Source organism: Pongo abelii, chromosome 9 (assembly GCF_028885655.2).
Source record: "Pongo abelii isolate AG06213 chromosome 9, NHGRI_mPonAbe1-v2.0_pri, whole genome shotgun sequence".
NCBI classification, from domain to species: domain Eukaryota; kingdom Metazoa; phylum Chordata; class Mammalia; order Primates; family Hominidae; genus Pongo; species Pongo abelii.
In genome coordinates, this window is record NC_071994.2 from 8010488 (window position 1) to 8254280 (window position 243793).

Consider the following 243793-nt stretch of genomic DNA (forward strand, 5'->3'; position numbering starts at 1 on the left):
TAGTCCCAGCTACTCGGAAGGCTGAGACAGGAGATTTGCTTGGACCCAAGAGGCAGAGGTTGCATCACTGCACTCCAGCCTGGGTGACAAAGCAAGACTCCCTCTCAAAAAAAAAAAAAAAAAAAAAATCATTAAGTAGAAGTGAATCATCATAAAGGTGTTCATCCTGATAGTATTCATGTTGAGCAGGCTGAGGAAAAGTAGGAGGAGGGGTTGGTCTGGCTGTTTCAGGGGCGGCAGAGGCAGAAGAAAATCCATGTATTACTGAACCTGCACAGTTCAAACCCTTGTTGTTCAATGGTCAACTGTACAAAGGAAGCCCCAAACTCAGTTTGGTGTCAATCTTCCTTACTTTGTGAAACTGAGAAGTCCCATCTTGTTGCATATCTGAATACAAACAATTCTGATGTCGGACAGAGGAACTCAAAGAAACCAGCAGGTACACACAACCCTCAATGGAAGCACCAGCCCCCAGCGGACAGAGTACTCAGCCTCCCTATTAGTTGTGACAACTTAAGACAAAAATGAGAGCAGTAATAAAATGCTCAATTCACTCATCACTAGCTAAGTACTTTCTCCTTTGGTGTCTTGTCTCCTTAAGGGTCAGGAAGCACCATCCCTGTTTTGGTGGGGGTGGGGGTGGGGGTTTATGTTTCGGACAGGTCAGGTCTCACTAGGTTGGCCAGGCTGGCCTTGGAACTCCTGTGCTCAATCTTTGCACCTCAGCCTCTGTAGTAGCTGAGACTACAGACATGCGCCACCACGCCCAAAATCATCCCAATTTTGTATCTGAAGGGTGCTATTTACCTGCCATAAAGTAACATAAGTCCCTATTCCTGTCAGATTTGCATCTGGTGAGAAGCCGGGAAGGTTCACTCATGTTAAGCCATCATAATATGGCTTGACAAAATAGAGTTGTTAGCATGACAAAACTTAATAATGCAAGAACATGGTTTAACAAAGCAAATATTAAGGCTTCAAAAAGTCCCCTGCCCGACCTTCCCCAGAAGCCAACTGCTTTTGCCTTTTTAGCTGTTTTTTACCTTTATTTCTGAATAAGATGTTCATAATCCATTTGCCACTTTAAAAAATTTCCTCATTTCGGCCAGGTGTGGTGGCTCATGCCTGTAATCCCAGCACTTTGGGAGGCCAAGGCAGGCGGATCAAGAGGTCAGGAGATCGAGACCATCCTGGCTAACACGGTGAAACCCCGTCTCTACTAAAAATACAAAAAAATTAGCCGGGCGTGGCGGAGGGCGCCTGTAGTCCCAGCTACTCGGGAGGCTGAGGCAGCAGAATGGTGTGAACCCGGGAGGCGGAGGTTGCAGTGAGCTGAGATTGCGCCACTGCGCTCCAGCCTGGGTGACCAAAAAAAAAAAAAAAAATTTCCTCATTTCTATGAGTTTTGCTCTTATACATATTACCCGCCCATCCCCACTTCATCAGATTATTTTAATATTCAGAGCTGCTACGATCATAACTAGGCAAATATCACACACAGTTGAATCCTGCTGTAGTTTTGAGTGTTTATGTACTCCCAAAATTCATGTTAAAATCCGAATCCCCATGGTGAAAGTATTAGGTACACCTTTGAGAGGTGCTTATGCCACAGAACAGAGCCCTCATGAATGGGATTTGTGCCCTTATATAAAAGAAACTCCAGAGAAATCCCTCACCCTTCCTGCCTTGCAAACTCAAGAGAGAATCCAGACACCAAGTCATGCCATGATCTCGGCTTTCCCAGCCTCCAAAACTGTGAGAAATACAATTCTGTTGTGTATAAGCCATCCAGTTTATGGTCTTTTGTTACAGCAGCTCAAATGGACTAAAAAAATCCTCATGTTGGCGGGGCACGGTGGCTCACGCCTGTAATCCCAGCACTTTGGGAGGCCGAGGCAGGCGGATCAAGAGGTCAGGAGATTGAGACCATCCTGGCCAACACGGTGAAACCCTGTCTCTACTAAAAATACAAAATTAGCCAGGTGTGGTGGCGGGCACCTGTAGTCCCAGTTACTCGGGATGCTGAGGCAGAAGAATGGCGTGAACCCGGGAGGTGGAGCATGCAGTGAGCCGAGATCGTGCCACTACACTCCAACCTGGGTGACAGAGCAAGACTCTGCCTCCAAAAAAAAAAAAAAAAAGTGTACTTTCTCTTGCTACAACCTGGACTACTGTTCTCCAAATCCACTGCAGAAAGGGAGTCCTGGGACTTCCCATCACCATCATCCTGGGAATTCCCTTTACCTCAGAAGATCATGTGTAAGAACACAAAAGTACTGAGAGCAAACTGACCTGGGTAATCTGAAACAGCACTTAATACTAGTGCCAATGATCAATGATCTCACTCTCACTACTCCATCCTCCCCGAGTCTACTTTAGTACTGATGTGTAGCTCTAGGGTAAGGAGCCTGGTTTAATTTAGCATTCACCCAAAACCACCCCAATTTTGAGGATGCCTGGAAAACTTTCGAGACAGGATCCCACTGTCACCCAGGATGGAGTCCAGTGATGCCATCTCTGCTCACTGCAACGTCTGCCCCTGGCATCAAGCAATCCTCCCATCTCAGCCTCCTGAGTAGCATGACCAGCTCATTTTTAAATTTATTATTATTTTACTTATTTTGAGATGGAGTCTAGCTTTGTTGCCCCAGCTGGAGTGCAGTGGCGCAATCTCAGCTCACTGCAAGCTCCACCTCCCGGTTTCATGCCATTCTCCTGCCTCAGCCTCCCAAGTAGCTGGGACTACAGGTGCCCACCACCACGCCCGGCTAACTTTTTATATTTTTAGTAGAGACGGGGTTTCACCTTGTTAGCCAGGGTGGTCTTGATCTCCTGATCTTGTGATCCGCCCACCTCGGCCTCCCAAAGCGCTGGGAAGACAGGTGTGAGCCACCACGCCCGGCCTATTATTATTAAGACAGACTTTCACTCTCATTGCCCAGGCTGGAGTTCAATGGCGGCTGGAGTTCAATGGCGCAATCTCGGCTCACTGCAACCTCCTCCCAGGTTCAAGCAATTCTTCTGCCTCAGCCTCCCAAGCAGATGGGATTACAGGTGCCCACCACCATGCCCAGCTAATTTTTTGTGTTTTTAGTAGAGATGGGGTTTCTCCATGTTTGACAGGCTGGTCTTGAACTCCCGACCTCAGGTGATCTGCCCACCTTGGCCTCTCAAAGTGCTGGGATTACAGGCGTTGAGCCACCACGCCTGGCCGGAAAACTTTAAAGGCAAAGTTAACAGGGTTAACATCAAGTTAAACTCCAAGATCACCCTGAAAACTCTGCCCTCATAGGTCCTTTGACCCATGCAGAACCAGGCCAGGGCACATGTCATCAATACAAAATAGTATGACCATTCCCACCCCGACCTGACTTCCAAGGACATACCAATTATTTGTACACCCAAAGCCCAGACAAGCAGCAGCTTGTGGAGGCACAGTGAGGACAGGCACAACGCCCTATTCATCTTTGTATTCGCCACATGGTAACCTAATTGCAGGTAATCAGGGAGTACCTAGCAAAATACAAAGCCAGCTAGACGTTTACTAGACAGAATGAACAATGAAATGCTATGGGGGAAAAAAATCAGTTTATTAAAGCATTACTCTTGAAAAACTACATTTTGGCCAGGCGCAGTGGCTCACATATAATCCCTGCAAAAACTCTGGGAGGCCAAGGCGGGAGGATCCCCGCCTTGAGCTCAAGAGTTCAAAGTTACGGTGAGCTACAATCATGCCACCACACTGCAGCTTGTGTGACAGAGCTAGATGTCTAAAAAACAAAAAGCAAGAAAAAGTACTTCATTACTCCTAAGGAGTGGCAGCATAACCTTGTCAATTACACAGAGCCAACTATGTGGCTTCAACTCAAACATAGACTTGATTGGAAGCATAAACAAAAACAACTTCATAATACATCGATGTTGAAAATCAGTGAGTTATAGTCAATCTTTTCAAATCACCTCTTAAAAATAATTCGTCTTGCTCTGTCACCTAGGCTGGAGTATAGTGACACAATCAGCTCACCACAGCCTGAAACTCTTGGGCTCAAACTATCCTCCTGCTTCAGCCTCTCTTAGTAGCTGGAACTTCAGCTGCATATCACCACACAGAGCTAACTTTAAAATTGTCTTAGAAATGGGATTCTGCTATGTTGCCTAGGCTGCCATTGTTCTTGATAAGGAGTTTTTCCTCTCAACAAGTCAATAAATAGTTTAAGGCTGGGTGTGATGGCTCATGACTGTAATTCCAGCACTTTAGGAGGCAGGCGGATCACTTGAGTCCAGGAGTTTGAGACCAGCTTGGCCATGGTGAAACTCCATCTCTACCAAAAATATAAAAATTAGCCAGGTGTGGTGGCAGGCGCCTGTAATCCCAGCTACGCAGCAGGCTGAGGCAGGATAATCACTTGAATACGGGAGGCAGAGGCTGCAGTGAGCCAGGATCATGCCACTGCACTCCAGTCTGGGCAACACAGAGATTCTGTCTCAAAAAAAAAAAAAAAAAAACAAAACCAAAAACAAAAGCAATAAATGGTTTAAAAAAAAGAAAATGCAAAAGCATCTAGTATGAATATAGCATTAAGCCAGGCCAGATTCTGAGTCATGAAAAAACTACTCTTACATTGTCTGTTACAGGGAGATCAGGATCTCAAAGCAGAAAGCAAAAATGACTTGCTCTAATAGAATCAAGAAATTAAAAAAAAATTTTTTTTTTTTTTTTTTTAGAGAAGTCTCACTCTTGTCCCCCAGGCTTGAGTCCAATGGCTCAATCTCAGCTTACTGCAACCTCCACCTCCCGGGTTCAAATGATTCTCCTGCCTCTGCCTCCTAAATAGCCGGGATTAAGGCGCCTGCCACCATGGCCGGCTAACTTTTAGTAGAGATGGGGTTTCACCAAGTTGGCCAGGCTGGTCTCGAACTCCTGACCTCAGATGCTTCACCTGCCTCAGACTCCCAAAGTGCTGAGATTACAGGTGTGAGCCACCGCGCCTGGCAAAAAATTTTTGAGACACCCAGGCTGTAGTGCAGTGGCCTGATCTTAGCTCACTGCAGCCTTGACTTCCTGGGTTCAAGTGATCCTCCCACCTCAGCCTCTGGAGTAGCTGGGACCACAAATGCACACCACTATGCCCAGCTAATTTTTAAATTTTTTGCAGAGACAGGGTTTCACCATGTTGCCCAGGCTGGTCTTGAACTCCTGAGCTCAAGCAACCTGCTTGCCTCAGCCTCCAAAAGTGCTGGGATTACTAGCGTTGAGTCACTGCACCTGGCCAAGGAGTTAAAATTTTATTTTATAAAATAATTTTTTGAGAAGGAGTTTTGCTCTTGTTGCTCAGGCTGGAGTGCAATGGCGCAATCTTGGCTCACCGCAACCTCCACCTCCTGGGTTCAAGCGATTCTCCTACCTCAGCCTCCTGAGTAGCCGGGATTACAGATGCGTGCCACCGCACCCAGCTAATTTTTTGTATTTTTAGTAGAGACAGGGTTTCACCATGTTGGTCAGGATGGTCTTGAACTCCTGACCTCATGATCCACCGGCCCTGGCCTCCCAAAGTGCTGAGATTACAGGCGTGAGCCACCATGCCTGGCCGGAGTTAAAATTTTAACTAGTTTTGTAATGCAAAAATATATCATATGTATGTTTATCATGTCACTTCTGAAAATCCTTCATTGATCATCCCCATCTAAACAGAATTCTCTACTTGACATTTCTGCATTTTCTCCTCCCTCAGAATAGAAACTCCAGAACCGTATGCATCTCCAACACTTAAAACACCACCTTCCAGAGTATCACTCAATAAAATATTTGTTGAATCAATGAATACCGTTAGTCTCCAATGTTTGAAATTTGCCAACCCTACCCATCAGATCAAAGGGTATACTGACAAGAGTAAAAATGGCGTTCAGTGGTGGGTCTGTCCTTTAGAGAAAAAGAAACCAAAGTAGGTATGTACGACCCTCCAAGAGAAATGGCGGAGAACCAACCCAGCCAGGAAAGGAAAAACTAAAGGAAAAACATTTGCTGGGAAGATTAAATGAGAACACATGAAACACCCAGCACAGGCTTCACATACAAAAATATTCAATAAATTACATGTTGTATAGAGCTGTTCAAATCTTGGTCATCTATGATTAGAAAGAATCTAACAGGAGGAAGCAATTAAAAAAAAAATCTGAGAAACCATCTAAGTAAAGACCAGCTTCTTTATCTCCCCATCATCATAACCCGACTTCCCTGAAAAGGTAATGACTGGCATACAGTAGGTGCTCAGTATTTGTTGAATGATTCTGAGAAATGCTCTAACTAGACACAATCCTGTATCTGTAGAAACTAGAGCAAGAAGGTACAGACCAAACATATGGAAGACAAATAACTGTTTCAAGAAAAACGTGAGGCTAAGAGGCGGCAGTTCTTGCACTCAGCCCCATCATTCAACAAGGTATCTAAAGCCTCGTATGTTGGGTCATTTCTCCATGCCTATGATTTAAAGGCTGTAAACCCAAGTAATGAGGTGCTAGTGGGACCATTCAGGCATTCTTTGGATTTTGGCAGAGCTAAACAAATAGACATTGAAAGGCATCAACACATGTCACTGGCCTACAGTTAGCAAAGTACTCTTGGAGCCACAGCTTCATTTCTTCACATGGCACGAAGAGCGAAAACTGACTTCCTCTTTCCCCAAACCCCTCCTTTTCCCTGGAAATTAAATTAAGCTAGATACACTGACTGGGTGATTGGAATGGTAGTCTTAAGGGAAGGTGGTGACTATTTTCTCTAGAAGAGAAGACCTACATCTCTAAACTAAAAGTAGTTGGTTTTATAACAAAGGTGGACCAGTGGGAAAAGTCTTCATTGGAATAAGGCTACCTGCCTGGGCTTCTGTAAAACCTCTTTCCTCTGGCACCTACAAGTCCTATTTACAATAAATAAAATACAGTGATGTTCACCCAAAGCTGAGTATCTTAAAACTTTATACCCTCCCCTTCAAGGTACAAATGAACCCCCAAACAAGCCCAAGCAAGAAGTCTCTCAAAGCACACATACCCTAAGTTGAAAAACCATTTATTTCACCGGAAAGAAAAAAAGTGATCCAACTCTATAGGTCTAGCCTTTGGACCAAAAAGAGACCCTGGAGCAGTGAGACTCTCACCAAGGTCATTCCCAAATCCAACAGCCGCAGGAGGCAGGAGGCAGGGAGGAGACAGCACAGCCCCCACCACAGTTTCTGCACACAATGAGGCCTGCTGGGAGAACAGAACATGAATGGGAAGCTACAGAAGTATTGAAGGACAGAAAAACAGGAAAATGGGCAGGAGAGGAAAGGAAAGGAAGAGAAGGTCTGAACTTAGCAAGGTAAATTAAGGTCCACGGTTCCTGAGGGACTGAACGCACAGAGCCGAGAACGTCCCGGAGATGGGGTACCACGAAGGGTGTATTCTCATGCACAACCGCAGCTCGGAATTTCAGCCCACACACATCCCACCTGAAAGAGAGCACAATACAGCGGCTTTACAGCAAAGCTCAAAAGGGCTTTCCCATTTAAAACTTCAACATCTTTACAAAGTCTGGTAACTTGACACTCCTTTTAAGTTTACTTGTACCCTTCTTCCCCAGTATCACAGTAATCTCTAACAATGAAAACAGCTTGAAGGCCAGAGAGTAACTGGGGAGGCTAAACAATCTCAGACTAAGGTCTTAAATTAATAGCAAATCTTGTTTCATAAAAGTAGGCAAAGAGACATTCCTTGCTCTTGATGATGTTAACATTAGCATTCCTCAGAGAAGGTAATTCCACATCACAAGCTGTCAGCAGAGGACAGGAAAAATGGAAAGGTTCCAATTAGCTCCCTGAGGTTTTAAAAAAAAAAATTAACAGTATTTTCTATCTAGGAGTTACTGCCAAGGTCCAAGTTAAAAATCATTCAAAGTCTAGATAAAAGTAGCATCAACTGCACAAGTTTTAAGACCTGAGGACATCCAGTTCCAACTAGGGAAGAAACTAACTTTGGAAAGAAGGTGCGGAAGGGCATGTATAAGCTACACATCAAGTCACTGAAGTCTCTTTTCCAGCCCAATCAGTGACTGCCTACCCAATGACCCTGGGAAAGCCACGTACCTTCTGCCCTAACTGCAAAGATGACAGTTATCTATCACTCACACACTGTTACTATAATTAAGGATCAATGGTAATGTCTGGGACACACTGGGAGCTATTCAAAACTAAGGGCATTGAGATTTACCCTTAAGTACAACAATAATCTCAAACACCTAGAGCCCAAAGCTGGCAAGTATCAGAAGAGAATGTATTCAAGGAGAGCCAAATGGATCATGGGGCTCAAAATGTATGACAGTGGAAAAAGCCAGGGGACTCAGGGTAGAGCTGCTGGCTCAAGAGTATTAAATGCCCAAAACAGCTAATGAGAAGATGAAGAAGGGAGTGATTTGCTTATGGCAAAGCTCCCAACCCTGGATTTCAACATTACCAAAGGAGTAAAATTAACAGGTGTGCCTGCATTCTTAAAACATATACCCTGAGAAAGTAGATGATGTCAAAACTAGAACTGTGGGAATAGTTACTTAAAAAAAAAAAAAAAAAACCCTAAGTAAGTGACAGGCGGGGCTGTTATAGGACAGACTGAAAGATACAGCAATGGAGTGGGCACTCTATTCAGGGTATAAATCTGAGCTGGGCAGAGAAGGTGAGTGTTAGCATCTATGCCCAGACTTCCTTGTGGAACTTTATAAAAGATAAGTTTTGTATTTCTCTCTACCCCAACTTACCATCAAATAAGTTCTATAAAACTCATAAGGGCTGAACGGTTCAGGAATGTCAGAAATACGCTTCAAGATTAAGATGATGCCATTTTGGTAGTCTTCTTAGTAACTGGGACCTGAGCAGTGATGACCAGTTAACTACAGTTATGGACTTTATCATCAGGGGTCATATCAGAACTTTCACACAGCACAAAACAGAACAGGAAACTTGAAGACCTTAGGAATGTCGCACACCTAGGAAACTTAACAAAGGCTCTAAGAAACAAAACACCTGAGCCTGAACGTGTGGGTCCCCAGATAAGGTTCAATTATAGTATAGTACATAGGTGACCCAAGATTCACCAGCACATCATTCTTTATTTTTCTAGGCACAAATAGAATCAAATTGACTCCCACTACCAGAAGCCCTGAAAAATAGCCATGAGGGCCAAGGAACTCTATGTATTTTAAAGTTAAGCAGTTAGGACTTCTCTCTAGCCTGTGAGCCATCCTAGTAACCTTCCCCTAACCCTGCAAAAGCAAGCAAGCAGGGCAGCCTAATTGGAGCCCTTTAGGCTGCAGGAGGGATGGCAAAACCAGAAGAGGGAACACCCCACCCCTCTCACCTCAAGCTTTAAAAGGCTGAGTACCGCGCCCGATCCGCATACTGCTCCCGCTCATACCGGGCCATGTCGTACAGAGAATTCCGCGCGGCTGCTGAAGCTTGGGACAACTCACTCTCATGCCCGTAACCGTAGCCCTCTCCAACAGTGGGGACTGGGGCTGTAGCGCGACGCAGGGGGCTCCGATCCCGCCCGTAATATGAAGTGGAAGCTGCAGTAACAGCAGCAGCGGCTGCTGCTGCAGCAGCAGCTGTGGCAGCAGCTCCTGAGGTCGGCAACAGGTGTCTATCGTAGGGATCGAGAGAGGTGGAGGTGAGGTGACTGGCCATGGCTGTATTCTGGACTTGTGGCAGCTGGGACAGGGTCTGCTCTGCGTAATTATACACGGAGGCAGCTGCAGCTGCCACTGCCTCATAGGACCGGGCAGCACGGCAGCGCTTGTAGTAGGCATCGAGCGCTCCGTACGCGTTGTTGTAATACAATGAATCCCCATAGCTCATGGTGTAAGGCGTACGCACTGCTCCGTATTGCTCATTATATTGCTCGGTCAAGTCTGCCACGCGGCCTGAACGATCTATCGGACACTCTTTGGACCAGTGCCCCTCTTTCCCGCACCGATAGCAGCCGCTCTGGTCTCCCATCCCGGGCGCAGTCCTAAGCCGGCTGGTGGACAACTGCACGTGCATTCGTTTGCCTTGAAGAAACAGACGCAAGAAGGGTTGCTATCACTCTTAGTCATAGCCCCAGCCCCTACCCCAGACACTGGTCATAGCAATGGCTTTATCTAGACAATTCTAATGCAGGACTCATCTTTACGAAAAGATAAAAAGGAAAAAAAAAGACTCAACATATAGATTCAGTATAATGACCTAATTTCAGGAAAAGATCACTTAGATGAAGAAATATTCCAGCTATAACAACAGTTTAAATGCTTAAGAAATAAACTACTCTTGCTCAAATCATCTCCAAACAGGTAAAAATCATCTCCAAACAGCGGCTCAAAGTCAAAAGAAGTCAAAGAAAGAAAGAGTGCCCAAGTCTTTTCTGACACCTCCAATCCTTACTAGCAAGACGGATTTTCATTAAGCAAGGGAATGTAAGTAAAGGCCAGTTCTCCACCCTCCTCAAAAAATTTAAAAGAATCGAATAAAAGACTCCAATGATTACCACTATTAAAGATTAAAGAATGATCTAGACTCAATCCACGGCTGAATGTGGCAAGCAAATCCCAAAGTACATCTCTGGAAAAACCCTCATGAACTGGGGAGACAGAGGGGCACAACAAGTTGAAGGACAGCCTTCTCCCTTAACTGGGCCCTTTAAACTGCTGGTTCTGATTATTGCTTTAACGAGGATTCTTTACAATCTGACAGTTAATTTTAGTGACCCTCTACTAGGGTCAAAGGCAAACAGGGCAAAAACAGGACAGATTGTTCTCAAATGCCTGAAATTTTAGAATACTGTAAAAAACATGGAAGAAAAGGTGGCTGAGGAAAGTGGAGAATAACTAGTTATACTACTCAGTGGACCAAACTGCTCAGCAGTTTTAAAGTACTTTAAAGTACTTTAAGCAGAATCAAAGTACTTCTCCTGAAACTACATATCTGAGAGCGTAACTAAGAACATACACCTAATATTTTTCCTGAAAATTAAAATTTGCATTCTGGAAATGAAAAGTATTACTTCTGAAAATGTGATAAAAGCAGAAACTTTTCTAGAAAAGTTAAAACTAAGTTTTAGTAAGTCTCTACAGAAGCCATTTCCACCTAACATGATCTGCCAGCTTATTGGTAAGCAAAATTCAGAAGAGATACAAATCCTGCAAAAACTTCCCAATGAAATTAGTTATGATTCACCTAAACATATACCTGTCAAAGGAGTAAATGGCCAAAAGCAAGGGAGAGTCAACAGATGGATCCTCTAACATTAGACGAAGTGGTAAACACACAATTTTCCTTGCAAAATTAATGTTAGATTCTGGGAGACCAGAAAACACAATAGAGAAACGGGGGTGGAAGGAACAAAATATCAAGGAGGTCTACACAGCTGGAAGTTTAGGTTGCAGGTTATTAAAAGAGAGTAGATACGCAATTATGCACTTAAGTGCCTTAAAGTGCTAGCTTGTCTCTGGCATTTGCCCAGGGGGCTACTTTGGCACCTAACAAAACCAGAGAAAACAAGTGCAACTAAGAAAGCAACTGTGTACATTCCAGACATAAAGATCATTAATAAACGCCTTAATCTAAGGATCTGTTGGTTCTAATGCCAGAAAAAAAAATTAAATTTTAAAAAATATCTAAAAGAGATTTTAAGTGGGCAAGCAATAGAGAAGATACCCAACACTGAGAAACGGAAAGGAAAAAAGACCACCCTGATAACTACTGCTCATCAATATACATCTATAACTCTACCAGAACAGTATTAAGAAATGAGAAACGCCAATATTACATAAAATAAGGTAAAAATAACTAAGCATAGGTTAGTGTCAGGTGACCTAGGGTTCAGACACCCAGAGTTTTACTTAAGGATAATTTGTCCTGAATCAAGACCACACTGTCCTCTCCTTAAACCTAACTGCTACAAGCAGACACCACCTCTTCTGACTGGGCTGAAGTGTGGGAAACAGTCCAAAGATTAGGTATCACACCACAAACCCTCCACAAGAGCAGCCTTTGCTCTCAATTAAGTTGACAAAATAATTCTCAACTTGCCAATTAAAAAAAAAGAAAGCAAACTAGACCTGAGACACCTGTGTCACTTTTCTTTACTAACGCACAGCAATGCCCATGACACAGGGCACCCATTACTAGGGGAAATAATGATCAGACCCTCAGCTCTAAAAAAGCCCAAATTTAAGGGAAATGGATGCCAAAGGCAGCAGTAATGACTCTTAACAAGGGGAGTACCCAGAAAAAGAATCAGCAACTACACTGTCAGAACACAGGTCTAAAATATAGCAAGGAGTCACGGGAATACTCCATAATTTGGATAAGGCTTTTTTAAATTTTTTATTATTTTTGTTCAGTCCTGCTTAATTAAGCTAAAAAAGGACACCACTCTTTTTGATACTGGGAACCCAAAGGAGGTGAGAGATGAGTTCAGATAGCAACTCACCATGATCACCACCCCTGAACTGCCACTGTTGCTTCAGACCTCAGATTTTGGAATATTTGCGTTATACGTACCATTTTAGCATCCCAAATCTGAAAATTCAAAATCCAAAATGCTCTAAAACAAGCATTTCCTTTGAGCAACATGTAGGCATTCAAAATGCTAGGGATTTGAGATGCTTCCAAATGAAGTGACAATCCACATCATCACCCATGCTGCCCTCCAGGCACAAAAAATTCATTTGGTTAAGACTCCAAGATAACACAAATCTAAATGCTCTATTCACCAAAATCTTATAAAGCCCCCCAAACCAAAGAAAAGACAGTCATTACTGCCCCTAAAACCCCAGTGCCTCCTCCCCAGGAAGTCCTAAAATCAGCCTTGTAATTGTAGAGTGGCCTTATACTCAAAATACAATCCCTTGGTACAGGTATAATATGAAAGCAACAAGAGCTGTAACCCTTTAAAGAGTTTGTGTAAGGTAAGACAGCTTAACAAGGATTCTGCTCCTATAAAAGTGTTGCTTGACATGTTTTTGCAAGGTTCTTCATGTAAAACGCAGAATTCTGATCCTGTGCTGAGGACAATAAATTCAGAGTGAGGAACTCTGAACTGTGTTCTACTACAAAAAAATAAAAAATAAAAAAAAAGGCCCAGTAACTCAGAAAGCCTTCAGAGAGGATTTCTGCACTGATGAGCACAAAAGCCATAGGGACTCCAAATAAAAGGCGAGTGGCTTTTCTCCAGGAGACATTTGCCTAAGGTAAAGCCCCTAAGTCCCATGCACCCTACATCTTAAGAAGTCCATCACCCATACTTATTTCTTCATCACCAGCCAGCCAACAACTGTTATCTTTACCAAACCTCTTCTTTTACTTATCCAACCATTTTCTGCACATAGCCTTGTGTTCGGCCCTCTACCCAAAGAGGGTGGTTCACCTTGAAACTCTGTGTTATCAAGGCCCCTGATGGCCTCCACTGCATCCTCTGCCCGTTCCATGTGTACGAAGGCATAATCTTTCACGATGTCACATTCGATGACCGGACCATACTCCTCAAACTTGGCTCGAAGCTCCTTATTGGTGCAGGTGGGACTGATGTTGCCCACATGCAACTTTGTTGAGGTTTTGCTCTTATTCTTGCTGGCTTCCACGTTGATGTTCACCCCATGAAGCTTGTAATGGTGCAGGTTGCGTATGGCATCCTCAGCTGCCGTCTTGTCTTCTATGTGCACAAAGCCGTAATTCTTAATGATGTCACATTCCAGCACCTTCCCATACTGCTCGAAGAGTGAGCGAATCTCCTGCTCTGTAGCCTCCCGGGGCAGGTTTCCGATGAACAGCTTCACCATCCTGACAAGAGCCTGGGAGAAAAAAACAAGACATCTGACAAAAGACCTCAGGCCCACATCCGTTCACAAAAAACGACTTTCACTCTAATGTATATTTCCAGTTTTCTCTCTCACACGCCTGCACACACACCTCCACACAATAATCAAAGGGAAGTGGGAGTGAACTAAGGCCTGCTATAGTAGCCGCCATGAACCTGTAAGAATAAGACGTCTGCAATAGGGAGGTCCTTAGTAGACAAAGGGTTTGATAAGAACCGATACCTTCCAACAGAAATGGGCATGAAAGACAGTATATGAAGAAATGGGGGTACTGGGCTTTTCTATCCACTAGGACAACAGAAAACAAAAGTCAACTAGGCTTGCTGACTGCCTGCCTGAAATTATCAACAGGCTTTTTCCTCACGTAGGAACCAAAGCAGCCATCATTTCCGGGAAAATGGGCCTTGTAATAGCTACATTTGAGTTTCCTTTGGAAGTAGTGAACGCGCGACTCGGATCAGACAGCGAGGAGTGGAAGATAAAGGAAGTACTGGAGTGGGGAACGCCTCTCTCGGGGCACCGTCCTAGCTCCTGCCGAACACTGAAATGCGTGGCCGCGGAAGAGAGCTTCAGATTCATTAACCAGACGATGTCTCACGGCCCGAGAAATTCCCGAAACGGGGATGTAACTGGCAGGTATAAGGGAAAGGGGGTTATCCCAGTGGAAATCTCGAGGCTTCCAAGAGCAGCCACGTCGGGCGCGGGACAGGGTGGGCGAAAAAAAGCAAGGTATTCTCAGGGGGCGGTGGGGGAAGGGCTGCTCCCGGCTTACCGCGCAATGCCGAGGACCGAGGTCGGCTCTCAGTGACGGGTGTGGAGGCTGCGAACCTACCAGGACACGCCCGAAGCCCAAGGGAGTGAGGTAAGATTTCACAGAGTACAAGAAAGGCAGTGGAAGGGCTCGGAGTCTCACCCGCACAGAAACCAGCAGGGCCTCCTCCTCGCGGCGCGGACGCTTCTGACAAAACGCTAAAATGGCGGCGGCCGCAGCAGTGGCTCTGGGTAGAGGGGGGAGGTGAGACTACAACCGGATTGGCCACTCAAGAAAGTAAAAGGCCGGCGTTCCCGCAGATCCTCTTCCTGATTGGTTACCACGGACGCCAATTACCTAAGAGGCCGGCAAGAGGTGGAAACGTCTGTAACCTCGGAGCTTTTATGCGAAAGCCAATGGGCACCAACCTCGCGAAGCCGAACTCGCTGATTGGGCAAGAGATCAGCGTGAGGGCGGACCTACAAACGTGGGCTTCGCCGGCGGGGTGCGGCCCGCCATTAGGCGGAGCGAGGTAGAGCCCTGGGGTAGCAGTCTTTAGCTTCATGGCGCCAACTTCGTTAAGCTTCCACATTTCGCCACCTCCACGTGCACAGCCAGACGGTATTCTGTGCTCCATTTCGCCGTTCACTCTAGGTGTCTCCCTCTAACCTCCCAAGCACCACCCCCCTCGCGGCCAGGACTCTGTGGAAATAGCTTATGCAGGCACATGCCAGGGAAGAAAAACAACGAAGACCCCCACCACCCCACCCACCCACCACCACCTCAGGAAACCAACCTTCTCCTTGGGCCAGTAGTCCACACTGTAGCCTTGAGAGTCCCGGAGCTCCCCCAAAATCAAACCTCTCACAGGTGGTGAAATGACCTCTGTAATGGCCTTCCAGAAGTAGGCCCGGCAGGAGGTTGCACTGTCCAGGAGACGCTGAGGACAAGTTCCCTCTGGGAACCAGCCTCCCAGGGTCCGCGATGAAGAAACCTTTCTGTGACCATGGAGATTGAAAGTATACCCCGACCCCACCCTGAGAAAAAACTGGAGCAGCAAAGGTTTTTTTGTTTTATTTTATTGGGCGCCATCAGCCAGAGCTGTTTTAATCCCCTAGAACCGACTTTAGAGGAAAGAGCTTAGTCACAACCAGCTGTAAACAAAATACAAAGTAACATTCTCCAGAGGGTCCAGCTGCTGCCTCGTTTTCTCTAATCCTTAGGCTGCTTCATATTCATTAAGCAAGCAACTTTAGTCAAGACCCTTTGCAAAGCAGCTTTTGAAAAGGGTTAAAAGGTGGAGTGCAGGGACTGGATGGAAGAACTTATAACACGAACAAAACAGGCTAAAAGCAGTGCAGAGTTTATGAGGAAAGGGATCATCAGGAGTGAAGATGACACAAGTACCACACACCACCATCCAAAGCAGCTTCTTCACCACCACCCCCGCCCCAAAAAGAGAAAGGTTTCATAAAGAGAAAGGTGAAGTCAGAGTTTGAGGGGGGAAAAAAAAAAAAGTGGGTTTTAAAACCCAACACGAGGGCCGGGTGCGGTGGCTCACGCCTGTAATCCCAGCACTCTGGGAAGCCGAGGCGGGCGGATCACCTGAGGTCAGGAGTTCAAGACCAGCCTAGCCAACATGGTGAAACCCATCTCTACTAAAAATACAAAAATTAGCCGAACATGGTGGCAGGCCCCTGTAATCCCTGCTACTCAGGAGGCTGAGGCAGGAGAATCGCTTGAACCCGGGAGGCAGAGGTTGCAGTGAGGCAAGACTGTGCCAGTGCACTCTGGCCTGGACAAGAGTGAAACTAAAAAAAAAAACCCAACATGATTCAGGAATCTGACTGCAGAAAAGTGGTCAATAATTTATCCTAGGGTAGAAAAAGGTAGGGAACTAAAAAAAGAAAATATAACATTTACAGATGTGTTGGTCACTAATCTTGTCCACTTCATTGTGGATTCTGATGCACCTCTGAGCCTGTGTAAAGGCCACGGGATCAGTGATGAAGAAAATCAATTTCGTCTCAGCTGCCACGTGCCCTTCAGAGGTGGCCAGCATTAGAAGGTAACGCATATGGTATAGAAATCCTCTCATCTCCTTCAGTTAGATCTCTTGTCTCAACATGTTTGGCGATAAAACTTCCTTCCAAAATACCAAAGTATAACAAGGATCAACTCATTGTAAGTAATAATCTCTCCAGATTGAAGGAGACTGGGAACATAAATCTCAGGATCACAGTTCAAGCCCAGTGTGCAGACATCAAAACTACTAACCACCTCTGCATGCAGCCCAAAACCTAATTACTTGATTTGACCTCTGAAACCCAACTAGGTCTAGTTAGCTATGTAACATTTTACTACAAGCTCATCCTGAATGAACCACATTAAATAATCTCCCTGCCTTTTTTTGAGACAGTTCTTGCAATGTCACCCAGACTGGAGTACAGTGGCACTATCCATAGCTCATTGCAGCCTGGAACTCCTCAGCCTCCCAAGTAGCTGGGACTACAGGTGTCTGCCACCAGGCCTCGCTATTTTTTTAATTTATTATAGAGACAAACTCTTTGTTGCCCAGACTGGTCTGAAATGCCTGCGCTCAAAAGCAATCCTCTCGGCCAGGCACGGTGGCTCACGCCTGTAATCCCAGCACTTTGGGAGGCCGAGGTGGGCAGATCACCTGAGGTTAGGAGTTCGAAACCAGCCTGTCCAACATGGTGAAACCCTGTCTCTACTAAAAATACAAAAAAATTAACCAGGCATGGTGGCACGCGCCTGTAATCCCAGTTACCAGGAAGGCTGAGGCAGGAGAATTGCTTGAACCCTGGGGGCGGAGGTTGCAGTGAGCTGAGATCACGCCACTGCACTCCAGCCTGGGCAACAGAGTGAGACTCCGTCTCAAAAACAAACAAAACCCACAAAACTATGGCAATTGTAACATATAATAAGCAAGGATGATGAGAATAATACTTGGGGTGGTTTAATTTAGAAAAAAGGCTGGATAATAGCCAATAAATTTCCTGCTTTTTTTTTTTAAGAGACCAAGTCATGCTGTCACCCAGGCTGGAGTGCGGTGTCACAATCACAGGTCACTAAAGCCTTGATCTCCCGGGCTCAAGTGTTTCTCCTGTCTCTGCCTCCCAAGTAGCTGGGATTACAGGTGTGTGCTACCACACATGGCTAACTTTTTTTTAATTTTTGGGAGATGAGGTCTGTATGTTGCTCAGGCTGGTCTTGAACTCCTGGGCGCAAAAATAATCCTCCCACCTCAGCCTCTCAAAAGTGTTGAGATTACAGGCCTGAGATTACATGCCCAGACTTGGCTTTAATTTTTTTTTTTTTGACATGGAGTCTCACTCTGTCGCCAAGGCTGGAGTGCAGTGGTGCAATCTCGGCCTCCCAGGTTCAAGCGATTCTCCTGCCTCGGCCTCCCAAGTAGCTGGAATTACAGGCGCAGACTTCCACAGCTGGCTAATTTTTGTATTTTTAGTAGAGACGGAGTTTCACCATGTTGGTCAGGCTGGTCTCCTGACCTCATGATCCGCCCACCTTGGCCTCCCAAAGTGTTGAGATTACAGGCGTGAGCCACCGCGTCTGGCCTCGTTTTTTTTTTTTTTTTTTTAAGGCAACTGAAATAAATTCAAGTGGCCAGGCTCACGCCTGTAATCCCAGCACTTTGGGAGGCTGAGGCAGGTGGATTACCTGAGGTCCAGAGTTCGATACCAGCCTGACCAACATGGAGAAACCCTGTCTCTACTAAAAATACAAAATTAGCCGGACGTGGTGGCGCATGCCTGTAATCCCAGCTACTCCGAAGCCTGAGGCAGGAAAATGGCTTGAACCCGGGAGGCGGAGGTTGCTGTGAGCCGAGATCGCCCCATTGCACTCCAGCCTGGGCTACAAATCGCGCCACTGCACTCCAGCCTGGGCTACAAGAGCGAAACTCCATCTCAAAAAAAAAAAAAAGAAAGAAATTCAAACTCCTCTCCTTGCACCGTAAGACCTTACCCCAATCTGGTTCTTGCCGGAATTTCCCAATATGTTTCTAACAACCACCGCCCTTGACCACCAACTGTGCTCCCTTCAGACATACTGGCCTTATCCCAAGCTCATTTAGACTAGAATATTCTTTATTCAGGTTCTTACACTGGCCACCAATCTAAAAACATCACCCACCCCAACCCTAACCTTGGAACTCTATCCTATGACTCCATGTTGTCTTTCTGAATACTTACTACCACTTGAAATCCTATACTTATTCTAAAAAAGCGTATTATTAATTCTATATTATATCCTCAGTGTTAGAACTGTACTTGGCACATGGTAAGACCCTCAAATATTTGTTGACTAAGTTAACAAGTAAATGAATGAATGTATGAGTTAACTTCTTGATAGCCAAAAGGAGGGAAATGACTTCGGATCTTCAGTCACTATCAGGTTAAAAACCTGGACACTTATCAGTACTGAAAACATACACCTTTACTCATCACCTAGTACATGTTCCAGTCTTCCTCAAACAGAAAAGCAGGTACCCAACAGCCAGAGGTAACCCAAGCTAACAGATTTTGATCACCACTTTGACAACTGGAACAAAATGAAGCTTTAGGTAGAGAAGTTTGTAGTTCAAGTGTCTTCATACTGATATACACCTACCTGTATTTTACTGAGTACTACAGGAACTTAATGCTTACCCCTTAAAAAAAAAAAAAAATTTTTAACTAAAAGGCCAATTAGTCTGGGCGCAGTGGCTCATGCCTGTAATCCCATCACTTTGGGAGGCCGAGATGGGCAGATCACCTGAGGTCGGGAGTTCGGGACCAGCCTGACCAACATGGAGAAACCTCGTCTCTACTAAAAAAAAAAAAAAAAAAAAAAAAAAAAAAAGGCCGGGTGTGGTGGCTCACACCTGTAATCCCAGCACTTTGGGAGGCCGAGGTGGGCGGATCACGAGGTCAGGAGATCGAGACTATCCTTGGCTAACATGGTGAAACCCCGTCTCTACTAAAAATACAAAAAATTAGCCGGGCGAGGTGGCGGGCGCCTGTAGTCCCAGCTACTCGGGAGGCTGAAGCAGGAGAATGGCGTGAACCCCGGGGGGCAGAGCCTGCAGTGAGCCGAGATCGCGCCACTGCATTCCAGCCTGGGCGACAGCGAGACTCCATCTCAAAAAAAAAAAAAAAAAAAAAAAACAAAATTAGCCGGGCGTGGTGGCGCATGCCTGTAATCCCAGCTACTAGGGAGTCTGAGTCAGGGAGAATCATTTGAACCCAGGAGGTGTAAGTTGCAGTGAGCCGAGATCACACCACTACACTCCAGCCTGGGCAACAAGAGCAAAACTCTGTCTCAAAAAAATAAATAAATAAATAAATAAAGGCCAATTAAAGAGATCTGATCCAAATCCTCTGCCTTACCAGCTCAACTACAAAGAATGACATCAAAAGAGATGTTTTATTTATTTATTTGAGAAGGAGTTTTGCACTTGTTGCCCAGGCTGGAGTGCAATGGCACTACCTCGGCTCACAGAAAACCTCTACCTCCGGGATTCAAGGGATTCTCCTGCCTCAGCCTCCTAAGTAGCTGAAATTACAGGCATGCGCCACCACGCCTGGCTAATTTTGTATATTTAGTAAAAGAGAGGTTTTGCCATGCTGGCCAGGCTGGTGTCGAACTCCAGACCTCTGGTGATCCACCCGCCTCAGCCTCCCAAAGTGCTGGAATTACAGGCGTTAGCCACCATACCTGGCAAAAGGGATGTTTTAAAACCATCTTGTTGGTAGGGCACGGTGTCTCATGCCTGTAATCCCGGCACTTTGGGACGTCAAGGTGGGTGGAGTTCAAGGCCAGCCTGGGCAACATGGAGAAACCGTCTCTATTAAAAATACAAAAAACTTAGCTGGGTGTGGTGGTGCACACCTGTAGTTCCAGCCACTTGGGAGGCTGAGGTGGGAAAATCACCTGAGCTCAGGAGGCAGAGGCTGCAGTGAGCCAAGATCATGCCACTGCACTCCATCCAGCCTCAGCAACCAGAGAGGCCATCTGAAAAAATTAAAATAAGTAAATAAAAGCACCTTGTCTGGAATACGTTAGATGCTATTTTGGTGATTCTTAATTTGCTGACTAGGCTACCAAGCTCCTCAGAGGTAAAGTGACTTGTCCAGTCATCTAGAAAGCTGACATTTTTTCAGAGCCAAGAATAAATATGTAATCTGGCTGCCAATCTTCAATAAAAAGGGCAGTGTACACAGAAATATAACTGAGAAATAAGAGATGAGACTCTTGGAAATGAGGGACAAATACAAATTTAGGGGTAAACACTGGTGACAGTGAAAACTACTTAGACATAAAAATGCAATCTGTATGAGTTTTTTTTTCTTTTTTTAAGATGCAGTCTCACTCTGCCGCCCAGGCTGGAGTACAGCGCCTCAATCTTGGCTCACTGCAACCTCTGCCTCCCAGGTTCAAGCGATTCTTATGCCTCAGCCTCCCGAGCAGCTGGGATTACAGGCACACGCCACCATGCCTGGCTAATTTTTTGTATTTTTAGTACAGATAGGGTTTCACCATGTTGGCCAGGCTGGTCTTGCACTCCTGACCTCAGGTGATCTGCCTGCCTCAGCCTCCCAAAGTGCTGGGATTACAGGCGTGAGCCACCATGCCCAGTCCAATCTGAGTTTTACAGGCTCAAGGACAAGTATGTAACTTAAACATCTTAATATAACTTATACATCTAATAAATAACTCTGGCTCCTGGTCCAGAAATGAGTTACAGTTCTGCTAAGAGTGCAAACTAAAAATCCAGTATTCTCCAAGGACGTTCAATGCGAATCAGGCAGAAGGCTTCCTAGGCCTCCAATCCTACAGCCAATGACAACCTCTTGGCCTTCCTTAATGTCTTTGAAAGTCCCCTACACTATGAATAACCTTTCTTCTCCCTATCCACAAGAATTGCTCCCAGGACACAAAATAGTATTGCTAGAGACTGGAGGTGGCCAAAATTGATGTGGTACAGTAGCCAAATCACTTCTAGGTACCGCTAATTAAAATATTCACTGCCTTCACTATTAAAAGTATGTGCTGCACTCACACCTATATCCAAAATCTTTGGATCAGCTGTGTGCTGCTCTACTAGGCCATCCCAGTGTCCCCAGAATGTTCTAACTCATTTATATGAGATGGCTAACATTTCATGAGAAGTGACTATATACATGTGTCACATGTTCTCATTTGGCTCTCCCAACAGACGTATAGCATAACGATTATAAACAAAGCCCTAGATGGTTCCAATGTCTGGTTCAGTTCCTTGAGCCACCAACTTTGTAGCCATTTGATCTTAAGAATGGCCAGGCATGGTGGCTCACACCCGTAATCCCAGCACTCTGAGAGGCTGAGTGGGAGGATCATTTGAGGTCAGGAGTTCGAGACCAGCCTGGCCAATATGGTAAAACCCCATCTCTACTAAAAAGAGAAAAATTAGCTGGGTGTAGTGGTGCATCCCTGTAGTCCTAGCTACTCAGGAGGCTGAGGCAGAATTGCTTGAACCCAGGAGGAGGTTGCAGTGAGCCAGTATCACACCACTGCACTCCTCCCTGAGTGATACAAGACTCCGTATCAAAAAAAAAAAAAAAAGAATAGTCACTTAACCAACAGCCTCAACTCCCACATTTCCAACATAGGTTTAGAAATAGCTAATGTTGGCCGGGCGCAGTGGCTCACGCCTGTAATCCCAGCACTTTGGGAGGCCAAGGCGGGCGGATCACGAGGTCAGGAGATCGAGACCATCCTAGCTAACACGGTGAAACCCCATCTCTACCAAAAATACAAAAATTAGCCAGGCGAGGTGGCGGGCACCTGTAGTCCCAGCTACTCGGGAGGCTGAGGCAGGAGAATGGCATGAACCTGGGAGGCGGAGCTTGTAGTGAGCAGACATCGCACCACTGCACTCCAGCCTGGGCGACAGAGCAAGACTCCGTCTCAAAAAAAAAAAAAAAGAAATAGCTAATGTTGGCAGAGCATGGTGGCTCACACCTGCAATCCCAGCACTTTGGGAGGCCAAGGCAAGTGGATCACCTGAGGTCAGGAGTTCAAGACCAGCCTGGCCAACATAGTGAAATCCTGTCTCTACTAAAAATACAAAAATTAGCTGGGCATGGTAGCGGGCGCCTGTAATCCCATCTACTCAAGAGGCTGAGGCAGGAGAATCACTTGAACCCAGGAGGCAGAGGCTGCAGTGAGCTGAAATCACGCCACTGTACTCCTGCCTGGGCAACAAGAGCAAGACTCCATCTTAAAAAAAGAAATAGCTAACGCATGTGAGTTGCTATGAAGATTAATATAATTGTGTTGGCTACACTAATATAAATTTAGTTTGTTGTATTAATATATTTAATTTATTGTAGTTAGTTATTATCCTCATTTTATAGGTAACAAAACAGAGGCAGCGTTCCTAGTATGTCCAAGATCACACAGCCAAGAAGAGGGAGAGCCAGGATTCAAATTCAGGAAACCTCCTGTAGTCCCAGCTACTTGGGAGCCTGAGGTAGGAAGATCACTTGAGCCATGTGTTCAAGTGTAGCCTAGGCAACATAGTGAGACCCTCTTTAAAAAAAAAAAAATTAAAAAAAACTTAAACTGATTAAAGAGACAACAGTCACTCTTGTCTATACCAAGTCAGTTTACTTTTTTGTTGTTGCTTTTATGTTTTTCTCAGACGGGGTTTCACTCTTGCCCAGGCTGGAGTGCAGTGGCATGATCTTAGCTCACTGCAAACTCCACCTCCCAGGCTCAAGAGATCCTCCAGCCTCAAGAGATCCTCCAGCCTCAGCTGGACTACAGGCACTACTGGTATGTACCACCACGGCCGGCTAGTTTTTTATTTTTTGTAGAGATGAAGTTTACCCATGTAGCCCAGGCTGGTCTTGAACTCCTGGACTCAAAAGGATCCGAACACCCCAGCCTCCCAAAGTGCTAGGATTACAAACGTGAGCCATGACACCTGCCCCAAGTCGGTTTTTAAATCAAATCATTTCTCCAAAAAATTTAACTACCTGGGATTACTGCCACATCTTCTCCCTCCTTACCTACCATTTGCCTATCAATAATTATTCATATAAACTCGCTCACTGAGGTAGGTCCTGCCTCCCAGACAATAAATCCCTCAAGGTCAGCCCAAAGCCTGCCTCAGCTAGCTGAGCAAGGCATTTGTTTGTTTGTTTATTTATCTGAGACAGGGTCTTGCTGTGTCATACAGGCTGAAGTGCAGTGGCATGACCATAGTTCACTATAACCTCCAACTCCTGAGTTCAAGCAATCCTCTTGCTTCAGCCTCTCAAGTGGCTAGGACTACAGGTGCATGCCACCACAGCTGGCATTTTTTTTTTTTTTTTTTGGTAGAGACAAGGTCTCACTGTATTGCCAAAGCTGGTCTCAAAATCCTGGCCTCTAGCAATCCTCCTGCCTCAGCTTCCCAAAGCGCTGGGAATTACAGGTGTGAGCTATCACACCTGGCCACATTTGAAGCACTACAGACAGATACATATGATTTAAATCTAGACAAGAAACCCAGCTTTAAGAATTATTTTCTGGAAAACTATAGACTTTGACCCTTTATGACCTTCCAAAGGTACCTATAGATTGTAAAATTCAGTTTTCCATCTGTTACATAGTATACGAGGTCCATACATCCAGTAAATCTGTTTTCATGATGGCCTCATCCATCCCATGATGTCCACCTATTTGGCTTAGTAGGACAATATGCCTGGAGGACCAACCGTCTGTGCAGACTGTGGCAGAATTTAAGTGATGGGTATGACTAGAACGGTAGCCTACCTGGATAGGCTGAACCCCTCAGTGATAGTCCCATTACCTCCATTACGAGACGGTCTCAAGCCCATCATGCACACAATTTAAAACAAGGTCCAAACCTCAGAAGAGGGCAGGCTGACAAGGCTAAAAGCCTCTAGATGGTCTTGTTCCAGGAATAAGCCAACTAAAACTTCTCCAATGAAGGCCAAGTTGTAGACGTGATAGGTGGGGAAGTTGAATAATCTGAAGATAGAGAGTCCATTTTTCCAAAACACACATTCAATGTCTGTCCTCCCATTCACTCAACCCAACTTTCCCCAAGTTATAGAACTTGAAATCAGCAATCCACAAAGCAAAGAAGCAGGCTATAGGAGTAACACAGGTGGCATAATTAAAATAAAAGAGGGGAGGGAGATTTTAAAACAATCTGCAAGAGAAAAATGACAAATGATTTGGCTTTGTAGCTCCTTCTAGCTTGAGCAGTTAGGAGCCTGAGGGCTGAGGCAGCAGGGGCAGCAGGACCTAAAGATGACAAGCAGGCAGAGCTCATCTGGGCCAGGTCACTTTCAAGAGCTGGGGCTGCGACAGAGAACATCACCACTGGCCCTGAGAGCATATTTAGCTGTTTTTTGCAGGAACCAAGGGTTGAGACAGTGGCAGAACCCTCACTGGAGAAAAAGGAAGACGACAGAAAGCCACACTGACAAAGAAAAATTGCAAATACACAGGCCACAATCATAACCCTACCATCAACCCTCAATTTTCCAGGGTAATAACCAAAGGTAGGCTTATTAACTTGGCCCTCACACCCCATCACCACGCAGAGAACAAGAAACTTATCAAAATCCTCCTCCCATTCTTTCCCAGTCCTGCAAAGAAATAAAAAGGAGCAGCTAAGCACCTGAAAGCAAAGCAGTGAGCAGAAAGAGAAGCAAGGGAAAGAGCCATGGCCCCAGTACTCCCTGAGATTACCCCAGTTAGCATCCACAAGTAAGAACTCACGGTCATAAGATCGAATGCTTTTGCACCATGGCAAAAGGGAAGAGGACATCTAGGGCAAGATATTCTGTCACAGGCAAGTTCACATGAAGCCAGTGAAGGAGGCAGAAGATAACCCACCTGACCTCCACTTGACTGACACGTACACCTCCCCAAAGTCGCCTTGCCCCAGTAGGCTCCCAAATCGAGTCTTTAAAGCCCCTTTTCCCAAAGGAGCATCAGTAAGTTCTCCCATTATCATCCCACTCAACCAGTCTTCCATTTACCCATCATTAAGCCCAAGCCTCCATTTTGTCCCTGGTTGGAAATGTCATATTTTTTGCCCAGATCCTCAATCCCCAGCCCTACAATAAAAGCATAGAAAGAGTCCTCAATTCCCCACCCAACCCTAGCATCCCTATTTGGTTAAGCTTGCACCCCACCCCTTCCCAGATTCTATACCTTCAAATATAAACCCAGCGAGAGGACATCTGAAAACCCTAACAGATAGGGATAGGCAAAGGAGTCTCCGGTGACTATAATGGCAGGGGTTGGCAGGACACAGGAGGATGCTCCATGGTACAGCTCAACAGGCAAAATACGAGCTCTATGGCCAGAATGCCCCATACCTGCTTTAAGTTTTCTCTGCCCTTCCTTATTCCAACCATAGGGCAGTATCAGGCAATGCCATTACCCCCACTCCACTACTGGTTCCTTTCTGGGTCCCAGCCACAGCACTCATTCGAGCCTACTGCCTAAAGGATCTACTAGCCTGTAAATACCACGGCAGCCCCTTCCCCACTTCCTGAGAGGCCAAACCCCAGAACCATCCCATTGGAACACAGGTTATTCCTAAACTGGAGAAAAGTCAGTGACAATGGTCAAGCACAGGCAGAGGAAAATGGGCATTATTTACTGCATTTTGGTGTGACTAACTCAAGTTGAGGGCTGAGGACCAGGCCACCTGCCCTGGAAAGTCTGAAAGATGGCAGGCTAGCAGGACGACGATGAGCTAAATCCTTCTGGGCCACAGGGCAATCCTTCTAATTCCCACATTCAAACCCCTTTCCTCACCAGTCCTGGGTTCTCTGACTGCCTTCCCTTTAGCTATCATGTCTTCCTGGATGTCAAATTGGCTCCTTTGACACTGAATGCAATCAAGACAATGACAACCAGGTTTCCAAACTGCAAATTGCCCCAAGTTTTATTTGTAGTCCATACAAAAGGGAAAAAAAATTAAGGTTTTCTAACACCACCTACTTGGGGAGATGGGGAAGTGGGACTGTGCCGCTCACCATCAGCTAGAACATTAGTGGTCAGCAGGGACTTGGATGCATACCAACTGACTGTCCCAACAGGAACTCAGTCTCAACAGTCTACAGAGGGACAGTCAGGGTACCCTGGACTGCTGGCACAGCTTGGCGCATAGGAAATGGTTAAGCTAACCCCTTCCTGGCCTCCTTCCCATCTAAAAAGAAAAAGGCGCCGGCGACCTCAGCTGCAGGTTGCTTCCCCATCCAGACGACCTTAAATATCGCGCACAAAAATAAAAGGGAGCCAGGAAAAAAATAAAAACATAAAAGAAATTCCCATTCTGGGGAGACGGGAGGCAGGGTAGAGGGGAAACCGCAGATCTAGAGCCAGTAGCAAGATTTGCTGCTGAGGCGAAGGAACAAAGTAGGTTACTGCCGAACACTCAAAAGGATCATCTCCTGGGGAAGGCCCACATGGTAGAGGGGATGAAAAACCGCAACCAGGAAAGGTATGGGCCAGAGTAGTTATAACCTGGATCTGTAACCCTACCCACCTCTTTTCTCCCTCCCTCCCTGTGGTGCCCCATCCCAGGATGGCCCTACATGCGGCGCTGGTACCCAGAGTGCATCTGAGCCGCCCGCAGGTAATCATTATAGGAGCCCGAATAGCGTGCGTAATCGGAATGGGCATCGGGCAGGCGACGGTAATCCAGCGAGGACTTTGTCGGCGAGCGGCGGAACGAAAGCTGCGACTCTGATAAACGGCGGTAATCAGAGAGCTCGGCTAAACGCCGGTCGGAACCATACCTAGTCGAGAGAAGAAGACAGTTGGTGAATGAGACAATTGAGGGGAGGACTCCAGGTGGGCATTGGGGAGATGCCAATGGGGACAGGGAGGGTGTGATCACATTGGTCTCCAAGAGATTGGTCTCCTTTTGTCAGAAGACTCATCACCCTATCCAGGCCAAAAAAAATCAAGCCTGGCTTCAACTCAGTGGGAAATCAAACCCTCCACTGAAGTCCTCCCCTCTGAACTAGCCAAGGTGGATTTTGGTCTACATTCCCACACCACAACAAACTATCTCCGCCCCTGGGCCCTGCAGAGAAAGACCTTGGTTGTTTATCAACAGAACGGCGGATGAAAGCAAGGTCCCCAACTTCCCAGAGTGGACGCACCTCATAAACTTGCCTTTAGCCAGTGAATGCCAAAGGGACTACTCTTTAACCCACATCCCTGCCACAGCCAGGACAACCACGTAATAGGCTTAAGGATCCTTGAGACAGTGGGAAAGGATATGGGCCACGGTCCTGCAGGCAGTAGCTCCAATGACACTTGGGCTAGCCTAGACAGGTGACACTGTGCCTGGCCTGACTAGCAGGTACCACCCCAGGCTGAGCACTATGCTCCACCTGAACCCTGGTGACCAGAAAAGTTCATAGACACTGCTCCCCTCGGCCTCTGGACATCCCACAGAAATAGAGAAGAGAAGACCGAGGGAGGGGCCGATGCCTCCAGTTTCCCTCCCATGCCAACCTCAGCCCCTTGCCCTAAGCCCCAGCTGGGGGCAGAGGCGGGCGGGCATACAGTACCTTTTCGACATGGCGACAGCCTTTTTGTAGGGATCGTCGTAGCTGGCCCGGGGTGGGGAGAGGCGGGTACGCTCATAGGGCGGCGGGGTGCTGTTGGCGTTGGCAACGGCCCCCTGGGACATGGACAGGTAGGCTGCAGACGGCTGACCTGCCCCATCGTAGGCATTGCCTGGCTGGCCGCGGTAGGAGGCAGCAGCCTGGGGATGCTGCTGGGCAGCATAGGAAGCAGCCAATGAGGCTGACGACTGAGTGCGGTAAGGAGCTGCCAGGGTGGCAGAAGGTTGGGCCCCGTAGGCTGCTGCGGCACCATAGGAGCCAGTGGCCGCAGCAGCCGACTGAGCCCCATAGGAGCCTGAGAGGCCCATTGATGCTTGGGCCCCGTAACTATTCAGCTGGGTCTGGACAACCGGCTGGGCCCCATAGGAGCCAGCCATTGGGGTAGTGGCTTGTGCGGCGTAGGCTGCTGGCTGGCTGGCATAGGCAGCAGCTGTGGCTGGCTGTGCCACATAGGCAGCAGGTTGGGAAGAGTAGGAAGCAGCCTGCTGTGCAGCATATGGGGCAGACTGAGCATTGTAAGAGGCCGAGGGCTGGGCATTATATGAAGCTGCCTGGGCTCCATAAGCTAGTGAGGAGGCTGCAGACTGGGCCCCATAGGAGGCTGCCTGAGCCCCGTAGGAGCCTAAGGAGGAAGCTGCTCCCTGGGTGTTGTAGGAAGAAGCAGCTGCACGAACCCCATAGGAAGAGGCAGCCTGGGCGCCGTAAGAGGATGGCTGGTTACCATAGGAGGCAAGGGAGGAACCCTGAGCCCCGTAGGAGTTGAGCGAAGAAGCCGCAGCTGCCTGACCCCCATAGGAGGAAAGGGCCGAGGCTGAGGGCTGGGCTCCACCATATGGGCCGAGTGAAGAAGCTGCAGCAGACTGGGAGCTAGGACTAGCCAGCTGGCCCCTGTATGGTGCCCCAAGGGAGACAGAGGGCTGAGCGCGGTAAGAGGCTGCCTGGGCTGTCATGGGCTGAGTCCGATAGCCAACACCCAAAGAGGCGGAAGGCTGGGCCCTGTAGGCAGCTCCCAGTGACACTGACGGCTGGGCCCGGTAGGTAGCTGGCTGGGCCGTCAGAGGAGCCACATAAGAGGCTCGGGGAGGTGAACGGCGCAGAGGGCTGCGGTCGCGACCAAAGAAGGGTGGTGTGGGCTGACGGGCTTGCCCATCAAAGCCACCAGTGCTGTTGCCAAAAGCCTGCTGGTAGTCGAAGGTGGCAGAGAAGCCACCAGTTCCAGGGAAGGCCGTATCCCCAGCCCCTGGTTTCTTGGTCTTGTCCCCAGACTGGACAGCCAGGCCAGGCCCCTTCTTCTGACCCTTGGTGGAGAGTTCCACGTTGATGCGCTTGCCCTTCACTTCTTTGCCGTTGAGCTGCGCGATTGCGGCTTTGGCATCTGCTTCCTTCTCCATGTGAACAAACGCGTAGTCTGATAAAGCAGCAGACAGAGGGTTAGCAATTAGGGGGGCAGGGCATGCTACCTGATGGGTCCCAAATTGGACACACAACAGCACCCAGCTGTTGCCAGCTACCTCCAAGGCCTCCAAACCCTCCTCTCCAGGAGTATGTCATAAAACGTAGCTCCCATATAACAAAGCTTCTGACTGTCCCAAGCAGTCATCTTTGCCTACAGCCTTCTTCCCATTCTCCCCTTTACAAACCCTGCCACCTCACCCAACTTCCTGGTAAGAGAAGAAGAAGCAAAGATGAACTGCAACACAGGATAAAAATCTTCACATCTCCTGTAAGTACAAACCAGCAGAACAAAATGCAGAAAGGGTTCCTAGATCACTCAGTTCTTCAGTGTTCTCAACCCAAGCTCACCAAACAGCTTTGAGGCCTAGCTCACTTTTGAGGCCTAACTCTCAAAAACTGGAAATGACCACTCATGTTTTGGTATGACCCATCTCTCAGCCCATGTCCAATTAAGGCAAGAGAGTCAGACTGCAACAAGCAAGCAGTTCACAACATTCCAATATGATCTCTCCGCTTTTTCACAGTACTTCCCAAGTTTTCAAGGCACTCTTAGGTACAGGAGGACCTCATTTGGGCCTCACAATCCTGTGAGGTAGGCAGGGCAAAGAATCATTACCTCCATTTAACAGGTGGACACACATACATGCTCAGAGTTTTTATATGGCTTGCCCCACTAGAAGTGTGTTAGAGTCAGGACCAGAATCACAGCTCTTGCAATGCCCCTTTGCTACACAATCTATCCCTGAGAAGTCAAGGTATAAGGCAGGACTGTGTAATATGACTAAAAATTTAGGCTTAGAAGCAGAGAAGATGGACCCTGTGTAAGCCAATGAGGTATGGGAATAGAAACTAAGCCTACTGGCTGAGTTCATGCCCAATCCCCCTGTCCCAGACCACATTGCATCCTCCACTGTTTCCTCTTTAAGGGACAGAGGTATACCTTACACCTTGGGCTTCTGTTCACAGAGCAGACTGCTTACCAGAAAAATCTTGTTTCTCACCTATAAGGCATGAAGCTGCAATTACTGCAGCTAACAGACTTTGCTAAGCAGGTTACCCCTGCAGCTCTCATTATGATCTGAATAAGCTGTGGTAGGAGAAGACAGGTTGCTGGTCTCAAAGTTATCTACCACACAGTATCAAAGTATCTACCACACAGAAGGAGGAAACTTCAGGGAATGAAGGAATGGAAAGAAATTCTCATGTCCACACTCACAAAGCACAAGCAGAATCTGTAGGAGAGAATCCTGCCCCTAGGAAATAAGGCTCCAAGCTTAGCTCCATTCTCGACCTGTGGCTACTCTTAGACAGCATCCAAGTACCGGGATGCTATCTGTCACATCAGTTTAAGAAACAAAGAGCTACCTAGATGACAATACTAAGACAAGAAACATTCTTAGTAACCTCCAAACAAGGGTCCTCATTTTTAGAAACTTTCGTACTGGGATGCCTTATCTGGCTGCTCCTACAGAACAAGTCATTTCCCTGGATTTGAAGACAATGACACAAAACTTAGGATAATGGGGAAAAAAATACAATCAATAAGTACAAGTCAGAAGTGTGGCATAGCACAAAAGGGATCCTTAATTAGGAATTCAACGGTCTCAGTTCCAGACCCAGGTATCACTGACTTGTTATAAGATCTTAGGAAACTTACCATTTAGGCAGGTACAGGGGCTCATGCCAGGGCTTTGGGAGGCCAAGGCAGGCAGATCACCTGAGATCAGGAGTTCAAGATCAGCCTGACCAACATGGTGAAACCCTGTCTCTACTAAAAATACAAAAATTAGCTAGGTGTGGTGGTGCACACCTATAATTCCAGCTACTCGGGAGGCTCTGGGGCAGGAGAATCACTTGAACCTGGGAGGTGGAGGTTGCAGTGAGCCAAAATGGCACCACCGTACTCCAGTCTGGGTGACACAGCAAGACTCCATTTCAAAAAAGAAAAAAGAAAAAAAGAAAAGAAACTGGCCAAGCACGGTGGCTCGCACATGTAATCCCAAAACTTTAGGAAGCCCAGGTAGGTGGATCACCTGAGGTCAGGAATTCGAGACCAGCCTGGCCAACATGGTGACACCACGTCTCTACTAAAAATACAAAAATTACCCGGGCGTGGTGGCTGGCACCTGTAATCCCAGCTACTCCAGAGGCTGAAGGAGGAGAATCACTTGAACACGGAAGAAAAAGAAGGGAGGTTGCAGTGAGCCAAGATCATGCCACTGCACTCCAGCCTGGGTGACAAGCGCAAAACTCTGTCTCAAAAAAATAAAAAGAAACTTACCATTTATTTCCTCCCACACATCTATCCTATCTACCTCAAAGTTAAGAGGTTCAAGAGAAAAGACAAAAGTGCCTTGTAAGATATGAACAGCTACAGAATAAGGAATTATGATTATTCAAACCTAGAAATAACCAGAGATTTATTTCCCTATAGAATATTATCTTTCATCTCAAGCAAAACACAATGCCATGCAAACTTAGAAGCTGGCACAGATGATAAAATAACACAATGAGACCAGGCGCAGTGGCTCACACCATAATCCCAGCACTTTGGGGAGGCCGAGGCAGGCGGACCACCTGAGGTCAGGAGTTCAAGACCAGCCTGACCAACAAGGTGAAACACCATCTTTACTAAAAATATTAAATAAGCCGGCCGTGGTGGCATGTGCCTGTAATCCCAGCTACTCAAGAGGCTGAGGCAGGAGAATCACTTTAACCTGGGAGGCGGAGGTTGCAGTGAGCCAAGATCGTGCCACTGTACTCCAGCCTGGGCAAAAAGGATGAAACTCTGTCTCAAAAAAAAAAAAAAAAAAAAAGAACAAAATGAATTATCACAACTCTGTCCTCAACACTCCCATGGCCAGAACCTTATCTACCACCTGTGAAAAGCTACGTGTTTCCTTTGGCCTAGCCACAAGGCACTAAAGTTGTCCTGTGATCCTTCATCTCCACTTTAGATAGAGTAAGCTTAAAAAAAAAAAAAAAACAACCAGCATGTGGCCTAAGAGCTCTTTAAAAGCAGAGGCTGGGCCAGGCATGGTGGCTCCCTCCTGTAACCCTAATACTTAGGGAGACTGAGGTGGAAGGATGGCTTGAGCTCAGGAGGTCAACACTACAGTGAGCCACAATCACGCCACTGCACTCTGGCCTGAGCAACTAAGCGAGACCCTAAACAATGAATAAATATTTTTAAAAATGTTTAAATAAAAAATAAAAATAAAACCAGAGGCTGAGGTAATCCTCAGGAATGACAAAACCACCTGGAGATGGCAAGCAGAAAGGCCCAAAGTGAAGAGCAAGCACAGTTGCTGGAGCTCATAGGCACTTGTTGCGGGGAGGGGCCTCCAGACATTCTGAGGGAATATTAAGGAACAATTCTAATAGTCCTGATTATTCTATCCACAAATTCCTGACACTAGAATGAGACAAAAACTTCCATGGGCTTACAAGAGCATCTGGATATCCCATTGTATCCCATTTCCCTCCTTAGCTGGGTTTTATTCAGACCAAGTGGTGAAATTTGAAAATTGAGATTTCACATGTATGATTCAAATGACTATCCAAATGAGTTTTATAACTGATCAAAAAATTTAAAAATCCAAGCCAGGCATGGTGGCTCACATCTGTAATCCCAACTTTGGGAGGCCGAGGCAGGCAGATCACCTGAGGTCAGGAGTTCAAGACCAACCTGGCCAACATAGTGAAACCCTGTCTCTATTAAAAATTCAAAAATTAGCCAGGTGTGGTGGCCTGTAGACCCAGCTACTTGAGAGGCTGAGGCAGCAGAATTGCTTGAACCCAGGAGGCGGAGGTTGCAGTGAGCCAAGATCTCACCACTGCACTCCAGCCTGGGCAACAGAACGAGACTCTGTCTCAAAAAAAAAAATAATAAATATATAAATAATATAAAAATAAATACAAAATTTAAAAATCCATCTGATACAATTATAACCAAATTATATCAGGAAGTTTCTAAGCCTGACATTGGAGGGGAAAGTGTGAATAGGTTGCCCAGCTAACTCAACTGCATCCAGTAGTGATAAGCCCCATCACAGTAAGTGCAAAGCACAGACCTAGCTAGATTAAAGATGCCCTAACACCCAAGTACTCCTAAGACCATTAAAACCAGAGATCTGAAAAATTCCAGGAACCTTCTTGCCCACAGATCTAATTCAAGGAAACTCTGAAGGAAATCACTGCATTGGGACTATCAAGTAACGTTTTATAGAGATCTCCAAATGGTCTGGTGACATCACAAGTCCTCCAGCAACAAAGTTAAGTGAATCCAGAAAAACAAGTTCTCCTATCTTAAGACTAAAAATCTTAAACTTGAGGGCTAGGCAAGGTGGCTCGCGCCTGTAATCCCAGCACTTTGGGAGGCCGAGGCGGGCGGATCACAAGGTCAGGAGATCGAGACCATCTTGGCTAACACGGTGAAACCCCGTCTCTACTAAAAATACAAAAAAATAGCCAGGCATGGTGGCGGGCGCCTGTAGTCCCAGCTACTCGAGAGGCTGAGGCAGGAGAATGGCGTGAACCTGGGAGGCGGAGCTTGCAGTGAGCCGAGATCACGCCGCTGTACTCCAGCCTCAAAAAAAAAAAAAAAGAAAAGAAAGAAAAAATCTTAAACTTGAAACTACAGAGCTCTGTATAGGAAGAAGAAACAGTCACTCACAAAAATGAAGAGAAGATATTTTCCTCTTTTGTCTTTCAGATCTCCCCACAAGTCTGTACACGTTTCCGGAAGCTGTTCATCTTTGAACACCCAATAGGAGGAAGCTGTGGAGTGGTTACAATCCACTGTTGCTATTGAGATTTCTGTTCTACAAATCCTATCTAAGCTCCTGGAGTAACCAAGCAACTATGTTGTTTTTTTTTCCTGTGAAATAAAACAGAGCTGGTTGTCTGGTGCACCACCAAGCTTCTGTGCTTTTCAAAGCCCTGTCAGCCAACACATGGAGACTCAATCAAATGACCATTCCCAGCACAAGAAATGAGTACACTCTTTAGAGAGCCAGTCGCTTCTACTACACTCCCAACTTTCAACCCTCACTTTCCGTCATCACAAACAGATAAAAAGACATCAATGGAGGATATGATGTTCAAATCTTTCCCAGTCTCTTACATCGAAGTATGTCAGGAGCTCTGTTATACAACAATATGACTGCAAATAGTTGACCACCACTCCCGGAGTAAGTCAATGCATTTTTGCTAATCAAATGTTTACAAAGGAACAAAATGCACAAAACTCCCTCTAACTCTCACAAGGAGTCAGCCAGGAGTTCTAAAAATTCATGTGCAGTTATGCACTTCATCCGCATTGTCACTTGGTGTTGGGTCCCAAGCAAGTTCAGGCAAATTTTTGACTTTCTCTACCGCCTGAAAGCAAGCAAGAAGCTTGAGTTCCAGGGAGACTGTCCCTTCAGATGTTTGACTCTAGACTCTCAACCTAGTAGCCACTCTACCTAACAACCACAAAAGAAACTTGGTAAGTCAATTAAACACAAAACTCTCACAAATGAGACTCATATACCCCATCCTTTTGCTGGACAAGTACCCAATCTGAGACCCTCCCCCACTCTTTTACTCTAAACAAAGCAAAAATCCATGCACCATACAGCCTGCCTCAGAGCACCCAGCAGGAAAGCCCGATTCCGGATAGTCGTGGACTTGTATAACCTGAGTTGAGGAAAATAGAATGCAGTATTAATGTAGAACAAGGACTTGTTCCTAGTAGTGGACACTATGACCCTTTATATTTCCCCCACTTAAAGGACTAGGAATGGCCCCAAACATGTGCCTTTCCAGGACAGCAAATGAAATATCTTGGTGGGATAAATAAGCACTTGCACCCACATTTATTTCCTATCCCTGAAACTTCTCACACAGGGTATGAGCAGGTATGAACCCACCAGGAGTAGGGCATCAGATACTCCCAGGCTGCATCTTCCAAAATGACAGGGCAAAGTTAACTCTGATCTGTTCCCAAGTGGAGCAGAGACTGGCCACATACACAAGGGCTGTCCCACCAAACCTTGCCAATGTAAAAGATAAAGAGCTTAAGGGATAAAAACTCAGGCTATGAAAAAGTCAACTGGGTCCCTAGTCAGGCTTAATTATGGTGACACATTTTTCTCGAAGAAAAGGCACCGGGATCTGCCCTCAGGATTAGACTACTCAAGCAATGACTACTACTGATTCAGTAAATCGTGTTTAGCCACTGTTTAATGAAGACCTCTCATAAATCCCTCCCCAGGACCCCTTCAGCCAAAGTATGCCCCCCTGCAAAGTCACCAAGCTTATAAAAGAATGACACTGCCCTAAGGCACTGGCTTGGCACGTAAAGACTACGCAGAAGGGGACTTCATAAAACAAGCTTTCTTGCACATGCAAAAGGCTGGGGTTTCCAGTTGACAGATGTAAAATCGAGCCCAAAGAAAAACCCCAAGTTTGAGGGAGGAGGAAAGCACACAGCTGCCACGCCTAACCTACCTAATATTGAAAGGCCAAAGTGATTCGGAAGGGGCCCCTCTCGTACCCACGTGTAACTGTGCCCATGAGTAGACCCATGCCAGACAAGACTAAAAGACCCCAGCCCGAGAAACGTCCAAGGGCCCCGTTACCTTCCGCTTGAGCACATTCATCGGGAGGGAACAGGAGGGCGGCCTTGGGGCGTCAGCCCCCACCTTTTCCCTCTTCCCTTGCTCTGACCGACGTCTGGAGAGGAAGTGGGGAAGTGGAGAAATCTTCCCCGCTTCATGATCCGGCTTGTGCCCGTCACTTCCCAATTTCCGCTGGGTGCCAGGCCCAGGAGACCAGGAGAAGGCGCGCCCCCGGTACACTCGCAAGGCTCTCAGGCGCGTCCCCGGCCCCGCAGCTTGCCTCGCAGTGGCCGCCGCACCCACCCAGAGCCGCTTCCTCCTACTTGGTGGACGGTTCCTGGACCGCAGGGGAAGAGGGTGGCTCTACCCAACGCGCCCCCAACACCTCCGACCTGCTCCCGCGCACTTCCCCACCCCTCCCAACCGCGCAGTGACCGACCCCCGGGTAAGGGGCGTGGCTAACAGGCAGAGTGCCCCGAGCGCGCCCCCGCCCCCGAGCGCGCCTCCGCGTTACCTTTCACCACGTCACACTCGATGACGCGTCCGCGGCGCTCGAAGAGGCTGCGCAGTTCCTGGCTCGTGCATGCAGCCGACACATTGCCCACGAAAATCTTCCAAGTATTAAGAGGCCTTGGGCGCGACATCTCCACCACGAGCGCGCGCCCCGGCCGCAGCTCGTGTCCGTGCAGGGCTTCGATGGCGCGCAGCGCGCCCGCGTTCTCGCGCATGTGCACGAAGGCGAACTGTTTCATGACGGCGCAGCTCATGACCGTGCCGTAGGGCGCAAAGAGGGCTGCCAGCTCCTCCGGAGTCGTATCCGCCCCGTCGACGTTGCCCACGAATATCTTCATTTTGTCGCCGCAGCCACCTTCCTGGAGAGCCCGGACCTCTCCTCCAGCGACAGGCAAGACGTCCGAACGACCGGCAGTCCTCCTCAGGAATGGCTGGCGACCGAGAACCCCGCCGCGCAGGCGCCCTGGCCTAGCCAATGGGGACTCGCATCCCGCGCGTCCAGCGACCAATCAGAAACGCTGAGGGAAGATGTGCTCAGGCACAGCCAATCCCAGAGGGCCTAGAGCCCGCTCGTTAGCTGAGGGGGTGGGAAAGGGACGACCAACCGCCACAGCCCGTGGCGGGAGCGGGGGTTGGGAAGAAGAGGGAGGGCTGAAGAGAGGAGAACGCGCGCGAGCGGCGCCGGCGGCAGAGAGGCCTAGTCTGTAAGGCGGCCTCTGGCCCGGGTGGGGTTGGGACCGACGGGCTCCCTGGAAAACTTTGTTCAATTGGAAGTCAGGGCTCCTCCCATTCTGGAAGCCCTGTCCAAACCCGCGCCTGGAGGTGGCCGCGTGAGTGTACGGGGGAAGGCCGGGCCTGGCGGGAGAAACCGGGACAGGCGCCTTGAGTCGGCAAACGGCTCCCAGGACTGTGCTGAGCACCGCGAAGGGACTTGAGGCAGGCCCCGGAGAAGCCCTCGTGCCATTAATTCATTCTTTGGAAACATTCCCTGGGGTTGCTGAGGTCCTGGCAGACGGTGAAAAATCAAAGGCCTCTGCCCTGATGGAATTCCCAGTCAAGAAATAATGGAATGACGCTATTGTATGTTTGAAGGTTTTCATAATAAACAGTTTAATAAACGAGAAAATTAATTCTGCAGGAAGCAAAAGTTGAGCCTTACTAAAAAAAATTTTAGTCCGGGAGCGGTGGCTCACGCCTGTAATTCCAGCACTTTGGGAGACCAAGGCAGGCGGATCACCAGAGGTCAGGAGTTCAGGACCAATCTGGCCAACATGGTGAAACCCCGTCTCTACTAAAAATACAAAATTAGCCGGGCGTGGTGGTGCGCGCCTGTAATCCCAGCTGCTTGGGAGGCTGAGGCAGGAGAATCGCTTGAACCCGGAAGGCGGAGGTTGCAGTGAGCCAAGATCACGCCACTGCACTCCAGCCTGGGCGACAGAGTGAGACTCTGTCTCAAAATTTTTTTTAAGCAGATATGAGTATGTAAATAAGATTGTTGCATGGCAGACAACATCAAAAACAGACATGTGACAAACTCAGGGAAATATTTGCCTACGTGTTCAGTCAACAAATAGCACCTACCATGTGGACACCACCAAGAATATAGCAGTGAACAAAAAAAAATGACAGAAATCCCAACCTTCTTGGATCTTATGGTGGGGAGAGACAGGCAAGAAATAAGTAAAACGTAAGCGTGTTAGATGGTGATGAGGACTTGGAGTAAGCAAGGGAACTAAGCCATCCTCTGAGGGAAGATCATGCCGGCCAGAAAGTACAAGTCAAAGAGTGCTGGGGCAGAAGCAAATCTGGCTGGTTCAAGGAAGAGTCAAGAGCCAGTATGGGCCAGGCCCAGTGGCTCACACCTGTAATCCCAGCACTTTGGGAGGCTGAGGCGGGCAGATCACCTGAGGTCAAGAGTTCGAGACCAGCCTGACCAACAGGGTAAAACCCTGTCTCTACTAAAACTACAAAACATTAGCTTTGCACAGTGGCAGTATCATAGCCAATGAGGTTTATCCAAGGCGCAATTATTGCTAATTGAAAACAAAACATTAGCCGTGCGTGATGACTGGCACCTGTAATCCCAGCTACTCAGGAGGCTGAGGCACTAGAATCACTTGAACCCAGGAGATGGAGGTTGCAGTGAACTGAGATCACGCCACTGCACTCCATCCTGGCCAACAGAGCAGGACTCCGTCTCCAAAAAAAAAAAAAAAAAAAAAAAAAAAAGCCCAATATGGCCAGAGCCTGGAACAGAGAGAATAGGAGGGTGGGAGTTGTGTAGCACAAGGCCATTGAAATGGCATGTGCTTGGGCCAGGCAAGGTGGCTCACGCCTGTAATCCCAGCACTTTGGTTAGGCCTCGGCGGATCAGGAGGTCAGGAGATGGAGACCATCCTGGTTAACATGGTGAAACCCCGTCTCTACTAAAAATACAAAAAATTAGCCAGGCATGGTGGCGGGCGCCTGTAGTCCCAGCTACTAGGGAGGCTGAGGCAGGAGAATGGCGTGAACCCGGGAGTTGGAGCTTGCAGTGAGCCGAGATCGCGCCACTGCACTCCAGCCTGGGCGACAGAGCGAGACTCCCTCTCAAAAAAAAAAAAAAAAAAAAAAAGAAAAGGGGCAGTACTCTGGTATCTCCTGAAATCCAAACTGCTGGCAGTATTCCCAGAACAGCATATCAGCAAACCCCTAGCTACCCAGTAAGGATAGCCATTTTATTTATTTATTTATTGAGACAGAGTTTCACTCTTGTCACCCTGGCTGTAGTGCAGTCGTGCTGTCTCGGCTCACTGCAGCCTCCACCTCCTGGGTTCAAGCAATTTTCCCTGCCTCAGCCTCCCAAGTAGCTGTGACTACAGGCGCGCATGCCACCACTCCCGGCGTAATTTATGCATTTTTAGTAGGGGTTTCAGCATGTTGGCCAGGCTGGTCCCGAACTCCTGACCTCGTGATTCGCCTGCCTTGGCCTCCCAAAGTGCTGGGATTACAGGTGTGAGTCACCCCACCCGGTGGGTGGGGTCTTACGTTAACACAGTGAGACCCATAGGTGCTTTTAATTTTTCTAGTAGCCACATTTTAAAAGGTGAAAAGAAACAGGTAAAACTAATTTTAGGCTGGGTGTGGTGGCTCATGCCTATAATCCCAGCACTTTGGGAGGCCGAGGCAGGTAGATCGCCTCAGCCCAGAAGGTTGGGGACAGCCTGGGCAACGACCAAAACCCATCTCTCAAAAAATTTTTTTTAAAATTAGCCGGCGGCCAGGCAGGGTGGCTCACACCTGTAATCCCAGCACTTTGGGAGGCCGAGGAAGGCAAATTACGAGGTCAGGAGTTCGAGACCAGCCTGGCCAACATGGTGAAACCCTGTCTCTACTAAAAATACAAAAAATTAGCTGGGCGTAGTGGTGTGCATCTGTAATCCCAGCTACTCAGGAGGCTGAAGCAGGAGAATTGCTTGAACCCAGGAGGCAGAGGTTGTGGTGAGCTGAGATTGTGGCCGCTGCACTCCAGCCTGGGTGACAGAGACTCCGTCTCAAAAAATACATACTTACATATTTGTGTGTGTGTGCGTGTATATATATATATATATATACACGCACACACACACATATATATATATATCTGCGGGTGGTGGTGTACCTGTAGTCCTAGCTACTTGAGAGGCTGAGGGGGAAGGAATCGCTTGAGCCCAGGATTTTAAGATTATAGTGAGCTGTAATGGTGCCACTGCACTCTAACCTGGGCAAAAGAGTGAAACTCTGTTTCTAAATACATAAATTAATTAAATAGATGTAAAGAATCTTGCCAAATTTCACAGATCTGGCAAATCAGAATGCTGGGGCTTGAATAAGGATCTGACTCCTTGATCTAGAATAATGGAAAGAGCATTAAATTAGCGCTAGTTCAGTTTTATGGTCCAGGTGGGCAACCCTCTTGGCTCCTGCAGCCCTCACTGAGTTTCTCATCTGTAAAGTGTCTAGCTTGGCTTGGCTGATCTCAAAAGAAAAGTTTGCAGGTTTTTTCTTTGTTGTTGGTTTGTTTGTTTTGTTTTGTTTTGGAGACGGAGTCTTGCTCTGTCGCCCAGGCTGGAATACAGTGATGAAATCATGGCTCCCTGCAGCCTGGACCTTCCGGGCTGGTCTTGAACTCCTGACCTCGTGATCTGCCCAGCTCAGCCTCCCAAAGTGCTAGGATTACAGGCATTAACCACCATGCCCAGCCACCCCCAGATAATTTTTTAATTTTTACTTTGTAGAGACAGGGGTCAAGTTGTTGCCCTGGCTGCTCTCAAACTCCTAGCCTCAAGTGATCCTCCAGAATCAGCCTCCCAATGTGCTAGGATTACAGGCATGACCCACCATACCCAGCTAGATTCTTTACACGTATGAGTATCATCTTCCTTACCTATAAAATATCTGGCTTTACCACATTTTTGTTTTTAGGTGTAAGAGTTTTTTAATTGTAAATTTGGGGATGGGTGTGGTGGCTCATCCCTGTAATCCTAGCACTTTGGGAGGCTGAGGCAGGAGGATCACTTGAGCTCAGGAGTTCAAGACCAGCCTGAGAAACATAGACCCCATCTAAACGAAAAGAATTTTAAAAATTAGCCAGGTGTGGTGGTGTGTGCCTGTAGTCCCAGCTACTCTGGAGGCTGAGGTGGGAGGATCACTTGAGCCCAGGAGGCTAATGCTGCAGTGAGCTGTGATCGCACCACTGCACTCCATCCTGAGCAACACAGTGAGACCTTGTCTCTAATAAAAATTTCTCTTGGCAGGTATGTATGAAGGATAAGGCCATTTTGAGCAATAACAAGTGTTGAACACAATGTAAGACACATAGTAAGAAGTTTGGCCGGACGCAGTGGCTCAATGCCTATAATCCCAGCACTTTGGGAGGCCAAGGCAGGAGGATCACTTGAGCCCAGGCGTTTGAGACCAACCTGGGCAACCCAGGGAGACCCCATGTCTCAAAAAATATAAAAATTAGTCCCAGCGCAGTGGCTCACACCTGTAATCCCAGCACTTTGGGAGGCCGAGGTGGACGTATCACTTGAGGTCAGGAGTTCAAGCCCAGCCTGATCAACATGGTGAAACCCCATCTCTACGAAAAATACAAAAAATTAGCCAGGAGTGCTGGCGCATGTCTATAATCCTAGCTACCTGAGAGGCTGAGGCACAAGAATTGCTTGAACCCGGGAGGTGGAGGTTGCAGTGAGCCGAGATCATACCACTGTGCTCCAGCCTGGGTGACAGAGTGAAACTCGTCTGAAACAAAAAAAAAAAAAAAAAGAAAAGAAAAAGAGCAATTAGCCAGGCATGGTGATGTGCACCAGTGATCCCAGCTGGGAGGCTGAGGCAAAAAGCTTGCTTGTGCCCAGGAGTTTCAGGTTGCACAGAGCTACGATAATCATGACACTGGATTCCAGGCTGGGCAACAAACTAAGAGATCATGTCTCAAAAAAAAAAAAAAGAAAGAAAGAAAGAAAGAAAAATAATAAGTCAGCTGTGGTGGCTCACACCTATAATCCCAGCACTTTGGGAGGCCAAGGCAGGCAGATCACTTGAGGTCAGGAGTTTCAGACCAGCCTGGCCAACATGGCGAAACCAATCTCTACTAAAAATACAAAAAAAAAAAAAAATTAGCTGGGTGTCATGGCACATACCTGTAATCCCAGCTACTCAGGAGGCTGTGTCAGGAGAATCGCTTGAACCCAGGAAGCAGAGATTGCGGTGAGCTGAGATCATGCCACTGCGCTCCAGGCTGGGCAATAGAGTGAGACTCCGTCTCAAAAATAAATAAAGACAATAAAAAATAAGTTAGCTGGACATGGTGGTGCATGCCTGTAGTTCCAGCTACTCAGAAAGCTGAGGCAGGACTGCTTGATCCCATGAGATGGAGGCTACAGTGAGCTATGATCACACCACTATACTCCAGCCTGAGTGATAGAGCAAGACACCATCTGAAATATACATAAGTAGTGATTTTTCACCTACAAGGGTATCCTGTGGGCTATTTGGTGCAGGACTATCCTGCACATTGTAGATTGGTAAGTATCCCTAGTCTTCCCCAATACCAGCAGCATCCCCGCCCCCACCTAGCATTGTCACAGCCAGAAGAAATAGCCCTCACAAACTTCCATAGGGCCATACCATCCCCACTGAGAAACACTGATCTAAATCAAATTTTGTAAACTTAGGTAAACTTAGTTTTGGGTAAAAACAATCTCTGTAATAAAGCAATCTGATAAGGAAAATCCTTATCTCTTTACAACGAATGGAGAGAAAGGCTAGAGAGAAATTCTGTCATGGAAACTACAGTCCCGTCAAATTTACTTATGAGACCTTTTCCTAAGTTAATTGTATCAATTTACCTGTGGTTTACTAGGTCACTGTAGCAGGTTTATTAATGGCCTCCAAAGATGTTAGGTCCTAATCCCTGGAACTTGTGAATGTTACTTTATGTGGCAAAGTCTCTGAAGATGTGATTAAATCAATGGCCCTTGCTAAGAAGAGATTATCCTGGATTACTCTGGTGGTGTTAAATGCAATCACATATATCCTTGTAAGACGGAGGCAGAAGGAGACTTGACACAAATACACGGAGGAAAAGGCCATGGGAAGACAGAGCAGACTGAGTGGATGGTGCTGGCCTCGAAGATTGGAGTGAGATTCGGCCACAAGCCAAGGAATGCCAGCGGCCACACAAAGCTGGAAGAGGCCAGGAAGGGATGTTTCCCTATAGTTTCTGGAGGAAGCAAGCTCTTGTCCACACCTTGATTTCGGCCCAGTGATACTAAGTTTGTACTTCTGGCCTCCAGAACTGTGAGAATTGTTGTTGTTTTAAGCCACAGTTTGTGGTACTTTGTTACAGCTGCCACTGTTACAAAGGAAACTGATTACAGGAAACTAATATGAGTTAGTAACAACACAGATAAAGACATTTTCACAGCTGACTTTCATTATTCCATTGCATAGGTGTTCTTTTCTGTTAGAAAGGAGCTTTTCCCTTTTTGGTCTCCTTCCTTCCAGCTTTCCACCCTATCATGTGAATGTGTGACAATGGGAGGGTTGGTGCTGTGGTAATCACCCTCGCCACCAAAAGGGGAGAGGGGACATGAAGAGAAACACACACTTCATGATGACAGTATCCTGACGTTCCCACACCACTGGACCAGCTCTGAATCCTCATATCTCCAGACTGTTGATCTGGTGACATAATTAAATGTTTTAATTGCTTTGGCCACTATTAGGACTGTGTTACTTACTGCAGAATTCATCCTAATATAGAATTCCACAGACAATATCAAGACTGAAAATAAGAAACAATGACACAGTCATGTTATTTAAAAATATGGAGGTATAGGCCGGGTGTGGTGGCTCACACCTGTAATCCCAGCACTTTGGGAGGCCAAGGCAGGCGGATCACGAGGTCAGGAGATGGAGACCAACCTGGCTAACATGGTGAAAACCCATCTTTACTAAAAATACAAAAAATTAGCCGGGCGTGGTGGCATGCACCTTTCTTTAGTCCCAGCTACTCGGGATGCTGAGGCAGGAGAATCGCTTGAACCCAGGAGGTGGAGGTTGCAGTGAGCCAAGATCACCCCACTGCACTCCAGCCTGGGCAACAAGAGAGAAACTCCATCTCTGAAAAAAAAAAATTTTTTTTTTCAGAGATGGGGTTCTTGCTATGTTGCCCAAGTTGGTCTCGAACTCCTGGCCTCAAGTAATCTTCCCATCTTGGACTCAAATTTTCCTTTTCGTTTGTTGATTTATTTTTGAGACAGGGTCACACTCTGTCCCCCAGGCTGGAGGGCAGTGGCACAATCACGGCTCACTGCAACCTTGACCTCCTGGGATCAAGCAATCCTCCCATCTTGGCCCCCTAAACTGCTGGGATTAAAGGCCTCTTTTTTAAAAAATTACTTTTATTTTTTTAGAGACAAGGTCTTACTCTCTCAACCAGGCTGCAGCAGAGTGGCATGACCGTGGCTCACTGCAGCTGCACACTCCTAGGCACAAGCAATCCTCCTGCCTCAGCCTCCTAAGTAGCTGGGACCATAGGCCTGTGCCACCACACTCAGCTAATTTTTAAGTAATTATCATTATTATTATTATTTTGAGACAGTCTTGCTCTCTCGCCCAGGCTGGAGTGCAGTGGTGGGATCTCCGCTTACTGCAAGCTCCACCTCCCGGGTTCACACCATTCTCCTGCCTCAGCCTCCTGAGTAGCTGGGACTACAGGCACGTGCTACCACACCCAGCTAATTTTTTGTATTTTTAGTAGAGATGGGTTTTCACTATGTTAGCCAGGATGGTCTTGAGCTCCTGACCTCGTGATCTGCCCACCTCGGCCTCCCAAAGTGCTGGGATTACAGGCGAGAGCCATGGCACCCGGCCTTTTAAATTATTTTTTGTAGAGACAGGGTCTTGCTTTCTTGGCTAGTCTGGTTTCTAACTGGCTTCAAGCAGTCCTCCTGCCCTGGCCTCCCAAAGTGCTGGGATTACAGGCATGAGCCACTGTTCCTGGCCAAAACGGAGCATCTTTGCCTGCAGTTACACTTCTGCTTTGCAGATGAGGCTTCAAGATGTTTGAACAGTGTCCTGTGATTTAAAAATAAACTTTGAAAAACCACAAGCCAGAAGTTCAGAAGAAAAGCTAATGAGGATGTTTATCTTTTTTTTTTTTTTTTGAGACAGAGTCTCGCTCTATCGCCCAGGCTGGAGTGCAGTGGCGCCATCTCGGCTCACTGCAAGCTCCACCTCCCGGGTTCACGCCATTCTCCTGCCTCAGCCTCCCAAGTAACTGGGACTACAGGTGCCCCCCACCACACCCGGCTAAGTTTTTGTATTTTTAGTAGAGACAGCGTTTCACCGTGTTAGCCAGGATGGTCTCCATCTACAGACCTTGTGATCCGCCCGCCTTGCCCTCTCAAAGTGCTGGGATTACAGGTGTGAGCCACCACGCCTGGCCGATCTGCTTTTTTTTTTGAGATAAGAGTCTGGCTCTGTCACCCAGGCTGGAGTGCAGTGGTGTGATCTCGGTTCACTGCAACCTCTGCCTCCTGGGTTCAAGCAATTCTCCTGTCTCAGCCTCATGAGTAGCTGGGATTTCAGGCACTGTAATCCCACTACACCTGGCTAACTTTTGTATTTTTAGTAGAGATGGGGTTTCGCCATGTTGGCCAGGCTGGTCTCGAACTCCTGACCTCAAGTGATCCACCCGCCTCAGCCTCCCAAAGTGCTGGTGTTACAGGCGTGAGTCACTGCACCCAGCCTGCAGTGAATCTTGATTGCACCACTGCACTCCAGCCTGGGCAACAGAGTGAAACTCTGTCACAAAAAAAGGAAAAAAAAAAAAAAAAGAGGCTAATAGAGTCGTGTCATGGTGAACCATTTAGGCTTAAAAAGGTTAAAACCCAGACATCATTCCAGAATGGAGGTGAGAGGATGTCAGGGGTTAGCTGTGGGCAGAATCCAGGATGAGTTTCTGCAATGACCTGGAAGTGGGGAAAGACAGCCTGAGTCTGGGCTTAAAAGGGTTTGGCTCCCAGCAACCACAGGGAGCTGGAAAACAACCAGCATAGGTTTGGCAAGAAAGAGCAGAGTCCAAGGGTTGGGGCTAGAGGTGGAACCCACCCACAGCCTTGAAAGGGAAAACAGACAGGGACTGGGGAATGGGATCCGAGCCAGGGGCTCTGCCTCGAAGCCAAGGACAACTAACTGCGAAACCACCCACCCAGTTCCAAGCAGGCAGTGTAGGGGCAATGTCTGTAGTCTGCCAGCTTGGGGCAAAGTTTGTAGTCTGCCAGCTTACCCTATCATAAAAGCAGCTTTGTCAAAGATGAGCAAGGCACCCCATGGGGGTGGGGGTACAGGGAAATAATAGATGAGTAGGGAGGCTCTGAACCTGAGGCCCCACAAACTGTTCCCTGGTTAGCAGCTCATCCAACCATAGGAAAGGGGAGCTTGGCTAGGGCTACCTCCAAGGGTCCCACGCAGCCTCAGAATCATAGCTGCTGCTCCCTTAACTTTATATGACGGGCTCTGTGCCAAGCACTTCACTTATTATGTTAATTAATAATTTTTACTTATGACTAAAAGAAATAAAGTCAGGTGTTTTTTTTTGTTTTTGTTTTTGTTTTTGTTTTGAGATGGAGTCTTGCTCTGTTGCCCAGGCTGGAATGCAGTGGCGTGATCATGGTTCACTGCAGCCTCAACCTCCCATGCTCAAGCGATCCTCCCACCTCAGCCTCCCAAATAGCTGGGACCACAAGCATGCACCATCGTGCCCAGCTAATTAAATTTTTTTTTTTTTTGTAGAGACGGGGTCTTACTCTGTTCCCCCGGCTGGTCTCAAACTCCTGGGCTCAAGAGATCCTCCTGCCTTGGCCTTCCGAAGTACTGGGATTACAGGTGTGAGCTACCGTGCCTAGCCTCAAGCCAGATTATCTTAACAGGGGGATGCATTAGATGGATTCAGGAGCATCTCTTCAATCCCAGGCAGGAGGCAGCTGGCCTCCCGAAAGGCTCAGAGAGGGGACTCCAGAGTGACTGGGATTCTCCAGCAACTATTAGATTCTCCCTGCCTCATTCTTCCTCCTTAGCCGACTGGCTTTTTCTGATGCTCAGTCAATAAGGCAGGGAGAAGAGGGCCACCAAAACTTCCCATATTCCCATGTTATGGGTCCAACCACAGGAAAAAACTAAAGCTGGATCTGCTCTGATTTCTCAGGGAAAGCATGGGCCACCATGGGTCAGGTGTCCATTTTGGTTCCAATCAGCCATGGTGAGGGGTGGGGGCAGGCCACAAACAGAAATTTGACTGTACTGGCTCTTCATTATGGCTCCAAGGAGGAAGATGGGGACTTCGGTGTGTGTGTAGGTTTGAATTCAGGTTTGTTTGGCTCCAATGCTAAGGGGTGGCCCTGATACAAAGGGCAGAGGCAGAGCTATGTTCAGCAAGCCCATAAGGGGCATGGAGACAAGCACAAAACACCAAGTCCCAAACGAAAATAAAACTTTCATTTGCCAAGGGAACACCACAGCAGCTCCTGCCCTGTACTGAGCTCTCCAAAGACTGGCCAGGCAAAGTCCCTCTGGCCCCCTCTGGAAGTAGAAAGTGCTCGCCCTGGAGGACAGCAACAGAGTCAAGGTGAGGTCCTGCTCAAAGGTGGGCAGGGGGCTGGGCCGACTCCTTTCGGCCCTTGCCAGCGATGGGCCGGCCTCGCTCTTCCCAGATGGTGAGGCCATCGCAAGAGCAGATCTGCTTGGGGTTCTGGAAGAGGCCAGCGGAGCGTGCGATGATGCCACAGGCCAACCTGCAGAAGAATGTGTGGTCAGGGGTGGGTACTTGTTTGGCCCCCACCCCTGGGTTCTTCATGCACCATCCACAGAGCACAGCCTCCTGCAGGGGCCGACACCACTCACCTCTCCCCGGAGTTCCCTGTGATCTTGGATAAGGGATGGCCTCCCCGGCCCAGGTCATCTTCTCCCTCATCAATAATCAGGCTGCGGCCAATCACATCCCACACCTTTGAGGGGAGACAACAGCCTCAGATGATGGACCCTGTTAGGAAGGGTGCCCACCTTCTTTTCCACCTTACCTTCAGCTGCTCATCCTCCATTCTGAAGATGGCGCGGCCGTCAGCATCAGCACGGACATTGCCCAGGTCTCCACGGTGCTGGAATGAGATCCAGTGTGTGTATAGGAGATGTGTGCCACGTGGTGCCAAGCTGCTATCTTCTGACTTCCTGATTGCGATGCCTCTTCCTGCTTCCCTAAAGTACCCATTTCCTCCTGTGGGTACCAGTCTGGTAGGATCTGAGCTCCCCAAGGACTGGGCAGGCAAGGTCTTCTTGGCCCTGTCTGGAAGTGGAAAGTGGTCCAGGAAGTCCTGGACCATCTGAACACTGCCTCCCTGGAAATGAAATCCTGGGCGGGATCACAGTGGGCTGAAAAGAGCCAGTGGAAGTTTCCCCTGCCTGTGCAGTCATTCCCATTGGACCAGACTGTTTTTCTGGCGAGGCAATTGCCCAGCTCTGCTTCTCAGCCTCCAGTTAGCTCAGTTGTGCAGCCTCCTGATGGCTCTGTGAGCCCTTGGCTGTCTTCAATTCCCATAGGCTTAAGTTGGCCAAGCCTGGCTTCCCTGACCATCATAGGCAGCCAATGTCATTTCCCTGACTCCCAGATTCCAGGAACAGAAGGAAATGCAAGGGGCAAAGGGCCTGTCCTAGCCCCTAGAAGCTGGCTCTGCCCTCCTTCTCCTTTGAAGGTAATAAAAATTGTCATAACACACCTATGAGCACCCCCCAGGTCAGACACACTACCCAACATGGCAGGGAGTATGCAGGTCACCATCCTCAAGGGACTCAGAACATGGTGGGGGCCCAGATACAGAACAGACTAGGGGTGATGACACACAGGGTGAATAAAACAGTTGGTGTGTTTTGGGGTGACAAGGCCTTACTAGTGAGCCACAGAAACCCGCATCTGTGCAAATAAATTGTCCCCAACCTGACATTTTGGGCAGAAACAAGTGCCTGTGCCAGTGCAGGTGGGCTCCCATGACCTTGCTGCTGAGTAACCAGGCATCTCACTGTGCCACCAACTGATAGGCAGGAGGAAGCGCCAGTTCTGCTTTATCTCGTTTTCCAGAGGGATATCTGCTGCCTGCACCTGGTACTTTTTTTTACGCCCTGCGTTGGAGATTTGAACAGTAGAAAGATCAAGAAGGGGGAGGGGATACAGAGCCCTGAAGAGCAGTTTTTTGGCTTGTTTTGTTTTGTTTTGTTTTGATACGAAGTCTCATTGCAATGCCCAGGCTGGAATGCAATGGTGTGATCTCGGCTCACTGCAATCTCTGCTTCCCGGGTTCAAGCAATTCTCCTGCCTCAGCCTCCCGACTAGCTGGGATTACAGGCATGCACCACTACGCCTGGCTAGTTTTTGTATTTCTTTTAATTAATTAATTTATTTATTTATTAATTTATTGAGACAGAGTCTCGCTCTGTTGCCTAGGCTGGAGTGCAGTGGCGCAATCTGGGCTCACTGCAACCTCCACCTCCCAGGTTCAAGCAATTCTCTTGTTTCAGCCTCCCGAGTAGCTGTGACTACAGATGCATGCCACCATGCCTGGCTAACTTTTGTTTTGTTTTGTTTTGTTTTTTGAGATGGAGTCTTGCTCTGTCGCCCAGGCTGGAGTGCAGTGGCGCAACCTCGGCTCACTGCAAGCTCCGCCTCCCAGGTTCACGCTATTCTCCTGCCTCAACCTCCTGAGTAGCTGGGACTACAGGCGCCTGCCACCACGCCTGGCTAATTTTTTGTATTTTTAGTAGAGACGGGGTTTCACCATGTTAGCCAGGATGGTCTCAATCTCCTGACCTTGTGATCTGCCCGCCTCGGCCTCCCAAAGTGCTGGGATTACAGGCGTGAGCCACCGCGCCCGGCCCAACTTTTATATTTTTAATAGAGACAGGGTTTCACCATGTTGGTCAGGCTGATCTCAAACTCCTGACGTCAAGTGACCCATCCACCTCAGCCTCCCAAAGTGCTGGGATTACAGGCATGAGCCATTGCACCTGGCCTAATTTTTGTATTTTTAGTAGAGACAGGGTTTCACCATATTGGCCAGCCTGGTCTCGAACTCCTGACCTCAAGTGATCCGTCTGCCTTGGCCTCCCAAAGTGCTGGGATTGCAGGCATGAGCCACCGCGCCCGGCTTGAGGAGCAGCCTCAAGGCAGGGGGCAGCCTGGACAGTGTGGCTGGAGGCATGACCCAGCAGGAGTTCAGGGAAAGGCAGCCTTTCGGGGCTGTTTCCTCAGCACACAGGCAGGGGCAATAGGCCGGGGGAGTGGGGCATTGAATGTCCACACCAAGAAGCTAGGCCCAGCTTGTACTCTCAGGCACTGGGAGCCAAGACAAGTTTCAGGCAGGGGCATGGCCTGGTTACTCCAGGCTTCAGAACAATCCTTCTAGTGCAGTCTATGAAAAGTAAGGACTGGAGCAGGGTGAGGAGAGAACAGAAGGGAGCTTAGAGATCAGTTAGGAGATGTGCAAGGGACAACCAGGCTTGGATGCAAATTCCCACATGGAATTCTCTTCCACCTGAGAAAAGCAGATGCTAAAACCCAACAGCAACTTGCCAGTCACCGTGGCCTTGGCTGGTCAGCTCCTGCTCAGTTCTTCCTTGTCTAAGTTAAGGGACTGGGTGAGGCACAGCTGCTGATGCCAGCCCCTTCTGATTCCCTGACCCACCTGGGGCCCAGGAAGACAACACAGGTCACAAGGCAGTCTCCTTCCCTTCAGAAACACTCCCTGCCATTCCATGCCTCGAGGGCTTTGCCCGGGCAGTTTCTTTTGCTGGGCTTGCCAATCCCACTCTTACCCTCTTCAATGCCTACTTCCTGCCCGTCATCTTTCAAGGCTGCATGAGGCGAATGGCCTCTATGATGCGCCTCCCTTGAGTGTGGTGGGCTGGACCTAGTGTCACTTCTAAGATTAGGTTACAAAAAGAATGTGGCTTGAGTCTTGGACACCCTCTCTCAATCTCAATCTCTCTCTCTCTCGCTCATTCACTCTGAAAGAAGCCAACTGCTGTGTTGTGAGCTGCCCTAGGGAGAGATCCACGTGGCAAAGAACTGATGTCTCTGGCCAACAGCCAGGGAGGACCTGGGGCCTGCCAACAGCAACATCAGCAAACCTGGAAGCAGATTCTCCCCACGTGAGGCCCTGAGATGACTGCAGCCCCGAGAGAGACCCTGAGCTGCAAGCACCCAGCTAAGTCACACACAAATTCCTGCCCCAGAGACAGTATATGTTTGTTGTTTTAAACTCCTAACTTTGGAGTCATTTGATTTGCAGCAGCAGATTACTAATCACTAAGCATAAGCATGGCACTGTGCAATGGACTCTATAGAAATGCCTCTCCAATTTCCCAGAACAGGGAGTAAAAACTTTTGATCATTAGAAATGTGACAGAGTGGTCGGGCGCAGTGGCTCACGCCTGTAATCCCAGCACTTTGGGAGGCCAAGGCAGGTGGATCACTTGAGGTTGGGACTTCAAGACCAGCCCGGCCAACATGGCAAAACCTCGTTTCTACTAAAAATACAAAAAAGAAAAAGAAAAAGAAAAAAAGAAATGTGACAGAGGCCAGGCATGCTGGCTTATGCTCATAATCCTAACACTGGGAGGCCGAGGAGGGAGGACTGCTCAAGCCCAGCAGTTTGAGACCAGCCTGAGGAATATAGTGACACCCTATTTCTACCACCAAAAAAAAAAAAAAAAAAAAATTAGCTGGGCATAATGGTACACGCTTGTGGTCCCAGCTATCAGGTGAGGTGGGAGGATTGCTTGAGCCCACGAGTTCAAGGCTATAGTGAGCCATGATTGCAGCACTGCACTCCAGCATGGGCAATAGAGTGAGATCCTATCTCGGAAAGGAGAAGGGAGGGGAGGGGAGGGGAGAAAGGAAAAAGAAAAGAAACAGAAGAAAAGAAAAGCATGATAGGTAACAGAGCTGTGAAAAGTCCAAAAAATCAGTAACATGCATTAAGCAACACATACCATGGTTTCATTTGTTTTGTGGCACAAGGTTGCAAACCCATCAAGATAGAAAATAGCACAGTCAGAGCCGGGCATAGTGGCTCACGCCTGTAATCCCAGCACTTTGGGAGGCTGAGGTGGGTGGAGCACTTGAGGTCAGGAGTTCAAGACTGCCTGGCCAACCTGGTGAAACCCTATCTCTACTAAAAATACAAAAATTAGCCGGGTGTGGTGGTGTGCACCTGTAGTCCCAGCTGCTAGGGAGGCTGAGGCAGGAGAATCGTTTGAACTTGGGAGGCGGAGGTTGCAATGAGCTGGGACCGCGCCATTGCACTCTAGCCTGGGCAATAAGAACAAAACTCCATCTCAGAAAATAAAATAAAAAAACCAAATGATTGAGTAACTAACAATACAATTAGTACTCAGATAAGACAAAAATCATTACGGCAACACGCAATTCCCTGAAGACTGGGAAATGATTCTCTGCTGAAAAATGAAACTCCAGGACCGGGGTGTTAGGGAACGCCAGGGACAGCCTTTTCAGTTTAGGTAAAACCCTCAACTTCCGTATTTCACTTCCTCCCACTGCCCCTGCCCCTCAGGCAGATTAACTATTCACCGTGGGCTCCAGGACCTCTTGCAGGCTCCTGCAAGGATTATCTCACTGCCTGGAAACCATGGAATTCAGTAATCTCCCCCAGAGACTGTGTGCTCCTTGGGTCAGGCACTGGGGCTGTAATCTATTGTATCCCCTCAGAAAGTGTCAACAAATGTTTCCAAACTCAGCAAAATAAAATGAGAGGAAAAAACTCCACCAAAAAGGAATCACACTGTTAGGATCCCAAGAGCTGCCTGCCCTGCCTCTGAGACTTTGGGTTCTCTCTCAGCCCAAGCCCAAACCCAGACAGACACTTACCCGGTCGGAGTCCTGGGGGCCCCCATGAGATGCTCCATCAGGGTTAAAGTGGTTCCCACAGCTAAGAAAGAAAGGAAACAGGTGGGCAGGAAAGCAGCTCAAAGGCCAGGTGCTCTACCCTCTCATCTATTTATATTTGCTTCATTCATTCATTCATTCATTCATTCATTCAACAAACAGGCCTACTCTGTGCTGGGCTTTGGGTAGAGGGCACCGAGAAGAATCAGACATGGGTCCTGTCCTCAATAAGCTTCTGGCTCAGGGGATTCACAGATGAGTAAATAACTAGTTATATCACAGCATGACAAACACCATGGCATGGGGACCCTTCCTTTGCTGTGTCCAGAAGTCCCCTTCCATCTCAGAGGTAGTAAGGTGGTTATAAGTAGGACCTTCAAGATCAGATTTTTTTTTTTCTTGAGACAGTTTTGCCCTGTCACCCCTGAGCTGGAGTGCCGTGGTGCAATCTCAGCTAACCACAACCTCCACCTCCTGAGTTCAAGTGATTCTCCTGCCTCAGGAGATTACGGGCCTCCCCAGTAGCTGGGATTACAGGCACGTGCCACTGCACCTGGCTAATTTTTTTTTGTATTGTTAGTAGAGATGGGGTTTCACCATGTTGGCCAGGCTGGTCTTGAACTCCTGACCTCAGGTGATCCGCCCACCTCGGCCTCCCAAAGTGCTAGGATTACAGGTGTGAGCTACTGTGCCCAGCCAAGGTCAGATCTTGACTCAAATCCCAACTCTACCTTTTACCTGCTCTGGACCTTTGGCAAGTCATTTAACCTCTGTGAGCCTCAGTTTCCTCATCTGGAGGTTATGCCTGTGTGTATGTGCCTCACAGAGTATTGGTGAGGGCCAAGTGTGAAAATGTGTAGCTGAGAATGCTACTGGGGAGACTTCAGACAACTCACCTGTTGCAGTTGTTTGTGAGGTCCCCATACTGATGGATGTGGAGTCCATGCAGCCCAGGCTCCAGGCCGTCAATAGTTCCCTCGATGAGGCAGCGCTCAGGGGTCAGCTGTAGGAAGCGCACCACCCCCTGCACGGTGCCAGGCCCCCCCAGGATGGCCACTGCTGCCCCCAGATTCTCTGCAAGGTATTAGACACTTGGGCTGGGTTGCCACCTCACCCAGCACACCTTTTCAGTAGCTCGGGAAGGGCAGGGAGTCTCACATAATTTTCACACCTTCCTCAAAGCCACTCCAACCCAGAGCCCGAGAATCCTATGGTTAGATTTGTACCAGCTCTGAGCCACCTCCCTCCCAGGGGGGCCAAGGCCACCGTGGTCACTCACGCAACTGGCCGCTGCCCATGCCCTTGAGTACCGCCTGCCGCCCCGTGCCTTCCAGGAGAGCTTGCACCTCCTGGCTGGGCAGAGTGGTGTGTACCAAGACCATCTGGTCCTCCAAGTGCACCTCCACATCCTGGACACCTGGTGAGAGAGAGGGAAGAGGGCAACAGAGGCTGGCACCCAGTGCTGGCAGCAGGGAACAGAGAAACAGACAGCAATTCTCCATCCCCATTTCCACCAAACTTCCCATGGTCAGAGGCAAGCTACTTTTTAACTGTGTAACCCTGAGTAAGCCTCTTCACTTCTGAGTCTGTTTCTTTTCATATAAATGGGGATAATGCCACCTTGCCCCCAGGATTTCTGTGAGTTCTAATACACGCCAGGCATTATTTATAACTTTGGAAACATACATAATTCTTTTTAAAGCAGTGTTTTTTTTTTTTTTAAGTGGGCTATCCATAGCGGCATTATTCACAATAGCCAAAAGATAAAAATAACCCAAATGCCCATCAACTAATGAACAGATAAAATGTGGTATCCATAAATGAAATACTATTCAGGAACGAAGTGCTGATACGTGCTACAACACGGACGGACCTTGAAACATTATGCTACGAGAAAGCCAGTCACAAAGCCACATATATAATGCCATGTATATTAGATGTCTAGAATAGGCAAATCCACAGACAGAAAATATTCTTCTTGTAGGAGATAGCTTAAAAAAAATTTTTTTTTTTTTTTGAAACAGAGTCTCTCTCTGTTGCTCAGGCTGGAGTGCAGTGGCACGATCTTGGCTCACTGCAACCTCCACCTGCCAGATTCAAGCAATTCTCCTGCCTCAGCCTCCCGAGTAGCTGGGACTACAGGCATGCACCACCATGCCCAGCTAATTTTTTTATTTTTAGTAGAGATGGGGTTTCACCATGTTGGCCAGGCTGGTCTCGAACCCCTGGCCTCAGGTAATCCACCCACCTCGGCCTCCCAAAGTGCTAGGATTACAGGCGTGAGCCACCATGCCAATGCACTCCAGCCTGGGTGACAGAGCAAGACTCCGATACGGAATAAAACAAACAAACAAAAAGAACAAAATAGGCCAGGTGCGGTGGCTCACGCCTGTAATCCCAGCAGTTTGGGAGGGCGAGGTGGGTGGATCACCTGAGGTCAGGAGTTTGAGACCAGCCTGGCCAACATGGTGAAACCCTGTCTCTACCAAAAATATAAAAATTTGCCAGACAAGGGGGTGCGCACCTGTAGTCCCAGCTACTCGGGAGGCTGAGGCACAAGAACTGCTTGAACCCAGGAGGCGGAGGTTGCAGTAAGCCGAGATTTCACCACTGCACTCCAGACTAGGTGAAAAAGTGAGACTCCGTCTCTAAAATAAAATAAAATAAAAGGAAAGGAAATCCTATATCCCTTAGCTATCACCCTCCTATTATCCTACCCCTGCCACCAATCTATTTTCTGTCTCTATTTTTTTAATTTATTTTTTTATTTTTTTGAGATGGAGTGTCGCTCTGTCACCCAGGCTGGAGTGCAGTGGCACAATCTCAGCTCACTGAAACCTCCACCTCCTGGGTTCAAGCGATTCTCCTGCCTTAGCCTCCCGAGTAGCAGGGACTACAGGTACACACCACCACCATGCCCAGCTAATTTTTTTGGATTTTTTTCTTTTAATAGACATGGGGTTTCACTATGTTGGCCAGGCTGCTCTCGAACTCCTGACCTCAGGTCATCTGCCTGCCTCGGTCTCCCAAAGTACTGAGATTACAGGCATGAGCCATCACGCCTGGCTGTGGCCTAGGATTTCTTTATGAAGTGATAAAAATGTAAAACTGACAGTGGAGAGATGGTTGCACAACTCTGAAAATACTACAAACAGATGAACTGTATCCTTTAAATGGGTGATTTTTTTTTTCTTTTTTTTTTGAGACAGAGTCTCGCTCTGTCACCCAGGCTGGAGTGTAATGGCACAATCTCGGCTCACTGCAACCTCAGCCTCCCAAACTGTTGGGACTACAGGCGTGAGCCACTGCGCCTGGCCTAAATGGGTGATTTTTATAGTACATGAATTATATCTTTTTTTATTTTCGAGATGGAGTCTCACTTTGTCACCTAGGCTGGAGAGCAGTGGCATGATCTTGGCTCACTGCAACCTCTGCCTCCTGGGTTCAAGTAAGCCTCCTAAAGTGCTGGAATTACAGGCGTGAGCCACTGTGCCTAGCTGCCCAGACTATGCATTACATCTTTTTTTTTTTTTTTGAGACAGAGTCTCGCTCTGTTGCCCAGGCTGGAATGCAGTGGCGCCATCTGGGCTCACTGCAAGCTCCGCTTCCTGGGTTCACGCCATTCTCCTGCCTCAGCCTCCCGAGTAGCTGGGACTACAGGCACCCACCACCAAGCCCGGCTAATTTTTTGTATTTTTAGTAAAGACGGGGTTTCACCGGATTAGCCAGGATGGTCTCAATCTCCTGACCTCGTGATCTGCCCGCCTTGGCCTCCCAAAGTGCTGGGAACACAGGCATGAGCCACCACACCCGGCCTTTTTTTTTTTTTTGAAATGGAGTCTCGCTCTGTCGCCCAGGCTGGAGTGCAGTGGCGCAATCTCGGCTCACTGCAAGCTCCACCTCCTGGGTTCTAGCCATTCTCCTGCCTCAGCCTCCCAAGTAGCTGGGACTACAGGTGCCCGCCATCACTCCCAGCTAATTTTTTGTGTTTTTAGTAGAGACAGGGTTTCACCGTGTTAGCGAGAATGGTCTCGATCTCCTCACCTCGTGATCTGCCTGCCTCAGCCTCCCAAAGTGCTGGAATTACAGGTGTGAGCCACTGCGCCCGGCCGAATTATATCTTAATAAAGCTATTACACACATAAAAGGCAGGGACTATTGCCATCATTAGTAGAGCTAACCCTTACTGGGCATGGACGGTGAGCGAATCCTGTGTCTTACCTGTCTTAACATATTTGGTACTCCTACTAAGCCTCTAAGTTAGGTACAATGATCCCCATTTTACAGATGAGAAAACAGGCACAGAAAGATGAAGAAACTTGCTCAAAGTCGCACTGTAGTAAGTTGTGCAACTGGACCTCTGACCATGCAGCCTAGCTCCAGAGCCCCAACACTTAACCCAGATATTGTACTCACCCTAGGAAGCAGCCCCTAGGCTCCAAGCTGGGTTAGGACCACAGCCCTTGTGGTCCTGTAGCAGCTCACACTCCCCCTCCTGTAATTCACATTGCACTGACTACAGTCCTCTGTTTCACTCCTAGGCCGCCAGCTCTGTGAGGGCAGGAGCTCTGTGAGGTCCACAAGGGTCAAGTTCAAAAGTCAGTTGTCGGCCGGGTGCGGTGGCTCACGCCTGTAATCCCAGCACTTTGGGAGGCCGAGGCAGGCGGATCACGAGGTCAGGAGATCAAGACCACAGTGAAACCCCGTCTCTACTAAAAATACAAAAAATTAGCGGGGCATGATGGTGGGCGCCTGTAGTCCCAGCTACTGGGAAGGCTGAGGCAGGAGAATGGCGTGCACCCGAGAGGAGGAGCATGCAGTGAGCCGAGATCGCGCCACTGCACTCCAGCCTGGGCGACAGAGCGAGACTCCGTCTCAAAAAAAAAAAAAAAAAGTCAGTTGTCAGCCGGGCATGGTGGCTCATGCCTGTAATCCCAGCACTTTGGAAGGCCGAGGTGGGCGGATCACAAGGTCAGGAGATCGAGACCATCCTGGCTAACACAGTGAAACCCCGTCTCTACTAAAAATACGAAAAAGTTAGCCGGGCGTGGTGGCGGGCGCCTGTAGTCCCAGCTAGTCAGGAGGCTGAAGCAGGAGAATGGTGTGAACCCGGGAGGCCGGAGCTTGCAGTGAGCTGAGATTGCGCCACTGCACTCCAGCCTGGGCAACAGAGCAAGATTCCGTCTCAAAAAAAAAAAAAAAAAAAAAAGTCAGTTGTCAGATGGCCAGGCGTGGTGGCACACACCTATAATCCCAGCACTTTGGGAGGTTGAGGCACGTGGATCACGAGGCCAGCAGTTCGATACCAGCCTTGCCAACATGGCAAAACTCCATTTTTAGTAAAAGTAAAAAAATTAGCCAGGCATGGTGGTGCACACCTGTAATCCCAGCTACTCGGGAGGCTGAGGTGGGAGAATCAAATGAACTGGGAGGTGGAGGTTGCAGTGAGCTGAGATGGTGCCACTGCACTCCAGCCTGGGCAACAGAGCAGAACAAGATCCTGGCTTTTATGTGCAAAAGCTATTAGAGGGGGCAACAGAAGCAATGGGGAATCCATCAAAGGATGAGGTTCTTACACAGGCTAGGGAGAGGCAGGGTGGTGGCCTGGAGCAGTGTGGAGGCCTAAGTATGTTTTGGACACATAGCAGATAAGATATCCTGATGACAGGCCTCAGCATAGGAGAGTTCCCAGACCCTCAGGTCTCCAGAGAAGAGCTGATTCTCTGCTCCTGAAGTGGGAAGCTCCTTGTCACTATGCACCTCCTGAATTCTTGACTGAGTCTAAACCAAGAGGGAGGCTGGTACCTTAGCTAAGCAGCCATTCAGTTTGCTCCTTGAGTTAAGACTGGTAGACCTTGGAACGTAGCCAGGCCCACCCTTCGTTGGCTCAGAGCCTAGTGAGAGAGAAAACAGAAGGCCACAGAGAACACCAGGGCAAGTGATAGAGATTCAAGGGGGTGAGCCTTGGGCTGGGGGCTCCTCCTGCTTACCTCCTGAGAAGGCCTTCCCCCAGGTCTCCTGAGATGGCAACTCTCTTTCTCTGTGTGTGTGCATTCTAGAAAACTACAACTTCCCTGCCTGGCCCCATGAGAAAGCCAAGCCAGACCAGAAAACACAGAGTCACCAGAAGTCTTTATCTGGTGCCTAAGAAACCTGCTGAGGGCTGAAAACTGCTCCGGGTCCAAGAGAAAGGCCAGCTGTCTGCTCTCCTGGCAAGCAAGTTGTACAGGAAGTGGAGGGCTCACTCACCACTCAAAACGCATAGTCTAAGCAAACCCAGCTTCAACATTGTCCCCTCCAGCCTCCTTCCAACCAGATCACCACCTGTAAGCCCTTCCTCTCATAATCCCCTAGGATTTACTAGGCTGTTACTACATGCCAAAGACTTTTCTAAATGCTTTTTTTGTATTAACTCGGTTACTCTTCAGGACAATCCTCCAGAGTAGCTTCTATTATCATCCCCCATTTAACACGGAACAAACAGAGACACAAAAAGTAACATGCATGAAGTCTTAGTGCCATTAAGTGGCAAAGAGGGGGTTTGAACTCTAGAGCTCATACCCCTAATCACTTTACAGAGTCCACCACTACCAGGGTCCCAGCTTCAGAAGCCATCTCATCTCATCCCTCTCACCATTGCTCTTTCCACAGAGCATTCTGTGAATGCCATCCAGGCAACGCTTGCATGCTCATTTCCACCTGAGTGCAGGGGATGTGCCTGATACCCATGTGAACTCTTCTCCCTAAAAAGCCCCAGTGTCTGGTCCATACCTGCCGAATGACTGGGTGAACTTTTTTTTTCTTTTTGAGATGGGGTCTCACTCTGTCACCCGGCCTGGAGTGCCGTGGAGCGATCCAACTCACTGCAGCCTCCACCTCCTGGGCTCAAGCAATCCTCCTGCCTCGGCCTCCCCAGTAGCTGGGACTATACAGGCACGCACCATGATGCCCAGCTAATTTCTGTATATTTTATAGAGAAGGGTTTTCGCCATGTTGCTCAGGCTGCTCTCAAACTCCTGGACTTGAGCAATCCACCCACTTCGGTGTCCCAAAGTGCTGGGATTACAGGCGTGAGCCACTGAGCCTGGCCTGGATGAACACTTAACAGAATCAAAGGAAGCCATTTCCCAGAGCCATGCTGGTGGCTCTACCTTTCCAGACCTTTCTCATTGTGCCAGGTCACCTCCAGACCAGCTGGCCTTTTATTTATTATGATTATTTTTTTGAGACGGAGTCTCGCTCTGTTGCCCAGGCTAGAGTGCAGTGGCGTGATCTCGGCTCACTGCAAGCTCCGCCTCCCGGGTTCACGCCATTCTCCTGCCTCGGCCTTCCAAGTAGCTGGGACTACAGGCGCCCACCACCACGCCCGGCTAATTTTTTGTATTTTTTAATAGAGACGGGGTTTCACTGTGTTAGCCAGGATGGTCTCGATCTCCTGACCTCGTGATCCACCCACCTCGGCCTCCCAAAGTGCTGGGATTACAGGCATGAGCCACCGCGCCCGGTGGTATAGGAAGCTACCCAGGATGGTATAGGGCCTGCGCTGCTGTTTTCTTTGTCAAGATTATGTTGTTTCCCAAGCAAAAACTGCCTGTTTTCCAAGGAACTCCCTCAGCCTAGCTCCTCAGTCTCTGGGGCACCTGAGGTTCAGGACAACAAGACAGGCAGTTAGAACCTGTCAGGGCAAGCTGGACAGCTGTACTCTAGGCTCTGCCTCCAGGTCTGTGTGTAACTCTGAGAACATTCCTTTCACTCTCTGGGGTTCAGTTTCTGCATCTGTAAAATGGGAGTAGGGTTCACCTAATAGATTCGCCTGGTCCCTCCCAGAGGCTTCTGGACTGTCTGCAGAAAAGTTTACCCTGTTCTTACCTGCCACCCCTTGCAGGGACTTGCGCACCGCGTCCACACAGCTCTGACAGGTCATCTGCACCGTGAACTCCAACTGCAAGGGCGGCAGGGACCAGCCGATGATCGCTGGGGAAGTGCCTTGGTATGACTTTGTTTCACCACCTACCCTATGACCACCGCAAGGGTCTGGGAACAAGCCCCACGTAACCCCTCTTCAAGCACCTTCTTTATGATCACTCATGACCATTCCAGGACCATGGGAGTCACCCCCCAACACTCACGCAGGGCCCCTGCTACCCTCGCACCCTAGTTTCATTCCGTGGCCCCAGGCCTCAACCCAAGTGCCCACCCCCCTCTTCCCAAGGTAACGATCACCCCAGGGGCTGAGGCTCTCTGCCCGGCGAGGCTCCACACGAAGCCTCGACCCTCACCGTGCAGAGGGTCCCCTGGTTCCCCGAGTCCGAAGCCATTCTGGACCCAGTCACCAGCCCGAGACGCAGAACTCCTCCGGCACAGGAGCGCCAATCAGCACGGCGTCGCGGGGACTGAGCCTCTGAAGCCACCCTTAACTCCGCCTCCTAGTGCGTGCGCACGCAAGGCCCTGCCCCGTCAGCCACCGGGTGGCGGCCGCGCAGGCGCACTCGGGCCGTCGGGCTCCTGGTTGCCTTAGTAACCACCCGGCTTTCTGTTCCCGTGGCGGCCGCCGGCTCTAAGATGGAGCCCCCGAAGCCCGAGCCTGAGCTCCAGAGGTTTTACCACCGGTTGCTGCGTCCGCTGTCGCTCTTCCCCACTAGGACGACGTCCCCAGAGCCTCAGAAGTGCCCCCCGCAGGAGGGCCGGATTCTGCAGTCCTTCTCTCTCGCGAAGCTGACGGTGGCGTCGCTGTGCAGCCAGGTGGCCAACCTGCTGGCCAGCAGCGGCATAGCAGCGCGAGTGCCTCCTGAGGCCCGACTACGTCTCATCAAGGTCATCCTGGACGAGCTGAAGTGCAGCTGGCGGGAGCCGCCCGCCGAACTTAGTCTGAGCCACAAAAACAACCAGAAGCTGCGGAAGCGGCTCGAGGCCTACGTGCTGCTGAGCAGCGAGCAGCTCTTCTTGCGCTACCTGCACCTGCTAGTGACCATGTCGACCCCCAGGGGGGTCTTCACTGAATCAGCCACCCTCACCCGGTTGGCCGCCAGCCTCGCCAGGGACTGCACACTCTTCCTTACTAGTCCCGACGTCTACCGTGGCCTTCTCGCCGACTTCCAGGCCCTGCTGAGGGCAGAGCAGGCCTCTGGAGATGTGGACAAGCTGCGCCCTGTCTGCCCTGCTGGGACGTTCAAGCTGTGCCCTATCCCCTGGCCTCACAGCACTGGCTTCGCCCAAGTGCAGTGCTCTAACCTCAACCTGAACTACCTCATCCAACTCAGCCGTCCACCAGAGTTTCTCAATGAGCCAGGAAGAATGGATCCAGTGAAGGAATTGAAGTCCATCCCTCGGTTGAAGAGGAAAAAGCCTCTCCACTGGCTGCCCTCCATAGGAAAGAAGAGAGAAATCGACATCAGTTCCTCACAGATGGTGTCGCTGCTCAGCTATCCTGTGGCCCCCGCCAGCAGGGCTTCCCCCTCGCCTTTCTACTCTGAGCTCCGGAGAGGCCAATCCATGCCCTCCCTGCGTGAGGGCTGGAGGCTGGCAGATGAGTTGGGCCTTCCTCCACTCCCATCTCGCCCCTTAACCCCGCTGGTCCTGGCTACAGACAGCAAACCAGAGCTGACTGGGCACATCGTGGCTGAGGATCTGAAGCAGTTGATAAAGAAGATGAAGTTGGAGGGGACTCGCTACCCACCACTGGACTCAGGCCTGCCTCCTCTCCTGGGGGTTGTGACCCGTCACCCAGCTGCAGGGCATCGCCTGGAGGAGCTGGAGAAGATGTTGAGGAACCTCCAGGAGGAAGAAGCCTCTGGGCAGTGGGACCCCCAGCCCCCCAAATCCTTTCCACTTCACCCACAGCCAGTGACCATTACTTTGAAACTTAGAAATGAGGTCGTGGTCCAGGCGGCTGCCGTACGGGTCTCTGATAGAAACTTCTTAGACTCTTTCCACATTGAGGGGGCTGGAGCCCTGTATAACCATCTGGCTGGTGAACTGGATCCCAAAGCCATTGAAAAAATGGATATTGATAACTTTGTTGGCAGTACTACCAGGGAGGTCTACAAGGAGTTGATGAGCCATATCTCTTCTGACCACTTACATTTTGATCAAGGGCCCCTAGTTGAGCCTGCAGCAGATAAAGACTGGCCCACCTTCCTGTCCTCAGCCTTTCTACGTCAAGAAAAACAGTCTCAAATCATCAACCCTGAGCTGGTTGGACTTTACTCCCAGAAAGCAAACACTTTACAGTCCAATACTGAGAAGATGCCCTCCCTCCCATTACTCCAAGCTACCAAAAGCTGGGAGAAGTGGTCAAACAGGGCCTCCTTGATGAACTCGTGGAAAACCACCTTGTCTGTGGATGGCTACTTCAAGTACCTCACCAACCATGAAACAGATTTCCTTCATGTCATCTTTCAAATGCATGAAGAAGAGGTTCCTGTGGAGATTGTGGCCCCTGTCCGAGAGTCCCTAGAGATTCAGCACCCTCCCCCATTGCTAGAAGATGAAGAACCAGACTTTGTGCCAGGAGAGTGGGATTGGAACACTGTGCTAGAGCACAGGCTAGAAGCTGGGAAGACACCCCACCTAGGAGAACCCCACAAAATTCTGAGCCTGCAGAAGCGTCTGGAACAACTGTGGTCCGTGCTTGAGGTCCCCGACAAGGACCAGGTGGACATGGCCATTAAATATAGCTCCAAAGCCCGCCTGAGGCAGCTGCCTTCATTGGTGAATGCCTGGGAGCGGGCCCTGAAGCCCATTCAGCTGCGGGAGGCGTTGCTGGCGAGACTAGAGTGGTTTGAGGGACAAGCTTCCAACCCCAACCGCTTCTTCAAAAAGACCAACTTGAGCTCCAGTCACTTCCTGGAGGAGAATCAGATCCGAAGCCATCTCCACAGGAAGCTCAACTTAATGGAGTCTTCTTTGGCTTCCCTCCTGGAGGAGATAGAGTTAATCTTTGGCGAGCCAGTGATCTTCAAGGGGCGGCGTTACCTGGACAAGATGAAGAGCGACAAAGTGGAGATGCTCTATTGGCTGCAACAGCAGCGGCGGGTTCGCCACCTGGTCTCGGCCCTGAAGGATCCCCACCAGTCAACCCTGTTCAGGAGCTCAGCAGCCAGCCTTTAGTAGCTCCTGGGAATACCCCTATTATGCCTTGACCAGGTCCAGTGCCCTCAAATGCCTCCGTCACCCCTAAATGGCCAACAGCTCATCTAGACCTCTTTACTGCTTTGGAAGAAGAAATATTTGTCTATATCTGGGAGTGGAGGGTTCAGGAACATTATGCTTCCAACTATGAAGGGATTGAGACTAAAACTATTGTTTTCTTAGTGAAATTCTCATAAAAGAATCTCCAAGCCTAGTAGTCCCATTATGTCAAGCCTTGCACAATACAACCCAAATCTCCTATATCAAAAGAACTGAGACCTTGGAGTTAATTGTAGTGGGAAAGGTCAGAGGCAAAGTTGATCTTTGGAACAACTCACTTTAGCATTCCTATCACACTACATTAAATTGTCACCTCTTTTAGTTCTCAAACACTATTAGGAAGACGAAAATTAATTTTTACCAGTTACGTGCACATGGTACAAAGTATACCAGGATGTGTACTGAAAAGTAAGCCTTCCCATACCCACCTCCAATATCTGTTTTGTGCTGTGGGGATAAGTGTTACAGTTTTTAAATTTAATTTAATTTTTATTTATTTATTTATTTATTTTTTGAGACAGAGTCTCACTCTGTTGCCCAGGCTGGAGTGCAGTGGTGTGATCTCAGCTCACTGCAACATCTGCCTCCCTGGTTCAAGCGATTCTCCTGCCTCAGCCTCTAGCTGGGATGACAGGCGCCTGCCACCACGCCTGGCTCATTTTTGTATTTTTAGTAGAGACGGGGTATCACCATGTTGGCCAGGCTGGTCTCAAACTCCTGAGCTCAGGCGATCCACCTGCCTCAGCCTCCAAAAGTGCTGGGATTACAGGTATGAGCCACAGCACCTGGATTTTTTTTTTTTTTTCAATTTTAGAGACGGGGTCTTGCTCTGTTGCCCAAGCTGGAGTGCAGTGGCCTAATCATAGCTCAGTGCAGCTTGAACTCTTGGGCTCAAGCAGTCCTCCTGCCTCAGCCTCCTAAGTAGTTGGGACTATAGCTGCTCACCACTGCACCTGGCTAATTTTTTGAGGTTCTTTAAAAAAAAAAAATATATATATATATATATATGTATATACACATACACATACACACACATATATGTGTGTATATATGTGTATGTGTATATATGTGTGTGTGTGTATATATATATATATTTTTTTTTTCTTTGAGAGGGAGTCTCGCTCTGTTGCCCAGGTGGAGTACAGTGGCGCAATCGGCTCACTGCAAGTTCCGCCTCCCGGGTTCATGCCATTCTCCTGCCTCAGCCCCCTGAATAGCTGGGACTACAGGCACCCACCATCACGGCCAGCTAATTTTTTGTATTTTTAGTAGAGACGGGGGTTTCACTGTGTTAGCCAGGATGGTCTTGATCTCCTGACCTCGTGGTCCGCCCACCTCGGCCTCCCAAAGTGCTGGGATTACACGCGTGAGCCACCGTGCCTGGCCCCAAATATATATATATATATATATATATATATATATTTTTTTTTTTTTTTTTTTTTTTTTTTTTGAGCTAGGATCTTGCTCTGTTGCTCAGGCTGGAGTGCAGCCTTGGGTGGGGGATTTCATTTCCTTTTCATTCATTCATTCATCCATCATATATTTGATGTACATTGTCTATGGGTGTGGCACTGTGCTAGGCACTGAAGAAGCAGGAATCAGGAAAGCTGAGAAATCTCTGCCCTCAAGGAGTAGGTTCAGACAGAGCCAATAAACACATACAGTGGAAATAATGGGGGAAAGAGGCATGGGGAGGCCTGTGGATCACCCATGACCTGCAGCCTCAGAGACATTCCCTTCCTCCCACGAGAGTCTCAGCTAAGTATAGATTCTACCTGAGCCTAACCAAGCCCTGTGATCTGGGCTTTGTGTTTCTCACCTCATTATAGTTTTATCCTATACCTAGAAGACATCATCATGCTCACTTCACAGGTGAGAAATGCTCAGAGAAGCAGAGCAATTTGCTCAAAATCTTAGAGACCAGGTCCTTCTCTGTCATCCAGGCTGGAATGCAGTGGTGCAATCATAGCTCTCTGCAGCCTGGAACTCTTGAGCTCAAGCCATCGTCCCACTTTGCCCTCCCAAAGTGCTGGGATTACAGGTGTGAGCCACTGCATCAGGCCTGCTCAGGTCTTATAGTTAATAAGTGATAGATCAAAATGTAAAACTTGTGCTTCCATGGACACCATCAAGAAAGTGAAAGACACAGAATAAGAGAAAATATCTGTGATCATAAACCTGATAAAGGAATCGTATCTAGAATATATAAATCTTAACAATTAAGAAAGGCAAATAACTCAGTTTTTACATTGGTGAAGGATTTGAATAGACGTTTCTCCAAAGAAGATATACAAATGGCCAATAAACACATAAAAAGATGCTCAATATCATATTTACTAAAGACATGCAAATCAAAACCACAATAAGATACCACTGCACACACACTATGATAGCAATAGTCATAATAAAAAGGACAACATGGAGGCCGGGTGCCGTGGCTCACAGCTGTAATCCCAGCACTTTGGGAGGCTGAGGCTGGCAGATCACCTGATGTCAGGAGTTTGAGACCAGCCTGGTCCACATGGTGAAACCCCATCTCTACCAAAAATACAAAAATTATCTGGGTGTGGTGGTGCACGTCTGTCCCAGCTACTTAGAAGGCTAAGGCAGGAGGATCCCTTGAACCTGGAAGGCAGGGGTTGCAGTGAGCAGAGATTGCACCACTGCACTCCAGCCTGGACAACAGAGCAAGACTCCATCTCAAACAAAACAAAACAAAAAAACAAAAAAAATCATGCGGAATGAAAGACACCAGACACAAAAGATCACATACTGGATGATTCCATTTATATGAAATATCCAGAATAGGCAAATTCATATAAATAAAAATTAGATTAATGGTTACCAGGGGCCGGGGGAGGTTGGGGGAAATGAGAGTGACTGCTAACAGGTATGGGGTTTATTTTAGGGGTGATGAAAATATTCTAAAATTGATTGTGGTGGCCGGGCGCAGTGGCTCACACCTATAATCCTAACACTTTGGGAGGCTGAGTTAGGCGGATCACTTGAGCTCAGGAGTTCGAGACCAGCCTGGGCATGAGCTGGTAGATTTCAGGGGTCTTTGTGGGCATTAATGAGAGGAGGTATGGGAAACCCCCTGCTGGGCACAGTGATTGGGCTGCTCAGCACATAGCAGTTGCCCAATTTGTTTTTTCTTTTTCTTTCCTCCCAGGCCAGTGGCCTAGTCTCTTAACTGAGTTCATGGTTAAAAGCTGACAACAATTAGGAGTCTACAGGACAGAAGACTTTAATGGTTGGGGCAAAGTGGGGCAGTGGGGCTCTATGAATAGGCAGTGAGCACAGGGCTACAGCAGAAGATGAGATAAAACCAATGTCAAAAAGGACCTCCTGGCCGGGCGCGGTGGCTCACACCTGTAATCCCAGCATTTTGTGAGGCCGAGGCGGGTGGATCACCAGAAGTCAGGAATTCAAGACCAGCCTGGGCAACATGGCGAAACCCCATCTCTACTAAAAATACAAAAATTAGCTGGGCGTGGTGGCGCACACCTGTAATCCTAGCTATTCGGGAGGCTGAGGCAGGAGAATTGCTTGAACCTGGGAGGCAGAGGTTGCAGTGAGCCAAGATCGCGCCACTGCACTCTAGCCTGGGCGACAGAGCAAGATTTTGTCTCAAAAAAAGGACCTCCTGGTGCCTTGTTCTCCCTTATCCCCATGGTAGCAGAAAGACACAGGCTTTGGAGTCACCCAATTTCTACTATTTATTTATTTATTTATTTATTTATTTTTGAGATGGAGTTTTGCTCTTGTTGCCCAGGCTGGAGTGCAATGGCACGATCTTGGCTCACTGCAACCTCTGCCTCCTGGGTTCAGGCGATTCTCCTGCCTCCACCTCCCGAGTAGCTGGGATTACAAGCATGCGCCACCACTCCCGGCTAATTTTGTATTTTTTTAGTAAAGACGGGGTTTCTCTATGTTGATCAAGCCGGTCTCCAACTCCTGACCTCAGGCAATCTGCCCACCTCAGCCTCCCAAAGTGCTGGGATTACAAGTGTGAGCCACCGCGCCTGGTGAGATTTCTTTTTAAAAATATTTTTCTTGTTTCTGAGACAGAGTTGCGTACTCTGTCAGCCAGGCTGGAGTGCAATGGCATGATCTGGGCGCACTGCAATCTCCACCTCCTGGGTTCAAGTGATTATTGTGCCTCAGACCCTTCAGTAGCTGGGATTACAGGCATGTCCCACCATGCCTGACTAATTTTTGTATTATTAGTAGAGATGGGGTTTCACCATGTTGCCCAGACTGGTCTTGAACTCCTAAGCTCAAGTAATCCACCCGCCTCCCAAAAGTGCTGGGATTACAGGCATGGACCGTTGTGCCCAGCCCTTGAGATTCTTTTAAATTATTATTATTATTATTATTTTTTTTTTAAATGGAGACGGAGGCCGGGCGCAGTGACTCATGCCTGTAATCCCAGCACTTTGGGAGGCCAAGGAGGGTGGATCCCAAGATCGAGACCATCCTGGCTAACATGGTGAAACCCTGTCTCTACTAAAAATACAAAAAATTAGCTGGGCTTGGTGGTGGGCGCCTGTAGTCCCAGCTACTTGGGAGGCTGAGGCAGGAGAATAGCATGAACTCGGGAGGCAGAGCTTGCAGTGAGCTGAGATCATGCCATTGCACTCCAGCCTGGGCAACAGAGCGAGACTCCATCTCAAAAAAAAAAAAAAAAAAAAAAAAAAAAGGAGATAGAGTCTCTGTCTCTACGAAAAAAGAAAAAGAGAGGGAGAGACAGAGAGAAATATGTTGCAGGTGCGACTGGCTGGAGCCAGTGTTGTGGGCAGTCAAAGAATTTACAAAGACAATCATGGGGAAAGAAAGGCAGATTTATCAGAGGGAAAGTATGTTGCAAGGAAGCAATGGGCAGCACAGCAGAGAAGGGGCTGTCTGCAAAGAGGCAGGGGCTGGAGGGAAGTTTTACAGGGTCGTCCTGGAGGGGCTACATGCGAAGTGAGGTACTGGGGAACAGAAATTGTGCCAGTGACTTGTCTGTGATTAACTGTCTCTTGGAACAATTGTTCTCCCCCACCTGGGACTCCTCTCTTGTTGCTTACTGATTTTATCAGTGTAAAAAGTAAAGTAGAGATTCCTCTTCAAAGAGATTTTCCTCCTTGTCTAATTAGGAATAAATAGTAACTTCTTTTAGAAGCAAAATGTATTCAAATATCTGTGCTAGCATTCTTAGATATCTGCTAGCTGTAATAAAAAAAAATCAATGTGCTTTGTGTTCTTAGCTCCCACAATTTAGCCTAAATACTTGCCCTGGCATGCTTATACTGGTGCAAGCAAGCATAGGTCATAGCCTGTTCCTCCTCCCTATTTGGAGGTGTTTTTACCTTTCTCAGCATTCCACAACTTACTTCCTCCTTCCTTTGTTCTCTGCCTTTGCCTCTTTTAGAAAGTTCTAAGTTGCTAGCCAATCAGGACAAATACAGAATGTGAGGTCCTCTTCCAGCCAATGGAAACTGGACACAGCAGTAGGGTGGACCCATCAGGTTATAAACAACCCAGTCTCCTTTGTTTGGTGCACTCTCATGGCAAAACTGCTGGCGAGTATACCCTTTCTGCAGGAAGTAAAAATGGCCTTGCTGAGAAAATTAAATTTATGTTCAAGTGCTATCTCTTTGTGGCACTGGGGAAGAAGCATTTCTAACATCAGGACTCCACAGATATGGCAAAAACAGAGAGAGAGAATTTATAATTTTTCCATTTTCTTTAAGAAAATGTTTTTGGGCCAGGTGTGGTGGCTCACACCTGTAATCCCAGCACTTTGAGAGGCCGAGGCAGGTGGATCATAGGTCAGGAGATCAAGACCATCCTGGCTAACACGGTGAAACCCCGTCTCTACTAAAAATACAAAAAATTAGTCGGGTGTGGTGGTGGGCGCCTGTAGTCCCAGCTAATTGGGAGGCTGAGGCAGGAGAATTGCGTGAACCCGGGAGGCAGAGCTTGCAGTGAGCTGAGATCGTGCCACTGCACTCCAGCCTGGGCAACAGAGCGAGACTCCGTCTCAAAAAAAAAAAAAAAATACTTTTTTTGTAGGCTGGGCACAATGTCTCAGGCCCATAATCCCAGCACTTTGCAAGGCTGAGGTGGGGTGGATCACTTGAGGTCAGGAGTTTGAGACCAGCATGGGCAACATGGTGAAACTCCATCTCTGCTAAAAATACAAAAATTAGGGGGGGTGCAGTGGTTCACACCTGTAAACCCAGCACTTTGGGAGGCCGAGGCAGGTGGATCACTTGAGGTCAGGAGTTCGAGACCAGCATGGCCAACATGGTGAAACCCTGTCTCTACTAAAAACACAAAAAATTAGCCAGGTGTAGTGATGCGCGCCTATAGTCCCAGCTACTCGGGAGGCTGAGGCAGGACAATTGCTTGAACCCAGGAGGCGGAGGTTGCAGTTAGCCGAGATCGCACCACTGCACTCCAGCCTGGGTGACAGAGTGAGACTCTGTCTAAAAAAAAAAAAAAGAGAAAAATTAGCCAGGCATGGTGGCTCATGCCTATAATCCCAGCTACTCCAGAGGCTGAGGCAGGAGTATCGCTTGAACCTGAGAGGCGGAGGTTGAGTGAGCTGAGATTGCACCACTGCACTCCAGCCTGGGTGACAGAGTGAGACTTTAATCTCAAAAAGAAAAAAAAATTTTTTTGTAGAGACAGAGTCTCACTCTGTTGCCCAGCATGGCCTCAAACCCCTGACCTCAAGCAATCCTCCCACCTTGGCCTTCCAAAGTGCTGGGATTACAGGCATGGGCCCCCCCACACCCAGCCCAAACAGATTTCTTGCAGCTCTTGCATCACAGGCTTCCACACTTGTCCCCCACCCCCACCCCACAGATGGTGGTATTACTCCAGGTGTGTGTCTAGTTTCAGGTTTTAAATCAGTATACGTAAATCTGACCAAACCTCCAAATGATGACTTGCCAGCTGGTTAAGGCAGGGATTTAATTGTTAAGATGTCATGGCCTCCTAGGTCTGCAGGCCTCAGACCACCTAAGATGACCTTTTTAAATTAAAAGATAATTCCTGAGAAGGATTTAGCACTGAGCCCAAAGCAAGCACTAGCTGAGTATTATTATGATTGCTGTTGAATGTCTCTTCTGAGTTATGCAAAGGTGAGGTGAGTTAGAGGTCATTCTGGGATTAGGGTGTAACAGGAAGCTTTTGGAAAGCTCTGTAGTGCTATAGCCTGAGATCTTGGCAAAGAAAGTAGTGAGGAGGATGTGAATCCATTTGTGTATGAGGCCCTGGGGCCTTTAGGGGTGGGAGTGGAGGTGGGGAAAGTCAGTATCCCAATCTAACTCTTGACGTGATTCAGCAGGAAGATCTGGAGGTGGATCAGAGCTGCCCACGCAAGGCTGAGGGACAGTCCCTGAGATGAATTCAGTCCAGGAAAGAAGGCTGGTCTCAAAACACGAGGCCCATGGCCGGGCGCGGTGGCTCACAGCTGTAATCCCAGCACTCTGGGAGGCCGAAGTGGGCGGATCACAAGGTCAGAAGATTGAGACCATCCTGGCTAACACAGTGAAACCCCAACTCTACTAAAAATACAAAAAATTAGCCATGCATGGTGGTGGGCGCCTGTAGTCCCAGCTACTCGGGAGGCTGAGGCAGGAGAATCGCTTGAACCTGGGAGGCAGAGGTTGCAGTGAGCCGAGATCGCGCCACTGCACTCCAGCCTGGGGCCTGGAATGTCTATCCTTCTATCGATCCATCCATCCATTCTATCCATTTATATGCCCATCCATCCATCCATCCATTCATTCTACAAATATTCGGGGAAACCAACTAAGGGCCAAGCCGTGCCATTTTTTCACCCTTGTTGACCTTAGTCCCTCTTGGGAGCCCCAACCTTATCATACTTGATCAAATTCACCTATATCCCATCTTAAGTAATGTGATATTGTAATTTTTTTTTTTTTTTTTTGAGATAGAGTCTCGCTCTGTCGCCCAGGCTGGAGTGCAGTGGCATGATTTCGGCTCTCTGCAACCTCTCCCTCCTGGCTTCAAGCGATTCTTCTGCCTCAGCCTCCCAAGTAGCCGAGATTACAGGCACCCTCCACCATGCCCAGCTAATTTTTTGTATTTTTAGTAGAGACAGGGTTTCACTATGTTGGCCAGGCTGGTCTCAAACTCCTGACCTCGTGATCCGCCCACCTCAGCCTCCCAAAGTGCTAGGATTTCAGGAGTGAGCCACCGTGCCTGGCAGTTGTTGTTTTTGAGGCAGAGTTTTGCTCTCTTGCGCAGGCTGGAGTGCAGTGGCAGGATCTCCCCTCACTGCAACCTCTGCTTCCCGGGTTCAAGCAATTCTCCTGCCTCAGCCTCCCCAGTAGCTGGGAGTAGAGGTGTGTGCCACCATGCCCAGCTAATTTTTGTATTTTTAGTAGGGATAGGGTTTCACCATGTTGGCCAGGCTGGTCTTGAACTGCTGACCTCAGGTGATCCACCTGCCTTGACCTCCCAAAGCGCTGGGATTACAGGCGTGAGCCACTGTGCCCGGCCAGTTTATGTTTAAGGAGGTCGCTCCAGCTGTGGCCTGCAGAGGAGCTTGTTGGAGGCAGGAGTGGATTCAGTCAGGCAAGCAATAGTGAGGGCTTGGCCATAAGCGGCAGCTGCGGGAATGGGGAGAAGTGGACAGATTGGAGAGATATTGGGGGGAGGGCTGGACTCCAGGGCACTTGGAGATGGGCTAGACGTGCGGCATGAAGGCAAAGGAAGAATCAATGACATTTCCAATTCTCTGGACTGAAGAGCTGGGGGAATAGTGATGCCATATGCTGGAATGGGAGATTCCTGAGGATGAAAACAATACGCAGCTCTGGCTAAGTTTGACATCCAGGCGTTGATGCTATGTAGGTGGTGTGAAGCACAGGGCCCAGATCTCTCCATTTTAACTTTTAGCCGCACGTAGGGGATGTAAATTAAGGCTGATTTTTATCCGGTGATGCCAAACTCCTCTCTGGCCCTGCCTCCCTGCCTCAGTGGTTGCGCTTCGCAGTGCAGTGGCTGCGTGGGAGGTGAGAAGCCTGCAACTTCTTCCAGGGCTCCTGACACTCGGGAATGCGCAGGACCGAGCCTCAACAGCGCCACCGTGTGTCGCTAGTCATGACCGCCGTGGACCCCCGACTCCAGTTGCTCCGCTAGCACCCTCAGAAACCAGTCCTCCCTCACTCCCCTGCTCTTTCGGACGAATAAATCACTGTGGATTCTGGAACGCTTAGAGGTGGGAAGAAGGGGTGGCCTCAAAAGAAAGACGTAGGCCGGGCGCGGTGGCGCACGCCTGTAATCCCAGCACTTTGGGAGGCCGAGGCAGCGGATCGCTTGAGCCCAGGAGTTGGACACCCGCCTTGGCAACATGGCAAAACTCCATCTCTACTAAAATAATAATAATAAATAATAACAATAATAATATAATAGTGAAATATTGGCCGGCCTCAGTGGCACACGCCTGTAATCCCAGCATTTGGGGAAGTTGAAGCAGGTGGATCACTTGAGGTGGAGAGTTCCAGACCAGCCTGGCCAATATGGTAAAACACCATCTCTACTAAAAATACAAAAATTAGCCATGTGTGGTGATGCCGCACACCTGTAATCCCAACTACTAGGGAGTCTGAGGCAGAAGAATCACTTGAACCTGGGACGTGGAGGTTGCAGCAAGCAGAGATCGCGCCATTGTACTCCAGCCTGGGTGACAGAACAAGACTCCATCTCAAGAAAAAAAGAAAGAAAGAAATCTACATTTCCATATGCACAGGCTTGGTCAGGATCACACTAGAAGACATCTGAAATGGTCATTGTGAAGTGGGACTGTTCTCTTTTTTGTTTTCTCTTCCTTCCTTCCTTTTTTCTTCTTTCTTTCCTTTTTTCAGATAGAATCTCATTATTCTTCCCAGGCTGGTCTTGAACTCCTGGCCTCAAGTGATCCTCCCTCTTTGGCCTCCCAAGCAGCTGTGATTACAGGTGTGAGCCTGGCCTGGGACCCCTCTTAAATACAGACTGATACGGGCATGTTAACTTCAGAGACATGATCTTGTGAATGGTGAATGACTCCTTGTAAAGATCTGAACTCATGTAAGGAAAATTCTTCCTTTGATTTACATTTAGCTACATTCCTGGAAAATTCAGTATATACTAAAACTGTGTATATAATATAATATGTTTACATAACTAACAGAGTTAGGGTTTTCAGCTCATAACTATAAACAGGTTTTCCACTCATGTAAATAACTTATAGGACATTAGAAAGTTGTGCAGGACATGGAACAATGATCTGTTTTGCAGGACTGTCCCAAACACTGCAGGGTGTCCAGCATGCCTGGCTCATGTCTACTAAAGATCAGAAGAGCCTGATCAGGCCAGGTGCTCTTTCTATTTGTACAAATAGGCTCCAAAAACAAAGTAACTTGCTCATGGTCACATAGTCAATTTGAAGAGGCAGAACCAGAATTAGAACCCAGGTTGGTCAGTCTGACTCCAAAGGCTGTGATTTTACCCTCTTTTTAAATTTTTTATTTAAGAGAGATGCAGGTTTCTCTGTGTTGCCTAGGTTGGACTTGTGGGCTCAAGCAATCCTCCTGCCTCAGCCTCCCAAGTAGCTGGGATTAGAGGCACCCACCACCACACCTGGCAACTTTTTTTTTTTGAGACAAAGTCTTGCTCCATCTCCCAGGCTGGAGTGCAGTGGTGCAATCTCGGCTCACTGCAACCTCTGCTTCCTGGGTTCAAGTGATTCTCCTGCCTCAGCCTTCTGAATAGCTGGGGTTACAGGCGCATGCCACCATCCCTGGCTAATTTTTGTATTTTTAGTAGACACAGGGTTTGCCATCTTGGCCAGGCTGGTCTCGAACTCCTGGTTCCACCTGGTGATCCACCTGCCTCGGCCTCCCAAAGTGCTGGGATTATAAGCATGAGCCACTGTGCTTGGCAAGACCCTTTCTTAAAAAAAAAAAAAAAAAAAAAAAAAGGCCGGGTATGGTGGCTCACACCTGTAATCCCTGAACTTTGGGAGGCCGAGGCGAGCGGATCACGAGGTCAGGAGATCGAGACCATTTTGGCTAACACGCTGAAACCCTGTTTCTACTAAAAAAATACAAAAAATTAGCCGGGCGTGGTGGTGGGCGCCTGTAGTCCCAGCTACTCAGGAGGCTGAGGCAGGAGAATGGCGTAAACTAGCGAGACTCCGTCTCAAAAAAAAAAGAGAGAGAGAGAAAGAAAAAGAAAATAAATTAAAAATAAACTTTACTCCCATGTAAGAGTCTCATGTTCTAACGACTGAGCTTGCTGGGCCCTCCACTCTCTTGTAAAAATTGCTGCAAACCCTTTTGTTTTTTTGAGACAGTCTCGCTCTGTCGCCCAGGCTGGAGTGCAGTGGCACGATCTCGGCTCACTGCAACCTCTGATTTCCGGGTTCATGCCATTCTCCTGCCTCAGCCTCCTGAGTAGCTGGGAATACAGGCAACCGCCACCACGCCTGGCTAATTTTTTGTATTTTTAGTAGAGACGGGGTTTCACCGTGTTAGCCAGGATGGTCTCGATTTCCTGACCTCGTGATCTGCCCACTTTGGCCTCCCAAAGTGCTGGGATTACAGGCGTGAGCCACTGCACCCAGCCCATCTGTCGTTCTTCTCTCTAGACTGTGAGCTCCAAGAATGCAGCACTATGCGTGTAATGCATCTGTGCATGCTTTCCCTTGGTGGAACCTGGAACACAGCAGGTGAATGCGTGAAGGGACGGTCTCAACCCTGTGCACCCTGCCTTAGTGGTTACTGAATGCTTGCATGATTGCATTTGAGCCTCACAACAGCCTGAGACGCTGCTGGCACTCAAAAAATTACCTGCCATCTAGCTGTTGAGAAGAGAGGCCTGAAAGAGGCGATCAAGCTGCGAACCCAGGCTCAGAAGCCAACTGCCTGGGTTTAAGTTCAGCTCAATTCCTTATCAGATATTTGGCAAGCCACTTAATCTCTCTCTCTCTCTGAGACGGAGTTTTGCTCTTGTCACCTAGACTGGAGTGCAATGGTGCGATCTCAGCTCACTGCAACCTCTGCCTCCTGGGTTCAAATGATTCTCCTGGCTCAGCCTCCCAAGTAGCTGGGATTACAGGCGCCCACCACCACGCCCAGCTCATTTTTGTATTTTTAGTAGACACAGGGTTTCACCACGTGTGCCAGGCTGGTCTCAAACTCCTGACCTCAGGTGATCCACCCGCCTTGGCCTCCTAAAGTGCTGGGATTACAGGCGTTAGTCACAGAGCCCGGCCACGCCATTTAATCTCTCCAAGCCTCGTTTCCTCCACTGTACGATGGGGATAGCACCTACTTCAGAGACTGCTACGCAGAATAAAAGGAGCTGGCATATCATGCCTAACATACAACAAGCACGTGACAGAGGTTAGTGACTAGCTTTAGCCTCAGGCCAGCAGCCTCCGGCTCTCCCTACCCCGCGCGCCCCACGTGCCTCCTGTAAACAAGAGAGCGCGCAGGCGCCCCAAACCAGCGCCCATTGGTCGGCGCGCGGTTGCCCCGCTGGAGGGAGGACTCAGGCCCCGCTGGCCGCGGGCTCGGTACCCGGTCGGTGGGTGGCGCGTCTGTTGGGTCCGCGCGTCCGGGCCGCCGGCTTCGCCCTCGCCATGGCACCCTGGCTGCAGCTCCTGTCGCTGCTGGGGCTGCTCCCGGGCGCAGTGGCCGCCCCCGCCCAGCCCCGAGCCGCCAGCTTTCAGGCCTGGGGGCCGCCGTCCCCGGAGCTGCTGGCGCCCGCCCGCTTCGCGCTGGAGATGTTCAACCGCGGCCGGGCTGCGGGGACGCGGGCCGTGCTGGGCCTTGTGCGCGGCCGCGTCCGCCGGGTGAGGACGCGCCGGGGGCGGGGGCGCCGGGCCCGGGTCCAAGGGATAGGAGCTTTGACCTAAGATTGGGATGGGGCCTGCCCGCTGGACGAACCGATCTCTGGTGATGGGGAATGGGCAGCGCCGCACGGGCGGGGCCTTGGGCCCCGTCAAGGGCCGACCGTGCCCGCCTCACCTACTCCTCTCTCCAGGCGGGCCAGGGGTCGCTGTACTCCCTGGAGGCCACCCTGGAGGAGCCACCCTGCAACGACCCCACGGTGTGCCGGCTGCCCGTGTCCAAGAAAACCCTGGTGAGTGATGAGGCTCTTGGGGTTCCCCGCCCCCAGGCTGAGTAAGGCGGCAGTTGGATGATGACGGGTCAGGTCAAGACGCAGGGATCTGAGGCAGCTGCTGCCCCACCTTGAGCCACTTCCCAGGCCCCGAGGGCTGGAAACCAAGATGCTATGAAGGGGAGGATGCCCCGGTGCAGGCCGTGCGTCACTGTCCACTGTGATGGGGTGATTGCCTTAGGGGTGGCTCTCATCTCAGGAGCCTCCAGCTCCATCTTGCCCAGATCTTGCTCCCCAGATCGAGATCCAGGCCCCCAGAGCAGCTTCTTCCTCTTCCTCCAGCTCTGCAGCTTCGAAGTCCTGGATGAGCTCGGAAAACACGTGTTGCTGCGGAGGGAGTGTGACCCGGTGGACACCAAGGTTCCAGGTGCTGGGAGAGCCCAAGGCTGCTGGGGAGCCCAAGTCAGCCTTCACTCAGGGCTCAGCCATGATTTCTTCTCTGTCCCAACCCCATCCAGACAACAGAAATGAGACTTTCAGCTCAGTCATTTCCCTGTTGAATGAGGATCCCCTGCCCCAGGTGAGGAGCCCGTAGCTTGGGGAGCCAGCCGCTGCCTCATCGCCCTTCTCCCTTCCCTCTGGAGTGGGTTTCTCTGGTCAGCCTAAAGACTGGTCTGCCTATCCAGGACTTGCCTGTGAAGATGGCTTCAATCTTCAAGAACTTTGTCATTACCTATAACCGGACATATGAGTCAAAGGAAGGTGAGGACCCAGCCTTGGCTGTACCTGTTCCTATCAGAACAGGACTTTCCCCCCAACTTGGTACCTTGGTGTGGGGGAGGAGAAAGACAAGAGGCAGTGCACCTGTTCAAGGACCCTGTAATTCCTGAGCTCTCCCTAAGCCTTCCCAGCCTGGCAGCCACCCTGAGTACCTGGCCCCTTCTCCCACCTTATCTTCCCACTCAGAAGCCATGGGTCTTGGCCGGGCGCAGTGGCTCACGTCTGTAATTGCAGTACTTTGGGAGGCTGAGGTGGGCAGATTACCTGAGGTCAGGAGTTCAAGACCAGCCTGGCCAACATGGTGAAACCCCATTTCTACCAAAAAAAAAAGTACAAAAATTAGCCAGGTGTGGTGGTGCACGCCTGTGTATCAGCTACTCGGGAGGCTGAGGCAGGAAAATCACTTGAACCTGGGAGGCGGAGGTTGCAGTGAGCGAAGATTGCGCCACTACACTCCAGCATGGGTGACAAGCGAAAACTCCGTCTCAAAAAAAAAAAAAAAAAAAAGGAAGCTATGCGTCTCCATCAGTCTGGCAGGGTGGGATGGGGCAGAGGCTGGATTTTTTTGTGCTGGAGAGTCCTTGACAACATGGCCTTTCCCCACAACCTCTTGTGGGTGGTGTCCTTTAGACCCCATTTACTGCTTTTGCACCTGGGAAGTCATCACTTCAGTTTGGCCCTAAAAGTTGATCAGACCTCCCACTCCATCACTTGCATGTCTGGTCCCCACCCCTACCTGCTTCCCGGGGAAACCCCTGCCTGCTAGCCCCAGTTGCCCTTCCTTTTATCTGCCTGGGGTCAAACCCCTCCTCTTCTGCTCCTTGGTCCTCAGAAGCCCGGTGGCGCCTGTCCATCTTTGTCAATAACATGGTGCGAGCACAGAAGATCCAGGCCCTGGACCGTGGCACAGCTCAGTATGGAGTCACCAAGTTCAGTGATCTCACAGGTAGGGACAGTGGCCAGAGTCCTCATTGGGCCAGGAAGAGATAGGACCTTGCTCGCAAGGCCTCTGGTCAGGTCTGGCTTAGAACACTCTTCCTCCCCATGCCCTGCCCACCTTTGCCCGCAGAGGAGGAGTTCCGCACTATCTACCTGAATCCTCTCCTGAGAGAAGAGCCTAGCAACAAGATGAAGCAAGCCAAGTCTGTGGGTGACCTCGCCCCACCTGAATGGGACTGGAGGAGTAAGGGGGCTGTCACAAAAGTCAAAGACCAGGTTGGACCCCTAGAAGTGAGGGTGGGACATGGGCACTGCACTGGGGCTGACGAAGGGATCCAGCTCTGACTCCACCCGTCTCTTGTAGGGCATGTGTGGCTCCTGCTGGGCCTTCTCAGTCACAGGCAATGTGGAAGGCCAGTGGTTTCTGAACCAGGGGACCCTACTCTCCCTCTCTGAACAGGGTGAGCATCTCGCTCTATCCCTGTGTCCTCAGCCTAGCCCCTCAGGAGGGCTTCTTGGGACCAGCCTTCTGTCTCCTAGAGCTCTTGGACTGTGACAAGATGGACAAGGCCTGCATGGGCGGCTTGCCCTCCAACGCCTACTCGGCCATAAAGAATTTGGGTATGCATTAATGGGGTCAGGAGGGGCAAGCGGAGCCACTTCTCCCTGTGCAAGAAGTTACTTTATAATGGGGGGAGACATGAGCGTGAGAGTCACACAGAACTGGGTTCAAGTCTTAATGCTGACCCAGCCAGGCGTGGTGGCTCATGCATGTAATTCCAACACTTTGGGAGGCCAACTTGGGAAGATCACTTAAGGCCAGAAGTTCAGGACCAGGTTGGGCAACATAGCAAGACTCCATCTCTACAAAACATTAAAAACATTAGCCAGGCATGGTGGCTTGCATCTGTAGTCTCAGCTACTTGGGAGGCTGAGGCAGGAGGATCACTTGAGCCCAGGAGGTTGAGGCTGTAGTGAGGCATGTTTGTGCCACTGTACTCCAGCCTGGGTGAAAGACTGCTTGGATGAGCCCTTGGTGAGGACTCAGAAGTTGGAGTTGAGTTCTGTCTCTGCCACTTTTCTTGCTGGCTACTGGTCCCTCCTCCCCATCTCTCCCAGCCTCAGATGTGTCATTTCTAGAATGAAGACATTCTTCGGAAGGGATGGCCTGTGGCCTGGGGTGGACGAGGAATGTGAAACCTCGTGTAGAGGGCTTAGTCCATTTCTGGCTGTGAATGGCAAATGGGAGCCTGCCCTTCTCTACTCACCCCCACCGTTCCCCAGGAGGGCTGGAGACAGAGGATGACTACAGCTACCAGGGTCACATGCAGTCCTGCAACTTCTCAGCAGAGAAGGCCAAGGTCTACATCAATGACTCCGTGGAGCTGAGCCAGAATGAGCAGAGTGAGTGAGGGGCGGGGTGAGGTGAGGTGAGGTGAGGTGGGGCCGGGGCCTGGGTGCCTACTGATGCCACCCCTTCCCATCTCAGAGCTGGCAGCCTGGCTGGCCAAGAGAGGCCCAATCTCCGTGGCCATCAATGCCTTTGGCATGCAGGTGAGGCCCTAGCCCCACTGCCCCTGCCCCATCTCTTGTTGACCTCCCCGACCTCTTCTTGGAGTCGATCCCCTACTCCTTCTCCACCTCCAGTTTTACCGCCATGGGATCTCCCGCCCTCTCCGGCCCCTCTGCAGCCCTTGGCTCATTGACCACGCGGTATTGCTTGTGGGCTACGGCAACCGTGAGTTCCGCTGCCTGTCCTGCATCCTGCCAGGCCACAGGCAGGGGTGGGATCACAGCATCTCAGGTCCTCTAGAGGGGAAATAGGGGGAATGCCTAGGAACCCTGTCCTTACCCACTGCCTGGGCCATGACCAGGTGGGCATCATCTGTCCTCTCTATGGAAGGGAAGCTGAGCTGTGGGAGGGTAAATACTGATGGCCCAATAACCTGCAAGAGGCGGGTGGGTGGGTGCTTCCTCCCTCCCCCAGGGCTTCTCCCTGAGGCTGGTAGGCGGGCCCCTCGCTTTCTGCTCTTTTCCTAGTCCCTGTCACACAGTAGGCCCAGTGCAAGTATTTGAAGGGTGCAAAGTGATTAAGGCTCTGCCTGGAGAATTAAGGACCCTCATCCTTGCGCTCTGCACTGCACCCCAGGCTCTGACGTTCCCTTTTGGGCCATCAAGAACAGCTGGGGCACTGACTGGGGCGAGAAGGTGAGTCTTGCCGGCTTGGCCCCTGGCCCTCCAGCCGCCATCCTACACCGGTGCCCTCACCAGCTCCCCCTCTCCCCCAGGGTTACTACTACTTGCATCGCGGGTCCGGGGCCTGTGGTGTGAACACCATGGCCAGCTCAGCGGTGGTGGACTGAGGAGGGGCCCCCAGCTCAGGACCTGGTGCTGATCAGAGTGGCCGCTGCCCCAGCCTGACGTGTCCAGGCCCCTCCCCGGGAGGTACAGCTGGCAGAGGGACAGGCACTGGGTACCTCAGGGTGAGCAGAGGCACTGGGTGGGGCACAGCCCCTGCTTCCCTGCACCCCACTCCCACCCTGAAGTTCTGCACCTGCACCTGCACCTTTGTTGAATTGTGGTAGCTTAGGAGGATGTCAGGGTGAAGGGTGGTATCTTGGCAGTTGAAGCTGGGGCAAGAACTCTGGGCTCGGGTAATGAGCAGGAAGAAAATGTTCTGATCTTAAGCCCCAGCTCTGTTCTGCCCCGCTTTCCTCTGTTTGATACTATAAATTTTCTGGTTCCCTTGGATTTAGGGATAGTATCCCCCTCCATGTCCAGGAAACTTGTAACTACCCTTTTCTAACAGCAATAAAGAGGTGTCCTTGTCTCCAGTGTGGTACAAATGCTCAGTCCCCGGGGGTGAGGAGGGATGGCAGGGACTCCTGGCGGGTCAAGGTGGGATAGCTGGTTCTGCCCAGGAGCCTGAGGGGCCAGCTTCTGCTTCAGGAACCAAAAGGAGATGGGGAGAGACCCACAGAGGGATCTTTATTCAGAAGCACTTGGCTGGCTGTTCTCTCAGGCCCTTGCTCCGAGGGACGGATGGGATCAGCCACAGGGTGCACCCTCTCTCCATCTTGCATACAGAACCTCAGTGGTTGGGGTCAGAGGTCGCTTTCCCCATAGAGGGCACTGGAGAAAGCCACGTAGTCCAGGGCTCCAGCCGGGGCCCCGGATCCCTTGAAGGGCACCATACGGCAGATGCAGTACTCGGCCTGCTCGGCAGGGAGCTCGCGCCGCAGCTCCTCGGGGGTGATGTAGTTCTGGGGAGAAGAGGCGTTGAGGACCCACAGGTCCCGTGCCCTGCCCCAGCCCACCAGCCCCTCCACCACCTGGGACTCACCTTATCTCCTGCCAAGATCTTGAAGGAGGCTACAACTTGCTCAGTCGTGTCAGTCTCGGCTGTCTCTCGGGTCATGAAGTCTATGAAGGCCTGGAAGGTCACCACCCCGGCTGCGTTGGGGTCCACCATGGTCATGATGCGAGCAAACTCCACTTCCCCCTGCAGAGATAGAGGCCAGGCACTATGCCCATGAGCACTAAAGCCAGGAGGGCTCCCGGTGTCCCCTCCTGGGGACTGTCCAGCCTCAGCTAGCAGAGCCCCAGTAACAAGGGTGTTCCCTTCCTCCAGAGACCTTAGCCCTGGCTATAGGAAGTCCTTTATGGTAGGCTGAAATCTGCATCCTACCCACAGCAGGAAGCAGATTTGCTCCCTGGTCCTGACTTTTTTTCCAGGGCCACACCCGTTTCTGTAGTGCTGTTTCCCTACAGGTAAAAATGTTGCAAACTCAGACTTTGGGTCCACACAGAACTGGGTCCAAGTGAGTTTACCTCCCTGAGCCTTGCTAGCCCCTGTGTGGATGTAATGAAGATGCAGGGGATGGTGTATGTGAAGATGGGAGGCGCACAATAGGTGATCAGCACAGAGGAGGGGGTACTTTGGGACTCCTGGGAAGGAGCTGGGGAGCTCTCACCAGGTCATAGCCCATGGAGATGAGGCAAGCTCGGAAGTCATCAGGCTCCATCATCCCGTTCCGCTTCTGTAGGGGGTGAGTGGATATCAGGCTTGGTCTCCAGCCTCTACCAGCCCCCAAGTGTCTTACCCCACAGGGCCAGGCCCCTGCTGACCCGGTCAAAGTGGTTGAAGGATGCTCGGAACTCATTGAGCTGCTCCTGGCTCAGCCCCTTGGCGTCTCGGGTCAGTACCTGGTTCTCCACTTCATTGATGGTGCGGGCAATGGAGGTGAGCAGCTGCTCCCAGCCCACGCGGATGTGCTGGCGGTCAGGGGACAGGCCACTGTCAGTGGGCAGCCAGTGCCTGGCCACTGGCTCTAGCTCCACATCCAGTCCACTGAATGACCCTGGGCAAGTCCTCCCCCTCACGGGGCCTCCATCCCCATCTGGAGGCTCCACTGAGTAACCCACCCCCACCTCAGCAGTCCTTCCTGTCTTTTGATAACCAGCTATGACCAATCCTGGCCTGGTTTTGGACTGCTTTGTGACTCTGGAAGGGTCAGTTTCCATCGCTGGGTCTTAAGGGACCTGGCCAAGCTGAAGTGGGGACCCTGCTGGGACACATATGCTCTGTCCAGCTGTGATCTCCCTGGGCCTCCTCAGCCAGTGCTGCCTCCCCTCTCTCCTGAGAGGGTGTGATCCCACCTCCATGCTGTAGACGGTGTGCTTATTGTCGAACACCAGGCTCTCCTGCAGCAGCTGGTGGTCACCCTCCAGCCGGTCAATGTTAGTCTTGTAGTTGATAATGTTCTGCTCCTGCTGCCGTAGCCCAGCCATCTGCTCCTCCAGAGAGCCGGCTAGCCCTGCTGCCAGCCGCCCCACTTCCTGCAGGGGTTCCCAGGCAGCATGAGGGCTCCCAACTCCCTGTGGCCCAGCCCTGGCCCCATCCCCCCAGGTTGGACCCACTATCCCAGCCCTTACCTCCACCTTTGCCTGGATCCAGGGTCCAACGGCATTGGCCTGGGCCGCAAACTGTCGCCGGAGCCTCTCGTTTACCTGCTGCCGTGCCAGCTCCTCCTGCAGTGTCTGGTCACGGCTGGGCACCAGCTTTCGGACCTGGGAGGAGGGCGGTTATGCCAGAGCCAGCTCTGGGGGCTGGGAAATGGCTTTAGGGAAGATGGGCTCCAGCCCCTCAAACCTCGGCCCCTGTTGCTTTGAGCCAACTTGTCTGGGATATATGAGAAAGCTCTTGGGCAAGTCACTAACCCATGTGGGCTACAGTTTTCTCATCTGCAAAATGGGGCTGATGGCATCATTTATAACTAATATGGGTGGATTTATAAAAGATGTTCACACACAAGGCTTAATTCTACTTCACATCAGTCCTGACAGGAGAATGCTGCTGTTACAGCTCATCATATACAGATGAGCCCAAGACAGACAAGGCGATTTATCCAATCCCACGTGGAGTCTGTGGCAGACCCCATATCTGCAGATGGACTTTATTCTCCATATCTTGGGCCACTCGAGGTTTCAGGGTGGTCAGAGTATGCAGGAGGGGGTGGGAGGAAGGCTGCAGGTGGCACTGACCATATCCCACTTGGTGTTGATGTCCTGCGGGCTGAGGGTGATGTAGGGATTGGTGGAGCAGGGCCGCAGCCCATACGTCTGGCAGATCTTCTGGATCTCACCCTGGATGCCCATGATAGCACCTCGCTCTCGGTCAGCCTCGGGCAACGTTGCCTTGAATTGATCGTGTGCTGTCAGCAGGCTCTGGGGACGACAGGAAGTGTCAGCTGGTGTCCCCCACTTACCACAGGCAACAGAAAGGGCAGCAGTGTGCCCCGGGCCACCCACCGGTCCTGGGCAGTCCTGACACAAGAACCCCAGCCTCCTGTCTTCCAGCCCAGCACTCGGGAACTGGGGTTTTCCTCCCATCCCTGTGCCCCAGGAGCCTAAAGTTGTGGGTGGCAGAATTTGGGGTCAGCTTTCCTGTCATCCTATCCATCCCCTGCAACCCTGGCACCCACCTGGGTCTCCTCCACAGAGTGTACCAGCCACACGTCCTGCAGGTCCTCCACGGCACCATCCAGCCAGTTGTTGAAGGGCACGGCCCGCCGGGCAAACTCCAGTTGCAGCTGGTCGATGGTCTCCAGGAGCTTCTCCATCCGCTGGAGGTGGGGGTCGTAGTGGGTCAGCAGCCTGCCTGGCAGACCTGGCCTCACCCACCTACCCATCCCCCAGCTCCCCTGTCCCCAGCCCCACCTCTAGCGCATCCCGCCTCTTCTGGGTCAGGGTGCCCAGGTTGTCCCACTGATCACAGATGGCCTGGCAGCGGCTGTTCACTGAGGCCGCCTCGTGGTAGTCCAGCTCACTGGGAGCAAGAAGTAGGGCCAGTGTAGGGCCAGCCCCAGCCCAGATGTCCTAACTGCACTCCCGGGTCTGGAACCCGCGCCCCGGGTGGGGGTGAAGGCGTGTGGGAGCCAGGGCAGGTGGTGGGTAAAGCTGGGTGCTTTCCAAGAGGGGGGTCCCGGCGCATCCCTCTGGGCAGGTGGGCGCCTGCAGGTCCTTAGCTGCAGTCCATGGAGGTGCTTGGGTGGAGGGGCGGGGTTACGCGAGAAGGGGCGGGTTCATGGGAGGGGGTGGCCAGGCCAAGGTTGATGGGGAGGGTTTGGGGCAGTAAGCCGGGTGAAGAGAGCGGGCAGATTAGAGGGCAGGTCACGGAGTGGGGCAGGTCAAGCGCCAGTGGGAAAAGTGTGGGCAGCAGAGCGGGGTCCGGAGGTGGGGGTGGGGTTCCAGGAGGGGGCGGAGCGAATGGGACCTGGGTACCACGGCGGGGTTACAGAACCCGGGAGAGCCTAGGGTCTTGAGAAGGGCAATGGGGATCAGGGCGGGGCTCGCCGCCGGGGGCGGGGCCAGGGGGGTGTTGGGGCGGGCCCCGCGAGGCCCCGCCTACTTGAGCTCCTGGGCCAGCGCGGCGATGTGCTCCACGCGGTCCTGGTGCGCTGCCAGGTCGCTCTCAAAGGCCTCGTGGCGCCGCAGCAACGCCCGAACCTCCTGTAGCGAAGCCGAATCGTAGTCGCGCGAGCTCAGCATCTCCTCCTTCCCTGCTCAAAGAGAGGCCGGCTCCGGTCACCCAGTGGCGGCAGGGGCAGGGGTGCGGGCCGGGCTGTGTGACCGTGAAGCCTCATCTGCTAAGGTGGCGATCGCGCCGGCCTAGCCCGTCCTAGGGGTTTGCTCTGCGGCGTCGGTATAATAACGTAGGTGAAACTCCTCTTCCGTGGCGTGATCCGTAAATGACATCAGCGTCCCCTGAGCGAGCTACGTCCAGGGGGCCCTTGGTACAGTTTTAGCATAATTTGACCTTAAAATAGCTCTCAACGATTCTGTAACCCCCATGAGCCCTTGACCCGGCTTCCTTTGTTCACTACTAAAATCCTTGACAGAACATCGAGTGGATGTTTCTATCCAGAGTAATATGTTTGACTCGTGCAATATTTTAGCGTCAGTATACTTTGAGTATGACATAAGTGATGTTAGGGTGAGGAATGGACTCACCTTTGAACACCTGATACATATAAAATAAAATGCTAAATGATGAATTAATCAGAGCACATCTACAGAAGACCAGAGCAGGGCTGGGGGGTGAGGAGGAAGGCTGAATTTATAGATAAATAGGCAGATGTGCGGTGGCTCGGGCCTGTAATCCCAGCACTTTGGGAGGCTGAGGTGGGTGGATCGCTTGAGTCCAGGAGTTTGAGACCAGCCTGGGCAACAAAGTGAGAACCCATCTCTACAAAAATTCAAAAAGTTACCGGGCGTGGTGATGCACGCTTGTGGTCCCAGCTACTTGGGCAGCTGAGGCAGGAGGATCGCTTGAGCCTGGGAGGCAGAGACTGTAGTGAGCCGAGATTGTAGTAGCCTGGGCAATAGAGCAAGACTCTGTCTCAAAAAACAAAACAAACAAACTGTGGCCCACAGAGGGGCAGTGGCCAAAAGAGAGGCCCAGGTTGCACCACAGCAAGTCAGGGTGGGACTAGAAATCCAGTCTCCGGCTTTCCTGAAGAGCACCTACCCTTGTCCTGTGCATTTTGCCAAGAACCTCCCCTCCTGCCCCTGCACACCAATCTCCACCCCAGGAGACAGTCCAGCCCCGTGAGGTAGGTGTACCTACCCCGGGTCCAGGCTTCGTGCAGGGAGGCCTTCTGCCGGAACTTCTCAGCCAGGTGCTGGAGTCGCTGCAGGCGCCGGATCTCCGAGAGCAGCCAGTCCTCATAGCCCTTTTCCACCTGCTCCAGCCCCCGCCAGGCGTTGGCAATGTCCTGTGGAGCAGGCAGGGGTGCGCTCCATCACGGTTTGCCCATTGTACAGATGGGGATATGGACCCCAAGGTCACCTAGGGAATGTGTGTAGAGCTCACCGAGACCAGCTTGCCCTCGGAGGGCATGAAGGCAGGCCGGTGGCTGAGCCGCAACTTGGTCTGCAGTGTGTTGAAGTTGATCTCCAGCTGGCACTTTTCCTGAACGCGGGGCGGCTTGTGCAGACGCCGATAGTCCCGAAAGTCCTCTAGCTTGCGCTGCATGGCACTCATGCTAGGCTCACCCACACGGTTCTCCAGCCATGGGACAGTGCGGTGGATCCACTCCAGCAGCTGACAGGGCCAGGTAGGGGCAAGGCAGAGAGCTCTGAGCTGACCTGCCCAGTTCACCCACCCCTCTCCACCCACATCCAGGCTGTGGCCAGAGTGTAGGTGGGGGTGACTTTGACAACTACGAAAGCAGAATGGGGTAGTCCCCACGAGTCAGAGAAGAAGTGGGATGGTTAATTTCTGAGTCCAGGGGCTAGTATAGGTTGGCACAGAGCAAAGGGCCATGTGACTACCTAAATACGAGTGAATGGATCGATGCAGGAGTAAACGGATGAATGATGAGTGAATCAATGACTGACCAGGAGCTTGGGTTGGCAGAAGGGCAAGTGATGGTTGGGGATGGACAAGAGGAGGCTGGGAGGAAGCCAGGGCTACTCTGAGCAGAGGGAGGCTCTGTAGGCCCACGCTTGGGGTTAGCAGGGTTGGGAGAGGACGTTGGGAGCCCAGCCTCACCTCACTGGCAAGCTTCTCATACTCCTCCATCAGCTTCTCGTTTTCCTGGTTCACTGCCAGCACCTTGCAGATCCTGTTGGCAGCTGTCTCTGCCTGTGGGGGGAGTGGGCAGAGGGCTGGCATTAAAGCAAGCTGCTTCTGTAAAGCCCTTAAAACCCAGAGCCCTGCCAGGCACGGTGGTTCACGCCTGTAATCCCAGCACTTTGGGGGCCCAAGGCGGACGGATCATGAGGTCAGGAGATCGAAACCATCCTGGCTAACAGGGTGAAACCCCGTCTCTACTAAAAATACAAAAAAATTGGCCAGGCGTGGTGGTGGGCGCCTGTAGTCCCAGCTACCCAGGAGGCTGAGGCAGGAGAATGGCGTGAGCCTGGGAGGCGGAGCTGGCAGTGAGCCGAGATGGCACCACTGCACTCCAGCCTGGGCAACAGAGCGAGACTCTGTCTAAAAAAAAAAACAGCTGGGCGTGGTGGCTCACGCCTGTAATCCCAACACTTTGGGAGGCTGAGGTGGGTGAGTTACTTGAGTCCAGGAGTTCGAGACCAGCCTGGGCAACGTGATGAAACACCATCTCTACAAAAAATACAAAAATGAGTTAGGTGTGGTAGCACGTGCCTGTAGTCCCAGCTACTGGGGAGGCTGAGGCAGGAGGCTGAGGTCAAGGCAGCAATGAGCCGTGGTCACACCACTTCACTCCAGCCTGGGTGACAGAGTGAGACTCTGTCTCAAAAAACAAACAAACAAAGAATGGAGCCCCCGCAAATAGGGAAAGGGATGGGGGGAGCACGGCTCTTAGGTAGGGAGGGAGTTTCCAAACCAGGGTCCTCTGCTCTTGCTGAAGACTGAGTGTGTGCAGCTGGCACAGTGGCACTCCAACCTCCGTGGGCTGGCGCCTCCAATGTTGGACTACAGCCAAGGTTGGGCCCTTGAGTCCACAAGCCCAGGCAGCAGCAGTTGGGCTGCCTTACCTGCTCAGCCCCGGCAAAGGCATGGTAGAAGCAGGATACATAGGTCATGATGGCCTTCTCATCCGGCTTTGGGGTGTTCACAATGTCTAGGGGAGGACAGCACGGTGTCCACTGGCCAAAGCCAGGGGTCCCTCCCCAGGCAGAGAACTCCCTCTGGGTGGGAGGGCTGGAAGCATCCGGTCATGGCCACCAGCAGGCAGCCACCCAAGCCCAATGTCTTCTCTTCCTTACCCCAGGGCTCAGCAACTTCCCCACCTCCCCACCTTGGGGTGAGCAAAGTGTGAGGGAGTGGGTGGGTGAGTGTGAGTGGGCAGCCACTGTGGCCCTCGTGAGGGACTGGTCCACGCTGCCTCATGCGTTGAACTGTCCTATACCCTGCTCTGTCTGTCTGTCCCCCAAGTCCACAAGCTCCTCAGGGCAAGAAAAAGTTCTTCTCCAGCGGTGCCCACACAGCCAGGGCATCACGCATAGTAGATGCTCAGAAAGTGTTTGCTGCTTCAGTTGACTATTGCCTTGCCTAGGCATGGGGACCACAGGCACGACGTGCCCCAGGGGAGCTGCCAGTCTTGGGGGACCCACATTATCCCAGGTAACCCAGGTAACTGGGATGTGAGGCAGAAGGTAGGGTCATTACATAGGGGAGAGGTGGGAGAGGCTGTTCCTCTTTGGGGGATGGGGCAGGGGACAAGACAGAGGACTCCTGGAGAAGGGGGACTGTGACCAGGGAGTGGGGTGGGGGCGGTCGGAGCATCTCAGGAGGAGGAAAGGGCCGTGCAAAGGTGTGGAGGTTGTACCAGGCCCAGTGGCGAGAATGTGGGGTCCTCCCCTGGGCTAGCTCACTCTCACCTTCCGCATCCAACATCTTGGGGATGTCCAGGTATTTCTCTGCCACCTCAAAGGCAGTGTTCAGGTTTCCGATGGGGTCATCCTAGATGGGTGTAAGGGAGGAGGGTGAAAGGTCAGCTGCAGGCAGAGGCCTTGGGCTGGGGTGGCGGGGGCCTCTACCTTTCGCAGTTTGGCGTAGTCGATGAGGTCAGGGCGGTGTCGGTGGATGAGGGCACAGAGGGCCAGGCCATCCTTCCAGCTGGACAGAGAGAAGAGGGGGGTCAGGCCTGGGTTCAAGCTGGGGCCCCGTTCTCCCCTCGGCCCAGGAGCACCCCCGAGAAGGACAGCCTCATCTGTAAAATGGAGTAAAGTACAAATCCCTGAGCTTGGCATTTGAGGCTCTTCATGACCAGATCTGGACCATCTCCTGCTAGCTCATCACGATTCCGTCACACACCCACGCTTAGGCCCGACCAGTTTCTAGAAGTTTTTGGCCTCCAGCTTCCCTCTGGCTTGAATGGCCTTCCAGGGAAGTCTCAAACACTCCCTCCTCCAGGAGTTCCTGGAACCCTCCTGGATTCAATTCCATTCCATTCAACAGTTACTGAGCCCTCTTTTCAGACACGGTTCCAGGAACTGTACTGTGACCTTTTTCTTCCCTGTGGCTTGTGATAGGGACCAGCTCAGTGCCCTTCACTGACCAGGGAGGGCTCCTCTCTATGCCCCACAGAGGCCCAGACACATTTGATAACCAGCTGACAGACCTGGTGTGGAAGTTCTGCACGTTGACGTTGCGGTACGGTGCTGTCTTCCTCTGGCACCACAGGAGCAAGCCTTCCTTGGCTGAGGTTTCTGGGTGGGGAGGAGGTGGGATAATTCATTGGGAAGGGGTCCAGGTCAGCCCTCTCACCCTACTTTTTTTTTTTTTTTTTTTTTTGAGACAGGGTCTTGCTATGTCATCCAACTGGAGTGCAGTGACACGATCATGGCTCACCGCAGCCTCAACCTCCCAGGCTCAAGCGATCTTCCTACCTCAGCCTCCCTAGTATCTGGGACTATAGGCACATGCCACCATGGCCAGCTTTTTTTAATTTATTTTTATTTTTTTTATTTTTTGTAGAGATGGGGTTTCACCATGTTGTCCAGGCTGGTCTTGAACTCCTGGGCGATCCTTCAAGTGGTCTGCCCGCCTCGACCTCCCAAACTGTGGGGATTACAGGCCCCAGCCACTGCACCTGTCCCCGACCTCCTTTCCCATTGCTCACCTTCCACAGAGATGTCCTGGATGGCGAAGCGAAGGATGATGGTCCAGATCATGCCCAGGGTCATCTTCTGGTTCCCGTCGACGATCTCTGCGGGGCAGGGGTCAGGGGACAGATTTGCCTGGCATTCAAGGTCTGTGCTATCTGGCCTCAGCCTACCTTCCCCTCTGATCAGCCCTCTGGCCCTTGTCTCCCATTTCAGGGCTGGCACCCAGTAGGTGAGCACCTAGCAGGTGCTCAGTAAGCATCTCTCTTTCTTTTCTTTCTTTTTTTTTTGAGATGGAGTCTCCGCTCACTGCAAGCTCCGCCTCCCGGGTTCATGCCATTCTCCTGCCTCAGCCTCCTGAGTAGCTGGGACTACAGGTGCCCACCACCACGCCCGGCTAATTTTTTGTATTTTTAGTAGAGAAGGGGTTTCACCGTGTTAGCCAGGATGGTCTCAATCTCCTGACCTCGTGATCCGCCCGCCTCGGCCACCCAAAGTGCTGGGATTACAGGCATGAGCCACCATGCCCGACCTCTTTTTCTTTTCTTTTCTTTTTTTATTATTATTTTTTCCGATGGAGTCTCCCTCTTTGCCCTGGCTGGAGTGCAGTGGTGCGATCTCGGCTCACTGCAACCTCCGCCTCCTGGGTTCAAGTGATTCTCCTTCCTCAGCCTCCCTAGTAGCTGGGACTACAGGCGTGCACTACCAAACCTGGCTAATTTTTTTGTATTTTTAGTAGAGATGGAGTTTCACCATGTTGGCCAGGCTGGTCTTGAATTCCTGACCTCAAATGATCTGCCCACCTCAGCCTCCCAAAGTGCTGGGATTACAGGTGTGAGCCACTGCACCCAGCTGCATCTATTTTTTTGGGGGGGTGACAGAGTCTTGCTCTGTCGCCCAGGCTGGAGTACAGTGGCGTGATCTCAGCTCACTGCAACCTCTGCCTCCCAGGTTCAAGCAATTCTTCTGCCTCAGCTTCCCGAGTAGCTGGGAGTACAGGTGCATGCCACCATGCTCAGCTAATTTTTGTATTTTTAGTAGAGATGGATTTCACTGTATTGGCCAAGCTGGTCTCGAACTCCTGACCTCATGATCTGCTTGCCTTGGCCTCCCAAAGTGCTAGGGTTACAGATGTAAGCCATCACCCCTGGCCCGCATCTATTTTTTTGTTTAGTTGGTTGGTTTTGGGAATTTTTTGAGATGGAGTTTTGTGTGTGTGTGTGTGTGTGTGTGTGTGTGTGTGTGTGAGAGACAGAGTCTCTCTTGTCACCCAGGCTGGAGTGCAATGGTGCAGTCTTGGTTCACTGCAACCTCCACCTCCCAGGTTCAAGGGATTCTCCTGCCTCAGCCTCCCAGGTAGCTGGGATTACAGGCGTGCACCACCATGCCCAGCCAATTTTTGTGTTTTCAGTACAGACAGGCTTTCACTATGTTGGCCAGGATGGTCTTGAACTCCTGACCTCAGGGTGATCCATTTGCCTTGGCCTCCCAAAGTGTGAGAATACAGGCATGAGCCACTGTGCCTGGCCAAGATGGAGTTTTGCTATGTTGCCCAGGCTGATCTCCAACTCCCGGGCTCAAACAATCCCTCTGCCTCAGTCTCCCAAGTAGCTGAGACTACAGTGCTACCATGCCTGGCTTGTTATTTAGAAATTATTTCACTGAACTCTTACTAGGGTTCAGGGGCTGCGCTGGCACTTTGGGTATATTGGCTTTTCTTTCTTTTTTTTTGAGATGGAGTCTAGCTCTGTCACCCAGGCTGGACCAGGCTGGACTACAGTGGCAAGATCTTGGCTCACTGCAACCTCCACCTCCTGGGTTCAAGTGATTCTCTTGCCTTAGCCTCCCAAGTAGCTGGATTACAGCCACGCGCCACCACACCCAGTGTATTTTTAGTAGAGACAGGGTTTTACCATGTTGGCCAGGATGGTCTTGATCTCCTGACCTCGTGAGCCCCACACCTCGGCCTCCCAAAGTGCTGGGATTACAGGTGTGAGCCACCAGGCCTGGCCGGCATTTTTGTTTTCTCTTTCAGACGGAGTCTCTCACTCTGTCGCTCAGGCTGGAGTGCAGTGGTGTGATCTCGGCTCACTGCAACCTCCACCTCCCAGGTTCATTCGATTCTTGTGCCTCAGCCTCCCAAGTAGCTGGGATTACAGGTGTGCGCCATCACACCCAGCTGATTTTTGTATTTTTAGTAAAAATAGGGTTTTGCCATGTTGGCCAGGCTGGTCTCAAACTCCTAGCCTCAAGCAGTCTACTGGCCTCGGCCTCCCAAAGTGCCGAGATTACAGGCGTAAGCCACCGTGCCTGGCTGGTACATTGGTTCTTTACAGGCTCTCTTGCGAGGCAGGGATTGTTCTCATTGCTGAGATGAGGAAACTGAGGCTCACAGAGGTGATTTGCTGATGTCAAGAGAGGCCCCCGTGCCCTGCCCAAGACCCTTCCTGCCACCTCCTCACCTTCAGCACCAATGGACACCAGCTTAACCCCCTTGCTGGCAATGAAATCCAGGGCCTTGTTAACGTTGGCGATTTTGTGGAAGCGCATCTTGCCTTTATCTGGCCTAGGCAGCCTCTCACCTGGGTATAAGAGGACAGGCCAAGGGCCAAAGGTCATGAGAGGCAGCTGAAGCTATTGCCCGCAAACTCTCCCCTCCCCACCAAGTCCCGTCCAACACTCCGCCACCCTATTCCCCCTGCTGTCCACATGTTCCTGGGTCCTGGGGCCCAGGTGCACTGATTTGCCATCCTCACCTGAAATGACCTCCAGGAGCAGCATGAGTTTGAGGCCGTTGCGGAAATCTTCCTCGATGTTCTCGATCTGGGTGCCTGCCTTGCGCAGGTGTGAGTTGCACCAGGCAGTGAAGGTCTGGGGGCAGAGGACAGCACTCAAACCCTACAACTGGCTCTGGGGGATGTGGGGCACAGTCCTGTCTCATCAGTCAGGGTAGGTCTCAGAGCCTTGTATTTCTGGATTCAAGGCTCAGCTCAGCCACTGACTTGCTGTGCATCCTGGGCCAGTCCCTTTCCCTCTCTGAGCTTTAGTTTTCCTGAGAGGGGAGAAATGGGGTCTGCGACCCATGCAGGTCCCAGTTCAGACTTGGGGCACCCGGCCACCAGCACCCCAGCCTTGGGGGTCTTAAACACTGGAGGGCCCTTAGAAAATGTTAACACATTCAAAGTGTGGGGCCTTCTGAGGTTTTGAACCACAGGAGCCAGTGCAGGGTGATATTGCCTTTCTGAAATCTGAACACTCCTGGACTGAAGCACATCTGGCCCTCAGGGTTTTGCCTAAGGGACTGTCTCTGTGTTTCTATTTTTTCAGTTCCACTGACCTTCTAGGATTGTTGTAAATTGGCCTCCAAGTAGACCCTAAGTGTGCAAGGACTCTGTGGGCTGTTGGCGTGTCAGCTGGCACTCAGGCCCAGCCTGATCTCATTTTGTTTTTTTAGAGAGAGACAGGTTCTTACTATGTTGCTCAGGCTTGTCTCAAGCTCCTGGCCTCAAGTGATACTTCTGCCTCGGTCTTACTATGTTGCCCAGACTGGTCTCAAGCTCCTGGGCTCAAGTGACCCTCCTGCCTTGGCTTCCCAAAGTGTTGGGATTACAGGCAAGAGCCGCCATGCCTGGTCTGATCTCATTTCTGGGGGTGACTGCCCACCCCTTCCCCAAGAGTCAGCCTCAGCCTCAGCCTCCTTCTGAGATGGGAGGGATGGTACAGGGCTGTGTGTCTGTTGGGGATAGGGGTGACATGACCCTTGGTACACAAGTTTCTGCCAACCTACCGCCCTTCAGATCCTGAATTCTGCTTTTCCATGGACTACTTGGTAGAGTCAGGGTGGGCTCCAAGGCCAACTGAGTCACTCATGCTCTGTGATCTAGGGTCAGCCCCTTTCCCTCTTCGGGGCTTGGTCTTCCCATTTGTGTAATTAAAGGGTCAGAATCTATGATGTCTCAGGTCTTTCTTCTTCCAACCTGGCAGAATTCTTGGATTCAGAGCATCCCCACACCACAAAGCAGATAGTCCTGGGAGGTCCTGGGAGCTATTTGGAATTCTTCCCCTCAGCCACCTTTCCTTCCTCAGACCAGCTTGCCAGATGCCCTGGGAGCTGGACATGGAAGATGATGTGTTAAATACTTGAGGGGCTCTCATTGCTAAGGGAAGGGAGTGAGCTTCCCATCACTGGAGGTATGTAAGTAGACACTGAGTACAACTTGATGGGAACTCAAGCACTGAATAGGGCAGTTAGATTTCCCGCAGTTCCCTCCAACCCTGGAGTCTAAGATGCTTTGAGTCTGGAAAGGGCAGGGGGACAGGCAGGGCTGGGTGGTGCCAAACATGACTCTTTTTTTTTTTTTTTTTTTTTTTTTGAGACAGAGTTTCGCTCTTGTTGCCCAGGCTGGAGTGCAATGGTACGATCTCGGCTCACTGCAACCTCTGCCTCCCTGGTTCAAGCGATTCTCCTGCCTCAGCCTCCCAGGTAGCTGGGATTACAGGCATGCGCCGCCACACCCTGCTAATTTTGTATTTTTAGTAGAGATGGGGTTTCTCCATATTGGTCAGGCTGGTCTCGAACTCCCAACCTCAGGTGATCCGCCCGCCTCGGTCTCCCAAAGTGCTGGGATTACAGGCATAAGCCACCACTCCCAGCCCAAACAAGACTCTTAATGAGATGTGGTTCCTGCCCTAAGGGAGCTCACAGTCCATCCAAGAGTCACGTTGGTCTGAGAAGCGCTGTAAGAGGTTGCCGAGGAATTTATGGGAGGGACGCTGCGGATCAGGGCGGGGACCTCTTGGGGAAGGCGAGTATTTGATCAGAGCTGTGATGGGCAGGAATTATTCAGGAAGGGAAGGGTAGGCAAGGGCATTTCAGGCAGGGGCTGCCATGAGGGCAAGTGCTCAGTGGCTGTGAGAAACAGTTGCTATGTTTGTCAGACTACAAGGATCTGGCCACTGCTGGAATGGAGCTGGGGTTGTTGGGGTATAAGTGGTGAGAGGCGGGCCGGAGGGGCAGCAGGGGCCAGGTCATGCTCAATCTTGGGTGCTAAGCTGGGGAGTTAAAATTTGATCTGGAGGGCAACAGGGAGTCAGGGAAGCCTCAGGCAGGAGGGAGGTGGGCAGAACTGTCCATGCTGGTTGCAGAGTGGAGATGAATGGCTTGGCGCGGCAGAAGGCAGAAGTGAGGAGGCAGTCACTGGGATCAGGGCAAGAGAGGAAGGGTGTCAGTGTGGGGGACAAGGCAGGATCGGATGGATGAGACAGAAATGTTGGAATGTAAGCTCCCATGGCAGGGGCTTTATTTTGTCTGCTGCCGAATCCCAGCACCTGAAACAGTGCTGGCACATGGTAAGACATCAGGTGGGAGGAGGCAGCGTGCTGCTCCAAGACTGTGTGAAGAAAGCCCTTGGATGGAGGAGTCACTGGGGAGAAAGGGAGCATAGAGGAACAGGGAGGGGTCAGGGCTGAAGCTGAGCACAAGGATGTTTATTGCCACCTTGCGATAAACAACGCTGGACGAGAAAGAAATGAGCCAAATGTCCAACTACAAGGGATGCTGATTGATTTTCAGAGCCTCTATGCTGTGCAGCCGTTGAATGAGTGGATGAGATGGTGACTGCAAGTTGGGATGAGCAGATGTTCCTGATAATTTGTTAGGTGACAAAGGCAAGTTACAGACTGGCACGTGTCATATGAGGGGCATGCAGACCTGGATCTCGGAGAGGCCCAGGTGGGTGGGGGTAGGGATAGGCGATGTTGCAGAACAGGTAGCAGCTGGAGCCAAGGATAGGGATGACATCACCGGGAAATTACCGAACCTGGGACTGCAGCCGTGCTTGGAGACAGGTGCAGGGGGAGCCTAAGGGGAGGCCTGTCACCCGGGACACCCCAGCCGAGTCAGCGGAGCCTCTTGGCCCTTGGGGTCATCTCCTGTCATCTAACCCAGCAGAAGTGCTCTGATTCTAAATTCTAGGACTCTCAGATCCTTCAAATTCCACTGAGTACCCCAGTACCCTGCCCTTTCCTGGAGTCATACAGTGTTGGCACACGCTGAGCAGGGTCCAATGGCTTCATAGTGCCTTCCTGTTACCCCTGGCCTGCCACTCTCCAAAGTATTCTCCCCCTGGCCCGGATCATTTTCCCTTTGGGAACCCAGGTGTCCTGCGCCCTCTACTTGGGAAAGTCTGGGAGTGAAAATAGCTCAGGGAGGGAGGGGCCCTGAGTGCCCAACGGGCTGGGCCTGGGCAGCAGCTGCCCCTGTGCCCCTCTTCAGCACCCCCGAGGTGCTGCCTCTGCACTACGTGTCCATCTGGCTGGAGAGTCAGGTTACTGCGTAAGGGGACCCAGGTCTCCCCTCCTCCCCGACCTATGGCCTTTTCAGCAGACTCAGGGCCCCATGCCTGGGGTATCTTGGGAAAGAATGGGGGTGGGGAAAAGGGTAAAGATCCTCAGGTTGCAGGGATCCTGATGTCTGACAGTCTGTGATTCGGGGCCTGTCTGTGCTCCTTTCTGGGCTTCAGTTTCTTCAGTTGTTAAATGAGATACGGCGACTACGGACCCCACCCTGGAGACGAGGTGGGGTGGCGTCTGAGAGGACCCTTCTCACCACCCCCACACTCCCAAGTCCACTAGTTGCCTGGCTGCAAGCCCTCAGGGTGGGGTCTGGGAACATTTAACTAGAAGAAGATTCTTCCTGAACTGCCTAACTTGGATCTCCTGGGGTTTGCCCAGCCTGTTTTCAGCAGAAGTGGGGCAGTGGGCCCAGGGGAATGAACGCTGGGGAGGTGGGGAGCCCAAAACTCTCTTGACATTTTAAACCCCTCTTGAGGGCTCCCAGCCCTCTCCTCCAGCCCTGGGGACAGCAGGCAGCTGATGGGCAGAGCCTGGGCTGGGGATTAGCACTCTAGGTTAAAGACAAGCTCTGCCCCTGCCCTGCTGAGATGCCCAGGACAAACCGCCCGGCCTCTCAGGCCTCGGTTTTGCTGTCAGGAAATGGGCGAGCACTCACCTTCCGCTGCTGCTTCTCCCAGGCCGGGTCCAGCAGCAGGTCGCGGTCCCAGTCCTCCTCCTGTTCCATGTACTCGCCGCCCCCGCCGCCGCCCGCGAAGCGCCCCTCCCCGGCCCCCAGACCCTCGGGCTGCATAACCATCATCATCTCGATCGGGCTCCTGGCTTCGCTCCGCTCGGCGCGCTCTCGGACACCCGGGCCCGGTTAAGTAGGGCCCAGCCCAGCCCCAGATCGAATTCGCACTAAATATGGGGGAGGAGGGAGGGGCCGGATGGGGGTGAAGGAGCTCAGGTTGGACCTGGCAAGGGGTTGTCCTGAAGCCGGGGACTGCGGAACTCGGGGACGCCGGGGTGGATCTCGCGGCGGAGATCCTGGGTTTGCATTCCCGCTCCGCTGCTGGGGCACTGTGTGACCTTGAGAAATCCACGGGACCTCTCTGAGTCTGTTTCCTCCTGTCCACAATAGAAAGGCCGATAATAATAGTGGCCGCGGGCCGCCCTAGAGGCTGCCCTCTGGAGCTCCTCGTGAGCCTCTTCCAGCACCTCGCTGGTGGGACACAGAGCCCTATCCCCATTTCACAGTCAGGAACACAGAGGCGCCGAGCTGTTTTGTATGTTTTCTGGGGTGATGAAGGGAGACACCCGGGCATGGGGAACGGCTCTGAGCCAGCTGGATGGGCTGCGGCAGGGCTATTAATATCGGGGCGGCTGGGGGGAGTAGGGGAGAATGTGCTGAGCCGGGAAACCCCGACACCACTCCGGCTGCAACTCAATCCCCCGGGCACTCCTGGCCCCGGCGCCAGCGGGCGGGGCTCCGGCGGGAGGGGAGGGGCCTCCAGGGTGGGCGGGTCAATCACTCAGCGGCGTCATCCGGGCTCCAGCGCCGCGGGATTCCCAGCGCCTCCACTGCTGGTCCGTCGGCCCGATCAACTCGTCGCGTGGGCCGGCCGTTCCCTGAGAGTCTGAGCGCTCGCCGCATCCCCTTCCGAGCTTCTATTGGCCGTGGCAGACGTCCGTCTACCGCTATCTCCGCCCCAATACGGAAGCGGCCTAGTCCTCCGGCTCCGACAGCTGGGTGTCCAGGCCATGGGGCAGCCCTGGACGGCTGGGAGCGCGGACGCGGCACCCGCGCAGCTGCCTCTCGTGCTCACCGCGCTGTGGGCCGCGGCCGTGGGCCTGGAGCTGGCTTACGTGCTGGTGCTCGGTCCCGGGCCGCCGCCGCTGGGACCCCTGGCCCGGGCCTTGCAGCTGGCGCTGGCCGCCTTCCAGCTGCTCAACCTGCTGGGCAACGTGGGGCTCTTCCTGCGCTCGGATCCCAGCATCCGGGGTGTGATGCTGGCCGGCCGCGGTCTGGGCCAGGGCTGGGCGTGAGTGGGGTGCGGGATCGGGGGGGAGAAGTGGGAGCCTTGGACGGGGGGAGGGGCCTCAAGACCTGAGATGTTAGAACCGGGTTACATTAGGATCCAGACTGTTAGAGCCAGAAATTTTTTTAGAACCTGGGATGGAAGAGCTAGAATCGAGTGTTATTTATTCACTCGCAAATACTTATTGGGCACCTACTAGGTGCAAGGTTTTGTTACAGGGACGAAGGGTACAATAGAACAAATTCCTGATTTGAGGTGGGGGCAGATGAGAAACTAGAGGAATAATAAGCAAATCATATAGAATGCTAGAAGGTGATAGTAGTTTGGAAACAAGAAGTAGAGCAGGGTTAAGGCGTTGCAAGTTTCAATATTAAATAGGTGGTTAGGCCGGGTGCGTTGGCTCACACCTGTAATCCTAGCACTTTGGGAGGCGGAGGCCGGCGGATCACTTAAGGTCGGAAGTTTACCAGCCTAGCCAACGTGGTGAGACCCCGTCTCTACTAAAAATATAAAAAAAAATTAGTCGGGCATGGCGGCACGTGCCTGTAATCTCAGCTACTGGCGAGGCTGAAGCAAGAGAATTGTTTGAACCTGGGAGGCGGAGGTTGCAGTGAGCCGAGATCAAGCCACGGCACTCCAGCCTGGGTGACAGAGCGAGACTCCGTCTCAAATAAATAAATACATAAATACATAAATAAACAGGTGGTAAATTCTCATCACAAAAATGAGTGCTAGAGGTAATGGCTATCGTAATTAGCTTGATTTATTCCAAGCTGTACTGATAAATCATAACATCACTCGGTATCCCATAAGTATATACAACTGGAATTTGTCAATTTATAATTAGAAAAAAAAATTACACCAGGTACAGGCTCTACACACACATTTTATGCCAGGCACAGGCTTTCGCCTGTAGTCCCAGCTACTCGAGAAACTGAGGCTGTAGTGTTCTATGATCACACCTGTGAACAACCACTACACTCCAGCCTGGGTAACGTAGCGAGACTCTTGTCCCTAAAAAATTTTTTAAATTAATGTTTTTTTATTTTTTTTGAGACGGAGTGTCCCTCTGTCCCCCAGGCTGGAGTGCAGTGGCGTGATCTTGGCTCACTGCAAGCTCCGCCTCCTGGGTTCACGCCATTCTCCTGCCTCAGCCTCCCGAGTAGCTGGGACTATAGGCGCCCACCACCACGCCCGGCTATTTTTTTGTATTTTTAGTAGAGACGAGGTTTCACCGTGTTAGCCAGAATGGTCTCGATCTCCTGACCTCGTGATCCACCCGTCTCGGCCTCCCAAAGTGCTAGGATTACAGGTGTGAGCCACCGCGCCCAGTCTTAAATTAATTTTTAAAATAATATACATAAATATGTGGTCAAGGTAGACCTCATAGAGAAGGAGGCATTTGAGCAAAAAACTTGGAGGGGGTGGGGGGCGGTTAGCCATGTGGGAATCTGAGGGAAAGGTGTTCCAGGCAGAGGTAACAAGTGGTGCAAAGGCTCTGAGGCAGTTGTGTACCCAGCATGTATGTTCCCAGAACAGCAAGAAGGCCAGTGTGACTGGAGTGCAGTAAGAGAGGGGAAGAGATGTCACAGATAGAAGGATGTTGTAGGACACTGAAGGCTTTGCTTTTTACTAGAAATAATTTGGAGAACCACAGGAGGGTTTTAAGCAGAGGAGGGTCAGTTTGGTTGCTGGGCTGAGACTGTACGAGGTGGGGCACAGGTGGAATCAGAGATCAGTCAAGAGGTTATTGCAGTAATCCAGAGAGTTCCTAGTGACCTGGACAAAGGGGTGACGGTGGAGGAAGGGAGAGATTTGCTGCTGGATGTCAGTGGCTTGAGAGAGGTCTCAGGACTGGGGATGTTAGGGCTGGAAGAGACCTCAGACCTGTAGTGCTAGAACTAGAAGGGCCTGGGACATCTTGTTTAGCCTGCATTTACTTGTAAAGAAATTGAGGCTTAACCAGGGCAAATGGCTGTTGCCACTTCTGCAGGATGGGCTCTGGGGCAGCCCTGTGCACAATATGGGGCACCTGAGCTGCTGGGGGAACTGACCGTGTGGTTCCTTCCTGCAGTTACTGCTACCAGTGCCAAAGCCAGGTGCCGCCACGCAGCGGACACTGCTCTGCCTGCCGCGTCTGCATCCTGCGTCGGGACCACCACTGCCGCCTGCTGGGCCGCTGCGTGGGCTTCGGCAACTACCGGCCCTTCCTGTGCCTGCTGCTTCATGCCACCGGCGTCCTGCTCCACGTCTCTGTGCTGCTGGGCCCTGCACTGTCGGCCCTGCTGCGAGCCCACACGCCCCTCCACATGGCTGCCCTCCTCCTGCTTCCCTGGCTCATGTTGCTCACAGGTGGGGAGCCTGGGAGGCCTCTGCACGGAGGAAGGGGCCCTGGTATTGGGCTGGGGAGTACAGCCCATTCTGGTGGGAGACGGGCTTTCTGGCCTGGGGGACCCAGCCCCAGTGTCAGTGATGGCCAGTAAGGGCAGCTTGGTATTCACCCAGGGGTGCAGTACGGAAACTGGTGCGTTGAGACAAGTGCAGTGTTCTGGCCGGAGAATCGGGAGATTCCGGGAGTTGTTGAGACAGGAGAAGGACTCGTGGGAGTCTCTGCATGGCACGATGTGGAAGCGCATTCTAGGAGCATTTCTAAGTGAGAGAAGCAGTAGGAACAAAGGCTTGGACAGTGGGCAGGGAATTGTGAGAATTAAGGCCAGATTGGTAGGGGAGGCCTGGCTGGTGGGGTCCTGAGAACTGGTGTGAGGAGATGGCTCCTATTTGACCGGACAGCGGGGAGCCAGTGAAAGTGACAGGCAGGGGAAGGCCCAGTTATGGGAAGCTGAGGAGGGCAGACTTGGATCAGCAGGCTGCCTGAGATGCCATGTTCTAGACGACACATATGTTCCTCTTCCCCCATCTACAGACAGAAGCCTCGCTGGTCCTTTTTACTCTCTGTTCTCTACCCCCAGAATGCTTTGGCCTTTCTCACCCCCATTCCTTCCTCCTGACCTTTCCGTGGTTCCCTCTGTCACTTTGATCTGTGGTGAGGAACCTCCCCGGCTACTCCGGGTAGTCACTGTGCCTCCTCATCCTATCCAAGCCCAGCTCTGTGCATGGACCCCACCTACAGCCCAGGGGAGGCCTCGGGAAGCGGCCCACTGGGGTTATCAGAGTCTTCATCTGCCCACACCAGCTTCCCAATGGGTCCTCCTCTACCCTCCTCAATGATCCCTCCGTGCATGAGTCCCAGCCCTCCAGACGCACGGCCCTACCACCTTGTAGTCAACACTCACTCCCCTCAGTCACGGAAGACTCTGGCTCCAGTCACAGACTCTCTCAGCCCTGGGCCCTGTGGAAATCAGGGGTGTCTGGAAGTTTGCATGAACAGCCCCCTCAATGCCTGGATGGCTTAGCTCTTGGCCTCCTCCTCCATTTTTCCTTCCTTCCCTCCTCCCATGTCCACACCCCAGTCCTGGTCAGAATCCAAAAATGAGTCACCCCCACAAACCACCCATCTTCCTCGTTCTGCTCCCCACTTCCTCTCCTCTCCGTCTTTTACTCCTCCACGCCCTGGCACCTGCTCCATGAGCCCGCAGGCTCGTGGCCCCCACCACCCGTCTGTGCCTTTCCACCTTTGCCACCGACGTCCAGCTCAGAGCTCATCCTTCCCACCATTCTCCTGCCAGCGTCGCAAACTTCCTCCCTCATCTTCCTTCCACAGTGCCTTCCTGGTTTCTCTGTGTCTGCCTCTGGCTGCTGAGAGCCAGAGGCATTGGCGGTCTGTGGCAGGTTGATGCCATGCCATGTTCACGGCTGCTGACCTCAGCAGGCCCTTGGCTATGCCTGGCCTTCCCGTTTGCTTGTAAGCTTGCTACCCCCAGTGACAGCAGCTCAAACCTTCCCTGCTCTCCCACACTTCAAGCTCCGGCACTGAGAAAGTGAGACATCAGCTGGCACATCCCAAATTGTGCTGTCCTCAACTCCCCGAGCCCAGCTGACTGCCCCCAGCTTCTTGTATTTGGTGCCTACCTCCCTGCTTGGAGGCCTCAGGCTGTGGCGTCTGCCTCTCCTGCAGGCCAGGCCACCTCTGCCCTCATGGTTTGCCACCTTGGACAAACCCTCCCTTGCCCTCATATCCTCCTCCAGCGCTTGCCCTGCTCTAAGCTTCCCGAGGGACTTGCCCAGGCTCATGGCTGCTCATTCCCTGCCTGCTCCGGCCTGGCTTCTGCAACCACCACTCACCCAGGGATCTGTCTCCACACACTCCAGGACCCACTTGTGTTCTTGCTTTATGAGACCTTTTAGACTCATGACACTGCTGGCCCCCAGCCCCCATGAAGCATTCTCCGCCTGGCATCACCGATGGCTGAGACCTTGGTGCATTCACCTTCCTTTCTGGTTGCCCTTTCTCATCTTTTATCTGATCCCCAAGAACCGATTTCCCCGTGCTCCTGTCTAGGCACCATTCCCCCCTCACTCTACACACTTTGGCAGGTCTAGCTGCGCCCACAGTCTCAGGGCTGCCTTGCACCCCCTACTCGCAGAATTGTTTGTCCAGCGTGGGCTTCTCCCTGTGCTTGCAGACCTGCAGACTGTCCACCCGCTTGTCTCACAGGTGCCTCTGGCCTGCCTCAGGACCTTCAAACAGAATAGTTTTTTTTTGAGACGGAGTTTTGCTCTTGTTGCCCAGGCTGGAGTGCAATGGCGCAATCTCGGCTCACCGCAACCTCCGCCTCCCAGGTTCAAGTGATTCTCTTGCCTCAGCCTCCCGAGTAGCTGGGATTACAGGCATGCGCCACCACCCCCGACTAATTTTTTGTATTTTTAGTACAGACGGAGTTTCTCCATGTTGGCCAGGCTGGTCTGGAACTCCTGACCTCAGGTGATCCACCTGCCTCGGCCTCATAAAGTGCTGGGATTACAAGCATGAGCCACCGTACCTGGCCCATTTTAACTATTTTAAAATGTACAATTCAGTGGCTTTTAGTACATTCATGATGTAGTGCAACCATCACCACTGTCTAATTCCAGAACATTTTCACCCTAAAAAGAAACCCCGTACCCATTAGTGGTCCCTCCATGTTCCTCCCTAATCCCCTTAGCCCCTGGCAACCGCTAATCTTTGTCTCTGTGGACTTGCCTATTCAGGATGTTTCACATAAGTGGGATGATAAACATGTGACCTTTGGTGCCTGGCTTCTCTCACTTAGCGTAACATTTCATGGGCTCTCGTAGTCCGTTAGTTCAGCAGGTACTTGTTGCTGACTGTGGGCCAGGATGGCACAGGATGGATACTGGCTTTTCTGTGGCTGCACACATTAAGTAACTGAGAATGGCTTTTTTTTTTTTTTTTTTCCTCACTCTGTCACCCAGGCTGGAGTGCAATGGCGCAATCTCGGCTCACTGCAACCTCCACCTCCCGGGTTCAAGCGATTATCCTGCCTTAGCCTCCTGAGTAGCTGGGATTACAGGCGTGCGCAACCACACCCGGTTAATTTTTGTATTTTTAGTAGACCTCACCATGTTGGTCAGGCTGGTCTGGAACTCCTGACCTCGTGATCCACCCGCCTCGGCCTCCCAAAATACTGGGATTACAGGCGTGAGCCACCGCGCCCGGCCTTTTTTTTTTTTTTTTGAGATGGAGTCTCGCTCTGTCGCCCATGCTGGAGTGCAGTGGCGCAATCTCAGCTCACTGCAATCTCCGCCTCCCAGGTTAAAGCGTTCTCCTGCCTGAGCCCCCCAGCCTCCCGAGGAGGCGGGATTACAGGCGCCTGCCACCAGGTCCGGCTAATTTTTGTATTTTTTAGTAGAGACGGGGTTTTACCATGTTGTCAAGGCTGGTCTCGAATTCCTAACCTCAGGTGATCTACCTGCTTTGGCCTCCCAAAGTGCTGGGATTACAGGTGTGAGCCACCGCATCCAGCCAAGAATGGCCTCTTTAATGTCTGTGAGCTCCCCAAGGGCAGAGACACCCTCTAGTGCCTGGCACGGCCTCCAGGGCTGAGGAGGTGCTCACCAAGTCTGTGATGCAGGAATGAAGCCGTATCCCAAGCAGGGGGCTGCGTCTGCCCAGTTTACCAGTGCCCAGTTTACCACTTTAGCAGTTTACCACTGCCCAGTTTACCAGTGCGTTCTTGTCACCCAGCATGGGCTGGCCAGCGAGTACCGACACAGGGTTTGCTGAGTGGAGGAATGAGCCCTGCTTTGTGGTGGAGGGGAGCGGGTGGAAGGAAAGCTGGGCCCCACTGCCCCTCCCTGACCCTCTCTGCTCTTTTATTGCAGGCAGAGTGTCTCTGGCACAGTTTGCCTTGGCCTTCGTGACGGACACGTGCGTGGCGGGTGCACTGCTGTGCGGGGCTGGGCTGCTCTTCCATGGGATGCTGCTGCTGCGGGGCCAGACCACATGGGAGTGGGCTCGGGGCCAGCACTCCTATGACCTGGGTCCCTGCCACAACCTGCAGGCAGCCCTGGGGCCCCGCTGGGCCCTCGTCTGGCTCTGGCCCTTCCTGGCCTCCCCATTGCCTGGGGATGGGATCACCTTCCCGACCACGGCAGATGTGGGACACACAGCCTCCTGACTCCAGGAAGAGCCAGAGCTGTACAAGGAGGAAGTGGTGAGAGGGGGGCCCCCACCCCTAGACTCAGTAAGGAAGTCGGGTTGGACCTTAACATCTGCACTGGACAACTCCACCCCTTCCTTGGCCTTGCCCCTGCCCGCCTACACTCCAGGGCTTGGGCCGTGACTTAGGCAGAGGAGTGCAGAAGAGGGTCTGGCGGGGCTGCTCAGGCTGCCTAGCTGCCCCTTTGCCAGGTTAATAAAGCACTGACTTGCTTCTCAGCCTCCCTCCATCTTTGCACAGTTTCTGGCCCCTCACTTTGTTGCTGGGGCTGTTTCTGGGACCCTCTGTAGGGCCTGGAAACCGCAGGATGCCTGAGGGTCTCAGGGGCTGGGGCTCTACCTCCCCTGGCCTGGGTGACTTGGGGGTGGGGCACCAGCAGGCCAAGGCAGTGTCCTACTGATCCAGGCTATAAGAATCCAAACATTCTTTCCCAGGTTTGGCATTTTATAGTTAGAAGCATTTCTGCAACCGCAGTTTCATGGAACCTCTCTTAGCTAACCTGGTCCATGGGGCAGCAGTTACGCTCTGAGAATCCATGTGGTAAGATCATGGTGTGGCACATGGAGGCAGGGTTCCAACCCAGGTCTTTGTGCTTTTGCCTTTACCCTTGCACAGCTGGAGGAAATGAGTAGGAAAGAAATCAACGTAAAGAAATGCGCTGGGGCTGTTTGGGCACCTGTGGAGGGTGGTGCTGAGAGGGCTAGGCCTGCACCTCTCTGGACTCCGCAAGAGCTGCTTGTTAAATGTTTCTGTGTAAATAGAGTGAATAGAGACCGCCATTTCCACATGGCAGGCCTAAACACATGTGTTTGTCTCAGTTTTCTCTTAGGATCTCTCTAAGATGATAGTAAAGAAAACCAAAAATATATACAAAGGGAAAGAAAACAGGAGGGAAGACAGTAGAACACAGAGCCTGACCACATTTTTCTTTTTCTCACTCTGTTGCCGGGGCTGGAGTGCGGTGGCAGGATCTTGATTCACTGCAACCTCCACCTCCCGGGTTCAAGTGATTCAGCCTCCTGAGTTGCTGGGATTACAGACACCCGCCACCATGCCCAGCTATTTTTTTTTTTCTTTTTTGAGACGGAGTTTTGCTCTTGTTGCTCAGGCAGGAGTGCAATGGCACTATCTCGGCTCACTGCAACCTCCACCTCCTGGGTTCAAGCGATTCTCCTGCCTCAGCCTCCCAAGTAGCTGGGATTACAGGTGCCCGCCACCATGCCTGGCTAATTTTTTGTATTTTTAGTAGAGACGGGGTTTCACCGTGTTGGCCAGGCTGGTCTCAAACTCCTGACCTTGTGATCCACATGCCTCGGCCTCCCAAAGTGCTGGAATTACAGGTGTGAGCCACTGCGCCTGGCCATGCCCAGCTAATTTTTTTGTATTTTTAGTATAGACGGGGTTTCACCATGTTGGCCAGGCTGAACTTGAATTCCTGGCACCTGCCTCCACCTCTGTCTCCCAAAGTGCTAGGATTACAGCGTGAGCTACCGTGCCTGGCTGACATTTTCTTTTCTTTTCTTTTTTTTTTTGAGACAGACTCTTGCTCTGTTGCCAGGCTGGAGTGCAGTGGCACGATCTCGGCTCACTGCAAGCTCCGCCTTCCGGGTTCATGCTATTCTCCTGCCTCAGCCTCTCAAGTAGCTGGGACTACAGGTGCCTGCCACCACGCCCAGCTAATTTTTTGTATTTTTAGTAGAGACGAGGTTTCACCGTGTTAGCCAGGATGGTCTCAATCTCCTGACCTCGTGATTCGCCCGCCTCGGCCTCCCAAAGTGCTGGGATTACAGGTGTGCGCCACTGTGCCCGGCCGCCTGGCTGACATTTTCAAAGATGGAAAGTGGATGGAGAATTAAGAGCTGAAATTATGTGTTCCGAAAAGGTGGGGCCAAGAGGCAAGTGGAATTACCTGCCAGAGCCCTGGAGAGGCTCAGGAACTCCACCAGGACCACGGAGGGTGAGGTGAGGCTTCAGCCAACAATGGGGACCGATGGGAAGTCTATGTAAGGATCAGTGGGGTGCCGCTTCCCCATGTCCCACCCACACCCCACCCACGCCATGTAGCCAGCAGCTACACCTCTGGGTGGGGTGGGGTGGGGTGGGGTGGTGTGACGTGAGGATTATTTGAAGGATAAATGGAACCAGAGAGGCTTCGGGTCTTAGGCGTACTGGGGAGGGGTGGGTGAGGGGCTAGACCAAAAAATGGGGTTAAGTGAAAGTCCATAGATACTGCTGGGGGGTCCTCCCATGAAAGAACATGCTTGACCCCCAAGAACCTTCAGAGAAACCCACCCTCTGACAGGCTTTGCCCATACCCACAAAGATTTGAGCTGCTTGGCTGGTTGTTTTTGTAACAGGCATGCTCTGTTGCTATTTTTTAATGACAGGAGGAACTCGGTGTGCCTGGCACTTTGGGCTGCAGACGCATTAGCAGACTCACCTTGTCCTGTTTCATCCCTCACCCTCCACAATTTCTTATTTTCTTTCTTCCTCTTTTTTTTTTTTTTTTGAGACGGAGTTTCACTCTTGTTACCCAGGCTGGAGTGCAATGGTGCGATCTCGGTTCACCAAAACCTCCGCCTCCTGGGTTCAAGCGATTCTCCTGCCGCAGCCTCTCGGTAGCTGGGATTACAGGCATGCGCCACCATGCCCGGCTAATTGTTTTTGTATTTTTAGTAGAGACGGGGTTTCTCCATGTTGGTCAGGCTGGTCTGGAACTCCTGACCTCAGGTGATCCACCTGCCTCGGCCTCCCAAAGTGCTGGGATTACAGGCGTGAGCCACTGTGCCCAGCCCACAATATCTTATTTTCATGTTTTTTTGTGTGTTTTATTTTTTGAGATGGAGTCTCTCCGTCACCCAAGCTGGAGTGCAATGGCGTGATCTTGGCTCACTGCAACCTCTGCCTCCTGGGTTCAAGCGATTCTCCTGCCTTAGCCTCCCAAGTAACTGGGATTGCAGGCACCCGCCATCATGCCCTGCTAATTTTTGTATTTTTGTAGAGATGGGGTTTCACCATGTTGGTCAGGCTGGTCTTGAACTGCTGACCTCAGGTGATCTGCCCACCTTGGCCTCCCAAAGTGCTGGGATTACAGGCGTGAGCCACCGTGCCTGGACTCATATTGTTGTTGTTGTTTTCTTTAATTAGTGAGGAGCTACAAGAACACATTTATAAAATTAAGAGGAAACAACAGCCCCCACTGCATTTGAGAAGGTTACCATTTCCTTCGAAGTTTCTGCTGTTGCCCCTCCCTGGTGGGGGAGACACTGTCCTGTTTCAGTCATTCTGCTGCTTTGCTTTATAGTTTTATTAATGTGTTTGTGTTGGCTTTGCATGTTTTCAAATATATGAATGAAATCATGCCGAGTTTATTCTTTTACAGTTTGCCTTTTCACTTGATTATGTTCCTGAGATGTATCCAGATTATTGTGTGTAGCTGTATGACATTCCTTTTCCCTGCTGCCTAGTGATCCATTGAAAATACCACAATTGATTTTTCTATGTGGTTCCACTGGTCATTTTTTCTGCCCCTGTGCCCTTTGGGAATCATCTCCTAAACTCTAGTCTTGGCCCTTGCTCTTCAATGTAACCTTGAGAATCAGCTTGTCAAATTCCCCCAAAAAACCCCTTGAGATGTAGAATGGAACCCAGCTGAATCCATAGATCAGTCTGGATAAAATCAGCATCTGTGTAAAACTGAATTTTTCCGTTCATGAGCAGGGTTTATTTCTGCACTCAATGTTTTCAATAAAGTTGTATACCTTTTCCCATAAAGATCATGCCTTTTTAAATTGGATTAATTCTTAAGTATCTGACATTTTATGCTATTATACATGCACTATCAAAATACACTGTGAGCCTGGACAACATAGTGAGACCCTGTCTATACAAAATACAAAATTAGTGGGGGCTGGGCACTGTAATCCCACACTTTGGGAGGCTGAGGCCGGAGGATCACTTGAGGCCTGGAGTTTGAGACAAGCCTGGACAACATAGCAAGACCCTGTGTCTTAAAAAAAAAAAAAAAAAAAAGCCTTGTGTGGTAGTGCGTCTGTAGTGTGGGGGATGGGGGTGGGCTGAGGTGGGAGGATGGCTTGAGCTCAGCAGGTCAAGGCTGCAGTGAGGTGTGATTGTGCTTCTGCACTCCAGCCTGGGTGACAAGAGCTAGACTCCGTCTCAAAAAAACTAAAACAAAAACAAAGTTGTGTCCAGGCCAGGCGTGGTGGCTCACACCTGTAATCCCAGCACTTTGGGAGGCTGAGGCAGGAGGATCACCTGAGGTCAGGAGTTCAAGGCCAGCTTGGCCAACATGGTGAAACCCTGTCTCTACTAAAAATACAAAAATTAGCCAGGTGCAGTGGTGCATGCCTGTAATCCCAGCTACTCAGGAGTCTGTTGGAGGAGAATCACTTGAGCCCGGGAGGCAGAGGTTGCAGTGAGCCAAGATCACGCCAGCACACTCCAGCAGATCATGAGGTGAGGAGATTGAGACCATTCTGGCTAACACAGTAAAACACTGTTTCTACTAAAAATACGAAAAATTAGCCGGGCGTGGTGGCGGGCGCCCGTAGTCCCAGCTACTCGGGAGGCTGAGGCAGGGGAATGGTGTGAACCCGGGAGGTGGAGCTTGCAGTGAGCCGAGATCGTGCCACTGCACTCCAGCCTGGGAGACAGAGCGAGACTCCGTCTCAAAAAATAATAAAATAAAATAAAATAAAATAAATGAAAAAAATCTTTAAAAACTCTAATGATTTTTTTTTTTTTTTTTTTTTGGTAGGGACAGGGTCTCACCATGTTGCACAGGCTGGTCTCCAGCTTATGGGTTCAAGTGATCCTCCTGCCTTGGCCTCTCAAAGGGCTGGGATTACCAGTGTGAAGCACTATACCCGGCCTCTAGTGACTTTTTTTTTTCTTTTCTTTTGAGACAGAGTTTCGCTTTTTTTTTTTTTTTTTTTTTTTTTGAGACAGAGTTTCGCTCTTGCCCAGGCTAGAGTGGTTTAGTGGCGCGATCTTGGCTCACTGCAACCTCCGCCTTCCTGTTTCAAGCAATTCTCCTGCCTCAGCCTTCCAAGTAGCTGGGATTACATGCGCCTGCCACCATGCCTGGCTAGTTTTTGTATTTTTAGTAGAGATGGGGTTTCACCATGTTGGCCAGGCTGGTCTCTAACTCCTGGCCTTGTGATCTGCCTGCCTCGGCCTCCCAAAGTGCTGGGATTACACGTGTGAGCTACCACGCCCAGCCAGTTTTGCTCTTTTTGCCCAGGCTGGAGTGCAATGGCACAATCTCAGCTCAGTGCAACCTCCGCCTCCTGGGTTCAAGCGGTTCTCCTGCCTCAGCCTCCCAAGTAGCTGGAACTACAGGTGTCTGCCACCACGCCTGGCTAATTTTTGTATTTTTAGTAGAGACAGGGTTTCACCATGTTGGCTGGGCTGGTCTCAAACTCCTGACCTCAGGTGGTCTGCCTGCCCCGGCCTCCCAAAATGCTGGGATTACAGGCGTGAGCCACAGCGCCCAGCCTTCTGGCCACGACTTTTTAAAGAAGATATTTGAGGCTATGTTTCACCAAATGAGCGTGAACTGAGAAATAGGAAGCCATCAGGCCCAGGAATCAGGATCTAGCCCAGGAGAGAGGAAAAGGGAATTTACCTGGAGAACAAACAGTCCTCAGTGAAGCAGGGGATGAAGGGAAGTGTCTAGAAAAAAAGAGGAGCTGTCAGATGGTGGGGGAAGAATTAGCAATTGGTCCATCAGAAAACAAAGTAAATGAGAAACTCAGAGCAACTCATTAACTCCATTAAAAAGAAAGTACAAGGAAGGTAATTTAATTATAGTCCAACTCTTGGCTCCGCAGTTAATAACTTTCACATAGTAATAGAAATAGTAATCCGAGTATTTTTTAACCTAATAACTAGGGATGGGGGAGGGGTGCTGACAAAAGAGAGCTAAAGCCTCATGTATGACAATAGGGAGTCAACGGGTAATGTCTAAGATTGATATATCAAGCAAGAGTCATATAAGCACATTTAAAAAATAGCTGAATGAACTGGAAGTGACTGCTGGGTAGGGGAGCAGTACTAGAGAATGGGAGAGACTGTTTTCTTGTTACAAACTGTGTAATTCCACATTAGTAAGTGGGTACATGTTTTTAAATAAGTATGTTTTAGAAAGACACCAATTCTCCTTGTCCTTAATGTTCACAATTTCTCTCTAGTGTGTGCACTGGGCACCCTGCACCGTTTCTTGCTTCATGTTGCTTTATGAACACTTACTGTCCACATGGTGCGGTTCATGTGTTTCTTAGTGGTAGGTACATAGTATTACATTATATAAATTTACATCAGGTGCTGGGCATATGTCTCCCATTTCATCCTCAGAAATAGCTATGACGAGAAAGGCCCCGCCTTTCCTGCTAATTCTCACGATGTGGCCACTGCCCTGGGAACTTCCCACCCCACATGACTGATTTGGGCTCCAGGACATAGAAGGGCATCTATATGGGCAGTTCTGGACTTCTGCCTCCCGTGGCACTTCCCCGGAGCCCCAGAAACGCCTCTCCTGGTGCGCCTGGCCCTGGCTCTGCTCTGTCGCACTCTGCCTTCCTCTCCTGGGCTTGCTTTCTGGGCATGAGCATCCCTGTCAGGAGCAGCTGCTGTGTGATCTTTAGGAGCTCTAGTGGGGCTGGAGCCACCAGCTCCCTGCGGGGCACCCTCTGCCTCCTGCACCCCCTTCTCCCTGAACAACCTTTGTGTGGCATCGTAGGCCTAAGACTGGCTAAGTCTAAGATTTCAGAGAAGTTTCCTGGGGAGAGGAGGGCTATTCCCTGGGTTTGCTCAGCTGACAAGGAGAGAGGAGAGCACGTATTTTGCCTGCAAGCTGAGTGGGCTGCAGCCCAGCCTCCGGAACTCCAGGAAGCAACAGGAATTCTTCTCACCCAAGAAGAGCTTGTGATTTCCCTGGCCAGGACCAGCCCAATTCTGGCCTTGGCCTGCAGCAGGAGATGAGTGATGCGCATGAGGGACGTGGCAGTGGAGAAAGGCTGGGCCTGTCCTGCTCAGCTCACTTTGACCGCTTCGGAGCTTTGATCCGAGCCTGGTACAGTTTCTGGAAAAGGCTGGGGAGGGGAAGGCGTAGTAGGACTTCAGTGGGACCATGCTTGGTTGGTGCTGTGGGAGGAGGAGTTGAGCCGCTCTAGGTACTCACTAACCTGCTACTATAGGCCCAACAGTGGGGGTGGTGAGGAAGGGGGTGCTTAAGAGAGGGGAGACGAGCTGCCGCCCCAGCACACTGCTGCATGAGTGGGCCTGGGGCCACTGAACCTGCCCAGTTCTCCCTGGCTGATTGCGCAGGGGCTTTCACAGCAGCCCAGGGCTCAGGCGGCCGCCAGCCCCTCGTTCCCAGGCATGTTGACGTGGGCGCTCAGCAGGGGTGCACTTTGGCCTTCTCGAAGCACCAGCACCTATGGAGGAGTGGCCATGGCAGCAGGGGGCATGCACCCCTGACCCCTTGCCTGGTCTGCGCTGACCCTAATGACAGGCCACAGGGCTCCGCTATGCAGATACCCCCACCCCCACCCAGGAGCCCCCCCAAGGTCTTTGTTGGCACTCACCCTTACTGTCCTCCCCAGGGTCCTGCTCACCTTCCATGTGGTACAAGTGTGGGGCCTACCTTGATGATATCTGAGATGCCCTTGTTACTGAGACTCTCCACAAAGGTCTCCAGGGGGTAGTTGAGCCCTGGCACCAGCAAGGGTACCTAAGTTTGGGGACAAAGAAGTAAGGAAACCAGCCCTCGTGCCAGTGTTTGGCATATTACAGTGCATTCAGGCCTGCAGTCTCTGCTGAGCCTCAGCACCCCTACAGGGTGGGCAGGACAACCGCTGGGTGGAGGAGGATGCAGGTGTGGTGGGGAAGTGAATGGCCCCGGGCCACATGGTGAGTGATGAAACCTAGACCTCTGGACTCCCACCAAGTCCGGGGCTGTTTATTGCATATTCCAGCCTTTCGCAGTTTCTGGTCCTCCCAACTTGGGGTCAGACCTGGGCCCTGGGGGAAAACCAGGCCCTTCACTCTGTGGGCGATGCTCTTTGAGGCACAGAGGCTCCTGTTCCTGTTGCGGGAGTAGCTGGGCAGCAGGGTGGGCTCTGGGGTCCCCCAGACCCCAAAAGGCTTCTGGGAGGTGTAGGTGGGGTTCAGGCTCTAGCAGTTTCCCCAGCACCTTCTGTATGGCTCATGTATGGCAGCCTCACAGGCTGCAAGAAAAGCAGCAGAGGCGGGGCTTGGGGCTCCCTCCAGAGGCCCCTAGTGGGGGCCTTGGCCTGGTCTGTGATGGGAGAGTAGGTCTGCTGGCCACCTGGCAGCCACCGCAGCTCTGACCCTGACCTGGCGGGGTTCTGTGGGCATCTCATCAGGCCCCTGCCCTGGCCTTTTCCACTCCATATCTAACTGAGGAGCATCCAGTACCTTGAAGAAGGCCCGGGGCAGGGAATAGAGCGCCTCGTTGTACAGGAAGCAGACCAGCAGCCCCAGGACAGGACGGGTTGTTGAGGTGTTCTGCAGGTGAAGTGTGAGCTTAAAGGTGGGGCCAAGGCCCTGAACCTATGGAGGGGGTGGGTGGAGAAAGCCCTCAGGACCTGGCGGCCTTGGGCACGGAGTACAGTGTGCTCTGCCTGCCTTCCACCAATGCCCTCATGTTCCCTCCTCCTACTCAATCTGCCTCCCAGCAGACACAGAAGACCAGAAGGGGCAGAGGGATCAGAAGAGGCCAGAGAGGGCAAAAGCCTGAGGGAGGCCAGGCAGCAAGTCAGAGGCAGAGCTGGCCTGGGACTGCAGGCCCCGACTCTCACTTTAGCCCCTCACCCCCACCCCCTGCCTGTTCCACCTCCCACTCTCATCCTAGGGTAGCCTTGATCAGTTCTTTTTCTCTTGCTTCACCGGAGTTGCCTTGTAGCCTCTTCCTCCTCTGCATCTATCCACTCTTTAGGAAAACTCAGAACCTGATTGGGTCAGATACCACACCTCAGGGACGCATTTAGAGCTGGTCGGAGCCCTGCTGACCCTAAGCTCATTTGCGTCTGAGCCTTGCAGGGTTCCTCCTTTTGCCCGTGCTGGTCTCGGTGCTTGCGGGTGAGGCCGGTATGGCCCCTTCCCTGTACCCAGAAGTCCTAACACGTTGGGCTGCCCACGGTTACCAAAGTGACAGCCTTCTTCCCTGTACCATAGCTGTAAGGCTCCCTTCAGGTTCTTGGGAAGAAATGTCCCAATATGACTACTCTGGGGGCCTATCTGAGCTGGAGAGTGTCCCACGGCATGGCCAGCCGAGGGGAGAGGTGGCACAGGAGGGTGGGAAGGTGAGGGCTGCTCTCACAAAGGAGGACATGAGACTTGGTACCCAGGTCTGCGGGAAGGTGATGGGGAGCACAAGCTGAGTTGGCTTGGAATTGGCTCTGGGGCTTAGCTGTGTGGCAGAGGGGTTCCTGCGCATCCTGGCCTCTGCCCCTCTGGCCCTGACTCTGCCCTCACCCAGATGCTCACCACAGCGTGCAGCTTGAGTGGCTCTCGGGCTGTCGCGGACACGGGGCTCAGGCTGGACTCGAGGGCCTGCAGGTAGGTGCGGGCAGCACGTAGGCGCAGCAGGTATAGGTCTGTCTGGAAGGCCCGGTGCATGGCTGTGGAGAAGGGTCCCAGAGGCTGACGGTGGAAGTGGGGGGTGGCAGGGAGGAGGCAGCAATGGGGCACTCCTGCTCAGGTTGGTGTGGGGAGGGTGCAAGAGGAGGGTGCTGCGGGAGGAGTCTGCAGGAGCTGGGGAGGAGGGAAACAGCCCAGCCTTCTGGCAAAACTCAACGCCGTGGCCTCGCCCTGCCTCTTCTCACTCTCTTACCACCTCCCTGCCCGCACTATCTAGCTCCTTCACTGGCTCCTCTGTCCGGCCCTAGAGGCTGGTGTTCTCCTGAGTCTGGTCCATGGTCCTCTTCTCATCCTCTGTGTGCTCCAAAAGCTCTTTGCAGAAACTCCTTCTACACCTGATCACGAAGTTGGCCCCAGGTAGACTGAGTTCCTAAGGTAGGGACTATTCTTTATTCTTTTTTTTTTTTTTTTTTTTGGAGACAGAGTCTCGCTCTGTCACCCAGGCTGGAGTGCAGTGGCACGATCTTGGCTCACTGCAACCTCTGCCTCCTGGGTTTAAGCGATTCTTCTGCCTCAGCCTCCCAAGTAGCTGGGACTACAGGCGCATGCCAACACGCCTGGCTAATTTTTGTATTTTTAGTAGAGACAGGGTTTCACCATATTGGCCAAGCTGGTCTTGAACTCCTGACCTCATGATCTGCCCATCTCGGCCTCCCAAAGTGGCGGGATTACAGGCATCAGCCACCGCACCTGGCCCAAGGTAGGGACTATTCTAATTAAAGGCACCTGGCACAAGGCCTGGTGTAATCATAGGTACTGAATGAATGAATGAATGAACGATGAATGAATGAACAAATAAATAAATGGGCAGGAAAAACTGGACAAGAAGACACTGGTCAAATTCTACTTTTCTCTTTCTCTCTCTTTTTTTTGAGAAAGAAGTATCATTATGTTACCCAGGTAGGTCTTGAACTCCTCGGCTCATGCTGTCCTCCCATCTCTGCCTCTCTAAGTGTTGGGATTACAGGCGTGACCCACTATGCCCAGTCAAAATTCTGCTTTCCTCACGAGAATTCCTGCGTTTGGAAGTGACTGCTCCCTTCCCTGAATTCTAAGGGCTCTTGCTGTCACCCAAAGCACCTTCCAGCCTGAGGAACAGTGATTTGCAGGCAACGTGTACCTCCTAGGCTGTCCCTGGATTTGCAGAGGTGAGTGGCCTACCTAGCTGGCCGAGATCTCCTCCCAGTGCATAGGGAGGCTGGGCAGCATTCCCCCAGCTTTGCTGTGTAGGAGCAATGGAGGAGGAAGAAGGGAAAGGACCCAGTCTGAGGCTCACCGGTGCCAGCCTCCCGCTCTCGCAGTGTCTGATCCACGTAAAGCCGGGTCTTTCGGGGCACATTGAGTTTCATGGCCTGGGCTGGTGGGGGACCCACCTCACTTCCTCCCTCTACAAACACTGCTGTACGCTTCAGGATCTTGATGATCAGGCCACCACCTAGGGAAGTGGACAGTGGAAATGGATTTGTCCTCCCCAGTTCTACTCACATTCCCATTCTTTCTTCCCCAAACAATCTGCCTCCTATAGAGTTGCTTCTGTACACATCTGTTTTCCAGATAAGACTGTTTCTGGAAGTAACAAAGTGCATCTTAATAGTCTCCCATCATTAATTCATTAATCCACTTAGCAGTTATTTGTGGAGTACTGTGATGTTGCTGGCATTGTGGCAGGCACTGGGGATGCTGGGTGAACTAGAAAGATCGAATCCAGCCCAGGACCCAGCCCCTGGGCTGTTCCAGTGGAGGCCTAGCTCCAGAAGGACACATCTGTAGGCCTTGCTTTCCACACCCAGGTCCACCCATGCTTCATTCCCACCTCCTCCTCTTTCCCCAGAAGCAGGCCTGTCCCTTCACTCCCGACTTCAAAGCCCTTGCCAGGTCTGACTCCACTCACCTCGAGTGGTCATGATGAGGGTGTTGTCCTCCCGCCCATAGCGGCCAAAGCAAAGGCTGGTCACTGCATCCTATGTGGAGACGTCAGAGTTTAGTTGGGGAAATATCTTGGAGAGGAAAGCAAGACAGGGGATGGGTAGCGGAGGCCCCAGATATAATAGGTGAGAAGTGATACAGACAGGCCTGGGGAATCGCTGCTGCTGAAATATTTCCTATATTTCTCATCTCCCCTCCAATCTCACTACCTCAGTTCCAGACCAAATATCACTGGCCCTAACTTTTGGGGTCAACCTCCTAATAGGTCTCTCAGACTTGTCTTTCAGGTCTTTCTCGCCAGTCTGTCCTTCACAATGCTGCCTTTGCTACCTTTCAAAAACACAAATATGTCTGGTCTCTGATAGAAAACCTCCAATGGCTTTTGTTCTCTTTCTTAGGACACTGAAGGCCTTCCACATTTGACTCCAACCCACCTTTTCTGTCAGTTCTCTCCTCTTTACCCTTCTTTCAACGAGCATACCACCGGCCCTCCCAGCACCTATGGCCCAAGCCAGTTGTTTGCAAATTTTATACTGTGACACAGGACAATTTACACACACATGGGCGCACACATGCACATACACAGTTTCACTTGTGACATACTTTTTTTTTGAGATGGAGTCTCACTTCATCGCCCAGGCTGGAGTGCAGTGGCGCAATCTCCAGCTCACTGCAACCTCCACCTCCTGGGTTCAAGTGATTCTGCCTCAGCTTCCCAGTAGATGCGATTATAGGCATGCACAGCCATGCTTGGCTAATTTTTCTATTTGTATTTGTAACTATTTATTTATTTTTGTTGTTTTTTTTGTTTTGAGACAGTCTTGCTCTGTGGCCCAGGCTGGAGTGTGGTGGCGCGATCTCAGTTTACTGCAACCTTTGCCTCCCAGGTTCAAGTGATTCTCCTGCCTCAGCCTCCCAAGTAGCTGGGATTACAGGCGTGTGCCATCACACCCGGTTTTTTTTTTGTTTTTTTTGAGATGGAGTCTCGCTCTGTCACCCAGGCTGGAGTGTAGTGGTGCAATCTCGGCTCAATGCAAGCTCCGCCTCCCGGGTTCACGCCATTCTCCTGCCTCAGTCACCTGAGTAGCTGGGACTACAGGCACCTGCCACCATGCCCGGCTAATTTTTTGTATTTTTAGTAGAGACGGGGTTTCACCGTGTTAGCCAGGACGGTCTCAATCTCCTGACCTTGTGATCCACCTGCCTCGGCCTCCCAAAGTGCTGGGATTACAGGCATGAGCCACCACACCCGGCCCGTACCCGGCTAATTTGTTTATTTTTAGTAGAGATGGGGTTTCACCATGTCGGCCAGGCTGTTCTAGAACTGTGATCGCCTGCCTCGGCCTTCCAAAGTGCTGGGATTACAGGTGTGAGCCAATGTGCCTGGCCCTCACTTGTGACATACTTTGAATTTACTATTCTATTTTTTAAAATGTTGCTGGTTGTGATCTACGAAACTGAATTAATGATTCACAACTTAGAGTCTGAAAACCTCTGGTCCAAACTCATCAAATGACCTGGGTTCCTTAATCAAGAGCCTTCATACTTCTCAGGCTTTGTGCATGCTATTCTCTGTGCAGAATGTTCTTCCTCCATTTGTCCACCTGACAAACTGTTCTGAGGCCCAGGTGAACTGTCACTTGTTCTGTGAAGTGTCCCATGGAGTCCATCCCCCTTTATCTCACCCCCCTACCCTTGTCACTCAGCCCCCTCTGCGCTTTTTAGCACTTTGCTCTGCTTCAGTCGGCCCTGCTTTTAAATTTGCTGTGTCTCTGGCTGGCTGTTACCTTAGACTGTAAGCCTCCTGAAAACAAGGACTTAGTCATCATTTTACCCCACCCCCCCACCAGTATGGTGACTTGTACATATGAGGTGTACACCAATGAGGTGACTTGTACGTATGAGGTGTACACCAATAAGGTGACTTGTACATATGAGGTGCTCAACACATTTTTTTTTTTTTAAGATGGTATCTCGCTCTGTTGTCCAGGCTGGAGTGCCGTGGTGTGATCTCGGCTCACTGCAACTTCTGCCTCCCAGGTTCAAGCGATTCTCCTACTTCAACCTCCTGAGTAGCTGGGATTACAGGTACGCGCCACCATGCTCGGCTAATTTTTGTATTTTTATTAGCAAGGGGGTTATGTCATGTTGGCCAGGCTGGTTTTGAACTCCTTACCTCAGGTGATCTGCCCACCTTGGCCTCCCAAAGTGCTGGGATTACAGGCGTGAGCCACTGCGCCTGGCCTCAACAAATGTTTTTGAAATGCATCAACGTGTGGTCGGAAGAGGCAGCTAAGAAGCCCCAGAGGTGAGACCAGGGCGAGGAGGAGTGAGCGGCAGATGCCAGAGATGGGGCTCACCGGGGTGTGGATGATGTTGAGCAGGGCCTTGTCGCGATAAATGCGGACCTCTCCATTGGCCAGTGCAGCCATGACGGCCTGCAGGCCCCGGGAGTGCTGCTCCAGGAGGTTCATGGTCAGGATGGCTGCAGGCATCTGCACTGTCCACAGCTTCTTCCCCTGGCAGGGAACAGCCAGTGTCTGTGGAGGGCTCAGGACTTACAGTGGAAAGAAGGGTTTCTGGGGTAGGGAAGCCAGAGGGCTCTCTTGCCAAGTGGGGGCTAGGGACATAGGCATGGAGGGGCTGCTGCTTGCTGGGGGCCGCACCTTGTGGGTGAAGCCATGCAGGCTGTCTTGGGTGCTGCCCACTACTAGGACCTTGTGTACCCAGATAAGTCCCACAGGCTGGGCGGTCAGCTCGATGCAGTACTTGGGGTTCTTGGAGTCTCTGTGGAATAAATGACACACTGTCTGGCCCCAGAGAAATCCTCTCCACTTCTATGGCTGACCCTCCTCTGTCTAAACCCCATGGACTCACCTGGGAGGAACACTGGCCCCAAAGCAGATGACCCTGGGATTATTTCCACTTCTGCCACCCTAGTAAATGTGTGGCCTTGGAAAACATCAAGTGTGTCTTCCGCCCACCTTCACTATGGTGTCTTGTCTTCCGCCCACCTTCACTATGGTGGCTTGTATGATCATCTGGCATTTAACAGAGTTTTCAGTGAGTTTATCTTTGGCTGGACTAGCCAGGACAAGTGGACTTAGGCATCTTATTATGAGAAAAGGATGAAGAGCTTTGCCCTTTGTCAATGCAGTTTTTAGTTTACTGGCCTCTCAATTTTAGTTTCCCTTTCCAGAAAGTACAGGTAGTTCCTCCCTATTCGAGGAGCACACGCCAATGTCTTTCCCGCTTTGAGTTAGCTTACAACACTCTTCCCCACTTTCTCAACAACTGGTTCCTTCTTAACTTTCAAGCCATCTCCACAGAGAGGTGTTCCTGATCACCATTACCCGTTATTTTTCCCCATTGAGCTTGTATTTTTTCTCCATAGCACTCATCCAATTTGTAGTAATATCTTGGTTTCTTTACTTTAATATATGTCTTCGCCATGAGGACAGGGACCATATTTATCTTGTTCATCAATATATCCCTAATACCACACAATGCATAATGCATAGTAGGTGCTCAATAAATATTTATTGAATTAAAAAAATGCATGTTAGGCCGGGTGTGGTGGCTTATGACTGTAATCCCGGCACTTTGGGAGGCCGAGGCGGGTGGATCACAAGGTCAGGCGTTCGAGACCAGCCTGGCCAATATGGTGAAACCCCGTCTCTACTAAAAATACAAAAATTAGCTGGGTGTGGTGATGCACACCTGTAGTCCCAGCTACTTGGGAGGCTGAGGCAGGAGAATAGCTTGAACCCAGGAGGCAGAGGTTGCAGTGAGCCGAGATCATGCCACTGCACTCCAGCCTGGGTGACAGAGTGAGACTGTCTCACAAAAAAAAAAAAAAAAAAAAAAAAAAAAGCATGTTATATGGAATATTAAACTAATGCATAAACAAATGTCATGTCATGTACCCTGGAAAGTAACAAATATGGGAAATTTTTTTTTATTTCTTCCCATCTGTTTTCTTTTCTTTTTTTTTTGAGACAGAGTCTCGCTCTGTGCCCAGGCTGGAATGCAGTGGCGCAATCTTGGCTCACTGCAAGCTCCACCTCCTGGGTTCACGCCATTCTCCTGCCTCAGCCTCCCGAGTAGCTGGGACTACAGGCACCTGCCACCATGCCCGGCTAATTTTTTGTATTTTTAGTAGAGACGGAGTTTCATTGTGTTAGCCAGGATGGTCTCGATCTCCTGACCTCATGATCCACCCGCCTCGGCCTCCCAAAGTGTTGGGATTACAGGTGTGAGGCAATGCACCTAGCATCCCCCCGCTTTTTTTTTTTTTTGAGACGGAGTCTTGTTCTGTTACCCAGGCTGGAGTGCAGTGGTGTGATCTTGGCTCACTGCAACCTCCGCCTCCTGGGTTCAAGCGATTCTCCTACCTTAGCCTCCTGAGTAGCTGGGGCTAGAGGCATGCGCCACCACGCCCAGCTAATTTTGTATTTTTAGTAGAGATGGGGTTTCACCATGTTGGCCAGGCTGGTCTTGAACTCCTGACCTCAGGTGATCCACTTGCTTTGGCTTCCCAAAGTGCTGGGATTACAGGCATGAGCCACCGCGCCCAGCCTGTCCTCTCATTTCTGATCACTCCTGTACTATAGCCACCCAGCCTAGTCTCTCACTGTGCCAGCCCCTATCTCACAAGCCTCCAGGTATCCTCCCCTGTGTTTGTGGGCTCAGCTCCTTTATGAAGTTCTCAGCTCTTTGCATTTCCAAATTCCAGCCTTAAAGCCCACTCTCATCTTGCAAGCCTCTGAAGCCACCAGCTTTCTGAGATGTTCCTCCCGGCCCCGGAGACCACAGATGTGGCTACCTTCTCAGAATATAGATGTTTCCATTGCGGCAGGCTGCAGCAAGCCGGAACTCAACATCAAACTGGCCGGAAACCTCTAGGAAGACGGGGACGCTGGGAAGACTCATCTGCAAAGAAGAGGCGCAAACATTCCAATTTCTCTGGAGCCCCCGTTCCTCCCTGCCCTGTCAGTAACTCCTCTGAGTGAGTGCCTGGTCTAAAGTCCCAATCTCCTCACTTACACCCAGTTTAAACTCATACAGTTTTTCAGGAGGGAAACTTGGGGCAACATTTAGCAAAAGCCTTTTAGTCTGTGCCTTTTGACTAAACGATGCCACTTCTAGGACTGCATCCTAAGGATGTACTTAAACAACCATGCAGCTGGGTGTGGTGGCCCACGCCTGTAATCCCAGCACTTTGAGAGGCTGAGGCGGATGGATCGCTTGAGCTCAGGAGTTCGAGACCAGCCTGTCCAACATGGCAAAACTTTGTCTCTACCAAAAGTACAAAACTTAGCTGGGCGTGGTGGTCCCACAGATGAGAAGATGAGGTGAGAGGACTGCTTGAGCCCAGGTGGCATAGGTTGCAGTAAGCTGAGATTGTACCACTGCACTTCAGCCTGGGCGAGAGCAAGACTGTCTCAAAAACAAACAAACAAGCATGCAAGGATATTTGGGTAAAAAGGTCTATGGCATTGGTATTAATAGCAAAAAATGAAAAACAGTTTAAATGTACAATAGGTGGCACGGTAAATAAATTATGGTACCTCAATATGATGGATATTGCGTGGTCTTTAAAAAGGCCGATGTGGGGTCAGGCACGGTGGCTCACGCCTGTAATCCCAGCACTTTGGGAGGCTGAGATGCAGAGATCACTTGAAGTAAGGAATTTGAGACCAGCCTGGCCAACATGGTGATACCCCATCTCTACTAAAAATACAAAAATTAGCCGGGCGTGGTGGTACATGCCTGCAAGTCCCAGCTACTCAGGTGGCTGAAGCATGAGAATTGCTTGAACTCGGGAGGTGGAAGCTGCAATGAGCTGAGATAGAGCCACTATACTCCAGCCTGGGTGACACAGCAAGATTCTGCCTCAAAAACAAAAAATAAAACAAAAGAAAACAAAAGGCTGACATGGTTTTATAGATATAGAAAGACACTGATGATATACTGCTACATGAAAAGAACAGGTTACATGATCCTCCTGTTTTTATTTATTTATTTACTTATTGTTTTTAGAGACAGGGTCTTACTCTGTCACCCAGGCTGGAGTGCAGTGCCACAATCATAGCTCACTGCAGCCTCAAACTCTTGGGCTCAAGCCATCCTCCTGCCTCGGCCTCCCAAAGCACTAGGGTTAGAGGCATGGGCCACCACACCCAGCGAATCCTGTTTTTATAAAGAGAAATATTTACATAAAGTTATATATCTATGTCTAAATATGAAAATGTCTAGAAAGACCTATACCTCAACTTTAACAGTATATATCCATGGGTGGTAGGATTTTTGGATATATATCTTTTTTTATGCTTATCTAGTTTCTAATTTTTCTACAAGGAACATATATATTACCCAGAACTAACTGTGGAGCATGGGGAGAGAATGCAGCCTGGGCCTCCAGTGTGCCCAGGGCCAGACCTGACACTGACCTTGGCTAAAATGGTGAAGGCTTCGGGGTCAAGGACCAGGAGCTCCTTGTTCTCGGTGCCCAGCACCAGGCAAGACACAGCATCCTCGTCAGCCAGGTTCTTCTTCAAGGTGGTCATGGTGGTGATGACTGTCTACAGAAGGACTCCAGGGGTCACCCAGGGAACCTCCACACACCACCCCCAAGATACTCCCAGAATGCCACACGAGGGAAGAAAGAGGGCAAATGAGGATGAGGAGGAAATATCAGAGATGTGACAGAAGATTTAAGTACAAAGGTGTTTATTGCAACAAATCTAACTTTCTAACAAAAGAGGATTGTCTAAGTCAATTATGAGCTATCTATATGATCAAAAACTATGCAGTCTTTTTTTTTTTTTTTTTTCTTGAGACAGGGTCTCACTCTGTTGCCCAGGCAGGAGTGCAGTGGTACAATCTCGGCTCACTGCAACCTCTGCCTCGCAGGTTCAAGCAATTCTCCTGCCTCAGCCTCCCAACAAGCTGGGATTATAGGCACACGCCACCATGCCCAGCTACTTTTTGTATTTTTAGTTTCACCACGTTGCCCAGGTTGGTCTTGAACTCCTGACCTTGTGATCCACCTGCCTCAGCCCCCTAAAGTGCTGGGATTACATGCATGAGCCACCATGCCCAGCTGCAGTCATTTCTTAAAAGTCATATTTTAAAAGAATATTTGGGCCAGGCTCAGCGGATCATGCCTGTAATCCCAGCACTTTTGGGGACCAAGGCAGGTGGACTGCATGAGCCCAGGAGTCCAAGACCAGCTTGGGCAGCAAAGTGAGACCCCATCTCTACAAAAAATAAAAATAAAAAATCAGCCAGGTGTGATGGCGTGCACCTGTAGTCCCAGGTACTCAGGAGGCTGAGGCAGGAGGATCCCTTGAGCCCAGGAGTTTGATGCTCCAGTGAGCTATGATCCTGCCACTGCATTCCAGCCTGACTGACAGAGTAAGACCCTGTCTTAAAAAAAAAAAGAAAAGGGCTGGGCGTGGTGGCTTACACCTGTAAGCCCAGCACTCTGGGAGGCTGAAGTGGTCAGAAGTTCAAGACCAGCCTGGCCAACATGGTGAAACCCTGTCTCAGCCGGGTGCGGTGGCTCACCCCTGTAATCCCAGCACTTTGGGAAGCCAAGTCTGGTGGACCACCTGAGGTCTGGAGCTCAAGACCAGCCTGGCCAAAATGGTGAAACCCCGTCTCTACCAAAAAATATGAAAATTAGCCAGGCATGGTGGCATGCACCTGTAATCCCAGCTACCCAGGAGGCTGAGGCAGGAGAATCGCTGAAACCCGGGAGGCGGAGGCTGCAGTGAGCCAAGATTGCACCACTGCACTCCAGCCTGGGTGACAGAGCAAGACTCCGTCTCAAAGAAAGAAAAGAAAAAAAAAAAGAAACCTCATCTCTACAGAAATACAAACATTAGCCAGGCATGATGGCAGGTGCCTATAATCCCAGCTACTTGTGAGGCTGAGGCAGGAGAATTGCTTGGACCTGGGAAATGGAGGTTGCAGTGAGCTGAGATCGTGCCATTGCACTCCAGCCTGGGTGACAGAGTGAGACTCCATTTCAAAAATAAAGAAAAGAAAAGGCCGGGTGCGGTGGCTCACGCCTGTAATCCCAGCACTTTGGGAGGCAGAGGTGGGTGGATCACATGAGGTTGGGAGTTCGAGACCAGCCTGACCAACAGGGAGAAACCCTATCTCTACTAAAAATACAAAATTAGCCAGGTGTGGTGGCGCATCCCTGTAATCCCATCTACTCAGGAGGCTGCGGCAGGAGAATCGCTTGAACCCGGGAGGCGGAGGTTGAGATGAGCTGAGATTGCGCCATTGCACTCCAGCCTGGGCAACAAGAGCAAAACTCCATCTCAAAGAAAAAAAAAAAAAGAAAAAAAAAGTTACGTTAGTATAATCCTAGTTTTAAAAATATGTGAATATAGGCCAAATAAGGTGGCTTATGCCTGTAATCCCAGCACTTTGGGAGGCCCAGGTGGGAGGATCACTTTAGATCAGGAGTTTGAGACCAGTCTGGGCAACATGGTGAGTTTCCATCTCTTAAAAAAAAAAAAAAATAAATAAAATAAGATGGGCATGGTGGCTCACACCTGTAATCCCAGCATTTTGGGAGGCTGAGGCAGGTGGATCACGAGGTCAAGAGATCGAGACCATCCTGGCCAACATGGTGAAACGCCATCTCTACTAAAAATACAAAAATTAGTTGGGTGTGGTGGCGTGCGCCTGTAGTCTCAGCTACTTGGGAGGCTGAGGCAGGAGAATAGCTTGAACCCAGGTGGAGGTTGCAGTGAGCTGAGATCACACCACTGCACTCCAGCCTGGCGACAGAGCCAGACTCTGTCTCCAAAAAAAAAAAAAAGGACAAAAATTTCAAAATAAAAAATACATGAATGCAAAAACATGTGGAAGGCTAAACCCTTAAAGAAACACTAGTTATTGTTAGACAATGATATCACAAGTGATGTTTAATTTCCTCATGATGCCTTTCTATCATTTCTACAGTGGGCACGTTTCTTTTGTAATTATAATTGGAGGGAAAACAAAAAAGATCCCCTTTGTAAGGAATTTCTCCTACAGAAATTAGCAGAAGCAAAATGTTTTTCTTTTTTTTTTTTGTTTTTTGTTTTTTTTTTTTGAGACAGTCTTGCTCTGTCGCCAAGGCTGGAGTGCAGTGGCGCGATCCCGGCTCACTGCAAGCTCCGCCTCCCGGGTTAACGCCATTATCCTGCCTCAGCCTCCTGAGTAGCTGGGACTACAGGCGCCCGCCACCACACCCGGCTAATTTTTTGTATTTTTAGTAGAGACGGAGTTTCACCACGTTAGCCATGATGGTCTCGATCTCCTAACCTCGTGATCTGCCCGCCTCGGCCTCCCAAAATGCTGGGATTACAGGCGTGAGCCACTGCACCCGGCCAAGATGTTTTTCTTTAGATAAAGGTGCTCATTGTGTGACTGTCATCAAGACTGAAAAAGACAGCTGGGCAGAGCAGCTCATTCCTGTAATAGCACCACTTTGGGAGGCTGAGGTGGGAGGACTGCTTGAGCTCAGGAGTTCGAGACTAGCCTGGGAAACATAGTGAGACTCCATCTCTACAAAAAATAAAAATGAAAAAATTAGCTGGGCATGGTGGCATGCACTTGTAGTCCCAACTACTCAGGAGGTTGAAGGGGGAGGATCACTTGAACCCAGTAGTTTGAGGCTGTAGTGAGCCACAATCACAACACTGCACTCCAGCCTGGGTGACGGAGGAAGACCCAGCTCCCTACCCTTCCCCAAAAACGATTAAAAAAGAGGAATGATTTTCAGTGCCTAATGGAAGGAGAAAGCTTACAAAAATGTGGACAGATCTTAGTGGTAACTATTCCCATCCCAAATGTTAATGATAACTCAAAAATGTGAGTGGTTGGCCTGGCACGTTGGCTCACACCTGTAATCTGAGCACTTTGGGAGGCCAGGGTGAGCGGATCACCTGAGGTCAGGAGTTCGAGACCAGCCTGGCCAACATGGTGAAACCCCGTCTCTACTAAAAATACAAAAATTAGCTGGGCGTGTTGGTGCATGCCTGTAATCCCAGCTACTTGGGAGGCTGAGGCAGGAGAATCGCTTGAACCTGGGAAACAGAGGTTGGAGTGAGCTGAGATTGTGCCACTGTACTCCAGCCTGGGTGACAGAGCAAGACTGTCTCAAAAAAAAAAAAAACCTGTCACTACTAACTGGAATGTGGAAGGCACTGCAGTTTTATGACTACACACACATGGCATGGCTGGAAGGGATATAGCAAAGAGATACTGATTGGGTTTGCTTATAGAATTTACCACTGATGTTAAGTGGTCTTTTAAAAAAATGTAAATTTTTTTACAGGGAAATAAAAAGAGAAGGGGGTATTACCTGCCGCTTGATGGAGTTGGACTTGTGTTGGTTTACAAATGCCTCCATTTCAGTTAGCTCCAGCTGCAGAAACCTAGACACACAGAGAACTGGCATCTGCAGGGCCCGGCCTCGCTGCCCTCCTCCATCATTCTGGCACATCCTGGCGGCTGCTTCCTCTCCCTGGAGCCTCCCAAACCCTGGCCCTCCACAGGGCCCTTACCTGAGTGACTGGATGGACAAAGGCTCCTCTGCCGTCTCCCTGCAAGGAAAGGGGCCAGCATGGCAGCCGAGTGGAAGAATGGGGCCCTGGGGCTCAGATGGGATGAAGGAGTGAGAGGGGGGATGAAGGGGAAGGCAGCCTCTCACCGGATGCTCTCCAGCATCTCCTTCAGGGTTAAGGGGTCGATTCGATCCTGTGACAATGTGGGAAGAAGAGAGCCTGTGAGCTCAAGCCAGGCAGGAAACCCAACGCCTACGCCCCCAGACAGCTCCACACTTCTAGGGGTACCTCTTGGTCTCTGCCTCCCTGCCAGCCTACCTCTGCACTGAGCGCCAAGCTCACGCCCTTTATCTGAATCCAGTCTCAGGGCCATGTACATCATCCCTCCCCAAATCGATGCCTCCCCAAATTCCCCTCCTCTCTTGGTGTTTCCAGTCCTCCTTCTTCTCTGATAGGCCCCTACCTTCTTTGGTTTAATCTTCCTCAAATTTGGGCAGGGATGTGGCTAGTGCAGAGGAATTTTCTGGGTTCCACTCTCCAAGAGAACTGGCTCAGTGCCTCTCTGGGAGCCATGCTGAGTAGCCAAGCACAGCACCCTGTCCAGAAGTGCCACCACTAGGCTGGGCACAGTGGTTCATGCCTGTAATCCCAGCACTCTGGGAGGCCGAGGCGGGTAGATCATGTGAGGCCAGGAGTTCAAGACCAGCCTGGCCAACATGGCAAAACCTTGTCTCTACTAAAACATACAAAAAATTAGCCAGGCGTGGTTGCTGGTGCCTGCAATCCCAGCTACTCAGGAGGATGAGACAGAAGAATTGCTTTAACCCGGGAGCCAGAGGCTGCAGTGAAGCAAGATCACGTCATTGCACTCCAGTCTGGGCAACAAGAGTGAAACTCTGTCTCAAAAAAAAAAAAGTGCCATCACTGCTGCTGTCAGAGATGGAATATAGCTGACCTCCTGCCACCAGCCCACCTTCTTCCCAGGAGCCCAGCCCTCCTCACCAGTGGCTGCCATCTTTGCCTTCTGATTCCCAACTCCCATGTTATTTATTTACCTCTTTGGCCTGGTTCCAAAGGTCTTGTTCCAGAGGATTTGGAGGCAATTGGGGCAGGCTGAACTTGAAGTAGGGTCTGAGATTCTTATACACATAGACACAGGGGCCTGAAGCAAGTGCCAGAGCTGGGGTCCGGGGCTCATGTTGCTCCATGAGGAAGGTGGCAGCAGCAGCTGGCAGAGCAGGTAGCGGGCTTTCGGTCATCACCAGTGGTCCTTTGAGCACCTTCAGGCGGGGCTGCTGCCCACCAGGGCCAAGGTCCCCTACCACCAGCTGCAGGGAGAGGATGGCTCATTCTAGGCTCAGGGTCTGAAGACCTCTCCACTGACCCTCTTCTTGCCTTATTGCTGGTGCGCATTCATTCATTCCTGCACCAATAAAGGCTTTGCCCTCAGGCTTTCAAGCTGCCTGACCTTGGGAAAGTTGACTAACCTTTCTGAATCTCAGGTTTCCTGCTTGCAGAATGGTAATACTTTCATGGTATGTGGTGAAAATCAAGTGGGATAATGAGTTACAGAACCTGGTAAGTGCTACTGAGGAATAAGTGGCAGTTGATGTTTTTATTATTCATTCAGCAAACATTTCTTCCATGCCAGGCACTTCTAGAGAGACACTGGGACAGTGGTAGAGGTCAGTGCGGGAGGGGATGGGGACACCCATATCTGGGCTGCTGAAGCCTGGTTTCCAAATGCAGGACAGGATGTGCTCTGTGGACACACAGAGGGGAAACAAGCTCCTTGATCTCTCAGCTTTCCACCCTCCAATCCATCTTCCAAGCTGCTGGAGCTACCACACAAGCCCATTTCCCTGAATGAGGCCTGGAAGGCCTCTCTGATCTAGTTCCCAACTTGTTTCCTATCACCCTTCCTATTGCTGTGCTCCAGCCAGAAAGGGGGTACCTAAGAACGCCTGGATACTGAGCATGCAGTATATGCCAGGGACCACATCAGAAACTGCATGCATCCTTTCATTTAACCCTCTCAATAGTCTTATTATTTTTAAGAGACTGGGTCTTGCTCTGTCACCTAGGCTGGAGTGCAGTGGTGCGATCATGGCTCGCTGCAGCCTCAAACTCCTGGGCTTAAGCAGTCTTCCCACCTTAGCCTCCCAAGCAGCTGGGACTACAGGTGTGCGCCACTGCACCTGGTTTTCACCAATCTTATGAAGCAGGCACAATTAGCCTAATTTCTCAAATGAGGAAGCTGTGTCTTAGAGAAGTTAAGTAAAAGTCATGCTATTAAGTGGTAGAGCTAGGTCTGTCTGAATCCAAAGCCATAGTCTTAACTACTATTTTATGTGGTAGTTATTTTATATGGGCCTCAACTTTCTAACTTCACATTTATTCTTTCCAAATATGCTATGAACTTCTAAGCCTCTGTGCCTCTGCTTGTGCTGTTTCTTCTACCTGAAATGCCTTCCCCATCCTCTCATCCCTGACTTCTTGATAGACTTCATTCATCCTTCAATGCCCAGTTCACACATTACTACCTCCTGGTGCCTCCAGACAGAACCCATTGTTCTCATTGGCGCTCCCATAATGCTTTCTACATGTTCAATTTTAGCATCTACTCACTTCCCCACAAATATTTATCAAGTACCTACTTTGTGCCAGGTACTGGACTAGATGCTGGGACTCAATGGTGAATAAACTAGCCATTAAACATTCTATTATGTGAAGATATTTAACATTTCTTTTTTTTTTTTTTTTTTGAGATGGAGTCTCGCTCTGTCACCCAGGCTGAAGTGCAGTGGCGTGATTTCGGCTCACTGCAACCTCCGCCTTCCAGTTTCAAGCCATTCTCCTGCCTCAGCCTCCCGAGTAGCTGGGATTACAGGCACCTGCCACCACGCCCGGCTGATTTTTATATTTTTAGTACAGACAGGGTTTCACCATGTTGTCCAGGCTGGTCTCAAACTCCTGACCTCGTGATCCACCCGCCTTGGCCTCCTCCTAAAGTGCTGGGATTACAGGCATGAGCCACTGTGCCTGGCTAACATTTTTTATTAGCTGCTGTGTCTGTGGTTTCTCTTCCCTCACTATTGTAAGCCCAGAGCCAAATACAAACTAGGCGTTCAATCAATATCATGGAATAACTGTTGACAGTGTATCTCCTCCTGACCACATGCTGATGCATTTCTGAGTGTAGTGTCTCCACAATGCCTGACACACAGTAGGGACTCACTATACACTTGCTGAATTACTGAATGCATTATGGATAGGAATTTGGGGGCAAAAACCACTGAGTCCTATTGCACTCTCTGTGTGGGGTGGGATTCCAGGACTATCTTCTAGCCACCCACATGATATATCCATTGTGGTGTCGTTGCCCATGGTGAGGGCTGAGCTATGGTAGAAAAAGCACAAAACTTGGAATCAAACAGACCCAGTTACAAATTCAGTAAACTTCACCTCTTTGAAACTATTTTCCCATTCACAAAATGGGAATAAATAAAATCTATGTTTATGTGCCTCCATGGAAGGTCTGGTCCAGAAATGGACACTGAATCCATGTTAACTTCCTTTCTTTTATCCCAATATATTTCTCTACCTTTAAAAAAACTTATGTCTTTTAAAATTTATTTACATTTTTATTTAAAATTAAACATATATATATATATATATATATATATATATATATATTTTTTTTTAAACAAAGTCTCACTCCGTCATCCAGGCTGGAGTGTAGTGGCATGGTCTCGGCTCACTCAACCTCCACCTCCTGGGTTTGACCAATTCTCCTGCCTCAGCCTCCCAAGTAGCTGGGATTACAGGTGCCCACCGCCATGCCCGGCCAATTTTTGTATTTTTAGTAGAGACGGTGTTTCACCATGTTGGACAGGCTGGTCTCGAACGCCTAAGCTCAAGCGATCCACCCACCTCAGCCTCCCAAAGTGCTGGGATTGCTGGCCTTAAAATTAAATTTAAAATTTAACATTTTTACCATGGAACATTTTCATTCACATACAAAAGTAGAGAGACTCATATAATGAGTCCCCATATATCCCATTATCCAGCTTCAAAAATTGACAGCTCATGGCCAATCTTAAAATCTTTTGATAAACATCAAACGTCCAATTCCCTCCTTTTTACTTTCCCTCCAGATTCTAATGCCCACCCCCAACCAAGGGATTTGCCCTTCCAACAAGGAAATCAGGTTAACTAAATTAAGAGGCTTTGTCTTAGTAGAATCCCCAGAAATATTTGATCTGCTTTACTTTCTGCAGTCTATATTATGAAATCAATAAGTTCTCTTCACTTTCCACATAAAAACAAAATTTAACGCTAAATGTGCTTTTTCACAGTATATGTGAATTCCAGAGTATGCTGGGCCTATTTTCAGCCGTCAGGAAATCTCATTTCTGGGTACACCCCCCTACCCTCAACTCTCCTGGCTAGGGTGATATGCTTACCTTGTATTCCCCATCCCCATGTAAATCTGCCAGCGCTGGAAAACAAAAGGGCCAAAACCAGGGTCTCAGAATCCCAGAGGCTTCACTACAGGACCATTGTCTGACTCCCCATCCCACTAGAACCCAGGGTTCCTGGTTCCAGAGACTCACCTAGGCAGGCAGAAAAGGTGTGGATATTGGCCATTGGGTCGTAATGTGCATCCAACCACTTCGAATTGGCCTCATTGCTGGAAGTGGGGGAAAGAGAGTTGGGGAGTGAGTCCCATGGGAGGGGAAAAAAAAACTTTGAGGAAGCTGATACAGGTCACTCTGAACATAAGGTACAGAACGTCTGGGTACAAGTCCAGGCTCCGCCACTGGCTCACCGAGCGACCACCAGACACACGTATGCACATCTTAGGCCTCGGTTTCCCTATCTGACCTCTAAGAGTCCTTCCAGACTGCCCGAGAACAGCAGGAGCCCAAAGCCCGGGGACCAAGGGACCCTCTTTCCACGGGTGGGAAAAGAGGCCTTGAGGAGCCCCGCCTTCACCTCTCAGCTCCGCAGGCGTCGGAATCCGATGAAGACGCAGCGGCCATCTTCGCAGGCGTCGTCCTGGCAACCGGCCCCGCCCCCGCCGCCGCGTAACGCCCAAAAGTTCCCGAGCACGGGGAAGCGCGAGTACAAAGGTTCCGGGCGCCAAGCTTTCCCACCCAGGCTCAGGAGGACGCGCTGGCCACCTTCCTGGGTTGAGAAATCTGTCTCAGCTTATTTATTTTTGCTCCTTCCCAGTCAGAGCCACCTTTCCAGACGTCTGGGTCCTACAATCTCTGGGTCAGCCACAGAGCCCTCTGGCTTCCAGGGTTGGAAAGGAGCCCCTTCTAGCATTTATGAGCAGCAAAAAGAACTCCTCCTGTCTCCATCTTCATGGTTACCCGGTTGAAAAGGACCATGTCCTGCCTTGCTGCCTTACTGTAGAGGTCCGGGCCCAGAGAAACAAAACACGAGGGTTATGGGGCAAATGCAGAGATTCTGAATGAAGTTGAGTTTGTAGGTTCCCAGAACTTTTTTTTTTTTTTTTTTGAGATGGAGACTTGCTCTGTCGCGTGGGCTGGAGTGCAGTGGCGCGATTTCGGCTCACTGCAACCTCCACCTCCCGGGTTCCAGGGATTCTCCTGCCTCAGCCTCCCGAGTAGCTGGGATTACAGGTACGTGCCACCATGCCCAGCTAATATTTTTTAGTAGAGACGAGGTTTCACCATATTGTCCAGGCTGGTCTCGAACTCCTGACCTCGTGATCCGCTCGCCTCGGCCTCCCAAAGTGCTGGGATTACAGGCGTGAGCCACCGCGCCCGGCCCCAGAACATTTAAAAATGCAAGGAATGCCACAAAGGAGAGCTGCAAAAATTGTGCTATGTTCAGCTCTGTGACTGCGTAACCTCATCTAGAGATAATGTCGACATCCTGTTGTGGAAGGGAGGCTAAAAATGGCCCTCCTTGCCCCCTCCCCAGGCCTTGAGCCCATCACTCTGCTGGGAGCAAATGAGAAGACAGGCAAAGGCAAGGAGGAGCCACACACGCCGCAAAGATGGTGGTTGTCTCTAATATTTATTTGTCTGGTTATAAAATTAATATGTGAGGAGCATTGGATTTGGTGAGAACGTTTTGAACCCTAGCTGTCACGTGCCACCTGCGGGATCTAGACCAGTGACTTCTCAGAACTGCCATTTCCTCATCTGGTAGACAGGATGGTAAGCCCTGTCTTGCTCACTCCACATATGGCAGTGCAGATGAAATGAGATCACAGAGGGGAAGCAATTGGCAGGCTGGAAAGTGCTGACAAATGGAAGGGGTTGTGTCACCACCCTCAGCTGAGGTAGTACCAAGGTCCAAGCTCCTGCCCCTCCCCCTCCCCAGCCCCTAAATACACACACGAATGGAGGGCCACTTGCAGCCTTGGTTTGATGGAGTTGGGGGAGAGGCCACACATCTTCCTCAAGCTTGGCCAGATGGGGCCTCACTGGGGCCCTTCCAGAATCGGGCATCGGCTGTGGCCAGCTGTGTGAGGATCTCCTCCAGCTCGGGTCCATCCTCTGGGAAACGCTCGGAGAAGGATCGGATGAGGCCAGCAGCTGAGGCCTCGTATTCCAGAAGCTGCACATCTGAGCCTGGGGAGGAGATGGAGAGAAAACAGCAGCAGGGAAAGGTCTGAATAGGGAAACTGAATCATCATAATAATCTTAATAATCACAATTACAGCAGCAGCTGTTTCTTACTGAGCTCTGCCAAAAAAACCTGTGCTCTACGTTTTAGGTTGATTACTTAATTTACTCTTTACAGTAACCCTGTGAGGAAGGAAATACTACGGGGGAGTATTAAATGCATTGCTGCTTTCGTTCATTCAGTCAATCAAATAAAGATTTAGGCTGGGCATGGTGGCTCATGCCTGTAATCCCAGCACCTTGGTAGGCTGAGGCGGGAGGATCACCTGAGGTCAGGAGTTTGAGACCAGCTTGGCCAACATGATGAAACACTGTCTATACTAAACATACAAAAAAATTAGCTGGGCGTGGTGGCATGCGCCCGTAGTCCCAGGTACTTGGGAGGCTGAAGCTGGAGAATCACTTGAACCCGAGTGGCAGAGGTTGCAGTGAGCAGAGATTGTGCCACTGCACTCCAGCCTGGGTGACAGAGTGAGATTCCACCTCAAAAAAATAAAAATAAAAATAAATAAATAATAAAAGACACCAGGTGCCACACTAGGTGAAACAGATACAGTCCTTGGTGTCCTGAAGCTCACAGTCCAGCAACGACTTCATCTGTCTACTGTGGGACCTGGGGCAAGTTTCCCAACCTCCCAAGCTTCAGTCTCCTCATCTGTAAGGGAGCTGCAGTGATGACATAGTCACACATCGAGGGGGTGCTCAACAAACGCTAGCCACCATGGCATCATTATCTCCGAACCTGTTTACTGATTTGTTAAATGGGCTGTTCTGAGGGTCCCCTGAATACTCCCGGGAAGCACTGCCCTCAAACACACTTCAACTGCTCTACCCTCTCTCTGCACCTTGTCGTGTTCCATGACATCACAAGCTGTACAGCAGCAAAGAGCACAAGCTCTGGAGTTGAAGTTCTGGCTCTGCCACCCAACAGCTGTGTGACCGCAGGCAAATACACAGCCCCTCTGTGCCTCATTTTCCAGATGAAAAATGAGGATAATAACCATTTCTCTCTGGGTTGTTAGGAGTTAAGCCGTAGAAAGCTTTTACAGTGACCTGGCTGCGTGTGGTGGCTCACACCTATAATCCCAGCACTTTGGGAGGCTGAGGCGGGTGGATCACTTGAGGTCAGGAGTTCGAGATTAGCCTGGCCAACATGGTGAAACCCCATCTCTACTAAAAATACAAAATTAGCCGGGCATGGTAGTGGGTGCCTGTAATCCCAGCTTTTCGGGAGGCTGAGGCCGGAGAATTGTTTGACTCGGGAGGTGGAGGTTGCAGTGAGCCGAGATCTCACCACTGCCTGCGGGACAGAGTGAGACTCCGCCTCAAAAAAAAAAAAAAAAGTTTCTACAGTGCACCACCATCACAGCCTTTGAAAATCCAACCTGTTCTTCAGATCTAGTGGGAACCACCACTTCCTCCCCAGAACGTTCCCGTATACTCTTGAAGATGGATGTGATCTTCCCTCCTCTAAGTGTTCAGAGTTCTGTTTATATGTTTTGGCCACTCATTAACACTTCCCTTGTATGATTATTATTATGATTATTATTATTATTTTTTTTTGAGATGGAGTCTCACTCTGTCACCCAGGCTGGAGTGCAGTGGCGCGATCTTGGCTCACTGCAAACTCCGCCTCCCGGGTTCAGGCCATTCTCCTGCCTCAGTCTCCTAAGTAGCTGGGATTACAGGCGCCTGCAACCATGCCCGGCTAATTTTTTGTATTTTTAGTAGAGACAGGGTTTCACCGTGTTAGCCAGGACGGTCTCGATCTCCTGACCCTGTGATCTGCCTGCCTCGGCCTCCCAAAGTGCTGGGATTACAGGTGTGAGCCACTGCGCCCGGCCCCTTGTATGATTATTTATCTCCATATCTTATCATCCCCAGTGAGCTGTGATCACCTCCGGATCCCTAGTGGCTCCCCCATGGCTCGCACAGGGCTGGACATATCAAAGCAATTGATAGTACTGTCCATGTGGCTGGCATGATTTATTAATGCACTCATTTGACAGTCACTGAGCAACTCCAGTGTGCCAGGCTGTGCTGAGGCACGGGGGTATGCTGCTCCTCCCATCATGAGATGTGACCACCAAGAAAATGGGCAAGCGTGATGGGCGCTTGAAGAAAATGAAACTGGGTGGCAGAACAGAGAGGGACCGAAGCAGTTACTTTAGGTTGAGGGGTCAGAGACAACCTCTCTCACAGGGTGCCATTTTACAAGGAGCGGAAGGACAAAAAGAACCAGACAGGCAAAGATCTGGAGGAAGATCATGCCAAGCAGCAAGAACAGCTTATTCAAAGGCTGTAGGAGTGGACCGAGCTCAGTGGGTAGAAGAAACAGAAAGGTCGGGAGCCTGGAGTACAGTGAGCCAGAGAAGAGGTGGTGAGGCTAACAAGGGTTGGGGCCAAATCCCAGGAAGCCTCTGGAGGGCATGGAAAAGCATCTAGAATGAGTGTCTTATAAATGCCTTTTCCGGCCGGGCACGGTGGCTCATTCCTATAATCCCAGCACTTTGGGAGGCCGAGGAGGGTGGATCACCTGAGGTCAGGAGTTCGAGACCAGCCTGGCCAACATGGCAAAACCCTGTCTCTACTAAAAATACAAAAATTAGCCGGGCGTGGCGGCACGCACCTGTAATCCCAGCTACTCAGGAAGCTGAGGCAGGAGAATCGCTTGAACCTGGGAGGCAGAGATTGCTGTGGGCCAAGATCACGCCATTGCACTCCAGCCTGGGCAACAAGAGGGAAACTCCGTCTCAGAAATAAATAAATAAAATAAAATAAATGCTTTTTTCCACCAGGCATGGTGGCTTACGCTGTAATCCCAGCACTTTGGGAGGCCAAGGAGGGTGGATCACTTTGAGTTCAGGAGTTTGAGAACAGGCAGGCCAATGTGGAGAAACCCCGTCTCTACAAAAAATACAAAACTTAGCCAGGTGTGTAGTCCCAGCTACTCAGGAGGCTGAGGCTGCAGAATTACTCGAGTCCGGGAAGCAGAGGTTGCAGTGAGCCAAGGTCGCGCCACTGTACTCCAGCCTGGGTGACAGAGTGAGACCCTGTCTCAAAAAATGAAAAAAATAAATAAAAGTAAAAATAAACAAATAAGGCTGGGTGTGGTGGTTCACACCTGTAATCCCAGCACTTTGTGAGGCTGACGTGGGAGGATCACTTGAGGTTAGGAGTTCGAGACCAGCCTAGCCAACATAGTAAAACCTGGTCTCTACTAAAAAAAAATACAAAAATTAGCTGGGTGTGGTGGCAGGCGCCTGTTATCCCAGCTACTTGGGAGGCTGGGGCAGGAGAATCACTTGAACCTGGAGGCAGGGGTTGCAGTGAGCCGAGATTGTGCCACTACATTCCAGCCTGGGCGACAGAGTGAGACTCCATCTCAAAACAAACAAACAAACAAAAAACCCCACCTAAAAACCAAATAAATAAATGCTTTTTCCTCACCAATAATAGGTAATGACTTTTTACAAATATTATTCTATTTAACCCTCACGACTGGCCAGGACAATGCTTTTTTTTTTTTTTTTTTTTTTTTAAAGAGTTGAGGTCTTGCTCTGTAGCCTTGAACTCCTGGGCTCAAGCGATCCTCCTACCTCACTCTTTCAAGTAGCTGGGACTACAGGCAGGGGCCACCATGCCTGACTCAACCACTCTTAATTTGACTCTTGGCTCCTCCACTAAAAAGGCATAAGCCTTGTGCAAATTACTCTCTGTGCCTCAGTTTCCTTACCTGTAAAATGGGGATAACAACAATACCTACCTTATTGGGCTACTGCAAGGATTTAAAAGGTTAATCCCCAGAAAGCACTTAGAAACTCTAAGAAGGAATTCAGGTTCACTATAATATCAGCAAGCAGTCCACACTGGCTTTATGAATGAAGACACCAAAGTCTAGAAGTGTCAGGTGATTAGGCCAAGGTCACAGGGCGGTTCTGAAGCTGGTGCTCTAACCACTCCATAACACCACATTGTCTCAGGTGTCTCAAGTGACAAGTAGCAGGAAAGATGAGTCAAGGGGTGAGAGGAAAGTGAAGGCAGTAAGGGGCTGGAACCCCAGGGGGTTTGAATACGAAAGATACAAGTACCGTGTGGCCAGGGCTAGGCTCTGGAATTGTCGCTTGAGAAGGAAGCAGGATGATGCAACTGTTGATCACCATCCGGGACGTGACCAAGTCACACTGTCCCCTGGGTTTCACTAAGCTTGCTGGGTCCCAGCTCCCTCCTGACCTGACCCCCAGCCTGGGTACCCAACAGGTCTAATTCTTTGGTACGAACGCCTGGCTTCCCCCTAAGTCTGCATGTTCTGCTATCCCCTGCTCTGGTGGTCTTCTTCAAATCTTCTGTCACTGTCTTACAACTTGCATGACTGTGTGTGTGTCGGGGGGGTGGTGGGTGGTGACAGATACCAAGATTAGGGCCTGAGGTTTGGCATGGGAAGGACCCTGGCAGAAAGGGAAGGGCCATCCCAGGCTGCTCTCCCTGAGCCCTGGGATGGGTTCTTATTGCTTCCCAGAGGGCCCTGTGTGGTCCTCATCAAGGGAGCTCAAGAGTCCATTACCTTCAAGGCGAGTGTTGGGCTGAACAATGAGCTTCCGAGATTCCTTACGCAGCAGCACCGTGTCCCTGAGGGTGAGGAAGCACTCGGGGGGCGCATCAGTGACCGCCGCATACGCCTCGTACAGGGCCCGCCCTCCAGCCACATCCCCTGTGGACTTCAGCACCTGTGGGAAGGATGGAGTAAATGTCTCGGATGCGCACTTACTCGGTGTCCACAGGGCTCTGCCACAGGCCACAGCTCATTGTGGTCAGTCCTCGACAGTCTGTGCTATGGTTTGAATGTGTCCCCTCCAAAATTCTGGTGTTGAAACTTATGGTTAAGTTTCAACTTAACCATTAAGGCTCCTGCCTTGTGAATGGGATTAAGGCCCTTATAAAAGAGGCTTCAGGCTGGGTGTGGTGGCTCACACTTATAATCTTAGTACCTTGGGAGGAGGAGGCGGGGGATCACTTGAGCCCAGGAGTTTGAAGCCCAGGAGTTTGAAGCCAGCCTGGGCAATATGGCAAGACCCTATCTCTATGGGGGGGAAAAAAAAAAAAAAGCCCAGCCATGGTGACTCATGCCTGCAATCCTGGGCACTTGGGGAGGCCGAGGTGAGAGGATTGCTTGAGCTCAGGAGTTTGAGACCAGCCTGGCTAACATAGTGAGACCCCCGTCTCGTCTCTAAAAAAAAGGAAAAGAAAGAAAAAGGAAAACAGGCCTCATGCCTGTTTGGCCCTGTTGCCATTTTGCCTTCCACCATGTGAGGCCACAGCATTCCTCTCCTCCAAATAATTAAACAAGGTATCATCTTGGATGGAAGGGGAGAGCAGCCTTCACCAGAAAATGAACCAGCTGGTGCCTTGATCTTGGACTTCCCCACCTCCAGAACTGTCATAAATAAATTTGTGATCTTTTTTTTTTTTTTGAGACAGAGTCTCGCTCTGTCACCCAGCCTGGAGTGCAATGGCACGATCTTGGCTCATTGCAACCTCCGCCTCCCGGGTTCAAGCGATTCTCCTACCTCAGCCTCCTGAGTAGCTGGGACTACAGGTGCATGCCACCACGCCCGGCTAAATTTCTGTATTTTTAGTAGAGACGGGGTTTCACCGTGTTAGCCAGGATGGTCTCCATCCCCTGACCTCAAGATCCGCCCCACCCCGGCCTCCCAAAGTGCTGGGATTACAGGCGTGAGCCACCATGCCTGGCCAATTTCTGTTCTTTATAAATCACCCAGCCTCTGGTATTTTGGTGTTTTACAACAGCACGAAACAGACTAAGACACTCTGCAAAATGCTGGGCCCTGTCACTTACCGGCAGTGTAACCTCGGACAAGTTACTAAACCACTCTGAGCTGTTATCTCTAAACAGGAATAGTTCTGCTCTCTCACAGTGTTACTGTGCTGAATGAGTGAGAAACACAGATCAATGATTAGCATAGAGTAAATGCCCACAAAATTAAAGCTAATGTTTCTCGTTTGATTATCTCATTTGACATGTAGACAAGGCAGGTATGACCATTACCCTTTATAAAATAAAACATTTCTGGCTGGGCACGGTGGCTTACACCTGTAATCCCAGCGCTTTGGGAGGCTGAGGCAGGTAGATCACCTGAGGTCAGGAGTTCAAGACCAGCTTGGCCAACATGGTGAAACCCTGTCTCTACAAAAATACAAAAACTAGCCAGGTTTGATGGTAGTGCCTATAGTCCCAGCTATTCAGGAAGCTGAGGTGGGCAGAATCGCTTGAACCCAGGAGGTGAAGGTTGCAGTGAGCCAAGTTTGGACCATTGCACTCGAGCCTGGGTGACAAAGTGAGACTCCATCTCAAAAAAATAATAAATAAATAAAATAAAAGTAAAATAAAACATTTCTTACACATACAAGATACAGTATGTATACCGTAAAGAACATTAAAACAGACACTCGGGCCGGGCGCGGTGGCTCACGCCTACAATCCCAGCACTTTGGGAGGACAAGGTGGGCAGATCATGAGGTCAGTAGATCAAGACCATCCTGGCTAACACTGTGAAACCCCGTCTCTACTAAAAATACAAAAAATTTGGCTGGGCATGGTGGCTCACGCCTGTAATCCCAGCATTTTGGGAGGCTGAGGCGGGTGGATCACGAGGTCAGGAGATTGAGACCATCCTGGCTAACACAGTGAAACCCCATCTCTACTAAAAATACAAAAAATTAGCTGGGCGTGGTGGTGGGCACCTGTAGTCCCAGCTACTCTGGAGGCTGAGGCAGAAGAATGGAATGAACCTGGAAGGCGGAGCTTGCAGTGAGCCAAGATCATGCCATTGCACTCCAGGCTGGGTGACAGAGCGAGACTCAGTCTCAAAAAAAAAAAAAACAAAAAAAACAAAAAATTAGCTGGGTGTGGTGGCACACGCCTGTAATCCCCGCTACTTGGGAGGCTGAGGCAGGAGAATCTCTTGAACTTGGGAGGCGGAGGCTGCAATAAGCCAAGAACTTGCCACTGCATTCCAGCCTGGGCAACAGAGCGAGACTCCATCTCAAAAAAAAAAACACACACACACAAAAAACAAAAAAAACCAGACACTCATACAACCCCCACCTCACCTCAGAGTTAGTTCAGCTGCTTCTGCTTGACTGCACTCTGAGGCTGCCCCCATCTAAGGAAACCACTATCCTTGATATGGTACTTTTTTTTTTTTTGAGATGGAGTCTTGCTGTTGCCAGGCTGGAGTGCAGTGGCGCGATCTCGGCTCCCTGTAAACTCCACCTCCCAGGTTCAAGCAATTCTGCCTCAGCCTCCCAAGTAGCTGGGACTACAGGTGTGCACCACCACGCCCAGCTAATTTTTGTATTTTTAGTAGAGATGGGGTTTCACCATGTTGGCCAGGACGGTCTCGATCGTTTGACCTCATAATCTGCCCATCTTGGCCTCCCAAAGTGCTGGGATTACAGGCATGAGCCACTGTGCCCAGCCAATATTGTACTTTTTAAAAAATTCTCTTGCTTTCCCTGAGTTTTACTCTCAATCATGTATTAAGTTCTTGCCTGTTTTTTTTTTTTTTGAGACAGAGTCTCGGTCTTGTTACCCAGGCTGGAGTGCAGTGGCAGAATATCAGCTCACTGAAACCTCTACCTCCCAGGTTCAAGTGATCCTCCTGCCTCAGCCTCCTCTGTAGCTAGGACTACGGGCACCTGCCACCATGCCCACCTAATTTTTGTATTTTTAGTAGATATGGGGTTTCACCATGTTGGACAGGCTGGTCTCGAACTCCTGACCTCAGGTGATCCTCCCACCTCAGCCTCCGAAAGTGCTGGGATTACAGGGGTAAGCCACCGTGCCCGGCCAGTTTTTGAACTGTATACATTGTGATTTTCTTTTTCTGCTTGGATTATGTTTGAGATTCATTTGTGCTAAAACAAAAAAACAAAAAAAACCATACACTCATACAACCCCCACCTCACCTCAGAGTTAGTTCAGCTGCTTCTGCTTGACTGCACTCTGAGGCTGCCCCCATCTAAGGAAACCACTATCCTTGATATTGTACTTTTTTTTTTTTTTTGAGATGGCATCTCGCTGTTGCCAGGCTAAAACATTCAGCTATACTTCCCCTTCTCACTGCTGTGTATGTAGTCTTTTACTTATAAACACACAACTTCATCTCATCTACGGTTGATGTGTAATTTGGTGCCTTTTTTTTTTGAGACGTAATTTTCACTCTTGTTGCCCAGACTAGAGTGCAGTTGCACGATCTTGGCTCACTGCAATCCCCACCTTCCGGGTTCAAGTGATTCTCTTGTCTCAGCTTCCCGAGTAGCTTGGAGTACAGGATGCGCCACCACGCCTGGCTAATTTTTTTGCACTTTTTTTTTTTTTTTTTTGAGACAGAGTCTCACTGTCGCTTGGGCTGGAGTTCAGTGGCATGATCTCGGCTCACTGCAACCTCCATCTCCTGGGTTCAAGCGATTCTCCTGCCTCAGCTTCCTGAGTAGCTGGGACTACAGGCACATGCCACCACACCCGGCTAATTTTTTATTTTTAGTAGAGAAGGGGTTTCACCATGTTGGCCAGGCTGGTCTTGAACTCCTAACCTCAGGTGATCTGCCCGCCTCGGCCTCCCAAAGTGCTGGGATTACAGGTGTGAGCCACCATGCCCAGCCTTTTTGTACTTTTAGTAGAGATGGGGTTTCACCATGCTAACCAGGCTGGTCTGAAACTCCTGACCTCAGGTGATCTGCCCGCCTTGGCCTCCCAAAGTGCTGGGATTACAGGCGTGAGCCACTGTGCCCGGCCGGTGCTTTTTGCTAATACTGCTGCTGTGAACATCCCTGTATGTCTCCTGATGAACAGATGCAAGTTTTTCTAGAACTGATTCTGCGTCGGTGACAGGAGTGCTCAACTTTAAGAGATGACGCTGCTGTTTCTTAAAATTCGTATGTAATTCAGCCTTCCAAAAGCAGTGGATGGCAGTCCTCATTGCTCAGTCTACTAAGTGGATGCTGGCAGTTGTTAATTTCTGCCATGCTGAGGGATATCAATTGTAACTTATGCAGCTTAGGTTGAGGTTGCCTACTTACTAACAAGGTTGAACATCTTCCCTTAGTTGGTCAAGGGCTATTCATTTTCCTCTTCTGTTCATTTTTGCTTATTTTCTGTTGGGTTATCTTTTCTCCTTCATTCTTTTAAAAAAGTTTTTCTTTCTTTATTTTTTGAAATGGAGTCTTGCTGTATTGCCCGCGATGGACTGCCATGGCATGATCTTGGCTCACTGCAACCTCCACCTTCCAGGTTTGAGCGATTCTCTTGCCTTAGCCTCCTGAGTAGCTGGGATTACAGGCACCTGCCAATACGCATGGCTAATTTTTTATGTTTTTGGTAGAGACGGGTTTCACCATGTTGGCCAGGCTGGTCTCGAACTCCTTACCTCAAATGATCTGTCTGCCTTGGCCTCAGTGCTGGGTTTACAGGTGTGAGCGACTGTGCGCGGCTGAAAAGTTCTTTATTTATTTTAGATACGAACCCTTCGTTAGTACAGTAGTCCCCACATATCCATGGAGTATATGCTCCAAGACCATGGAGTGGAGGCCTGAAGCCATAGACGTACAGGGCCCTATATATACACTGTTTTTTTCACCATACATACACACCTATGAGAAAGTTTAATTTATAAATTAGGCACAGGAAGAGATTAACAATAACTACTAATAAAATAGAACACCTGTAACAAAATAATGCAATAAAAGTTAGGTGAATATAGCCTCTCTCTCAAAATATCTTTTTTTTTCTTTTTGAGGCAGTGTTTCGCTGTGTCACCCAAGCAGGAGGGCAGTGGCACAATCTTGGCTCACTGCAACCTCCAACTCCCAGATTCAAGCAATTCTCATGCCTCAGCCTCCTGATGGCTGGGATTACAGGTGCCTGCCACCATGCCCAGCTAATTTTTGTATTTTTAGTAGAGATACGGCTTCGCCATGTTGGCCAGGTTGTTTTTGAACTCCTGACCTCAGGTGATCAGCCCATCTGGGCCTCCCAAAGTGCTGGGATTACAGGCGTGAACCACCACACCCAGCCTAAAAATATCTTGTTGTATTTTACTGTGGCTAACCGCAGCCGCAGAAAGCAAAACTGTGGATAAGTGGGGCCTAACCATATGTGTTGTAAATATCCTATCCTAGTGTAAGACTTTTTTTTTTTTGAGGCGGAGTTTTACTCTCATTGCCCAGGTTAGAGTGCAGTGGCACAATCTCGGCTCACTGCAACCTCCGCCTTCCGGTTTGAAGAGATTCTCCTGCCTCAGCCTCCCAAGTAGCTGGGATTACAGGCACCAGCCACCACGCCCAGCTAATTTTTTTGTATTTTTAGTAGAGACCAGGTTTCACCATGTTGGTCAGGCTGGTCTTGAACTGCTGACCTCGTGATCCACCCGCCTCGGCCTCCCAAAGTACTGGGATTACAGGCGTGAGCCACCGCACCTGGCGCCTAGTGTAAGACTTGACACCTTCTTTATGGTAACTTTTGATTAATATGTTATCTTTTCTTTTTCTTTTAGAGACAGAATCTAGCTCTGTCACCCAGGCTAGAGTGCAGTGGCGATCAGGGCTCATTGCAGCCTCTACCTCCCATGCTCAAGTGATCCTCCCATCTCAGCCTCCTGTGTGGCTGTGACCACAGGCGTGCATCACCACACTTGGCTATTTTTAAAATTTTTTGTAGAGATGAGGTCTCACTATGTTGCCCAGGCTGGTCTTGAACTCCTAGACTCAAGGAATCTAGCCTCCCAAAGTTCTGGGATTACAGGCATGAGCCATCACGCCAGGCAAATTGAGCAGTTTTATTGCTGTACAAAGTTCATATTGTATATTTACTCTCAGCATCACTCAGCCATATTTCTTATGGCTTATCAAACCTTCTCTCTGGGGCTGTTTCTTTTTCCTAAATTATATCCTGTAGAAGTGTTGTTACTGAGGGTTTATTAATGGTAAACTGTTTTTGTTTGTCCAAAAATGTCCTTCATTCTTAAAAGATGTCCTGGCTGGGTGCAGTGCCTCACACCTGTAATCCCAGAACTTTGGGAGGTCAAGGCGGGTGGATCACCTGACATCAGGAGTTCGAGACAAGCCTGGCCAACATGGTGAAACCTTGTCTCTACTAAAAATACAAAAATTAGCCAGGCGTGGTGGCGGAAGCCTGTAATCCCAGCTACTCAGGAGGCTGAGGCAGGAGAATTGCTTGAACCCGGGAGAAGGAGGTTACAGTGAGCCGAGATCACGCCATTGCACTCCAGCCTGGGCAACAAGAGCAAAACTCTAATAAATAAATAAACAAACAAATAAATAAATAAAAGATGTCCTTATTCTTTTTTTTTTTTTTTTTTTTTTTTAGAGATAGGGTCTCACTGTGTCACCCAGGCTGGAGTGTAGTGGTGCAATCATGGCTTACTGCAGCCTCGACCCCTCAGGCTCAAGTGATCCTCCCACTTCCGCCTCCGGAGTAGCTGGAACTACAGGTGCGCACTACCATGCCTGGCTAATTTTTGTATTTTTTGTAGAGACGAGGTTTTGCCATGTTGCCCAGGCTAGTCTCGAACTCCTGAGCTCAAGAGATCTGCCCTCCTCGGCCTCCCACAGTGCTGGGATCACAGGCAACAGTGCCTGTACATGAGGCATCCGGTGCGCTTACATGTTTACTGGCTACCTTTCCTCACTGCAGCATAAGAAACTGCTCACAGCTTATTCTCTGTGCCTGGTAACACTCAGTGCCCCTGGAGAGGTTGGCAGGGGCCCATCCAGGCGAGAGGCCTTTGCTTACCTGAAGTCTCCGCAGGAAGCGCTCTAGAGCAGGCTTGCCCACAGACCGGATCTTGCTGCGGTCGAGGCGGACCCGGGCATCTGGGCGCCCATCGGAGCCTGTGATGGGAGTGATGGTAACGAGTCCCTCGCCAGCCTCCAGCAAGACTCTCAGGATCACAAACCGGGCCTGCATATGGGCCTGCCAGGGTGAGGGAAAGACAGCATTTGTAGCCCGTATCAAGTGCTTGGTCCTAGGCTTGGTCCTTGGTCCCAGTTGCCCATTAACTGGCAATTGTTACTGTCATTCTCCCCCACCCTGCAGGTCCTTTTCTGCTTATTCTCCTCCCCTCAAATGCTTCCTCCTTCCTCTTCTCACAGAGAGGGCAGGCTGCCCTAGGAGACAGGGAGGCCATTTCCAGGCGGGACCTGGTGCCTATGCTCCCCATGTCACCCACCGTGATCCCTGCTGCTCCAGATCCCCCGCTGAGGACAGCAGCTACCCCCTCCAGGGTCCCCAAACATTTTCTCCTCTACAACCTTGTTTGTGCTCAAAAGGGGAACCAAGTAGGCATCATTATCCCCAGTTTACAGATGATAAAACAGAGGCCCAGAGAGGTAAGAGGGACTTCCTTAGGGGCACACAGCTAATAAAGGAAGAGCCAGGACTCAGACCCACATTTCTGGACCCTGTATGACGTCACATCACCCTCCTCAAACCACACCTATTTGATTTTGTCAAAAAGTTTCTGTTGCTGGTGGGGTGCAGTGGCTCAAGCCTGTAATCCCAGCACTTTGGGAGGCTGAGGCGGGTGGATCACGAGGTCAGGAGATCAAGACCATCCTGGCTAACACGGTGAAACCCTGTCTCTACTAAAAAAGTACAAAAAATCAGCCGGATGTGGTGGTGCGCCTATAGTCCCAGCTACTCGGGAGGCTGAGGCAGGAGAATTGCTTGAACCCTGGAGGCGGAGGTTGCAGTGAGCCGAGATCATGCCACTGCACTCCAGCCTGGTGACAGAGCGAGACTTCGTCTCAAAAAAACAAAAACAAACAAACAAAAAAGTTCCTATTGCTTGCCCCATATCCAAAGGACACATAACTGAGCCGTGGCACCAAATGGCCCTGGAGGCAATGCGAATCCTGGCTCTGCCACTTAGTGGCAAGTTGCTTCATCTCCTTGTGCCTCAACTTCCTCATCTCTAAAATGAGGGTAACAATAGCACCTACCTCCTGGGGTAGTTAATTCATGGAGGGTGCTTAGAATTGTGTGTGGCACAGAGTGCGTCAACTGCGAGGAGTCCTAATAAAGTCACCTCATCTGATTCACCGTGAAATGGTGGCCGGGGAGAGTCCTACTCCCATTTCACAGAGAGGAACTCTGGGGCTCACAAGAGTGATGTGACTTACCCCCAAACAGTAGAGTCTGGCATTAAACCCAGTTCATCTGCCTTAAAGGTACAGTGGTCCCATCCTTGCACCCTGATCTTGGCACCCACTGCAGGCTCCCTTCCGCCTCCAGGGAGCGCTACCTAGGCCCTACCTGTCGCCAGTTGGAGGCCTCAGGTGTGTAGAACTCCAGAGCGAGCAGCCCGGCCCGAACCATGTTGAGCCAGTTCACGTAGATCACGTCCTCCGCATCAGCACCCTCAAAGCCAAAGATCCTGTGAGGGGGCAGGCAGGTGGCAGGATGGTCAGAGGCTGCCCTGTCCCCATCCCACCGGCCACCACCACCCACCCTCCATGCCCCCAGGGCTGGCCACTGCACCGGGACAGCCCGCCCCTCAGCCCTGCTGCTCTTACTCCAGCACTTGCGGGTGGAGACAGAGGTAGAGACCCACGCTCTCAGCCCGGCACTCTTCGTAGCTGGAGGCGATGGTGCTGAACTTGCTGTCCCAGGTCTCCCCACTCAGATACCAGCTCTGAATCTGGAAAAGGAGCTCCACTGTCAGGCTTAGGGTGGCCACTGCCCCACCTGTGCCCACCCTCCCAGCACCCTGGGGCCCCGCTGAGGCCTCCCTCACCTGCTCGCCCGTCTCTGGGTTGATCACTGTCTCCTGGTCAAAGTTGAATGATCCTTTTTCATCCTGCAGAACACAGGGTGGGTGAGGGAAAGGCGCCCCCAACTGGATCCAGGCCTCCCGCCCCAGAATGATGGGCCGGAAAGTGGCTCAGGAAGGCAAGCAGGAGCGCAGGAGCGGGCGGCGGGAGCGGTAGGTCCGTCCACACACTGACGCCTGCACAGCCCTGAACACTGTGACACTGGGCTGCCTCCTCAGAGCCATCAGGAGCGTTCAGAAACAGAGCTGCCTACCCCACCACACAGAGAGGAAAACCAAGGACCAGACAGTGGAGGGACTTGCCCCAAGTCCTTTGAGGACCCAGATCTGGTGTCTCCAGACCCCAGTGGGAGATGCCCCAATGGGTAGGCCAGCCAGCCCAGCTGTCTGGGCTTCTGGCCCGGCTCCTGGCACTGCCAGAGGAGATCACGGCATCATTCTAACCCTCCCACTGCATGCCATGCGTCTTTCATGCAGCATCCTTTGTGTTTTTTTTTGGGGGATGGAGTCTGGCTCTGTTGCCCAGGCTGGAGTGCAGTGGCACAATCTCGGCTCACTGTAAGCTCCGCCTCCCGGGTTCACATCATTCTCCTGCCTCAAGTAGTTGGGACTACAGGCGCCATTCTCCTGCTTCCCAAGTAGTTGGGACTACAGGCACCCGCCACTACACCCAGCTAATTTTTTGTATTTTTAGTAGAGACGGGGTTTCACCATGTTAGCCAGGATGGTCTCGATCTCCTGACCTCGTGATCCGCCTGCCTTGGCCTCCCAAAGTGCTGGGATTACAGGCATGAGCCACCGTGCCCAGCCTCATGCAGCATCCTTTTAATCCTCACAACCATCTTCCGAGGACAGTGCTACTATCACCCCACTTCACAGATGAGGAAACTGAGGCTCGGAGCCTAAGAGCCCCAAACTGGAGTCAGAGCACACAACCTCCGTGGACACTGTCTCTCAACACTAACACCTGTTTGCTGTCAGGGCTTACTGTGTGTCAGGGCTTACTGTCTTCACCTTTACTCCTCACAACAGCCCACACAGCAGGGGTCAGGAATCTCATTTTACAGATGGGCCAACTGAGGCTCGGTGAAGGTACTGACTTATCCAAGGCCACACACAGCCTGGATAAAGTCTGGACAAGGCATTTCGCCAGACTGCTGCCCCAGCAGCTGTTCTGTGCATCCTCCTGACCCCCGGGCCCAGTTCCAGCCCTTCCCCATCCAGGGAAGCAGCCCCACACCCTGAGAAGCAGGACCCACCCAGAACCCCGCCCTCGGATGGGAGGGGCCACACCTCACCCCACTTCTGGTCATCTTCATGCTGGGGGTCCACATCAGCTTTTCAGCCCCCCATAAAAGGTTGTCTGTGTTTCCATATTCCCTGGGTAGGTGTGGAGGGGGCTCCAGCCACTCTGGCCGGCTGGCAAGAAGGGGCTGCTCTGGGGAGAAGTGGCTCCCTACGATACCCAGAAAAGCCCAGGCTCCACGGAACAGCGGCGCAAACAAAGACAGCACTGCTGCCTCAGATGGGAGCACCCAGAGATGCCCTCTGCCCCAAGTGTCTGTCCTGGGGCTGCTGGAGCCATGCCCTTAGGGTGTGCTTCCTTAGCCTGAGCCAAACAATTCCTCCTTGTGCGGCGAACAGCAGCTGAACTGTCCCGAAGGGCCCTCTACACCCAGGCTCTACACCCAGGCATCTCAGCTCCTGGGACATCTTGAGGGAGGGCAAGACAGGGTCTTCTCTGCCTAAGGGGCCATTTTCCCCACCCAACCCATAGCCCCTGAAGGCAGAGGCTGGAGCAGCTTCACTGCTGGGTAGGGCAGGTTGTGGCGAGTGGAGCTGTAGGCTGGGGTGCCAGGGCTGGCCGCTGCCTTCTCACCTGTACAAAGAGCTTGCCGCTGCCATGGCCGAGCAGCTCGTGCAGACCCACCTGCACATCGAAGGAGGGCCCCTTCCAGAGGATGTACAGGTCCTGCCAAGACAAGCAGAGACCCGCGCTGTCCACTGGCCGGCCCCGGTTATACAGCCTGTCGGCCTCCCGCCCCTGGGCCATGGACCCATCTCAGTGCATGTGCTTGGTAAAGGCCAACTGTGCTCCACCCCACAGCCCATTTCATCCTTGCAACAACCCAGGAGGAAGGGAGGGATGCCTCCCTAGTGTGACCAGAGAGGAAACTGAGGCTCCAAAGTCCACACGGTCACGTGGTTGGGAAGTGGCAGAGCCAGGACTGAAGCTGTGTGCTTTCCTCTCTACTGCTCTGGGCTGTCTGCCTTCCCGAGTCCGCTGAGGAAGGTGAGGCCCAGCCCCGACCCTCTGACTGCTGGCGCCCACCTTGTCATCCTCCTCCAGAAAGGTGAGCTTCTCCCGCTGCGTGGCGTAGGCCACAGCCAGCACGTTCCCCAGCGACACGTTCTTAAAGCCTTCCGTCTGCCTCAGGTCATCATCTGGAGAAGGTGGAGAAGGATCAGAAAGAAGAGGTGAGGGTCAAAGGTAACAGACAAGAGGCACAGGGCAGTTTGTGGAGGGTGTGTGTGTGGAGAGGGAGGGACGACTCTAAAAGGCGGCTTCTGGGGCTTGGGGGCTGGGCCTGCGACACTCACAGTTGGGGATGTTGATGCCGGCAGGGATGCCGGAGCCAGCGAAGGTGAGAACATCCAGGGAGGTGAAGTCAGGGGTAAGGAACTTGTCCTTCTCAAAGGTTGGGGGCCAGGGCAGCTCCTTCAGCAGCTGCTCTGCGCTCGCCACCAGCCGCTCAAACTTGGCACTCATGGCTTTGTTCACCACAGCTACGAAACCTGCAGGGGAGGGAGGGGTTGTGGAACCCTTGGCAGGGTTCCAGGAGGGCTCCCACTTCACCCTACTCCAGCCATCACACATGTACTGAATGTGGGCATGTACTGTATGCAGTCACCCTGGGCTGGTGGCTGGGGATAGCAGTGACCCAGGCCTGGGCCCTACTGGGTCAGGACCTGGACAGGAAAGATGCAGCTGCACAAACCCGTCTCTCCCTCAGGCCCCTGGGCCGCCTGCTCCTTCTCCCTGGGCGTGGGTCTAGGGGCTCACCCCTGAGCCCCAGCAGGCTGTGTGCTCTCCTCCCAGGCTAATCTCTCCAGCTTTAGCAGGCAGATGCTCAGACTCTTCTAAATCCAGGGGCTGGGGAGGATTAGGGCAGTCAGAGAAGTGGCTGAATCCTCAGGCTGGATGCCCTGCCTTGCACAGGTGGGTCCCCTGGGGAAGGGGGTGGGGGCCGCGGCAGCCTGCCACCAGCCTGGGATGACAGCCCCGGGTCAGGTCCACAGTCACAATGTCCATCCTGCTTCCAGCCACTGAGTGCAGCAGTCTGCATCCTAATCGCATTGGTGCTCAGAGGCTGGGATTTGGCCCAAGGTCACACAGCCTGGGAGTGGTAAAGCTGGGCTTGGGAGGCACATGGCTACCTGGAGCCTGTGCCCTGACCAGACACCAGAGGCAGCACAGCAAAATAGCTCAGAGCCAGGGTTCCCGGGCCACCCCCCAACTGTGCCCCAGTGCCCACACCTGTTAAGTGAGGATAAACATCCTCATGGGATGATGGACTCTAAATTAGTTAATATAGCTAAGCTTCTTACAACAGTGCCCAGTAGATTGTAAATGGGGTTTATTTACCATGGCTGTTCTTACTGTTACGGTTATGGCTGAGCGGGGGTGGGGAGAACCATCAGGGGACACTGGAAACGTGGACTTGGACGTGGGGGAAGGGACTGTGACTGACCTCCTCCCTGAGGAAGTTACCTTCAAATTCTCCTCGGGAACCAAAGGGGTCGCGGTAGCTCTCGATGAACCCGATGTAACTGGGGGAGAGAAGGGCAGAGGTGGACGAGGGGCAGGCAGGAGGGGGCGGGTGGGGTGGAGCTGGCGCCTCACCTCTCCACGATGGGGCCTTTGTCCTGGATCCAGAAGCGGGAGCCCCTCTTGTGGGCCTCGATGGAGCCCTGGGTGAAGCTCTCTATATACTGGGCCAGCATCTGCCCCTGGTGGCTGTTGGCTGCATACGCCTGAGGTGAGTGGGGCTCGGTCAGCCTCGGGCCACCCACCCACCTCCACACCCGCTCTGCTGCCCAGAGGGGTCCTCAGCCTGCACCCCTCAGCCCCCAGCCAGTCCAACCTTGGCTTTCTCCAGCTGCTCCACCACCTTCTGGAGGATGGGCGCGTAGTCCCCCCGGGTCACCTGGAAAGGGCTTCCCCGGAATTTGTAGCTCTTCAGCTTGGAAGTCACCTCGGAGTCCAGGGAAGGCTCTGGGGAAAGAAGGTGTCACTCAGAGAAAAGACCTGAGTAAGACACCTCAGCCAGCTTTTCCCCATAGCACTCTTTCACTCTAAGATTTTCAATGGCTCCCTGTAGCTAACAGACATGAGCATAAACTCTCATCTTCAAAAATATATATATCAGCCGGGCATGGTGGCTCACACCTGTAATCCCAGCACTTTGGGAGGCCGAGATGGGCGGATCGCCTGAGGTCTGGAGTTCGTGACCAGTCTGGCCAACATGGTGAAACCCCATCTCTACTCAAAATACAAAATTAGCCGGGCATGGTGGTAGATGCCTGTAATCCCAGCTACTCGGGAGGCTGAGGCAGGAGAATCGCTTGAACCCAGGAGACAGTGGTTGCAGTGAGCTGAGATCGTGCTGCTGCACTCCAGCCTGGGTAACAGAGGGAGACTCCATCTTAAAAAAAAAAAAAAAAAAAAAAAAAAAAAACAACTAAAAACAAAAACAAAACCCAAAAACTAAAAAACAAAAATATATGTATCATATAACATGTGCTTTCTGTGTGTTAACTCCTTTAAGCCTCACTCCAACTCTGGGAGGAGGTGGAAATTATCATTTCCATTTCACTGATGGGAAACTAAGGCACCGAGAGCTTAAGTGGATAGCAAGTGGCAGATTGGATTTAAAAAGACAGCCACATCCCAAATGTAATCGACAGTCCCACGGGGAGACAAGAGGGTGACTGGGAGGAGGAGCTGTGACGATAGCAGAAGGGAGCTGGAGTGAAGTTGGGGGGCTGGGCAGCCTTCCAGAAGCTGGAAAAGGCAAGGGGGCAGGTTCTTCCTGAGACTCCAGAACGAATGCGGCCCAGTCTTGCTTTTAGACTCTGGACCTCCACAACTGTAATAGAATAAGTTTGTGTTGTTTTGTGCCACTAAATTTGTGGTAATTTGTTACAGAAGCAATGGGATGCTTACACACTACTGTATTTTCCTTGTTGTCTCTGATCAATAAAATATACTACAAGGCTATGTAAAAACAAACAAACAAGCAAAAATAGCCACAGTATTTCCTGTCTTACTGCTTTTTTTTTTTTTTTAATTTGAGGTAGGATCTCATAAGGTTGCCCAGTTGATCTCAGACTCCTGGGCTCAAGCGATCCTCCTGGCTCATCCTCCTGAGTAGCTGGGATTACAGGTGTGAGCCATCATATCCAGCTCAACTGTGACTTTGCCCATGGAGATGTGGGATCTGTGTTCCCTCCTCCTGAAGCCAGGAAGGCTGTGACTTCAGCAGCAGGGACACCATGCGCTTAGGCCAGGTCACACAAGGTGAGCAGGCTTCTGCCTGGCTCTCCTGGGATGCTCACTCTTGGAGCCCAGCTACCACGAACAATAGGAGGGTGCCACATGAGGTATTTTAGTCAACAGCCCAGCTGGGTTCCAGCCGGCAGCCAGCACCTGCATGTGAGCCAACAAGCCTGGGGATGCTTGCGGCCCCAAGCTGTCGTCTTCCCAGCTGAGGCCCCAGACGTGGTCACCCAGCGACCGGCTGTTCCCACTGTGCTCCTCCTGCATTCCTGACCCAGAGTCTGTGAGCATGAAAAGGCGGTTTTGTACCACTAAATTTGGGGAGCATTTGTTCCACAGCAATAGATAATGACCCACTCAGGCAGCCCGGCTCCAGGGCCACATTCAACCACTGCCCGAAACTGCATCTTGTACTGTAAGTATAGGCCCAGCTTATACTCCAGTGAGATCCACTCCTGTTCCTCTGAACCCACATCTGCCATCATCTCCCCAGTGGATGCTCAGATCCACCAAGCGCTAGGCACCAGGGAGACGACAGTGGATGAAACAGACAGGCCCTCCTCTCGGGGAGCTTGTAGTCAGGGAAGCTACTGAATGTGCCGATAGGAAGAGAGAAGGGCATGGACTCAGTTATGGGAAGATAAGGAAAGGTCCTGGGGAAGGCAAGTCCATGCATGGCCTAGAGGATGGGGAGGAGGCAGCCAGGGGACAAGGAGAGGCTGGAGGGGGTTCCGCATGAGAAGTGGGGAATGGATTGTGCAAAGACCTGGACAGGGGCCAGGCGCGGTGGCTCACGCCTATAATCCAGAACATTGGGAGGCCGAGAGGCAGGCGGATCACCTGAGGTCAGGAGTTCAGAACCAGCCTGGCCAAATGGCAAAACCTCGTCTCTACTAAAAATACAAAAATTAGCCAGGTATGGTGATGGGCACCTGCAATCCCAGCTACTGGGGAGGCTGAGGCAGGAGAATCACTTGAACCCGGGAGGCAGAGGTTGCGGTGAACCAAGGTCGCACCACTGCACTCTAGCCTGGGCACTCCAGCCTGGGCGATACAGCGAGACTCTGTCTCAAAAAACAAAAACAAAAAGACCTAGAGAGGGTCCGTCAGAACTGGATGCTGTCGAGCATGGTCAGAGCACAGAGTCTGAGTGGGAGGATGTGGAGATGAAGCAGGGGCTGGGGTGCGAGTGGGGAACAAAGAGCCAGGTGGCAAAGGTCTTCATAAAGGCCTGGACACTTCTGTCCACACTATTTCCTCTCTCCTGGGAATGGACCCCAATTTCCCCTTGAGAATATCGCCCCAGGCCCCACTACTACTACGCCAAGTGCAGGTGGTTTGGGAAGGGCCAGCCTTTTTTTTTTTTTTTTTTTTTCTTGACCTGGAGCTTCGCTCTGTCACCTGGGCTGGAGTGCAGTGGTAAGATCTCGGCTCACTGCAACCTCTGCCTCCCGGGTTCAAGCGATTCTCCTGCTTCAGTCTCCCAAGTAGCTGGAATTACAGGCACATGCCATCACACCTGGCTAATTTCTGTATTTTTAGTAGAGATGGGGTTTCACCATGTTGGCCAGGCTGGTCTCGAACTCCTGACCTTAGGTGATTTGCCCACCTTGGCCTCCCAAAGTGCTGGGATTACAGGCGTGAGCCGCCATGCCCGGCCTGAAGGGCCAACCTCATCGCCTGACTCCAGGGTAGGCTTGAGACCAGGTTGAGTCAATCAGAGACCTGTCCCTTGCCAGCCCTCAGGGATTGGTTCACAGACAAATAGGGGACTGAGATGGAGAAACTGGAGCCATTCCCAGGCCTTATGTAGAAACTCCTGGGAGAGAAGGATGCTCTTTCTGCAGGAGTGGCAGGGTTGGCAGGACCTGAGCCACCCAGGTCTGGAAATGCCTGAGAGGGAGCAGTAGAGAAGCCTGGGGCTAAGCTCACCTGAACCAAGCACAGAAGCCAGCCGCACCTCGTAGTGGGGCTTCCCTTCTCCATCGACCTCTTTGAAGAGCCGGGTGTTGTAGGCACTGAGGTTCTAGAAGAGACCAGGGCAGGGGTTGAGAGTGAAGTCTGGAGAGGGCAGTGGGGTGGGAGGAAGGAAAATGGGTCACCCCCAGGGGAGAAGGCATGGAGGCAAAGCAGGCTGGGCCTTCTGGGTTGGCTGGGAGCAGGAGTGGGAGAGAGTGGGAGTGGGCAGCCCAGGACCGACCCTCCTGCTCTGCTCAGGACACTGTGCACTTCTACTAAGCACTGACTCCAACGACTGTGCCAGGCACTGCACGGCCTCTGCGAACCCAGGGCTACTGGAGGTGGGTACCACTTCACAGACATGGAAACTGATCACATGGCTGGTGAGTGGCTGAGCTGGCAGTGCCACTGACACATGGACCCCAGAGCCTCACACCCCTGTGACCTGAGGTCCTGGATCCTCGCCCTGCCCTGAGGCTGTCATTAGGCTCTACAGCCTGGGGTGGGCAGGGGTGGCGCCTTCCCTAGTACGCAGGGAGTAGTTAAGCAGAGACCCAGGAGTGGTCACCAGTTGTGAGGGGGCTGGGACTAGGAATCCCACCAAACCTCTGCTACCTTGAGCTCCCCTAACCCCAAACCTGTGAGTCCAGAAAGTCCTGGGCCAATTTGGCATCTTCCATGGTACAATTCCCAGAGAAATAGGTGGTGATTCCCTGTTGGGGAAGAGAGGGGACATGACAAGGAGGAGTTGCCGAGGTCAGGGCTGCAGGGATGTCATCTTCCCAGGCTTCCCGCCCTTCCCTCCTTCCAGCAGGCTCTACCCCTTACCCCTCCATCTACCTCCAGGGGAAAAAGTTATAAAACAAACAAACAGATGCTCATCTCCAGCGTTGCTGCAGCCCTGCCCGGGCCTCTTTCAGGCTGGCCCACCTCTAAGGCTTGCCAAGGTCCTCATCCCATGCAATGGATGCAGCCTCCAGAGGTGGGAAACCTGGGATCCCCCTCCTTCCCTGCCATCCCCTCCTCAGCTCCCTCCACCTCCAGCCTTCCTCTCCTTCCCTCTATCAGCACATGGCATCCTGTGTACAGAATGTCAGATCTGGGAGGGCATTCAGAAAGCATTTGACCCAACCTGCTTACCATTCTACAGATGACAAAACTGAGGCCTGCAGTGGGGAGCAGCATTGCCTCAGGAGTGTGAGGCAAAGCCCACTGCCTCCCCATCCCATGTCCTTCCCTCTTTACCAGGTGGCCTTGAAGGATTCCCTCTGCTCCGTGTCCCCTCGGGGGAGTCAGGGGCCTCACCTCCTTCCCCAGTCCGAGGTGGCGAAGCCTTGGCTCCAGAGAGAACATAAGCTCCCCACAGGTCTGCCAGAGGCCCCTGACTTCTTCTGGGTGCTGCTGAGCAGCCTCACTCCCTAGGATCACCCGTTCCAACTTTTCCTGCAGGGAAAGGGAAGCCAATGGCCCAGTCACACCACCCAAACCTGCCTTCCAGAGCCTCCTATCCACTCCCAAGCTCTTCTCCTGTGGTCTAAGAGCTCTGGCTCGTTGTGTGGTCCATGGACCAGCAGCACGGGTAGGTCCTGAGAAATGTCAAGCCTCCATGTGTGGTGGCTGATGCCTATAATCCCAGCACTTTGGAGGCAGAGGAGGGAGAGATGCTTGAGGCCAGAAGTTCAAGACAAGCCTGGGCAACATAGAGAGACTCCATCTCTACAAAGAATAAAAAAAATTAGGCCAGACACAGAGGCTCATGCCTGTAATCCTAGCATCTGGGGAGGCCAAGGTGTGAGGATTGCTTGAGCCCAGGAGTTCAAGACCAGCTTGGGTAACACAGTGGGATTCTGTCTCTACAAAAAATTTTTAAAAATTAGCCAGGCGGCGTGGTGGCAGGCATCTGTGGTACCAGCTACTCTGGAAGCTGAGGGGGATCACCTGAGCCTGGGAAGTTGAGGTTGCAGTGAGCTGTGCCCGTGCCACTACCCTCCAGCCTGAGTGACAGAGTGAGACCCTATCTCAAAAAAAGAAAAGAAAAGAAAATTTAGCTGGTGTGGTGCTGCATACCCACATTCCCAACTACTCGGGAGGCTAAGCCAGGAGGATCACTTGAGTCCAGGAGGTTGACGCTGAAGTGAGTCATAATCACACCACTGCACTTCAGCTTGGGTGACAGAGCAAGACCCTGTCTCAAAGAAAAAATGTCAAATCTTGGGTCCACCTCAGACCTGCTGAATCAGATGCTGCATGTCAGCATGACCGCCAGGTGACTTGTGTGCATATCGAAGTCCTGGCTCTTATACCTGCTGTTAAGAACCACCTCTGCCCTAGATAGGCTCAAGCCTCATAACCCTGGGAGGGATGCCCCCGGCCCAGTACTTCCCGCTGTTCCTGGTGATGACCAACAAGCTCCATTTCTGAGAGCACCTAAAAGTTCACAGAACACTTCCACGTCTCGCCCTTGTTCGGCCTGCAGATCAGCAGTCAGGGCGAGCTGTGCTTTCCCTTTATACACGAAGAGGCCGCAGCACCCAGTGAGGCTGGTGACACCCACAGTCATGCAGGGTGGAAGTGACAGGGTCCATGCTCTGCTCAGGGCTTCTGACACTCCAGCTGGGGCTCCTTCTACTGCATTCTCCACCCCTATCCCACCAGCCCCCATCCCGACCTTCCCCAACCCTCCCTCGGCTCACCTTGGGCAGGCTGGGAACAAACTTGGTGTCACCAAAGGACTTGTAGTTGCCCATGTTGGAGTAGACACCCGCGGCATAGACCAGGAATGCCTGAGGGGGAGGCAGGCATCAGAGACCCAGGAAGCACAGCCTCCCTGACCGCAGCAACACCTCCTCCTGAGATGCGAATGCCCCAGCAGAGCCAGTGTGAGTGAGGCTAGGAAATGTGTGGGCAGGACCCAGGTCCTGGGAAGCCCCAGTCTGTCCCACACTCACTTTCACAGACCCATTTTCACACCCCCGTTGTCTGGCCTAACTGATCTTCTGGGCAGTTCCCAAACACATCCAAGCATTCGTCTGCCTTTTCCCTCCCCACCCCAGCACCCTCTCAGCCACCTGAGGCTACTGTGTCCTTTAAGGCCCAGTTCCGGCCAGGCGCGGTGGCTCATGCCTGTAATTTCAGCACTTTGGGAGGCCGAGGCGGACGGATCACAACGTCAGGAGATTGACACCATCCTGGCTAACACGGTGAAACCCCGTCTCTACTAAAACTACAAAAAATTAGCCAGGCGTGGTGGCGGGCGCCTGGGGTCCCAGCTACTTGGGAGGCTGAGGCAAGAGAATGGTGTGAACCTGGGAGGCGGAGCTTGCAGTGAGCCAAGATCGTGCCACTGCACTCTAGCCTGGGCGACAGAGCAAGACTCCGTCTCAAAAAAAAAAAAAAAAAAAAAAGAAAGGTCCAGTTCCAGCACCACCTCCCTCTTTCTCCAGAGCCTGTCCTCAGCATCTGACCTGTCAGGCAGCTGGCCTCGGACGCATCACATGTTAGAGCCGGAGAGGCCTTAATCATCTATCTATTCTATGGCTTCTGCTGGCCCCAAATCTTCCTCTGACAAGACTTCAATCCTCCTTTTGTGGGTGGGACGGTGGGGGATCTCCCTTCCCCCAGCTCCAGGGGTGGGCATGTAACCTGGCTCAGCCAGTCTGAGAAACCACCATCCTTGGCTACAGGATGGACACAAGGCTCAAGCTGGCATAAGAGAGCTACCCAGGACATTTCCCATTGTCAAAGAGCCTCTGTACACCAGGGATCATCAGGCCTGGACCCCTGGAGCTCCCCTCCAGGAGTGAGAAAAGGAAGCAAGCTGAGAGATGAAGACTGCATCCCAGTGGTAGCACTGAGTCCCTGAGTCCAGCCATGCCTGAAACTTCCTCTAGACCTGGACTTTTCAATCATGTGACCCAACAATTCTCCTTTTCATGTAAGCCAATTTGAGCTGGGTTTCTGCCACTTGCAAACATATGAATTCCCCTGAATGGCCGGGCGTGGTGGCTCACGCCTGTAATCCCAAGCACTCTGGGAGGCCGAGGTGGGCAGATCACGAGGTCAGGAGATCGAGACCATCCTGGCCAACATGGTGAAACCCCATCTCTACTAAAAATACAAAAATTAGCTGGGCGTGGTGGCGCATGCCTGTAATACCAGCTACTCGGGAGGCTGAGCAGGAGAATCGCTGGAACCAGGGAGTCGGAGGTTGCAGTGAGCCGAGATTGTGCCACTGCACTCCAGCCTGGTGACAGAGAGAGACTTCGTCTCACAAAAAAAAAAAAAAAAAAAAAAAGAATTTCCCTGAAAATAGTAACGCTTGGGTTGCACCTTTCCGTTTATAAACATTTCCACAGATATTAGCTCTTTTAATGAGTAAGCCAAGGCCTCAAGATGGAAAGTGAATGCCCAAAGTTCAAAAGAGGTAGAATAAACAGTACGTTAGCTCAGAGAGAAACAATCCAATCCCTTTATTTCACATATAGAAAAACAGGCCATATTCTTGTACATTCTTGGTGGGAATATAATGCAGTGAAGCTTTTTTAGAAGATGATTTAACAGAATCAGTCGACTGTAAATGTACAGAGCCTTTGACCCAGCAGTTTTCCTTCTAGAAATAGATCCTCCTCACATGTGTGCACAAGTATGCTCACCATGGCACTCTTTGTAAGAAAAATGGGACAAGCTAAATGTCCAGCAATGAAGATTAAATTGATTATAGTGTACACTGCTGTGGAATGCTTTACAGTCAATAAAAAAGAATGAGGTACATTTAAATGTAACCCATTCTCCAAGTTCTCCAAGACATGGCATTCAATGGAAAAAGCAGGACACAAAGCAGGAAAAGAACATTATCTCATTTCTGTAAAAGAGAAAATTAGGAACTGATTCACCATGCATATACACATAAAGGTATGTAATACACAGATGGGATTGAAAAGGCTGTAACCAAGGCCGGGCACGGTGGCTCACGCCTGTAATCCCAGCACTTTGGGAGGCTAAGGCAAGTGGATCACTTGAGGCCAGGAGTTCAAGACCAGCCTGGGCAACATGGTGAAAACCCAGCTCTACTAAAAATACAAAAATTAGCCCAGCGTGGTGGCACATACCTGTAGTTCCAGCTACTTGGGAGGCTGAGGCATGAGAAGTGCTTGAACCTGGGAGGTAGGGGTTTGCAGTGAGCCAAGATTACACCACTGCACTCCAGCCTGGGTGACAGAACGAGACACTGTCACAAAAAAAAAAAAAAAGAGAAAGAAAAGGCTATACCAGCCTCAGTGGGTTACCTCTGAGGAGGGCACTGAGAATGAGTGATCTTTGTGTTTTCTTTTGTGTCTTTCTGCATTGCTGCAATGCACTAAGAATTTGTGTATTACTTGGTCAATACATCCAAAAACAAAAACCAAGGGACAGGCAGAACATTCTGCCCAGGGCCACACAGTGTGGTAGAGAAGAACTGGTTGTGAACTCAGACCTCCTGATACCTACTCTGGACTCCTTCTTCTGCCTTCCCTGAATCTCCACCACAGTTTCTTTTGTTATAATCACAGCAGCCATCATTTATCTTGGTCAGGCACTGTTCTAAGTGGGTCATCACAACACTAAGAGGTACAGACATCCCACATGCATATTTTACAGATGAGAAGACTGAGGCTCCAGAGAGGGGAAGTGCCTGAATTTGTAACCTTTGGTCTAATCCTCCACCTACCCCTTGAAAGAGACAGACATTTGCATCCTGGTCTTTCACACCCAGAAGCCACTCAGGAAATGCGGGTTGGCCCACCAAGAGAACTGACCTGATACTCCTCCTCGGTAAGGCCCTCAGCCAGGGCATGTTGGCGCAGCTGGTCGGGGTCCTGGGCGCGGAAGAGGTGGCTGAGCAGAGCATAGATGTAGGGGGCCTCGGGGGAGGTCTGAAGCAGCACAGCCAGGCCTCCGTACCAGGCGGCACGGGACAGGTGGTGGGCATAGAGGCGCTCTGTGGGTGACAGCAGGCGGAAGGCCTCCCGGCAGTCCAGGCTAGACACGCCGATGTCATTGGGCAGGATGTACTGGGTGTCCGCCATGGGCCCTGCTGAGAACTGTCACTGTCATCACAACTGTTGTTTACCCCATACCAATTGCATACCTGGCTCTGAACTCTTATCATCTCATTTAATTCTCCCAAAAGCCCATGTGGAAGGGAATACTATTGTACCCATTCACCAGATATGCTAACTGAGGCTTAGAGAAGGTGAGATGACTCACCCGAGGGGTCACAAAATACACTGGTGGACCATATTTGGTCTATAGTCCCTAAATCTTAAAGATTGACTCTAAGGTCAGGCATGGTGGCTCATGCCTGTAATCCCAGCACTTTGGGAGGCCAAGGTGGGTGGATCACCTGAGGTCAAGAGTTCAAGAGCAGCCTGACCAACATGGTGAAACCTCCTCTCTACTAAAAATACAAAAATTAGCCAGGCGTGGTGGCAGGCACCTGTAATCTCAGCTACTGGGAAGGCTGAGGCAGGAGAATCACTTGAACCCAGGAGGCAGAGGCTGCAGTGAGCTGAGATCGCACCATTGCACTCCAGCCTGGGTGACAGAGTAAGACTCCATCTCAAAAAAAAAAAAAAAATTGATTGACTCTAACTACCTAGTATTACAGATTACAGATGGGGAAACTGAGGTTCAGAGAGGCTAAGAGCCTTGCCTAATCCCACAATGGAGACATCAGCAGCAGAGATCCTCATCTCTAGGCTCCCAGCCCAGGCCCTTCCCTGCTTCCTTGTTCAGTATTCTTTTTTTGAGACGGAGTCTCACTTCGTTGCCCAGGCTGGAGTACAGTGGCATGATCTTGACTCACTGCAACCTCCACCTCCCAGGTTCAAGCGATTCTCCTGCCTCAACCTCCAAAGTAGTTGGGACTACAGGCGTGCACCACCATGCCCAGCTAATTTTTTGTATTTTTGATAGAGACGGGGTCTCACTATTTTGTCCAGGCTGGTCTCGAACTCCTGGCCTCAAGCGATCTGCTTGCCTTTGCCTCCCAAAGTGCTGGGATTACAGGCGTGAGCCACCGCGCCTGGCCTTTGTTCAGAATTCTTGACACTTTCCACTGTGCTCACAAGGATAAAGTGCCAGGCCACCAGCTGGAAGGCTCAGCCTTTAGCCAGGACTCAGCCCTAGACTCCTAAAAGTCAAGTCCATTGCTTCACTTTTCTGCACCTCTGTTTCCTCCTCTATAAAAGAGAGAATAACCCCAATATTACCAGGTGGGTGCGCTAATCAGATGAGGTCGCCCTGGACGGAAAGTATCCACAGCAATAAATGATTTTCCTTGAACCTGTCCCATTCTCATACCTCTAACTGCCTTTTTCTTGGCCCTCCATTCTCCTGCTCTCTCCCTGTGCTCCACTAGGGAAGCCACAGAAGTTCACAACCAGAAGAAAACCCATTTTACAGATAGGGAAACTGAGGCTTGGAAAGGCCAACAATTTACTGAAGGTCTGACAGCCCCGTTGGAACCCGGGGATTCCCCAACCCGGGGCATTCTCCCCGCCACGCCCCGTCTCGGCTGGGACAGAGTTTCCAGCCTCCCCGCCCTGCCCCGGACTCCAGAAGCTCCGCCCCGATAGCACAGCCTCAAGGTTCGGAAAGGGCTGTTAACTCTTTGCTCCCCGGAGCACTCCTTGGCCTCGAGGGCGGGGTGAATTTGGAGGGGGTACTGGAGAGTGGGCAGAAAGGGAATGATTTTGCGCTCGGTACAGATTCGCCTTGGTCCCCCGGGATGACACGCTTTGACCCCAAAAGCCCAGGCGCCGCGCCTCACCTGCAGCAGCTGCTCCGTTCGCAAACTCACTTCCTGCTTCCGGCTCCCCCATTCATTGGGGCTCTGCGAACCCCGCCCCCCTTGGCCAACTGCCTGGCCTCAAGGTCCGGATGGGCGTCAGTACCAGCCAATAGACGCGCCAAGACGAGCTTCTCGGCTCGCTGGCTCCCGCCCCCAGGCGCTACGGGGTGGCGCGCGGATTGGCCCTGCGGGCTCGGCCTTTTGTCCGCAGGCCGCACACGCGCCGGACCGGGTACCTCTGTGCCCGACCTGGCCGCGGCCTAGTCCCGGCAGACGGGACTGACGAGGTCACCAACACCAGGCCGAGACGGCGCGGGTGTCAGGGACTTGGGAATCCCCCTCCCCCAGTCCCGATCCCGCTTTCCTCTGGGGTGAAACCGCAGAGGACCCGACGTCACTCTTGCAGGTGGGAACCTACACAATAGGAGTAATGTGGCTCCACCTTCCTCTCGGGACTCGGGACCTGGAGGTGGAGACTTGGAAGCTGCAAAGCTCTCGGTGCCGGGAATCGGGGCTACGGTCGAGTGGGCTCGGGCCAGGGCTGAGGTGGTCCCACCCGTGTAGGGGCGCGGAGAAACGCCTCGAGTGCTTCACTGTACCACCACCCACCCGCCATGGGCCTGGAAGCAGCCGCTAAACATTCCCGAGCCTCAGTTTCCTTAGCACAAACAGGCTGGCAGTTTCCTGGTGCTTGCCAGATGCCTGATGGATGAGAAAGCCTCCTGCGGCCCCGAAAGGGAGTCCAGAGCAGAGGCGGGCCCGCGGTCCACTTTTTACAGGTCTGGACGGACTCACAAGACCACGGTCTGGGTGGGGCATGCGGAAGGGCCAAGGCCGAGTGGGAAGAAGTGGTGAGGACTCAGGGTCAGACTGGGGGGGTGGAGCGAGGTTGTCTGGGAGTCTTGGCTTTATGAACCGGAAAACCAGGCTAATAATTGAATCCAATCCAAGGGATATTATAAGTTGTGATGTGTTGACTGCAGTGCAGCTCCCTATAGTTGCGCAGGGTGAGGGGCGTTTGAGTACTGAAATCCCACACGGTCTCCTTGCCACGCCCATGTCTCGGCCAGACAGCGTCTACCTACCATAGACACCAGTTTCTCATCCACAAAGGTGCCCAAGGCCCTGCTTGACACAACAGTGTTACAAGCTGTTAGCTTTGATGATGACTTGTTATATGGGGGAGTTCAACAAGTTGGTCAGTGTCCTTAGGAAAATCACCCCTCTTCTTTCCTGTGCCTCCGTTTTCATTGTCTTTAAAATGGGTATAAAGTTGGCTGACAGGTGAAGTTGAAATGTGCACAGGTAAGGGAGGTAGTGCTGCCCACTGCCAGCAGGGGGCAGCTCAGGCAAGGAAAAGATCCCAGTGCTCTCAGGACCCCTAACCAAGCTACGTGATCACATTTTTATGATCACAGATAACATGAGCATATACTGAGGTCCCTTGCTAGCAGTTTGGCATGGAGGACCTCATTTAATTCTTGCAAAAATCCTGAGGTATCATCACTTTACCCATTGTACAGATAGGGAAACTGAGGCTAAGAGGTTCACCGACTCCTATAACACCACACAGTTCAGGTGTCCCCGGCCCCAACATACAGATACACACACACAGTCACTCACATGGAGCAGTCTATCACTGGAGTCATAACTCCCCAGCCTTGGCTCTTCCCCATGGGAATGCAAAAGGGGTCGGTGAGGAGCAACACTTACGAATCAACTGTGTTACAGGTGCTCTCCATATATTCACAACCACCTGGCGAGGTAGCGACTGTTATCCCCTTTAGCATTGAGGAAGCTGAGGCTCTAAGAGCTGGCAAAGGCAGAGCTGGGACAGGACCAGGGCTGTCTGACCCCCTCCACCAATACCTCTGAGTCCTCCCCAGCATCTAGTGTGGTGCCCTTTGCTGGTCTTTCCTCGTAGGGTCTGAGGTTCCCCACTGGAAGTGGGATCAGAATGTTCCCCTGCCTGGTTCCCAACAGGGTCAGAAGAGAGAACTTGGAAGAGTTGGATTTTGAGTGCTTTGTGTGTTGTGTGTATGTTGAGGGGAGAGAAGTTGGAATGCTCCCACACCTCCTGCAGCATCCCCACCCTCCCCTTCGCCCCCACTGCAGCAGTGCCATGCTCTGGAAGGAAGAATCTGATCACACCCTCCTCCTTCTCTCATCACATGCGGGTGCCTTCTGTCTTCTCAACAGCCCAGGTCTGATCTCCCTGGCCGCAACCAGCTGTGTGGCCTTGGTCAGGTCCATCTCTCCCCTCGGAATCTGTACTTCCCTAGGCTCTGCCGTCTACTGGGGACGATGGCCAGGTCAGGCCTATACTCAGAGCCTTCTTCTCTTCGTCTCCAGAACAGCCATCTACCTGTCTTCCTAGCTCGCTCCCCGCAGGAATGGTCTGGGGCAACCCCAGCAACATGCCCACCTGTGGCCAGGATGAATAGGAATCCAGTTCAGGCTTGGCTTCCATGGCAATCAAGGCCCACCAGGCCCCAGCAACCTTCCCTACCCCCCATTCCTTTTTGCTGCCCCCCTCCACACCGGGCATGTTCCCTGCCACACCATGCTGTTCCCCTCACCTGGGCTGCCCTCCCAACTCCTTTCTGCCTCTAGAGATGCTCTGCCATTCAAGACTTGGCTCAGGCTCCAGGTCCTCCCTGGGCCTTCTAGAGCCCCTGGTTCTCACTCCTCTGAACACTTCCAGCCTGGCTAACAGCCCACTGCATCCTGGCCTGGGGTACAGGTGGCCAGCACAGGTGTGGGGGTCAGCTTCCAACACAAGCACGGGTAGGTCCCTCTGCAGACCGTGGGCTGTGAGAGGCCCGGCCTTGCCCACTGCAGGGGCCCTGCGCAGGGCTGGGCATGAAGCAGGTGGGTGTCCACCAATCTAGTATCCAAAACCCTGCTTGGTTCACCCCCACCTCTGTTGAAGGAAAGCAACACTGTGATGGAGAGGAGCAGCTGTGGATTCAAATCCTGGCTTGGCCACTTTCTAGTTGTGTGACTTGGTGCATCTGCCCTCATCTCCTCAGAGACAAAAATGGCAACACCTCCCTTCTTGGGTTACTATGAGGATTAAATAACAAAACCTCCAAGAAGCAGAGCCCGGTGTCTGGAGAGTGCTCAATGGACGTAGTTATTATTATCATCATCAGCACAGTGCGGGGCACGTGGTGGGCATTCAGGGATGATGGCCCTTGTGTCACAACCGACACTCTTGACCAGTTAGTCCTCTCTCCTCCCTTTGTTGACTCCTGACCGTCCACAAATGAGGTTCAGAATCCTCCATCCAGCATCTTCCCTGGTCACATGGTCCCAACCTTTTGCTCCACCCCCTTCTCTGTCCCCTCCCCCCCCGAAGTCCATGCTCCAGCCGTCCTGACTCTGTCCCTGGATTTCTGGCTTACTGACACCTGAGCCTGTGCACAGGCCCTCCCTTCTGTATAGAGCACACTTCCCATCTTGTGGACTCGGAGGGTTCCAAGCAGCCATCAAGGCTGAGCTCCTATGATACCTCCTCCGTGAAGCCTCCCTCACTTTTCCATTACCAGTGAGGCCTGCCACAGCCCGATTTGTACTCTGATCCTGGCACACATGAAGCCGTGTTGCCATTTGGTAATAGTCTGTCCTCCACTAGACTGTGAACTCCGCCAGGCGGGGCACCAGGTCTGATTGCCTCTGTGTCCCCAGATACCACTTAGCACAGAGTCGAGCCCATAGTGGCTATCAGCAAATGCTGGGCCCAGCCTGCCACCCACCCACCACTCACTCAGGGGCTGGAGACATTGCACGCATGCGGGGCACGTGGGACTTGTGGGGGCAGCTGAGCAGCGAGGTTTATAGAGGAACCCAGGACGGCAGCAGGAAGGATGAGTGTCTGAAACTGGGTTGGCAGGCTCAGGGCATAGCCAGCCTAAGCTGGGGGTCAGAGGCCCCTGGCCCCTTCACTCCCCCAGGGGCACACAGTGTCGGCGGCACAATGTGGGATGCCCCAGGAAGGGCAAGGCCATGGGGCTGGGCTTTCCTTCATCGACCCAGGACAGAGCTGGTGCTGAAGGCCCCATCAGCATGACTGGGGTGGAGATCTTGGGGACCTCCTTGGGGGGCCACAGTTGGGGGGAAGGGCACAGCCCATCCAACATGTCCATCTGGTGTGGCTGTGCCAGCAGGGAGTGTCCCACATGCAGAGCTCCCTCTGGGCTGCAGGAGGTGGGGACCTGGGTGGGCAGGTGGGCACAGCAGCAGGGGGCCCCAGGGAGCCTAATCCAGCGGGCCCTGGAAAATGAGGCGGACGCAGCCATGCTCGCCAGTAAGCCAGGCCCCGCAAAAGGGGCAGGCAGCATGGAAAGCGTGGGTGCCGTGGGGCAGTGGTGTCTGGGCCCAGTAGCGGGCAGTCTTCTCAGAGCAGACGTGGCCGCAAGGTGCAAAGGCATGGCTAGGCGGCCCAGGGTCCAGGCAGAGGCCGGCCTCCTGGCCAAGCCATAGAGGCACGTAAGGCCCCACGAGGCGGCAGAGAGGACATTCGCGCTCCTGGGGGCCCCGCTCCCGCCGGCAGCCCCAGCCGTGGTAGCCGTGGACGTGCCCGCAGCGGACGTAGACCCAGGGCTGCTGTTTGTCGGGCGCTGTGCGGCCACGGGCTGGGCTGGGGAAGGCCAGAGTGCTGAGGCCCACGGGGCACTGGGGCCGCGCTGCATTTGCCTCCTGCCGCTGGGCCTCCAGTTGCTTCAGTGTGGGAGCCCGCAGCAGCCCCGCCGGTGTGCGCCACAGCAGTGTGGCCCCACACAGGTCGATGAGAGAGCCGTCCTGCAGCACGTTGGACTCGTTTTCCACCTGCCAGAGGCAGTAGAAGGGCCTTACTGCCCAAGAGGCCCCCGCTGAGCCGCGGGTCCATCCCACGGAGCCTCCCTGGAGAGGACACCCTGGCTGGCAGGGCAGGCAGGGCAGAGGAGCAAGGCAGGCTAGGAGGCCAAGTGGGTGGGCAGGTGCACCCCAGGCACATGCTGATCCCCCCTCCCAGCGGGGCATGGGCCTTGGTTTCCCCATCTGTCTAATCAGGAAGTCTGACCCAGACAGGGTTTTTCTAAAATAAGATGTTTTCTGAAGTGCCGTCCTCGTGACAGAGGCAGGAAAGGCCTCTAACGAGGAATGCTGAGTACTTAGCTCAAAGCTAACGGAGAATGCTGGGTACTTAGCCCAAAGCAGCTGTCCCAGTAGTTACAGTTAAAAGCAAAAACTCAGGAGCTAGGCTGCCCAGGCTGAATTCTGGCTTCACCGTTGACTAACTGTGTCCCTTGTCGAGTAACTTAACCTCTCTCCATCTCAGTTTCCTCATCCTCAAGATGGACTGCACCATCCGGCATCTCAAGTGGTTCTTGTGAAGATTAAATGAATCCATCAGGCCGGGCGCGGTGGCTCACGCCTGTAATCCCAGCACTTTGGGAGGCTGAGGTGAGCAGATCACCTGAGGTCAGGAGTTCCAGACCAGCCTGGCCAACAGGGTGAAACCCCATCTCTACTAAAAATACAAAAAGTTAGCCGGGTGTGGTGGCTCATGCCTGTAGTCCCAGCTACTTGGGAGGCTGAGGCAGGCGAATCACTTGAACCCAGGAGGCGGAGGTTGCAGTGAGCCAAGATTGTGCCATTGCACTCCAGCCTGGGGGATAGAGTGAGACTCCATCTCAAAAAAATAAATAAATAAAAAATAAATGAATCAATCAGTTTAAAAACTTAGAACAGTGTGTGGCAAATAGTGGTCAAGAAGAGTAGGCTTGTGAAACATTCACATGCATCGTTTTAACAAACAATGCTTCCCCAGACCTCCCCACAGAGTTGACGCTCTGGAAAGAAAAGCCATGCTTTTCTCTGAGGTTTTGCATCTCCTTGGCCAACGTGCTCATGCCCAGGAAGAGCAGTGCATGGCCAGTTTGAGGAGCATGGCCATGTGACCTTGGACAGCACCTGCCTCTCTCTAGGACTCACTCCCGGCTCCTAACCTCAGCTCTCTGATCTGCACCACAAGGAGCTGCCACTAACACTTGTGTCAGAACTACTGTAAGGACCCTCTCCTCCTGGGAGAGGAGAACAGTGCTAAACCTGTCTGAACATGACAGACATGCTACAAACTGCCAACCCTTTAGGCTATAAACTGCTCACACATGGGCCAAGTGTCACTCTCATAAGGTGTGATTTTTTTTAAGCTGCCAGCAGCCTTGAAGCCACCTGGGACTGCACAGTATGTCTGTGTGTGCCTTGATCGCATCACCCCCTGGACCTCCAGTGGTATGCATGCTATGCTTGGGGACCCTGGTCTGTCTGCCTGTCTGTGGGACAAGTGGCTCATGCTAAGAACTCCCCGGGCCTGGGATTCCCCGATATGGAGCCTGTTGGGGCTCCCTGGGGCAGAAGGACTGGAGATCATCTCCTGGCTTGGGCAGGGGGATGGGCAGCTTGTGAGGGCCTGGCAAGGATAGGGTTGGGGAATGGAGCGGGCCACCTACCAGCTTGCCCCGCTGCTGGGCTGAGCGGCTGTCCCGCAATGTGTACACATTCCCACAGACCGAGATCTCCCGCCAGACACCCGGGGCTGAGTCCTCGGAGAAGCCGCCTGCCGGGTGCATCACCAGGACTCCATTGGTGGTCAGTCCATCCATCAGGCCATCTGGGGTCCGCCATTTGGCCGCTCGCTCCTGGGACCACATGAGGGATCAGATCACATCCCCCAGGGGCCCCCCGGCAGGCCATGTGCTAGAGGCACTGCCCCCCTACCCTCAGGTTCAGAGGCGGCCCAGAGAGGACTGGCATTGAAGCTGCATGACTTGAGCGTCTCTCTGGGCCTCACTTTGCTCATCAGTTAGGTGGGGTTGCTAAGCCCTGCCAGGACCATCATTTGGATTACTGTGGGCTGGTTCATCACCTCAAGATGCTGCACCTCCCAAGCCTACCCCTTGCCTCACAGATGAGTTGGTCCCTTCCTGGGGCTCACTCACTCCAAGGAAGATGTTGCTAGAGGCGTCGAAGCCAGCGGCATAGATGCGGGCAGTATAGGGTGGCCGGCGGTCACAGAGGATGCGGCAGGCATAGCGGGAGATGGTGCTCTGGGCAGAAGGGCCCTCGGCAGCCCCTCCTCCAGGGGACGTGTCTGTTACCACGAAGTCAATCATGTTCTCTGTGGAGCGGCCGATCTGTGGGGACAGGGAGAGCAAGCAGGGACTGTATGTACATAAGGGACTCTCATGGGCCTTCCCTCCCAGAGTACCAGCAGCTGCTCTGTATGCAAGGTCACCAAAAAGGAGGCTGCCAGGCCCTGGGGAGGGGGCAGCACCAACTCCTTAGGCCCTCTAGGCTCCCAGGTGGGGTCTCCAAGTCCAAGAAGCCATGGCCTGGAGCAGCTTCTCCTTCTCTGTTGCCCCCACAGCACTAGGGATCGCCCCATTCAATAAATACAAGTTGATTTGCTGATATAATTATGAGAGGGTGCTCAAATGTTAGCAGCAGATAGTGACTTCTAAGTAACTATTTGCTATATGCCAGCCACCATGCTAAACATTTTATATGCAATGCTTAAGTTAATCTTCCCGTGGGGTGGGTGCTATTATGGGCCTCATTTCACAGAGGAGTAAACCAAGGCCCAGAGAACTTAAGTGATGCTTCCCCAAAGTCACCCAGTGGTAAGTGCTGGAGCCAAAATCTGAACCCAGGAATTAGGCCTCTCACACCTGAACTCCTGAGCTGTGTGACCTCCCACAGTCTAGGATTCTTGAGTTTGATCCTTGATACAGCCACTGACTTGCTGTGTGACTGCAGTCAACAGCCCACACTGGGACATCCTGCTTCCTCGTCTGGAGAGAAGCAACTTTCCCATGGCCTCCCAACCTGCAGCCTCACCTGAAATGCTTGCAGAGCCTAGAGGCCTGGTGGCCAGGAGGTGTGTGGAGAGGCCTGAGCATACCTGGAACATGTCTGTGTCGCTATCATGTGTATACTCCACTATGACCGAGTGGCTCCGGGACAGTGTGTATGAGATGCTGTGCTGACCACGGTTACTCAGTGCCTGGGGGGAGAAAAAAGTCACTTGCCAGGGTGTGCAGCAATGATAAGTGTATGCCTCGAGCAAGCAGCTGGAGCTCAAGGCCCAGCAGCCACTCCCTGGGAAGGGGGCAGCTCCATCCTTCGCAGAGAGTAGACAGTGCAGCAGATGTTTCACATGATTTAAGCCCTACAGTCACCCTAAGAATGGGGTTATCAGGCCGGGCGTGGTGGCTCACGCCTGTAATCCCAGCACTTTGGGAGGCTGAGGTGGGCGGATCACTTGAGGTCAGGAGTTCAAGACCGGCCTGGCCAACATAGCGAAACCCCATCTCTACTAAAAATACAAAAAAAAAAAAAAAAAAATTAGCTGGGCGTGGTGGTGCACGCCTGTAGTCCCACCTACTTGGGAGGCTGAGGCAGGAGAATGGCTTGAACCTGGGAGGCGGAGCTTGCAGTGAGCTGAGATCGCGCCACTGTACTCCAGCCTGGGTGACAGAACGAGATTCCGTTTCAAAAAAAAAAAAAAAAGAATGGGGTTATTGTTCCATTTTAGAGTTGAAGAAACTGCAGGTCAGAGAGAAACTGGCCTAAAGGCACACAGCTGGAAATATCAGAGGCTGAATTTTAACCCAAATCCTCTAAAGTCAAAGGTTTTTCCTTTACCATTGCAGTATGACTGTCACCTCCCACTCTCTGAACCTTGGCTGCCTCTAAAATGGTGCAGCTCATTTCCACCCATTTCCATTTCCATTGGATGGAAATAAGCAGCACCATCTTAGAGGCAGCCAAGGTTCAGAGAGGTCCAGTGGTTAAGGAAACATTTTGCAAGCTGTAAAGAACTGCGCACACTGCAAAAGATTTTTCATCACCATTCTCAGATGGCCCAATAAGCAGTGAGTGATGACACAAAGTGGGCTCCCCTGTTAAGGTGGGGGGGCTGTGGGCAGGTAGGACCTGGAAGGCCAAAGACCTGGGCCTTGGGCAGAGAGGGCAGGACTCAGGTCTACGGGTCAGTTGCTTGCCTTGGAGATGAGCGGCGTGGAGATGTGGTGCATGACGTCTGGCTTCACCCCGTTGGCATGTGGCCGGCGGCTCAGTGCCAGGCGGCTTCGCCGGCGGCCCTTGTCCCCACTTGCCAGACACCCATTGTAGCTGTAGATGTTGGGGGTTAAGAAGAAAGGGTTGCAAGAGGAGAGAGAGAAAGAGAGAAAGTGAACCCCTGATGAGACTTGGAGGAAACTGCCAACTTCTGGGCAGATCCTACCTTAATAAACAAGCTCTAGAAGTACCTGAAACTAGAAGACCCTACAATAACAAATTGGTACCTTGCGGAGTGGGAGGGGGGTGTCAGAACAGTTTCAAAAGCACTTTCATTCAGTTAACCAAGTATTTCCTGGACACTTGAGCCATGCCTGGATGGGTGCTGTGCACTGGGGCAGTAGAGGTGACGCACCATGGGTCAGTTGTGGGCCTTCAGTGGAGGGGTTCCTCAGCTTCTCCAGGAACCTAGGTGCCACCTGCCACACCCAGGCACAAGCCAAGGATGCCATAAGCCTAGAGGGAGAAAAGGGAATTCTGGCCCTAGGATCAGGTTTCTGGGAGAGGAAACACCTCTACTGGATTTTGAAGAACTAGAAAGCGTTCACCTGTAGCAAACTGTCACTTATCACACCACTACTCAAAACCAAAATGAAAGGAAAAAACGACCCACAATGCCACTGCCTCCATATGTCCATACATGTCAAATTTCCACCTGCCTTCCCAGCTCTTGTCTGGAGGGGATGGCTGTGAGAGGCACAGAGAGGGTGAGGCGTAGCTCTCATCGCTGCCATGGGCTGCTGCCTCTGTGTTCCCGGCCTTCATGTTATCAATCACCTAATGGAATCTGTGCAGTGGCCTGCCAGGCAAGTGGCTTTCTACCCATCTTACAAATGAGAGAAATCAAGGCTCAGGGAGGTAATGTGACTTGCCTCTGGCTAGTAGGTGAAAATGTCCAGATTTGAGCCCAGTCTCTCTGACTCCAGAAGCCCCTCTAGATGGAGGCTAACCCTAAGCAAAGGGCCCAAGGCTGGCAGGGTCTGATATCAGGGAATGGTGGCTTTGGTGGTGAAGTATGTGGGGGAGATGACGCTGGTGGGAGGGCTCTGAACTCCAGGCTGAGGACATTATTCAGTAACCAGTGGGGTGCCAGGAAGGTCTGGGAACAGGAAGTGACAGGAGGACAAAGAGCTGCCAAATACAGACAAGGCCACTTGAATCAGAATCTTCTAGTGAGTTTGTTAAAATCCAGATGAGGCCGGGCGCAGTGGCTCACACATGTAATCCCAGCAGTTTGGGAGACCGAGGCGGGCAAATCACTTGAGGTCAGGAGTTCAAGACCAGCCCGGCCAACATAATAAAACCCTGTCTCTACTGAAAATACAAAAACTAGCCAGGCATGGTGGTGGGTGCCTGTAATCCCAGCTACTCAGGAGGCTGAGGCAGGAAAATCACTTGAACCCAGGAGCTGGAGGTTGCAGTGAGCTGAGATTGTGCCACTGTACTCCAGCCTGGGCGACAGAGCAAGACTCTGTCTCAAAAAAAAAAAAAAAAAAAAAAAAAAATCCAGATTCCCTGGTCCCACCCATTGCGACTGTGATTCTGTAGGCTTGGAGAGGGCCTGTCAATGTGTATTTTCAGTGCCCTGCAGCCAGCTCTGATATGCAGCCAGCCAGCGTGGACTCTGCTCTGCAAGGGGGCTGGCAGGAGGGCCCATACCCATGGGTCTGCAGCCTCCTACCTTAGTGGCCTTGCCTTGGGCTGGAAAGCCAGTCCTGCCTTTGGGATATGAAGCAGCTGCTTTTCCAAGGCAAGTTCTCCCAAGGGAGACATCACTTTTGCCCTTGTGAGCTCTTCCTACACATGGCGGGGGCAGGTCTTGAGGTGGGACAGTTCAGGACACACGCTTGGGACACAGATGGGCCTGGCTTAAATCTGGCTCTTCCACTTATCACATGACCTCTGTAAAATGGAGCTAATTTTTTAGGACCTACCTCGCAGGTTCATTTTGAGAACTAAATGAGACAAAGCATTCAAAAGTGCTTGGCACAGAGTTTGACATATTTGTAGGAAGCCCTTGATAAGTGTTCACTATTACTGCTTTTTTTTTTTTAAAAGCACCTGTCAACAAACAGCCATTTTAAAAAAATAATCTTAATGATAACATAGCTTATCAAATAGTTTCTTTAGGACTGATGGCAAAGAGAGGCCAAAAGGAGAACTGGATGGGGGAGGAGGAAGAGGGTCTGTCCCTGGGGAAAGATCTGAGTGGATGGTGCAGGGATCCTGGTCAGGCGAAGACCAAGAAGGGATGAGGTTGGCCAGGCCGCCAGCTCACGTTGCTTCCTCTCTCCCGGCCTTGGCTTTCTCATCTGTAGTGTGAGGGTCAGCTGTGGCTTAGTGAAAGTGCACTAGACCTAGAGTAAGAAAGACCTGGGTCCAAATCCCAGCCCTGCCACTTACCAGCTGTGTGCCCTTGGGCCAGTCACTTCCCCTCTCTGAGCCTCGGTTTCCTCACCTCCTTCCTCACAGCATCTTTGTGAAGATTGAAATGAAATAATGTCCATGAAAGGGCTTGGCACAGGCCTGCCTCCCAGAACACTCGATATGTGCTAGGCGCTGTTCTATGTACTTTACAGAAATCACCTCATTCATTCCTTCCGACAACCCTCTGAGGAAGGGATTATTATCATACCCATTTGCAAAACAGGGGAAACGGAAGCACAGGGAAGTTCAGCAACTTGCAGAGGCAGGATTTGAACCAAGCAGTTTTGCTGGAGAACCAGAGTTCTTCACCCCACACCACACACACTAGGTGCTTTACGAAAGGCAGCTGGTGTTAACGTTTTTCTCATATGATCAGGAAGTTGGGTGGTTAGAGTTGTCACAGTAATTTGTGAAAAATGGGAAGATAAAATAATAATTATGAATTGAGGTGGGTTTGCTCAATTTTGTCTTTCAGCTAGGAAGGTGAGGAGGGATGAACAGCAGAAGGCCCTATGTGGGGGCAGGAGGGGTCGGGGCCCTTGTTCTGGCTACCTTGGGTGGGTGTCTGGTGCTTCACCCCTCCTAGGCCAGGGATGCTCACCCCAGGACGATGAGTTCACCATACTTGATGGGCTCCTCGCCTGGCTGCGCATCTTCACCGGGAGAGGAGAGAACGCAAGAGCCCTTGTTCCCCCGGTGCTGGAGGTCTGAGGTTCGGGGGGACCCCACTTCAGGGTTTCCTTCCAGCACCATTCTGGGCAGAGTGGGAGAGAAAAGAGCTTTGTAGGTTCCCACCCCAGCCCGGCTCAATCCCAGCTGCAGCCTGCTGCAGAGCCGCCTAGGCTAAGGCAAGGGTGACCTTTCACCACCTCTACTGCTATGGCAACCACTTCCCCTCTGCCTCCTCTAAACTGCCCGAGGTTGCTGGGATACCAGGGAGGGGTGGCACAGTCAAGAGGGTCAGGATATTCAGTGGTGCCAGAGGGATGGACCAACTTGGGGTGGCCAGAGGCTGCTTTTTGGCCAAGATCCCAGTCTGGGATGTGCTTCAAAGAGGGGCACCCCATCAGTTGGGGGCCCTTACCCCTCATCTCAGACTCAGTTCCTGGTTATAGCTCTTAGCCTCTGGACCTCTGATTTAGCCTCTCTGACAGGTTCTTTGAATCTACCTATCCATCTGAATCTTTCTGCCCCTTTGAGGTCTAGGCCTCTGTCTGTCCATCTGCTTTCTCAATGACTCTCTGTCCTCCCAGCCGCTGTCCTTTTCGCCGTCTCTCTCCCCCCATTCCCCGTCTCTGCCTGTCTGCCCGCCTCCGCCTCACCATCTGCCTCAGTCTCCCCATCTCGGCCTCCCCCTGCGGGCAGGCCAATAGACTCCTCCTGGGTGCGCGCTCTTCCTTCCCTCCCTCAGGTGTCTGCGTCCCCAGCCGCCCGGGTCTCAGGAGGCCTGCGGAGGCGGCGCTCCCCCCTCGAGCTCGGGCTGCAGCACAGCCGTCTCCCGCAGGCAGCCCGTTTGGAAAACATCCCCGCGCCAGAGGGACGGCGCCGGGGCAGGCCCGCGCCCCGCGCCCCGGGCGGGCAGAACGAGAACCGCGGCCCAGTACCTACGCAGGTCCACACCCGGCGGCCCCTCCGCACAACACGCGCGCGTGCACAGCCCCGCACGCCCCGGGCCCGGACGGCGCAGAGACCACCCGCACCCGCGACCGCAGGGACGCGCGGGCGCGCAGCAGCCACCGGCGCCCGCCCTCGGACCCACTCCCTCCGCCACCCCCAGACACGCAAACACGCCCCCCGCGCCCGCCGGGGCCCGCCCGGCGCAGCCCCCGCCCCCTCAGCCCCGGCGGCCTCACCTGGCCACGCTCCGGGCCCCGCTGGGCGCCGCTCCCTCCCCGCCTAGCCCCTGCTCGGCCCCGGGCCGCTGCGGCGGGATGGGCCCGGCCCGCGGCGGCTCCGCGCTGCCTCGTCACAGGGACACCCGGGGCCGGGGGAGGGGGATGAGCGCTAACAGCCATGCTCCGCCCCCTGTCCGGAGGCCCCGCCCCATTTCCCCGCCCCTAGGAGAGCCCCGCCTCGCTCCAGACTCCGCCTCTTGCGGCGATGCTCAGCCCTCGTCGGCGGAGCTCCGCCCCTTCGCAGGAGACCACGCCCTTCCCCTGGTACCGCCCTCTGACCGGGGAAGCCCCGCTCTCCACTCCGTCTGAGGGACTCCCTTGCCCCTCCTAGCCGGCTCAGGACTCCCCCGTAGTCTTCGCGACCCCTCCCCCATTTCAGACTCCCCAGACTCCGCCTCCATGTCCGGGGACTCCGGGGTTCTCCCAGAGACACGGGCGCCCCCTCTCCACCGTAGGTCAGGGCCCCCACAAGGCGCTGGAGGCCCCTTCCCCAGCCTTAGGCCCGGGGACTCCCCACCCCCAGCTCCGACACCCTGCCTCCCATCTGGGGACGCCACGCAATTAGAGGAGAGGAGGAAAATGCTAAAGGCAAAGGGGGTGTGCGGCAGCGGTGGAGGCCGGGGAAAGCAGCTGCAGTTGACCAGAGTAGCAGACCTGTCTTCCAGCCCAGCTCGGGCACCCCACATTCCCCTCCCCTCAGTCCCCTCCCCTCCGCCAGGATGCACACACCACCCGATGCGCTGCAAAGGAAAGAGACTTGGGGGAGCACAGCCCCTTCTGGGCCTGGGGCTTGCGAGAGATCTATCAGTCTACGTTAGGCGCTGTGCGCTGTGCTTTGAGCAAATTAAACCCTTTACTTTAATCCTGGGAGGCAGGCACGATAGTTGCCCATTTCACAGATGAGGAAATAGATGTACGAAAGTGACTTGCTTGTTGTAGTTTGCTAGAAACGGGCCAAGAGAGAATCTTAGCTGTATGAGCGGCTTCAGTCTCAACTCCTAACTTCGTACCTTGTCGTTCTGACTAGGGATGGAGCCTCAGAGGTGCAGAAAAGAAACCTTGTCTGCATCAGGTAAGGTCCCTATTGCTCAGTACTCTTGGTCTGGAACTATAACTAAAGGCTGGATTATAGTTCCAGATCAAGTCTTTGGTCTTGTGGGTGGCGGTGGGGGTGTTTAATGAGAAAATCAAGGAAGACTGCCCAGAGGAGGTGGCTTTTGACTTCCATCATGAAGGATGCATGTTTAGTTTGCCTAAACATTCCTGAGAGGGAGCCGCTGCCACTCCCACCCCCACAAACTTGTTGCACCTGAAGCTCCCCATCTACCAGACTCCCCTGGGGCCCTACTACATCCACCCCGCTAACTCCTCCACCTAAAAATAGCCAAAGATACCAACTGCTTTGCCAACTGTTCTGGGGCCCAGCGGCTAGATGAAACAAGAAAGCAGCCGACGGCACATCCTTTAGGGGAAAAGACACTCGTTAGTCACAGAGAATCTCCATGCGAGACTCCCATCAAGCAGGCCACCACCAGACCGCTGGGCTGCTGGCTGCAGGTCACACAAACCCTGTGACACAGGATAGCTGCCCTCACTGATGCCTCCAGAGGCCTCCATTGTGCTGGGTGTGCACGGGGACCCTGGGACAGCCTCACTCCCTTGTGTACCCCCAGCTTTTAATGCATTGCCTGCCAGAGTAGGTCCTCAGTGAATATATACTGAATCCCTGTTATAATCCCCAGTTTACACACCAGGAAGCCGAGGCTCAGGCAGAAGAAGAAACTTGCTCCAGGTCACAAGCCAGGCAGATGCGGAGCTGATGCTTCACAGGAGCCCCAGGGCTTCCACCTGACACTGGACTGCATGGAGGAAGGTCTGAGAGGGATCACCAAGACTCACTGGAGGAGGAGGCAGGGATTTCTCCTGGGGCAGTACTGGGATTGGAGCTGCATAGTGGCTCAGCCAGACCATCAGGCCTCAGGGAGCCTGAGGTGGGCCAGATACCAGGATTGCCCAAGTAAGGGAGAGGAAGGGAGAGTTAGGACACCAGTAGCAGATGCCTAAGTTCCAACCTTGGCTTCTGGCTCTAAATCCAGCGCTCTGCTCTAAGAACTCCAGCTTCTTAATCTCTCTAAGCTTCAGTTTCCTTATGTGTAAAATGGGAATAATAATGATACCTACTTGTGGTGAATAGGATTTTGCAGCATTGCTTTGAAATTCCTTTGTCAACCCTCCCTTTTCTCTCTTCAATCTAGATCTTGTCCCTGTTGGTTCAAAGAAAGGGACAAAGAAAGGAATAAAATAGAAACTTCCTTTTTTTAAATTTTATTATTATTATACTTTAAGTTTTAGGGTACATGTGCACAACGTGCAGGTTTGTTACGTAAGTATATATGTGCCATGTTGGTGTGCTGCACCTATTAACTCATTTAGCATTAGGTATATCTCCTAATGCTATCCCTCCCCCCTTCCCCCTCCCCCCACCCCACAACAGTCCCCGGTGTGTGATGTTCCCCTTCCTGTGTCCATGTGTTCTCATTGTTCAATTCCCACCTATGAGTGAGAACATGCGGTGTTTGGTTTTTTGTCCTTGCGATAGTTTGCTGAGAATGATGGTTTCCAGCTTCATCCATGTCCCTACAAAAGACATGAACTCATCATTTTTTATGGCTGCATAGCATTCCATGGTGTATATGTGCCACATTTTCTTAATCCAGTCTATCATTGTTGGACATTTGGGTTGGTTCCAAGTCTTTGCTATTATGAATATTGCGGCAATAAACATACGTGTGCCTGTGTCTTTATAGCAGCTTGATTTATAATCCTTTGGGTATATACCCAGTAAAGGGATGGCTGGGTCAAATGGTATTTCTAGTTCTAGATCCCTTTTTTTTTTTTTTTTTTGAGACGGAGTCTCGCTCTGTCGCCCAGGCTGGAGTGCAGTGGCGCAATCTCGGCTCACTGCAAGCTCCACCTCCCGGGTTCATGCCATTCTTCTGCCTCAGCCTCCCGAGTAGCTGGTACTACCGGCACCCACCACCATGCCCGGCTAATTTTTTGTATTTTTAGTAGAGACCGGGGTGTCACTGTGTTAGCCAGGATGGTCTCCGTCTCCTGACCTTGTGATCAGCCCGCCTCTGCCTCTCAAAGTGCTGGGATTACAGGTGTGAGCCACCGCGCCTGGCCGAAACTTTATTTCCTTAATTCTTGAGTTCAAATGCCTGAAGGTGAGAGGCTTGGAATAGTTTGGAAAAGTAGTTGTGTATCTAGTTGAGAAAACATGTGGAAAAAACAAAACAGGGCTGTGCGCAGTGGCTCACCCCAGTGCTTTGTGAGGCCAAGGCAGGAGGATGGCTTGAAGCTAGGAGTTTGAGACCAGCCTGGGCAACATAGTGAGACCCTGTCTCTACAAAATTAAAAAAATTAGCTGGGCATGGTGGTGCCTGCCTGTAGTCCCAGCTACGCAAGAGGTTGAGTCAGGAGAATCGTTTGAGCCCAGAAGATCAAGACTGCAGTGAGCTATGATCACATCATTGCACTCCAGACTGGGCAACAGAGGAAAATCCTGTCTCTAAAAAAAATTAAGAAGAAAAGAAAAAAACAACAGCGGCAAATTCTTTCTGGGCTGGGAGATCTGGAGAGGAGAAGGAAGAGCTAAGATGCTAGGTTCTGCCCTTGAGGCCATGCCAGACTGGGAAGGTAGGGTTGGGAAAAGACAGATCCCTCACATGGATTTGGGGATCCAGAGCAGAGGCGACCTGGGCTTCAGTTCTCAGTCTCTAGCTTTAGAGGAAAGCCCTTGAAGCAAGGCCTGAGAATAATAATCTATGGCTCTTGGGCTCTTAATTCTACTTCCTGAGTCGTCTTTCATTTTCCATAAAAGGTAGTCTGTGTTTGCAGCTGAGTAATTTTCTTGGCCTGCATGCTGTCTATAGAAGTTTGGGGGTTCGAATGCCTCTTTTCCATTTCTGTTGTCTCTGTCCTTTACAGTCCAAGTAGGCAGTGTTTCTGCCAATACAATTCTCTTAAAAACTTTGTAGATTTCTATGGACCTTATTCACTTCATTAGACTATGTCCACAAATCTCTTTGAGATAAGCCCCCTACCTTGGGCTCATGCTGATAGACAAATCCTTTAACGTTTCTAGAAGCCCTTATTGTTTGAATGGTTCTATTGCCTTAGACCTGAAGTCTTAGGGAATTTACAGGCATACTCTTGGCCTCTTGGCTTCAACTTTGTACCATGTTTTTCTGATGTGATCTTTTTCCAGAAGCCATTTCTTAATTTTAGCAGTTTTTGGCTGGAGAGGCTGGGAATTTTCTTCTTGTCTTTTTTTGTTTGTTTGCTTGTTTTTGAGATGAAGTTTCACTCTTGTTGCCCAGGCTGGAGTATAATGGTGTGATGTCGGCTCACTGCAACCTCCACCTCCTGGGTTCAAGAGATTCTCCTGCCTCAGCCTCCCAAGTAGCTGAGATTATAGGCATGCATCACCACTCCTGGCTAATTTTGTATTTTTAGTAGAGATGGGGTTTCACCTCATTGGTCAGGCTGGTCTTGAATCCCTGACCTCAGGTGATCCACCTGCACAGCCTCCCAAAGTGCTGGGATTACAGGCATGAGCCATTGCACCTGGCTGAGGCTGGGAATTTGCAAAATCATCAAATTCTAACTATTTTTGGTTTAACGGAGCTCCTGTCAGTTTATGTCTTGCCTCTCACCTCTCATGTTTTACTCTAAGCAGGAAGAAGAAATAAGGTACTACCTGTAACATTTTGCCTGGAAATCTCCTTAGCTAGATCACATATTTCATTAGGCACATCTTCTACCTTTTTCTTCTTTCTTCCCTTCCCTTCCCTTCCCTTCCTCTTCCCCTTCCTGTTTCCCTTTCCCTTCCCCTTCCCCTTCCCCTCCCACTCCCCCTTTCCCTCTCCCTTCCCCTTCCCCTTCCCCTCCCCCTCCCCTCCCCCTCCTTTCCCCTTCCCCTCCCCCTCCCCTGTCCCCTCTCCCTCCCCTTCCCCTTTACCCTTCCCCTCCCCCTCCCCCTCCCCCTCCCCTTCCCTTCCCCTCCCCCTCCCCCTTCCCCTTCCCCTCCCCCTCCCCTTCCCCTTTCCCCTTCCCCTCCTCCTTCCCTTCCCCCACATTCCCTTCCCTTCCCTTCCTTTTCTTTCCTTACCTTTTGTCAGGGTCTTGTTCTGTTGCCCAGGCTGAAGTGCAATGGTGCATTACTTGCAGCCTTGAGCTCCTGAGCTCAAGCAATCCTCCTGCTTCAGTCTCTGCAGTATCTGGGACTACAGGCACATGCTACCATGCCCAGCTTAGTTTATTTCTATTTAAAAACATTTTTTTAGAGATGGAGTCTAGCTATGTTGCCCAGGCCATTCTGAAACTCCTGGTGATCCTCCAGCCTCAGCCTCCTGAGTTGTTGAGATTGCAGGTAGGAGCTACCATACTAATCTACACATTATGACAGATGACAATATTGCTAAATTACCTGCCACTGTATAACAAGGATCTCCTTCCGTTGAGATCCAATAATATTTTCCCACTTTCCTTTCAGCTTTCACTATCAGCCTTCTCTAAGGCCGTCAGTCTTCTTAAAGTAGTCCCATGATCCCTGACTCCTGGTATTCACACCTTTATGTCATCCCCTTCCCTTGAATGTGGGTGGGCAGGACCTATGACTTTCTTCTAACCAATAGTATATGGCAACGGTGATGGGTTGTGCCTGATTGCATGCACATAATGATATTACTATGTTATATAAGTTTGTAGCACCTGTCTTGCTGGGGTCTCTCTCAGTCCTTGCTGGCTTTAAAAAAGCAAGCTGCCATTTTGTGCACTTCCCATATTGGGAGGCCCGTGTATCAGGGACCAAGAGTGATCTCTAAGAGCTGAGGATGGTTTGCAGCCAGCAGCCAGCAGAAGGAAAAAAAAAAAAAACAAAACTCAGTCCTGGAGCTGCAATTGAATCTGCCAAGAAAAGTGGATTCTGGGCTGGGCGTGGTGGCTCACACCTGTAATCCCAACACTTTGGGAGGCCGAGGTGTGTGGATCACCTGAGGTCAGGAGTTCAAGACCAACCTGGCCAAAATGGTGAAACCCCATCTCTACTAAAAATACAAAAATTAGCCAGGTGTAGTGGCACACTCCTGTAATCCCAGCCACGAGGGAGGCTGAGGCAGGCGAATTGCTTGAACCCAGGAGGTGGAGGTTGCAGTGAGCCGAGATCGCGCCACTGCCCTCCAGCCTGGGCAACGGAGTGAGACTTTGTCTCAAAAAAAAAAAAAAAAAAAAAAGAGGATTCTTCCCCAGTTGAGTCTCAGATGAGACCACAGCCCTAGCAGACTCCTTGATCGAAGTCAAGTGACATCCTATGCTGAGGACTCTGCTTGGCCATGCTTGGACTCCTGATCCCACAGAAACTGAAGTAATAAATATGTGTTGTTTTAAGCTGCTATGTTTGTGGTATATGGGTATACAGCAGTGGATGACTAATACAAAGGCTTTCAGGCTTTTGCTAACACTATACTTAAAGTCTTTGTAGCCTCTGCTCACTACTCCCACATTTTTTGGTATTTTTGATTGTCCTCACTCCTGGCATTAAATTGTTTTTTGTTTTGTTTTGTTTTGGTTTTTTTTGGCCTGGCACGGTGGCTGACGCCTGTAATCCCAGCACTTTGGGAGGCTGAGGTGGGCGGATCATGAGGTCAGGAGATTGAGACCATCCTGGGTAACACAGTGGAACCTCGTCTCTACTACAAATACAAAAAAATTAGCCAGGTGTGGTGGTGGGTGCCTGTAGTCCCAGCTACTCGGGAGGCTGAGGCAGGAGAATGGCGTGAACCCGCGAGGTGGAGCTTGCAGTGAGCCAGGGTCTGTCACCCAGACCCTCGCTCTGTCACCCAGGCTGGAGTGCAGTAGCATGGTCATGGCTCGCTGCAGCCTCAAACTCTTGCGCTCAAGCAATCATCCTACCTCAGCCTCCTGATTAGCTGGGACCACAGGTGCATGCCACTGTGCCTGGCTAATTTTTATTTTTATTTTTTATAGAGGCAGAGTTTCACTATGTTGCTCAGGCTGGTCTTGAACTCCTGGGCTCAAGTAATTCTCCTGCCTCGGCCTTCCAAAGGGCTAGGATTACAGGTGTGAGCCACTGTGCCCAGCTGGCACCAAATCTGTCTTAGTTATTGCTGAGTAGCAAATTATCCCAATCTAAGCAGCTTAAAACTGTAAGTGTTTAATCTCACACAGTTTCTAAGAATCAGGAACTTGAAAGCAGTTTAGCTGAGTGTTATGAGCAGTTCCATGCAAACCTACCCCCAAAGTCCAAGAAAGCTGAGAGGCTGAAGAAAGAGACTGACAAATCCAGGTTCTCAGAAAGAAACATTTAATGACTTAGAAACAGAAGTGATGTCTTAGGTGGCTGCAAGATAATGGATCCCTGCACCCACACTCCAGAAGGTATCCTTTCTCTTTTAGGGTAAAACATGTGCAGCTGGTCATGTCTTCAGACTTCTTTTTGCCAAGATCCATGACCACTGCAGGGGTTTAGATAAGCATCTTTATGAGGGGCTTTCTATGCTACAAGGTGTTGTTTAAAGAGCTTACTGCAGAGCACCTTGGTATGTGGAGGTCAAACATCAGTCACCACAAGAGTTTCACTTCCAGATGGTGTCATATTTGCCATGAAATACACTGTTTTCCTACGCTGGGACCTGGGTTCTGGCTCAAGTCTCTCATGGGGTTGCAGTTAAGGAATCAGTTGGGACTTTAGTCATAAGAAAGCTTGAGGGCCGGGTGATCTGCTTCCCAGAGGCTCACTCATATGCCTGGAAAGTGAGTGCTGGATGTTGGCAGGAAGCCTGGGTTCTTCTCCATGTGGACCTCACTGGAGGACAGCTTGAATGTTCTTACAACACGGCAGCTGGATTCACCCAAACAAGTGACCCAAGAGTCTAAGACAAAAGCCACAGTGAGGCTGAGCAGGGGCTCATGCTTGTAATCCCAGCAGCTTTGGGAGGTTGAGGTGGGAGGATTGCTTGAGTCCAGGAGTTTAAGACCAGCCTGAGCAACATAGTGAGACCTCGTGATATAGTTTGGATATATGTCCCTGTTCAAATTTCATGTTGAAATGTAATCCCCAATGTTGGAGATGGGGCCTGGTGGGAGGTGATTGGTGGGGCAGTTCCTCATGAATGGTTTAGCACCAACCCTTTGGTGCTGTGCTTGTGATAGTGAATGAATTCTCATGAGATCTGGGGTTAAGTATGTGGCACTTCACTCTCTCTTGCTCCTGCTGGCCATGTGACATGCCTGCTCCCCCTTTACCTTCCACCATGATTGTAAATTTCCTGAGGCCTCCCCAGAAGCTGAGCAGATACCAGCATCATGCTTCTGGTATAGTTGGCAGAACTGTGAGCCAATTAAACCTCTTTCCTTTATAAATTAACTAGTCTCAGGTATTTCTTTCTTTCTTTTTTTTTTTTGAGACAGAGTCTCCTTCTGTCGCTCAGCCTGGAGTGCAGTGGTGCGATCTCAGCTCACTGCAGCCTCCACCTCCCAGTTCAAGCGATTCTCCTGCCTCAGCCTCTCAAGTAGCTGGGATTACAGGTGTCTGCCATCACACCCGGCTAATTTTTGTATTTTTAGTAGAGATGGGATTTCACCATGTTGGCCAAGCCAGTCTTGAACTCCTGACCTCATGTGATCTGCCCATCTCGGCCTCCCAAAGTGCTGGGATTATAGGCATGAGCCACCACGCCCGGCCATCAGGTATTTCTTTATAGCAATCTGAGATTGGCCTAACGTGCCTCATCTCTATGAAAAATTAAAATATTAGCCAGGTGTGGTTGTGCATACCTGTAATCCCAGCTACACTGGAGGCTGAGGCAAGAGGATTGCTTGAGCCTGGAAGGCAGAGGGTACAGTGAGCTATGATCGCATCAGCCTAGACGGAAGAGTGAGACCATCTCAAAAAACAAAAAAAGCCACAGTGTCACACAGTGTCGCTTCTGCTTTATTCTATCAATCAGAACAATCACATGCCCACCAGATTCAAGGGGAGGAACTTAGACCCCAACCTTGATGAGAGGAATTGTTGCCTGTGGGCTGGTTCAGGTTTTTGACTTCATGATACAAAAGACTTTGAGAGCGAGTCCAAAGTAGGAGTAAGCAAGAGAGTTTATTGCAAAGCAAAAGTACACTCTGGGTCGGGCACAGCGGCTCACGCCTGTAATCCCACCACTTTGGGAGGCCGTGGCGGGTGGATCACGAGGTCAGGAGTTCGAGACCAGCCTGACCAACATGGTGAGACCCCGTCTCTACTAAAAATATAAAAATTAGCTGGGTGCAGTGGGGCGCACCTGTAATACCAGCTACTCAGTAGGCTGAGGCAGGAGAATTGCTTGAACCCAGGAGGTGGAGGTTGCAGTGAGCCGAGATTGCACCAGTGCACTCCAGCCTAGGTGACAGAGTGAGAGTTCGTCTCAAAATAAATAAATAAATAATAAAGAGAAAGTACACTCTGACAGCTGATCAGAACTGGCTGCTCAAAGGTGAGACAGCACCGATCGACACTGGGGAGACTTTCTTTATGAGAGTCTTACGTGATTATTCATAAAGGGGGGAATCATTATTCATGATTATTCATGTTCTGTGTGGTCCCCTGCATGCACATGTGCTATTATTGTGCTAGTACATATGTGGCATATCTCATTAGCATCTTAAATCTCCACCCAAGAGTGTGTTTTTTACTATTATAATGAGCATAGGTCAGCCCAAGGACACTAAACACGGGTTTCTGCGCTTACATGAATTTGGGGATTTTCCCTTCTACTTTTTTTTTTTTTTTTTTTTTTTTGCGACGGAGTCTCACTCTGTCGCCCAGGCTGGAGTGCAGTGCTGTGATCTTGGCTCACTGCAACCTCCATCTCCCAGGTTCCACACCTTCCACACCCGGCTAATTTTTGTATTTTTAGTAGAGACGAGGTTTCACCATATTGGTCAGGCTGGTCTTGAACTCCTGACCTCAGGTGATCCACCTGCCTTGGCCTCCCAAAGTGCTGGGATTACAGGCGTGAGACACCATGCCTGGCCCCCTTCTGCTTTTCTTTTTTTTTGAGATGGAGTCTCGCTCTGTCGCCCAGGCTGGAGTGCAGTGGCGTGATCTCGGCTCACGGCACGCTCCGCCTCCCAGGTTCACGCCATTCTCCTGCCTCAGCCTCCCAAGTAGCTGGGACTACAGGTGCCCTCCACCATGCCTGGCTAATTTTTTTTTTTTTTTGATTTTTTAGTAGAGATGGGATTTCACCGTGTTAGCCAGGATGGTCTCGATCTCCTGACCTCGTGATCTGCCCGTCTCAGCCTCCCAAAGTGCTGGGATTACAGACCTGAGCCACCGTGCCTGGCCCCACTTCTGCTTTTCTATCTCATTGATGCAGGATGTTCTAGCCATGAGCCCAGGATGCAGTTTGTGCATTGTTGGGTGGTTTGTTTTCTCCATCTATTTAGCAAGTTTTATTGTCCTTTAAGGGAGGCTATTACCACCCTGTCTAATCTACGTCAGAATGGGAAAGAATTCCAGCCAGGGCAACATGGCAAAACCCTGTGTCTACAAAAAAATACAAAAAGTTAGTTGGGCATGGTGATGCGTGCCTATAGTCCCAGTTACTTGGAAAGCTGAGGCAGGAGGATCACTTGAGCCAGGGAGATCGAGGCTGCAGTGAGCCATGATTGCACCACTCCACTTCAGCCTGAGCGACAAAGTGAGAGCCTGTCTCACAAAAACAAAAAACCAAAAATACAGGCCTCCCTCCCTCCCCTGCTCCAGGTCAGGGGCTATCTTTTCAGGAGGGACTGGACATCAGCATTTTTCATCCTGCCCCAGCTACCTGTTATTGAGGCTGAGTTCTGGGTGAGTGTATCTGAGATGTGGAGGTGCCCTTCTTCCACCCAGCCCCCACTGGTAAGATGGATACCCAACATTGGTCATGACACTGCTGAGAACACTGGGGCACAATTCACTCTTACTCCACTTACGGAATGGGGGTTCCATTCAGAGGGTGGAGGAGGGGAGCTGAGGAGACCTGGGGCTGCTGCACTTGCCCTCCTCCAAGCACTCAGCTCCTAAAGTGGGGGTGTCACTCAGAGAGTGGCACGCTATTGTTCCTGCCAGCACCAGAGCCCTGGCTCAGAGATTTCTCTTGGGAACAGAAGTGGGTAGTAAGGCTGGGGCATGGTGGCTCACGCCTGTAATCCCAGCACTTTGGGAGGCTGAGGTGGTTGGATCACTTGCGGTCAGCAGTTCGAGACTGGCCTGGCCAACATGGTGAAACCCCGTCTCTACTAAAAGTACAAAAATTAGCAGGGTGTGGTGGTCATGCCTGTAATACAAGCTACTGAGGCAGGAGAATCACTTGAACCCAGGGAGCGGAGGTTGTAGTTACCAAGATTGTGCCACTGCACTCCAGCCGCCTAGGTGACAGAGCAAGATCATATATTGAAAAAAAAAAAAAAGTAGGTAGTAAGAGAGAGAGCTCCAGATCTTTCCCTAAAGGAACATTTGTAACAGGTTGTAGAGAAGTTTAAGTTCAAGCCCAAGAGCACTCTCAAAATACTGGAGGTTATGGGGAAAAGCAACAGAGGGGAGATTGATGGACTTTGGAGATGCAGGTTAAATTGCAGGCTGGCTAGTTTGCTGCAGAGAAACTGGGGCAAGGGAAACTGGAGAATCCTGCTGGAGTCAGAACAAATCTCAGACACTGACCTCCAGGACTGTTTCTTCAAAGGCATCACCAGGTTTGATTGGATCCATTTGTGGAGGAGTTTATACCCCAGAGCTTTGTTGAAAATACAGTAATAGAGAACTCAGCTGGCAATTACTGGAGCCTAACAGCTGGGTGTGTCAGGGAACGAGTCAGTCAAAGAGAGTCCTGCCAAAACCCTCGTTAACCCATGGTGACTGTGGGTACCCAAGGCTGTACCCCCTGAGGAGTGACATCTGAGGCTTCATACTCTGGCAGCAAGAAGGAGGAAATAGACTTCACTAAAATAATTCCTCCAGTAACCAAACGAACAAGTAAGGATAACGAGCCGGAGATTTGTAGTTGTCATACACAAGCAATGTCAGCCTCTTGCTTGGTACCTAGGGAGCCCCCAGGAGGACCAGGGAAAAGCAGGCAGAGGAGGGGGAATGCAGAGGAGAGCGAGGAGTCTGGGCTCCCTTTTTCTCCCCCCATCAACCAAAAGAGGAATGTCAACATTTATTTGGCACCACTGAGTTCAGAATATCCTTAGGGCTCTGTATAGGTGACAAAAGGAGTATCAGGCCATGGTCATTTCCTTAGGAAGATGCCATATAGGAAGAGAGGGTGGAAATCATGAGGGCGTTAGTCAGCCTCCGGTACTTTGCTGCTCAAGTTTCAGGAGCTGTTTTTCAAGTTTTGAGGTGTTTTCTCGATGCATCATCAGAAACTGGCCACACAAGTGAAAGACAGGAATGTCAAATTTATACCTTTCATACCAGGCAGAGTTTTCTGGAAGTGTGACGTTCACCTCCTGTAAAATAAACCTGTTTTTATAAGGCTTGAGTACTTCCTTGGCTTTGCCACAGAGGGGACATGGGTCCTTTGTGAATAAGGTCAGCACAGGCAGAGTTGTCTTAGAGGCGGAGCAGTTTATCAAGAAGAGTCCAAGGGAGGATCTGGCAAGTTGCATGCTATTTCCTTGAAACCAGAGCATCTTAATTCTGATCCAGATGACTTCTCGCCTTCGAAATAATTGCAAACAAGATTAAATCTGTATTCAGGAACTATTCCAGCTGGCTTTTGGCTTTCTCTGATGTATACTCCTGAGCTCCACGCCACCAACATCTCCGCTTCTGCCCCACACCCAAGCTGGGCTCCCTTTGACCTTTGATGGGCGACATGGAGAGTTAGGGACCCAGAACTGCCTGCAAGTAGTTCATACCCTACCCCTGCCATTGCCCACATTCAACCTGTCACAAAGTCCTGCCTACTATGTCCCCACAGCTCCCATCAACCTTGCGATCCCCTCTGCAACTGTCCAGAGAGGCAGGGCTGAGATCTAGGTTGTGCCTCTCCTAACACACACACAGACAACTCTCCCTAGTTGTGACCTTGGGCAAGTCTCTTCACCTCTCTAAGCCTTGGTTTTCTCAACTATGAAATAAAAATAAAGATAGGCCGGGCGTGGTGGCTCACGCCTGTAATCCCAGCACTTTGGGAGGCTGAGGTGGGTGGATCACGAGATCAGGAGTTTGAGACCAGCCTGGCCAATATGTTAACTCCATCTCTACTAAAAATACAAAAAATTAGCTGGGCGTGGTGGCGGGCACCTGTAATCCCAGCTACTCGGGAGGCTGAGGCAGGAGAATTGCTTGAACCTGGGAGGCGGAGGTTGCAGTGAGCTGAGATCACACTATTGCACTCCAGCCTGGGCGACAGAATCAGACTCCATTTCAAATAAATAAATAAATAAATAAATAAATAAATAGGCCAGGCGCGGTGGCTTATGCCTGTAATCCCAACACTTTGGGAGGCCAAGGCGGGCAGATCACAAGGTCAAGAGATCAAGACCATCGTGATGAAACCCCATCTCTACTAAAAATACAAAAATTAGCTGGGCGTGGTGGCGCACGCATGTACTCGGGAGGCTAAGGCAGGAGAATCACTTGAACCCGGGAGGCGGAGGTTGCAGTGAGCCAAGATCACGCCACCGCACTCCAGCCTGGTGACAGAGAAAGACTCCGTCTTAAAAAATAATAATAATAATAAATAAATAAATAAATAAATAAAGACACTGGCCGGGTGTGGTGGTTCATGCCTGTAATCCCAGTATTTTGGGAGGCTGAGGCAGGAGCATCACTTGAGCCCAGGAGTTTGAGACCAGCCTGGGCAACATGGCAAAACCATCTCTACAAAAAAGCACAAAATTTAGCCGGGCATGGTGGCATGTGCCTATAGTCCCGGCTATTTGGGGGACTGAGGTGGGAGGATTGCTTGAGCCTGGGAGATCGAGGCTGCATGAACCATGTTTGTGCCACAGCACTCCAGCCTGGGTGACAGAGCGAGACCCTGTCTCAAAATAATAATACTACTAATAATAAAGATACCTACCATACAAGACTGTTGTGAGAAATCAGTAAGATTACCCAGGAAGGGTGCTTAGCTCAGGCCTGGCTCATGGCATATGTTAAACACTCTCTAAAAGTCAACCACTATTACTATCAGTTCAGACTTCATCATTTCTTGGCTGGGCACTCAGGACAGCCCCGTTGATGGCCTCTCTGTCTCCATTCTTGCCCCTCCCATCTATCCTCTCCAACTGAGCCAGTGTCAAGCCCCTGTTTACATCTTGTCAATGGCACCTGCATCTTCTTTGCTGAGGGTGGGTCTTGGTCCATCTGAGACACTGATTAAAGTGCAGCTTTCTGGGATGTTCCCTCCAAGGATCCCTGCACTTGTCACAATGTCCCAGGCAATCTTGCGGTGCACTGACACTTGAGATTCACCCCTCTGCAAGCTAGTCTACATTCATTGGTGCAGGATTCAAGGCCCTTCAGATCTAGCCCCTGCCAACCTTTCCAGCCTGATACTCCCTACCTCACACCATACCCTCCACTGACACCACAGCATGTACACCTCCCTCCTGCCCCACGCTATCCTGTACCTCTGCTGTTCCCTCTGCTTCCCTGTCCCCCAGGCTGGGGAACATGCCTATTTTGGGCCAAACTGTGTCTCCCCCACCCCTGCAAATTCATATGTTGAAGCCCTGGCTCCCCAGTACCTCAGAATGTGACTGTATTTGGAGAGAGGGCCTTTAAAGAGGCGATTTAATTAACATGAGGCCAATTAGGGTGGGCTCTGATCCAATCTGATTAATATTCTTTTCAGAAGAGGAAATTTGGACACACAGAGACACCAGAGCAGAGGGAAGACCTTGTGAAGACACAGGGAGAATGTGGCCATCTTCGAGTTAAGGTAAAAGGTCTCAGAAGAAATCAACTCTGCCAACATCTTGCTTTTGGACTTTCAGCCCCCACAACTGTGAGAAAATAAACTTCTGTTGTTTCCGTGCCCAGGCTGTGGTGTTTTGTTACAGCAGCTAGCCGAGCTGATGCACAGAGAGCACCTCCCTGCAGGGCAGCAGCTGTGCCTGCCCCTCATAGAGAACTCACCATGTGGTTCTGCACCTAGTGCTCTACTCATGTATTTACCTCTCCTGTTAGGTCAAGGCTTTTTGCAAGGTAGGGCTGTGAGTTATCAGCGAGTTATGAAATTGACTTCATGAGTTCAACCAGCATTTTTAATGAAAGAATAGAATAGAATAGAATAGAATAGAATAGAATAGAATAGAATAGAATAGAAAATAGAGTACACCACATACAGTAAAGATATGAACTGTCTCATGAAACTGGTATTTCCCTGTGTATATGTCACATATGTGCATTGGGCCACAATGTAAAATGCACTTTTTTTTACTAATATTCATGGCCAAGAAAGATAGAAAGCCAGTGCATAGCCCATGTGACCCTCAAAGATGATGTCACACCTTCTCATTTCTGTATGTCCAGTGGCTGACCTGGGACCTGGCATGCAGTAGGTCTTTGGGGAATATTTGTGGAACCAATGCACTGACCCTTGCCTATATGATCTTCTCTACTTGACCGTTCATGACCCTAGTTGCAGCACCAAAATCTCTCACCTGGAGGACAACAGCCTCCTAACAGTTCCCTGCTTCCATCTTGGCCTCTCTGTAGTCTCCCTTCAGCAGCCAAGAGTCATCTTTCTACAGCATAAGTTGCATCCCATCACTTACCTATTTCAGTGACTTCCTACTGGAGCCCAAGTAAAGTCCTAAGTCTTTACCTGCCCTCCAATGCCTGCCATGATCTGCTTTCCCCATCCTCTCCAACTTCCTCTCCTTCCCCTGCCCCCTCCTTCATTCCATCCAGCTGCACTGACCTCCTTGGTGGTCTCCAGAGCCAACCAGCCCACGCCTGCCTCAGGGGTCCACACATACTTACTCCTGCTTGGAAGGCCCTTCCCCGAAACAAGTCCCTTGTCTTCCTTCTCTCAAGTCTAATGTCACTTCCTCAAAGAGGCCATCCCTAACCGTTCTAGTCAGTAAAATCCTATTTAGGAGGGATATTTCATAACATAGAAGACACTTGTTGATATGTTTTGGCTCTGTGTCACCACCCAAATCTCATGTTCAATTGTAATCCCCAGTGTTGGGTATGGGGCCTGGTGGGAGGTGATCAGATCATGGGGGTGGATCCTCCTGAATGGTTTACCACTGTCCTTTTGGTGCTGTTCTCATGATAGAGTTCTCACGAGATCTGGTTGTTTAAAAGTATGTAGCACCTACCTCATTTCTCTTTCTCCTGCTCTGGTTGTATAAGATATGCTGGCTTCCCCTTCACCCTTTCACCATGATTGTAAGTTTCCTGAGGCCTCCCCAGAAACTGAGCAGGTGCTGCCATGCTGCCATGCTTTCTTTCTTTTTCTTTTTTCTTTCTTTCTTTCTTTCTTTTTTTTTTTTTTTTTTTTTTTTTTTTTTTTTTTTTTGAGATGGAGTTTTGCTCTTGTTGCTCAGGCTGGAGTTCAATGGCATGATCTCAGCTCGCCGCAACCTCCACCTCCTGGGTTCAAGCAGTTCTCCTGCCTCAGCCTCCCAAGTAGCTGGGAATACAGGCATGCGCCACCACACCTGGCTAATTTTGTGTTTTTAGCAAAGATGGGGTTTCTTCATGTTAGTCAGGCTGGTCTCGAACTCCTGACCTCGTGTGATTTGCCCACCTCGGCCTCCCAAAGTGCTGGGATTACAGGTGTGAGCCACTGCACCAAGCCACTGCCATGCTTTCTGTACAGCCTGTGGAACCATGAGCCAATTAAACTTCTTTTCTTTATAAATTACCCAGTCTCAGGTATTTCTTTATAGCAATGTGAGAATGGACTAATACACTTGTGATATAGCGTTAAATGTTTGCTATGGCTTGGATGTTTGTTTCCTCCAAACCCACATGTTGAAACTTAATCCTGTCAATGGAAAGAGTCAAACTCTGTAACATATTTGAAGAGATTTATTCTGAGCCCAATATGAGTGATCAACGGCCTGTGACACAGCCCCAGGAGATCTTAAGAATACGTGCCCAAGGTGGTTGGGCTACAGCTTGGTTTCATACCTTTTAGGGAGACATAAGACATGGATACATGTTAGACGTACATTCGTTTGGTCCAGAAAGGTGGGACAACTGGAAGCTGGGGGCAGGTGGTGGCAGTCTAGGGAGGGGAGCTTCCAGATCATAAGTGGATTCAAAGATTTTCTGATTGGCAATTGGTGGAAAGAATTTATCTAAGGACCTGGAATTAATAGAAGGGGGTGTCTGGGTTAAGATGAGTGGTTGTGGAGACCAAAGTTTTTTTCATTTGTTTGTTTGTTTGTTTTTTGATACGGAGTCTTGCTCTGTCGCTCAGGCTGGAGTCCAGTGGCGCGATCTCGGCTCACTGCAAGCTCCGCCTCTGGGTTCACAGCATTCTCCTGCCTCAGCCTCCCAAGTAGCTGGGACTACAGGCGCCCGCCACCATGCCTGGCTAATTTTTTGTATTTTTTAGTAGAGACGGGGTTTCACCATGTTAGCCAGGATGGTCTCGATCTCCTGACCTTGTGATCTGCCAATCTCAGCCTCCCGAAGTGCTGGGATTACAGGTGTGAGCCACCACACCCAGCAGAGACCAAAGTTTTTATTATGCAGATGAAGCCTCCAGGTAGCAGTCTTCAGAGAACACAGATTGTAAATTTTGCCCGTCAGACTTTTTTCTCCTGGATCAGGAAAAAGACCCGGAAAAGGAAGGGGATTCTCTTTAGAATGTAGATTTCCCCCATGGCAGGACTATTTCAATATATGGCAAAGAAACATAATTTGGAGTAAAATACTTTAATTTCTTTCAGGGCCTGCTATCTGTCATGTGATGCTATACTAGAGTCAGGCTGGAATTTGGTATCCTATTGCTACAAAGATTCTGCTTTACCAGTCTTAAGATCTGTTTTTACTGGTGAGTTGTGCCTGAATTCCAAAAGGGAGAAGGGAATAATGAGGCATATCTGATTCTCACTTCCCATCAAGGTCTGAACTAGTTGTTCAGGCTAACTTTGGAATGCCCTTGGCTGAGAGGAGAGGTCCATTCAGATGGTTGGGAGGCTTAGATTTTTATTTTTGGTTTACATTACTAAATGTGCAAGTGTTGAAATGTGGGGCCATTAAGAGGTGATAGGTTCTGCCCTATAGATGGATTAATCCACTTATAAATTAATGGATTAATGACTTAACGAACTAGTGGGTTATCACAGAAGTGGGACTGGTGGCTTTATAAGAAGAGTCGGCCGGGCACAGTGGCTCACACCTGTAATTCCAATATTTTGAGAGGCCGAGGCGAGTGGACCACCTGAGATCAGGAGTTTGAGACCAGCCTGGCCAACATGGCAAAACCCAGGCATGGTGGCAGGCGCCTGTAATCCCAGCTACTCAGGAGGCTGAGGCGTGAGAATCGCTTAAACCCGGGAGGCAGAGGTTGCAGTGAGCCAAGATCACACCATTGCACTCCAGCCTGGGGGATACAGTGAGACTCTGTCTCGAAAACAAAAAGAAGAGGCAGAGAGACATGAGCTAGACACTCAGCCCCCTGGCCATGTGATTGCCTGCATTACCTCAGGACTCTGTAGAGAGTCCTCATCAGCAAGAGGGCTCTCACCAGTTGTGCCCTCTCGACTTTGGACTTCCCAGCATCCAGAACTGTAAGAAATAAATTTTATTTATTGTACTCAGTTTCAGGTATTCTGTTATAAGCAACAGAAAACAGATTGTTATAAGCAACCGAAAACAGATTAAGACAGTGCTCAAGGTAAAATACCAATACACAACACACAAATTTTGTATACAGTGTGATTGCAATTGTGTTTCAGTTTCCTCACCTGTAAAGTGGGAATAGAAATAGTAGGCTGGAAGTGGTGGCTCACGTCTGTAATCCTAGTGCTTTGGGAGGCCGAGGCTGGCAGATTGCCTGAGCTCAAGAGTTCAAGACAAGCCTGGGCAACATGGTGAACCCCGTCTCTACTAAAATACAAAAAATTAGCCTGGTGTGATGCCGTGCGCCTGTAGTCCCAGCTACTTGGGAGGCTGAGGCAGGAGAATTGCTTAAACCCAGGAGACAGAGTTTGCAGTGAGCCTAGATCATGCCACTGCACTCCAGCCTGGGTGACAGAGTGAGACTGTCTCCAAAAACACAGAAATAGTACCTACACTTCTTAGAGTAGTGATGAGGTTTAAATGAATTACCGTTCATAATACAAACATTAGCCGGGTGTGATGATGCGTGCCTGTAGTCCCAGTTACTCAGGAGGCTGAGGCAGGAGAACTGCTCGGAGCTGGGAGGTGGAGGTTGCAGTGAGTCAAGATCAAGCCACTGTACTCCAGCCTGGGTGACAGAGTGAGACTCCATCTGAACAAAAGAATTACTGTTCAGAGACACAGTTCATACTGCACAAGCATTGGTTGAATAAAATAAATTCTGTCTTCTAAATAGCTCATGAATGAGTGTCCCTCCTCTTCCCTGGTCCAAGTCACCATTATCTCTCTACTCTATTCCTTCCTTGGCCTAATGGGTTTCTTTGCATCCACCATTATGCTCCTCCAATGCCTCCTACCTACCCAAGCTCAGGTGACCTTTTCAAAATGCAAATATGATGCATATGCTTAACACCCTTCAATGGCTTCCTATTGCACAGTCCACACTCCTTAATAGGGCTGACAAGGCCTGAATGATTTGGCCCCTACCCACCTGTCCAGGCTAATCTTTACTACTGCCACTGAACCTCACACATGACCTCACTTTGACTTCACGTATTACTGAGGTACCCTGGGGAGTTGCTTCCTGGTAGTCTGTAAGAGCCAGAATAATCAAAACTGTGTTTCCATTGACTGGAAGTGGAAATTGCACCCCTAGAGCAGATTGCCCCATATTGCACTCTTGGCTCTCTAGCCACCTGCTATGCCAGTCAACTTCCTGATTCTGTCAGAAGTGTTTGAACCAGAGTGACTCCATCTTGAATAGAGTCTGGGTAAAATGTAGATGAGACCTTCAGAGCTGCATTCCCAGGGGAGCAGGCATTCTTAGTCACAGGATAAGGTAGGAGGTTGGCAGGCCGATGTCACAAGATACAGGTCATAAAGATCCTGCTGATAAAACAAGATGTGGGAAAAAAAAAAGCCCCAAACCCAGTAAAATCAAGCTGGCAATGAAAGCAAACTCTGATTGTTCTCACTGCCGAAAATACGCTAAATATAATGCATTAGAATGCTAAAAGACACCCCCACCCGTGCCGATACAGTTTACAAATGCCATGTCAACGTTTGGAAATTACTCCATGTGGTCTAAAAAGGGGAGGATCCCTCAGTCCTAGAAATATCCACCCCTTTCCCAGTGTGAACTCCAAAGTATCTGAGACAGATCTCAGTCAATTTAGACGGTTTTATTTTGCCAAGGTTAAGGATGCAGCCATGACACAGCCTCAGGAGGTCCTGACAACATGTGCCCAAGGTGATCAGGGTACAGCTTGCTTTTATACCTTTTAGACATAATACATCAATCAATACATGTAAGAGGCCAGGCGCAGTGGCTCATGCCTGTAATCCCAGCACTTTGGGAGGCCAAGGCAGGCAGATCACCTGAGATCGGGAGTTCAAGACCAGGCTGGCCAACACGGTGAAACCCTGTCTCTACTAAAAATACAAAAATTAGCCGGGCATGGTGGTGCATGTTTGTAATCCCAACTGCTTGGGAGGCCTGAGGCATGAGGATTGCTTGAACCTGGGTGGCAGTGGTTGCAGTGAGCTGAGATTGTGCCACTGCACTCCAGCCTGGGTGACAGAGAGAGATTCCATCTCAAAAACAAAAACAAAACCAAAAAACATGTAAGATGTATATTCAGGTATTCTGTTATAAGCAACAGAAAGGTGGGAAAACTTGAAGTGGGAGAATTTGAAGTGATTTGGAAAGGTGGGACAACTTGAAGTGAGGGCTTCCAGGTTATAGGTAGATTTAAAAATTTTCTGACTGGCAATTGGTTGAAAGAGTTAAGTTATTATTTAAAGACCTGGCATCAGCAGAAAGAAATGTTTGGGTTATCACAATAAGGGGTTGTGGAGACCAAAGTTTTATGACGCAGATGAAGTCTCCAGGTAGCAGGCTTCAGAGAGAATAGACTGCAAATGTTTCTTATCAGACTTAAGGTCTGTGTTGATGTTAATGCTGGTTGGCTTTTCCTGAATTCCAAAAGAGAGAAGGGTATAATGAGGTATGTCCAACCCCCAGTTCTTATCATGGCCTAAACTAGTTTTTCAGGTTAACTTTGGAATGCCCTTGGCTGAGAGGAGGAGTCTATTTAGATGGTTGGGGGGGGCCTTAGAATTTTATTTTTGGTTTACACCAGAAAACTAATAAATAATCCACCCCTTGTTTAGCCTATAATCAAGAAACCACCATAGGTATACTCAGTCAATCAGCCCATGCCACTGCTCTACCTATGGAGTAGCTACCCTTTTATTCCTTTACTTTCCGAATAAACTTGTTTTTAGGCCAGGTACAGTGGCTCACACCTGTAATCTCATTGGGAGGCCAAGGTGGGTGGATCACCTGAGGTCAGGAGTTTGAGACCAGCCTGGCCAACATGGTGAAACCCCATTTCTACTAAAAATACAAAAATTAGCCAGGTGTGGTGGTAGACACATGTAATCCCAGCTACTCGGGAGGCTGAGGCAGGAGAATTGCTTGAAACTGGGAGGCAGAGCTTGCAGTGAGCTAAGATCGTGCCACTGCACTCCAGCCTAGGTGACAGAGCGAGACCCTATCTCAAAAATAAAATAAAATAAAATAAAATAAAATAAAATAAAAATAAAAAAAACAAACTTGCTTTTACTTTCCTCTGTTGGCTTGCTCTTGAATTCCTTCCTGCATGAGGCCAAGAAACCATGTGGCCTCCTAGGCCGAACCCCAATTTTGGGGTTTGCCTTGTGACAATTCCTTCATTCAGGAGGGATTTATTGCACTGTGGGCACACAGAGCTAAATCAGACCCAGCCTTGCTTCCTCTGGGCCAGGCTGTCTTCTAAGTGCTTTACGTGAATTAACTAATTTCCTGCCAGATAGGTACAATTTTTTTTTTTTGAGATGGATTCTTGCTTTATCATCAGGCTGGAGTGCAGTCGCTCGAAACTCAGCTCACTGCAACCTCTGCCTCCCGGGTTCAAGTGATTCTCCTGCCTTAGCCTCCCAAGTAGCTGGGACTACAGGTGCGTGCCACCACGCCCAGCTAATTTTTGTATTTTTTTAGTAGAGACGGGGTTTTGCTATGTTGGCCAGGATGGTCTCAATCTCTTAACCTCGTGATCCACCCACCTTGGCTTCCCAAAGTGCTGGGATTACAGGCATCAGCCACTGTGCCCGGCCCAGATAGGTACTATTATTGGTTCCATTTTACTAGTAGGGAAAGTGAAGCACAGGGAGGTTAATTACCTTGCTCAAGGCTTTGTAGTTTGGCTCCAGAGCTGTGGTAAGGTTAACAAGCCTGAGTGCTATAGAGCCCTTGACGGACTTCAGAGGTAGAGACAATCATATTTAATTAGTGGGAGTCCAACAAGTATTCCTAATAAAAAATTTATATGTGTCCACAATTTCCAGGGTGGTTTTATGTGGATTCTCTCATTCTACTACATGAGGCATGTTAATGGAAAAACCAAACTGTAAAACATTTTAAAGAGGCTTATTCTCTGCCAATATGGTTGACCATAGCCTGGGGAACAGTCTCAAGATGTTCTGAGGAAGTGTGCCCAAGGTGGTTGGGTTACAGTTTAGTTTTACATGTTTTAAGGAGTTAGGAGTTATAAGCAAAGACAATAAATCAATACATGGAAGGGATACATTGGTTTGTGAGAAAACATTTTAAATGGTTCATTTTCAAGGCATGATAAATCTAAGCACTGAGAGCCAGCCTGCGAATGTAACAAACCGCATGGCTCATGTACCCAGAAGGTCATCATAAGTGAACAGAATGTAGAGGATGGGTCAGCCCATAAAAGGGAAGAAAGTTTCATTATTGGGAAATTGAAAAGCAGAGAAGGTCACCAGTGTATAACCTTATAACGGGGATGATGAAACTTAGGCAACGTCTGGGATGATTGTAACACCATAGTACTCAACCAATGAGGAACTGGGGAAGGGAAGTGGGTGCTAGGAGATAAATTACCTGCTGTAGCTGCCCCAGGTATGCATGCCTATCAGACACCCGATCTTGCAAGATGGCTATTAAATGTCTCACTTTCACTGTTCTTCGTGCCTCTGAGTCCGTTCTTTGGGTTTGGACAGGTGAGCTTGTTTCTCACAAATCTGGGGGCTCGTCCAGGATCTATGTGCCTGTGCGGAGTGGGACTCTGGGAGAGAGGGGAGATGCATCCCACCTGATTTAGGTGGCCCACTCTTTCTGGCCATCCCGGCTCCCCACAGAGGGCATAGACAAACCTGAGACTGTTATTCAGGAGGCAGCAGAGGTGACATAGGGAGAAAAGCAGGCACCATGGCAACCAGGCAACCTCGTGGATGACCCAAGATCAGAAAATTGGAGAGCCAAGGACAGAAAATTGGAATATAAGTACTGCCTTGTTGGATGGGCATTTTTGGAGGTCAAGTGTGTGTGACTGAGAAGTATCTTCGATATGAAGTGAGTGTGGAGTCCCAATCCGTGGTCCCCTTCTCCTGCAAGGGAAACAGCTGGAGACAGATGAAGTGATTCTTGTGGTGTGCAAGAAACCTCCAGTGCAGGGGGGTTGGGTACACAGGGAAAAGCTCCAACACAGAGACTGACCGAAAATGGGAAACAAGAATTCTAGGCCTTGGGAAAAAAGGAAAGAGGGAGACAAATAAACTTTCTCTGACATTCCCCCAGATAGTCCTTTGGGGAGAATGTTGCAGGTTTGGAAGAATAACCCTCAAACAAGGGACAAGGAAAAGCAAAAGATGATAAAGTACTGTTCTTTTATCTGGCCCAAAGACCCTATTCGTAAGCCTTTGGTCTTTTGGCCTAAGTTTGTCTCAGATGAGGATTGGATGTGCCAAGCCTTAATTCTCTATGTAAATGATAAAATCCCATCCTCACAAGAAGAGACAGGTTACCTTTCTGTTGGATCAAGGAATTAGCCCCCATGAAGAGGAAAAGGAACCTAGTAAAAAGCCCTTGCCCACCAGAAAGCCCTGGGACCCCATATCATGCTTACCACCTTTGTACATCTCACAAAATAGGGGACAGGAAGATCAAGGGGCAGCAGGGGGGTTAGAGGAAGAAAGACCCAGAGCCAAACCAACTGCTCCTTTAGATCCTTATCCAAATTTACTAAAAGAATTAGAACAGTATTGGGAACAGGCCCCCAAATCTGGCCACAAACTGGCCCCAAAACTGGCCATAAACAAAATCTCTGCAGCACTGTGACATGTTCGTGATGGCCATGACGCCCACACTGAAGGTTGTGGGTTTACCAGAATGAGGGCAAGGAACACCTGGCCCACCCAGGGTGGAAAACCACTTAAAGGTGTTCCTAAGCCACAAACAATAGCACGAGTGATTTGTGCCTTAAGGTCGTGTTCCTGCTGCAGATAACTAGCCGGAGCCCATCCCTTTGTTTCAGCCCATCCCTTTGTTTCAGCCCATCCCTTTGTTTTCCATAAGGAATACTTTTAGTTAATCTATAATCCATAGAAACAATGCTTATCACTGGCTTGCTGTCAATAAATATGTGGGTAAATTTCTGTTCGTGGCTCTCAGCTCTGAAGGTGGTGAAACCCCTGATTTCCCACCCCACACTCTATATTTCTGTGTGTGTCTTTAATTCCTCTAGTGCCACTGGGTTAGGGTATCCAAGACAGAGCTGGTCTTGGCAAACAGTGTAAGAGGGATATTGAGAACTTCCCTATCCCTTCCACACAGCAGGCATCTAGCATGTTCCCTCTTAGGGAAGTTCCCATGGGACAGGGAGAGATTGACTTTTAAAAAATTTTTAAATTATTTATTTATTTATTTATTTTAGACAGAGTCTTGCTCTGTCGCCCAGGCTGGAGTGCCGTGGCACAATCTCGGCTCACTGCAACCTCTGCCTCCTGGATTCAAGCAATTCTCCTGCCTCAGCCTCCTGAGTAGCTGGGATTACAGGCGTGTGCCACCACACCCAGCTAATTTTTGTATTTTCAGTAGAGATGGGGTTTCACCATGTTGGTCAGGCTGGTCTCAAACTCCTGACCTCATGATCCACCCGCTTTGGCCTCTCAATGTGCTGGGATTACACGTGTGAGCCACCGCGCCCGGCTGGAAAGTTTTATTAGAAAGAACGCTGCAGAGGAGTGCAGAGGGACGCCTCAGCAAGAGAGGACGGACCATGCTGGCGGATTTTCCTTAGGGGTATTTATGGACCTTAAAGAGGGAGCTTGAGGGCAATTTGGACCACACTAGCCACGTAGGTCTGATAAATGATTACATTTGTAGTGATTCTGGTGCCTTAATGTCAACAAGGGTTGCAAAGTGAGTTTTGGCATGGCATTCCCGAGATGTTTAGAAATTCTAGTTGCTTATAAATTTTAAGTTGAAAAGAGTCCTGGAACCAGATGCCAACACTGGATACTAGTGAGAGGTGACAGCGTGCTGGCAGCCCTCACAGCCCTCGCTCGCTCTCGGCGCCTCCTCTGCCTGGGCTCCCACTTTGGCGGCACTTGAGGAGCCCTTCAGCCTGCCGCTGCACTGTGGGAGCCCCTTTCTGGGCTGGCCAAGGCCGGAGCTGGCTCCCTCAGCTTGCGGGGACGTGTGGAGGGACAGGTGCGGGCGGGAACCCGGGCTGTGCGCGGTGCTTGCGGGCCAGCGCGAGTTCCGGGTGGGCGTGGGCTCCGCGGACCCCGCACTCGGAGTGGCCGGCTGGCCCCACCGGCCTGGGCAGTGAGGGGCTTAGCACCTGGGCCAGCAGCTGCTGTGCTCAATTTCTCGCCGGGCCTTAGCTGCCTTCCCGCGGGGCAGGGCTTGGGACCTGCAGCCCACCATGCCTGAGCCTCCTGCCCCCCGTGGGCTGCTGTGCAGCCGGAGCCTCCGTGACAAGCGCTGCCCCCCTGCTCCATGGCACCCAGTCCCATCAACCACCCAAGGGCTGAGGAGTGCGGGTGCGCGGCGCGGGACTGGCAGGCAGCTCCACCTGTAGCCCCGGTGCGGGATCCACTGGGTGAAGCCAGCTGGGCTCCTGAGTCTGGTGGGGACGTGAAGAACCTTTATGTCTAGCTAAGGGATTGTAAATGCACCAATCCACACTATGTATCTAGCTACTCTGGTGGGGACTTAGAGAATCTTTATGTCTAGCTAGGGGATTTAAATACACCAATAGGCACTCTGTATCTAGCTTAAGGTTTGTAAACACACCAATCAGCACCCTGTGTCTAGCTCAGGGTTTGCGAATGCACCAATCGACACTCTGTATCTGGCTACTCTGGTGGGGACTTGGAGAACCTTTATGTCTAGCTAAAGGATTGTAAATACACCAATCGGCACTCTGTATCTAGCTCAAGGTTTGTAAACACACCAATCAGCACCCTGTGTCTAGCTCAGGGTTTGTGAATGCACCAATCGACACTCTGTATCTAGCTACTCTGGTGGGGACTTGGAGAACCTTTGTGTGGACACTCTGTATCTAGCTAATCTAGTAGGGACATGGAGAACATTTGTGTCTAGCTCAGCGATTCTAAACGCACCAATCAGCACCCTGTCAAAACAGACCACTGGGCTGTCTGTAAAATGGACCAATCAGCAGGATGTGGGTGGGGCCAGATAAGAGAATAAAAGCAGGCTGCCCGAGCCAGCAGTGGCAACTCGCTCGGGCCCCCTTCCACAGTGTGGAAGTTTTATTCTTTCGCTCTTTGCAATAAATCTTGCTACTGCTCACTCTTTGGGTCCACACTGCCTTTATGAGCTGTAACACTCACCATGAAGGTCTGCAGCTTCACTCCTGAAGCCAGCGAGACCACGAACCCACCAGGAGGAACAACTCCAGACACGCCGACTTAAGAACTGTAACACTCACCACGAAGGTCCGCAGCTTCACTCCTGAGCCAGCCAGACCATGAACCCAACCAGAAGGAAGAAATTCCGAACACATCCAAACATCAGAAGGGACAAACTCCGGACCCGCGGCCTTTAAGAAATGTAACACTCACTGCGAGGGTCTGCGGCTTCATTCTTGAAGTCAGGGAGACCAAGAACCCACCAATTCCGGACACACTAGGGAAGTTTAATTACTTTTCATTTCCTCAGATAAGGAGTTTTCGGTCTCTGGTCGCCAGGTGATTTTTGCTCTCTTCATGATTCAAAGGTCACCAGGTGGTTTTTGCTCTCCTCATGATACAATAAGATGCTGGCTTATTTGGTCACAGATGACGTATCGAATGTTCTGGGTCTGTTAAGCCTCACAACAACTCAGGTTTTATCTTAATTGTACAGATAGTAATAGCACATGCTGACTAGGTGCCAGGCATTGTTTTAAGCACTTTGCTAACTTAGTCCTCACAGCAATCCTAAGAGGTAGGTGCTACATATTACAATACCTGCTGTACTGGGGAGGAAACAAAGCATAAGAAAATTGATTAAGTTCACATGCAGTGGCACAATCCTGGCTCACTGCCTCCTCCAACTCCTGGGCTCAAGTGATCCTCCCGCCCAGTAGAGACGGGGTCTTGCTGTGTTGCTCAGGCTGGTCTCAAACTCCTAGGCTCAAGCGATCCTCCTGCCTTGGCCTCCCAAAGTGCTGGGATTACAGGCGTGAGCTACCGCGCCCAGCTCAGGGTCTACACTCTTAACCGTACTGCCTTTCAACAGCGTGTGAGGAACAGAGAGAGGAGAGAGAGACTCCCATTACCAATCAGGAGCTCCAGGTGTATTTCAAACCCTGGGATTATCACCGTGTGCAGCAGATGGCGCCCTGGCGCATAGCAATCGGCCGGACCTGCACACGGAGTCAAAACTACCATACCCACAATGCTATGGGGTATCAAGGTCCCACCCTACTGGTTAGCTGTCCGAGGTAGTGCCTGTGCGCCTTCCTGTGGGAATGTGTGTACCTAGGCCATTCGGGCCCTTCCTTTATCTGCATAAGACAAGTTAAAAAGTGTTTTATCTTCCTCTCATCCTCCTTGTCTTACTAGTTGGCGAGCAATAGGGCTGAAACAAGGCTGCTGTTTGTTGGCCTCACCTGCCCTAGCCTAACGTGAGGACCCTTGACCTCTGGCCCAAGATGGTGGCGCCCAGAGCTTCGCTCTTGCTGCTCCCCTGAGGTGAACTGAAGCCAGCAGCCCCGCATCATGTCGAAGCTCGGCCGGGCCACCCGGGGCCTCAGGAAGCCCGAGGTCGGCGGTGTGATCCGGGCCATCGTGCGGGCAGGCCTGGCCATGCCCGGGCCCCCACTAGGCCCAGCGCTGGGTCAGGTACGGCCGTGGCGGGAACCCGACGTGGGGGTTGTCGAGGATGGTGGAAGCTAGGACGGGATGGAGGGCGCTGGCCCTGGAATCACCCGGGCCTCGGTTCAGAGCTTGGCTCTGCTTCTCACACGCTTTATGTCCTTGTGCTGGTTACAAAGTGTCTTCTACCTGGGCTTCCTCATCCCTTCTTCAGTGTGCTGTGATGAGGATAACGTGGGAAGATGCGTACGATCTTCTGGCTCACGGGGGAGTAGTTGAATCTGGGTAGAGAAGGGAACACAGAGAAGTGAAGACGAAGGAGGGAACGGACGGACCCTCCTGGGCGGTAGGAAGCCGTCCCCTCCTCTCACCACTAACCCCCTCTGCTTCCCTTACAGAGAGGCGTTTCCATCAACCAGTTTTGCAAGGAGTTCAATGAGAAAACAAAGGACATCAAGGAAGGCATTCCTCTGCCTACCAAGATTTTAGTGAAGGTGGAGTCTGGACTCTGATCCCTGGTTTCCTTCTCCCTCTGTTCTTCCTCGGTCCTGGGACTGATCATCTGGGGTTGTTTCTCTGCTCCTGACTTGACTTCCTATTACTGGGCTCCACTTTCCCCATTTAGGATTAGATCATATTTTTTCTGAACCAGCCCCATCTTGCCATGTTGCAGTTCCTCCCTTTGCCTCTCCATCTCACTGGGGCTTCCAGAGCAGAATTAGGGCAGGAATGGAGGGGACAGTGATGTTTGCTGCATATTTATTTTTTCTTTCTTTCTTTCTTTCTTTTTTTGAGATGGAATTTTGCTCTTGTCTCCCAGGCTGGAGTGCAATGGCACGATCTCGGCTCACTGCAATCTCCTCCTCCCGGGTTCAAGCAATTCTCCTGCCTCAGCCTCCTGAGTAGCTAGGATTACAGGCGCCCGCCACCACGCCCGGCTAATTTTTTGTATTTTTAGTAGAGATGGGGTTTCACCATGTTGGTCAGGCTGGTCTTGAACTCGTGACCTCAGGTGATCCACCTGCCTTTTCCTCCCAAAGTCCTGGGATTATAGGCATGAGCCACTGCGCCTGGCCCAGATTTATTTTTTTCTTGTGATTCTGTGGTCTTTTTGAGGGATGCCATAGGAAAGTGAGATGAAGGAAGCAGGGGCAGGACATTAGAAGTTCCCTGGGTTGGGGCAGTGGGAAGAGAGAAACTCATATTTCTTTTTTCTCTTAAGCCTGACAGGACATTTGAAATCAAGATTGGACAGCCCACTGTTTCCTACTTCCTGAAGGCAGCAGCTGGGATTGAAAAGGGGGCCCGGCAAACAGGTGAGGGCCAGGGTAGGCGTCTGAGATTCTGGGGGCTCCAAAAGGAAGCAGTAACACCTGAAGAGCCACTTGTTCCTTCCTTCCAGGGAAAGAGGTGGCAGGCCTGGTGACCTTGAAGCATGTGTATGAGATTGCTTGCATCAAAGCTCAGGATGAGGCATTCACCCTGCAGGATGTACCCCTGTCCTCTGTTGTCCGCTCCATCATCGGGTCTGCCCGTTCTCTGGGCATTCGCGTGGTGAAGGAGTAAGTGTCCTGACAGGTGCAGTGTGACCAGAGGGCCCAGAAAGCTCTGGACTTGGGCAGAGCTGAGAGGGCCCATTGCAGTGGGAAAGTCGGCTTTCAAGTCAATGGACCTTACATTCTAGAGGATGGGGCGGGGGTGGGAGGCCACATTCATTGATCTGGAATACTCTTATTGGGCACCTGTTATGTATTAGACGTTGTTCTACAAATGTTCTAAGAAATGGAAAGATCTCCATGAAGGATCCAAGTGGGAGAATTTCAGTGTGACCTGGGTCTGTCGTCCTAGAGGCAAGTGGAGAATGGTATGAGGGAAGGACCAGTGCGAAGGACTTTTGAGCTGTGTCAGGTTCATGCTTGCTCCTGAGGCAAACAGGGGACCCCTGTCATGGGGCTTCGGATGACTTCAGGAATTGTTTCATTGAAGTAAGATGTTGGGTGGGAGGGTGTCTGGCCTAGACAACGGCTGGGACAGAGATAACATTCAACCCTTTACTGGCCTCTTGCTGCTGTGTCACATCCCACGTCAAGGCTGACAACTGATTATTTCCCAAGAAGAGTGGGGTTAAGCATGGAGCAGACACGGACTTGACTTTTCTCAAATCTTTTTTTTTTTACTGGGAGCGTGGAGATGGGTAAATCTGACCCCTGTCCTGGGAGAGACACACATGCTCAGCCCCATGACGTCATTGTACAGCATATTTTGGGGCACAGAGTACCCTAGTTTATCTGGACTGGGGTCTGGCTGATGCCTCAAAGGATGAGTAGGGATTTAATAAGGGAACAAAAAAGGGGTGTCGGGGGTTGGGAGATGTTGTCCCTGGAGAGGAAACGAGCAAAGGTATGGAGGCTGGGAAGTCCGGGAGGGAGAAGGGGCCAGGCAAGCTGGGCTCTGAGACAGAGGCCCCTTCAAGCCCCTGTAAGACACGGGGGTCCTGTGAGCTCCCACTGGTGACCAATCATGCGCCAACCATTTGTGTTTTTTCACGTGTAGCCTCAGTTCAGAAGAGCTTGCAGCTTTCCAGAAGGAACGAGCCATCTTCCTGGCTGCTCAGAAAGAGGCAGATTTGGCCGCCCAAGAAGAAGCTGCCAAAAAGTGACCCTTGCCCCACCAACTCCCAGATTTCAAAGGAGGCAGTTGCAGAGGCTGTGCCCATGGGGAGGAAGCAGGTCACACCAATATGATGATGGTTTTCATGACTTTGAATGATATATTTTTGTACATCTAGCTGTATCGAGGCATCAGGCCTGAATAAACATCCTTTCTTACCCACTGTCATCTTCTATCTTGGGACGTCAGGGAAGGGGACCAGTACTGGTGGTAGCCAACATGGGCAGACGTTAGGAAATTGGGGTCTTCATGCTGCTTCTCAGATGTGCAAACTGAGGTTCAGCCAAGCAAAATAACTTGCCCAGGTCCTTTTTTTTCTTTTTTAAGTTATAATTTTGTTTTATTGCCCAGGTTCTGAATTGGTGCCAGAGGTAGGAATAGAACCTAGGCCTTCTCATTTGAAAGCTTGTGTTCTTCCCCTACCCAGGGTGGGAACTATGGGTGCTAGGGCTGGGGTGTATTGCTTACTTCTTCCATCAAAAATCTCTCTTTTCTCTGAACAACTTGCCACCTCAGCAGAAACAAGTCCCTGTGGAGATCTCAGTTCAGCCCCAGGCAGGGTTACTACATGGAGTACCCAGATCCCAGGGGCTACTTCAGGCCCTTCTACTAGGCTCCTGACCCTGGCTCTGGGTCAGATGTTGGCTGAACATGAACTATTGTAGGGCTGACAGCTACAGACCACAGAAAGAGCAAAGCTTCAGCAGGTTCCTGCCTGATGCAGAAGTCCTCGGGAAGCCCTTGGCCTTTTGTTTCCTCATTGTCCTTTCAGAGAAGAGAGCAGGAGTTGGGGGAGAAAGGAGATTCGCATTTACTGAGCATCTGTTATGTGCTAGACACTTCATTTTACACTGAGGAAAATATGGAAAGCATAGACAAACACCTAAAAGAAAATAAAAACCTCATGTTATCCCACCACCCAGATGAGACTTCTGCCAATATTTGGTGTATATCTTTTCTGCTCTTTTTTTTCTTTGTGTGTGTATTTATGTGTAATGCTTTTTGAAAAAACAAACTGAGGTCATACTCTATATAGCTGTACAATGCTGTATACTTTCAAGTTGGCAACTATTTAGAACATTTAAAAATTCTTTCTTTTTTTTTTTTTTTTTTGAGATGGAGTCTCGCTCTGTCTCCCAGGCTGGAGTGCAGTGGCGCCATCTCAGCTCACTGCAAGCTCTGCCTCCCAGGTTCACGCCATTCTCCTGCCTCAGCCTCCTGAGTAGCTGGGACTACGGGCGCCTGCTACCACACCGGCTAATTTTTTTTGTGTTTTTAGTAGAGACAGGGTTTCACCGTATTAGCCAGGATGATCTTGATCTCCTGACCTCGTGATCTGCCCTCCTCGGCCTCCCAAAGTGCTGGGATTACAAGCGTGAGCCACTGCGCCTGGCCTAAAAATTATCTAAAACAATTTTAAATGATGGCTTAGTGGCTTAGTTTTGTTTTGTTTTTGTTTTTGTTTTTTTTTGAGATGGAGTCTCACTCTGTCTCCCAGGCTGGAGTGCAGTGGCACAATCTTGGCTCACTGCAACCTCTGCCTCTCAAGTTCAAGTGATTCTCCTGCATCAGCCTCCCAAGTAGCTGGTGTTACAGGCGCATGCCACCACACCTGGCTGATTTTTTTGTATTTTTAGTAGAGACGGGTTCACCATGTTGGCCAGGCTGGTCTCGAACTCCTGACCTCAGGTGATCCACCCGCCTCGGCCTCCCAAAGTGCTGGGATTACAGGCGTGAGCCACCGTGCCTGGCCAAGACTTCATTTAAAAAAAAAATTTTTTTTTTAATTAATTTATTTTTTTGAGACAGAGTCTTGCTCTTGTCACCCAGGCTGGAGTGCAGTGGCAGTGGCATGATCTCAGCTTGCTGCAGCCTCCACCTCCCAGGTTCAAGCGATTCTCCTGCCTCAGCCTCCCAAGTAGCCAGGATTACAGGCACCCACCACCACGCCTGGCTAATTTTTGTATTTTTAGTAGAGACAGGTTTTGCCATGTTGGCTAGGCTGGTCTCAAACTCCTGACCTCGTGATCTGCCTGCCTCAGCCTCCCAAAGTGCTGGGATTACAGTTGTGATCCATCGTGTCTGGCTTTTTTATTTTTAAATGTTTTAGAGACAGGGTCTTACTCTGTAACCCAGGCAGTGGTGCAGTAATAGCTCACTGCGCCTCAAACTCCTGGGCTCAAGGGATCCTCCAGCCTCAGCTTCCCAAGTAGCTGGGAATACAGGTGCATGCCACTATGCCTGGTGAATTTTAAATTATGTTTATTTTTTATTTACTTTTATTTTATTTTTATTTTTGTTGTTGTTTTTGGAGATGGAGTTTGATTCTTGTCTCCAAGACAAAAAATGGCACAGTCTCGGCTTACTGCAACCTCTGCCTCCCAAGTTCAAGCGATTTTCCTGCCTCAGCCTCCTGAGTAGCTGGAATTACAGGCATGTGCCACCACACCAGCTAAAGTGTGTGTTTTCAGTATTTTCAGTAAAGATGGGGTTTCACCATGTTGGCCAGGCTGATCTCAAACTCCTGACCTCAAGTTACCTTCCCACCTTGGCCTCCCAAACTGCTGGGATTACAGGCGTGAGCCACCATGTCTGGCCTATTTTATTTTTTTAAAGAGACAGTATCTTGCTATGTTGCCAAGGCTGGTCTCAAGCTCCTGGCCTCAAATCCTCTCGCCTCAGCCTCTCAAAACACTGGGCTTACAGGCATGAGCCACTGTGCCCAATGCAGTCTCGTTCTTTCCTTCTTTCCTTCCTTCTTTCTCTCTCTTTCTTCTTTTTCTTTCTTTCCTTTTTTGAGACAGGGTCTCGCCCTGTTGCCAGGCTGGAGTGCAGTGGTGTAATCATAGCTCACTGTAGCCTCCAACTCCTGGCCTCAAGTGATTCTCTCACATCAGTCTCCCAAGTGGTTGGGACCATAGGTGAACACCACCATGCCTGGCTAATTTTTTTTTGTTTTTTTTTCTGTAGAGATGAGATTTCGCCATGTTCCCCAGGCTGGTCTCAAACTTGTAGGCTCAAGCGATCCTCCCACCTCGGCCTTCCAAACTGCTGCGATAACAGTTATGAGCCACCATGCCTGGAATCTTGTTAAATTTTAATTTTTTCTTTTTTCTAAGAAATGTCAGGCTATAAACCATTCTTAGAGCTCACTGGTTTCTGAACACCAAGTGTAGAAATAGCCACTTCCTCTTTGCCCAATATCACGGGCACAGCAGAGCGCCAGCATCTGCGGTGCTGGCATGTTCTGGATGGCATCTTCAGGGTAGTCACCCACACCTACTCAGCAAGCCAGAGACACCCAGCCTGCGGCCAGGGTGGGCATCCTTTCTTATCTTTTAAAACTTTCTTGGCCAGATGTGGTTTTGCACACCTGTAATCCCAGCACTTTAGGAGGCCGAGGTGGGTAGATCACCTGAGGTCAGGAGTTAGAGACCAGCCTGGCCAACATGGTGAAACCCTGTCTCTACTGAAAAAAAAAAAAAAAAATTAGCTGGGCGTGGTGGCGGACACCTATAATCCCAGCTACTCAGGAGGCTGAGGCGGGAAAATCACTTGACCCCGGGAGGCGGAGGTTACAGTGAGCTGAGATCACACCACTGCATTCCAGCCTGGGCAACAAGAGCGAAACTCCATCTCAAAAAAAAGGAAAATGAAAACAAAACTTTCTTATCCGTTTTTCCATCTTTTTCTCTATTTTTTTTTTCTTTCGAGACATTCTGTCACCTAGGCTGGAGTGCAATGGCACAATCTCAGCTCACTGCACCCTCCGCCTCCCAGGTTCAAGCAATTCTCCTGCCTCAGCCTCCAGAGTAGCTGGGACTACAGGTGCACACCACCACACCCAGATAATTTTTGTGTATTTAGTAGAGATGGGGTTTCATCATGTTGGCCAGGCTGGTCTTGAACTCCTGACCTCATGATCTGCCCAGCCTCCCAAAGTGCTGGGATTACAGGCGTGAGCCACCGTGACCAGGCAGTTTTTTCAAAGCAAACAACAACTCTTCACTCACTCACTAAAGTCAGAAACATGAGACTTCTCTTTTCTTCACCCCCATTTGAAATCCATTAGCAAATCCTGTCAGTTCTGCCTCTGAAGCATTCCAAAGCCAGTCACTCACCTCCGCCTGGACTTGCGGGAAGCACTTGGGTGTGAGTTCTTGTCCTATTTGCCTGGATCACTGCAGAAGCCTAAACTGGTCTCTCTGCTTCTCCTCCTACCTCATTCAATCCATTCTCCACACAGCTTTCAGTGGGATGGCTTAAAAATGTGAATTATATGTCGTTCTCTCGCTTAAATTTCCCCAGAGGATTCCTATTGCACATGAAATAAAATCTAAGTTTCTTATCCTGGTCCAAAGGCCCTGGGTAATCTTCCTTCTCTCCAGCCACTCTTCCCCTTGCCACACTGACTTCTTTCCTATTCCTTAAACAGGTCAAATCATTTCCCATTTTGATACCCTTAGTTTTGCTGTTCTTTGACCTGGAGCATTCTTCTTCCTCTTTCCTTCCTTCTTTCCTTCCTTCCTTCCTTCCTTTTCTCTCTCTCCTCTCTTTTCTTTCTTTCTTTTCTTTCTTTCTCTCTCTCCTCTCTCTCTCTCTCCCCCCCCCACTCTCTCTTACATTCTGTCACCCAGGCTGGAGTGAAGTGGCACAATCTCAGCTCACTGCAACCTCTGCCTCCTGTGTTCAAGTGATTCTCCTGCCTCAGCCTCCCGAGTAGCTGGGATTACAGGCACCTGCCACCACATCCAGCTAATTTTTGTATTTTTAGTAGAGGATTACAGGCACCTGCCACCACATCCAGCTGATTTTTGTATTTTTAGTAGAGACAGGGGTTTCACCATGTTGGCCAGGCTGGTCTTGAACTCCTGACCTCAGGTGATCCACCCACCTTGGCCTCCCAAAATGCTGGGAATACAGGCATGAGCCACCGTGCCAGGCCTTTTTTTTTTTTTGAGATGGAGTCTCGCTTGTTGCCTTGGCTGGAGTGCAGTGGTGCAATCTCGGCTCACTGCAAACTCCACCTCCTGGGTTCACACCATTCTCCTACCTCAGCCTCTCGAGTAGCTGGGACTACAGGCGCCCGCCACCACACCCGGCTAATTTTTTATATTTTTAGTAGAGACGGAGTTTCACCATGTTAGCCAGGATGGTCTTGATATCCTGACCTCGTGATCCGCCCTCCTCAGCCTCCCAAAGTGCTGGGATTACAGGGGTGAGCCACAGCGCCTGGCCTTTTTTTTTTTTTTTTTTTTTTTTTTTTTTTTTTTTTGAGACAACGTCTCACTCTTGTCACCCAGGCCGGAGTGCAGTGGTGTAAGTGCAATCAAGGCTCACTGCAGCCTTGCCCTTCTGGGCTCAGGTGATCTTCCCACCTCAGCCTTTTGGGTAGCTGGGACTACAGGTACACACCACCACACCTGGCTAACTTTTTGCTTTTTTTTTTTTTTTTTTTTAATGTAGAGACAGGGTTTTGGCTTGTTGCCCAGGCTGGTTTCAAACTCCTGGACTCAAGCTATCCACCTGCTTCAGCCTCCCAAAGTGCTAGGATTACAGGCACAAGCCACCGTGCCCGGCCTCTTCTTCTTTCTTATCTTTTAGGTCTTAGCTCAATGTCACCTTAGAAGAGCTTTCTGACGCCACACTCTAAATTAGCACCCCCTCCTCAGTTCCTCTCTGCCACAGTACGCAGGTTCTTTCCTTCATTGCACACACTGCATGCTCCTTTTAGAGAGTTATTTTACTTTTTGTTACGTCTCCCCACAACTTCAGTGTAAGGTCTGTGACTCCAGGGACCTTGTCTGTCTTGTTCAGTTTTCCCCAGGACCCAGCAAAGCCCTTGGCGCATGTAGGTGTCATAAGTGTTTATCACATGCAAAATGAAGTGCAAGAGCCAGTATTTGACCTCAGTCTTTGAGACTCCAAAACTTCAGCCCTTTCTCATACCTTTTTGCTCCCAGGGCAGCAATCTGGTGTTGGTGGCAAGGGTGCTTGAGAGTCAGATTTGGCTTCTGTAGCCACTTCGGAAGTGCCATTGGGCAATTCCTTTCTTCTCTCTGGGCCTCAGTTTACCCATCTATTCTAAGATGCAATATTGATGCTCCAAGCCACAGGGACCATGCCAGGGAAGGGAACAGAAGCAGATGGTTCTATGTCCAGCAGAGGGCGCCATGGGCTCTCTCAACTTTCTCCGCATGGGCCGACGGCCTGGCTCTCCAGTTCCGAGTGTCAGAGTGCCTTCTTGTCCACACACACTCTACCATCTCCTGTCACTGCCACCAAATGCCAGGGAGGGGTTTCTTTTTTTCTTCCATAATTTTTACCTTTTAAAGTTGTGGGGCGGCCGGGCGTGGTGGCTCACGCCTGTAATCCCAGCACTTTAGGAGGCTGAAGCTGGTGGATCACGAGGTCAAGAGATTGAGACAAACCTGGCCAACAAGGTGAAACCCCATCTCTACTAAAAATAGAAAAATTAGCCAGGCTTGATGGCATGCGCCTGGAATCCCAGCTACCCAGGAGGCTGAGGCAGGAGAATCGCTGGAACCCGGGAGGCAGAGGCTGTACTGAGCCGAGATCGTGCCACTGCACTCCAGCCTGGGCGACAGAGCAAGACTCCATATCAAAAAAAAAAAAAAAAAAAAAAGTTGTGGGGCTTTTTTGTTTTGTTTTGTTTTTTGTTTTTTGAGACAGAGTCTCACTCTGTCACCCAGGCTGGAGTGCAACGTCACGATCTCAGCTCGCTGCAACCTCCGCCTAACAGGTTCAAGTGATCCTCCTGCCTCAGCCTCCCGAGTAGCTGGGATTACAAGCTCACGCCACCATGCCCGGCTAATTTTTGTATTTTTAGTGGAGACGGGCTTTCACCATGTTGGCCAGGCTGCTGTCGAACTCCTGACCTCAGGTGATCCACACACCTCGGCCTCCCAAAGTCCTGGGATTACAGGCTTGAGCCACTGTGCCTGGCTTATTATAGATTTAGACTTAGAGAAAAGTTGTGAAGATCCTGCAAAGTTCCCATAGACCCCACAGCCATTTCCCCCTGTTACCAACATCTTACACTTACATGATACATTTGTCACAATTAATGTCAATATTGATACAGTATTATCAACTGAAGTCCATACTTTATTCAGACTTCCTCATTACCTTGCGTCCTTTTTCTGCTCTAGTATACTAAATTCTATTTCATTATTATGTTTCCTTAGGTTTCTCAGATTTTCCTTTTTGTTTTGTTTTGTTTTTGTGGCAGGGTCTTGCTCTGTTTCCCAGGCTGGAGTGCAATTGTGTGACCATAGCTCATTGCAGTCTCTAACTCCTGGGCTTAAGCAATCCTCCAACTTCAACCTCTCAAGTAGATGGAACTACAGGTGCATGTCATCATGCCCAGCTAATTTTTGTTTGTAGAGATTGGGTCTTGCTTTGTTGCCCAGGCTGGTATTGAACTCGTGGGATCAGGCCATCCTCCCACCTTGTCCTCCCAAAGTTCTGGGTATATAGGCGTGAGCTGCCACAATTGCATGGCCAGACTTTCCTTTTTTTTTTTTTTAATGACCCCACGGAAGTTTTTAGATGGGACTCCAATGCATGTCTTGAGCTCATGGTCACTTAAGATTCCCTCTGGGGAACTTAGGAACACATTTTTATGGTAGAAACTGATGAGTCTAATGAAACCCTTTGACTGAACTTCAGAAGTGTCCTCTCAGCCAGGTGGGGTGCTGTGCACCTGTAATCCCAGTATTTTGGGAGGATGAGGCAGGAGGATCGCTTGAGCCCAGGAGTTTGAGTCCAGCCTGGGCAATATAGTGAACCTTGTCAAGAAAGAAAGAAAGAAAAAGAAAAAGAAAGAAAGAAAAAGAAAGAAAGAAAGAAAGAAAGAAAGAAAGAAAGAAAGAAAGAAAGAAAGAAAGAAAGAAAGAAAGAAAGAAAGGAGAGAAAGATTCCTTTCAAGAAGACATTTTGAGTGTGTCTGCTATGTGCCAGTCCTGTGCTCCATGCCAGGGTCCTCCTGGGGCTGACAATCCAGTTATTTTGTCCAAGTTGGAGAACAGATGCACAAGGAAGGCAGAAGGCAAAACTCCATCCTCCTTTTCCACCCAAGGACCCATCCAAGTTGGAAAAATAGTGACAGGTCCCTAGGGGTGTCTTCCTTCCCATGGGACTCTCCGAAGTGCATGGCCCCGGAGCTGGAGGATTTGGAATAAAAGGAGGCTTAGGGGCTTTCTCAGGTTGTGCCCTCTGTTGCTGGAACCTAGCCTCTGTACTTCACTGGGGAAGCCTTTGAGGTCACCATTGTCTTCTAATTCAATTGAATAACTTAAGTCAATTCTGCGCTTCTCTGCTTATAAATGAACACTATCAAGTTCTAACAGCGTCTTTGGGAGATAAGTACCATGTTTGTCAGCCCCACTTCACTTGTGGAGAAACTGAGCCTCAAGTCCCATTTGGCAAATAATTGGTGGAGGTGAGATTTGAATCCAGGGTTCGCTCTGTCGCCCAGGCTGGAGTACAGTGGTGCAGTCTTGATTCGCTGCAACCTCTGCCTCCCAGGCTCAAGAGATCCTCCAGCCTCAGGCTCTCATGTAGCTGGGACTACAAGTGTGCACCACACCCAGCTAATTTTTGTATTTTTTGTAAAGATGAGATTTCACCATGTTTCCCAGGCTGATCTCAAACTCCTGGGCTCAAGCAATCCTCCTGCCTTGGCCTCCCAAAGTGCTGGGATTACAGGCATGACTCACTGTGCCCAGCCCATCTCCTCATTTTCATTTGCACCTCACCCTACCCTGTGGCTGTTTGGGCTTCAAGCTTGGAGGAAAACAGCATTTTTGGAAACTTTTTTCTCTTGACCTACTGAGTTATATTCTGCTCAGCTCTACTTTACAGACCTGGAGAGCAAAAAGAGGGGGTTTCTCACCCCACACTTGGGAGAGAGGACCCTGCTCCAGCCCACATTTGCCCTTCTTGAGTAATCTGGGATGAGATGATTTGGGATGGGTGGTGATTCACTGGCTCTGCCAGCAGAGAAAACAGCCCAGGGCTGGGATGCAGATGCTCTGGGTATGTTGCCCACCCACCCATGCCTGTCATCAATTGTGGGAGCAAATAACTTTTTACCTGTGGTCCTCAATTTCTTCATCAGTGAGACGGGCTAATATGCCTGCCCAGAGGCATTGTTGCAGGAAATAACAGATGTAAAAGTGTGTGTCAGCTGAAAGCCCTGTGCAAGGATAACAGACGTGGTTATAATTTCCAATGAGTCGATCCAGGGCCCCACAAGGAAGTTGCTTCCCTGAAGGACCAGGTGAAGAAAGAACTTGTGAGCAGAAGCTTCAAACCCATGCCCAGAACCAACATCAAATTGAATCCTCTTGTCCACTCCTAGGCCCTCTGTCCCCTCCCACACCACGGGCACTGCAAGCCTGTCGCAGAGAGGAGATGCCAGTATTCTCTAGTACTGGACACCAAGCACCTTGAGGGCAAGACATAACATCTGTTTCAGCCCTAAGCTTTCCAGCTTCTAGCACAGTGTGGGCCACACAATGTATATGTGGATGTTGAGTGAAAGAATGAATGAATGAGTGAATTAATGAATGAATTCACAAGTGGCTGAAGAAGTGCTGGGGCCATAAACAGGTCCAGCTTTTACCTCCTGGCCCCCAGGCTCCCATCCAAGCCTCCCAAACTTATCCTCTACCCTTCCTTTTACACAGCAGTGCATGACACAAGAGATACCAAAAAGGCAAACTGGACTTTATTATAAAGTTGGCTACAAAGTCACCGCAGCACCACGAGGTGGCCATCTGGGCAGGCCCAGGCAGTCTGGCGGCCGGGTGAGTCCCGCACCAGGTACACGCACTCGTGCAAGCACACGTGTGACGGCAGATCTGCCTTCCTCCATCGGAAAGGAACGTAGCGTCTCTTCGCACCCCCCACCCCAGGCGCGGGGCGCAAAAGTCACAGGAAGGGCCGCCAGGGCGGCAGAGTCCATCGGAATTGAAATCCCGTTACTGGTGTGTAGAGAATTCTACGTGGGTGTCAAGAGCCCCTCAGGGCACGGGCTGGCCCGGGTGGGCCCTGCCTTTCCCCCACCAAGGCCTAGGGGTGGCTTGGCCCCTAGGAGTGGAGAACTGGCCCAGGCCAATGGGGCAAGGCGGCGGGGAAGTCAGACTCCCCCATTCTCCGCTTGAAATCCCATTCAAGGAAACTCACTACGAGTGAATACAGATTGAAATGGAAACTGGGATCGCTCGAAGTCTCTTGATTTTAAAAAGAAGCTCCCCTCCCTTGCCCTCCCACCTCCCCCCCCCCCAAAATCCTGCAGGGCCTGGGGAATCATATATATCCCCCTCTGGCCCCCAGAATCCCCCCAACAGTCCCGGGGGGGTGGAGAGCGGCTCCACGTCTTGATGACAATATGCCATACTTGACGACGTTAAGTCACAGACTTATTCAAAACGTTGGTTCCCCTCCACTTCCATCTGCAGAGAGACAGAGAGAGAGAACACAATCAGTTAGACCAATTAGCACAGAGGATCCTGGGGCTGAGAATGTGTTGGTATTAGTATGGGCTTCAAAGATGTTGGCTCAATGATGAAATGATGGCCAGAGGCTCAGCAGATTAGGGGGCAATTTGGATGGACGGAGTGAAACTGTGGCTGTAATTTAGGAAGGATGGGGCTGTAACCAGGGAGCTACCTCAATGGAGTCAGGGGCTGAGCCTCGTCTTTCTTTTACCAACTTGTATAAACTCTTGCTCTGTATCCCCTTCAGGGATCTAGGATACTAGGATAGAGCTCTAGTCCCTCTTCCATCAGTTTGTTGTGCACCCTAAGGAAAGTTTGTTTAACTCTGGGACCTTGATTATTTTCATCTGTAAAATGGGGTGGTGAAGACTGATCTAGGCCCCTCATGGAGTTAAGCACAAGCCCTTACTTAAGAATTCTCTAGCACTCTATCCCACAGCCCTAACCCCTGCCAAGTCTACTTGTTCAAACTTTCATATTAAGTCTTTCATTTTTTTCTCATCCCCACTGCTACTCTCTTCAGCAGGGGATGTCATCCCCTTAATAAAATCAATGTACAGAGAGAGGGAATTGATTTACCTAAATCTACCCAGCATTTCATTGGCAGGACAGGGACTTGAGTTCTTGGACCTTTTGGCTGACTCACCTTCATGGAAGCTGTCTTGAACTTGGCTCTGGAGTTGATGCAACTCATCAGTAAACCCATCATAGGGGAATGCTGAGACACCTGTCTCAAAGGCGGTTTCATATGTGGCCAGGTCCTCCAGGAAGCTGTGGTCTTCTGGGGACAGGTTGTTGCAAGGCGATGGGGCCCCTCCTGGGCCCTCTGCCTCAGGATCCCCTGAGCCCCATTCCTCACTGGGGTCTGGGGTAGAGAGATCCATGAAGATGTCTTCCACGGGCGTCTCTTCCAGGAACATGTTATCAGGGTCAGCCAGGAAGTCCAGCTCCTGGCATTTCCAGGGTTTCAGGTCCAGGCTGAGCACAGGGGGGCCTGCCCCTGACAGGGACAGGTTGGAGTCCAGGGGCTCCAGTCCTCCAAGTGGCTCTAGTCCGCCAGTGCCAGCCTCAGCTGAGAAGGGTCTGTCCATGCCCTGAGCCAATTGGCTAATCTGCTGGATGAGACGGTCTATCTCATTCTGCTCCTTTTCAGAGTAGTGGAAGAAACTCTGCTTGACTGGAGAGGCCTCAGGTGTGAGCAGGCCTTCAGGCACCAGGGGGACATCCACAGAGAGGGGGCCCCGGAGCTGGGCTAGGGCCAAGAGCGTGCAGTCCCCATTACCAGGGCTGCTAGGACTTGGGGGCAACTTCTCATAGAGAAAACTGCATCCCTCCTGGGCAAAGTAAGTCTTGGTAGGGTTGGGGCTCAGTTGCTCTGGGAAGGTTTGGCTGGGGCTGTCCAGGTGTGCTTGGAATGCTGTGCTGGGAGGAGTCAGCTGTTCATGGGCAGGGCTGCCCAGAGGCTCTGGGAAGGTGGCTGTGCTGGGAAGAAGCTGGTCTGGGAAGGTGGAGGTGCAGGGAGTCAACTGGTCTTCGTAGCTTCTGACCGAGGTTTCAGTCAACTGGCCTTGCAGTGGGCTAGTTAGCGGATCTGGGAAGGTTGCACTGCTGGGCGTCAACTGATCAGAGAAGGTCGCAGTGCTTGGAGTCAGCTGTTCTTGAAGAGTGCTGGATGGGGTGGGCAAGTGGGTCTGGAAGGGCTCATGGAGGCTGAAGAGGAAGGCACAGCCTCCTGGCTGATGGGGCGTGTAGGGTGGAGTGCACACAAGATCCTTGCTTAGTTCTGCTTGGAGAGAAGGCTCAGGCCCAGAAGGGAATGTCAGGTAACTGAAGTCCAGTTCTTTGGAGGGTCGGGGAAGCTCTTCTGATGCAGAGACAACACTCAGTTCAGGAGCACTGGGGAAGCTGGTGCTTCTGGGAGCCCCCAGTGCTGCGGTGAAGAGTGGGTTAGTGCTGGAGCACTGTTCCTGGGAAAGAATGTTTTCAGGGAATGAGGGCAGCATGGTCGGAGTGCCTAGGACATAAGCTGCCTGGGTGTCTTCAGAATTCAACTGCTGGCGGAGGCTCCAGGCTTCCATGTCACTGGAGAGGAGAGAAGAGTCAGCTGGTAAGGGTCCGATGTCCATATCCAGAGCAGTTCCCTGATTTGTATCTCCTCCATGCCGACCTCAGCTGCCCCCTAGGCCCCTGGCTTGTGGCTTACCTGATTGGGTAGTTATTGGCAGTAATGGGGCCCTCTGGACCTTCTGAGTATAACAGACAGTAAATCCATGCCCAGCCTCCAGTCTTGGCCTGTAGCCTCACCACCATCTCTGCCTGAATATCTCCACTCTCAGCCACTGAGGAGAAAGAAGATGCAGAGTTAGGATGTCCACCAGGCAACTCTACCTACTCCCCACCCTTGGTCACCTCTCCACTGAGTTGAGATAGCCATGACATCCTCTCCTCTGACTACCCTCACCTGCACCACTCAGCTCTCTACCCTGACCTCACCACTCAGAGTCCCCCAGTTCTGATTTGATTATTGCCTTGAATCCTCACCATCATGTTCACCCTATAGCATCCGAAACTCTTGGCATCTGTTATCTCCCCAGCATCACTCTTGACTACAGCTCATTCTTTATCTGGTCTCCCATGCCCTTTCCCAGCTTGCTATCTTGTCCCCAGCCTCTCTGGACACTCACACAGGCGGTAGTGTTGAGCAGAAGCGTGGGCCAGGTCCTCGGGGTGCAGCAGTCCATACCATGATTTACAAAGCAGTTCACTGCGCTCAAAGCCCAGGTAGATTAGGACACTGGGAAGGTGGAAAGGGTGAGGTCAGCTTTCTGTTTTCCTTGCTTGATACCCATGCATCTCACTCCCTCCCAGATCCTCTGCCCCCCTAAACCCCATCCTCCCTGCCCCTGACTCCAGAATCTAGGGTCCCTTCATCTCTGGCCTGCCTTCCTCTTGGAATCTGAACACTCCAGGCTTACCTCTCAGAGATGTCCAGTAGGGCCAGGTCTTTAGCATGGCGGCTCTGGAACATGGCCAGGAAGAGTGAGGCAGGGCCAGGGCCAGGGCCAGGGCCAGGGCGGGGTCTCGGCTCCAGTGGGGCACAGAAAGCTGTGAACACGGGGTTTCCTGCCCAGTAGGCTCCAGGTGGGTGAGCATGGAATCGGCCTCGAATAAGCACGAGTTTGTTGCCTGCACTCTGGCGCCTGAGGGACTTGGAGGTGTTGAAACGGCAGCGGAAGAGGCGATCTAGATAGGTGAAGAGAAAAACAGATAAGAGGGTGAGTGGCTGAGAGAGAGACCGTGGATGGTGGGGAGAAGGGCAGCAGGTGGGAAATTGGACAGAGGAAGGGAGAAGGGAGTCCTTACCAGTGTCCAGGGCAGAGGGCAGGGTGAGTTGCTGGCGCACGGTGAGATGGTCAGCTGGGTCAATGATGTCGTAGATGCTGTCACCCTGGGCAACCAGGTCCACCTGGAGGGAGGAAAAGAAGAGATGACCATTAGGGAGAACAGCAGGAGCCAATCTTTGATCTATAGTATCTTGTAGGGTATAACCTCTCCCTCCATAGTAATTCCCAGTTCCTCAGGAGTGGAAGGCTCACGGCACCCACTCCATGCCCAGCCTCAGCTGAAAGGACCCTCAGCACTCACCATGGAGTGGCCCAGATGCTCGCTCACACTCTCAGACAGGTAGAGCAATTTCCCCTCGGCTGTGAACACAAGCAGAAAGCCGGGTAGTGCCGCTACGATGTCCTCAAGCTCTTGAGCTGAGAGAAGCCCCGTGGGGCCGGCCAGAGGAGTGCCTGTAGGGCAAGAAGACGGGTGCGTCAGGAGTAAGACTGGGAGGCAAAGCAGAAGTGAGGAAGGCATGGTCTGAGTTTCAGAGAATTCAGAGGAATTTCTCATAGACCTGCCTCTGCAAACACCTGTTGACCCGCTGCCCGCAGCTCTTGGCCAGAGAACCTGTTGCTGTATCTCCATAGCCCACAAGCCCTCGACTTCTAAAGTGGCGTCGGCGCCTCCTCGGCTCTTAATTTCAGAACCGCGGACACAGCTCCAAAGCGGCTCTGAATTTCAGAACGGCGGACAGAGCTCCGAAGCCGACTGTGGGTTCAGAACCATGGACAGAGCCATACACAGCCGATGCGGTCGTCAGCACCATGGGCAGCGCCCCGAAGGCGACGGGAGATCCCTTTCAGCACCGCGGACAGTAGCTACGTTTCCCCTAGGCTCAGGCAGCTCCATCCCTGCAACTTCCCGGGCTTCCCTCCTCGGCTCCCGGAGCGCCTCTGCACTGGCGGGCACCGAGGCCGCTCTGTCCTGGCTCTTCTCCTCTCATAATCTGGTGTTAGGGACACCGTCCAGGCTCTCTAACTCTCATTCAGAACTAAGGTGAGGTCTGGAGGGAGCTCAGGAGGAAAAGTAGAAAGTCCCGAATCTCCCAAGTCCCCAATCTCCCCAGCTCGCCAGCACGCTGCCCTAGACATGCGGCAGCCCCAGCGGGTTCCCTCTGCTCCAGGGTCTCCGGCGCCTGGCAGCTCGGATCTGTGGTAACCCCAGAATGCTCACCTCCAGCGAAGAAGACGCCCTTGCGAGTGTAGATGCAGGCGAGGCTCATGATGTGCAGGTAGGACAGCCGGACCTTGTCCGCTTCGGCCAGCGGCAGCAGCTCCTTGAGGTTCCGGATCTCGGCGTTGATCTGGTCCCGGCGCGCCTTGGAGGCGCCCTTGGTGGAGCGGTACATGACCGGCGGCTGCGGAGCTCCAGCTCGGGCGCCCGAGCACCTGCGCTCCCGTCCCGACGCACCGGCGGCTTCCTCCTCCGTGCTTCCCCGTCTCTCGCTCAGGCTCGCTCTCTGCTTTCCTGGGCTCCGCTCGGCTGCGCTGCCCCCCTCGCCTGCCTCACGCCGCCTTATATAGCTCCTGCCAGGCGTGGGGGGCTCGTTTTAGAGCCGGGGGGGCGGGAGAGCGGGAGGCTGGGCTAAGCAAGCTGCAGCGGGAGCCGCTGACTGGGGAGGGGGGCTCCTCCTCCCGCCCGGCTTCCGACGTCATCTCATGACGTAGAATGAGAGAGGGAGGGAGGCGGGCGAGGGGGGAGCAGGAGGCTGCGGAGGGGGCCGAGCCTGGCGGGAGCTGAGCGGAGAGAAAGGCGCTGCGTTAAGAAAGCTTGAATGGAGTGTGGGGACCCTGGCGTCTGAATGCGTTCAGTTGAGGGAAGAGACAGGGCCAAGGTTAGGGCGGCCTGAAGCCCGCGGCAGGAGTCCGCAGAGGGCAGAGAGGGGCCGGCACTGACACTAATTTTTCTGAGGAGTTGAGGGAATGGGGAAGAACAGGGTTGTCTACAAATCCCCCTCGTTACTTGACAGACAAGGTCACGTTCACTTGCAGGGAAGGAGGACATTCCTTGGCCTCCGTGGGACAGGTCACTGCTGGGGTTACTCTCTGGGGACTACTTAACCTGGGATTCCCTTGGCCATTTTCAGAGAACAAATCCCCGCCCCCGCTTCCCAAATCGGGCTTTGGCGGCTTATCAGGGGGTGTTCATGGGGGTCTAAGTCCCTAGGATGGGTGGAAAGGGGGTCCGGTGGGAAAGGGACCAGCTGAATTTGGCGTTGATCCTATTTTCCCAGAGCCAAGAATAGAAACCAACACCAGCGCTGTAGTCTGCAGTGATTCGTGGTTTCCCTCTCAGCTAATTAACCTTACTGGAGGGGGAAACTGAGGCAGGGACGTGGGGCACGGCGAGGACCTGGGTCTGCACTTAGGCATCCCTTCCCCCCTTTGCCGGCCCCCAAGCGAGCGCTTCCCCCCGCCCTGCTGCCAGCCGCTCTCTCCCCGCGGGCCGGGGGCGGGGGCGGGGCCGGGGGAATCCCAGCTCCATATTAGGACAGGAATCCTCCGGCGGCTGCCGCGGCTGCGGCGGCGGCGGGCGGGGCCTGGCTGCCTCCGCACCGCTCCGGAGGGCTCCCCGCCCTGCCTAGGCGGGCAAGATGGGGGAGCGGCTGAGAAGCGAAGGGGCCGCACCGGACCCTCCATGACCCCTGCACCTACCAGGGACTCTGTATTTTTGCCAGGTTCCCTCCACCCCTCTCCACATTTGCGGCTCCAAGTCTGCTGGCTCTGCCTCTCCACCTTCAACTCTCCACTCTCCACCTTCGTTTCTTTTTCTATCCTTTCATATCCTTTTCTATCCTTTTCATATCCTGTCACCTTTCCCCTATCCCCACCCCCCGCCCCACACCCGCTTTTTTTCTCTTTTCACCACAGATGATTGCTCTCTACAGGGGCGAGGAGGTGCCGTTCTTATCCCGGGATTCAATAATGCAAGAAGCAAGCGGGCTAGGGAATGTTCTTATCTGAAATCTCGTTTGATGGAGTAGCTGTGTGCGCATGGATTCACTTAAGTGGCTGGAAATGAGGCCACTTAAAAATTGGAGGGTGGGACTGGGAAGTTCCAGTCACACAGGAAGCATGGAGATGAACTTTGACATCAAAAAGGACAGTTTGGGGCCAGGGAACTCCCCGCTCCTCATGGAAAGGGGTGGTAGTAACAGAGGTAGAGTGGGAGGAGAGCCAGCTGAGGAGAAGGATGTCTTAGAAGAGGGGTGCAAAGTGTGGAGACGCTATTCTGGTTTCTTATGCATTTTGGCAGAGGTTGGGGCCATCCTGTGGTCAGTGTCACAGCTGAGGTGGAGGGAACGATGTCCGCTTGTCTGTCTGCCACTGTCTCTAACCCTATTGACCTGGATGACAGAGAGATGATTCCTCCTGGACATGGGTCTGTGTTGCTTCTTTCATCTCAATCTGACCTATAATGTACCACCCACCAGTCTCTCAAGCTTCCATTTGAACAATCCCTTGATCTTTGGATCCCCTTCCGTATGAAATTCCACGGGGGTTGTTCCTGTGTTCTTCACTCACTGATGCTAAAGCTGCCTGTGAGGCATTCTGAGTGTCCCCCTCCACAATAAGAGGAGTCTACTGGCTGGGTGTCATGGCCTCCTGCAATCTGAGCGAATCTGCAGTGAAGGAACACGGCGCCGATCGCTGTCCGTGGTGCTGAAAGAGTCACCATGGAAGTCAGGCTATGGTTTGCCAGGGACATCGACTTAGGGCTTGGGTACCCACAGGCCTCAGAGTGAGCCTACCCTTTGACTGTCCCCTTATTCTCTGTGAATGAATATGGAGGGTTTGCATGGGGCCAAGATTTCTGGGCTCTAGGGGTGAAGTAAGCAAGTGAGGAGAACTGGGCTCAAAGGAAGAGCCCCTGGCTTTTTCCAGGAGAATGGAATGGGAAGAAGCACTTTGGAAGGGAAGAAGGGTCTAGAAAGGGACAAGGGAGGGGGTAGAGAAGGGCTCATCCTAGTTCGCCCACTCTGATTCAAGTTGAGAAGCTCTGTATGCCCCGATGTCTCCTCTTCCTAGGCCAGCTCCCACTCCCCCTGCCTCCCACCTCCGTGAAGCTATTTTTAACTGTGCAGAACCAAAAATAGCTTGGCAGCAGCTTCAGGCCGTGGGAGAGGAGCTATTTATATCACCAGTGACGGTTCCGAAATAGCAAGCAGGAGGAGGGGGGCGGCTGGCACACTAGAGAGCTCCTGGCCGCTGCTAAAAATACTGGCAGTGTGAGTCATCCTGGCCTGGCTGAGTCACCCCACTCTCTCCCCCAAGTGGCAGGCAGCAGCAGCAGAACAAGCTAAGAATTAGAAGCCTGAGATGGGGGAGGCATCAGAGCCTGCTGGCTGTGGGAAAGTAGGCAAGGGAATGAATTGGGAGAGGGGCTTTGGTGTGAGTGTGTAGAAGGAATGGGAGAGCAGAACCTCTCAGCCAAACCTACTGGGCAAGCGTGCAGCATCTCCAGCTATGCACTACTGCTCAAGGATGCTTGGGCAATTGAAGGAAAAGAGCCAGACTCTGTGTATGTGTGTGTGTGTGTGTGTGTGTTCATTTGACTAAGACTGTGTTTGTGTGTCCTGTATGTCTGCCTCTAAACCTGTCTGGACGTGGTTGTATGTCTATATCTCTATCTGTTTGCATGTGTCTTTGTAGCTCCGAGTCTGTACCCCTGTATATCTATGTGTTTACCTATGCCTGCATCTATGCTTGTCTTTTTTTGTCTCCAACTTCCTATGTTGTGTGCAGTCCTATGTTTGTGCCTGTGTGTATTTATGTCTACAATTTTCCATATGCCTTTCTGTCAGTGTCTGTGTTTGTGTCCATATCTGAGTGTGCTCTGGGTCTTTCAGCATCTGATGGCATGGTGGGATGTACATGTGTCCCCAGACTCAATATAGTTTCTGTTGCCCTCTCTGAGGTCACCCGTTGGGCTCCTGCACCATCTATATCTTGCTCCCTCTTTCCACCTAACATCTTCCGCTCTTTCCAAGGGCCCCCTAACCATTTGCAAAGCTCTCTTGTTGCATGCAATCTCTAGTAAAAACATGGAGGAAAAAAGCCCCACATGACCTCTCCCTTTTCTCTTGAATCATCCTGAATTCTCCCTGGCCTGCAGGAGTAAGTGGTTTTCCATCACTCCATATTTGGAGAGCTGAGAGAAGAGAAGGGCTTTCTTTAGTTCTAAAAAAAAAAATTCCTGGTGTGGGCACAGGCATGCGTAGCGCGCATGCACACACACACAGGCGCACATACACATGCACGCACACACACACACAACTGAGAGAATGAGAGAGAGAAAAAAATATCAAGGTCCCTTCTTTACTGAGAGGAGCTCGCATCTGTTGCCATAGCAACCCACCCACTTCTTCCCCGAAAAATCACCAAGAAGAGGTGATGGCATCGAGGAGGGATTGGCTGATTCCTTTCTTTATTATTTTTTCCGAAAAAGGGTTTTTGTAGCAAAAACAGGCCGTGAGATCCCTTGCCCCTGTCTTGCATAGCTTTATTGGGAACCTGGGGGAGGGGCATCACCCCCCAGCCTTTATCAGAGAAGAGGAGGTGTATCTTTTCCAGAGATTTGGAGGAGGATTACCTCCTGGGAAGGAGTTGAAGGGTGGGTGAGGAATCTGCTTCTTCAGAACAGCATGGAGACTCCTAGCTGCTAGTCTGGATATTTGGAGCAAGGATCTTGACAGACGGCTGTCAAAGTGTGATCTTGTCTTGCTCTGGACAAATGTGTCTATGAGAAAGAGAAAGGGGGAGGAAGGGAAGGGAAGTGGGGAGAGACAGAAAGAATATGAATGAATGAATCACTGAATGGGGCTTCAGAGAAAATGACAATACGCCAAAGGATGCAAGCTTGCAGTAGTGGTCAGACCAGACAGGTGGGCAAGATGGTCCAAGAAAGATGCATTGATGCAATTGGTGGTGCTGCAAGTTAACAATGAGATCACAGCTGCAACTACTTAACTTATGGCCATAGGTTAATGTTCCAGAGGAGCACTAAAGCCCATTTTTCATAGTTCTATTCCCAGCCTGAGTCTCAAAGGCCTCCTCCAAAGCCTGGCCACCAGCCACTGCAGCCACATCACTCTCTCAAGTGAACTGTAGCTTGTTGCCAAATGACTGGATGGTGGAAAGAAAGGGATTCCTTGTTTCCTCCCATGCTTGGCTTGCTACAGAAATGGGGTCACTTGGGGCTTGAGCTTGGAAAGACAGATGAAGAATCTGACCCTGGAGAGAGATACCTGCCTTTCTGGCAGGCTGCTGCTACCATCAGCAGGCAGGGGCATGGCCAGGTGAGGTTGGCATGGGCAGTGGGTGCAAATCCACTTAACGTTATGAAGCAGAGGGACAAAAAGACTTCAGATTTGCTCTGGCCTGTTAGACACATTCTCACGACAAATCTGACTGATATCATTATTGTTATTTATATACAGTCTTGCTCTGTCATCTAGACTAGAGTGCAGTGGCCTGATCATAGCTCACTGCCACCTCAAACTCCTGGGCTGAAATGATCTTCTGTGTCAGCCTCTCGAGTAGCTGGGACTACAGGCATAAACCACTACACCCAGATAATTTAAAAATTTTTTTTCTGCCCAGGCTGGTCTGGAACTCCTGACCTCAAGCAATCCTCCCACCTTGCCCTCCCAAAGTGCTGGAATTACACGTGTGAGCCACGACACCCAGGCTTAACTGATATTATGATGCTCATTTGATAGATGGTGAAACAAAGGCTCAGAGATGGATAATGACTTAATCAAAGTCACTCAGCAAGTCTCTGGCAATGCTGAGCCTCACCCCTAGTTCCTGTTCCCAACCCAAGCTTTCTCTTTTGCACCACGTGATAGGGCTAGGGCTTACAAACTATGGACTGCAAATCTAGCCACATCTAGCCTGCTGCCTCCTTTTGTATATAAAGTTTTATTGGAATACAGTCACATTCATTCATTTACTCATCGTCTATGGCTGTTTTCACATTACAATGGAAGAGCTGAGTAGTTGCAACAGAGACCATATGGTTCAAAAAGCCTAAAGAACTTTTTGACCCTTTTTTACTAATTGATCCTTTAGAGAAAAAGCGTGCCATCCTTAGACCAGAGAATGAGTTCACACCAGGAATATCTCCACTTGTTTCTCTTTCTCACCCAGAAAGCTCTCTTAACCCAGGATATACCAAGCTATCATTTCAGCCCCCTTTACTGTTCCAAAGGCCATGGAGAAGTAGTGCTCCTGGACAACTTAAAGAAGTAGTGCTCCTGGACAACTTAAAGCCCAATCGGTCAGGCTCCTTATTGGTTTCCAGCCCCTTTTGTGGCTGTGGAGATGTACCCTGCCCATGCAGGATGACGCTCCACTTCCTGCAACAGGAGTTGGAACAGGCAATGAGGAGGCAGGGTACCCCATTCCATCCCTATTCCAACCCTAGTCTTCAGGACTGCGTTTTGGGCAGAGGGGTCTCAGGGCTGGTGATTAACGTATTGTCAGGAAGACAAAATTTATGTATGGGAGGAAAAGGAAGGTATTGTGGGATCTCCGGCCTCCCGAATCCTCCAGTCTGACCCAGGAGGGAAGAATCTCTCTATGCCTTCTCAGACAGGTTGATTAACTTGCCTAGGATCACACAGCTAGAGTGAGATAAATCCACAATTGAACCCAGGTTTTCCTGACTTCTACTTTTTTTTTCTAGGTTGTTCTTTTGAATTGGTGGATTTGAAACCAGGGAAAGGTTTTCTAACAGATTCCTAAGCACCTCCCCATCCTGCGTCCATGGCTCCGCGGTCAGTGCAGTGAGAATAGGAAACCCACGCAGAGCTGGCTTGTGCAGTGACCGTGTTGTCTTCCGCTGCATCTCAGCAGGCTGTTTTCCTTTTCCTGAGGCCTTTTCATTATGCTATCACTCCCTCAATTCTACTTGCACATGAAAGCATTCAGAACATTTTATCTATTTATGGTTATGAAATCAACAAAGCTCATGTAAGAGGGTGCAGGCTGGCACCCACGCATTGAGATGGCCAGAGCTGGGTGAATGAGCTGAGAGCCAGGAAGGTGAGGGACATAGACCCATGGAGGGGGTGGGAGCGGGAGAGTGGAGCCCAGGTGGGAAAAGATGAAACTTTTGTGGGCAATGTCCTGAAGGCAGGGCTGAGAGAAGAGGACACAAGGAATGCAGTGAGGAGCAAGTCAGAGCAGCCACATTCCAAGAGGGGAAAGAAACCTAATCAACTAAAGCCACTTTTCAAATGCAGAGCAGCAACCAACATTCCTGACGTGCCCTGGGGAGGCTGGAGTAGGCGGACTTTCCTCACATTCATTTTCAGAGTCTTCTCCACCACCACTCCCAGCTGGCAATTTCTGGCCCTTCTGGTCCTCCAGTGAGGTCCGGGGACACCCTCAGTGGCCCCCAGCCCCTGTGCTTCCTCATCACCACACTCTGCACGCTGCATTGTCCCTGCGTGTTTACTTGGCTGTCTCCCCTACCAGCATCTACATCTGGTCTTCATGTTCCCAGCATCCAGCACAAGGCCTGGCACAGGGCAGGGGCTCAGGCGTGTAAGTCATTCATGCAACAAACAGCTGAGGGCAGAGTTTGTGCCAGCCTCTGCAGAGATGTGATGGTGCCCACAGACAGCTGGTCTCAGCCTCATGGAACCTGCAGGCTGGTGAGAGAGCAAGGGGTCCATCCAGCCACTTCGGTGGGATACTGCCATCAAGGAGGTATGCTGGGAGTTTGGGGAGAGCAAAAGAAGGGGTGACCCTGCCTGAGGAGTTGGCACCGGCCTCCCCAAGCAGGTGCATTTGAGTTGAGCTGCTGGTGGCAAGTCAGTGCTGACTGGGCCAGGCTGTGCTGGGTGGGTGGCTGGGTGGACAGAGGAGTGTGGCCTCATAAATGAGATTCAACACAGTGCCAGGTAGCCACAAAAGAAGCCATTGTAGCTGAGGTTGTGTTAACAGGGACATGCAGCAAAAGTGGAGAGAGGGCAGCCTCTGTCAGGGCCAGGAGGTTTGGCTCTAGGACTTATGCTATGGGTCCAAGCCTAGCCTTGAGCACAGCAGCCAGTGAGGAGGGGCCAACAGCACCAAGGGCTGTGAGGCAGGGCCCAGGGCATCCGCCAGGCCTGGCTCTGGTAAGCCCTCCAGCCTGTCTGGCCTCATGTACCCCCTTGCCTCTCCTCCAGATGCATGAGCCTTCTTCCAGTCCCTGGCCTGCCACCCTCCCGGCCGCCACAGTGCCTTTGTACATGCTGTTCCCTCTCCTGGGGTGCTGCTGCCTCTCTCCTCTGCCGAGTTCTTCCTATTTTCCCCTGTTAGTTCAGCCTAAATATCATCTCCTCTGGAAAGCCTTCCCTGACCTTCGTGCTGAGGCCAAATCCTCAGTTACAGGTTTGCAGGCACCCCAGGCCTCTGTTGGCCCTTGGTGAAATAGTGATTTAATACTTTATTTTGGTGAGGAATTTATTGTCTCTTCTCCACTAGACTGTGGTCACCATGGCAGGGACTGTGACTGCTTTGCCCACTGTCAACTCCAGCTTAAAGTGCTTCATAAACATTTGTAAGAAATTTTTAAAAGATGGGAGGAATGGAGAGATGTTCCTCAGAGAAGAGGAGGCTTGAGGAGGTGGTGTGGCATTTGCAGATGTTTGAAGGACCATCGAGAGGCAGTGGGAGAGACATGGTCCACGTGGAAAGGCCAGCGGGCGGGGATGTACCTGAGGCAGGAGAGGGTGGCGGGGGAGGAGAATCTGGGCTAAGTCCTGCCTCCTCCACAGACTGCCTTTGTGACATCGGTCAGTTAAGTGACCTAATCTTTTATGCCTCGGTTTATCTATTCGTTAAATACAGAAGTGGGGAGGATGATGGCACCTCTATCAAGGGACTGATGTTAGCATTAAAGGAGTTAATTAGTTAAAACACTCAGAAAATGCCTGATGCATAAAAGGAGCACAAGAAATGCTCAATGGCAGAATGTTGGTCATTATCTTAACTTTATGAAAAATATAATTTTGAACAAGGCTATGCAGAGATGGCAGGGGCTGGTTCAGGAGGCAGCACATGTCCTGGCACTGCAAGTGTAGAAATAGCCTGGGTACCCACTGGCAGCTTTGATCCAGGCCAGGTCTGAGAGCACCAGATGGAGTAAACCAGGCTGGGGCTGCAGCCTGGAGAAGTGGAGGGATGAACACAAAGTGCCCCTCAGGGCTCTGGCTCGGGCCCCAGCAGGCTCCTTCCCCAGGTGGCAGCTGCCCCCTCCACTGCTCACCAAAGCCAGAGATGGAGGGCCCGGCCCGGGCCCAACACACCCTTCTGGTGCTCAGCAGACCAGTTCCCCTTGCCATTCTTCCGGAAGCCGACCTGATCATGTTCTTCCCAGCTTAAGACCCTTATGGCTCCCATTATCTCTCATTACTAAAAACTCCTCCAGGCTGGCACCTCCTTTTTTCCCCTTCCACCCACAGGTGCCTCAGCCTCCAGAGGCTCCAGCTTCAAGTCTCTCCTTGTTACTATCAGGGCACAGCTCGTAACATGGGAGTTTACAGATGAGGCACCTACCCACACCTTGTGTACCTGATGAGTGTATTAATTCATGAAAACCTCACAGCAGCCCTATGACATGCCAGCCATCATTACTCCCACAGGCCCTGGGCCAACAGAGAGGGAATCTACAGGGAACAGTCCAGGGGGTTCCAGGAAAGACTGATGGGGTTTAAGCCTCCAGTGGTCAGACAGGGTCAGGGACTGGGCCTAGGGGCAACAAAGAAGAGACCCCCACGAGCAAGGAAAATGGTGCTCCCCATGCTGGGGAATGCGGGAACCACAGGGAGTTGGGTGAACCGTGGTGAGCAGGGGCGAGTGACCCTTATGGCTGCTGATGGAGCAGCTTCCGAAGCCAAGAAGGGCTGAGCGCTGGTGGGACGGGAGGAGCACCAGGAAGCTTTGGTGGAAAGGACCATCAGGTTGAAGGGAAAGCCCCTGAACTGCCATCCCTGACAGGCTGTGAGTTGGGAGAGCCTTCTGCCAGGGAGTCCGAGGTCCAGGAAGAAGACGAGGTGAGCTCAGTCTAGATGTCAGCGGATTATGTTTGGTGCAGGGGAATAGTTCTGAATAGGAGCAGCAGAAGATGCAGATTCTGTTCCCAGCTCTGCCACTAGCCTGCTGGGGGTGTTCTGCAAACCTCTCTCCCTCCCTGGGCCTCAGTTTTTGTATTTGCAAAATGGCAGTGGGTCAGACCTCTTAGCCTCAAAGGACCCTCCCAACCTCTGGCACTTGAGCATCTCTGAGCCTGCTGGGCCACCTTTGGAAGTTGAATGCTGCAAACCCAAGCTCCAGTTTCAGGTAGGGGCGAGCCCATTGCCCAATGCTGGGGTCCGAGTGGGCCTGAAGGCTCCCAGAGGACCACGTTCTCAGCCCTGGGTGGGCAGGGACCCTGAAGACCTGGCCTGTGTGGACACAGGGGAGTAAGTACTGGGTCTGAGCCTGTAGTTTTGCTTCTTCCACCCAACCCATTGGGGGTCTTTCTCACAGCTTGGTGCTGGGTACACCAGGGGACTCACCATTGGAGGGATCCGATGGGTTCCAAGGTGCACAGAACAGACCTCCAGATCATCCTCAGGTGGTCTACACAGCCTGTGGCTAAAGCAACTGCTGTCTCCAGCACTTCTTAGCTTCAGTCTGGTGAGAGGAAGAAAGTCCCCTTGGCAGTGTCTTACAGGCAGCCACAGAGGGCCCCCACAGCCTGGCCAAAATGCTCAGTTTCAGAAAATCCCAGACTCATAATTGGAGTGACGGCCCTTGAAAGATGGTCTCGGATGACTGAAACCTAATGTGACCCAAGTGACACACTGCCAGCACTTGGTGGAGGTGGACCTGGACCACGTCCTTGGTTCATGGTGCAGTGGCCATGTGGGCCTCCCACAGGCTGGCCTCTGGGGCCTAGGTGCTGAGGAGCCTGGGCCAGGAGGCAGAGCCGTAGGTCCTAGTCTTAGCGGCACCCTGACTTGCTGTGTGACCTTGGCGAATTGTGTCTCTCTGAGGGCCGCCTGAGTCTCCCCCTCTGCACTGAGGGCTTGGTGCTGGGAGTGGACACTCTGCTGAAGCACCATTCAAGGTCCCAGGGCTAGCTGTACCAGAGCAGGAGCTTCTCTCCTCGCCACCCTCGGAGCCCTCAAGTGCTGTTTGTGTGTTCGGCTCCACCTCTGGGTCCCCCATCCCGGTCCAGAGACCAGCCCAGAGATGTCTGGAATCCACGCAGCTCCTTGAGAATGGTCAGGCACTTCCCAGCTGCCCTCCCAGGTCCCGGTCAAACGCCTCCAGGAAGTGCTGCAGGGACAGGGCAGAGGTCAACAGGACCCGGCAGGGGTCCAAAGGGCTGGGTCCACTTGACTCTGGGGAGCCCTGCCAGACCCCTGCAGGCCACACCTACATCCAGAAGCCAATTGGTCCTTGTAGGCAGTCTGGGGAAAGGTTTGGTTCCAGAAAGTTCCAGAGCTGGTGGCTGCAGGAATCCTTCAACAGAGGCGATGTTTGCAAGCAGCAGCAACCTAGTTGGTCGGTCGTGGAGTCCGTGGCATCCAGAAGCTTTTCCAAAAAGTCCGCCCAGGTCCAAACTGTGCTGGAGAAGGAGAGGCAGCTGGTGCCATGACAGAGGTGTCCAGTCCCTCTGCTTGGTGCAGGGCAGGTGCTGGAGACCGGCACACGGGGCTGCCTATGCTCAACCGTAAGGAATGGCTTGACCTCTGGCCAGGAGGTCAGCAGCCGTGGGCTCTGGCCCATGCTCTTCCTCCAGGAACGTGCCCTAGTCAATCACTACTTCTCTCTGGGCCTCAGTTTCCCTTCCAGTTTAAGGAGGGGGTTGGAGCAACTGGTAAGGGGCTTTCCCGGGATCCTAACTCTGCTCCAGGCTGAGCTCAGGGAGAAAAAGGTTAAGGGGTCGGGGGGGCCTGGAGGGAGGCAAAGGTCTCCAGGGTCCCATGGTGGCCCCAAGGGTAGTGAAGTCCTCACCTGGTGTTTTCACCCTGTGGCCTTGTCCAGAGAGGATCCCCGAAGGCGCTAGGCCTGGCATCTCGTTTCCTTCCAAGGTTTGGACAGAAGTCTCCCCTGTTGGAGGAGGGGGGCGGGGGCGAGGGGCAAGGGCAGGACCTCCCTTCTCCCTGGTTGAAATGTCTCCATAGAGGGTGGGGGGCGCTAAGATGGGGGTGGTGGGGGCGTGTGGCGCCGGGGACTCCCCGGCCCGGCGCGGGGCTCGCGGCTCGGGGGCGGGGGCAGCTCCCAGGCTCTGGTGGAGCCGCCACTCCGCCAGTTGCCTTAAAAAGGCGCCAGCGCGCGCGCATCAGCAGAAGGGCTGCGACTCTCTTCCAAATTAGGCAAGAATTGGGAGGCCGCGGGAGACGAGCTGCGAGAAGAGCGCGGACGTCACCCGGGGCCTCCCTCTCCCTCCCGCTCCCCGCGCCTGCATCACGTCCCCATGGCAACGGCGTGCCTCGGCGGCGATGAATGAGCCACTGCGAGGACAGGCGCGCGCCGAGATGCGCGCCCCCTCCGCCAGGCGTCACGGCCCCACAGCTGCCCAGGGGAAGGGGGTGCAGCCCGGCGCCCGGAGGAAGGGATGCCCCATTCAGATTCCCAAAAGCCCAGGACCCATTTATTCCCAGCTGATCTTGTGTCCCGGGAGCCCGGGGAATACTCCGTCCAGGGGTCCTCGACCCTCTGGTTCAGGGCTCCCTGGCTCCCAAGGCCCCCCTTACCCGGTCTCCGCTCTCCCCCGGCCAGCCCTCTGCTCCCCAAAGCCTGCGGAAAACCAGGTATTGTGTGGCTTAGCGCCACCGCGTGGTCGATTATGGGGCTGCGGCGGGAGTGCTTGGCGACTGGCGTCCCGCCGTCTATGTCGCCCTCTGGCGTCTGCAAGCGGGGAGTAGCATAAAAGAACTCAGCAATTTTCACACCAGAACCCTGATTAACGCGGGACTCATTCTCACCACACTTATGATTAACTTGTGATCAATCACACTTGTGATTAACGTTCAGCGAGCGCGCTCCATGTATTAGGCACTTGCTACGTGCTTTCCTCGTATTACTCCATTCTCACAGCAACTCTGTAATGCAGAATATTATTATTATCATTTTATTTTACTTATTTTTTGAGACAGGGTCTCACTCTGTCATCCAGACTGGAGTGCAGTGGTGCGATCTCAGCTCACTCCAGCCTCCGTCTCCCGGGTTCAAGCAATCCTCTCACTTCAGCCTCCTGAGTAGCTGGGATTACAGGCATGCACCACCACACCCAATTAATTTTTGTATTTTTAGTAGAGATGGGGTTTTGCCATGTTGCCCAGGCTGGTCTTGAACTCCTAGACTCAAGCAATCTGCCTGCCTCGGCCTCCCAAAGTGCTGGGATTACAGACGTGAACCACCGCTCCTGGCCTATTATCATTTTAAAGTGAGAAAAACTGAAGCCAAAAGAAGTTGCGGCTTTGCCTAAGATCCCATAGCAGCACGGGGCAGAACTGACTCCTGCACTCATGACTGTGAAAAGTGCTCTTGGGCCCTTTCACTTCCACACCCCTTGTCTCTTTTGATCAGCTTCACAGTCTCTTGAGATAAGCGGGACAGTGAGCATTAAAATCATTCCCACGTACAGATAAGGAGACTGAGACTGGGAGAAGTGAAATGGTTTTCCGGAGGTTTCAGACAGCCAAGGGTGGAACTCAGGTTTCTGGGCCTCTGATCCAGAGGTTTTTAGGATGAGGTAGCAGGGTGAAAGTGAGTCCAACACATCTCTGTGAGCCCCTGCTCGTTAGGGTGAATGAAGGATCCCATCCTAAGCTACTCCACCATTAACAAACCAAGCAGTCCACAGTCAGGAGAGGGTCAGGGGGTCTCCCCATCTTCCAGCGTTTTGGGTGTTCATAGGAGCTAGATGCTCCAGTCTCTCCCCCTCCTCCCCAAATATCAATATCTCTAATTTTATTTTATTTTATTTTGAGATGGAGTTTTGCTCTTGTTGCCCAGGCTGGAGTGCAATGACACAATCTCGGCTCACTGAAACCTCCACCTCCTGGATTAAAGCAACTCTCCTGGGTCAGCCTCCCGAGTAGCTGGGATTGCAGGTGCAGCTAATTTTTGTATTTTTTAGTAGGAACGGGGTTTCACCATGTTGGCCAGGCTGGTCTCAAACTCCCAATCTCAGGTTATCCGCCTGCCTGGGCCTCCCAAAGAAAGTGCTGGGATTACAGGCGTGAGCCACTGCGCCCAGCAATATCTCTAATTTTATATATACTGTGTTTCGTGTTTGAATGTTGTTGTCTTACGATGTAATCTTCCTGCTGTGGTGAAACCCTTGTACGTATCTACTATTAAGTGAGAAAAATGCCTCCTCTTTGCTTGCTGTTCTTAAGGGGCTGGCGTTGTTTTCCAGTGAATCTTCTCGGGTCTATTGCTTTCTTGATTTTCTTGCAGAAATACTGATCCTATGTAAGTCTTTGGAGGCTGTTGATAGCTTGTTCTTACTGGTTTGTATTTTCTTTCTTTCTTTTTTTTTTTTTTTTTTTTCCAGATGATGTCTCACTCTGTCACCCAGGCTGGAGTGCAGTGGTGCGATCTCAGGTCACTACAACCCCCACCTCCTGAATTCAAGTGATTCTCCTGTCTCAGCCTCCCAAATAGCTGGATTACAGGTGCCTGCCACCACATCTGGCTAATTTTTGTATTTTTAGTAGAGATGGGGTTTCACCATGTTGGCCAGGCTGGTCTCAAACTCCTGACCTCAAGTGATACTCCCACCTCGGCCTCCCAAAGTGCCGGGATTACAGGTGTGAGCCACCGCGCCCAGCCTGGGCTGATAACATTCTATGGCTTTCTCTGTGCACCCTTAGGTGAGAGAGGTTGGGAGGCACTGCTTCAGGACTACTTAGGGGCATCATCAAAACTGTTGATCTGGCGGATGTGAAAATGTATCTCGTTGTGGTTGCCCTTAATACTGATGGGGTTGAACATCTTTTCAAGTTTATAGAACATTCTTATTTTTTCCCTCTGGAATATTCATGTATTTTACTTAATTTTCTCTCTCTTTTTCCTTTTCCTTATTGATAAGTCATTGTGGATACTATTTATTGCTGTATCGATCAGTGTTCTATTGCAGAAACCACTTACCATTTTAAGCATTAAGGTTTTCTATATAGGGTTTTAGTGTTTATAAAATAATTAGAAGAGCTGGAGAAATGGGCTATTAATTGGACTTTCAGAAATGACATAAAAACAACCCTACAGAATCAGCCCACCCCGGGGTACTGCGAACTCTGCCGCAATCTGAGGCTGGAGAATCCTCTGTTCTAACCGCTGGCTCTGAGTGACATCACTTTGGCCAAGGATTGGTAAGCTGCTATTGCGAGCGTTGATTCTAGGAACGCACTGCCTTGGTTGGTGTCTGAGGGATAGAAAGTCAATGTCAGGACTGTTGGCTCCAAAACTGGTTGTGCCTGAGCATTGCACAGCAGGATAGATGCCTCCTGCACTGCTGCCCATCTCACGAGAGTGCCTCTGGCTGGCAGGATCTAAGTCACACCCAGATCCCTTGCTGTAAGCAAGTCTGGGAAACAGAGTGTTTCTCTTTGTAGACTCTGAAGAACAGGAAAGCACACTGGAAAGAGATTGGGAGAGATGATGAGTGAACCAATTTACCATGCCTGCCGAATCCCACCCTTTCAGACACTCAACATTCATTTGTGTCCTCATCCTCAAACATCCAAACAATGACATCAACCAACACCTGGCCCCAACACAAAAGCTCTCTCTCTTTCTCATACAAAGATAAAAGTACTAAGTCACTCTGTATTAGTCTGTTCTTGTACTGCTATAAAGGAATAACTGAGACTGGGTAAATGATAAGAAAATAGGTTTAATTGGCTCATGCTTCCGAAGGCTGTATAGGAAGTACGGCAGCATCTGCTTCTGGGGAGGCCTCAGGGAACTTACAATCATGGTGGAAGGCAAAGTGGGATCAGGCATCTTCACAGGACTGGAGCAGGAGGAAGAGAGAGCAGGGAGAGGTGCTACACACTTTTAAACAACCAGATCTCACTCACTTACTACCACAAGAGAACAACATGGAGGGGACGGCGCTAAACCATTCATGAGAACTCCACCCACCTGGTCCAGTCACCTCCACCAGGCCCCACTTCCGACATGAGATTTGGTGGGGACACAGATCCAAGCCATATCACACTCCTTAAAAGAGAACATTAGTAGCTCAGTCATCACACCCATTTCTGGGTATTATTCAACCTTCTTTGGTTCAATCCCAATTCCATCTTGATATCCTGTAACTTGTGGACTTAAAATATGAACCACCGTCTGTACTCTCTATCAGTTCTCCACCTTGAGAACACTGACATTTTGGGCCAAATAATCTCTGTTGTGGGGGGCTTTTCTGTGCATTGTAGGATATTTAGCAGCCTCCCTTACTCTACGTGATAGATGCCAGTAGCACTCCCCTTTCCCAAGTCATGGCAATTGAAAATGTCTCTAGACATTGGCAAGGGTCCCTGTATTAGTCCATTTTCACACTCCTATAAGGAACTTCCTGAGACTGGGTACTTTATAAAAGGAAAGAGGTTTAATTGACTCACAGTTCTGCATGTCTGAGGAGGCCTCAGGAAACTTACAATCATGGTGGAAGGTGAAGCAGGCACGTTCTTCACAAGGAGGCAGGAGGGAGAAGTGAGAGCGCAGGAGAAAACTGAGACTTTTAAAACCATCAGATATCATGAGAATTCCCTATCACGAGAAGAGCATGCAGGAAGCCATCCCCATGATCCAATCGCCTCCCTCCCTGTAAACATGGGGATTACAATTCTAGATGAGATTTGGGTAGGGACACAGAGCCAAACCATATCAGTCCACCATGGGTCAAAATCACCCCTGGCTGAGAAGGATCACCATATATAAAACAGAAGAGGAAAGGGAAGGGAGAGAGGAAGAAAAGTGAAAATGGTCACATAACAGGACAAGAACAAAGCATTTGATGCCTGTTGGAATCTTTATTTCTGCAACAGACCTAAGGCTGTAGTTGATATTTACAACTACCTTTCTTCATAACCCCCTCCACCTTCTCTTTGCCTTCAGCCTGTACCATGCTGATCAGCATTCTTTCCCTGGTGGGGGAAATTTTCAACCCTATAGGATTTGAACCATTCATGAATTTGCCAGAATTTTTTGTTATGAATCCTTGTTCTGTTCCTTCCAAATCCCTGACTATTGGGCATCATCATCATCACCATCGTCATGCATTGCAGATAAACTTACACGGTGCTTACTGTGTTCCAGGTGCTAAGTACTTTACCTATATTAATTCAGTCCTCACCACAGCAACTCTATGAGGTAGATGGTATTATTACCTTCTTTAAAATGGTAAGAAGAGGTAATAGGGGTACAGAAAGTTTAATCACTTGCTTAAAGTTGCATGGGCAGTAAGTAGCAAAGCCAGGACTTGAACCCAGGCAGTCAGCTCAAATCCAAGCTTTTAAATTCCTAAGGTAATAATATTTCTCACAACAGCTAAACTGTTATTCACAGCCCTTGTGTAGAGCCACAGTTCACAACTACTCTCCTTCAAAACAAAGTGGACAGATGTGCCCCTCAAAACTCTATCTGCTTGGAGATATCTCTTTGCATTGTCTTTCAGTGATGCCCATGCGTGCGCTGTGATGCCCTAGCAGTCCACTACCAGCTGGTGCCTTGTCACACAGAACCCTCTGTGTGCTGGGCTCAGAACTCCCCATCAGGCCATGGGTGTAAGTTGAGGGAGACGTGGCCAGGCAGGGAGAGTTTGGGGACACTGGAAGTGGGAGCCCCCTGCTTGTTAGACCCACTTCAGCTTCCAGGCTATGCTTGGGCTTGAGGTCATATGCACAACTTTCACTTAATGATGGGGAATGACTTTGCAAGCCCAGCCATGGCTTGGTGGATCAAGCAAAACTCAGTTCTTTATGAGTATCTCAGCTTGTGTTCTGAAGGGGGCATGGTGCCACAAAGTACCACAGACTTGGGGAAAGCACTGTGAGAAATTTACATCTCACAGTTCTAGAGGCTGGAAGTTCAAGATCAAGGTGTCAGCAGGATTGGTTCCTTCTGAGGGCCTTCTTCTCTCTATCTTCACATTATCTTCTGTCTGTGTGTGTCTGTGGCCAAATTTCTTCTCTTTATAAGGACATTGGTCATAACGGATTAGGGACCACTCTAATAATCTCATTTTAATTTTGCTTCTTTAAAGATTGTATCTCCAAATATGGCTATATTCTGAGGTACGGGGGTTAGGACTTCAATACATGAATTTTGGGGCAGAGGAGAAGAGGGACGCATAAGCCCATAACACAGGCTAAAGAAAAAAATAACATGATCACATCAATTGATACAGAAATTGCATTTCAGTCCAGGTACAGTGGCTCCTGCCTGTAATCCCAGCACTTTGGGAATCCAAGGTGGGAGGATCACTTGAGCCTGGGAGTTTGAGACCAGCCTGGGCAACATGGTGAAACCTCGTCTCTACAAAAAATGCAAAAAAATAGGGCCGGGCGCGGTGGCTCACGCCTGTAATCCCAGCACTTTGGGAGGCCGAGGCGGGTGGATCACGAGGTCAGGAGATGGAGACCATCCTGGCTAACACGGTGAAACCCTGTCTCTACTAAAAATACAAAAAATTAGCCGGGCGAGGTGGCGGGCGCCTGTAGTCCCAGCTACGCGGGAGGCTGAGGCAGAAGAATGGCGTGAACCCCAGGGGGCGGAGCCTGCAGTGAGCCGAGATCGCGCCACTGCACTCCAGCCTGGGCGACAGCGAGACTCCGTCTCAAAAAAAAAAAAAAAAAGCAAAAAAATTAGCTAGGCACGGCCGGGCGCGGTGGCTCATGCCTGTAATCCCCGTACTTTGGGAGGCTGAGGCGGGTGGATCACTTGAGATCAGGAGTTCGAAATCAGCCTGGCCAACATAGTGAAATCCCGTCTCTACTAAAAATACAAAAATTAGCCGGGCATGGTGGTGCATACCTGTAATAATCCCAGCTGCTCGGGAGGGTGAGGCAGGAGAATCGCTTGAACCCAGGGGCGCAGGTTGCAGTGAGCTGAGATTGCGCCATTGCACTCCTGCCTGGGCGACAGAGCAGGACTCCATCTTTAAATAAATAAATAAATAAATAAATAAATAAATAAATATAGGAATAGGAGAAACTCTCTCAACTTGATAAAAAGCATCTACAAAAACCCGACAGCTAACACTATACTTAATGGCAAAAACTGAAAGGCTTCCAAGATTGGGAACAAGGCAAGGCTGTCAGATCTCACTGCTTTTATTCATTTTTTTTTTTTTTTTTTTTTTTTTTTTGAGACAGGGTCTTGCTCTGTCCCCCAGGCGGGATTGCAGTGGTGCAATCACAGCTCACTGCAGGCTTGATCTCCTGGACTTAGGCAATTCTCCCACCTCAGCCTCCTAAATAGCTGGGATTACAGGTGTACTCCACCATCTTAATTCAATTTAGTACCAGAAGTTCTAGCCACTGAGATAAGTCAAAAAAAGGAAATAAAAGGCATACAGATTGAAAGAAGGAATGAAACTGTGCCTGTTTGCAAATGACATGGTTATTAACATAGAAAATCCCATGGAAGCGGCC

The 243793-nt window shown here is 50.9% G+C and overlaps 13 protein-coding genes, 1 non-coding gene and 1 pseudogene across 39 annotated transcripts in view; 5 read left to right on the top strand and 10 right to left on the bottom strand.

The window, feature by feature from the left end:
* Nucleotides 1–15030, bottom strand: part of RBM4 (RNA binding motif protein 4) — a 32389-nt gene extending 17359 nt beyond the window's left edge. For 2 of the 9 annotated variants that reach the window (XR_010141670.1, XM_024254587.3), the window contains exons 1-2: nt 14793–14985; nt 13429–13852 (exon numbers count right to left, since the gene is read on the bottom strand). Coding sequence is in view for 7 of the 9 variants with exons in the window: in XM_024254587.3 (XP_024110355.1) it covers nt 13429–13840 (412 nt within the window). In the remaining 2 variants the exon portion in view is untranslated. 9 annotated transcript variants of the gene reach the window in all.
* Nucleotides 15031–26587: 11557 nt separating this feature from the next.
* On the bottom strand, nt 26588–38028 carry RBM14 (RNA binding motif protein 14). 2 transcript variants are annotated; one of them, NM_001131891.2, is given in 3 exon segments: nt 26588–27469; nt 28253–29717; nt 36881–37308. In NM_001131891.2, coding segments are annotated over 3 exon segments (2010 nt in total). In that variant the 5' UTR covers nt 37218–37308; the 3' UTR covers nt 26588–27261.
* Nucleotides 38029–38855: 827 nt separating this feature from the next.
* Nucleotides 38856–38982, top strand: LOC112135695 (U4 spliceosomal RNA; annotated as a pseudogene).
* Nucleotides 38983–47882: 8900 nt separating this feature from the next.
* On the bottom strand, nt 47883–61771 carry CCS (copper chaperone for superoxide dismutase). 2 transcript variants are annotated; one of them, XM_002821467.5, is made up of 8 exons: nt 61639–61771; nt 61229–61301; nt 54639–54776; nt 54256–54433; nt 53342–53402; nt 48486–48563; nt 48310–48413; nt 47883–48200 (listed from the first exon to the last, which is right to left on the bottom strand). In XM_002821467.5, exons 1-8 carry the CDS (start codon nt 61675–61677, stop codon nt 48047–48049), a joined length of 825 nt encoding a protein of 274 aa, XP_002821513.1. In that variant the 5' UTR covers nt 61678–61771; the 3' UTR covers nt 47883–48046. The 2 variants fall into 2 exon arrangements, with proteins under 2 accessions (XP_002821513.1, XP_063584140.1); XM_063728070.1 differs by having other exon boundaries at nt 48486–48776.
* Nucleotides 61772–61777: 6 nt separating this feature from the next.
* On the top strand, nt 61778–64703 carry CCDC87 (coiled-coil domain containing 87). The gene has a single exon (XM_002821468.5). The coding sequence runs from the start codon at nt 61922–61924 to the stop codon at nt 64466–64468; it is 2547 nt and encodes an 848-aa protein (XP_002821514.2). The 5' UTR covers nt 61778–61921; the 3' UTR covers nt 64469–64703.
* Nucleotides 64704–77078: 12375 nt separating this feature from the next.
* On the top strand, nt 77079–82229 carry CTSF (cathepsin F). Its single transcript, XM_003777701.5, is given in 14 exon segments — nt 77079–77411; nt 77603–77701; nt 78023–78109; nt 78111–78260; nt 78367–78442; nt 79293–79406; nt 79530–79675; nt 79764–79860; nt 79940–80020; nt 80684–80803; nt 80889–80953; nt 81047–81137; nt 81549–81607; nt 81688–82229. Coding segments are annotated over 14 exon segments (1473 nt in total). The 5' UTR covers nt 77079–77198; the 3' UTR covers nt 81763–82229.
* A 133-nt stretch (nt 82230–82362) lies between these two features.
* ACTN3 (actinin alpha 3) lies at nt 82363–99443 on the bottom strand. 2 transcript variants are annotated; one of them, XM_002821470.6, is made up of 21 exons: nt 98505–99443; nt 94252–94366; nt 93958–94077; nt 91513–91599; nt 91012–91099; nt 90428–90506; nt 90269–90350; nt 89423–89508; nt 88455–88547; nt 87774–88004; nt 87528–87675; nt 86310–86460; nt 85619–85727; nt 85384–85524; nt 84944–85126; nt 84335–84469; nt 84059–84238; nt 83528–83674; nt 83374–83439; nt 82743–82901; nt 82363–82662 (listed from the first exon to the last, which is right to left on the bottom strand). In XM_002821470.6, exons 1-21 carry the CDS (start codon nt 98649–98651, stop codon nt 82504–82506), a joined length of 2706 nt encoding a protein of 901 aa, XP_002821516.3. In that variant the 5' UTR covers nt 98652–99443; the 3' UTR covers nt 82363–82503. The 2 variants fall into 2 exon arrangements, with proteins under 2 accessions (XP_002821516.3, XP_054381555.1); XM_054525580.2 differs by having other exon boundaries at nt 98803–99350.
* Nucleotides 99355–107287, top strand: ZDHHC24 (zinc finger DHHC-type containing 24). The gene is made up of 3 exons (XM_002821473.5): nt 99355–99870; nt 101942–102219; nt 106150–107287. The coding sequence occupies exons 1-3, from the start codon at nt 99590–99592 to the stop codon at nt 106443–106445; spliced, it is 855 nt and encodes a 284-aa protein (XP_002821519.1). The 5' UTR covers nt 99355–99589; the 3' UTR covers nt 106446–107287.
* Nucleotides 107288–112289: 5002 nt separating this feature from the next.
* Nucleotides 112290–134424, bottom strand: BBS1 (Bardet-Biedl syndrome 1). Of its 3 annotated transcripts, XR_010141676.1 has the most exons (18): nt 133670–134424; nt 133288–133364; nt 133138–133172; nt 129727–129999; nt 128818–128864; nt 128672–128710; nt 128470–128542; nt 124550–124681; nt 122923–123029; nt 120764–120884; nt 120458–120616; nt 118063–118132; nt 117448–117606; nt 116019–116152; nt 114948–115082; nt 114154–114240; nt 113693–113944; nt 112295–113599 (listed from the first exon to the last, which is right to left on the bottom strand). XR_010141676.1 is itself a non-coding variant. In NM_001133807.3 (17 exon segments), coding segments are annotated over 17 exon segments (1782 nt in total). In that variant the 5' UTR covers nt 133717–133734; the 3' UTR covers nt 112290–113857.
* A 282-nt stretch (nt 134425–134706) lies between these two features.
* DPP3 (dipeptidyl peptidase 3) lies at nt 134707–164760 on the bottom strand. 4 transcript variants are annotated; one of them, XM_024254441.3, is made up of 18 exons: nt 164540–164760; nt 162525–162802; nt 159423–159512; nt 158035–158172; nt 157368–157442; nt 156703–156796; nt 153356–153486; nt 153115–153245; nt 152983–153041; nt 151812–152006; nt 151543–151655; nt 151090–151182; nt 149175–149237; nt 148954–149078; nt 148694–148814; nt 147173–147352; nt 139904–140066; nt 134707–135285 (listed from the first exon to the last, which is right to left on the bottom strand). In XM_024254441.3, the coding sequence occupies exons 1-18, from the start codon at nt 164589–164591 to the stop codon at nt 135113–135115; spliced, it is 2274 nt and encodes a 757-aa protein (XP_024110209.1). In that variant the 5' UTR covers nt 164592–164760; the 3' UTR covers nt 134707–135112.
* Nucleotides 164761–166014: 1254 nt separating this feature from the next.
* On the bottom strand, nt 166015–178090 carry PELI3 (pellino E3 ubiquitin protein ligase family member 3). 4 transcript variants are annotated; one of them, XM_002821486.6, is made up of 8 exons: nt 177967–178090; nt 176715–176867; nt 176090–176161; nt 173611–173740; nt 172509–172610; nt 171547–171741; nt 171058–171246; nt 166015–169390 (listed from the first exon to the last, which is right to left on the bottom strand). In XM_002821486.6, the coding sequence occupies exons 2-8, from the start codon at nt 176864–176866 to the stop codon at nt 168821–168823; spliced, it is 1410 nt and encodes a 469-aa protein (XP_002821532.1). In that variant the 5' UTR covers nt 176867; nt 177967–178090; the 3' UTR covers nt 166015–168820. The 4 variants fall into 4 exon arrangements, with proteins under 4 accessions (XP_002821532.1, XP_054381556.1, XP_002821531.1 ...); XM_054525581.2 differs by having other exon boundaries at nt 176666–176867; XM_002821485.6 differs by lacking the exon at nt 176090–176161.
* Nucleotides 178091–189579: 11489 nt separating this feature from the next.
* LOC129048887 (glutaredoxin-like protein C5orf63 homolog) lies at nt 189580–206181 on the bottom strand. Of its 4 annotated transcripts, XM_054525583.2 has the most exons (4): nt 205319–206181; nt 197366–197528; nt 196738–196822; nt 189580–190774 (listed from the first exon to the last, which is right to left on the bottom strand). In XM_054525583.2, the coding sequence occupies exons 1-4, from the start codon at nt 205337–205339 to the stop codon at nt 190399–190401; spliced, it is 645 nt and encodes a 214-aa protein (XP_054381558.1). In that variant the 5' UTR covers nt 205340–206181; the 3' UTR covers nt 189580–190398. The 4 variants fall into 4 exon arrangements, with proteins under 4 accessions (XP_054381558.1, XP_054381560.1, XP_054381563.1 ...); XM_054525585.2 differs by lacking the exon at nt 197366–197528; XM_054525588.2 differs by lacking the exon at nt 196738–196822.
* MRPL11 (mitochondrial ribosomal protein L11) lies at nt 206164–209386 on the top strand. 2 transcript variants are annotated; one of them, XM_002821474.4, is made up of 5 exons: nt 206164–206581; nt 206953–207048; nt 207777–207870; nt 207957–208116; nt 209108–209386. In XM_002821474.4, the coding sequence occupies exons 1-5, from the start codon at nt 206459–206461 to the stop codon at nt 209211–209213; spliced, it is 579 nt and encodes a 192-aa protein (XP_002821520.1). In that variant the 5' UTR covers nt 206164–206458; the 3' UTR covers nt 209214–209386. The 2 variants fall into 2 exon arrangements, with proteins under 2 accessions (XP_002821520.1, XP_009244390.1); XM_009246115.4 differs by lacking the exon at nt 209108–209386 and adding an exon at nt 208311–209092 and having other exon boundaries at nt 206307–206581.
* A 2957-nt stretch (nt 209387–212343) lies between these two features.
* On the bottom strand, nt 212344–212480 carry LOC112135635 (small nucleolar RNA SNORA43). Its single transcript, XR_002916893.2, has one exon. It is a non-coding gene; the product is annotated as a small nucleolar RNA SNORA43 (small nucleolar RNA).
* A 5899-nt stretch (nt 212481–218379) lies between these two features.
* On the bottom strand, nt 218380–236896 carry NPAS4 (neuronal PAS domain protein 4). Of its 3 annotated transcripts, XM_063728369.1 has the most exons (9): nt 234692–236896; nt 224314–224876; nt 223396–223547; nt 223114–223216; nt 222726–222993; nt 222435–222544; nt 221954–222089; nt 220397–221832; nt 218380–219705 (listed from the first exon to the last, which is right to left on the bottom strand). In XM_063728369.1, exons 2-9 carry the CDS (start codon nt 224486–224488, stop codon nt 219677–219679), a joined length of 2409 nt encoding a protein of 802 aa, XP_063584439.1. In that variant the 5' UTR covers nt 224489–224876; nt 234692–236896; the 3' UTR covers nt 218380–219676. The 3 variants fall into 3 exon arrangements, 2 of the variants coding, with proteins under 2 accessions (XP_063584439.1, XP_063584438.1); XM_063728368.1 differs by lacking the exons at nt 222435–222544; nt 223114–223216; nt 223396–223547; nt 224314–224876; nt 234692–236896 and having other exon boundaries at nt 222726–223103; XR_008511556.2 differs by lacking the exons at nt 218380–219705; nt 220397–221832; nt 221954–222089; ... (3 more) ...; nt 223396–223547; nt 224314–224876 and adding an exon at nt 228551–228879 and having other exon boundaries at nt 234692–235749; nt 236139–236871.
* Between the last annotated feature and the right edge of the window lie 6897 nt (nt 236897–243793).

Bases quoted from the DNA above. Each gene is read 5' to 3' on its own strand.
- PELI3 (XM_002821486.6), bottom strand. From the start codon at position 176,866: ATGGTGCTGGAAGGAAACCCTGAAGTGGGGTCCCCCCGAACCTCAGAC. The intron at 171,742-172,508 runs GTATGCTCAGGC...CTGTCCCCACAG, and splicing joins GCGACACAGACATGTTCCAG to ATCGGCCGCTCCACAGAGAA. The intron at 171,247-171,546 runs GTGAGTGAGCCC...ATGTGGTCCCAG, and splicing joins CTAGCAACATCTTCCTTGGA to GAGCGAGCGGCCAAATGGCG.
- MRPL11 (XM_002821474.4), top strand. From the start codon at position 206,459: ATGTCGAAGCTCGGCCGGGCCACCCGGGGCCTCAGGAAGCCCGAGGTC. The intron at 207,871-207,956 runs GTGAGGGCCAGG...CCTTCCTTCCAG, and splicing joins AAAGGGGGCCCGGCAAACAG to GGAAAGAGGTGGCAGGCCTG. The intron at 208,117-209,107 runs GTAAGTGTCCTG...TTTCACGTGTAG, and splicing joins GGCATTCGCGTGGTGAAGGA to CCTCAGTTCAGAAGAGCTTG.
- NPAS4 (XM_063728369.1), bottom strand. From the start codon at position 224,488: ATGTACCGCTCCACCAAGGGCGCCTCCAAGGCGCGCCGGGACCAGATC. The intron at 222,994-223,113 runs GTAAGGACTCCC...TCACCTATCTAG, and splicing joins GCCCTCTGCCCTGGACACTG to ATCGCCTCTTCCGCTGCCGT. The intron at 221,833-221,953 runs GTAAGCCACAAG...TCTCCTCTCCAG, and splicing joins GCCAATAACTACCCAATCAG to TGACATGGAAGCCTGGAGCC.
- CCDC87 (XM_002821468.5), top strand. From the start codon at position 61,922: ATGGAGCCCCCGAAGCCCGAGCCTGAGCTCCAGAGGTTTTACCACCGG.
- LOC129048887 (XM_054525583.2), bottom strand. From the start codon at position 205,339: ATGAAGCCGCAGACCCTCGCA. The intron at 197,529-205,318 runs GTGAGTGTTACA...TCTTTTGTTCAG, and splicing joins TGAAGCCGCAGACCCTCGCA to ATGGAGTCTCACTCTGTCAC. The intron at 190,775-196,737 runs GTAATGCAGGCA...ATTATTTCGAAG, and splicing joins ACTCTCTACAGAGTCCTGAG to GCGAGAAGTCATCTGGATCA.
- DPP3 (XM_024254441.3), bottom strand. From the start codon at position 164,591: ATGGGGGAGCCGGAAGCAGGAAGTGAGTTTGCGAACGGAGCAGCTGCT. The intron at 162,803-164,539 runs GTGAGGCGCGGC...GACAGTTCTCAG, and splicing joins GAACGGAGCAGCTGCTGCAG to CAGGGCCCATGGCGGACACC. The intron at 151,656-151,811 runs GTGAGTGTCGCA...CACCTTCTCCAG, and splicing joins CGGCATCAACATCCCCAACT to ATGATGACCTGAGGCAGACG.
- ZDHHC24 (XM_002821473.5), top strand. From the start codon at position 99,590: ATGGGGCAGCCCTGGACGGCTGGGAGCGCGGACGCGGCACCCGCGCAG. The intron at 99,871-101,941 runs GTGAGTGGGGTG...TCCTTCCTGCAG, and splicing joins GGTCTGGGCCAGGGCTGGGC to TTACTGCTACCAGTGCCAAA. The intron at 102,220-106,149 runs GTGGGGAGCCTG...CTTTTATTGCAG, and splicing joins CTGGCTCATGTTGCTCACAG to GCAGAGTGTCTCTGGCACAG.
- RBM14 (XM_054523687.1), bottom strand. From the start codon at position 37,217: ATGAAGATATTCGTGGGCAACGTCGACGGGGCGGATACGACTCCGGAG. The intron at 36,704-36,880 runs GTAACGCGGAGG...CCTGCGGTCCAG, and splicing joins CGAGTGTGACGTGGTGAAAG to GAACCGTCCACCAAGTAGGA.
- ACTN3 (XM_054525580.2), bottom strand. From the start codon at position 99,153: ATGCCCGGGTGTCTCCCTTCATCACCCCAGAAAACATACAAAACAGCT. The intron at 88,548-89,422 runs GTAAGGCAGCCC...CTCCCCCCACAG, and splicing joins CCTTTGCCGGGGCTGAGCAG to GCAGAGACAGCTGCCAACAG. The intron at 82,902-83,373 runs GTGAGAGCTCCC...CTATCTCTGCAG, and splicing joins TCTCCATGGGCTATGACCTG to GGGGAAGTGGAGTTTGCTCG.
- BBS1 (XM_054523899.2), bottom strand. From the start codon at position 129,930: ATGACCGAAAGCCCGCTACCTGCTCTGCCAGCTGCTGCTGCCACCTTC. The intron at 116,153-117,447 runs GTGAGCCTCAGA...CCTTCTCCACAG, and splicing joins AGAGCGGGAGGCTGGCACCG to CCATGCACCGGGCCTTCCAG. The intron at 115,083-116,018 runs GTGAGCATCTGG...CCCCCTCCATAG, and splicing joins CACTCAAGCTGCACGCTGTG to GTTCAGGGCCTTGGCCCCAC.
- CCS (XM_063728070.1), bottom strand. From the start codon at position 61,677: ATGGCTTCGGACTCGGGGAACCAGGGGACCCTCTGCACG. The intron at 54,777-61,228 runs GTAAGAACAGGG...CTCTCTCACCAG, and splicing joins GTCCCTGCAAGGGGTGGCAG to GTGTCCAGGATGTGGAGGTG. The intron at 53,403-54,255 runs GTGAGTTGTCTG...TTTCTTTCTTAG, and splicing joins CTCACAAACAACTGCAACAG to CTGTGGGAACCACTTTAACC.